Raw genomic sequence first — 288,358 nt, 5'->3', positions numbered from 1 at the left:
AATGCTAAATAAAATATTGAATGACCGATATCATTGTAATAGAATAAAATTTGCGTTAAAATCGCTCCTCGCTCCGCTAATCACTCTCACTGACACCACACAACGCACGTTAATCGTTATGTTACAGCAATGTTATAGTGATGGGTATAAGAGCTTCCTTATGTGCTGCAATGGGTTCAGCAGTATTGGGTGTGTCTTTATCATTACCTTTTATAGAGGGTGAGATTGTTGAGTATAGAGGGTGAGTACGTACAGAATTGCAGCAATTTGTGGTTGGGTATAATGTTGAATATGAATACTTGTAAAATTTGTTCACGTGAAATTTACTTTATGCATAATCTTGAAAGCTGAGGTCATTATATAAAAACCTTTAAATACACTTGCGCTTAACTTTGCCATTTGCAATGTTAGTATCATAAAATTTACGTTAAACCTATTGCTATATAACAGGAACAGGTAAAAAGATAAATATAATTTATTACCAGTCTAGTTAAGTACATATTTTACTTATAACCATGACAACCAAACTCTATGCTGGTAGTTATTACGAATATTCTTTAATAATGAAACATATTTATACCGTGCTATTTTTTATGTATGTTAATGATCGATAGTATGTTTGTAAGGATCGTACCAAATGGCGTTCTTTTGCTTTCACACTTTCAACCTACTCCTATACATTTTGTTATAAAATACATAAAGCATCAAAAGCTATTTACAAAGTAATATAACAACAGATAAGGCTTTCAAACAGTTACATCGTAGAAATATATAAGATAATGCAACTGTGTGTTTGCCAGTCGTTCGCTAAAGGCTTGCGGTGGAACGTTTAAATAGTGGCGCCATCTGGTGCATTTCCTCCGCAACTTGCCTGTGTAATGTGTTTGAGTGTGATTTGCATTTGTACGTTTAAAGAGTTGAATACTGTTTTAGTGGCTGGATAAAAGGTATTTGTTTGTGGCGGAATAAAAATCTTTTTGTAACTCTAACTAACAATGATTAAAAAATGATTAATCTATACTAATATTATAAAGCTGAAGACTTTGTATGTTTGTTTGAACGGATCTCAGGAGCTACTGGTGCGAATTGAAAAAAATCTTTTACTGTTGGATAGCCTATTTATTGAGGAAGGCTATCGGCTATATAACATCACGCGACCAAAAGTAAAATGTTACAAAAACGGGGAAAAATATGACCCATTCTCCCTGTTGAGATGCAAGCGAAGTTGCGCGGGTTAGCTGGTGCTTAATAATAGTTACTCAACAAATTAGTGAGATGTGAAAACAGAAATGTTAAATCAATCTCGTAAATAATCTTGTTTAATACTAAATAGTTAGTAATCCGAACATACTTACATTGATTTATTATTTAGAGATCATATTATTATTTAATTACAAACTAGCTGGCAGCCCGCGCGGAGTGACTTAAGTGTGTTTTTGCAAATATAATCAGTAATAATGGGTCCATTTAGACTTTTTGAGCCAAAGCGTTACAAACATACTTACACAGATATTATTATCTTCCCTCCTTAGGTATAATATTATAGTTTGTTTAGTATAGATAATTATAATTGGAAGTACATATTGATAAGTATAGATACTTAATACTACCTGCTCTACATTTAGGAACACACGTAAATAAATAAAATATAAATAAACATCAATATCATTGGACAACTCACACACGGTCATTTGATTCCAAACTAAGCAGAGCTTGTACTATGGTAACTAACTAACTGATAAACATACTTATATACTTCTAAATACTTATCTAGATAAATTAACATCCAGGCTTAGGACAAATAGTCGTGGTCATCACACATAGATTTGTCCCGGGTGGGATTCGAACCCGCCACACGCGGCGCTACGGCTATTGCGGTGAGGTGGCCATTTTAACCTCTGCACCAAACGTGCAGGTATAATAAGGTATAGTTATGTAAGGTATAGTACCTATTCATAAATTACCAACTACCAATACGTCCAGTCTAAGCCAAGATCAAACATCAAATTATCAGATATTGATCAGTATATCCCAACTTCCTGGCTTGCAGGCAGCTTATTGGATTGTAATCGGATTTACATAAATGTATGCAACGATCCAACTCGGTCGAGCATCGGTAAGTCGAAATGCACGTCGTATTTGAATAAGTTTTGATACTTTGTAACAACCGCAATTTATATAACTTTAGTTTATAACAGTAGCTCACCCGTGCAGCGATCACTTACATGTATGTAGCAGAAAATAAAAATAGATTTTTGAAAAATTATATTTTATTTCACCGTTCAGAGGAGCTCGTGGCTTAGTTAGAACTCTGAGGTTAAGCAACGCTTGCCGAGGTTGATCTGTGGATGGGTGACCATCTTATACATATCGAGTTCCTCCGTGTTTCGGAAGGCACGTTAAATTTTAGGTCCCGGATGTCGTTTTCGAAGATCTTTGACAGTCGTTAACAGTAGTCAGAAGCTTGAAAGTCTGACAACCAGTCTTACCGAAAGGTATTGTGTTATATCCCAGGTAACTGGGTTGTGGAGGTCAGATAGGCAGTCGCTCCATGTAAAAAAACTGGTATCCAGCTGCATCCGGTGAGACTGGAAGCCGACTCCAACATTGTTTGGAACAAAGGCAAATCTAATATATACAGGGTGTAAATGACAGCCTACCGAAAACGAAAAAAAAATGACTTTAGACACGATTCTGGTGCTTATGGCGTTGAAAATTTTCATCGGTTTTTTCTTGATTTTTCCGATTTTTTATGCGTTTTTTTTAAATTGTTTTGGTATTATTTCGTTAATACTACACAATGCAACATGAATATGAAAAAAAAACCGTCATATTACTGTGTACGCGCCGGCGGCGGCCGCGACGGTCGACGTCACGCCGCGTACCTACGCGCGCCACACAGACACACGATTACGCACACAGCTGTCGGCCTCACACTCACTAGTATGCAGCGTTACTTAGTATTTGTTCTATGTTAAAAATGAAAATTACATAATTATCCCGCTCTCCGATAAAAGGTAAATTCATAAGATTTAAAATGTGTGATATCTTATTATTACACGTACAAATACATACAGAACGACAAAAAATCCTATTGATATTCTTTAGCGCTATAAAAATCTCTAATAAACAATTTAACATGTATTGTCGCTTTGTTCCATTTGTTCTTGCAAATTTCTATTCGATATTTACACGCTCATTCATACTTCATACAAGCGCGGTGCGACTCGAAAAGAAGATGGCCGTAGTGACGCGTGACGCCGCGACCGCGCGTGGATGTTACATAGATGGGATGCGACAAAATGGATGCTAAGTAATTCTCCGGGGATTATGAATTATGATAAGTTAGTTTCTCTGATAAGAATATTAATGGATATTGATTGTTATCATTGTTATGTACTTACATTTTTTATGGTTTAATTAAATAAACGTTTCGTGGTTATTTTATTTACTTTAAGCTGATTTTAAGTTATAAATATCAAAGTATTTTAAACTTACATCAATAATGTTTGTAATGTTATTTGGTATTTGAATAAAACTACAATGCAACCAGTAACAACTGTGACAAGTAAAAATAGTAATGCCATACAATATTTTATTGAATCTAATCTCTCGCTGGGATCCTAACTCGTCGCTCGTCACCAAATCGGCGGCGCGCGCGCGGACGGCGCGGAGGGAGCGGGTGGCGCGGGCGAGGGGCGGCGCGATTGAGCGGAGAGGTGCCCGCGCCGGCGGCTCTCTTTGATTTAGTTCGAGCAATTCGCTCGCGGAAGACGGAAGCTCTTCACCGGTGTCGTTCGTTATGTCCTATTCGTCGTGTCGTGTGTGAACTGTTGTTTATTATTACTTGTTATTGTTTCGGTTTTGAGTTGTTAGTGTTTTTATTGTTATTATTTTTGTTGTTATTGTTTTCGAAGTGCAGTTGTGTTCCTAAATAGGAAGAAATGTTGATGTGTTATGTATGGTGAAGCACGTGGAAGTGCACGGCGTGCTCTGCACCTGTACGTCCGGATCCAAAGGTACTCAAACTCTCGCCATACACCAGGTATTTGCGTGTTGATAGACATTGATAACAATTTGTTTTAGCAGTTTCTTATTATTGGTTACATTTTGCTATTATTGTTTGATTTCACGTAAGCCAAGTAGGTACCTACCTACTTACAATTTTACTATGAGCTATTGTAACATACGGGCCTACTTACGATACGATAAACGATACATAAGATTGTTATCTAATGATAGGGTTGCATACTAGTGAGCGCATAGACGTGGTGGTACGCGTACGTACCTACGACGCGTCGCGACATGTCGTCGCTCAGCGCGCCGCCGCCGCCAGAAGTCTCGTAGGCATGCGCGGAGATACATCGCGTTGTTCACTATACATTGAACGCTCAAAAATGACTAACTCGGGAACCAATCATTTCCGAGAAATATCGTTGGAGTAAATTTCGCGCATACAGTGTCACAAACTTACCAGTAAAGTTTTCGGTTAGCTGTCATTTACACCCTGTATATTTTATTTCACCGTCTCTGCTTATCTTCTTATCCATCTATCCACACAGTTTCATATCACATCTGCAGGCTTATTCGCAACAGTATCGAGACGAGTAAAAATCTAATTCAATTGGTTCAAACAATTAATGTCTAATCGCAGTATTACATTTCAAACTAGCGCATGATTGAACGCTGGTTTAAAGTAAAAATAGCATGTAGATTATTTTCATTTTAACCAGTGTTTAACAAACATCAAGTATTTATAAATAATACGACATAAAAAGTGAAAAAAAATGTTTTACAGATCATAGTATGAATACTGTTCAGTAGTGCAATTTTCGTTAGTCGGTACTATCGACCGATTGATGTTTTAAAATGCACTACTAATTAGTTCCTACAGCAACCGTTAGAGGCGCTGATGAGGTTTCAGATCAATGCAATAGTAGAAAATTGCGGTACAGTTGATCATAAAACTTATCGATACTACATTGTTGATCGTCGATAAGAATTGTTCATCTGTTTGATCAACAAGATCTTAAATATCAAACTTATTTAATCCAACCCGTTAGTAACCACCTTTGTTCCACCTTTTTAATTAACAGAACTTTGTAAACTTCCTTATAAATCTTTTGAACAAATTTAATTACTGCAATATTATTGTGCGTACCTTTTGCATTGAGTTTGAACTCAAAGAGATCACTGCCTTTGTGGAGTTCGGTTGAGTTCTCGATCAAGTTTTCAGTTTTTAGTCGTATATTCGACGTTATTTGAATAGACGGTCCAAGTTAGAGGCTTTTGGAGTTTGAGTTTTATTTAATTTTTATGATCCGTTTCTTAGGTTTGTTCTAAGTTTTTTCAATAATTATTATGAATAATTAAGGTTAAAATATACCTGCGTAAATTTTGTTTTGGCTTTAATTTGAACTTTTGGATATACAAACAAATCTTAAGTTTGTTAGCGCAAAAAAGACAAGGCTATCTGTCTCTCTGTCGCTGTTACGTCTAATATGTCAAACAAACAAAATGAATCAATTGAAATATTTTACTTGTATTAACTAAACAGACAGTTGTCACTTAAATGCATTAACTTATTTCAAAATGAATTAATCTACTAGAACTTTCAACGACTATGATCATTAACAAATAACTGAAACTATAAAATGACAATTAAATCAAGCCACGCGGTGGCAAGTTCGCCAAGGTTGAATATGATTTAATTTAAATTTGTACGCACTTTTAACCAACACCATTATTAAATAGCCCAAAAATAGTAGCAAATAGAATTCCGAAAAAAGAGGGAAAAAAACGGCTTTACGGGTTACTTAAAATCATAAAAACTTTAGCTAGAGTAAAAACAATACATTATTGAATGTAAATTAAAACTACCCTACATCTTTATTTGGACCACAATCTAAAATAAGAGTAAAGCGTACTCAGGCTTGGGTCTGCTCCAGATCACGTCTCCTCGCCGTATTATAAACTATTTACAATATTTATCTCTGCCTGTTTAACAATGTTTTACATCTACAAACTAGGGAGCTCAAAGTTTGGGTTATTCACCTTTTATGGGGTCACAAATGTAGGTCTTATTATACGTATTGTATGTAATTTAGGCTATTCTTATTTAGGGTGCATATAAGGCGCGGCGCACTCTGATAGCAGCTAGGTTGGGTAGCGCAGAACCTATGCGGACTAATCCTATCATCAGTATGAAATTCTCAAACACAAGGCTAAATATCCAGCCTCTATCTCAAGATACCAATGACTCGTCTCTCATTTATTACTGTGTTAGACAATTTATACTTGTGCACATACATATAAATAACGAATGGATAAGAAAAAAACTATCTGTTGAACTGCAAAATAATAAACAAGAATTTTGTATTAAATTGGAAAATATACAGAAATAGAAAGGTTTCATTTGTATGGAAATCAAACCTAACTCACTGCTTCTGTTAGTATTGGATCAGCAAGGACATTTTTAACTAGATTCTTCTATTGCCAAATCTATTTTATATAAGAGTCGGTATTTTTATTATAAAAAACACTTTGAGAACCGTTTCAAAAACATCCTAGCCTCAGGTTTAACTCTCAACTAGGCACGAATTATGGCTTACATTATTTTTACTTTTATAGCCTGGAGAAATTTGTTGACTAGATATTTTTGTTTTCACCTGTTTTTTAGTTCAGGCTTAGTTTGCTAAAATGGGCATTTGAGGTGACTTTTTATTTTAAAGTTAAAAACGCTAGGTGTGGTGTAATGTTATCTACGGCACACATAAAATATGTATTAGTTGAAGACAGTAGTAAAATGTTGTAAAAATGAAGTAGTATTAGTACCAGTTAATAAGCAATATCTATTTGGTTCGATTTTGTCTGTCAAATACTACAACATGCTCAATTTTACCACTCATTTTTAGGCATCTTAGCCTGAATTAAAATTTTCATATTTTTACAATAATTTCCTGTCTGTTCCTAAGAATAATCTAACTTCGTTTTAATCTATTCAGTCATATTGCAGCTAAAGTATTCCAGACGGCACTTAAAGTCATTTTTACATTCTCAATATTGTATATCACATGTGGATAGATCGATTAAAGATTATGTTGGCATTCAAATAAGCTCTTGACGGTAAAAGGCTTGGACATTTTTACATTTAAAAATGTTTAGCAAAATTATTACTATTATAAAAGTCAAGATTGACTTCAAGTGACCATAACTAAAGAAACGAAATAACCAATATTTCTAGTACTCTCATAGCAATATACAGGGGTCATTTAATAAGCTCTAAATGCCCGCAGTACATAAAGGCTTAGCCGTTTGACCTTTGACCTTTGAGGTCAAACCTACATTCTTAATGGCCCTGTAAAACGGTCTCGGCGTTTGCATTTTTCAGTCTAATGATATTTGTCTCTGTGCAATGAGACGGGTATGTGTCTCCGTGTGGAAAGATTTTAGTAATGAAAAATTTCGTATGTGTTCTTATCAAAGGTCCTTTTTTATTTGTGCTTTGTTTTAGAGAAAAATAGTTTTCTTCGTCCCCTTTTGTTATTTGTCTCTTGAGACAAAAAATGTAATGCCTAATTTATCATATTACATCTCGCATTTATAAAACAATATTGTAGAATGAAAAAACAAAAGTCACCTTTGTCAAAAATAACTGGGCATCACAATAAATTCAATTAAAGCTCATAATCTTTATTTTTTTGCAAATACTAATAGCAGTTTAAAGTGACTATGTAGATACAGTTAAGTTTTAACACAAAGTCTAAAACTTACGACCCTTTAACTTAATTCCAAATGTGTGTTAGAACGTATTAATAGAATCCCATTTGCTCCAAATACTAAGTTCTTAAACAAACCAATCAAAACTACAAATTGTTATTATCTCATACACAAATTTACAACCATATACCGGATAATACAAGCTAAGATACCAGATAAGGCTCGTAACACACTTATCAACTCGTATACAGGTCAACACCGCATCACTTTTAGCATTTTTATGAGTTTTGAACCTAAGAATTTTATAAAAAAAACTTTTAATCAACTATGTTGTATTATCTCTTATCGCCTTGAAATACAATTTAGAATGCCTAAGCACTAACAGAGGCAAATGAGCCTTTGACAAACGTAGTACTCAAGCTGAGATGTCAGCACAAATGACGTCTATTATACAATATAGTATGTCAAGTTGACATCTATTTTACATATGGGTTAATTATAAATAAATAAACTATTATGTTGAGAGTACACAATTATTCATTATAATTTTCATATTATTATGTACGCTGTTCGACACAGCAACAAGAGTATAAGAGGAAGCTAAAACTTTACACGGATATGTGTGCTACAACCTCAGTTTGAAGACTAAACAGTCCGTAGTCTGGAAACTAAGTTGGGAACACAAGATAACTAGTTGCTAGCACATAGATGTTGAAATGCATGCAATTATTTGAATGAACGGACACGTAGTTTGCTAAGAGGCGTTAGATAGTTTGATGAAAGATTAGTAGCGTATTAGTAACCTTATCTTAGAAGTGTAGAGAGTAAAATATTAGAATATCTTGAGCTGTAGATAATTGTGGTTTTTATCAGCTTAGCCTACTTCCAAATTATGTTGGAGTTGGCTTCCAGTCTCACCGGATGCAGCTGAATACCAGTGTTGTACATGAAGCGACTGCCTATCTGACCTCCACAACCCAGTTACCTGGAATATGGTGTTTTTTATTTTCAGATATTAATATGGTACATTTTTGCAAGACATAAGTGATTTGTAAGTTGGCTAGAAAATAACACAAATAATATTTTTGTTGTTGCTAATGGAATGGAAAATGCATTTATATGACTTCTTTTTAAGTTTTATGAAATCTTAATTCGCATATTATGTCAATTATACTCTATAAAAGTAAAGTAAGAAAGTACACTTTACCATATCTGTCTAATTGCTGGGCAAGAGTCTTTTCCGGAAATGACTAAGAGTCGCTTTTTAGTCCACCACGCTGGCTAATTTATAGTGTGGATTGACAAATTGTGTTTCATTTTCATACCAAAAAAATAAAAAAGTAAAGGCAGTATTTTACAATTTTAAATTTCTGTTTCAACGAAAAGAAGCAAAACATTAATCTTTAAACAGCGCAAGACATTCATTAATGCTAAAAAGCGTCTAAAAATTCAAAAATATTTACACTAAAAGCTACTTTTTTTAATAACTTGGCCGTAGCACTACCGTGCGCTAAAATTGCTTATGCATAAACAGGCGCCACGTACGTGATGCCTTTTAATTATTAGTTGGGGGTGGAAACCGCCCCTTTGCATAATAATTTTAAGCGGGAAAAGCAGATAGATATTATTTAAATGTGCGGGTAGTGTGACTCGGTTTGGTGTACGTTTTTGTTATGCAGTTTGCAACCGACGACTAAATATGAATGGGTATGGAAGAAAATTGTCTGATATCAAATATTTATAGGGAGTTAATATAAATAAAATTAAATATTTTAGTATAGAGCGAGGTCGGCAGAAAGGTTAGGAAGGCTGACCTCACTAGCATATGGGATCCATTGTATGGAAGGTAGAGAGAGAGTAAAATAAAAGATATGTGGATAAATCATTTTTATTGAGAATACTATTTTTACTCTCTTACGCCGTGTAAGCTGTAATTAGTTTTGCAGTGTTTTGTCTTTTTACTCATAATATTATATCAATATTGATGGAAAGTGACAAAACACTGTATAACTACAGGACACTTATCTGTTGTTAAGAAAGTTAGTCTATTTCGTGAAACGTAGATACTAACTATTGCAACACTTTATTTTTCTCAATAAATTACAGCTCTAGATTTATTAATTACCGGATACAAAAACTATATATTAAGGTTGCGATTTCAATTTCAGTCAAGTGTCCATTCCGGGAACCAAACTATTACTTTAGAAGCATGGCAATACGCCAGTACTAACAAAAAATAACCCAATGCATTTAAACTGGACACCATTATTTTAGTTTTTTTTGAACCCATAAATTTCACAACAGAAAATTGGCCAGTATATTTTATTGTGGACTTGGCTCAATGTTTTGACTTTTTGGCTAGATGTCTTAATGAAAATAAATTGTATTTTCTGTGACGCACTCTTGCGCAAGATATTCGTAGAATTTGAAATTTTATTTGAGGGATGTTTTAATTTTGAGACAAGAAATATAGCAACCTTGAATGGTTTTGAACGTACAGAATTTTATTTGCTATACTTTTCGTCCTTTTTGTTTCAAATACTGGCGTAGTTAGCTTAAGTATTACTTATTAATGCTACGAAAGCAAAATGTCCAATCATTTTATTGACGAATGAGGTGAAAAGAGAGTCTAGATTGAACATGCATTTTTTTTATAGACAACAGTGGGTTTATCATGTAACTTAGTTATCAACTAGTGTACGTCAAATTGATAGCCACTATGCAATACATTGCTGCTTTGGCGTATCGTGGTAATCAGTATAAACTAAGGTAGAAAACAATTATACAGCACAGTTGCTTTCAAATAGCTATCAACTGAGATACGTGGTAACCCCACGGATCCTTTCCACTATCATAACATTATTTTTCTTTTAACATATTTTAACGTTGGTTTTTGTGCTATTGGTCATCACAGTATATGGATTACTAAATCATCTCATCACGTAACAAACAAACATCTCACTATAATTTTTATTCAAATACAGCGGTCATCTGAAGTGCAAAGCCAACTTGATTAATACGGCAATGCTGTTTTGTATTCAGGAGTGGGTCTTGGAATATTAATGCTGCGTCATCCGTGGTAGGGAAATATATGGTTGATTGTGACGAGAATACGAGTATTCGATCAATATGAGGTTGAGACATATTTTGTGGTGATGTAGATATGGTGGGTATATTCGTAATACATGTAATATGGGAGAGACTAGGTTTTTTGGTGCGGTAAAAAATCTTTGAATGTTTTGGAATAATAGATACTTCACGAAACATATAGCTATTTCAGATATATAAAAATTTATGACGGGAGGTCATATCCATCACAAAAATATTTTGTCTCAAATTCTTTTCACAACTAAACGATCAATCCGTTCCATTTTGTTCTATCGTCATATAAAACTCAAGACCCTTCAAAGATCGTTACCAAGCTAAAAATACATTAGCTTTATACACGTATATACGCGTATAGAGTATATATGTATAGAGACACCCTTCTGACGTAACATTACCCTTCTAATCGGTGTGAATATGTGTATAGTAGGCATCGCACGCGGTTTCGTGCGTGTTGAATTGGAAAACGATGAGTTGAGAAGTTAATGTGTGCTGAAATTGAGAGCTTTGTTGATTTTTTCTGTATATTCTGTTGTAATAAAAAGGTATTTGTAATCGGTTGGCAAGTATGACAAGATGTTTTAATGATGGTGCCAATTGATTTATTTTATAAGTTCATGGGTTAGAACTATAGTAGCCATTATATGTATATGTCGTCTAAGTATATCAATCTTATACTATGTTGTATACTTAAATTGGCCGTTTTCAATGCAATCACTAATAATCCTTAGAAATTCACACTTACTTCAGTTCAGATTTTTAGATATTATAGTTGATTTTATGAACAGTTGCTGTTAAATCATTTACATGAGACCAACACTGTAAATGGTATAACGCCGGTGTTTTTCACTGCCTACACCTTCAGTTATATCAGGCGTGATATTACGTATGTATATCTATTAAACACTAATTTACGGACGAATTTTCGGATACCAAGAAGTATTATTTTTATAATCAATCGTAAATATCACTGTAGTCTTTTACTCATAGTTTCTTGTATAATAAAAACGCCTATATTTCAGTTCACACAAACAATCTAATATCACAAAGCTGATTACATGCATATCTAAATCAGCCAACAACAAATGCAATCTGAAACTTTGTTATCACCTATCTGAAGATAAAAGCCGTCCTTATGTGAACTCGGTAAGTCGTATTAAGATAAAATTGTTCATCTCAGTTGAGAATTAAGATTTGTTTCTGTTTATCGGTGATACGCTTTGATGTTATATAATGGGTGTTTATTTTGTAGCTTTTGATAATTTTGGCGTGAAATTGGATGATTGTGTCGTGTGAAAAAGTGGTGAAGGTAATTTTTATACTTTGTAGATATGTTAATGCTTAAGTTTGTATTTTTTATTAGTGTTATCAGTAGATTTATTTGTTTTAGGTTTTTACATTTTATTTAAAAAAAAATAGGTGGTAGTAGTTTAAAGATGGCTTCAGCACTAAAAATTGCCCTTGTGTAGCGGGGATTTTGACAAACACACTATCCTCAATAAATATTTTAAGCAGACTCGAAACAACGATTTGTGGATCGCAAAAATAAATTGTTCCGTGTAGAAATCGAACTACGACCGCCTGACGCTACAATAGTGGTGTGGCAACCGTAATATGCAGGCAGTAAAAAATATTAGAAATACAAAGTTAATATTCTGTCATCTTAATTAGTTGAAGAATAAGAATTCGTTTATGAATAAACTAGATATCTCTCTATAGACAGAACATCCAGTTGTTTCCTTTTTACACTGATTAAAAGGCTTAGGATAAAGCAGAAATATTTCCACAATCCAGACTAACAAAAAAACATTCATGTTTAATTTCATCCCTCCACGCACCGCTCTAAAAACTACAAGCATTTTATTCGACACTGTTGAAGCTTGTCACCGGCGGTATGACACGTACAGTTGGTACAGGCGTACAAGTGTGTATTTATATTGCAGGTATGTGTTATATGTTTAATTTTTGTACGTTTATAGTATTTTAAACAAGTGTTTTGTTGAAATAGTGTACTTTTTTGTGCAAGAGTAAAGTTGCATATAGTTTACATGCATATATATGTAGGTATATAATATCACGCCTTTTATACCTTAGTATCCTAAAGTTTGTATGGAAAATCTTATTTATTGTGCGTGTTACGAATTATATAGTATATCTATACTAATATTATAAAGCTGAAAAGTTTGTTTGCTTGATTGTTTGTTTGTTCGTTTGTTTGTTTGTTTGAACGCGCTAATCTCAGGAACTACTGGTCCGATTTGAAAAATTCTTGCAGTGTTAGATAGCCCATTTATCGAGGAAGGCTATAGGCTATATAACATCACGCTACGGTCATTAGGAGAGGAGTAGCAACGAAAATTTTGGACCATTCTCTTAGGTGACGCAAGCGAAGTTGCGCGGGTCAGCTAGTAATACATAATAATGAAAGTCTCCAATATAATAACGACGGTAATTAAAATAATAGTCTACCACAAAATATTTATTACTGACTGTAATATTGTGGTATGCTCAGTAGCGAAGCGCCCATAGCCAGTTGCGCTCACCGGTCGGTAGACGATCTGTTGGTTAAGCTACCGTTGGCACGGTCATTCCTTAGATGGGTGACCGCATAGTGTTATTGGAGCTGGGCGTCTTCGTGCTTCGGAGGGCACTTAAAAAGTTGGTCCCGGCTGTTGTCTACTAAGAAAACAGTCGTTAAGCTACGTTAAAGGCCTTCCGGCGGCTTGAACAACTTTGACACAGGTTGACCACTAACCATACGATAGAAGTAGAAGAAGTAATTGCCTAGAACTATAGACTACAACTCATACAAGTTACTCTGTAACATGATACTAAAAATAACTACACAAGCACCCGCTCGATAAAAACTCATGTAACAAATAAATACGAAATCCAACACATCTATACACGTAAAGAACTCAAGATTTTCCTGCAACTTAGTATTCAATGTGCGTTCTCGTCAAATTTCACAAGTTTCAGACATGCTCCGACTTACAAACTGATACATAGAGTTTGTACACGTGTTGTCCGTTGTAGATGCATGCTTATTTATTAAATAATGTGCACAACAAAAATACAATCATGTCCAAAATTTATATTTTTCTTGCATGATTCATACTAGCTGTTGATGATGCCTTTGTGATTAAAAAATTACGCTTTCACACATTTCGATAAATTTGCTGCTATTTGCTTAAATTCCATAGCTAAGCACATGACTTAGTCTCCTGTAGATAGTTGATTCTCAGTAGTTCAAGATGAATTCCTTTCATGACGCAACAAAAGAGTTTTTGTGGGCAGGGCTCAGCAATCGCGGCTGGGACGCTACTGGAACAGTCGCAGTATAAAACCAAGAGGGACTTGCAAGAGGACTTCTTGAGGATTGTGACTTCCAGCATAAGATGACCATCTTTATATGAGGGAGTATATGGAGACGGCAAGTTGACTGGTAAATGGTGTAGCTTCCCAATAAAATTATTACGTATTTCAGATCGTTCAATGAAACTGCCAATAAAACATTTTGCTGTATAAAATGTATAATGGACATGATGAATATCGCAATTAACTATAATTTACCTTGGTTTATTTGGCAATACAGTCATGAGTGCAACAAGCCTCGTATAATAACAGTATAAATTGATATTTATTGCACGGATTGCAATAAAAATATTCCTTCCCAGACTTCCAAATGCCGTGTCAGGCCAGATAGATAGTGGTTTAAGCGTCTTACATGAGTGATCGACGGTTTGAACCTGAAAACCAATAACTTTTCAAAGTTACATATGTATTTAAATAGAATTAATCATCACTTGGCCAAAGGTAAAAAGTACTTACGGTAAAGGAAAACGTCGTGATGAAATCAAATCTTTATTCGTTTCTTAGGGGCTTGCAAAGACCCCAACCTACATTTACCGTGGTCGACTCAAGTCCTTACTCTTCCCTCAATTTGGTTTCCCCTTGCCTAGCAGTGGGATAATAATGGTAAAAATAAATACTGGCGCAAAATTATCTGATACGTTAATACGCCAAAAGCCGTTAACTTGGCTTAAAGACGTTTGTATCTCGTGTGTGTAAAGGGGTTGATTCCCAAAACACCCCATTATATTAATTCTTCAAAGGATTTCGTATGAAAATATGTATTTTACAGTAAAATTGAACAATTTCAGCTGACTTTGTAACCTTTTCAGCGGTAACAATTAATTATGTTTTCTCTAAAGCTTCCTACTTATCGTTATGAAAAAGCTTGGTTTAAGGCAGACTACAAAAGTTACGAATTTAAAACGCTAGTTTGACTAGTCCTTTTGTATACAGTTGATAGGACTTTCTCCGTTACAAAACATTAGGTATTTTGCTTCATGAATGATTCGAATCATTTCAAATTACTCATTAATTTAAATGTAAATGTATATTTTGTCGTTTACAGACGACAAACAACTGAACCGATGTTAATAAAATAAAAAAAAGGTTGACTATTTTGGGGACGATATCATAAAAATCGTAACTAAAACGCACATTTGCGTTTATAATACAAGTCCAATCATAAGAAATCCCATAAGAATTTTAAACATTAACAAAATAATCGCAGAATCGCAACCTTCAAAGTTTCCTATCAGATTTCCCCGAGATCCGTTGTTAAGCCGTGTTTGTTACGAGGCTTTCAAGGTATTAGCCGGAGGGAGTGGCGACTGAGAATAGAGATAAAACTGGCCCATCAAAGCTTACTTGTTTTGTTATACGCGAGATATTTGACTTATCAGATTATGTTAGTCGTGAGCGTGTAAACCGCCTAACGGATTTTTTGTGCGCAGATTTGTTAAGAAATCTGTTTGTAATTGATGCAACAAGACTTTGTATTGACGTAGTTTTTTAAAGACAACTTCCATCCTGAGAATTGCCCTTGCGTCACGGGGACATTAACAAACATACAAACAACGGAAACAAAATACAACCAGACCCGAAACAGAAAAATTATTTGTGGATCGCACAAATAATTTATTTTTACGTGTGGAAATCGAACCTTCAACCTCCCGACGCAATCGTAGCGGTGTGGCGACCGAAACCATTGCACCACGGAGACACTCAAGTCGTTAATATATATTTATTTAAAGTTTATGTAATAGTATGAATTTTTATGCTATATGACAAGATGTACAGATGTGATTGAGGCAAAGCAAGTTTGTTAGGATCGTACTAAGTGGCGTTCTTTGGTCTCTGCCTATCTCTTTGGAAAAACTACGCGAATTTAAGCAGGTAAAATATTAAAAATATTAGAAAATTAGATAAAGACCCTCACGGAATTGGTAACCTTTCTTTTCAAAATCTTTCTCCAAATGTCTTTAATAAGGGTTGTATGAGGTCATCGAAAAGCTTTTAAAATGAAACTTTAAAAAAGCTCTGTCCATGCTTAAAATGCAAAATTATGATGAATAAAATAATTCCATGCATGTATGCATTGTGTTTGCATAAAATAAAATGTGTTAAAAATGCACAAAGATAAGCTCAAAATGTGACGTTCCGTTTATTAAATATTTATGTTTACTTTGTATTTGCTTTTAATCTGCTTTGCTCCGAGAGTTAGAAAAATAAATATGTAAATAATTTTTAATGCATTTGTTTTAGATATTCCTTTAATCTATTCAATAATTAAGAAAAACTTATAAGTTTGTTTTAAATTAAGTTAACAGAGTTAATTAATGATAAAAGATAAGAAATAGAATTATTGAAACTACTCAATACTTGGGATCTTGTATAACAAGATATATGGATGTAAATGAAGGAAATTAAGTTTATAGCAAGTCTTAGCAAGTGGCGTTCATTCCTGATCTTACGTATTTTAATGGCTTAGTCAATTTCACTGTAACTTTGTGCAAAAAAAGTTGAAAAATCTAATTCATAAGTATACAGGAAAAATATAATATTGCTAGCCGATAAAATTTATGTAAAGAAGATAGACCATAAAAATAACATATTTACTACGAGTAAGAGCCATAAATATATGTAACTATTATTCTAAAGTTAAACTAATTTAATAATAACAATAATATATGCCGTTTTTATTAGTGCACAGAAGCCTCAAAATGCATTACTATCAAATCTAATTAGCTCCTTCAGTTACAGAATACATTATAATTAAGAATTTATACATAGTCTGTTGCATTCGAAGTTCAACGAGTGAGCATTATTTATTACATACATATTATCACGCCTGTTATATCTAAAGGTATGTAGATAGAGGTTTAAGAAATCCACGTTTTGCCATTAAAAATCTTAGTCCCATATAATATGGGGCGAACCTATTGCAATTTACCAGGCACGTTACCATACTCCGGGCAACTATAAAGATTTATTCTTACTAGCCCGTTTGCGACTTCATCCGCGTAGATATGAAGAGAAATTGTGCAGTCTTTACAACATTTTTAATCGCAATTCTGATATTATTACCCGTAGCGTTATGTTATATAGTCAACAAAATTTCTCAATAAATTAACTATTCAGCACAAAAATAATTTTTAAATTCAATCCCGTAGTTCCTAAATTGAGCGCATTCAAACAATAAAACTCTTCAGCTTTATATTATTAGACTAGATTAATAAAAAAATCAGTAAATAAATACACTAATCATTACAAAATAACATTACACCTACCTATTTTCAACCCCACAAAGAAAATTCAACAATAAAATATCAAAAGCAATTTAAGAATGCTCAAGGAAAACTCAGGAATCCGACACTTAGACCATTTGTCCCCTCTATGATGGATTATGACGTATTGATGACGTAAATGGGGGGGAGGGGTTGAACCGCAATAGACCCCTTTGTAACGCCGACCAAATAAAAGGTGGACCGTTCTAGATTTATATTTTAGGGCTGAATTGTAGATAGTGTTATATTTTTGTTAGGTTTGGTTTATTCAAAAAGAAAATATTAATATTAACAAACGAAGTAACAGCAAGAGAATTAAAATGTAATTCACATTGGATGTAGGGTTGGTTTGATTTCTTGAATACGATTTTTATTCGTTTATTTGTTATTATCGTTTAAAACTTGGTATTAAAATTAAGTTACCTAAAGCGTCAGAGAAAATATTTGTAGAGACCCCCATACTTTAATAGTACTTTAACAGTTTTATAAGGGACGGGTGTAAACTCACTGATCAACACTTGACAAGTATGGTGAAGTTAAACACAAACCCAAGCCTAGTTAGACAGACTTTGGTTGAAATGGATCTTATTTGTTTGAGTGTTATTTATAATATATGTCAATCAACAAATAAAATATAGATTAAAGAACCCTGGTTACTTTACACCAAAATTGATTGATATCTGGATCATTACTTCAAATCTTTGATATAGAATAAAACAAAGATTACCATTGACAACAACAGAATACACCTAGAACAGACAAGTTTCCTTTTGATGGCACCAAATTATACCCCGAAATTACTAACTAACATTACAAAACATTATTGAAACTACCCCTAAACATTTGACAGGTCAAAGTGAAACAATTTCGCCATTACCTTTAGCCAAGTGACCCGAAACCCATGAACTATGTTTATTACATTGTCAACTATCACAGTGACTATACAACCCCTATACCCCCCCTACCGACCCCACTCAAAATTCACAAGAGTTTCCACATCATAAACTTTATGACCGGAATTATTTTGGGCTAGAATAATTTAGATTAAAATGTAGCCCAGTCACAGATTTTAGTCGTTGGCAGGTTTCCAAAACACTTTCAATAACAAGACATCATAACTCCAAAATCTTTCAAATGAATTTCGACTTTGTGCGGTTGATATAAAGTTGAGTTTTCTTCGGGTTGAAAATAGGGTGTAGTATGTTTCATCCCAATTAGAAAGTCCAGAGGCTCGACCCATTCATATTTCAAGGTGCGTATATTATAAATGCTGGAATTTTGAAACGTAGTTCACAAAATGACTGGTTTAAATGCTCTCGGAATGATTTTCACGTGTTGCTTGACGTTTTTATACGCTTTAAGCCTTTTAAATATTAAAGAGCTTTTACAGTGGAAAACTGTTTGCGGGTACTTTGAAATTCCTGGATTCACAATGTTGGTTTTTGGTATCATTGAGTTGGGTTATATGACTTTTTGTTTTTGAATGAAATTTGTTTGTTTGCGAAGGTGGAGGATTTTAATTTTTGTTAATTTTATTACGTAGTTAGTTTCAATGCCAGGATATTTTTTTATTAGAGTGGTTTATGTGCGTATTTGTTTTGTGGATGATTGTTTGGTTTCAGATGTAATTCTAGATCATAAAAAGATGGGAATGAGGCACAAGATGTCAGCTGTAACGTATTTCAGGTTCCGTGGCCAGCAAAGTTGATTCCCTCGAGGCATAATTATGATTGATTGCATTCAAAAATAGCGAGTAATTGAATGTAGTTTATACGGTAAATGAAATATATCAAGCATAAGACAATCAACTGACTGAAAACATACCATTATTATGGATAATGATAAACAAACAAACAAAATTACTTTTCCTGGAAGCAGAATCGTAATACTACCACGAAATATTCCCGAATCAAGCATTAAACAAACTGTTTTTGAAACAGTTTGATACGAAAGAGTTTGAATAGAATTCCCGGAACATTTTTGAAATACATTCGGCGGCTAACATTTTTTAGGTTTTTTTATTTGATTTTTTACAGCAAATAGTAGAGAAAAAATATAATCCCGTATAGTTTTCACACGTTTGTGAATTTTATAGATGCAGTCATCCTTTGTATCTAACACGTTGCAGTTAAATCATAACGTAGAGCGTCGTAGCCATTGCTACGGCGTAGCTGGTTTCGTAGAATTTCGTAGCAAATCGTAGCACGTATTGGTTATTGAAGGAAAGTTATGCCGATGATATAATACATATTTAAGAACATTATTAAATTCTCTAGCAAAGTTAAATACACAGTTTACAAAACATATAATAGCAGAATTTTAGAAGTATGTATAAAGGTTATTTGGTTACCATAGTACTCGCTCTACTTAGTTTGGAATCAAATGACCGTGTGTGAAAAGTCCAATAATATTTATTATTTATTTAGTTATCGTACAGTTAACTAATTTAAATAAAACTAGCCGCCGTGTACGAATATCGTTTTGGATGAAATCATACTCAAAACCGAATTGAAGCCGAATTATATAATTTAATCCAAAAACCTCGTACATTTTGATTGTTCACAAATAAATGTACTGCATATTAGTTGAAATAACAAACCTGGCTTTATTGTGATAAGCTGCTATAAGCTTTGTGAATTTATCAGTGATTTGATAGTATTGCAGGTAGATAAGCATAATTTCATTACCTTTTTAATAATATATTATTTACGTAACCAATGCTTGTTTTTGGATATTATGATGTATCACATGTAGTGTAAGCGAATGCCGCGCAGAGTTTCAAATCCTGGGTCACGAACAGGGACTTCTTTGAGTTTTTTGTGAAGATTTCTCAGACATTACCCGGAGTTAGGAAGTTAAGTTGGTAGACCTATATACCTCGGTAAGCACGAAAAGCCGTCGGTTTTGTACCTGATCTTTCACTGGTCGTGTCGTTATCTGTCCTACTGAGCTATTGTGCTTACACTTGAAAACTATAAACAAAGTCCTGCACCGCTGGCCAGTTTTAATGATATACGACCATAGTCAAATATTGGCGAAGAAGACAATTATTTTTCTTAATTTCCCATAGAGCAGGTAGTATATAGTTCGTAGATATTTTGTTATATAGAATAAACAACTGTAACTAACTAAAATTATTAATCACTATTATCTTACTAGCCAACATTACCAGACAGTATTGGTTTAAATTCTAGGTAATTTAATTTTCACAAATGCTTTGAAATTTACTAGTTAGTACTAAGATCCTATCTCTAGGTATTACTATGAAAATTTAACTTTGGCTCAGACATGATAACTACTACGATAGCGCGAGGTAGTCTGAACCTAAGGCATTATATTTGGCTATTCTTTCCCTGTACTTCAACTGTTACCAACCAAAATTTAAACAGCTCTGTAGACCAAAAGCTTAACCCGCTATCTTTATGAGTGAAGTCCAATGTACAGCAGTGAGTCAGTATTGACTAATACTAAACTAGATATTTCTACCACTAAGGAATTGATTTAAAAAAAGTTGAGTAATATACGGGCTTCTACATTGAATTAAATAAAAAAGGTTGAGTGCTATATAATCCCAGGTCTTTAACAATCCGGCTGAGACGCGGAGTATTCGATTGGAGGTACCGCGTCCTGGCCACGTTCTGGTGACCGTTGAAGGAACACCGTCAGGTTTTTAGTCGGTATGCCCACGTTAGCCGGAATGCCTTGCCGGAGGTAGAGCCCGACAGACCCCCGCTTTCCTCCCTGGGGCGGGACAGGCAGTAATGCATTTTCCTGAGGCAAAAAAAGAAAAAAGGTCTTTAACAATCTTCATTCTTAATTTCATCGAAATGGGTGTAGCGATTTAGTCGTGAATGCGTGACAAATGTACAGAGTTTCACTTCTTCATTTGTTTTTTGTTTTATTTCATTAACCCATCTTTGACTTAACAAGTGATAAGATTACTATAAAAGTTAATTAAAAAGCTTTTAAAATATTTTCATTAATTTTCATAGTATACGAATGTTACCAATTTTGTATAATTATTTTAACGGGATATAAAGAAAGGCCATAATTCCATTATATTAAATGAGTACTGTAATTAAAATGAACTATGGCACTTGATAAAAGCAATAATAAAATACTGTTAAATTTATGTATTTCGATACATTTTAATTACTTTTAGTATCGTAATGGTCTTTTATCAGTTTGTAGTTCAGTAATTCCATTTCGACGACTTCCGTATCTTTCTGCGGCATAACCACCAAGAAGACAGAATTATAATGATCATGTTTCGATTCCCACAAGCAACAACTCGGTATTTGTATGATTCATTGAAGTCTAGTTGTATTGTCCATCAATTTTTTCTTTCAGATTGGAATTGGAATCAAACCGCTGACCTCAAAGCAGTATTAAGGTACCCATTCTGACCATTGATTTACGTTTTTACAAAATATGAACTGAATAAATGCTAATATAATCAAATTACGTGAAATAAGGAGAACTCTTCCATGTCTTCCAGTCTATTCTTCTTATATAATGCTGAGGTCTTTAAGCTTTCACTCCAATCATATTTTATTCGACGACTTTTTTTTAATACACTGCAGTACAATAAAACGATCAACATGCGTAGCTGTATTATGTATCTCAGTTGACAACAAGTGTACGTCAATTTAGTGCCTCTACGCGGTACATTGCAGCTTTAACATTGCAACGCCTCCTAACGTCATATGACTTGCTATCTTGTAAGAAAATAATCAATGTACAGTGGTACTACTACAACTGAAATACAGAATAGCCTACCAGCGGACTTATTAAACATAATAAAATAAATATTAAGTAAACAATGTACACCATAGTGGCTTTCAAATAATAGTCAACTGAGATACATAACTCCTTTGACCAATAATTGAATGTAAGATAACTAAGAGACGTAATTTCGACAACTTTGTAATGATACATAGTTTTAAAAAAAAATCGTTATAAGAACTTTGCAACAACACACTGTTTTTCACAATAACAGTGCAACAGCTAGTATTATTTAAATGGGAACACTTAAATAAGTCACGCGGCACAAACATCGACGCGAATAAGAACACACAATGTCATCTCGCACCTGTTTGTTTGTACCTAACTCCGTTAAATGGCTGTAAACGGAGGCCCGGGGTTATGTAGAGGAACGATATTGGAACGATATAGATTTATTTGTTTTTAATTTTACCAATTAGAGTTTTATGGAAGGTGTTTTGACATGCTTAAATTAATCTAGCTTCTTGAAAAGGAGGATACAGCTATGTCGGATTCCTGCGATTTATTTTTATTTCGCTAGTATTACAATGAAAAAAAATAGCAAGTGAAACTTTTACAAGACCCAATGGAATTTTTTCTATTTTATTTACTTCCCTTATATCCTCGTTTTTTTTCGCTTTTAGGCTGCAACTTTATTTTGTAATCCTTTCTTAATTTGGTTTAACCGAACCTATCATCTAACAAGCAAAATACGATAAACGATCAATTAAACTAAATTTGAAGAGAAAAATATACAGAAAAGCCTTGCAATATTAGATTTAAAGCGTAAACACAGCACTGTTTAAAATCACCAAAACAAAATCTACTTAAGCGACAGATTATCAACACAACAAAAATGTAAAACTGGTATATTAACTTCGTCGCTTCAATGGCGGCCCGAAAGCGCGAAATCCTTTCTCATTTCTGTGTATGCCACTTAGGCTTGGTACACACATATTTGCGGCGGCATGGTCGGTTCAGCAGTATTAATCAAACAACAAAACTGACTCGAAGCTACACTTGTTCCGCTTATGCCGATTGGGTAGTTCCTTCGGGTTCGATCGACACGGATTTTATCCAGGCGCGGCGAAGTCGAGCGGAATTAGCCACTTCTACACACACTCTATCGCGCTTAAAATAATAAGTGCGCGTGCAAGGGGAAAGGAAATACAACGCGTCGCGCTCAAATATCAAGCCCGCGAAGAATATCGCGAGCGAAGACCGCGCTGCGTTCCCGCGTAATCCTGCCCGCTCCTAAGAACGTGCGATAGAGTAAAAGCAAAGGTGGCTATACTTTCGGAACATTCATCTACATATAATACTAGCTGACTCGCGCTGCTTCGCTGGCGTCACAAAAGAGAGAAAAGGTAATAATTTTCTCCGTTTTTGAAACTTTTTTTACTGGAGCACTGCTCCTATTGGTCGTAGCGTGATGTTATTTAACCTATAGCCTTCCTTAATAAATAGACTATCTGACAGTAAAATATTTTTTCAATTCGCATCAGTAGTTCCTGAGATTAGCGCCTTCAAACCAACAAACTCTACAATTTTATAATATTAGTATAGATTTGATTTTACCGCCCGGCTGGGCCGGTTAATGCCGACTCGAATGTGTGCAGCAAGCCTTAGTTTCATGTTGGGCCTTAACAGCTTAATGGATCTTAATGTTTGTAAAGTCTTTGCATTTGTCTTTATTCTGAAACTGACAAGGGGTGTATTAAGAAAGGAGAAATGTATTACTGTGCATTAGGAGGCGTTGCAATGTTCAATTTTATAATTTTGGGTTGATTTTTGGTCAGTCATTTGAACTACTTATTATAAGCCAGTGAGTAAACTTTATGTTTGAATCTGCATACACGATTATTGATCTTAACCGCTATTAACATTTTTCACAAATTGGAATAACTAATAAACATCTTAAATAAATCGTGGAAAAAACCCTATTGTTTGTATAAAAAATTAAACTATATTTTTAATAAAAAAGTAGATTAGAAAACTTACTTCCTAAAATTTTAATATTAAAATAGTAAGAGGATAAACGTTTAATACGTTTATCCTCGTACCTACTTATTTTCATCGATTTTTCTGTAGTCAATCTCAATAACTCTTGCATAGAATTTTCGCGTAGTTTTTCGTGAAAGCATTTGTATAAATCACAAACTTTAAAATAGAAAAGTTCAAACGATATAAGTTCACATGCATGAAGTAGTAATAAAATTAACATAACTTTACAATTGATTCTGTATGTGTAAAAATAATCTCATATCGTTTTCATATCGTTATAATATCGTGATAATATCGTTACAGAATTACTTGTACCAATGTTTTCTTCTTTTTACTGCCTACAACGGGACATGAATTTTTACGATATCTGACAGGGCACCGTAAAATACGGCAGGATTGTACATCGGCACGATATAGATGGCGTGACAAGCAGATGTTGTGTTTATTTTTTAAATTTATGTATCGGAAATTTGAATAGGACCTTTAGAAAAGAAATGGTTGCTAAGCAAAAATGTTTTACGTTATTATTGAAGGTTTGAAGCGTTGAGGAAATCGATACATTTATCATGATTTGCTCCGTTGAATATCTGCATGTGTCGGCAAATTACCATAGGGTTTTTTTGTTTACGTTTTCGTGCTTTCTTTTTGTTTGTACTGCTCATGTGTGTCGCTTTACTTGTGTTTTCTTATTTCTATATTAGATGTTTGTACAGCGGATTCACATATGATTTTTGTTACTTAAATTTTAGGAAAAAGCCGCTCAGTGTTGAAATTTTCACAACCTAACTATATTTTATGATGAAATAAGTGGCTACGTCATGATTTAGTACTTATTAAATCTGAGGAGCTAAGCCACGTTGCCAGCGAAGACTATTCGGGATTTTTGGCCACCAATGAAAATGTTATCGTCCGGGAAAGTGGGCTAACAATGCATACAAAGTTATTGGGAAATCATCTAGAATAATTAAACTTTCAATAATCTGAAACTTACAAAAAAAACTTCTACAAAATAATTTTATTATTTATTTATTTCGTAATCAGTACTAAAAAACATGCGTATCCGTTCACCTGCAATAATGACTCAACGTTCGCTACACCCAGTTCAAACACTAAACCACCTGTTTAGAGACTGGCCGCGTTAAAAGTTGCTCGACCTAGTTGATCGTTTACTGGCCGATAAAACAGACACTAAACCTAGATCTAACCCTTTACTGAACAATGTAGTTGGTACGTTTTAGGAAATTACATTACTATCATTTTATTGCACTGTTAGAGTCAAATATAAGGTATATTGGAACAAACTAGACATATTTTTTTTAATTATAACAAAAACGAACATGACCATATCATAAATAGTCACGCATTTCTTAGATTAACTTACTGATTCACATCTAAACTTAAAATCCACTTTTCAAACAAAAAAAAATAATTCAAATAGTGAAACAAGGTATGATAACAAAAAAAAAACTTATATTAAAATTGATGAAAAAGGCTGCTTGTTTTCATCATCTGTTGTGTTTTGATGTTAAAAATCTACAAAATACATAACAGTAAGTACTCCCAATCTTATATAAAAATTCAAGCAAGTCACCAAATTCCAGCAAAAGTAACAACATTCTACCAGGAATTAGACTGACCGGACCCACATCGTGACCTGCAATAGCATATACTACTACTAATAATACCACATAGTTTGGTTTGATGTATGGTTAGTGGTCAACCTAGTGTCAACGTTGTTCAAGCCACCCGAGAGGCCTTTGACGTGGCTTAACGACTGTTATCTTAGTAGACAACAACCGGGACCGACTTTTAACGTGCCCTCCAAAGCACGGAGACGCCAATTCAAATACCACTATACGGTCACCCATCTAAGGAATGACCGCGCCAATGGTTGCTTAACCCACAGATCGTTTACCGACCGGTGAGCGCACCTGGCAATGCACATAGTGCATTTTACCTGTATTGTATAAAAACACGCTAACACATAGCATAAAAAGAAATCTTAACACTTCGAAATTTTCCACTTGACTCGAGAAAATCCGTCGTTTAAATTAAACGCAAGCCCAATTACGAATAATATTTTTCTAAGCCGATAATTCGCGAAAACTCCGTACACTTGAAAATGTTCGTCAAAAATAATTTCGAAGATTTATAAGATAAGTCTTTTCTTTACACCTTTTTTTCTTGTCGTGACAAATCCTACCTTTTTTTGGGGATGCTTAGGGATTAACTGTGACTTTCATCTGAGGCCCTTCAACGATTCTTGTTTGGTGCAAAGATATTTAGATATTTTTCGATTTATATTTGAAACGGTTTTGGTGAAGTATTGCGTCTATACGTTTGATTGAGTTTTTTACTTACTACTGGGTTAATTATTCGGCTTATTTTAAACGTCTTACTACTAGCAAATGCTTTTTTCATCATTTTCACATCTTATAAAATCCGCATAAAATCTTTTTATTACATGACAGTTTACATGAGAGTTCAAAATTTTAACTCTGCTTATAAGAAGAAGTTATTTAATAACTTCTAGAACTCACAGTCCATAACGAAAATTTCCGTATTGTCCTGTGATTAAAATATTTGTTTTTAAACAAATAAAATGATGTATATCGATATTATATTTTAAACAATGTTGTTTCGCCTTTATTATGACTGTATTCTACAAATAACAATAATTTCAATAATGAAATGTTCAATTAACGACAATACAATAATGATGATAATTTTGCCAAAAAACTAATTATACAGCCACAAGTTTAATTTATAATTAACACAAATATGAACAAATTTAATTAATTAATAACAGAATAATTGTGTTCTATTGAAAAAGGAAAATTATGAATGAACAAAGGCTTATATAAAACGAAGAATATTTATATATTTGCTACTCTTTCACGCAAAAACTACTGAAGAGAATTTTACAAACATGGCGCGGAGATAACTAACAACCTGTACTAATACATAGGATATTAATTTCATTCTGGATAATCCTACTTAAATCGACCTTTATAAAGCGTCAGAAAGCAAAAAAGCATAAGTAGTTTAAGCATAATATTAGGCTTGTCCTGAGAAAGGTCTTAGGGCTTAGTAAGGGGAAAAAATAAAGTAAAATCAATAGTAAAATAAAATAATCTAGAATGAAGTAGGTCTATATATTATATTTATATTTTAATATTGTCTAACAAACAACAAAAGTTTTAAGTATCATTGTATAAACTTCAAATCGCTCCCCGTCTACAATTTACACCGCTCTAAATAATTAAATACTAAGTCTCGTCAAATTTCGAGGTCCGAGACAATTTCTCTGAAGTTTTGACTTAGCGCCGATTGCTCAATGACTTCTGTTCTTAAGACTATTACTAGTTCTGTCCTATGAGTTCATTCAAAGAGGTTTGAGGCAATATTGTGAGCTTGACGATAATGGAGGAGCTTGAAGCATAGTAACCACATCGATGTCTGATGTTAAGTTACGCTTGCCGAGGTTTTTCTGTGGATGACTGAACATATCATACATATTTAGTTTCGAAAGGTACGTTAAATTGTGAGTCTTGACTGTTATTTCCAAAGATCTTTGACTGCCGTTATCAGAAATGAGAAGCTTGAAAGTCTGACGACCAGTCTTACCACGTGTTAAGTTAAGTTCATATGATCGCGCGGAGCCGCGCGGAAGTTTCTACCGAGCGGTACAATACCACGTGGTGATGCACACAATACTAGCTGTTTACTCCGATATTATACCGCGCCATAGTAATAGTTTTTTGACTAATTTCTTGGTTAAATAATAAAACTCTGAGAAAATACTGACAAACAAACAGGCGACAATTATTTTTCTATAGTATTATTATTATAGAAATAAAAGGCTCGTCAGCAGTCATTTAGTATTTCTGTGAACGCCAGAAAATGGTCGGAATTGAAAATTTAAGACTTTTGTTATACAATTTCACTGTCTTCCATTTGTTATAGCTTTTGACACACTTAAATTATTCAGGTTTCTTTATTGAAGCTATTTTGCTGATGTTTATTTTATTTTTGTCAAAGAAAAATTTAATACCAACATTTTTATCTGTCACTGTAGTAATCACTAAAGTAGATCAAAGGTATATACTACATAGAATTCTTACTTATTCTTTACTTATGTCACAGCAATGGCTATCGCTGTATAACATTACGTAACTTATATTATCAACAAGTATCTAGAACACAGAAATTTAAAAAAAAAAACGAGTATTTGAGGACATTACATTTTGAAAATGATACAAAGTCCCCTTACGTCACCTGGCTAGCATAGCGTACTTAACCATCTCATTCCGCCTAACAGTGGGACAGAATCGGAGTATTTTTCAAAAGCCCTTTACGTACGGGATATTTTTCATAATTCTAGGAGGCTTCCTTTCTTTCTTTCTTCTTTCTAAATGTGTGTTTAATGTATTATCAACTAAATCAAAGTAAATTCACACTATAGCAATACATTTGCTAAAAGTTTTTAGGCACCATGAATTGCTCCAAAGAAATATATTTTTCCTCTAACTAACGGCCTTCGACCAGATGTTTCCTGATTTATTACTAAATCTTGTATTCATAATTTCACCCCTACAATAATTCACGCATTAGCAACACATCTGTAACGTACAGTCATAAGCATTCAAATGTACACAGTTGTATTTTTAATACTTTTATGTATTTAGTAATTGCAAATCTAAAATTTTACCAATTATCTTTGAATACCGTGAAAGATGAACTAAAATTAGCTTTTCTTAGTATTTATAATTTGTTAGAGTAATGACTGAAGTTGCTATTGTATATTTACCGAACACTCCAAAATTCTGTGTTTTTAACGCTGCACAGGAAATGTAAAAATAAAATGTGTTTCAGTTTTTTTTTATCGCACGTTGGACAAAGTTAGTGCGTAAAATCATAGGTTTAAAGCAATTAAATTGCCATCTATTTCCAGCGATTGAAATCACATTTTATTGCTCACGACTGTACGCAACAAAAAACTTTATCGCCAACAAAAATCCCATACATCACAACCAAAAAGCAAGTACAAAAGGAAAAAAACACTGGCCGGATAAAAACACCACGTTCCAATACACACCCGGGCGAAAGGTATCTTAACCGGTTCAACGCTTGTCGATATCCGGATTATCCGAATTTAAGGGCTGACACTAACAAGGGTTGGATTTTCTACGCGAGGCCAGTCGGGGGTAATTGGACACATTCACTCAATATTCTAGTGGTGTGGTGGGTAATGGCGTTTTTGGTTACGATAACCGGGCATATCCGGGTGGCGGGTATTCGCGAAGTGTCTTGGGTATTGTTTGGGGAAGTGAAAAAGGAAATTAAATATCGGGTTATTTTTTTATGAGGTTAAAATGTTGAGGCGATACTTTGAAGTTTACGTTGAATATAAATTGTTATTGACGGTTGATATTTTTAAATGGGGTATTTTTAAAATAATTTTCGTCAACTATGCAAATTGTGCCTCTATTCTAAAACTCATTATATCCTATCAAGCGTTTGCCTTTCTTTTATTAAGTTACAGGTACCTAGTATACCGTAGTTCTTAATGATAAGTATTTAGTTTCTTAGTTGTATAGGAAAGTTATTCGTACGTACGTATTAGTTAGGGGCCAGTTTAAATATTGATTAAGCAATAGTCTTAATAGCATAGAAATAGTGCCAAAAAAATCTATGCAGTCTGATTATATCTAAAGTAATTCATATGAATTATTGTTTTATGGTCTAGTAGCTAGGTTTATTTCGCATATAGGTCAATTTCCACCAAAAAATCAAAGTATTTAAAATTTGTCATCTAAAAATATTTCATCCTAAAATGAATTTTCCCAAAGTCGAATAGTTCGTAACTGGTTCCCTGAATTGTGACAATTATTAGTTTATAGATGTCCGATTGTGGTTTGAATCAATTAAATATTGATTGTACCCGGTACTAAAGACCGGTAATTGACGATTAGCGGTTGATTTAACCGGCTATTGCGTAACCATACCAGCTCGGGATATTTGTCCAATTTAATTATTGTTAAACACAAAATTTGCCCTAAAATATGAAGTGTAAATTTTAAAAAAATGCCACTCAACGCAATTTGCATTTCTTACTTTACCTTATTTTTATTATAATGTCATATTCAGGGCTGGCAGTACGAGAAAACCTAAGGAGGTTGTATTATAGAAAGTTCAATTAAAAAAAAATAGCTAAATCAAACCATTTGGTTAAAACGTGAGGTAAACTGAAATGCGCATACATTCAATTATAATTACCCAAATATGCTAAATTTAAGCAAAATTTACTGTCACGAAACATAAACACAATTCAAAATAATTCGAAACAAATAAAACTTATAACAATATTACTATTCACGATATAACCGCATTTATCTGGTCGAAACTAGTTTAAAGCGGTCCCGAGCAGTTTAGGAATATAACAGGGTTTGTCAAAAAGTTTCCCGGTTATCCGGTTGTAAACGGACCCGGTTATGCGTTTTGCATAAAGGTCCGATATCCGGGTTGAGGTCAAAAGCGCAATTGTGTAGAATTTTAAAGGTATAATGCGATGATAGTTAAAGTGGCCTATTTGAAATAGTGTCACAAGTTTTTATTTTTATTTAGTACTTTTGAATGTAATTTTTTCTTTCGTGATTTTTTTATGAAATGTAAAACTACATACAACTTTTTTAAGGCTTGCTTTTTGCCCCATTACAAACAAGACATAAATATTAACGGAGGCATTATCTCTAAGGCTCTAGAAGCGCTGATTAGATTTTCATACAAAATATGTATGTAGTTTATAATCAATAGTCGATAGTAGTGGTTAGACATACGTAAGTACATAATTATGTCTGAGAACTAGCAAAATCTTTTTTTTTTTTTTTTAAAAAGACAACTCCCGCACTAAGAATTGCTCTTGTGTCGCGGGGACTTTTACAAACATACAAACAACGGACACAAAGCACAACCAGACCCGAAGCAATTATTTGTGGATCGCACAAATAATTGCTCCGTGTGGGAATCGAACCCACGACCTCCCGTTGCAGTGGTATCGGCGTGGCGACCTAAACCACTGCGCCACGGAGGCAGTCATAATCGACATAATAGACTGGCTAAATTTGAGTTCATTGATATAAATTTTTTTGTAGACACAATTTCTTTCAAGTAAGAGTGTATCATATTAGTAAGTAAATAGCTACCCACGTACTTGTGTGAATTGCGATATACGAGTATAATAATCATTGCGAGTGTAAATAACGTCACTGCTTACGGTCCCCAAGAGAATAAGTTCTATCTATTAGTACTACATACTCTGTTTTACTCTAACATATTTCAAATACGCTAAGAGAGAAAGAGATGCAAGATACTTTAGCCTAAAACGTTATTAACGAATTTCGGAGTAAGCGTTTGCTAAAGCATTATTAAATTATTTATTTAAGTTATTAATAACGAAACGGGTTAATTAATTGAAAGAACTTAAATAGTTTAGTAAACAGGGTTGATAGACGAATAAGTGGTTGTGGTTTTGGTACAAGTTATAAGCGGTAGCGATTTTAATTTCATTACGCCTATAACATCATCTTCATAAATTATGGTAATAAATAGATGTGCTGACTTATTTTCTACTAACTTTTGAAATATAGTCTTTAAGTAATATAGCCGACATAATAAAGTAAATACTGCCATAGCATTAACTTTACGGAACACAGAAATTTTCTTGATTGTGCAATATTTTGATAATGTTCGATGTCCGAAACGTCTAGAAAAACAAAATTGCGTTCATCTTGGTTTATTGCTCACAAGCTTTCGATCTCAAAGTAAAAATGTATGATTTAATCTTTCTAGACATAAATAAAGCTATTTTTCAGTTTTTAAACGTAGTAAAATGCATGATCGCGATAATTCCTCTATATATTAAATTAGTTGTCTCAGAAAAGACGCACCAATTTACGCTATTCAACCAAAAATCATTATCTCTTTCCCTTGCTCCATACAGCAAAAACTTTTAATTGCGTTTACAGAATCAGTGTTGACAATACGGATTATAACAGTGGCCGTTCAGGCCCCACTAATTATGAATTTTCGCTCAACATTTAACCGTGAATTATATCGCTACAATTCTGGTTCGTCTATTCAGATAAATTGGTGTTTGATGTAGCGGTTTATTTCATTTCGAGCATTTTACTATCATTTATTTGCACATTTACACCGGCTATTAATCCTGGTACTCATAGTGATAGCCGGGTTATTAAAAGGCTTGCCTTCCACAGAAATGACGGATGTATATGAAAATATTACTACATATAGTCAGGAAACTTTAGATTCTCTAAAATACTTGATACTGTTTTGAAGGATTCTTCAATTTTCGCCTCCCACGCCAGTGGTCGTGGGTTCGTGCCTGGGGCAACACACCAATGGCTTTTCGAAGCTGTGTTGTTGTTTCAACTGTAAAAGAAAGCATCGTGATGCAACTTTGCTTATCTGAAAGTTCTTTAGAACAGTTCTTGAAGGTATGCACAGTCCCCAATCCGCAATTGACCAATGTGTCACTCAAGGCCTAACCCCCCCTCATTCCGGGAGGAGACCTTTGCCCAGTAGAGGGACATTAATGGGTTTAATTTATTTTTATTGTAGACTCAAAGTGTAACCCAATTCGAGCAATAAGTCTTGCCTATAACATACATACACATAGTAAATTAAGTTGCTTATCTTATTCTAAAATCTATACCTTCTACCGTAACTAAGTTACTCTGCCTACCCCAATTCAATTTGCAAGCGCCACACACGCTACTCCGCTTCAACATCAAACAAACTTCAAATTGCTTTTCAGATAAGAAATTATTAAACTTTAAGGTTTAAATGTTTTCAGTTTAAATTATGAATTGATCGCTTTCAAAGATCCGCCATTTTGAAATTTGTGACGTCACTGTTTGGGATGAGATACGAGTATGTCTCCAGGCAGGTTAATTTTTGATGATAATTTTACCTTAACTTGTCTGTATTTAGCAACTAACTTTATTTGGAAAGCACGTTAAATCGTGAGTCCCGGCTGTCATTTTCAAAGATCTTTAACAGTTACCAGTAGTGAGAAGTTATTTAATACTTAGATAACTGGGTAGTGGAGGTCTGATACGCAGTCGCTCCACGTAAAATACTGATATTAAGTCTACTTTCCACTAGAAGCCGACTTTAACATATTTGGAATAAAGGCTCGGCTGATTATTTTTTATACAAACTAAAAAACATGATATATAATAGTTAGCTTCTGCCTGCAATGTCCTCCATGTTAAGGTTTTCTGGAACCAAACGTTTTGTCTTGTTCAAGGTATAAACTAGGTGTACCTTCGACAAAAACCATTCAGTAATTTTCACATGAAAAGTTACAAACATTACATCATCTCTCACAAACTTTCGCATTTATAAATATAATTCTTTTTATAGAAGTAATTGAATAATATCAAAATTAATATTTATATTCCCACGCTTGATCTCCTCCCACTTACATCTATACTAATAATATAAAGCTGAAGAGTTTGTTTGTTTGTTTGATCACGGTAATCCTCGCAACTGCTGATTCGAATTGAAAAAATATATTTGTGTTAAATACTCCATTTATTGATAACTTTAAGCTATGCCTGAAAAGAGTGGAACAGTGCAGAGTAAGGGTGGTCGCCCTGCCACTACTATCATGTCAGGGGGTCGTGGGTTCGATTCCCAGACGGAAACAAAACATTTGTGCGATCCACAAATTGAATGGTTGTTTGTAGTCTGGTTGTGCTTTGTGCCCGTTGTAGGTATGTTTGTAAAAGTCCTCGCAACACAAGATAAATTCTTTGTGCGGAAGTTGTCTTAAAAAAAAATTGTGAAAATCACTAAATTAAAGTCCATGCAGCCAAAGTCAGGCGGCCGCTAGCTTCACATAAAATTAACTCATATTTCTTTCATTGTAGAACAAATCTTTTGTACTAAAAGTTTTTGTTTGGAGCTTACCTATCGTTCATATAGCATCGGGATTTCCAATAGCAAGGGATTATCTCAAACTTAGTTCAGTATACGAAATAACTCGGCTTAAAGAAAGTAAGGGAGTTTCATATGAAATGTATCGTGCGGTTAAAAATTAAATTCTAAGAGTGTAATGTTACAAGTGTAACATGAATACATAATATACATACATTACTGACATTTTGAGTATGGGTGCATCATGAAAATATGGATTTCTTTTAATGTGTAATGACATGTTATATTCGGTATACCACTTTTTTTACTTATTAGTGCTTTTATCTAGCCAAGGAACGAGTTCGTGACTTCATGTTTAACAGGTGCAGTTAATGAAATTACCAAGTTAAATTAGATATTTCTTTTTAAAAACATTCCAATCGTCATACTTTTATATTTTATGACTTTCTTTTAAAATAGGCACCATAGTAATTTAGTGTCACTTATTTTTTTATTTTTCTGTTTTGCTATCATCAACGCTCAATAAGTCTTTGAAAAATACTTTAAACCCACTAAATTACTATAAACCAATACAAAAAATCTTCTACAAAATATATAAATCCAGTGCGTAAAAATAAAGTCAGTCTTTGCTACCTCTACGTAGTTCAAAGAGTCTTAAAGTCAGGATATTTGTTTAGGACACAGCAAGTACGGCGCAATAATGAGGTGCTCTGCCTGTTCGCGTTTAATATGTTTTCTTTGTACATCTATCTGCTTTGATTCTTGAAACTTTATTTTGTTGATGGATGGGAATTTTTAGTTTGATATTGTGAAGCCATTTAAGATAAAAAAAAGAATGGGTGTAACTTTTAAATTAAATGTTATTGTTAATATATATAATTAAAGCAGAATATTGCTTGATGTAATGTGTTTGTTAACAACTTGGTAAAATTTGTTTCACAAATAAATAATTTGATTGATGTTGTCTTCTGAATAATATGAATGTAGAGTTTAGTTTAACTTTAGAAGTAAAGAAACAATAAGTACATACATCTACGAGTATAGTATTAAAAAAGATCAGTCTAAATTTAATTATAACAATATTCCATTCGTTCGTAAATGACACTAGTTGAAGCCGCGAGAAAACTGATCATTCTGCTACTTAAACTGTCCAATAAAATACATAGAAAAATCGTGATTAATTTAATCCATAATGAGCATTCTACTTTTTTAACTTATCAACCAACAACCTACACAAAATTGCTAACAATATTTTCGCTACTCCAAATTGAAAACAATACGATAGTCATAAATACGCAACAGTCTTTAGGATTTACAAGACTTAGCGTGGATTAGTCGGCGGTGCCTCGGCTTGATAATTGAAATTGTACTGAAACATACGTTTTACAGAGAAAATGAGAATATTGTCTGCTACTTCATGCTTCTGATTTCCTGAGGGATGAGGGAAATTATTGTAGCTATCTTAAGTTGTAAGTTGTGAATAGATTTTTATATTTTAAAATATACAAGAGTAGGTCTTATTTATTTAAGCTTTTGCTACATAATTCAACAAAAGATTTAGGTGTAATCTGGCTGAAACTTCAAGGTCTTTTGCACGGTCGGTCCATAGATGGGTGACACTAACCATATTATTATGATATGAACGATAAATGAAAAAACATTGCTTAGACTAGGATCAAATCACCGAATGTGAATAGTTCAAAGTTTAATGATATGTAAGTTTTAATTGTTCCTAAATAAACCACAATTTTTCAAATACTTCGTGTTGTGAGTTAATAAGTAACGATAATTATTTCTTTTCACATTCATTTATCTACGAAATATAAACTTAAAATATCAACGCATATTATTATCTTCATGGAAAAGATGATCTCTTCAAGCTATTATCAATTCTGTAGTTGTACTTATATTAGTGCATACAAACCTAAGGTCAGACTTGATCACGTAAAATAAAGGCTTCTAAACTTACTGTGACTTTGATTAGAACTACCCGTAACAAGGGATCAAGTACACACAAATAGACTTAGGAATTATTTTCGTTAAGACTTATTGTACCAACGGAAGTTTATGTACAGAGGTCACTGACTTTGTATTGAGTTCTAGTTTATTGTGAGTGAAGGGTCGAAAGTTAGAATATTGTGGGCATAGAGCAGTTATGTAAAGAAGAATTATGAAGACAAGGTACACATTTGAAATGGCCGACTTTTTTATTACTATTTTGCATGTTCGCAAAATAAAAATCAAATTTACTAACTTTCCTATAACTTCAAACAAGCTGTGCTTAATCTTAATTTTAAAAACCCCGTTTGTTAAACTGTTCGGTACCTCAAGCGTTCTTTGAAGAGACTGATTAAAGTAAAAAAAAATAATGTCAAATTATTTACTAGAAAGTCGCGGCGGAACTTAAAGCATATAATCTGTGTACTTAAGACAAACTTAGGATAAGTGAAATATCATTTAATTCCCTTTTAAACTTTTATGTTAACTAGTGTCTAGTTAACATAAAAGTTTCTATGCATCTTCAACGATACGTCTTTTCTAGATTGCTATCTAATCTTTGCTCCAATGACGTAGTTAACACTTTTATTTAGTCTTGTGGGTGTCTATGACTGACAGTCAGACTAAGTTTTCAGACAATATTCTGCCTGAATTATTTCAGGCTTGACCTATTAAATTATAATTATTATTAACTACCTAACATGTCAAGTTTAGGAGAAGTAACTTATAGGAAGCCACTGGTTAATTAGTTTGGTTATTATACCTACATATACGGGATAGATTGCCTCTGTGGTACGGTTGAAAGTGTATCAGACAGCTGATCATAAAGCTTCGTGTTCGACTCTCGGTTCAAGCACATTACTATTTTCAGTATTTTCTTATTTATTTTAGAGTATTTGATTTGTTAGTCTGGCTAAATACCTACTACTAGCTGACCCGTGCAGCTTCGCTTGCGTCACAAGAGAGAATGGGTCATAATTTTCCTATCCTATTAGTCGTAGCGTGATGATATATAGCCTATAGCCTGCCTCGATAAATGGGTTATCTAACACTGAAAGAATGTTTCAAATCGGACCAGTAGATCCCGAGATTAGCGCGTTCAAACAAACAAACTCTTCAGCTTTATAATATTAGTATAGATGAGTCCCATCTAATTCATTATAAAATATTTCTTAACAGTTTCGCAACGTACCCGGTATAATATGGCGATAATCTTGCATGGGCCTAAAATTGTTAATATCGAAACGAGAGTGAATTTCATATACCTCTGCATTTTGAGATAGAAAAACGCAGAAGAAAAAACTTTATTTACTAAGTATCATTTAGATTATTCAATATAATGATTAATGTCGATGTGAGCTAGCAAAAGAACCCAATCGGCATACAAAAAAACGTTTCACAAAAGAAAATACATTACCATCATTAAAATCAAACAAGAATAAATTATTAAAAGTTTCCTTACTGAGGAAGAATGGTTCAAAAATCATATCTTTCAATTAAATATAATTGCACGCTCTGAACTGAAAGCTGAAAGTCTGTTGGTGGAAAAATTACCTTTATTTCAAAGAGAAACTCAAACGAATTCAAAATGCTAATTATTAATTAAAACTATACAATTTTAAAAAGATTTCTGTTGAGGCGTTTCAGATTGAGTTTTGGACAAGAATAATGACGTGATTCTATTGTATTTATAATACAAAACGGAATAAGCTGACATCACATAAATACTTATGTATATTGTTTGTTTATGTAACTAAGTAATGTTTTTAAGCAGTAAATTATATCAAAGTTGTATTTATACCTACAAAAGGCTATTCTTTCACCTGTCAATTATTATTTTTATTCTTGTAGTGAGAAGAAGAACTCAGGTAACGTCATCTGATATCGTTGAATGAAATGAAAACGTCATAACCAGTTGATGACGTCTTTTGTATTTTAAAGTATGCGTTTTAATACGACAACAACGCCATCTATCTTTAAAACCAGAACTAAAACAATTCCTTCCCAAAAATCTTAACATTATACAACATTTCACGAACATTATATTAGTTGCAGCAATAAATTTCCTAATCTCCACAACTTGAGCTAAAAAAGCGATAAAATTTGAGCAGAACCGCTTATTTTTACAACCGCTCAAAACTTTCCGTGTGGTAAGCTCTTAATGAGCTATATTTCAATTAAAGCAACAAGCCTGGCTGTATTTCATGTGAAAGTACAAGACGCTGTAAAATAACCACAATAATTAATTTAAACGATATATACTTGAAATGTTAAGCTTTGAGTTTCGGAGGCTTTTTTTAGTCGAGAAAAAATGTGAGAGGTTTTTTATTCGTATGTTAAACAATTTTTTACAGCAGTTATTCATAAATACAGCAGACTGAATTGAAATTATAGTATAAATAATGGAAAAGTTAAAAAAATAATCTGCGTTTGTTACGTGAACGTAGTCTTGTTACCAAATATTATTATTTATTTTGCTATTGAAAATGAGTGAAAGAGTATGTAGTTATTTCTTTGCAGTTCAAGATTTGACTCATATAAAAAAGTCATTCTTAATTAACAATTGGATATTCGGGATTTTTTTTTAATTAAGACCATACAAAAACCTATTTTATAGGTGTGTTAAAGTTATAAACATAAGCAAGACTGAAGTAATACGAAAAGACATTATTTCAAAAACTAATTTTTTGGTATTAAGTAAACTTAAGTAAATATTTATTTAATATAGTTTTCAGTTGCTTTAGTCAATCAATCAATGGAGCTTCAAATTCACTTAATGACTTATTTATTTCTACGAAAATCTGTAATCACTGATCAAAGCCATTTGAGAGCTTAAAACATTCAATTTATAATATTTTTTCTAATGTTTCGATGAGTAACAATGAAATATAAAACTAGATGCGCCTTAATTTCATTTAATACTCATTTAAATATTATTATCATTTTATTATCATGGTCTATGTTAATAACCAAGGAACCAGGACAATGAAGGAAAGAATTACCCTTTTTAAAGCATTAAGCGATTAACTATGCAGGTTTATTCATACTCAGCAACACTTAGCTAATTAAATACTTAGGAATATAAGTATTTTTGACATTACCCCATAATGCTTAATTCTGACCTTCGATCTACCGAGAAATTCAAAATTTGAATACCTTTATGGCTCCTTGACTTAAACACACGACAAATAACAATTATATAGCAAATAAAATTTAATATTGACGGTTTCCGTGGCGCAGTCGTTAAGGTGGACACCTCGCCACTACCATTGCGTGGAGAGTCCTGATTTCGATTCCTACATGGAACAAATATTTGTGCGATCCACTAATAATGCAAGTCTGGTTGTATTTTGTGCCCATTGCTTGTATGTTTGTAAAAGTCCCCATAACCCAAGCGCAATTTTTAGCGTCTTTTAAGAGAAAAAAATAAAAAATAATTTTGCAGTAACTATTTAGTCCGATCCAGTCTTCATACCTCTTTGTAATAACATAATCATTCAGCATTCACTCAAGTTATTCGTGGAAATAAATTGTATCTGATTTGATCAAGTAGGTATCTCATTTGGTGCTTGACTTAATAAATACGATTAACGTGAGTCTTTGTTCATAATTCTTAAGTTCGGAGGATTAAGTAACCGATTCGTGAGAGTACTTGATGAGTGCATTTTTCTACTCTTGTTGAACCATGCGTGTCCTTTTTATGTAACTGAGAATTAGAAGGATTTACGCTAGTTATTTAGTTTATGTTACCACAATAGATTAAATAATTGTAATTGCAAACCCATAGAAAAAGTTAAATGTATCACGTACCTAGGTGTAAAGATAGACGAAAGCTTCTCTTGGTCTAGTCATGTTAATTATATTTGTGATAAAATGAGGATACTACTGGGCAGATTTTATCATTTAAGTTTCAGAGTACCAATTTCTTTATTAAAATACCTGTACAAATCACTGGTCGAATCCATTGTGTCTTATGCTCTTGATTGTTATGGACTTACTTTTAAAACTTACATAGATAAAATAGAAACACTACAAATTAGATTCTTAATTATTAGTAAATAATAAAACCAAAACCAGTTGTAAAAATGACTATAAAAAATTATTTAAAATATGTAATATTCTGCCGGCCAGTTTAAAACATAAGTACCTATTATTAACCAACCAACATGGCAATCAAGAGCATAACCTGTCGCTCGTGTCGCATACACACGGCACAAGAACCAAAACCAGTGGTAGATACAATGTGCCTAGAGTTAATAATTATTATGGTGATAGAACTTTATCGAAACGCATACCATATGTAATGAACAGTTTACCTGTGGACATCGCAACAGAAAGAAATAAAAATAAGTTTTCTAAAAAATTAAAAAAGTATCTACTTAGTAGTTTATAAATATCTATAAACATACATACAAATATACATGTATAAAACACAAGCTACTGAACCATATAATATTACTCTTATACATACAATATAAATACATTATAATACATAAACTTATAATATATAATCAAAGCTCTTATACAATATATACATATATGTACATCTTAAGTACTGCTATAATTAAATGAGACTCGACCGTGTCCACAGACAAACTGTTCAAACAGTTTTGTGGACCATAAGTATAAGTTTCATGTAAGAAACACTGTTTTAATAATAATAAATAAATAATAAAATAATAAATAGTAATATAAGTAACGATTTTTGTTTAACTTTTGTCGAACCGTATTCGTATTTTCTGATTAGTTAGTTTTACTTTCAATTATTAAGATATGTTTGTATTAGGTTTCTTAATTCTATGTTGTGGCTTTTATTTTATTTCTGTATAAACTTTGATGAGACTTTGACAAATATAAGAAAACAACGTAATCCAAATCTGGTCAGCCGTTTTCGAGTTTTAACGCGATAATATTTAACAGCGCTTCTGTAGTTTTAATGTTCATAAGCTGGGTGGTTATCACGTATCTCAGTTAACAACTATTTGGAAGCCACTACGCTGTACATTGATTTCTTCCTTACATTATTGCAATTAACACGTTATGTCAAATCGGTAATGTACTGAATAATGACCATCTATTTGAGGCACACTAGTTGGTAACTAAGATAGGTGTTCGTGTTAAGGAATGTTTTATTGATTCTCCTAATCTATACTGAAAATGCATTATTCTTTCTTACTTCCAGGTAAACTTGTACAAAGTACTTTAAAAGTCAATCCCAAAAGTAGAGGTGTAAAGAGTTGAAAAAGTTTGTTTGAACAACATTTTTCTTTCAAACTTAAAAGTTGGTCGTGAGGTGCAACTGAAAAACTGGCAAAGTTTCACCTGACACAGTTAATTTTAAACTTACTCTAAGAGAAAACATATTTTTAAAAAACCGTTAGTGAAATTTACAAACCATACGATATGAAGAAGACTCATTTAAGTGGAAACGGCTCGACCGATTGTATTTCACTCGAAAAATAATGAAACGTTGTGTTGAATCTTGTGATTCTAAAAAGTCACATTTTCTAAAAGGAGTAGTCATCATCCTAATTAGTCGTTCCTACATTAGTAACAATTTTCAGTTCTATACAAATTAATGCAAGCGTGCCCTATTTTTGAACTACGACTAGTATATTGTAGCCAAACGACTACTACCCGAATTTCTTTAAACATCTTAAATATTCCCGCTTCCTTGCTCCAGTGGTTCCGTAGTCATAAGAACGTGCAATTCAGTTCGCACAAAAATACGACGTTGTAAAACTGAATGCAGTTTCCTCTGAAAAATATTCCTTTATAAAATTTTACGATATCCATACAAAACGATTAGATGTTCCTGCTATGAAACAAATCGCTATTTTCGTATCTTTTAGAGTTCGGGAGATGATTATTGTTATGATGTTCTTTAGGTAGTTTGTGAATATTACCTACTTATATGTATTGAGATTTGGACTTTCGTAAAATTGGTTACTTCAGTATATTGCTTCTTTCAAGCATTTTCTTTATGTTTCGTATTTATATTGACCAATATATCCCCGTATCAGATTTAAATATTTTGAAAAGTAAAATAGTCTATCTTTATTTCTTATCTTTGGTCGTTATCTACGTCCATACAAAATTTTCGATTGACAGTTATACGTGATATTTGGTCAATTACATTATAAAACAGAAGTGTTTACGGTGGTAGCCTAGGTAGAAAATACAAAATAAGAATGTGCAATTTTTTGTCGAAATAGAAAATACTTGAACTGCTTTATATTACTATAAATGAATAACCCCCGGTTTCTGAGATACATTTAGCATTAGTTTATCTATTTGATAGCATTTAAACTCAAATAAAAACAGCTATTAAGTAGATAAACTATCGCTAAATGTATTCAGAAACCGGCTGTAAATCATTATGTATAGTCAGCCTGCTGCAACATCATCAGCATTGATATGTAAAATGCATGTTAGAGTTAATTTCCAGATTATACTATATAGCAAATATTTAACGCAAAGTAAGGTCAAATTCAACTGAAAGCAATACCATTGGCGACAGTAGCCTTTGATAAACCGTACTCCTTATTTCTGGACTAACATTATTCCTTGGCTTCTCCCCAAAGCTACAACAAACATACCCTGTTCCCAACTAGTACCGTTAATTTTATCTCTTAACTAGATAAGAATAGATTACGATGACTATTATACAGAGGCTTCCTGGCGAGGAGCCAAGGTCATAGTGAAGGTCAAACAACTCCTCACGTGTGCTCGGTCCGTTGGGTTTTGGATGTAGCTAATTTTCTGTTAGATGGAGAAAAGTTACGGAAATGGAGTATTTATGAAGTATAATAGAAGCGTTGAGATAGTGAAAACTATGTGTGGGCCAAGTAAATGAGCAACGGATTTATGAAATTTTTTTTTACCTAGTCCAGTGTTAATGAGAAAATTAATTTTCGGTGTCGGTTTTGCATTTTGACACAACTTTTCATGCTAATTGTTACCTTATGTTTGATGATGATTGTTTACTTTAAGATGAAAAAAAAAGCCTATGTTTGAACTCACGTCTTCCATTACCTTTCCTTAAAATATCAGTGATTTAGCTGTGAAAACATATCGGACCGACTTTAGCATTTATAATACTAAATAATACTTTCTTTAGTCGCTGCCTACCCCTATGGGAAGAAGATGTGATTGTATGTATGTATGTAATACACTTTGGATGGTATGGATAGATTGGATAGCACTTTATTCATGTCTTACCTTTACATCAAAATCAATCAAACCAAATCTCATCTCCAGGACCAAAGCAAAGAGCCTAGCTACAAACGAAAGACTCAACCCATTTTCCTAACACAGTGCTGTATCATCGTCATATACATACGGTTATATGTTATCCGGGTACACCCGGGTAAGTTATACCCGGGCAAGTTATGCCCGGGTCGGGTTAGTGTACGGTCATCTTACATATTTCGTTACGTTGATTAAAATTTTTTCGAGTATATTTTTTTATTCTTAGATGTTTGTTGAATAACTTTGATATGTAAAGTTTTGATCTTGTTTAGACATAATTTTAGTTCTCGACTGCAACTTGAAAAGGCCTGTATTGAGCTACTGATATCAATTTTGCAGCACATTTCTTTAGGAACAGATAAATTTAAAACAGATTTCTTAAGAAAACATATCTTGAGAAGTTATTTGTGATAGGTACTGATCTCATTTCTTAAAATCATGTCGTTATCTAAATAATATGTGTAAGTTGTTCTTTGTTAGAGTCACAATTGATATAATATAATAGTTATGTTCTGAGAATATATCGATCCCGTTTAAATTACAATATATTATAATAGCCTCCTAAAATGCATCCCATATAATAGCTAACTAATTATGTTTATTTATTAAACTGATCTACAAAACTTCTTAAGTGGTCGATTACTTACCAACATGTCCGAAAGAGGGTTATTCTAAAGCAATCACTGCAACTGATACAATAGTTCTTTAAAAAAGTGAAATTCAAAAGGTGGATTGCATATAAAAGAGATACAGACTTTATTTTCAAAACCGCAAACAGAAAATACAATTGAAACCGCCTAGCGTTGTATGCTCTGATTTTGACATTTTGACGAATGAGTTTGAACGTGTATTTATCTGCGAATACCAACGTTAGTCTTTAGTGTGAGTTATTGGAACAGGAGATAGAATTTTGAAGTAAAAATAGGGGATTTTACAATTCATAAAGTTAAATTCTATTCTATTCTATAAATATTCTATTCTATTAATTATCATTGGACAACGCATACATCAGTCATTTGATTCCAAACTAAGCAGAGCTTGTACTTTATCCAGACAACAAACCAAGCAAAGTTTGTACTACGGTAGCCCAATAACTGATAAACAATTACTTCTAAATACATACTTTTATAGATAAATTTAGCAAGGCTCATAACAGATACTCATATTATCACGCACAAGTGTGTGATGAGCATGAGATAGTTATGCTGGGTGGGATTTGAACTCTTAAATAATTAAGTAAAGTTAAAAATACTAATAAATAAAAGTTCGACACAAGATTTATTCATACTGCAGAAATAAAATATAAAGTATATAACGATAACACTTCTATCCAATATCAAATATTTACGAGCTAATACATTGAATTGAACATAAGAATCGTTTCCCCTTAATTTGTTACAATATCTGCACGTATATCAGATGCAATTTCCCTCGAGATTGAAGCGACACTTATAATTATACTGCACCTGGTATTATTGTGTCGTGATAATATACATACCTATGTGTCTAAGTGTAGATTGTTACAACATTATGTAAATCCGTTAGATAACTTTTGTAGTTTTGTTCATAAGCTACTTTTATAGTAAACATACAGGTTTTTTGACAACTGTGACCGTCTATTGACATGTCCTAAACACAGAGACACTTAGCTGAGCTGAGAAACTACCACCCATCTATAAGATGTCCGCGCTAAGTTTGCTTAACCTGCAGATCATTCGGTCGGTGAGCACAGCTAGCTATTGGTGCCTTCCTTGACTTGCGAACATCTATATGATTGTATTTTTTATAACTCTTTTTCTTTTTTTGCTTATACATATAAAATTAGTATTTAATGTAAAGTTATGTCAAAAATTTACATGCTTATCGATAATATAATTTTATACGTAGTTAAGCTATGTTAAAATAAACCTGGCTTCTAAAATAATTCTTTGAAAGCAAGTGTTCACTACCAACATTTTAAAGTTAACTTTTACTCAAACTCTAAATAGCTCAATAAAGTTTATATCTTCTATATATTTCTCTCAAGGAACACAATAGCTTGTAGAAGCAATGAAGCCATTCAGTATAATAGACGAACGATCGTAGTCGAGAGCTAACCGTTATATGTAAGGTGTAATTGTGGCGGGTATTCAGCTTTTATGATACTGTTCTAGCTATTTAACCAGTTTTGATGTAGTTGAGGAACGTTATTTTTATGAAGTATTAAAAATTAGATGTTTAAAATTTATTTCACAATTAGTTCTTACGGCGCCCACTAGAGGCGCTGTTCAGATATTTCAACAATATATATCAATAGCTAGCCAGTTTATGATAGTAGTAGAAAATCGCGCTACAGCTCAAATACCACAAAACAGTCACTATTCTATGTAATGTCCGAGGTGAGGTTGCTTAACTTACAGATCGTTCGGTTGGTGAGCGCAACAAGCTATAAGCGCTTATAAAGTATATATATTACACTCAAGGAACACAATAGCTTGTAGAAGCAATGAAGCCATTCAGTATAATAGACGAACGATCGCAGTCGAGAGCTAACCGTTATATGTAAGGTGTAATTGTGGCGGGTATTCAGCTTTTATGATACTGTTCTAGCTATTTAACTTGTTTGGAAGTAGTTCAGTAGCGCAATTTTTTACATACGCTAATATTAAGTACTAAAAATTTGACGTATAAAATATATTTCAAAATTAGTTCTCACAGCGCCCGATAGAGGCGTTGGTCACATTTTTATCCAATATTTACCGATATTTGTTTAGAAGTGCGTCTAGTTTAACTATGATAAAGTTTATTAATGAAATGACTTTTAAAACATTAAAGTAATAAAGAATACTTAAATGATTTTTCAAACGAACATCAGTCCAGTTTTAGAAGAATCAAACGTTATAATAAATTTCCTACACTCGGTACTATCTTAAAACGTATGTCTGATACATCCACTTAGGAGCGTCGAACATCCAGTCGGTTATCAATAGTCGATAGAGATAGGAAATGGTTTAAGAAAGTCACTTTCTTTGCTGCGAAATATAAAAAAAAACAACCAAAAATTTATAACCTTTTATAAATCTTCAAAAACATGAATAAAAAAGTATCTCTCTTAACGAATAAGTATAAGAATTTGTAATTCTAAATCAGCACCTTGAAACGTCTTAACTAAGCACATCCCACCTTATTTCGTGGAGAACAAAAGCACTTGAGGATCTTCAAACGTTTGTCCAATCAAATTGGGACAATTAGGCTGCTAAAAGATTTTTTCGTTGGAAGCCTACATAACTTAAAAATTCAGGAGCCCTAATAACATAAATAAAAAGTCATGAAAAAGCTATAAATGTCGTTTCTTGTATCTCGAGTCCAATCACACTGTAAAGAGAAACGCAGAAAGCTAAGTTGGAGGTTTATACATACATTTATTTGACTATACATTTATTATTACGATTTTATTTACATTTATTTAATTGTTAATATGAAAAAGCATAGTTTTAAGTTAAAATAAAATAATAATGAGTTCATTGCCTTTTAACTCAAATATAGTTTATTTAGTAGAATGTTTTTGTTTATAAAATATTTTAGCATATTTTATGCCACACTGTCAATAAAACGCCCGTTAGTATGCAAAATATATAAATATGAGATTTATTAAAAACTAAAAATTCCGTTATCAAAAAAATATATACAAATATTTTTTGCTTGGTTGTGTGCATATTATTATACGCACCTGAAATCCACTGCTGCATAATTTTGGAACATCGTATATTTTCAATAAGTATAATGTTTTTTCTTTCATATGGTTAGTGGTCAACTTAGTGTCAAACCTGTTCAGACCACCCAAAGACCTTGGACATAGCCTAACGACTGTTATCTTAATTGATGATAACCGTAGCACGATTCCCTACAGTCGGTACTGCCGGGTATCGAATTTTTGATACTTAAAATGTACTGCCAAAATAGTTTCGACGCCCGCTAGAGGCGCTGATCAGATTTTCATACAAAATTTCTCGATAGCTAGCCGGTTGTCGATAGTGATAGGCTTATGCTTCTATATTTATTCTTCTTGGCCTTCGCTTCAAAACTACTTTAAACTATCCAAGTAAAAATCCGTCTTAATTTCAATTCAGATGTAATCCTACCCTTCAAACTAGATCTCAGACAAACTTTCACTGAAATCAAAACCTAGTACTATAAGAAGTCTTAACAAGCATTTCTTTTCTAGACTACCATTATTTTTGAAACTACCCTCATATTAAAGTTAGTTGCTATGATATTATGACTGGTAGAATTATTTTTTACTACATATGGAGTATTTTCTCCATCGTTGATTTTTATGAGTTCCTCTATATCGGTAGAAAGTCATATTAGTTTTTACTCCTCTCTTAAACCATCTAGCTTTTAGATACCTATACTTTTTTTTTTAAAGTCTTCAGTTGCTCGATACTCTACTACTATCGACCGGCTAGCTATCGAGAAATTTTACACGAAAATTTGTTAAGCGCCTCTACCGGGCTTCGTAAGAACTATTTTGGCAGTACATTTTAAACGTCAAACTTTCGATACTCGATAGTACCGTCGGAAGAGAATTGCGGTATACATACATCATGTAAATCAGACTTAGTTTCGAATAGATATAAAATAGCGATTATATAGAAATTAAAAATAACCATAATGTTCAACTTACATACGATTACCATAATTATTGTTTGTAATAAAAGTAATTTACACATGTGCCCTAGAAGTGGCCCTAGAGTTGACCCTTGACGCCTTGGGTAACCTTCAATTGAAGGATGGAAAGATTTTAAGTGAATGCTATAAAATAGTGATGGCATTTTTTGATCGTAAAACATTTTATTACCTTGAAAAAATATGTGAAAACGTGTTGTTTATGTGAAAAACTGTTTACGATTTTCTCTTAGATCAAAACTGTAGACAACTCAAAAATTCTTGTGTATTTGAAAGTTACAATCAAATTATTGACATTATGTAACAAGTTTAACAACTTCTGATCATAAGCGTTAGATTTAAAAAGAATTAAGTTGCATCGCTTAGAGGTAGATTCATTTCAAATCAAATCAAATCATTCATTCATTTAGGTCAAATATTGACACTTATGATAGTCGTTACAATTACTGAATCTACCACTAGCTCGGAAAGGGGGTAGAGCATTATGAGAAGAGCTAACAAGAAATTCACGGCCACTCTTTTCAATGGTCAAAAGTTTTACAATGTGGTTGATACAATAATTGATATTTCTAAAGAAGCCTAACAAAATTCTACTTAAATAAAACAGTTCAAGTAAATCTCAAACACATAGTAGAATTAATAACATTATCAAAGCAAACGTGTGTGAAATAAATTAATTCACTCCAGAGACGCGCTGTTTGCTTTCTCTTCGTAACTTTATGTTCAACTTACAGAACTAACAGCTCGTGGTATGTCACTTTATTATAATGAGTAGATGATGCAAGGGTTTCATTTTGCTTGAGGATGTTGATATTAGCTCCTTATTATCTCTTTCTCTCTTTCCCTCCTTCTCCGTCTCTCTCTCTCTCTCTCTTTCTGTTCCATAAAATTTCTTTTCCTCTTTATTTAGCTCTTATTATATGATAGTTTGTTTGGTTGGAGTTCTTAAAGAGTGATGATGTTTGAGTCTTTATTACGATGATTTCTAAAAACCACTAAACTGATTCTATATGAAAATTAGCATCTAGGTAACTGGTAATCGGGAATTGGAAGTAAATATTTAAATTATAATATAATATACAAAAAACACTTAAAAAGATTTATCCGAATGTTTGATTGTGTTATTTACTATCCTTAACAGTCTTATTTAATATTATTCCAACCAATTCCAATATTATTTTTTATAAATACTGGTTAGTTCAACAAAGTTCGTATCGCCTTAGAATCAATAAACAAACTAGCTGAACAATAATTGCAGAATATTTACATGATAAAACGAATTCTACACGATACTCATCTTATTTATTATTTTATTATTTACTTGACCCACTGCCAATTTCCCTGTCTTCCACCAATCTGGGTCTATAGGAAACGGGTCACGCGCCAGCCTAACGACTTTCTCATTAAATGTTCTTAAGAGCGCAATCATTTTTACCTGACGCTAATCTACACTAATTGTTGGCTTGCCTTTTTGAGCCACTCCTATTTGATTGAACATTTTTAGTAGATTTTTGTCGTAATTAACGAGAATCGGATCATCATTAAGAGTTTTTGTTTGATCATCTTTGAAAGTCGTTTGATTTTTTTTTTGGGATTTTGTCGCAGTGTCGAACTTAGTATGTTCTTTTGAGCCAATTAGGATTAGGAGCGTTAGTGCTATCTTTTTAGAGCACTGAATATTTTTGTTCGAGATTTAGAACCTTGAGAAGTAGTCCAAAATGATTAGGTGAAGTTTTTACTATTTACTACATAATATTGTGTCAATGACGCAAAGCCGTATATCTGATCTGATGACGACAGACGATGATCAGGTTTCTGAAAGGTTTAGAAATAATTCATTTTTCGATTTACTGTACTCCAATACAATCGATTATTACAAAATACTTTTTTAAATAATTGTAAATATAGTTTCGTCCCCACTTAAGTAGGAACATTTAACAAAGTTTGATATACTTACTTGAGTTTATTTATGTATTCTTTTAAAATTTTAGCAAACCAAAATAACAAATTACTCCTTCCTTCAAAAACTTACAAGCCAAACAATCTAAATATAAAATCCAGTGTTTCTTACTCAAAATCAATGGAGGCGACATTCAATAAAAACAATTTGATGTCATAATAATTACATCAAACATAACTCACAAACAGAAAAACCCACAAAAAATATTCAGACACTAAATCAAAGTATACATTAACATAATAATCCCAAGGAAATTAAGTTATTACGAAGAAAATCCCATAATATATATTCAAGTATAATTACTGCTGTATCATTAGTGGTAAAAATCTATGCGTCGTGTTAAAATTGCCACCTTTGTATGAAATAATTAGGTGACATTATTTCACCGTAATTAGTAGAGGTGGGATTGAGTTTTGTCGATATGTTCGAATTAATTGACTCTTTTAAGGTCTGAAAGAATTTTTTGGCACATTTTTATTTTTGGTCAATCTAGATAAAACGTTCTTGGGTTGCTATACTTTGATAACCGTTTATTTAAATTGCCTTTTCTCAAACTAAATTTAGGAGTCGGAAAAAATACCGAACCTCTAAATGGCCAAAAAATGGTGGCATTGCTACCTAGTAACTTAGAGAAGAATAAGAAGTGGGAAACAGACGAAAGGGACAGTTGTAAAAAAATGGGAGGTCTTTACCCAGCAGTGGAACCAAATATGCTATTAAATTACTATCATTTACCTTTCGAAACTCAGTTAATTTTATAAACTCAATTTCTAGACATCAAAAACACGTTGAAATTTAATTTTATAATACCTATTAGGCCTATATATTTTCCGTCTCTAGAAGTATAGGCCACAGGAAAAGCCTCAAGGAAAAGGAATATACTAGTACTAGTAAAAACTTTATGTAAACAATATTTTCAATTATACATGCACATATTATGTAGAGTATATAAACACATAGGTGTTCTGTGTATTGCGGTTACAATAATACAATAATAGTCCAAGTAATAACAGTTACATACAGTTTTACACTTCCCCAAGGTGTCATACTGAACGATATGCGTGAGGCAATATCCTGAAATATCTGCTGAATGTTTGTTATTATTATGCTGAATATTAATTTTGTTGGTACAGGTGTCAAATATGATATTAAAAGTAAAATAATAATTTTAATTGACTTCAAAAATTATGTCATCATCAGCTTAGCCTTTCTTCCAACTATGTTGTAGTCGGCGTCTATTCTCACCGCATGCATCCGAATACCAGTATTTTACATGGAGCGACTGCCTACCGGACCTCCACAACTCAGTTACTTAAATAAGATTATACCACGGCAATACTGGTTATCAGACCTGGTTACGACTGTCAAAGCTCTTTGAAAATGACAACCGAGACCGCACATCTTCCGAAATACGGAAGCACTCGATATGTATAATATGGTCACCCATCCACAAACCAATTGGGCAAGCGTAGCTTGACCTGAAAGACCGTGCGGCTGTAGTTAGAGCTCCTCAAAAAGTGATATAATACAAATTTATATACCTGAGAATTTATTCAAAACTTGCTGACGGTATAAAAAGTCCTTAGACGGGACTTGGCCAACGTGATAGACTCAATGGTTTAACCATCTTTGCCCAGGCCCTTGGACCTTGCTGTATGAATAAGGTGTGTTCCCTTTTCGTACTGACAAAGGTACGTATTTACCCGAATACTTTTTGTCCCTGAAAATCTCTCCACGTGGAGGAAGTAAAAAAAGAAAACCCATTTAAAATTGTAAAGACATTTATAATTTCAAATGGTTTTGACTGTTATTTATGATTATTAAAGAGTATTATTTTATTTCAGAATAATAATTACAATAATTTGTACATATTTTATCATAATATTTAAATACTATCATAACGACTTCAATTACAACTTTTTGATTTATTATTTCAGAACAGAACCTTCAGTTGTCGTCTCAGTTTCATTAAGCCAGCAATACACTAGCGGAAAATCTTATGACTTGTGTCGCCCAACATTGGGTTAAGTTGTGCCACATTGCTAGAATCACTCGTCTTTGCAAATATTAGTCACTCAATGTTCCTACATATTGTCTTTGTCTTGTCCTTATCCCACGTTAATAGGGATCAGCACATCATGTTTTCATTCTAAAAACCATGCTATAAAGAGATTTGGCTATTCGTTGTTTATCTAAGGGGTTTTTACAACCGGTCGCTTGCCAGACGTTCGCCCTTCTTGGGAATCCAAAGTACCTATATTTGAAAATTTTAAGTTACATTTTCGCAATGGTGGGAATGTGTGTACCCAGTTACGTTGGCAACCGGGTACTGGAGCTGTGCGTCCCCGGAAAAAGACCAAGAGGGAGACCCAAGACCACGTGGACAGAAGTGTTGCGGCGAGACATGAAGGCATGTGAGGTTGAGAAAGACGACGTCAAGGATAGAACGATGTAGAGGAAAGGTAGGTGTAAGGAAGCCTGACCCCACAACCATATGGGACGAATAGCCAGGAAGAGAATGAGGTAGGGATGTGGGTTAATGATATAGAAATCTATACTACTAATATTATAAAGCTTAAGAGTTTGTTTGTTTGTTTGTTTGAACGCGCTAATCTCAGAAACTTCTGGTCCGATTTGAAAAATCCTTTCAATATTAGATAGCCTATTTATTGAGGAAGGCTATAGGCTATATGTCATCACGCCACGACTAATAGGAGCGGAGTAGCAACGAGAAATGTTACAAAAACGGGGAAAATTATGACGCATTCTCTCTTATGAGATGCAAGCGAAGTTGCACGGGTCAGCTAGTCAGAGATATAATTGGGACGAGACTGTGGGATGGTGCAGCTCTGCAGTGAAGGCTGCAGTACCTCGGGTAAGCATGATCGCATGCCCTAGTGTCTCTATTCTATGATTAGACAGATCCATAGAGAGAGCTAAAGATATCCCGGATTAAATTATACCTAGCGAAATTATTACAGTTCGCTCAAAATGTTGCCCACATCATGTTGTAGAAGTATATTCCTAGCTTTATTTCTACAAGATCCCCGAAATATTTTAATTAGGGCCAAAAAAGTAAAGATTTATTACTCAAAGTAATAAATTATACTTGAAACTTGAGTACGGAGCTGTGATACAGGAAACTTTGGATTAAGTGATTTTTCTTTTAAATAAAATAAGTTAATTTGCTAAGGCTTTATTGTAGTTAAGAAATTTTTAGGTGATCTAATTAACTGTATCTTTTAAAACAAATTGTTGGTTCAGAGATAATGATAAGATTTCTTTTAACAAACCTTAGATCGTTATTTCTAGTCGTTTTTTGGACTAGAATTCTAAGGTAGAGAAGCGGCCATTTTTGCTCTACGAGATGTAAATGTCTTATATGGTGACTTAAGTGAAATTTGCATAAAAAATCTAGATTTGGCTTCCTTCATCCTCTAGCTAACCTACTTGCATCTGATGATACCAAAGTTACAAAAAATCCATAAAAACCATTTTCAATCAGAGAAATTCCACCAGATTAAATGGTGGACCTACATGACAGTATCAATACAAGTACAATCGAGAATGAAAACAAAGACGATACCCAAAATCTGTTATTAAAAACTAAAGCTTCTCATCACTAATAAACTAAATCTAGACTGACTATCACATATTATTATGATCAAACTAAACAATATCCATCCATTTTTTACTTACTAAAGGTAGACAGACTACAATATCTAAGTTTACCAACTTACCCGTGTAACCAGCCAATCAAGTTCGTTGTAAAGGAAAAAAGAATCGTAAAATTTTCTGCTATACCACGTTTTTATGAAACAAGGCACAGAAATATGGTGCAAATGGATGGATAGTAAAAAGTTGTGAGTTTGAAAGATAATTTTGGTGTAAATTTATTCTTGGATTGCTAAATCTATACTAATATTATAAAGCTGTAATATTATAAAGCTGAAGAGTTTGTTTGTTTGATTGATTGTTTGTTTGTTTGTTTGTTTGAACGCGCTAATCTCAGGAACTACTGGTCCGATTTGAAAAATTCTTTCAGTGTTAGATAGACCATTTATCGAGGAAGGTTATAGGTTATATATCCTCACGGAACGACCAAGAGGAGCAGAGCAGCAATAAAAAATGTTACAAAAACCGGGAAAAATTTGACCCATTCTCTTATGTGACGCAAGCGAAGTTGCGCGGGTCAGCTAGTCTGCAATATAGCAAAGAAATAGAAAAACTGAACTATAAGAATAAAAGCATGGATAGATTAATAGAATGTATTTTGTATATAAATAGTTAGGTATACTGTCATTAGGATTTGGGTCTAAAAATATAAAAAGATAAGGTCTACGTTAAAAAATTGAATTCTAATATCAAAATGACCTTACTAAATCAATAAGTTAATTTAGATCAACAAGAAAACTGAATTACGATAAGATGTAAAAAATGGCTTAGTATAAAAGCAGAAAAAACTTTAAAATAATCTTAGATAAATTTTCATTTCGGTAAAAGCAGCCGAACTTTTCTCTTACCTAACTCGTTAGCACTAACGCTGGCAAACCACTATCAGTATCATTACGATCTCAAAGCTTAAAACTTTGCCAACATATGAAACTCTCTCTAAAAAACTAGTCCAGAAAAATCGATATTCATAACAGCACCTTTCCCACCTCTATTCTTACGAATCGCGTAATTATCCTCGAGTTTCAAATCTTCGAAATCATTATTCCAATCTGTTCCATCCAGTTGATCAGATAAGATGTTGAAAAAAATTCTACAGAAATTGGAAAACCCGAAAAGGCCATTACTAGGGCCTAATGTGAAAGCCTTGCAATTCTGGGGCCTTTTGCTCCCAAATAATTTCTTCAAAAAATATTTTTACATACTCATGCATATATTGGTGACCGTTTTCACAGCCACTGAATACATCGACGTGTGGTTCGTAAAATCGGATATGAATTTGCTGTTAAATAATCTGAAAATCACAATGTTGGCGACGGTTAGCGTCTGCAAAGTGACAACGTTTTTGTACTGGCAAAAATATTGGAAGAGCATTATTGAGTATGTGACAAAAGCCGACCTTTATCAACGGACGACAAGCGACGAGAAAAAAATCCAAATCATAAACGATTTTACGAAATATTGTAGACGGATAACGTATCTATACTGGTCGTTAATGTACACGACTGTTATCATCGTGATGGCTCAGCCGATCTTCAAGTATTTTGCCTCGGAGACTTATAGGAGGAGCGTAAAAAACGGTACCGACTCGTACTTGCAGGTTGTAAGCTCATGGGTGCCATTTGATAAGAATAATATGGTTGGGTATTTAACGGCGTCGGCTTACCAAAGTTACGCGGCTATATATGGCGGAGGGTGGATTACATCTTTCGATACGAATGCTATTGTTGTGATGGTATTCTTCAGAGCTGAATTGGAGTTGCTGAGACGGGATTGTAGAGAGATATTTGGGAAAGAAAATTCACCGGCTGAGCATAGTATTTCTTTGAATAGGTTGAAAGATTGTCATAGGAGGCATGTGGAGCTGGTCAAGTAAGTGGTTTCATGTAAATTGGCTATGATTATACGAAGCTGCGTGACTTTATAGTATGAATTGTAAAATATTTGTATTTTACGGTCATTTTACTGTTTTAACGGTTACTAATAATTGATCTTGAGTTTTTAATATAGGTGACAAAAGAGTGCGTAGGTTAATTACAATAGCTTTATTACACTCGATAGCAATACATCAAGAAATGTTGTACAAAGAATTAATAAGCGTCTCTAATTGTTTTGAAATCAACCATTAATAAATTAATTTTAATGGTTCTTAGAACAAAAAGTTTTAGCGCCTCTAGTGGATTCATAAAGAACCAATTTTTGACAAGTCTCTTTTATATGTCAAACACTAACCACGAACGATCAACCACACAAAACTGCGCTACAGATAAATAATATTAAGTCAATCCCAATAGACTGTTTTATATCATCACGTCCGCATCTAATTCTCTATAGAATATTCGATTATTGGAAATGTTAGATCAAAATTACCTATCACAAGCTTGTACGTTGAATGCATACAGTTTTGTATGAAATATTCACCGCATTACCGTTCCGGTTAGCGGCGAGCATCGCTTCAATAGTGATCGTACTAATGTTAAATTAGATGCTCTAATTATGGTTTGAAATTGTCGTTTCGGTATCCGTATCGATTTATAAAGTAATGATAAAAAGTACTAGTAAAATAAAAATAAATATTTAAACTTTTCTGAGCCCCTTTTCTGTAGTAGTACGAAGCGCGAGTTGTCTTCAATTTCGTATCAATTTTTTTTACAGACAGAACTATAGAGTATCGAAGGTTTGAAATTTAAATTTTTCTGACAAATTCGTTTTAACGGCACCCGCCAGAAGTGCTAGTCATTTTTCGATACAAAAAATTTCGACAGCTAGGCGGTTATCGATAGTTGATAGTTGTAGAAAATCACCCCATTTTAATGAAACTGCGATTGATTCGTAAGATCGTATCCGGCGGCAACTGCAAATATGTATTACACAAGAAAATGTTCTTCAGTTATTTAAATTTTGACGCGAAACAGCAAATGTGCAATCATCAGAATGATCAAACTTTTACGTCTCAAAATATTTAGCATCTTGTAAAACCAGAAAGTAATTTCAATACGTAACCACACAGGAAACCTTAACTCGTAACAGATAAAATCTAAGTAGTTAAATGTGTTCAAAATCCAAATGAACCTACCAAAGTCAATCTAAGTTGAACACTAAACGAACAATAAATTCTCGTAACTTTGTTTACTGTAAGCATCGAGTAAGATCGTGTGTGTTCGTGTATTAATAGCGGGAATATTGTTGTTTGAGAAACTGAAATGGGGTTATGTCTGTATCTACTGTACTGAGGAGCAATTATGCGAATGTACTACTATTATGCCAGTTATAGAGTTACAATGACAATAAATTTTGCATATAAAATTGATCAAGATAAATATTTATTTCACTTGTTTCGTATTTAGATATCATTTTATTAGATTAAACTAGACATATCTGTTAGTTACTGGTTCCTCCATAGTTTATTGGTATGATCGCCTCTCCATTTTGAAGTACGATGTCCTACATTCGATAGATCTTGACGTCTAAAATTATAGAAGAAAATAGTTACTAGCTAACACAGTTGGGCCGCTGATAATTTGTTCATGAGCAATATATCAATAGCTAGCCGGTTATCTGTAGCACCAACTAAGGAAATCACGCTACTGATCGCAAAATTCTCAGTAGTAGATTTTCGCTCTTGTATTTCATTTAGCTGCATTCGCTGTCAATCGAAAATGTACCCAAAAGGCTGGTCTGCCACAGGCCACAGTGCATGGCAATATTGATGCTACAATGCACAATTTGGGCTTTTATCAACTGTAGAATTGTAAATATGATTTTGTTTAATTGTTAGTCATAGTATAAAATAGAATTTTATCTACATACTCGTATACTAAACTGAAGAGTATGTTTGTTTGAACGCGCAAATCTCAGGAACTACTAACTACTAATTATGCTACAACCAATGGGAGCAGAGTACCAGCAAAAAATGTTACATGCCCTCGTATATGTGCCTCTTATGTGACGCAAGCGAAGTTGCGCGGGTCAGATAGTGTTATAATATATCAAGCAAGTTAAGCAATAAACGACTAAAACTAAAAAAAACCATTAAATCCATTGATCTATATTGGGTAAAACCGAAAACAACCCCTTTTTGTATATTCATGTAAAATTACCAAACATTTATGATGATACATTTTTATGCAAGCTATTATTTGGTTACAGGTACGCTCGTCTCTTTGACGCGTGTTTGTCGCCAATTATGATGCTCTACATGTTTGTGTGTTCCGTCATGCTTTGTGTCACTGCATATCAAATTACTGTGAGTACTTTTGAATATAATTGTGTTGAATAACATGCTTAATAAAATAATTGCGTAAAATAACAGACTAGATATTATAAAGCAGGAATACAACTAAGTAAGTAAGTAGTAGTAAGGTGGTCGAATTACAAGTCTTAGAAAGAGATCTTGAACGGTTTCAAAACGATCACTGAAATAAGTAATATAAAAACTATTTCCGAGTAGTAACTTCATAAAGATATTTGAGCTAAGCCTTGTCAATAATTCCGTTATAAAGGTAGTCATCAGTTCAAACATTTTCGATTAGTTTAACAAAGTTATAGTTTAACAACTTTCGGAAAAATTAAGAAAAACATTGTTAAAAATTTTGGTTATTCTTCCCGACACCTTCCCGATATTAATAACAAATTTACTCAAATCTATTAAGTTACTGCTATTCTATCCGACCAAACCTTTGAAAATGAAGCACATTTTGCAAAACATTATATTTTTTTTGGAAAGCAGGCTTGATTTTATATTTGCATGTACATATTTTATGTATGTACGTACATAATGTACATTTGTATAATAATATATTATGTACACGTACGTATCTATGTGAGAACGAATATATGTATGTAATGTTGTGTGTTTACGCCTTCATTTCAAATTTCTGTACCTGCTCCACTATTTCAGATTGAAACCAGCATGATGCAAAGGTTCCTGACTACAGAATACCTAGTGTTTGGAGTGGCACAGCTGTTTATTTACTGCTGGCATAGTAATGATGTTCTGTTTGCAGTGAGTACGATACACTGTTTTGATTCATAACACGAATTGTAGGACTAGCTTTAAGTGTTACTGTTTTCGAAAAGGATTTGGTTTCCAAACTAAATTTTGTTTATTTTCGAAAATCTCAAGACTTTAACTTTAAATGAAAAAGAAATATTAACAACCCGCAATTTTAATGAGAGGTTTAATTTACCGAAAATAGCAGCTAGTGTTTGATCTCAGTAGCCCGATTCTCTACTTCTATCGAGTATCGACAATCGACTAGTTTTCGAACAATTTTGTATGAGAATCTGATCAGCGCCTCTAGCGGACGTCGTAGAAACTATTTTCGTAGTACATTTTAAATGTCAAACTCTTGATACTCTATGGTTCTAATTGTAGAGAATCGCGCTACAAGTATTTTACTATCCGATATTTTATAAAAATAAAAAGAAATAGTTGTAGAGTGGAGACAGTGGAATACCTAGTGTTTGGAGTAGCTTCTTCTTCTTCTTATCGTATGGTTGGTGGTCAACCTAGTGTCAAAGTTGTTCAAGCCGCCAAAAGGCCTTTGACATGGCTTAACGACTGGTATCTTAGTAGACAACAACCGGGACCGACTTTTAACGTGCCCTCCGAAACACGGAGACGCCCAGTTCAAATACCACTATGCGGTCACCCATCTATAGCCTCACTGGCTTTGGAGTAGCACAGCTGTTTATTTACTGCTGGCATAGTATATATATATAATGATGTTCTGTTTGCAGTGAGTACGATACACTGTTTTGATTCATAGCACAAATTGTAGGACTATGAGATTTTAGCTGGTACTGTTTTCAAAAAGGATTTTATATTGTTAAAATTGAAATAGGGAAATTTTATCGCCCTGAAATGTTCTCAAATCAGTGTAATTTCTCAGTGAGACACGGTAATTTATTTTTGCTAGTAATACAAATTGGATAAAAATTTAGTTTGGAACTTATGTATTTATGGGGTATAAATACATAATGTTATTTTTAAAACAAATCATAGCCTGACACTGTCGCATACAAAAAAAAAACTGTTATTCGCAAAATTTTCTGAGTGCCCTTTATTTTAATTTTTACATTTCCCAGAGTTTATCCACTTCATATTACACAAATATTTAAAAAAAAACTTTATCACGCAATTATAAACTTGACCAATCACACCGCCATAAATCTTTAAAAGATAATCCCATCAAGAACAAACTTAAAACAGTAAAAAAGATTAACTACTCAATATTCAGGCTTTTATGTTCAATTTTCAGTGAAATATTATTCCGTAGTCATCGAATGGGTTTCGTTATGACGTGTGACTTTTGTTTCGTTTGTGTAGTCACCGAATCGACAACCGAGGCTGACAGTTTGCAGAAAATGAAATTAAAATAGTCTTTCTACATCAGTAATCTACAAAAAGATACATCTTATATCTTCTCGTAACCAGTAGCGTCATTCTCTCCCACTATGGACTATCGACAACCGGCTAACTATCAACAAATTTTGTATGACGATCTGATCAGCGCCTCTAGCGGTCGTCGTAAGAACTATTTTTGGAGGACATTTTAAATCGAAATTACGCTACACATTGCTGGCAATTACTTAGCCCAAAAATTATTCTTTAAGTACGTGCTAATGCTGCCGACATTATGGAAATGTTCCAATAGACCGTAAAGTGGAAGAGTAATTCAATTCTTCGACGATAATGAATCATGGACGGTTATAACATAACAATTTATTGCATTTTCCAGAGCCGTGACGTCATGCAAGGTCCTTACGAGAGTATTTGGTGGAAGATGAGCCCGAAGTACCGCAAAGACCTGTACTTATTGATCGCTCAGTTCAAGAACGATGTGGTATTCTCTGCCGGGCCTTTTACTAAGTTGACTGTCGCTACTTTTATCAGTGTAAGTACTTTTTGTTTTCAGAAAATAGTTTTTTCAGTTTCAGGGGGGCTATCACGTATCTCAGTTGACATTTATTTGAAAACCACTATGCTGTACATTGTTTTCTCTCTTAGAATATAGTGATTAACGCATTACTCCAAAGCAGCAATGTACTGAATAGTGACTATAAATTTGACGTCCGCTAGCTGTCAACTGAGATACGTGATAAGCACGCTGGTTTTGATTATGTTAAACTTGGCGTACTTACTAGCTGTTAAAATAATAAAAATAGGTAAAAATATGTAATATTCATTACTGTAAATGGATGTGATAGAAAATTTACAAAGCGAAACAATTTGGTATAATTATTATTGTTTTGACATTTAGTACATCATAACTTTCCGGGTAATGACAAAATCACTTAATAAAAAATTATACGTATTGTTAAATCTACGTCCCTATTTTCCACGTAGCATAATATTGTTTTTCTCACACTTAGTTGTACAAAAAAGTAGAAATCGAATCCGAAACAACATTTTTCAGCAAACAAATAACTCGATTTTTCAGTACTTGCATTAAAAAAACATAAGCTATAACATGTTGCCGACTTAAAATACACAAATATCTATATTTACCTTTCTTGTGTAAAGTCTGATCACATAAAGCGTAAAGTAAAAATCTCCAATTACTACTCTTTAATCAATAAAACCTGTAACAAATTACTTATACCTGGAAGATTGAATGAGAAACTCTGCAATAATTTCAGTTTCCAATTAATATTGACATAAAATACTTAATTGTTTTTCAGATTCTGAAAGGCGCTTACAGTTATTACACTCTGTTAAGTCAGTCGCAGATTAAATGAAAATATACCTGAAATTCTTCGAATATGTTTTTTGAAGCACATTTTAGTTAACATGTGAAATTTTCTTTTCAATAAATCGTAGCCAATATTGGGTTTTCATTAATCGTGGATTTTTATGTATGGTATTTGTTATTTTGAACTTGTTGGACGTTTTTGTATCAATAAAATAACTTACAATTAACTGTGTTGCAGGGACTTTTGCTAACATAGACGATGAAAGAAATGTACTACTTGACACAAAAAACTATTTGTAGATCATACAAATATTTGTTAAGTATCGTACTCGACTTCCGCGCCCTATCGTTATAACGTAATGACCAATCTCATTGATGGGCCACAAACATCAAAGAATCACAAATATATTTTACATATTTTTATAGTCCAGAATTCCGCTCTAAGATAAATAAAACTTTGCAAGCATACAAATGTCATTTAACAATTGTATAAAAAAATACTACCTTTATTTTTGTATAAAATCTTTACGAAGACTGTCTAGTCAGTAAGGGTAGTTTTGTAATTGTAAATCCTCAATGTTCACTCTTAGCAAAGGAGCCAACATTTGTCTTCAACCAAGGAAAAAGCTATACAAAACCTCAAGAATCACTAAGCCATACACCAATCTCAAATATATTTGAACACGAATACATTTAACCTTTCCGCAGGGTGGTGGGTTCAATTCCGCGTCACATTATGTAAATAAAGGGTTCGACTCGTAAACTTGTTAGATATTGTTTTCTGTACTGTCATTTTTCAGGTGTGAACATATTTTTCAGGATTTTCAGGGAGCAAAAGGTTACAGCTATTTTTGGATTTAGATCCAGGTGAAAACGTTTTCGAATTGTTGTTAGGATTATTTTTTGTATTTTGTTGTAAAAGGTGTATCAGCTTCTGTTTTTCAGCACTTTACCCTTTGGCTTGCCACTAAACAAGGATTACCTTACAGCATACTTTTGACTGGCTATACGGTACGGTTAGCAGCGTATTAGACTGCTGATCATGACAGTTCTCGGGGTCATTCTCGGGTTGGGCAAAGTGTTGTTGATCTTTTCTCGTTTACATAAGAATAATTTTCAATAGTAGCGAGGAGTTTAGTAACAGTTACAATGTGATTGTTAAATAGCAATAAGCTCGCCATCTATGGCATGGGACTATCACTATAAATAGCGAAACGCGGGTGTATTTCATACACCATTGCATCTGCTGTACATATCTGCATATCCCAGTAACATACTGTTACATAATACATAGTCGATATTGAACAATTAGTTTCAGACCTGGAGGCTACTGCCTATCTCAATTGATAACTATTTGATAAAATGACAGTGATTGATACGCTTCATCAAAGGAGTAATTTACTGCATATTGGCTATCAAATCGACGTACAACAACTAAATAACTAAACGTAGTGCAACCTGTTATTAGTAGCTTGATTCTCTACTACTATCGACTACCATAGCTATTGAGAAATGTTTGTGATTCTCTGCAGTCGAAACTATCGAGTATCAAAAGTTTGACATCTAAAATGTTCTGACAAAATAGTTCCTACGACGCCCGTTAGAGGCGCTGATCAGATTCTAATTCAAGCTTTATCTTATAGCTAGCCGGTTGTCGGTAGTCGATAGTGGTAGAGAATTGAGCTAACGATCACCGCCTCTAAAGAGCATCATAGGAACTATTTTTTATAAATATCAAACTCTCGATAGTCAATAGAACCGACTGTAGAAAATTGCGCTACTGCATTTGCCAAAAAAAGTCCTTCACAAAATTCATCTCCCATAACATAAATATGGGTGAATCGCCATCTAAAATGACCAGATTATTCAGAATAAAGCCATAATAACATAAAACCATATTAATGGTACGTCAATCATTCATTTTTATTGTAATTACTGTTTGTTGGTCATAAAAATTCATATCAGGGAGTGTTGGATGAAATTAATAAGGTTTGTACACATCTGAACACATACATGTATCAACCCTTTGACGTTGCACTTATTCAGTATGATATACCATGCGAGTAAATGTTTTTGTATTTATTTAAAAAGTCATTACTCTTAGCCACTTTATTGATCTAGCATTAGTCTATTTGTAACGAAATTAACCACTGCACATTCTTGTCATAGTTTTTTCATTGTGAAAAATGACTAAACAATCTATGTCTAAAATACTGCCTCCGTGGCGCAGTAGTTTACCATTGCGTCGAAAGATTGTGTGTTCGATTCCCACACGGAGCAATTATTTGTGCGATCCACAAATAATTGTTTCGGGTCTGGTCGTGCTTTGTGTCCGTTGTTTGTATGTTTATAACTCTCCGTGACACAAGAGCAAATCTTAATGCGGGTATTGTCTTTTTTAAACAAAAATAACTTACGATATGGTTAGTAGTCTAACTGAAAGACATTAATATTTTGAAGATTTCATAATATAATTAAGACACACTAGCAGTGCCTCATAATCAAGTCAAGCAAGCGTATAGGCGAACATTCATCCGAATGTTACATTACAGCCAACTGTTTGTATCTGTACATTTCTTTATCAATGTATTTTTGTCATTCACATCATACGCCACAATATGGCGTCCATTATACACAAATGACCAAGGCTCAGCATTTGAGTATGTTTATTTTATCTTTTAAGCCGTAAATAGAACATTTCAGTCTAGTGTTAGCCCGTATTACTGTTATAATGCATAATAAAAGGATAGGTATTGAAGTTTAGTGGCTATTTAGTCTATCTCTCGTCGATTTAAGTTTAAACTTGCATTTTTTTTATTATTATTATTAAACTGTATGGAAATGGTTCGATTTTTTTGAAACAGGGTCGAACCTAGAATATATCATAGTAATTGTTACAAAATAATGAAATTAAGAACATCACAGGAACTCTAGCGAGATAATTCGGGAAAATAATTATATTAGTTCTTGCTGCTGACGCCAGGGGTCCTTATTATTTTTTCTAAAAAATGTCTATGTGGGTGACCTGAGTCCGTTGTCGACGATAGTAAAAAATCTATTTAATAGAATGATAAGTGAATGACATTTAGGGCTATTTACATAAAATACATTTTTCAATATATTTATTTTATTTTATAATTTTATACGCACGCAAGGCACGGGCAAAAAAAATTAGACATGGTCAAAATTCATTTTTGTCAAGTACCCTGAAAAAGTAGTTATTCCATGAATTCTAACATTCGGACACTAAAGCATGTAAGTTTGCTTCATTAGTCCTGTTTATGCGAGATTAGAGCTCTGAAACCGAATTAGTTCACTCGAGAATATAACCGAGTTAGAATGTAAACAAATCAGATTCTGTTGTAAGTTTGACATCGTTGTAAATTGCTACTACGGTTTCAAATGTATTTTTTTGTTTGATATTTCTTTGCACTTTTTGTGCCTTTTCGCCACGCCAATACCATTGCGTCGCGAGGTCGTGGGTTTGATTCCCATATGGAACAATTCTTTGTGCGATCCACAAAAAAATATAATTGTATATAATTGCGGCATAAAGAGCAATTCTTAATGCCGCAGTTGTAAAAAAATAAGACAATAAAATATTCTTTTTAAGATGGTTTTGGAACGTATTTAAATAAATCATCTAAAAACTTCCCATGGCTATGGATTTACGATGATGAGACTTCGCAGATAAGTTTTGCAAAGCAAACAGTTTTTGCAGAGATGCACAATCAGTCTGCCTTCTTTAGGCGAAGATTTTTTTCTAAAATTTATTCAAAAGCTGTGATCGTACAAAAGCTTTTTGGTTCTTAATTATTTTTTGTGATGCCCTAACGACAGTCGAGCAGCAATCCTTGGATCCTTTACTGTGTATAATTAAATTCATAGTTTTATTAAACGGTTTGATTATTGAGAACGGTCGGTAAACGATCTGTTGGTTAAGCAATCCTTAGCTCGGTTATTTTATAGATGGGTGACCGCGTAGTGGAATTTAACTGGGAGTCTCCGTGCTTCATATGGCACATTAAAAGTCGGTCCCGGTTGTCATCAATTAAGATAGCAGTTAAGCCACGTCAAAGACCTTCGGGTGGCTTGAACAACTTTGACACTAGGTTGACCACTAACCATACGATTAAAATTATAAGAAGAAGACTGTAAAGTCACTGTTTTATGTGTTAAAACTAATATTTATTTCAAAAGTTTATATTTACTTATCGTAAGATAAACGTTTCGTCTTGCGTGTTAAGAAGTTCGTAAACTGATTATTTATTCACAAACTCTCAAGACCATGAAAGCCTCTTATAAAATTCAAAACAAGCTAATTACAATTCGTCTTAGAATTTCACACAAAGTGTGATGAATATGTGGTTTATATAAAAGTAATTTGCTATTAAAAACACTTTTTTTAATTAAAGCCAACTTTCTTGCTTTTTGTTTCTCTTGTGGCTTCAAACATTTATAATGTACCTACACAATATACAACTAGACCAGAAACTAGATTTTACAAATATTTTTACCACGTGGGGAGAGAACCCACAAATTAAAAATGCAACGATTGCCAAACCCAGTGCTACGAAACGTCAAAACATTGCAAAATTATTTGTTTATTTTTTTTATTCAACAGTTTTTCAATTAGGCCTTTTGCAATATTTTGATCTTTGTACAACAACTTAACGACTTATATTATATGTATGACTGCCTCCGTGGCGCAATGGTTAGGGTTACCACGCCGCTACCATTGCATCGGGAGGTCGTGGGTTCGATTCCCCGTGGGTCTGGTTGTGTTTTGTATGTTTGTAAAAGTCCCCGCGACACAAGAGCAATTCTTAGTGCGGGAGTTGTCTTTTAAAGAATATTTGCCTGAAATCTCACACGACTCTTTTTTACGCAACGCAATAATTACTCGTCTCAAAGACATTACCATAACACGAGGTACATAATTTATGTTAAAGTTAAGCCATAAACTCATCATTACGTTACCTTTTGATAACTAAGTTGGGTAAGTGGCGGGCGAAGTATGTATCAAAGTCAACCCGTTGTTCCTTTGTTACCATGATGTTGGGAGGAACTAGAAGTGCCGGTTGTGTTGAAGTTTTGATGACAAACGATTATGAAGCATTCTAGCATATTGGATTATAAGCTGAAGCTGTTATAATGTTAGGCTCTTTAAAACTTTTAGAATACTATTAAAATTTTAAAAAAGAGTTGTCATTAGAAATAATACGTACAGAACCTCGATTCTCTATCACTATTGACTACCGACAACCGGCTAGCTATCGACATTTGACATTTAGAATGTACTGCCAAAATGTTTCCTACGACACCCGTCACAGGCGCTGATGAGATTTTCATATAAAATTTCTCGATGACAGTTCGGTTGTCGGTAGTCGATAGTTGTAAAGAATCGAGCTACAGTTGATTCAATATTATATTTCTAACGTAAACAAATATCAATGCACTTTGAGGGTTCCGTACCTAAAAGGTTAAAACGGAAACCTATTACTAAGCATCCGTTGTCTGCCCGTCTGCCTCCAGGCTGTATTTCATAAATCGTGATGAAAGCTGAAATTTTCACAAATTATGTATTTCCGGTGCCGCTAAAACAACAAATACTAAAAATTTAAAATATATATATTAAGGGGGTTCCCCAATTCCCGTGTTGTTTTTGTATTTTTTGGAACGGAACCCTTCGTGCGTGAGACCGACTCACAGTTGGCCGGTTTTTGTATTTTACTATTTTGTCAATTTATTACTTGTACTTATTATCTTTTCCATTCCAACTTGATCAAAGTAAGACCCAAATATCCACCCCACAAGTTTTCCGTTGTAAAAGTTGCATAATGTCCAAATCTAGAATGTCATTTAAGACGGAATGGAGTTTCTTATAACATAAGAAATTTATAAGGTAATGTAGATTAACATAGTTTGCTATGGCGCAGTCGGTAATGACTGCTGATCACTTTGCTCAGCTTGGTTTGATTCACAAGTCGAGCAAAGTGCTTTTGATTCTTTTAAATTTATATTAAAACAAGCTAACACGGAAAACGTTGTTTTGCCAAATAAATAAAAAAAATAGTGGCTATGAAAAATAAATGTTGGCTGATTTTCAGACTCAATCTCTCTCAAATCAACTCAAATCAATATGCTCACAAAATTCAATGAGAATCGGTCAAACCGTTTCGGAGGAGTGCGGTAACTAACATTGTAACATTGAAATCTACATATACTACTATTATAATTTTATATATAAGATAAGATATTTTTCAATTATAGCTCGGAGTCTGGTAAATGGCAATTGGTTCGCTTCTCATTACAGGGATAAGAATTCTATTTTAAGTCAGTCTGGACTTAGGTCTGTGCCCATCTGTACTAATATTATAAAGTAGAAGAGTTTGTTTGTTTGTTTGAACGCCCTAATCTTAGGAACTACTGAGGCGAATCCAAACATTATGTTTCTGTTGTATAGCCTATTTATTGAGGAAGGTTTATATAGCATCATGCTACGACCAACAGGATCAGAGTACCAGTAAAAACTGTTAAAAAAACGGGGAAAAATGTGACCCATTCTCTCTTATGTGACGTAAGCGAAGTTGCGCGGGTCAGCTAGTACTAAATAATCTTCATTGGTTATGCAGATGGACTTTACATACTATGTAATACATAAACTATACGAACAAACCCACATACTCTATGTAGTAATAAATAATTATTCATGTAGCAAATTGAGTAAGTACTCAAACACAGGAGTCTAGACTAATAAATTAGTTGAAGCGATCTACCGCCTTCATTAATATTATGAGACGTAGGTAAGTTTAGTTTCTAATTAAATTATATTATACAAAATTATAAAATTATAAATACTGTATGACTTTTTGATCCACTTATGTGTACATGTATACACAAGTGACGCACAAGCGCCCCATAGGGATAAGCCTCTGCCTACCCCTATGGTGGTGCGTGATTTTATGACGACAGGATAGTGGCATAAGGAGGGTAGTACTCGTAACCGGTGGTCCTGTATGACAAAATGTATGGGTGCGAATGAAGCAAAAGAAATTTGTGAGGATCGTACCAAGTGGCGTTCTTTGGTCTCTGCCTACAACTACGAGAAAGACGCATGATCTTATACAGCCTTGGCCAGAAGTATTAGGCACCCCCAATAAAGTTACTACACACTTGTGCTATTTGAATAATGAATTAATATTCTATTGAAAATTGATCTTGGTGTCTTAAATCACTATTATAAATAATGAGTGGCAAATTTTAGTGGTCGATTAACAACTGGTGCAAAAATGACCAAATATCATAATTTCTTACAACTTTGTTTTTGATGTTTTGTCAGTCTGCATTTGAAAGTCTAAGCTTAAAGCTAGAACATTTGTGGTTTTGTGATTAAAGCGAGAAGAAATCTATTTGAAAATGCCAAAAACAAACGAAATTAGTTTTAAAAATCGTGTTAATTTCGAACTTTTCCATGAGTAAGGTAAGAATCAGAAAGATATCGCGCAGTTGGTGAAATGTTCGTGGTGTTCAGTGCAATCAGCTATTAAACGATTCGCTGAGGCTAGCATTCACACAAATAAACCAAGAACAGGCAAAAAACGAGTGCCTGCTAGCCGTCAGAATAGGAAACTTCTCTATGGGTCTGTAAAATACAGAAAAAAAACTTCTTTGAAGCTCGCTGCCGCTTTAACTGAAGAGATTGGAAACCCGATAAGCACTCGAACTGCAAGACAGAGGCTGGTAGAAGAAGGCTTAAAAGGTTGCAAAGCCAGGAAGCAGCCGTGGCTTTCAGGAGGCGACAAAAGAAAACGACTTGAGTGGGCACTGAGACACCATGATTTCACGGAGGAGGATTGGTCTAATGTGCTGTGGTGTGATGAATTCCAACTTGAGGTTAGTTTTACTAATTCAGTGTATAACACAATAACAACGATCAATGTAATGCTAGTCTGCAATTCTAAATGTTATAAGGGTTTGTAATGTGTGTTTTTTTTTTCTAATTTACAGGTATTTAAAACACCAGGTGTGGCGTTCGTGAGGCGACGCAGAGGTGAAGAATATCACCCAGATTGCGTAGTCCCACGCATAAAACACGACGCAGACAGTGTAATGATTTGGGGTTGAATGGCTGCTGATGGAGTCGGCCAAATGTTCAATTGCAAAACTCGCATAAAAAGTGAAAAGTACATGAATGTGCTGGAAACTGCTCTCGTACCTTCGTTTTCGTGTTTTTTATGTGACACTAACCTAAATGGTGAAATTCCATCAAGGCAATGCTTTGTGTCACAAGTCAGCCACCACGTTGCGCTGGTTTACTGATAATTGTATTGATCCGTTGGATTGGCTGGCCCAGTCCCTGGACCTAAGCCCTATTAAGCATTTGTGATGTATTTTAAGAAGAAAAAATAACAGAACACTCGAAAACATCAAAAACTGCATCAAAAAACGAGATAGTGCAAAAATGGGATGCATTTTCAACAGAAGATTGTACGAAACTTGTACGTAGTATAACCACAGAGATGCTGCTGTCATAAAATCAAAGGGTGACTCAACAAAGTATTGGTGTTTTTATAATGTTCTGATGGAAATAAAGTACTTTAATCATTACAATTAGTTTTATTTCTCTGTAATCTTGAAATATGCAGTAATTTATAGGGTGCCTAATACTTTTGGCCAAGGCTGTATATTTATGGATATAAAATACTATAAATAAAAAGCTAAATTAAATGTTGTTTAAAAAATTGTTAATATAATATTTGCAATCACATTACGTATTGTTTTCTTTCCAATCTATAAAACAAATTAAATAATTAAGCACACTATATTTGTAAACCAAAAGGCATTTGAGCAAACACCTTTCAAACTAGACACTGAAACAATAACATTAGTATAGTCCAACAACTTTATATAGAGCACAAATGTCGGAGGTATACAAAATTCAGAATTAAAAACATCAGCGACAACAGGCTTTTGTAACTAGTAGTGGCCCGTCTGATTCTTATACTTTATTTAGCAAACACACAGCTCAGTACTAATTACAATTTGGATAAATAGTCCATGGTTTAGTCCAATAGGTTTTCTACTAAGTCAGCCTGTGGCCACGGAAAGCACAACCTGCGTCGGAACTTCCGGTGTTCTAAGGTATAACGCTTTTTTGCGTACTCCCGTATTCTTTCGTCATCAAAATTCTTCCGTTACTGAGTGACTGATGGGGAACGCACAGCGCAAACTACTGAGCGTATTAAGTTGAAATTTAGTTGTAATGTGAGTTCTAAAAGCAATGTGAGTTCAAGTAAGAAATTCCACGCGAAAAAACCTGCGGGCAGAAAGCCAGTATATAATAAACATACAACGTGAAAGTTTAAAAGTTCTACTCTCTACTAAGTTGTCTTACTAAAGAGACTGAAACAATCACATTACTATCACCAAAAACAATTATACTAAGAGTATCTTCAAACAAAGAAAATTAAAAACAAACGGCAAAATAAAATAGGTATATATCTAAAGGTATTTTGGTAGAAAAACAGACATTTCCAATTTCGTCGGGTGTTTACTCGAGCTTGGCTTATTGGCTCTGCTAGTAATAAGTTGAATGTAATGTACAATAGGTAACAGGTTTTGTTCTCGGATTGGGACAGCTGCTTTATTTAATGAAGTAAGTGCATCTTTGGCATGTCGGTAGTGTATGCGACTGGCTTGTAGAAGCCTCGGGTTTGATTCCCTTTTGGGCACAAATAAACAAGAATAGCCCGGATTTATGAAGATGAAGTCCTAGACCTCTGTTAACAGGCACTTAACCTCTCGTTATCTTAAACATTTTATTGAGCACCTGGTTTGACATAAGTTTATTCTAAAGAAAAACTATCAGTAGATAACCACATCTTCGATAAACTGAATTCACAAACAAAAAGTCACTTCATCAACAATATAATATTTCAGAATAAACATCCCTTTTCCCTTTTTAGTTCACCCCTTTTAATAAAGCTAAAAATAATCCGCCGTAAAAAAATAAAAGTCAAATAAAACCAAAATATCGTAATAAATAACTCTCCATTCACCCTTTTGCCGCAATCCGATAACCGAGATCAATTCCCAACCAACAAATACCAATTAGAAAGGAAAAAAGCAATGAAAATGTGGGAAAATGGGAGAAAATTGCGAGAATATTTTAATTAAATGAAGGAAGAACAACGGCTGCTTATTAAATATTTTTTTCTATGGCACAATATGGTACGCGACGTCGCAAGTCCAATTAGAACGATTGCTTTTAGTATCGCTCAATTACTCTGTGCTTTTCGATACATAGGGATTGTGAGGTGGGGCAATGACGTAAATTTTATGAAATTTCAAACTTATGGTAATTTTTGGTCTAATAAAATCATAGGTTTAGGGTGCGTTCTCACTATGTGGTGACGACAGATAATTGTCTAGGTTTAAGTATCGTGGCTTATATGTTTTAATGGAGGTGTTCACATATAGAACGATACGACTTACTTACGACATTTTTTGCAGTGACGACAGATTATCATGACAGTGGGGACGGCTAGATACGCCAGTCACTAAACGATAAAATTTTTTGACGACAAACAATCGTTATAATGGGAACAGCTAGAGACGACAGTCGTCCAACGATAAATTAATCGTTACGACATGGTGGGAACGCGCCCTTTGGCTAAACTTAGTCCACACTGTTTGTGGCAACATCAAATATGATAGGTATCTTTATTTTTTTTGGTCAGTTTTGAGATTTTTATTTTTGGTTTTACAGCTATGTTTTATCTACATAGCTGTAAAATCAAAAATAAAAATCTGAAAACCAAAAACATTACTATCTTTTTTTTTAAAACAAAGCTTTAACCTCAATTCAAATATTATTAGCAAAAATATTGTAGAAAAATACATTTTATCAGAACCGGTTTGGTGGGTTAGTTGTAAGAAAGTTTCGGATATCAATAACAATTTAACTTAAATATGATTAATCATTCCTTGTTTTAAATTTTAATATCTGGTATAAAGCCTTCATTGTCATCACTGTTCAATGTCAAAATCCTTGCAAAAGAACTTACACCCCCAGTTTTTGGGGTAAATATAGCGGTAGTTTATCTATTCAACAGCATTTAAACTCAAAAAAATAAAGTTATTGAATCTATTCTAGCCTAGCTAACCTTCTAAAATTTTGCGGTAGTTTAACTGAACTGCCGCTAAATTTTCCCCAGAAACCGAGCACTAATCACTTCTTCATCACAATAAGTCTATTAAACCAAGAAAACTACGACATTTACCAACCTACACACCCGTATGTATCCCACACCGATAGCCGCTAACGAGTTGCGAACAACAAACAAACTAGCACAGCCTGGGCTTTGTTGCTACACACATATAATAATGACCATCCTGTATAACGCCTTACACCCACAGACCTTGTTTTAAACTCAAATTCAATGAAAGAAGCCTCATCGTTACCAAGTTGGGGTTTTGACCTTTATCTTGCTACTAAGTATGACTAGCAACCGTTATTATACTATCTATAGGTCGATTTGGTTATTTTCGGTTGAACATTTGATGTATAAGATCGGTAAACATTAAACTAAGGATTTAGGAGCTTATATATCTATGAATAGCACGCAAATATCATTTAAAATTTGTTTAATTCATTTCTTAAGGGCAAATCACAAATGGAAAGTGGAGTGGACATAAGGCCAAACCCCCATTTCGTTCTGTGGGAGAACCATGCCCAGCAGTGGGACAATCATGGATTAAATTTATTTATTTATTATTACTAACAATCAAGTTAATATAATATATAAGAATATCCGAACAGAATTTAGAAAAATCCAATATAATTTTGCCTGACCCTAATTCTTAGAATTCATGACTCGCAGTGACATTAATTTGTGCTCAAAAGTTGGTCACTTTCCTAGAAAATATGAAAATTTTCATCTTATTACTGAAACATGGTCACGCTGACCTAAATGCTCATATCAAGTCGTAAGAAAAATATGTAGGTATCTCTCTTTTTTTAATTATTATTAATGTTTTTACACTGCTTAGAAACGTGACTCATTTTAATTGCTCGACAATCACTGTAAAAACATTTAAAGACTATAAAAATATAAGTTACATATCAAATTTTATATTTACTGAAAATAAGCCATTTAATTTTTATTGTTGCCTTCGGAATCAACTAGGGCAATGTATTTATGTGTATTTACAGTTTAATAAACGTAACTTAGTGGTTGGTGAAAGTGAACAGTGAAAGAATTTGGAGGATACCTTTGTAGATGACTGGGACGCTATAACTTAAAAAAAACGAATTAAAAATGTAGTATGAAATCAATTGACTGCGCTTGATAATGTGAATGTTTTTTGCTCATGACTGTATCAAAATGAATGCAACACCAAACTTTACATATGGACAAAATCTAGAATTGGATACGTTCCAGGTTTAATTAATTTCACGCGAGGTCCCTCACTAAAACTTTAATTGGAGTGCCTTTATTTGGCGCAAATGGTTCGAGAAAAAACTATAGCATTTTTGTTGAGCTTTATTATTATGTAAAATTCTCTGAAATCGGGTTAACTACTTTTTATACAGTGCAAAGGCTGCCATTTTAATTTTACACATCATGGATTAAATTTCAGTCTAGGGTCCGACTGAGAAATTCGGTCTCGTGAAATTTCACTTTTTCTAGTCTGGTTTTAAAATCCATGGTACATATTTGATGACCATCTCTATTTTTTACAATTTTGAGACAATCTATTCAGCAACTTAATCTTTAGGAAAAATGGAATGGATCATTAAGATGCCGAAAAAAAAGCTGAAATTACTAGCTGTAATGGTAGATAAAAAACGATTTTAAAATAATTGTTTTAGTTTACAAAAAAGCATATTTGACTTTGACTTTAAATCACATGAACGACAACTGTATAAAAAAATCACTGTCGAATATTTACTCAAAACTACTTTCAATTATCTGTCAAAAACACGAGTCCCTACAGACTAGCGATTAGTCAATCCAGCGAACAAACTACATAAAGGTCCACCGAATTCGTTACTCGAAAATCAACAGGAGTGAAAAACTATTTGTATTTTATATTTACACGGCAATACAGCCAAATCCGCAATACGCAGGCAATGAACGGATCCTGCGCAAAAGAGATAAAAACTGGATGCTACTATGAAAACACGAAACGAGTGAATATTCGTGTGATTGGTTTTTCAAAGATTAATATCGGTAACGGTTTGGAACTGCTGTCGATCGGTGGCTAAAATAAAAGTAGTATTAAAGGAAGCATAGTTTACCAGGTTTGTCAGAACGGGTAACAAATTATTAAAATAGGTAACAAATAAAAGAACATTAGGCCTGTTATTAATAGTCTGGTATTTTTAAAGTGCGGTTTGAAGAAGCTATTTTGGTATGTCAAACGGGTTCTTAAAACTATGCTTTCAGGTACTACTCTATCAATACGAGACTAGAATGTAAAAGTTCCAGTAGCCGTAAGTTACTTGACAACTCTTTTCACAAGGTTGTACAGGTTTTTGAAACAGGTAGCAGATTCAATCATTGAATGACATAATTTAGTTTATACTTGGTTTTGATTTACAAATACATTTAATAAACAATGCATTGACTATCACCAGATCGGACGGCAAGCCAAGTAGCAATTTTTTTGTTGTATTGAGCTCTACAAATCTTAAGTGAGATATATCCTGCCGTATATACATAAGGCAGGATAAATTGTTCACCGACTCCAAGTATTTCGTAGGGACCAGTAGTAGGCCTCACAGTCAGTTGATGTAAAAACTATAGGCTTTTGTTCCATCATCAGTACAGTTTTAGATTTTTCAAACACGCTCTATTTGTAAAAGTTTCAAATTTGAATGCAAAAGCTTCACCGTTACTGAAAGCCTTTTCATTTACTATTTTGTTTTGATTGGAAAATTTAGAGCTTCGCACTTTATTTAAAAGTCTCTAATTTGCTTGTAAATTGCTTTTTACTATCCTGTATTTTTTTTAATAGTAACCTTTGTTTAATTTAATATTATTATCGGTACTGGGTAACATAGTTGCAGTTCAACTAGTGAAAAAAAAATCCTCACCAAGACACCAAAAAGTTGGCGCCCTTAGCCAGTTGCGCTCACTGGTCGGTAAACGATATGCGAGTCCTTCAATAGATGGGTGACCGCCTAGTGATATTTGAACTGGGCGTCTCTGTGCTTTGGAGTGCACGTAAAACGTCGGTTCCGATTGTTGTCAATTAAGAAAACAATCGTTAAGCCTGGTCAAAGACCTTCTTGCAGCATTGACAGTAGGTTGATCATGATTAACCATACGTTAAGAAGAAGAAGACCAAAAAGTTACCGATGTCCCTTAGTTTTGAATCCTAGACCACTTGCGTAAAACGATTGTTTACACCACTCGGCCGGACCCCAGATACGACTGAGATTCACGACTATAACAGTAGAATTTATTCTACAATCGTGACTACCAATTATAAGTTTCGGTCCGATTTCAACTTGCCGACCGTAAAACTGATTTGTCGGCCTAACTAGTTTTCCAGTTAAATGTTAGTACTTTTGTTCTGTAACGAGCGAGCCTTGTGTTGATAAATAGTTGGATTTGCGATGTGGGACGTGCATTCTTATAGTGCTTGAAAAGTTGGTTGGATTTTGGTATTTGGCCAAACGATATTCAGGGCCTCTCTCTGGTTGTGTCGGTTGACGGTGCCGTCCCACCAGACTAAGAGAGTAAGGAACAGAGAGTGTACTTGTTATGTGTATTGTGCACACACTCGGTCTCTTTAAACAAAGTCGAGCACAGTTGTCTTGTTTCAATTAAACTGGCCGCCGTAGCTGAAATCGGCCAGGACGACATAATATTATTATTATTTATAATACTTATCAAGCACTTCAAGGTAACTTTATACCTACTTTTACAAATAGTTCAAGTTTAAAACTGCATTTGATATGATATGAATACTGAAAAATACAAATTACTTTATAACTGAACGTAGCGTACTCGAAATTTATTAGTATGACCTTCGACGGCCTCCGTTGCGTGGGTGGTCGTCACGTCGGTCGTAGGTTCGATTTCCACATGGAACCAATTTTTGTGCAATTCACAAATGTAGTTGTATCGGGTCTGGTTATACTTTGTGTTAATTGTATGTTTGTATTATACACAAGAGCAATTATTAGTGAGGGAGTTGTCTTCTTTTACGAAAACAAAAACCATTTAGGTTTGTTTGGAAAATCAGTCTTAAGCGTTACAATTATTCCACAAAGAGACTCATAACGATAGAAAAAAATTGGTTTCCGAACAAAGTAGTTATACCAAACCTCAGAATAATAAGCAATATCTTCAACAAAAAAATCTTTGTCAAAGGAATATTTAGGAGAATCCTCTTAGTAGCTATAACTAGTATAATAAGTAATAACATAATATCCAATACTATAACAAGACATACAGAAAGTAATTTTCTCTCCCTAAACTGTATCTCTTAATACTGACTCGAGTTAATTCTATGTAGCCGGACGGTTTTATGTAGGAGTGAACCAGTTATGGAAGGTATTCTTTTTATTCATATTATTGATGTTGATAATATAATTGATATGAGTGTAAATGTGTAGTTTATTCCTTCGTTAACGTGAAAATTATGAAACCAATTTACAACAGGAAAGGAAGGAGAAAAAGGAAGAAGGTAGATTTAGGCAGATATTTTCAATAAGAAAGAATTGCACGTAGAGCTGAGTCAAGCTCGTCTGACATCCATTAGTTAGTATGGAAATATGTACTGGACAAACTACCAATTAATGGCTTTTTTATTATTATTTATGTGAATTTTAACTGTACCAAAGAAAAATTTTCAGACACAGATACTTCCAGATACTTTTTAAAACTGTATGCCCTCTTTTGGTCAGTATTTTTTTTGTTTGTAATAATAAAGCTAGTTATCTTGTAGTTAGCTAGTTATCACCTCGTTCCTCCACAATCTCAACAACAAAAGAAGTACAAGAGTCTTTAAAACAAAACAGTGCTAAATCAATAGAAGCAGAAACTATTAAATGAAATTCCCTTCATACCTCTCTCCTGCATAATCCCTACCTCAGATATAACTTTTGCTACAGTTAATGAAGGCTAAGGGTCTCTCGCAACTTATTCACCTGATCCGAAGGTACAAAATAGACCTTATACAGTTGCACGAGAGACGAAGAAAGACACCATTTTGTGAAAGTGAAGTGGTTTTCCAAGAATCTTGGTCAATCAAAGTGAATTGCTTGTAATTGGATGATATGAATTATATTGTTATTAATTAAGTAGCTTAGTAGGCATGTTATTTCTTTCATTACATCGTAGTGAAATTATGTTTAATTTTTTTTAACACTATTTAGTAAGTATCTATTAGTAATTCTTCTGTAAAACTGTGTAAACGATTGATAAAAAGAGATAAATTAGGTCGGGGAAAAAGTCTCTTCGCATTATAGTATGTATGAACTTGAAATAAAATCTTTTCTCTACACAAATAAGCTCGATATTTGGGTACGTCGCGAGCTGACTGAAAAAACCGTAATAAACCGTGTACTCATTTGTGATTCTTGAAGCCAAAGAGATTTGATTACAAGTTCATACATGCTATAATGCGAAAAGACTTTTTCCCCGACCTAATATTTAAAGTTTCCTTAGTTTTTCCCGACACTTCGACCGAGATATAACGATCGTGGTCATAGGCGGTCTGACAAGGACCGGTGTAATTTGATATGTGTAGAAGTTAAGTTAGTAGTAATAGTTAAATATGAGGATAATTAGACCGAAATTTGCATTTGGTTTAGGCTTTGGGTTCACCATACTGCTCTTCTATTTTGGGAGGAAATCTTACGTAAATCAGCTGTGGGATAGTAATTAGTCAGGTTTTGAACCTCTTTTTGGTAGCTTATGCTAGTACTAATTACGAACTAGGCACCCAAATCGGGAAAAGAGCTATTGAATTTTTCAATTACGCTCACTTCTTATGGACCCAACCCATATGGACCCAAAATTTTATTCTGCGTATTAGTGCTGACTTCCTTTACCTGCACGATTTAAATTACATATAACAAAGATAACTGATTGACATAGTGATCTATCAACGCACAGCACAAACCACTCTGGACGGATCGGGCTGAAATTTGGCATGCAGGTAGATGTTATGACGTAGGCATCCGCTAAGAAAGGATTTTAATCAATTCTTCCCACAAAGGGATAAAATAGGAGATGAAAGTTTGCATCCAAATTCTATGCTAAGTCCAAAGCACGAAGTAGCGGGTAAAAGCTAATTTGGTATTAAATGCGTAAAAGCATTTTGTACAAAGAACTTAAAGTTACACAGTGCTGAAACTGACATATACAACCACAAAAACCATAAAGAAAAAAGAGAAAAAAACTAAATATTTTTTCTTTTTATTTGTCAAACTCAATACAAACAGGCCATTCTCTTCCAAATCTATTAAACTGTTGGGTTCCAATAAATTTATCGAAACTTCCAATATATGATATGAAACGACTTCAATGGTTTACCTTGAAACTGCGTGATAAGGGTAGCGTATAGGAAACTAATTTAACTTTATCTCCTAGACTTTGATTTAGGACCTGAATGCCTAAGATTTTTGTGGGACATGTACAAGGAAAATGTTTGTAAATTGTTTTGTTTTATTTCTGTTTCTTTTGTTTGGACCTTTTTGTTTCTTGTAATAGAGTAGTTTCCATAGTAATAGAGAATTGAGCTACATATTGTTTGTTTTTTATTGAATAAGTATTTGTATTTCGACTATCCAATTTTGAATTATCTTTCACTGCTAATAAACTTTTTTTTTCAGATTGGCATACTGATAGTTCATATAATACACATATATTTTTTTGTATATAGCAATAGGCTCGTCTTCTCATTACTAGTATTATGTTACATACTGCCTCTATTGCGCAGTCGGCAGTGTATCCGACTGTTGATGTTAAGGTCTCGGGTTCGATTCCCAGGTCGGGCGAAGTGCTCTTTTGTAATATTTATTAGCTAGTTTGGTTACGTGCCCGGTATTATGGCATTGGACGCCCTTATTAGGAACAGGCACTAACATTGTAAATATCAAATTGCATTTTACACACTTTTCTGCCAACGCCTTTGTGTATAGCAGACGTACTAATTAATATTCTATAATAATTGATGGTGAAAAATTGGCAAGTTTCATCTAGATCGGTGTATCATAAAATTGATTTTATTACAAAATATGACTACTAAAGCTTCAAATTTAACAATTCCAGTATCCCAAATTAAAAATCGCAAGCTCTTTTCACGTGACCTTGGCACAGTTCGAGTCAAATAGTAGTCGAAAGTCGTTTGTTGGCATCCAGCCAAATTGTTGTTCGTTTGACGAAACACCAGAGCCTTTGCGTTTCAAGATTGATGCTGGATATCGCCAAGATAGATTTTAAAACGGGAACGATTCAATTACTTTTGAAGTAATCGATTTGTTAACTTTTGGGTGTATATTTGTTTACTGTAAATAAAACGATTTGTAATGTGACTGGTATGTAAAAGGTTAAGGTATAATCGTTTAAACGGTAAGTTACTATCAGGAGCAAAATGATCCATCGACTAAGTAGAGATCCCTTCGCGGCGGTTGAACTTATACAAAATTTAAATTTAAATCATCAGTGACCCGCAGACTTGAAAAGCTGACGATCGTTTATTTGAAAAGCTACTTTATTTATTAATTATAATCTATTTAAATTTCTATTATTTGACGTTCTATAGCAATTATTATTGCAAGCAAGTTTGGCATAGCATCCGATTTAACTACCATAACATTCTTCACATCCAGCCGATATTCAATATCCTAGTCAAAAAACTGTAGTCAACCAAAGAACCTTATTTAATAAAGAAAATGAAAACCAGTTTCAAGAGGCATATAATAATATTTAACTACTCTATAATATCAAAGCTAGTCTACTCAAAGTTTTGTCATAGCTTTATCTTTACTATAACTAGGACTGAAACAAGTACCTAAGTTTCTACATTTTCTTACTTTAACTAGCATATTATGTTATTTAAATATATACTAAGAGAATTATTTACAAGTTTACAAACTATATAAGTTATTCGGCTTAGTTATTTAGTGAAATTCTGATTGTAAACTGAATTTGAAGACAAGTATTATGTTTACACGTGTATACTATTAAGAAATAATTCTCTAGAACGTTGCTTAACCCGAGAATCTTACCCAAGACCTCATGATCAGCAGTCTTATACACCACCCTGGGGACATTAGACGCATTCAAGTTGCTGCTATAGTCCAACAACTTAGTATAGAGCCTTGTATGTAGGGTTTTCGGCTGTCGGAGCCCTGCATAAAAGGCTCTATACTAAGTTGTTCACCAGACTTATGCAGCTGGGACGCGGAGTATCGAATTGGACCGCGTCCTGACCATGACCGTTGAAGGGAAACCGTCAGGTTTTTAGTCGGTATGCCAAAATTTAAAGCCGGAACGCCTAGCCGGCGGGAGAGCCCGACAGACCCCCGCTTCTTCCCTGGAGCGGGACATGCAGTAATGCATTTTCTTGGCGAAAAAAAGCTAATGCAGCTGATGGTATCATTTATTATTATCTAGATAAATTATGCATGAAAAAGCTCTCGCTCGTTTATCGAACTACAGTTTTACTTTTTCTGTTAGCAAACGATAGGCGATACACACAATTTAAAATCAATATATCTGTGTATCCACGACCTTACCAATTCGCGATAAGCAATCATTCTTTTTCCAGAAAATGCTTTGCATTGCTTTGTTTACTCAGAGTTCTAGACAGCCAATTTTATCTATACTAATATTATAAAGCTGAAGTTTGTTTGTTTGAACGCGCTTAACTCCGGAACTACTGGTGCGAATTGAAAAAATCTTTTAGTGTTGGATAGCCCATTTATCGAAGAAGGATATAGGCTATATATTATCACGCTACAACCAATAGGAGCAGAGTACTAGTAAAAAATGTTACAAAAACGGGGGAAATGACTACCCATTCTCTCTTATGTGACGCAAGCGACGTTGCGCGGGCCAGCTAGTTATATTATACTGGCTCGGTTTCACTCACTCACCATATTTAGCTACTGAGTGGCAAATTTTGGTAAAAAATGTCTATAATTGACCTCAGGTTTTAACTATCCAAATGATTAATTTCATGAAAATTCGTTAAATTGCTGAGCCGACTACCGACGGATGGGTAGGATTTCGTATATAAAATGTTTTCAGAGATGAAATCGTCCTAATATGTTTACCTTCAAAAGTATTCTATCTTTTGGTAAAAACGGCACAAACAGACAGACAGATGCGGTAAGGGGACTTTATTTTTTATGTACTGATAAGCAATCATTATATTTTTCCACTGAACACTGAAAATGGTTTTGTTTATCCACCCAGACAATTCTATTGTACCTTTTCAATTTTGACAGATTATTATAATAAATAAAAATTCTTCAAAATTGATAAATTCCATCTGTCAGACGAAATGCAGATAATAAAGTGTATTTTTTTCAAGAATGATAAATTACTTAAGTATTTTATCCTATAGTGATCCGACAGAAATGACGTGATGAGAAATATACTTGAAAATGATATTTTTATAATTTATTTTACTAAACAATGCAGAAAGACGCCTGGGGTTTTGAGAAATATTGAAATTAGTTTCATAAGAATTATTTGCATATTTTTTGGCATTTGATTGAAGGCTAAAGCAGCCTTCTTACCCGCTTAGCTGACCCGCGCATCTTTGCTTGCGTCACATAAGAGAGTATGGTTCAAAATTTTCCCCGTTTTTGTAACATTTTTTATTGCTACTCTGCTCCTATTGGTTGTAGCGCGATGATATATAGCTTATAGCCTTCCTCGATAAATGGACTAAATAACACTAAAATATTTTTTCAAATCGGACCAGTAGTTCTTGAGATTAGCGCGTTCAAACAAACAAACTCTTCATCTTTATAATATTAGTATAGATTATAATATTAGTATAGATATATAGGTAGTATAATATTATCGACACCTACTTACTTAGCTCATAGAGCACGTAAACCCGTCGGTCCTGAGCTCTCACTGGTCGTGTCGGTTTAGCCGTCCCACCGGGCTACGAGAGTGAAGGAATAGAGAGTGTACCTGTGTATTGTGTACACACTCATGAACAAAGCGATGCTCATAATACTAAATCGCTAAACGGGTCTTATACACGATGATACATTTAAGGTTACGATACTTTGTTTGTTGCCCGACGTTTCGATCAAATTACATCGACCGTGGAATTTAGCAGTATGTGTACAAACCGTGATAGTTTAAGAACTTTAAAGCATGCACAGTTATCTGGTTTGATTGAAACTGGCCGCCGTAGCCTTATACCGGCTATAATATTGTCATTATAATTCATAACTTTCTAAAGTACATTGACCGAAAATGTTTCCCAAACATGTTTTCTAACCACCTTCAGTCTTTTACGTCCTTATTCATTCTATATAAGTTAGTACTAAAATATATAAAGTATAAAACGAACCAATCTGCGTAAAACAAACATTTATCCAGATCTCGTTCAGTGATAAAATCGTTTATGTCCATTCATTTGAGCTCTATATAGAGATTTTAAAGCAACAAATTCATTTTGTTTGTATTGGCTGGAGAAATGAATTGAGAGTTTATGGGTATAGATTTTGAATAAAGGCTTTTAAATTAAATAAATTAATCTTAAATACTGGAAAACTGACCATTATGTAAGTGTATGTTAGTAATCATTGAAAAACCGTTTAATGTTTTATTGCCAAGTCCTGTCTTGTCCTGTCAAATGGGACAGGGTCAGGCTTCGAAGCCAAATAAGACCTGATATCCTTTCATGAATCGCTTATAAAATTTCGCATGAAACACTAATGGTAGTGATATTTTATAGGGGCGATTCTTTTTTCCACAAAATGGGCACATAACCTGACTGCGGACTGTTGTTGAATAATATTATTAAATAAATAGAAAAGACCAATAGCATTTTACCCGGCGCGGAAATCAAACCCGAGACTACGTGACCACAATCAACACTACCACCTAGACCACAGAAGCATAACATACCATAGTATTACACAAATAATAATATATTATAGCATCCGAATTAATGATGAACATATAAAATTACAGTGGCCTACTAACACGGAACCCTTCCAATGATTTCCTAGAAGGAGCCACCACGCTGCCGACTCCCATTATTACGGCTTGTTACGCGATCGATTTGTTCTGCGAAACGAAATAAATATAACTCTTTGGTTTGCTGACCTGACATGATGAGCAGGCTTATATTGTTATGGAATAGATACAAGAATCAAATAAAATAAATAATAAATATTTTGGGACAACTCACACACTGCCATCTGATTCCAAACTAAGCAGAGCTTGTACTATGGTAACCAGATAACTGACAAACATACGTATAATAAATAAATCTTAATACGTTAACAACTAGGCTCAGAACAAATACTCATGTTCACCACACAAATATTTGTGTCGTTGGGATTCGAACTCACCACACGCGGCACTACGGTTATTGCAGCGAGGTGACAACGTTAACCACAGCACTAAACGTGCAGTTATCTTAAAAATAACATTCAGAAGTCGCTAACATTTGATATATGACGCGGTGCATTTTGTTGCAGATTTGTTTTGAGGCTAATGAATTATGATTGTGATACATGTAAAAAAAGACAGTACTTTTTAATGTTTCTTTACCATACGATATTGCACAAAATTGTTAGGACCAATGTTAATTGGTGCAGTCCAAGTCATGAAAATGTTCTTTGACTTAACGAATAGAATATAAAAAGGTATAAATATACCTACAATTACCTACGTATAATAAGTACGTTGGTACAGAAATTGCGATTATGTCATTATCTTGCAAAATACGGTAATCACATACAACCTATAAATAAATTAATCGTAATGAGTAAGCCCGACTACAAGTCTACGTAGAAATCACATTTTGACACGTTTTTCTAGAAATCCTAAGCTCATATATTCAGAAAATTGCTATGACCTTTAACATTGCTTGGTAGTTTCTAATGAACACATTACTTCGAAGTAAGCAATTTAACATTTCTTGGTACTGAAAATATGTTGTTGTCGATACCGAAATACCCCTGAAAATCAGCTTATTTCAGAAAATAATACTTTGCTCAAAATTACATGTAGTCTGATTTGAGTAAATCCATTTTTGACTGCCAAACACTAATTTATTGATAAGCACTTCTATAATCAGCTGAATGAGGTAAATGCCAACAATCAAATGACAATAAAGTTGTGTTTTTAAATGGATTAACTTGTGTAAAATATGTAATTTTGACATGTTATTTATCTCTGCAATAACCTACTTAGTTAACGAGTAACACGTAAAAAATCTTAAATAATTATATGTAAGCATTTAATGTAAACACTTTCACAATATCATATTTAATTTTATTCTTCCCCTTCCGACATCTTTGATCGGAAAATTCCTTGTACAAAAATATGTACAATAACCTCACAACCAACTTAACAAAATAAGAACATCTATCGTCGATTTTTGACAAAAATATCTCTTATATTAAGATACAAAACGAACTACCCGCTTATCGATTTGAGATTATATCTTCGAAGAATCCAAGCTCTTCAAACAGACAACCGAAAAACATATAGTTCTTAATCCAGTCTGCATAAGGTTCATTTTTCAGAGTCTCTCCCTTTTTTGATGATTGAAAGTTGCTTGTAAGGGAGTTTTCCCTATCCTAAAGGGATTTTTTGAGACAGTTTATGACCGTTTAAGATATCTTTCGAAGGCTGGCTCTGGACGACGTCGTCTATTCGATACAGATATTCGATAATATTTTTCTAATATAAAAAACATTGTTTGAACAAGATTTTTGGGTAATCTGTGCACGTTTATACACAGCTCAATTTTTTGGGTTCTCCAGCCTCCTTTATCTACAGAGGGATGAGGTCCGAGTGTTCTAATATTATTAGGAGGAAAACTTTTTCTTTTTGTTGAGGATTCACTCGGTAAATAGATTGGGAGCTGCCTATTGGATAGCTTTCATTAACAGGCCTTTGAATCCATATTCTTACATAATGAGCTCTCGGAAACCCTTAGCACTCCATGTTCCTAAATGTAGCTATTTTTACATGTAAATAAAGTTTTTGTGATTATAATGTTTTTTCTAATATTCGTACTATATTGGTTTCAAAACTAACTATGAACTTTTGCTTCCCTCGTTGTTACATTCAACCATAATAAAGTTAGGTCAATTAAACTTCATAATTTTCTTATTCCGTTACTTAATTGAACAGAAAATATTATTACTATGGACCAAACTCTATTAAATTTTTACTAATGCATACTCAATTTTTACATACTCACTTGTCAAGTTACAAGTGATGTGCCTACAACTTGATTCCACACTTTTTTTGTGTCAAACCAAAAATCCCGGGATTTTTTATCAGATACAAGCTGAAACTCTTCAAATATCCTACACGTTCACTATACATATATCATAGTGAGGGGACATGAACTAGTGTTGCGACGTAAAGTAGACACTTTATCCCGAACGCGTGATGGTATCAATGTGAAGCTTGTGGGCTCACTTCAAGCAAGAATATTAGAAAAATATTGTGTATTTTTATGAGGAAATATTCTTGTTCGAGATGTTATTAAAGCTTTTTATGTTGTACGTCTTGCTCTACCTTTGCCATTTTTACTGTACTAAGCGGTCGTAGGTTTGATTGCTTCACGAAATTGTTGATAATTTTTTGTGCTAAGTTGAGCTTTGTGTCCATGCTTATTAAAGAACCTCACAAAATTTACGCCAGTATTTATGGTGTTAGGTAACAATTTGTGCTTATCTAGTACTGTATGTGAACACAAAAATAGTATATCCTTCTTTTAACCCACGATTATTGTCCCACTGCTGGGCAAAAAATTACTCATAGAATGACAAAGAAGACGAAAGAAGAATAGTAGAAGGCTAAGCCGGAATAAAATAAAAATATACATATTATAGCTACAAACGAAACAAATATTCAATCAAGAGTACAACATGTAAATCGCACCTGAAATAATTTCCTGCAATTTGAGAGGATTTATAAAACAGTATTGTTTTAACATTATTCAAAGCTCGCCTAAAAAGGGGCCGCACGTCAATGCAAATGTCCATAGTTTGAAACTCGTTGTTATCTCTCAGTACCAGAGAAGATTTACGCCCCAACTTTGTTCCGGCCTTTTGTTAAATATCTTACTTATTAAAAGTATGACAAAACAAACATCTGTTAGTTTTGTGTTTATGTTTTTTCTTATGCTGCTTTTGAGCCGGCTTTTGTTTTCAGGGAATTAGCTAAAGTTCTCGGTAACGTTTAACTGACAATGTAGTGCACTACTACAGTGTTTGATTCGTGTAAAGGGTTTAGTTGAAAACGAAGCTTGATAAAATTATTGTATTAATGATATGTACATACAATCACGCATTATTCCCATGGGTTGACTTGTTTTCAAAACTTTGACACACGCTTACGCTACCACTCATATTCTTTGTTTCATTCAGATTAGTTCATCTTGTCATGTAGGACTATTGGCTACGAAAACGGCTACGGAAAGGCCGTAGCCTTTCTGTAGCCGTTTTCGTAGCACCATATCAATTTTGTAGTACATACTCGTAGCTGGTCCGTAGAGCAGCTACGAGTATGTACTACGAAATTGACGTTTTTGAGAGACATTACTGATATGATATTATTATGTGTATATTTTTCTAGAATGCTTTGTTTATAATTATATATGAATTTATTTACATTCAAGGTACAAAAAATGCACTTCATGAATTGCATTTTCTTTCATTTGTCTGAAATTCAAACTTCCAAATTTTTAGTTTTTCTTTAATATAATCTATCATTCTAAGTTTTTATAAACGACAATTACTTCAAAATAATAAACATTTATACTCAACAAATAGCAAAATAGTGACTATTACTAAGTTCTGTATTGATATTTCTTTACGTGTAACAAAAATAAATGGTTTAAAACACTGAGAAACATACCAAACACCTCAAGATGCTAACTGTCTTATAAACAACAGCTATGAATGGTATTATCTCGTCACATTGTCCGGACCCCGGATCCTGAAGCGGTACAGTAATTACACGAAACACGACCGAAGCTGCGGAATGAATAATAGTGTGCAAGACAAAGTGCATGTCAGATAACACTTTGTCAGTGTTAGCACTAAACGAGGTGACGTGTTTTGTTAGAGCAGTGAACAAGGTTATTTTATTATCTATTTAATTTTATTAATTCTATATTTTGATTATAATTGCTAAATATAGATTAGATGTTTGTGACTCCATTACGCTTTTACTACTGAAAAGATTTTGAATTAAATTTTGTATACAAATAGTTTATAATAGTATGCAAGACAAAGTGCATGTCAGATAACACTTTGTCAGTGTTAGCACTAAACGAGGTGACGTGTTTTGTTCTTTAGAATTAAATAGACAGTATGTTTCTGTATTTCTTAAGTATCGGTCCAGCCCTATGGGTAAAAGGTGTGATTTACAGTATGATAAATTTGAAAAATAAATTTATGTAGCAAGATTTCAAGAGTTTAGATGTTAATTGAGGCAAGTCTTCTCTGGTTCAATTTTATAAGCTTAGTTCTTTATTCTTTAGAGTAGCTAATAATGACGTTATAATAAAATGAGAGGTGACTCTGTCTTTATTTTTCATGTTCTGACCCCTGCAAGACATTTTTTGCGTAGAGCAGACATTGGCGTAATAAAGATAATGTTTACGTGCGAGTCGTCCAATAACCCTTAATTATAATAACAATAATTAACAAAAAAGTATAGTCATAATATGTAAATGAAGATATATGAGTTCTGTGTAGAGGTGTTGGGTTTGAATCCGCTGCCGGACAAAAGTTTATTCTAGTGGCTACGAATTATTTTGAAGTTGAGGAAAAATCGGTGCTGTGTTATATAAATTTTCTTCTTTAAAATCCTAACCTAGGTAAAATAAATCGTAACATTGTGACTTAAAACCTATGTCACGCGACAATCTGGAAGCACTTACACATTTCCTTTAAGCACCACTCAACCCCAATTTTCTCAAGTAAAAAGGTTTCCTTAAACGAAACGCAAAAACTCTGATATTACACTATGAGTACCGTGTTAACTTAATCACATTTCTACAGACATTCCAGTCACGTACTCTCTGTCGACGGTCCCGGAATGGATCCCGGGATTTATATCCCGGGCGAATCCCGCGCTGCATCACATTACTATTCGTCGGCCAGCTTGCATCTTTACTGCCAAATACAATTTTGGACAACACTGCAAGAATTTTACAAAATTGCGGCGAAAATTTCCATTTTTAGGGAGAATTTCCCTTTAAAAAGATAACTCGGCGCTTTTGCGGGAAAATTGGTTGAGACACTCGTTGCTATTATAATTCTGGATTAAAGGCTTTTTTTCGGTATTAGAAATTGAAGCGTTTTTGAAGGTATGAAGGTCGTTATTATAATTTAATTAGGGTGAGGTCATGGCCTTGGTTATAAATAGTATGTCTTGTATCCCTCGGGCGTGGGGAGGACACCGTGTTCAATATTAAAATTTCTTCCTTGCACTGAATTTATTTGCCTCCTTCTAGAGGAAACACTTTAATCATCTTTTATTGCCTGATTCTATGAGGTGTTAAATGTTTTATTTTTATTCTTTAGATTTATTTGAGTTTATTTTTCTCTAATACCAGTGCGTACGTAATATTATGTGAATTAACTTTGTAGACAAAACTACAGCTTTATTTCTATTGCATCGGGTGTCGTGAACAATTAGCACGAAGAACAAAAACCTCTTTTTCAGTAAAGTTATACAAATTAGTTTTATTGCCTTTCGTGATCATTATTCATGTTATTATGTTTATTAAGTCTCTCAATAATGATCACTTGCCGTAACAGTGAAGAAAAACATCTTGATGAAACCTTGCATGCCTAAAAAGTTGATTAATACATTTATTAGGGGCATGCAAAAGTCCTTAACCCGCACTTGGTTAACGTGGTAGACTGAAGGCCTAACACCTCCCTTGTTTGGGTGGAGACCTTTGTCCGGCAATGGGACAGTAATGGGTTAAAAATGCTGCTGTATAATAGTGAATCAGATCACCTAAAGTTTAAGCTACATAATTCATATATAACAATCCGAAATTCGTATTCCGATATCCGTAATGATGATCCGAAATTCCATAGCACACACGAACCGCACGAATCTAATTAATCCAGTTTCAAACACTAATTACCCAACAAGTAACGAGACTAATCGATTGGAACCTGTGCGACTAGTCGCACGACTATTTGTCGCGTCGTACAAAATTGTCGTAGTCCTGTGATTTATAAGTGACGACTACGATTTGTAACTGTAGAGAACTTGGGAGGCCTACTTTGTATTAACGAAAAAGGATCGAAAAATTCGATGACACTTTGTGCGTCTTTTTTCTTTACCGTTCAAAACGTAGTGGTTAGAGAGGCCACTTCGCTGCTTCCATTGCACAAAAGTCGCTGGTTCGAGTCCTATACGAGATTGTTGGATCCTTACATAATAATCTATATTATTAGGAGAATCAAACAATCAGTAGTAGCTAAATTCAAACAGTTTTGTTTCAAAAGGCTGTTTACTTGTAAGTTTGTGTGTGTATAATCCTCACGACATAGCAATTCTTGTAAGAGCGAGAGTTGTCTTTTAAAATATAACTGTTATATTTAAATTAGGTATCCAAAGTCACGATATTCTGCAATACTTAATGTCCGAGGATGCGTATGTGTAGAAAATGAGACATAAACAAGAGCGAGAAATACAAGCGTTTACAAAATTTCGTTTCGAAAACCAGAAGTAGACCTTCCCGTTTGAATGAAAGACCGTGTAAAGTGTTACGTTAGTGTTAGATCATTTCTCCTTCGGTAAGAAATTGGCAGGAGGTAGATAGTGTAATAGTAACCATTTGTTCTACATTGTTGAGACTCGATTTATTTGTAGTAGAGATACTTTTTTATACTGAATCTTTTTTTAGGTTATTGATCAGTTGAATGTAGTTTTAGTCCTACTTGCCGATATTTGTCTGGGGCGGTTTTATTAGAACCAGACGTTTGTGGATGACTTTGTTTTTAATAATATACATAATATGTATAAAAATATCAGTTTAGCTTTTCTCCGAAGCTATGTTGGAGTCAGTCGGCTTCAAGTCTCATCGGATGCGGTTCAATTCCAGTGTTTTACATAGAGCGTCTGTCTATCTGACCTCCTCAACTCAGGTACCTGGGATATTATAACACGATATTTAATACCCAAGTGTGTAAATAATACAAAGGTGTACCGTCATCGCAACATGTTTTTAAAATGTAGTTCAAAAATGTAGAGATTAAATCACGTTACACAATTGCGCATAGAAAGATATGTTGAAACAACGAACTACTTTCCATCATTTTAACAAACCACGAACTACTCATAATCTCAATATTAATTTGCCTAAAAGCCTGTTCAGATAAAACATGAGGTTCGGTTCCTTACCGTTGTTTCTAAGTTGTTCGGAAACTTACTGCAAGTATGCCGACGGGTATACGGATATGTTGTACTTTTCTGATCCTTAGCGATGTAAATCCCAACAGTATGTCTATTTAAATGGACACTATCGGTTTGTATAATAACCTCCAATACTGCGTCTAAACGCAAAGTGCCAATATTCACACGAGGTGTATTTACTCGTAGTTACATACATTTGCAAAAATGTGACGCACATACGCACATGAATTCACACCTTCCACGTGAGAAAGCAAAGACAAAAGAACGCCTAAAAAAGTGTTCGCAATCATAAAACAATGTATCGTAAGGAATTTTTGAGCATATTAGTATTAGAAAAAGGCTCCAACTGCTCCAATTAATTATATTGAACATCCTTTTGACACGTCTTTTTTGTTAGATATAGAAAGACAGCAGGAGATTATTTTTATTTATTACTGGCTGACTCGCGCAACTTTGCTTGCGTCACATAAAAGAGAATGGGTCAAAATTTTCCACGTTTTTGTAACATTTTTACTGGTGCTATGCTCTTATTGGTCGTAGTGTGATGATATAATAATATAGCCTATAGCCTTTTTCGATAAATGAAATAATTTTTCAAATCGAACCAGTAGTTCCTGAGATTAGCGGGTTCAAACAAACAAACTCTTCAGCTTTATAATATTAGTATAGATATCACTAGCCCCTGCCCCAACTTGGATATAGAACCGTGCCCTGCACTGAGACATTATTGGGTTAAAAAAATCGCAGCTCTAAAAATATCCATTACTTTGAAACAAAATTCTGAATAAAGAAGAGTGCTAAGTGCAAACGTATCTGCATCGGTTTCAAGCAGAACTTTAAAAACACTAAAGTAAAGTGCTATCTTTTATCTTACAAATCTGCAGCTTCATTACGAGATGAGCTCCAAAGAGAAGTGATGAAAAGAAATACGTATTCATGTATTATTATGTTTTTGAGAGCAGTCGGGGAATTTTGGACTGGATCTTAAAGGTAGAAATTTTGTTACCTTCTTCTGGGTGTGACAAGACTAATGACAAGGTCTCGAGTTGTATTCTTGGGCCGGTCAGGATGTTGTTAGGTGTTTCGATTTAATAATAATATTTTTTTAAGTAACCTAGAGTTTCGTATTGTTCTCGGTGGCAAATATTCGTCCGGTATTATAGAATACTTATATTGTTATTGGTTGCATAGACCTCAGCCTTTTGGTAGGTACATATAATAACCGTCACATAAGAAATAAAAATATATAATTTTTGGTTCCTTCCTCTTGCTGCTCATATTTTATAAACTTGCCCAAATTGCAAAACAAAGACGGGTTTAAAGTACAAGTAAACGTGTGACTAGACAGAACTTCTATTGATAGTTTTCAATCAGAAAATGCAGTAAAACTTTGCTTTGTCTCCTCCTAAAGCTGTGATCAATAGATGCATTGGTTAGAACACTAGCGAGATATAAAACGATCATCAAACGTGAGATTTTATGCCACTATCGAGACAGCTATCGAGTGGCTATCAAGAAATAATGTTCATTTTATTCCAGTGTCAGGGTGAAAGATAGGATTTGTCTTTTATTAGGTTTTGGTGTTTTTGAAATACATATTTATAATGAATCATAATTTTGACATCTGCGGTTCCACTATAAGCGTATTTGCGTATAAAATTCTACTAGCTATTTCAGTTAGCTGTTAAATTGTTATTAGAAAGAATCAGTACAGCGATTGCCTAGTACAAAATGGCAGCTGGAGTGATCCCACTGACAATGGTTTTCTCCAATGCTTTAAGCAAGAAGTAGTATTATATAATGATAACCATATGATAACAGAATAGAATTTTATGTAACTTTTTTCATAATAACGTGTTTAAGATTAATGACAATTGTTCGTGTGGGTAAAAATTGTAATTATGAATAGGGAAAATCCTTAATTTTATACTTCAAAGTATAAATCTATTTTAAGATTATCTTCAAAAAATATAATAATATCTTCTTTTCAAACGGCTGAGATAAAATCTGAATAAATATTCCCTGTTTATTTTCCTTTTTCCGAATAATACGAAATCTATATCTGTCTACTAAAATCTTATATTTATTTAAGAATATTACTGTAAAACCCTTTTTGGCCCTTATTTCCCAATAAAAGGGTAAGCCATAGGAATAAAATTTTATGAGTTTTCGAATATAGGAAATGTATAAGTGACTATTAAATTATATATCGCTGTTTCGAGTTATGTTCCAATACGAATGTATTTTATAGAATTATATTATTTGTGGCCTTGAATGTGAAAAATATTTTTGTATAAAATTGTTATAACTGACTGCAATCATTCGTGGTCGGCAGTGTGTCAGACTCCTAATTATACGGCCTCGGGTTCGACTCCCGGCACGGGCAAAGTTATATTGGTCTTTTCTAATTTCTATGAGGATAATTCTCAATAGTAGCACCAGGCTATTAGTAGCAATAAGCTCGCCCGAGTATTTCATACTTTTCTACCTACACCTTTGATTACGATAGGCCTAAGCTGATTTTATGTATTTGTATTATTTATAGTTTTAAATATAAAATGTATTTTTTATTAAAATTCTTGAGAATGTTTTTTTAATCAGACTACTTGCTTCTGTACACGAGGTTCTCTGAAATATGAATCATAATGAGGTTTATATAGAGTGTAATTTTAATTGTTAATTAGATCTTGGAAATACGTCTCATCTTCTTCGGAAGATTGGTTTAATTTATACGAAAGATACAGGATATGAATGTTAAACAATTTTGCTCTACAAATTGCGTAAACTAGCTGTTTAAACTACATGTTACTTGCTCCATGCACACGTTTTTTTGCTTCATCTACATTTCTAATAACGAGTACTGAACTTCTAAGATTTTTGAATAATAATAATTGAATAATATACTAAGTATTTGATTATTTTACCAACTGTTTTGTGTTGTTCAAGAATAAGCTCGATTGTGTATCGCTCGTATTTTACATGGTCTGCGTGACGTATTAAGTCAAGTTACAATAAGTGCATCCAATAAAACTAATTTCACATTAATTATTATATAAGTTAGGTAAGACACTAATTACTACAGTCCACCAACTACTCGTATATTATAAGTAAAGAGTATACAAGGTTCGGGGCTGGTGGAGGTATACAAAGTTCGGGTTACAGAAATTTGTGACCCGCAGGCGTATGCAAAATTTGTTTAACATAACTTCATTATAATTAAATTATAAAAAAAAAGAAAAAAAAAAAAAAAAATGAGTCATTGTTACTTGTAATAAATAATATTCTATTCTATTCTATTATTTTGAAAATACACAACACTATTAATTATAACCTAATCAAATGATGCATAGAAAAGCTCACTACAAAATTGACAGACTATACAACTCCAAACTCCCTAATAACTCAATACACACAAATCAAACGCTTAATTTCCCAAACTCAACAATGTTATCAACAATAAATTCCCACTCCCTTGAACCCGAGCGACAATATTCACAAATTGATATGTTGCAACGTTTTGTCAGGCCTACCTGTTTTTATTTTCCCCCGGGAATGATTTAGGGACCCGATTTACTGACCTCCACGTTGACTCGACTGGATGTGACTTGGGAAGATTATTTTATTGCTTTTGGGAATTGGTGAATGATTTCGATTTGTTTTAGGGATTTTTACTGCCTAAAAGATTTGTGAAGTACGATTGGGGTTTGAAAGGTCAATGGTCAGTTTTATGATTGTGGATAACTTTTGAATTATTTAAGAGTTTAACTGTTAGTATTTATGAAAATTTCTATCAGATTTGACTTATTAGTAGTAAGTTTAATACTTATTATCAGTAGCAAAATTGGTTCTTAAAAAAATTGAGAGAAACATTATTTTTAAGATAAAGATGAAGACAGAGAATGACAGAAAAATGCGTTGGTTTAAGAATATCTATGGGTGAGGTAAAATCTAGTAGATAAACTAAAAATTTAGTTAAATAAATTGTATTTGGCTACTGATCAGTGCCGAAACGTCGCAAAATGCGACGAAAAATGCACGTTTGAACTTCCAGTAAATTATTGGATAATAAAGGTTCAGACACAAATGAGTATTTTAATGTTGTTACTGGAAATGCTATCACACCAACAAAACAATTACCATCTAAAGAGCCAACAACCATAGATTTTGATGTATTTTGCTATCGAAATGAAAATTTTCTTCCCAATATCTATATGATGATCACCCTTACTTATCCTTTTTACTCAAGACCAGCACATAAATGTTGTTCGTAAAAATATATTTTATTGCATCCTGATATAAGGGGATTTTCTGAAGCTATTTATATACATTTTACGACATATTTCGTGTTTTTATTACAATAGATTTTTTTGCGGTGCCCATCCTTCCTTATTGACGAACTTTGATGGCTGATTTATTTATTGGATTTTTATTTGTTTTTTTTTTCTTCCGTTTATTGAGTTGTGAATGTGTGGTATTGAATTTCATGAAGCTGTCTTTGTCAATTTCATCATACAATTGTTTGACAGGAGTGTTAAAAGATTTTTTAATGTATAAGTTTAGTCCCGGCTTCGGACTATTTAAGTGGAATTTCGGCATTGTTTTTTTTTAATTAGCTGTTATTTTATCGATCGAATCGAAAAGTCACATCTGCAAGGCGCAAAAAAGGCCTTATTTTTGGATTATTCTAAACGAAAAAATTTTGAGCAGCAGTTATTGTATCCATAAAAAGTATGAAATTAGGTTTCTGAATTTACTTACCAAAACATTTCACAATTCTGGATAACTGCAACAAAATTCCCAACGTTAATAATAGTCCAACAAAATTCATCTTAAGCAATAACTATATCAAACGTCCGAAAACATTATAAACAAAAATATCTCGAGCACTATAACATAATAATAGACTTCAATATAATATAAAATAAAGAATCGTCCCACATAACTGAAATCTCTATTTTCGACCGTAAAGCTCTCATCCCAAAAGAAACAATATTATCCCTATCTTATAGTTTATTTCTATTTATGTACTATCTTGGACAACACAATTAAATAAGGCTTTGCTCACTGACATATCAATATGAACAGAAATAGCAGCAAAAAAACCTCTGATAGGATTAATCATCTGTCCGTCTGTCTATCCCCAGATTGACGTGTACAAATGAAAAATTTTGCCGTCGTACCCACAAAAATAATATATAGGAAATTCTTCGCAAAAACTTGGGAACTTGAGTGAAAAACATCGGTGTCCCTTCTGAATTAAATGGTTTCTTGATTACGTCATCTCGGCTTTTTGAAATTAAAATGCAACGTTTTTTTGTGTAATTCAAGGTAGTTTTGGTGGTGAGAATTTCCAAAATGATTGTGAAAAAACATTTTGATGATTCACTGAAAACAATCTAGGATTTTTTTTACCTTACTGAAAAAAAACTGACAAACCAAAACGAACGATAATTGCATTCGATTGACCAAAAATTATGGACCATTTTTACAATAATAATATCTAATAATATGTGTAACTATCTGTATAAGTTTTCTTTTACTCGAGCCATTACAAAAATGCAAACTCCAGCATAAAGAAATCATAGAAAAGTGACAAAAAGCGAAGAAGAGAGTCCGATAAAATGGCATGACATAGTATCCACGACACACAGTTTTAAAAGAAAATGAACAACAATAAATAAAAAATATGTTCCGTACTGCATCGAAAACAATTCATGCCATTTTCATCCCGACGGTGAGACAAACCCATACAATTTTCCGCAAAGGGATTCTATTACTTAATTTTCCCTTTAATCAGCTGAAAACATTTTATCAACCCGCAAATTAATTGGTAAGTCTCTCCAATTTTCAAAGGGGAAGAGATTTTCCTTAACACTTTTCTTGACCGCTTGAAGCCAGTGATAAATTATTATAATTAATTTGTAAACAATATTTAACGACGCCTTAAGTCACTTATTTATTCAAGCTCAACAATGAATCATTAATTTTGATGTTAATTTTAAACTTTTATGTTTACGATTCGTCAAAATTATTATGGTGCACTGATGCTAAAGAACTTCTGTCTATTTTTGAATGATATGTATAACTAGCTGACCCGCGCAACTTAGCATGCGTCACATAAGAGAGAATGGGTCATAATTTTCCCCGTTTTTGTAACATTTTTCGTTGCTACTCCGCTCCTATTAGTCGTAGCGTAATGATATTTAGCCTATAGCCTTCCTCGATGAATGGGTTATCAAACACTGAAAGAAATTTCCAAATCGGACCAGTAGTTCCCGAGATTAGCGCGTTCAAACAAACAAACAAACTCCTCAGCTTTATAATATTAGTATAGATTTATGTCGTCGTTTGTTCATTATATTGAACTATAGATCGTTGAATAAAAGCATTTTCTCTGTATTAAAACTATGGTTCTTGGTTTCAAAACTTTATATTTTAAAGTTCAACAAACGTGATACTATAAAATATTGTGTACAAAGCATGTAATTATTAAATATTATGAAAAAAACGTCTACGTTGATATTAATTCTAATTACCCCACGTTAGAATCCTAGTATCGCCGTGACAAGACTTCAAAGCTAGGTTTGTACGAAAATTCCAAAGTAATTTCGAAACGAAAATTGGAGTTCGTTTGATCAGTGACGATGTCATATCCGAAATGATGACAAGCAGATGTACTAGATTTGTTTTAGGCTTTTTAGTATGTCCTAGTTTTGGCAATTGGAAAATGTGTGGAGATTATTCAGTTCTGTCTGGAATCTCCAAATCCGATAAAGGAAAAACACTGTCTTTTTCATGTATTGGAATGGATCTGAACAACAATTTGAATACACATTACACCTACAAATACTGGGTAAACCAGCTTCTACATGCACATATAAAAATATTTCTGTAAATATGTGATTTCAGACATTATTAACCAATTTCTTAAACAACACGACTTTTTTTTTAAATACGTAGTGTTCGAACTAGACTCTTCGTGAAATTAATTAGTATCATAGTAAAGTTAGAAAAATCTGAGAGACAAATAACAGGAGTAAAGATTATAAACTATTTGGAAGATAAACCCCAAATCGAAATGATGAAATACCTGGATGGCCAGTAAACTTTAGTTGGAGTAGTCACAGACTAATTTACTAAACATAATTTAAAACTGATTTTGTCTTCAACAAAAAGAATTATATAAAAAACCATTGAGCCATGTCACACCTAGCATCCAAAACCCAAGCCACTTCCACACCCCCAAAGCCATGGCGTCCCATAATAACATAAACAAATAAATGTACCTTTTCACGCGCCCTCGGCCGCCTCATTAATCACATACAGTGATTGCTGAAACAAATGTATCACTTTTATAACTTTATGAGGTAGCAGAATGAGTTACGTTACTGCGCTACTTTTGGGACTAAATGGATTACACCTGCAGTTTTGCTGGGATATTTTTGGTAAGTTTCGTATTTGTAAATGCAGCTTATTTCCAGTCCAGACTTATTAGCTGTTGCATAATTTAGATTGGTTTATTAAGTAAGACATTTAAAGCGTAATTTAATGGTCAGAGATGGATCTACCTATGGATCTGTCTGATCACAGATCAGACATATTTAAGGCATTCCAAACTACCCGAGCCATTGCAAACTTCACCAATTTTACTTGTCTTCTTTCCTACATTTGGAGTGTCCCATAGTCTTACCTAACCTAGATATATCCCAGATTCCTTTACCGTATGGATAAAGAAGAACATTTTAAAGGTTAATACGCATAGAAACAGAGTAACGTAAGATTTAAGTTTAAAGTGTGCCTGTAAGTATAGGTCTTTACTGATTTTGAAATACATGGAAGTAAAAAAGAAGGACATACCTTGCTTGAGTCCACAATGTCAAATAATTCAATGGGTGACAAGTGTTATGGTCAATAGAATTAATCTCCCAAGAAAGTGTTACGTTAGTGTGTAAGTTGGCAAAATTAAAAGAAATGTTATATCTGCTAATATTATGACATGCAACAAACAATGCTCGGCAATAAAATATACTATCATAATATGTCTGAAACGTAATATCCATTCTGAATGCTTAATTCAACCATTCACTCGCATAAAAGGATTTGGGGATACTATAAAACAATTTTCCAGTGAATTATGTCAAAATAACAGTTAAGTAACAAATGAATAATTACACTGTCGGCGAAATTAACTGCATCGGTGCGTTGTTCCGCTTTATTCCTTTGTTGGCACTGCAGTGTACGGTCCAGTGTGTCTGAAAGTCATCATTGTAATTGCTATTGTTTCGTTATTTTCATGATACTTCAGTTTCCATGACGCTTGGCATAACAACTCTATAGAAAAGATTTTATATTAGAATTAGTAACTTTATTTATCACTAGTTGACCTGCCCGGTTCTGCCTCTCGAATAAACTTCCCATATCTCTCAATGGCCATTGGCCAAGTTAATTATTTTTAATGGAGGTTTACGTTTGAATCTAGATCTTAACCTTTTTTAATTATTTGAATCAAAGTCATTCCGGAATTTTAGTAATAGAAGTGTAACACTGACAAACTGACTATATTTCGCATTGATGGCAAATAAAGAAATATTTCACATAATAATATAGTTATTTTTTTATATTATTGAATATTTCGACGGCTTGTTCACACTTTATATGTCAGTCACTAGTAATTCAGAATTAAAAAAGTAATGGAAATATCTTTACTGTACTTATAAATCGACAAATTCTTTTACTAGTTTGTTACCTCCTAAAAATAGGCAAGAATAATTTCAAAAGCAATAACGGTTGATTATAAAAATATTTCCACAACTCAGAAACTTAATATCAATTTCATCAAAAACTAATATTGAGGACAAAGACCTTATCTTTTACATTAACATTTCCTAGAATATCGAATAACATTAGATAGATTAATTCTTATAAAGGGTGAATGACCTCTACAATCGGGGGAATAAAACTATACAACGTGTTTTTGGGCATTTTTTCGCAAATAAAAGGAAAGAACCTTTTGTACAGAGAGTTGTTCTTTGATGTGTAAGCTTGTGAGTAGAAGCGGAGTATAGTATAAAAAGCGTTAGTTGCAAATCTATTAGTACTTTTTCTATGGTCTTCTTCTTGTTGTCGTATGGTTAGTGGTCAACCTAGTGTCAAAGTTGTTCAAGCCATTTGGTTCTATGGTCATTTGATAAATAGTAATATGATTGAACGCTGGTTTAAAATGAAACTTAGCTTTCAATCGTGCGCTTGTTTGAAATTTCAAACTACGATTTGACATTTGTTTGAGCCAATCTAATTAGATTTTTGACTCAATACTGTCGGGAGTAAGCTGCTGTATGTACATTAGTTTTTCCCTCCGAATACGTAAACATAATAAGACTTCGCGAAAAGTATTTTGTGTTAACTCAGGTACCAAATTCATTTCATTTTCTTTAGGTGTTTATTTCGTGAAAGAGAAACAAACATACAGACATTCATCATTGCATTCTCACAAACTTTCGCATTTATAATATTAGTAGGATTGATAACATAGTTAAGGGAGTCGAAAAAACCTGAAAAATAGTTGCAAAGAACACGTTTCGTGTGACCTTGAATCGAGCGTAGTGTAGCTACCTTTAGAAAAGTGCCTTGGTTTATGTTCTGCAATGGGTATAAATAGAGCTCTATTTGATAATGACGATGAAAATAACATATTAATATGGACTATAACCGTTACAATGATATCTAATAAAAAAATACATGGAACAGCACATAATATTATATCAAAATCAAAACAGAAAAAAGGGATGTAAATAAAGCAATATTGTTATTCGTATTTACTTGTTGATATAAGATTTCATTAAAATTTTATGAAACCAATACATGAAGCTGAAAATATTTTCATAAAGAGAATTTAAATAAGGAAAAGTATAAAAATATAAATATGTACACTTTTTTACGGATTTGTAATGCCAATATGAATTTGTTTTGAGTGTGACCTTTTAGGGTTAAAAATATATTATTTTATAAGCTTTTCCTTACATATGTGTTCATTAAAACATCTACATTGAGGCATAATAAAGATATTTTATATTACATACTTGCCTCTTGTGTTAAAAATCAAATTAAAATTATTGTCACAATCAGCTTGAAAATGTCGTGAAAAAAAAAACCCCAAAGATTAACTATTAATGAGTTAAGTTTTATATCAATATTTTTGAGATCACAATGTATTATCTTCAGTAAATAAAATTGAGGCGCTAATAGCCAGTTGCGCTCACCGGTCGGTAAACGATCTGTGGGTTAAGCAATCCTTGGCGCGGTTACTCCATAGATGGGTGACCGCATAGTGGTATTTGAACTGGGCGTCTCCGTGTTTCGGAGGGCACGTTAAAAGTTGGTCCCGGTTGTTGTCTACTAAGATAATATAGTTGTTAAGCCATGTCAAAGGCCCTCGGGCGGCTTGAACAACTTTGACACTAGGTTGACCACTAACCATACGATAAGAAGAAGAAGTAAATAAAATTAAAATTGTGAGAAATCTAACATAACATAATAACGGAAAACATTTAGAAAAATAATGGGTCATGACATTTCACAATTAATCATTAAAATGTTGTTCAATATGAAAAGATAAATGAAGAACAAAAAGAAATAACGTTACACAATTAACCATTAAAATATTATTCAATATTATTAAATAAAGAAGAAACAAACCTTCAAAAACACATATTTAAGTATAAGCCTTAAATTCACTATCCAAAATCCTCAAGACACTAAAATAATAATTAGATCATAATCAAACATAGAAACTCAAATTATTCGCGATTGCCCTTGTTTATATTTTGAAGACAATTCTAGGAAAAGCAATCCTTCGTTTTAAAGTACCTGGACTTTTGAAGAAGCCCTTAAAAGCACTTCAAGTCTATTGAAAGAGGTTGTAGAATAAAACGAAGTAAATTCATAACAGTACTCTTGGAACGCCTCTGGAAAACTTTTATATTATGTAACTCAATATTTGAGTTTATCTGGCAATTCTCTGAATTAATCTGCTTTGGGGGTGTACTATTTGTTTTCATTATTATTAAAGTACTTATTTTTTTTTTTAAAAAGACAACTCTCGCGCTAAGAATTGCCCTTGTGGAGGACTTTTACAAACTTGAAAAACACGGATACAAAGTACAACCAGACACGGAACAATTATTTGTGGGACTCACAAATAATTGTCCCGTATGGGAATCGAACCCACGACCTCCCAACCAATAGTAACAGACTCTACTACTATCGACTACGGACTACGCTTCTAGACAGATTCTACAAAAATCTATTAAGCGTCTCTAACGGGCGTTGTAGGAACTATTTTCGCATTACATTTTAAATGTCAAACTCTCGATACTTGATGGTTCTAATTGTAGAGAATCGTGCTACACACCTCCCTTTTTTACGGGAGGATACACTGTTTCAACAGTAATAGGTTATGAATTAACCACATTCATCGATCTTTTGACATTCTTTTACAGGAAAGTCTTAACATCCTAATATGTTACAAACTACAAATCTAAAACAGGAAATCTCTAACAATATAAAACATACATTGAAAGAATATTGTAAAGTCATCAAAGTAAAAAACTGTATAAAAAGTATGAGTACACTGTAAAAAAATATTACGGTTCGAGTATGAAACGAACTTAGTTTCTAATCTTCGAGTTTTCGTACACTAGTAGGCCTTCAGTATCCAAGCAAGTTAGTTATTTGTGTTGGGGCTTTGAAAATTTTAAGCCAATTATCTCATTTCGTCGTTCGATAAAGCGTTCTCATGGTGATCGCATCTGAATAGAGTTTGAGTAGGACTTGAGTAGAGTTTTTGATAATATCCCACTGTTGATGTAAACTTTTGATGTATTTCGCAATCAATGTGATTGGTGAGACGTAATGGAAGAGGTATTTTAAGAAAAGTTTCAAAGGAATTAAACTTTTTTTTACTTCAACAACGTTTTCAAGTTTTTACAGTACGACAGAATAAATTTAAAAATCCGTACATGGACGAAGGAGTTATCGATGAACATACATAAAAATAATCATTTAACCAAAGTACCTCCGTTTTTTTTAAAGTCAGAAATAAAATCTTTTAAGTCGATACAGGCGATAGGCGAACATAATGCTAGTAAAATCTAAATTTAGCCAATTTAGATTTTACTAGCATTATGTTCGCCTATCGCCTGTATTTTTTATTTTGAAAAACAGTATTTGAGCGAATGCAAATCTATTGAAGTTCGTACAGACGTCTTGTCGCCGAAATTCGTCCCGCGGCTGGATTTGTATGGCGTTAGTCGCTTGAAAGCTCAAATCGTTGAGTATCGGAGATTTACCTAATATATCTATCCTCGTTTACGAAAAGGTTTATTGGTAATACTAGTTATGTATGATCAAGCGTATATAAAAAAGAGCAATTACAAAAGCGAACCAAAGCAATCGCCATATCCAAAATGGTCGTTAAATTTACATTTATATCCAAAAAATACTCAAACAAAAATTCACTAAAATATAGTGACATATTTTTGCTACTTGTTCATCATATTTTTATCGTCACAAAAACAACAGCGCAATTTCATGACAGTACAAGAGTGATATTGTAGTACGCAATTTTTGTATTAACTCGAACGGGTTAATTGAAAGCAAACAAGCATGTTTACGACAACGCGGGTATTTTATTAGTAAAAACAACCCAATTAATGGAACATGATGCGGTAGATTCTTCATTATTCACGAGAGGAAATATACCATCAAGTATCGAGCATAAAATAACTGATTGAGATTGTTGTTTTTTTATGTTATGGGAAAGTGGATCAGCGCCCCCTGGCGTGTTTCCTATGAACTTTTTATGCAAGTGATTATAAATGTCAATTGCTCGCTTTTTGAAAGTACCTAATATGTTGAAGACCCATACTGTCTTAAATTTTGCGTCTAGAAATAATAGTTCCCTGGAACACGTCAAAGGCGCTGACCAGATTTTCATAGGAATTCCGGCAAAAATATGCAATAGTAATGAAGATACTTTACTAAATCGTCTTGATGTTGTTAATTTTATTTTTTTTTTCGCTAAACCAGCGTCAAAGTGTAAATCGCGTTTCCGACCACCTTAGCCATGAACGACATAGTAGATTTAAAGTAATTATCATCTCATACAGACACACATTAGCTCCAAAATCATACCTACCAAAAGAACTCGATATTAGCAACCTAACATTTTCAAATTACCCGACTCGACAGAACTCACAAGCCACAGTAAGCATCGATTCAGAAACTCCACACTCATCAATAACTAACATTTATTAACTAGAAGTTTGCTTCAAGCGGTCCCAATTATCTCTGAGTTGTGTTGCGCCCTGACTTCGTTCATGTTATTAATAAAGACTTTGATGAATTTGATGTTTGTATTAAAAATAGTGATATTAAAATGTCAAGTTCATTTTAAGAACTGATTGATTTGATGCAACGCAAGTCTTTGCAGGTTTGAACCCAAGGCACCACACAAATTATTTGCTGGACTTTTATGTGTATGGACTAAAGATCAGTTATTATAACGGTAGAAGGCAACAATGCAACTTTGATTATCTAGAAGTTTTTTAAAGCAAATTTTGAAAAGACACAATATGCATTATGTCATCTTGTTGAGCCGAAGACTTTACTTCTAGTTGGTTCAATGTGTCTCTGACCTCAACCCAAGGAGCACCTGTCTAGCAGTGTCACATTAATAGGTTATATTTATTTATTCGTTACTAATATATTCAAGAGCGTTAAATCTTAATGAATACATACATACAGACAGACGTACGTCTAATGAATACGAATCTACAATAATCCTTGCAGATACTGCATCTGCTGATTACTGAAAGGCAGTTTCCCAACTCGTATGAGCGCCGTGATTTTATTAGCTAACTAGCTAAGCTAGCTGTTTAGATAGAACTACGTTAACGAAGGATTAGCAGTACTGTCTAATTAGCGTCGAAAAATTGATGAAACCTGTATTATATACTGACATATTATCTGAATAATAGTGACTAATAGACTTAATAAGTATTTTGGTACTATCTGTTGTTATATTTTGATTTTCAGTAAAATTTTGGCACATATTATTATATAGATTATGAAGCAACAGGCACGTCCCCAAAGAAATAAAAAATCATGTACCCGGGTCAAATATGGCCAGCCAAAAAATATGGCCACATACCATTATTTCAAACCTCATGCATGTTTCACTTTTACCTACACTATGCGACTGGTCATATTTGACTCTTAAGGTATCAGGTTAATTGTCAAAATAGTCAAAGGAGTATTTTACGTGTATTTTTCACGAGGTCTCTGACTGAGTCTGACTGGATATATGAGTGGTAAAGTACTATTGAACTTATATAATTTTCTAAGAATGTTTTTAATACTACCTTTACTTACACCCTAATTGTTATATTGGGTATGTTTTTTTAGGCAGCTTCGCCTAAAATGTTAGTTACATGAGTAAATTATAACAATAATTCACAAGTCAATATACAATAGGTAGTAAAGTTGATACAGTTCAAGATTGCTCGGTTTCTATCCAAATGATCTTTAGTTTGATTCACACTATTGGTCAAGTTTACAACTAAGTTCCCGAAGTAAATCTTGGTCTGCGTGTTATTGAGTATATACTAACTTTATTTGCTTGACTTTAGTAGAATTTACATGGGGTTGACTGCTCGACTTTATAGTGGTTATAATGGTATGCGAGAGTTTATTAAAAACTACTTTACTCTTCAAAGATTGGATTCAAATCTTAAATGAGTCATGAAAAATGTGCCTATTACTAATTTATTTTTCTTATCCTTTTGCCATTTAAAACTAACAATCCTTTTTTTTAAACTGGATTACAGTTCTTACTAATTATTATTTAGAAAACGCTAACAATTCCTTGTATTCTTCTTCGATATAGTTATTTGAAAAACAATCTAAAATTCACGTTATAAGAAGGAATGTCTGATTCTGTTTATGCAATTCAAAATTAAGCTTTTGTTTCAATGCTTTATTCTACGTGAAACCGAACAAAACATTCACAAATAAAATCTGCACCATATCTAAAACAACATTCCAAAAGCACAAAATTACAGAAAATATTAAACGCAGATGCTCGAACAAAACCGCTTAAAAATTCCCCAAACGGCTCCACTCTCACCGCAAAAGGACAAGGGATCTGTGTCAAACTGACCGCATCTATTAACTTTGATATGGAATTTACAACACTATTCATTCAGCTTTTGATAATACGATAGTAGCTGCAATTTGGCGATGATTTTTTGGATTGGATAGAATTTTGTTAGAGAGGTACATCTAATATATAAAATTCTCGCGTCACAGTTTTCGTTGCCATACTCCTCCAAAACGGCTCGACCGATTCTCATGAAATTTTGTGAGCATATTGACTAGGTCTGAGAATCGGCCAACATCTATTTTTCATACACCTACGTGACACATTTTTTTTTATATGGCAAAGCAACGTTTGCCGGGTCAGCATGTATATATTTAAAGAACGTGTAAGGAAAAATATATTTAAAATTTTGCTTTCAACTTATTTGTGTCATATTATGCCAGGGTGATTGCCTTTGTTTATGAGAAAAATAAACAATCTTTCGAACATAATGCTTCTTTTCTATCTATAGTCGATATTTAGCCAATGTTTTTCATTTCTATGCAAAATTTTATTAAAATAGGTAATCTGAGTTTCATACCCTCTCAAGCGCCCGGCCACCGTGTCACGGTTGAATGTTCTACCCCCGTCAAGCGCCCCGCCACCGTGGTACGGCAAAACGATCTTACATTTAAAAAACGTAGAAACGAAATGCTAAAACTATGTTTATCCCTTTCAAACATATTTGACATTGAAGCTGATGAAACGAGACGACGATCTAATGCACACACTTGAATAAGTGGTTCATATAGGCCAGAGAGCACCATAAACAACATCTGACCCAACGACATGTTCCTTTATGACCAATATTGTAAATCCTTTTTTTAACTAATTTTAAACATTTGAGTATATTTTACAGTTGGATTTTAATGTCATTATTCATTAACTACACGATAAGACCTTTCGTCATATTATTTTTTTTGCCTAAAAATATTTATTAGACTTTCTCCAAACACATGCCTAAAGCACACAATATTCAGATTAAACCGACTATTGTGCTAGCACTATCAAATATTATTTGTGGTTTATTGCTTTAATCTATAGCAAATTTTATGTAGATTTCAAATATATAAGGTATGTCAGGGTGTTAGTATTAAAATATGACGGGATCGACGCTTAAACGCCAACCGCCAATTCAATTTCGCGCGCCATTTTTGGCCCGGACGCTTAACGGTATATTTGAATTTTGACGTTGGGGCGCTCGAGAGGATACTTGACACTGTAGTGACTAAATAGACGTACAGAATCTTTCTTTCTCAGCTGACTTTACAATATACATTAATAAATTAATAACAATATCATGCCAAAAAAGCTTAAAAAACACTGATCGTTTGATTTTTTTGTTTTGTTCACATTTTTATAATTCGGGTCAACAATGCTTAGAAGGTCTTTGCTTCCTCGCTCCAAAAGATCCATTCTTATCACAAAATTCGCTATTTACCAAAGAAAAAAGATATAATCTCCCAAAATTCTTCTCTATAATCTAAAACAAAATGATTTCCAATACCCTCAATACTTGAAGTTTGTTTATCCGAAGAATTAGCGACATAGAACGTGGCTAAGGCTGGTTTTACACGTACCACAACTACACCACGACGAAGCGACAAAATGCGATTGTGATTTTGAATGAAACAATTCCTCTTGTGTCTCGGTGGCTTTTACAAACATACATACAACGGACACAAAATACAACCAGACCCAAAATAACTATCTTTGGATCGCACATAATATTTGTTGCGTGTGGGAATCGACTTTTTACGATAGTGGCGTAACGACCACCATAACCACTGCGCCGCGGAGGCCGTCATACGAGGTCAAATATTGACACTTAGGATAGTCGTTACAATTACTGAATCTACCACTAGCTCGGAAAGGGGGTTAGAGCCTTATGAGAAGAGCTAGCGAGAAACTCACGGCTCTTTTCAATCGCCGAAAGATTTACAATGTGGTGATACAATAATCGATCTTCCAATGCACTGGTAGAGGCGTGGCGACCACCTTAACGTCTAAATTGTATTTCATTTTAATAGGATAATATGCACCTGATCACGTGTTGTCGTTGTGGTGTGGTTGTGGTTTGTCTGAAGTAGCCCTTAATCTCTCGATCATTTTCGTCGCAACGTCGACTGTCGAACGTATATCACGTCATTTTCCAACCGAAGACCTCCTCGGCGTGACGAAGTGAAAAATAAGTGTGTCAACCTTATCTATTTGATAAGTATTCTCTTTCGTTCGAGTTGTTTTTCGAAAATGATTAATAACGGCCACCCTGGTTTTTGTTGTAAATGGTAATGTAGATTTTGTTGCTGATATTTTGAACTTACAGTATGAAAACTGTGGAAATGTGGAAAGTAATAAATAGCTGTATTAGTTGTTGTAAAAGTGATTAAATGTAAAGCTTAACCATTATTTTGAGTATTGGCCTTTGTGGCGTGATATGTTGTGTAGTGCAGCTGATTTTGAGGTCTCGGGTTCGATTTCCGTGTAATGTAAATGATAAAGATTCAATAATATTTAACTTTTAAAATATAACCATCAGAGTTATACTATAAATGGTGTCATGTTGGTGTATTTCATACACCTCTGAATGTACCTTCGGGTATAGCAGGCGTGATGTTATGTACGGTTAAAGATGGGTGATCATTTTGAAATAATAATAAAATATTATCTTCTTTCACTGGGCGTAAAAGAGAGTTAATAATATTGTTAGTAATATTATTATGTCAATATTGCTTTTGTAACCAAATCTGCCTTGACCAATTTCCGATTGTAATAAAGGAAAATTTTATACTATAGTTATTTTAAAGGTTTCATATTACGCAAATAATACCTCAGTCTCATATAAACTTTATATTACGTCGTCGTGAAAATATTATCAGATTCCACGAATAATAGTCCATGTATACAATACGAGTTCATTCAACTTTCCCCGGAAGACATATGACAAAAAATATATGTGGCGTCGGGGAGAAACGTGATAAGTACAAAAACACATTTTTTCAATATGGCACTTTACATATTTACTAGCCTTTGTCGGCGACTTCGTCCGCGTGGTTTGAGACTTAGGACAGAATTTTTATGCAAACTTTCATCCCCTTTTTTATACCTTTTGGTTAGTCAGTCACATTTGAATTATATATAATTACTAGCTGACCCGCGCAACTTCGCTCGCGTCACATAAGAGAGAATGGGTCAAAATTTTCCCCGTTTTTGTAACATTTTTTATTTCTACTCCGCTCCCATTGGTCGTAGCGTGATGATATATAACCTATAGCCTTCCTCGATAAATGGGCTATCTAACACTGAAATATTTTTTCCAATCGGACCAGTAGTTCCTGAAATTAGCGCGTTCAAACAAATAAACAAACTCTTCAGCTTTATAATATTAGTATAGATAATATTTATTTTTATTTTTAAACTTCATATACATAGGTGTATACAGGCAGACTCAATGCCAAAGGCATTTTCTACCAGTCTACCTTGGAGTGATGCAGAGATTTTTGTGAAGGTGTTTAACAGAGGAACAAGAGCGAGTTGAGAAAGGGTGTACAAATAAATAATAATAAATGTAGACAACATGAGTGTAAATAAATAATTGTATTAAGTATATCAAAATAATAAATATACATACATATTAACTACATAAATATAAATAACATTCAATATATATATAAATATACAATAACAGGTAAATATATATAAACTAAGCTAATTGTGACGAATCTGCAACTTTGTTAAAAAAAAGATAGAATTGTAGTTATCATGTTTTTCCCCGACACCACAGATATAATATGTATGTCGGAGCAAAATATATTCGAGGGCCCATTTTTATGAGACGAGAGGACGTGTTATTGCGTAAAAAGTCAAATAATTACAAGGGCATACCATATGACGTTTCTACGTGATCCTGATCGCTAGAATGTTAATTTCAAAATGCGTGTAAAATATTAATGAGGGCGAAATTTCATCCCGTGTATTTGGTATGGTGTATACGTGTTCATTTCACCGGTGTTGTACCTGATGGTGTTGGTAGAAAAATACAACAAGTTTCGCGATTGACAATGCCCATGGCTAGGATACCTTATTTGCTGCCCGACGCCGCGACGTTTCGATCGCATTACAAGGACCGTGGTCACGAGCTGAGTCACCTACCTATCCTAACCTTTACATTTTCAATCGCGTATAAGACCGGTTGCATTATAATATGATGTGTACTAGTCGCGAGAGTTTAAAAACGTTAATACCCATGGCATTAACAAGGCCTTTGACTAACAATTGAAATAAGGGCCGAGTCTATGGCCGTTTACCAGGAATGTTACCTAAGTCCGGATTACTTTTTTGAACCTGTTCTGAGTTCAGAGTCTCCTCGTGGACGAGAGACATGCTAGATTTCATCATGATGTCTTCTTTGTATTCCGGACTATTATTGAAAAATATTCTAAAACAAATAAAAATAAAGCAAAAATACTTGTTGTCTAAGCCGGGAATCGAACCCTGGACCTCGTGATCAACAGTCAGACTCTACCAACCACGCTTCAGAGGCAGTCGTAAAATATTAATGGGGTCGAAATATTGTCCCGTGAATCCAATATAGAGGACGATAAAAAATTATGCCCTTGACCGGATTTAAGAAACGTTGTGCGTCCGGTAAATGTGTTAATTTTATATAGTGATCAAATTTTATTTTGGGATTGTGCGGTACTTACCTGTATGAAGGAATAAATATAGACTATTTTTTGTTAGGGTTTTGATTAGAGATATAAAATAATTGTCAACCTTTATCATTCTCACTCAATTTTGTAGCATTATAAACATTTCTACAGAATTACTACCAACTGTGTATCTACATACGTGCGATTTTCTACTACTATCCACTATCCAAAACCGGATAGTTATCTACAAATTACACACATAGGTACATACATGAAATCATTCCAAGCGGATACCGTAAGGAAGGATTTTTAAGTGAATTCCAAATATAAACTGTAGAAAAACGGACTGTAGATATTCGCACTTTGCCGAGTATCGAAAGTTTGATATTATAAATGTACTGAAAGAATAGTTCTCGCGATGCCCGCTGGAGGCGCCGATCAATACACAAAATCAATGACACAAAATTTCTTTATAGCTAGACGGTTGTCGATAGTCGATAGTAGTAGAAAATTGCACTACAGTATATTCAACGGAAGCTAGCAGCAAATAACAAAAAACCAAAGTCAATAGTTTATTTCAAGCGAATTTGAAATGGACTTTTACTCCCGAAATTTGTAAAGTAGCGTAACGCTTGCACCGGGCACGTTTTGTGCGATATTTTCTCGTTCTGCGTGGTAACCGCTTGTATGATAAATAGACCACGGATCGCTAGACCCAACTGATATTGAAGCTACTATTTGTTTACGAATTAAAAATTATTGTTTATTTTCAGTAGTTGAGAGCAGTGACAGCTGAGTGGTTCGAGTTGACACCTCCCACTCAAGTGGTCGCAGGCTCAGACCCGAGGCAACACACCAATGACTTTTCGAAGTTATGTGTGTATTATAAATAATTATCAGCCTTAATCGAGAAATTTTATACGAAAATCTGATCAGCGCCTCTGACGGGCGTCGTAGGAACTATTTTGGCAGTACATTCTAAATGTCAAAATTTCGATAGCTAGCCGGTTGTCGGTAGTCGATAGTAGTAGAGAAGCGAGGTACAGTACCGCGTACCGTCGGTACTGTCGAGTATCGAAAGTTTGACATTTAGAATGTAATGCCAAAATAGTTCCTACGACGCCCGTCAGAGGCGCTGATCAGATTTTTATATAAAATTTCTCGATGACAGGCTGGTTGTCGGTAGTCGATAGTGGTAGAGAATCGAAGTACAGATATTATAATTTAAAAATTCGTCCAATAGTAGTAGCTTTTGTGTGGAGTGCATTTGGCACTGGCACTGATATTTACACGTGATCCTACTACCAAATATCCGTGAGGGTGTATATTCATTTCAATTTTTGCGGAATGAAAAATCTTTATAGTATTTAATGAAATAATGTACAGTGGGAGGATTTCTTTGTTCACTATTATTTATTTATCGTATGGTTAATGGACAACCTAGTCTCAAAGTTGTTCATGTCAAAAGCTTCTGACATGACTTGACGAATTATTAACTGATAACCTCCGGGACCACCTTAAAAGTGCCCTTCAAAACGTAGAGATGCTCAATTCAAATACCACTATGTGATCACCCATCCATTTAATGTCCGCACTATGGTTGCTTAACTTTATGATTATTTGCCGATCGGTGAGCGCAATTATTTGAGAGCGCCTTTTTATCTATTTTTGTTCAGACGTATATCGGTAATTGGTTGTAAGATATAATATCTAATGATGATAAGATATAATCTTTACTAGATCAAGCCTTGTCAATTCTTCTTACTAGATATTATAGTTTAGCCCGAGACAGATTAATTGTAAGACCTTTTGTGTTTCCAGACTTCGAAGGAAAAAGTTTCTAGGTAATAATACCATTTGTTTATCCAAACTAATATTATAAATTTGTAGAATTTGTTTATTTGTTTCAACGCGCTAATCTCAGAAACTACTGGTCCGATTTAAGAAAAATCTTTCAGCGTTGGATAGTCCATTTGTGGAGAAAGGTTATCTGAGATAAGGTTATAGGCTATCTATCATTACCTATAGGTTTTACAAAAATGGAACTTGTGAAAGCCCATGTTTGGTAATGTGCTAAGTGTATGGAAATAGTTTAATCCCCTACTACATGGAAATAACATTATTTTCTTTTCTTTTTTTTTAAAGACATCTCCTGCACTAAGAATTGCTCTTGTGTCGCGGGGACTTTTACAAACATACAAACCACGGACACAAAGAACAACCAGACCCGAAACAATTATTTGTGGACCGCACAAATAATTGTACCGTGTGGGAATCGAACCCACGATCTCCGAACGCAATGGAAGCGGCGTGGTGACCTAAACCACTGCGCCACGGAAGCACTGAAAAAAATAATTTGCTTTGAAGTCCGTAAAAATAATATGGAAGTACTTATTTTAGTTGCAAAATATCAGAGAGCACCTACACCGTATTTTGAATATGAATGAGATGAATTTTATTCAACTCACTACGTGTTCCTACAAATTGTCATTTAATATTACATTAAATTACATTGCGCTCTCAGTTGAGCTGTAAATTAAATTAATGCAGACAAAAACAGCATTACAAACTACTTTTGAAGTTTTTGCGCGTGATAATGAATTAAAGTAAATTATTGCTTTCATTATGCTATCTTGTTGTAAGTGGTAAGAAATTTGAAAAGGCAGATTTTGGTTACTGTTATTATACTTATTAATATTTATTTTTATTTATTTATTCCTTTATTTCAGGCAACTGAGGCCCATAGTAATACAATAAACAAAATACAACTTATAAATAGACTAATACATACAAAATATAACTTATTCTAAGTGACACGTTATCCAGGTGTCGCCTGACGCGTGGTGTCGGGTAGCCGTCCTCTGTACCGCCGGAACACAACACCTCTCGGCCAAAATTCCTCCTTCATGAAGGTTGACAGATGCTCAGTCGGCACTCTCACCACAAATGAGTTGAAATTCACTTTGTGACAAGACTGCAACTGCTCGACCCTCAGTTTGAAATTGGTTTTCACTTGGACGTACTCTACAATGTTTTCGGCCTTTGTAGAGTAGTGCAGGCGGGACACGTACAACAGCGTCGCAGGCACGGCTGGACGCAGCAGATGGTTCGGTCCGGTCGGTGCAGTACCGCACTGATTGCGACGAGATGACTTCCTCTTTTTCTTCTCCACCTTGATGAAGCCATCCTTTTCGCACGTAGCCTCGTTCTTCTTACCCTGATGCGGATGGACGTCTGATCTCAAAGTGATCTTCTTATCCCCTTTCTGTCGCCACTGTGGTGGTTGTCCAGCTGGTTGGTTGGCGGCAACTGCCGCGTAGGCACGTGTCGGTGTTGACGTAGCGGCACGTGTCACTACCTCGACCGATGTTGTTGGGGGGACGGGGCGGGCGGCGGGGCGCGGTGCGACGCAAGCAGTTTCGGCAGCTAGCGACGACTTAGGACTCGCCGCTTCCAAATTGCCGACGGATGCGTTTTGCGCCCCGCGACGTGTGTTGACGTTGGAGGTGTCGGGTGACTTACATGACGAAACAGCGCCACGTAACTGCGCCAACTCCTCACGCAATTCACCGATGGTGTTATTAGACACCTCCAGCATCGACTGCATCTCAGCCAGACTCGACTTTAAGAACGTGATGTCCTTTAACAGCCTGGTAACGTCGACGTGGTCGAATGTGACAGGTGGGAGTTTATGCAGCTCCTTCGCCACAAAGGTCGGCACGTCATCCGGATCCATTACCTTCAGCAAAGCGATGATATCTTGCACGCTCTTCTCTGTCCCATCTCTTCTGCGAGACGGCATCTGGTCCAGCTTGCCAAGGGACTGGTATAACAATCTCTTGCCGCTGCTGATGTCCTCTTCTTTGAAATTGGACTTGCAGATCTGCATCACGCTGACCTCGTCCATAGTGTCAATGGCATTTTGAATAAATGCCAATAACTCGTTAGCTATAAGTTGGGTACTCATAGCCATGATCACGTGCAACGGCTACGGCCGCGCAACACCGAAAGTAAATAATATTCAGAGCCTACTAATGCACGTCCGTATTTGAGCGCGCATCGAACAAAACGATATTGTGTTGTGCTGTTAGATTTGTTGTTGCTGTTGTGATAGTGACAGTGTTCATATATTATACCGTTCCTATATGGATACAATTTAGTAGGGATATAAACCATATTGTAAATCTGCGGTGTCTTTTTTTCTTACGCTGACATACGTCGAGCGCATTGTCGCATGTTACACTGAAATATCTGATGTACAACACATCAGAATCGATATGTAGCATCCCACTAAGCATTATGTTTAATCTCACGCTCAGGAAAAAGTCAACCCTTAGGGTCAGCTCACACTGCCTCACACCGAGACGCAAGGCGACGCGACGAGACGCGCATACTTTTAACTAGCGATTCAAAATTAGACTATATTCTATATATGATAAGATTCAGTTTTCGATGCGAGAATTTAGAATACGCCGCACGCAGCGCCGTGTGACGGCTCGCGTCGTAGACCGACACACTATAGGTATATATTTTCATGTAGAAAATATACCCAGTAAGATTTTGAATCGTTCTAAAGAGTTCGCGATGTATCGTTTCGCGTCTCATCTCGGTGTAAACTGACCCTAAGGCTAGTAAAACAATATGAATATACAACTAGACACAAAGTAGAAGGCTTCAACCGTAAAATTATGAACATAAAATCTGTTATATTTGTAATACTGCAAATGCATACAATGTTGAAACATCTTCGGTTTTATCTTAAGATGGAAAACAATAGCAACATCTTTGCATATCTACGTTCAACGTTTTCTTTAAGAACGTATTGTAGTTCATCTTTGAAGAAATGTTTAGTTTCATTATCATGATCGTCACTTTCGTATTTTATATAGACTATGTTGTTTGCTTTTCACGAGTACGTCTGTTTTCTATCTGATGAAAATTGCTAAATTAGTTTTGACGGTGGTTATTTATTCTATTTTATCTTGTCATTGTCTCATTTGTTATTTTAAAGCTAGCATTTTTCCATATTATACTATATCGACTTAAATTAAGGATACTTCTGAGATCAGCGAGCATTGTGTACGTCTTATGATATTCGTATTAACCTTACCCAATTAAAGTACTATTTACTTAATATGATTAACATTCACACACAACGGCTTGAACCACCCAAAGACATCCGTTTAGCAATTAAATTACTAAAGAACGCAAACATTCCAGTTCAAAGTTAAAAACCGAGTAACCTTCAAATACAATTCTAAAAACATAGTACATATTCCTACCATTAAAATAAAATGAAAACAATGTCAACAAAATATTCAAACACCGGGTGAAATGTCTCGAAATAATCCCAAGATTCATCTTACGATTTTTACCTGAGACGCAGTGAGGCTGCAACGATAAAATATAACGACGCCATTACAAAGGGTAACAGACAGAATTGTCTCCTAAACAGTTTTAAAATGCAGTTCGCACAAACAAATTTAATTTAAAGAACAAAATGGTGGAAGGAAATATGCAAGGGAAATCGCCGGGGAGGTTTCGTGGAAATTATTTTTGTTATTTTTTCGCTCTGTGGTTTGGTTTTTTGATGTTTCATTGTAAAAATGTTGGAAACGTAATACGGGGAATTCGGTGGTGATATAAACATGCTTTGTTTGAAACGTGGAGTGTGTGTTAGATTTATATAACAAAAAATATGTACGTTTGTACATTATTTCATAAAAGACGTGAATGCTTGTGGTTGACACATTTTTGGTCTTTAAGAATGTTAGTCGGAAATATTATATTATTAACTAGCTGACCCGCGCAACTTCGCTTGCATCACATTAGAGAGAATTGCTGATTTTTTTCCCCGTTTTCGAAATATTTTTTACTGGTACTCTGGTGGTCGTAGCGTGATGATATATAGCCCAAAGCCTTCCTCGATAAATGGACTATCTAACACTGAAAGATTTTATTACCTAAATCGTTCCTGCAACGCCCGCTAGAGGCGCTGATCAGATTTTCATACAACATTTCTCGTTATCTAGCTGGTTGTCGCTGGTCGATAGTTTTAGAGGATTGAGCTACTGGTGACAGCTGTATTGTTCTGCTATAATTCAAACCAAAAGGATCAGTAAAACAGCTGATTAATCAGAAGATAAAATTATAAACAATTTTCTGATAGCTGTCGGTAGTCGATAGTGTAAGAGATTCGAGATTCATCATGTCATGTGGTCATCATACCTAATTTACATAAATCCCTTTTCATTCCTTTTATTCTGGTTAAATTCCATTCCTGGTTAAGTATACCCTCAAATTGACTGTAACTTTTAACAAAGTCCAGCTCCACCCATTACTGATTTTTAGGTCTTAAAGGTCTTTTCTAAACTGTTTTGCTTTCAATTATCATTAAATTCAATTCCCAGACCAAAATTAAAAGGCTTTACAACAAAACAGAGCAAGAACAATAAAAAAATCCCCACAAACATACGTCTGTAACTATCCATGAAGTATCCATAAAGTTCCTTTTCTTCAAAGAGCCGTAACAGTTGAAATAAAAAGAGGCACTAATAGATTTTACTGCCTCTAATTGTCTATTAAGCTTTCGAAGTGTACTTTAGTTTTTTTGCTCCCCTAATTAACTGTATTGATTTGCGCTAAAACTGGAACGAGTTCTTTGTACTTACGGACTTACTCTCTGAAGAATTGCGTGTTTTAAAAGAATTTTCGTTACATTCTTATATAATAAATTTACTAGTAGTGTACTGTGATCGCAACTGTATATGAGTATGTAAACTGTGAATATTATCAAAACTAATACAAATGAAACTAAAAATATTTAAAAATATATAGTTATGTAAAAATTTATAAATATGTGTATAAAAAATGTTTCAAAACATTCGTGTTTATTTCCCTAGCTCCGGATATTTACGTTAACGAATTTGAGTTTCTGAAAGCGAAATATTTGGTATTCAATTTCAACAAGTAGCCAGGAGGAAATCTAAAATTTAAAAACAAAATTCAAAGTAAGTACATAATAAGTAATAATTATTTTAGAAACTTTTCTTAAACTTCTCAATGCTTGTTACAACATATTTTGATGCTAATTGGTAACATTTTTTACTTAACAAAAGTGACTGACTAATCAAAAGAACAAGCAAAACTGTCTCAAACTACCCAAAGATCAGCGACTGGAATCAATCCCTTCCCCCATGGGATCAGTAAGACATACCTGATACTTAGCCTCCTTAGGGAATCACCCAGATCACATTAAATGCTTCAGAGATGTCAATGAGACCAATCCCTGGAGAATGTGCTTCATACTGTCGAGGTAAAATACTCTGTTTTATTTTTATGCGTTGCGTAATTTTAATAAATAGATAGCCCATTAATTATCGAGGAAGACTATAGGCTATATATTATCACGCTACGACCAATAGGAGCAGAGTACCAGTAAAACATGTTAAAAAAACGGGGGAAAATATGACCGTATGATCTCTTATGTGACGCAAGCGAAGTTGCGCGGGTCAGCTAGTATTATTAAATAACGATATTTAAGCTAGGACTTAAAGTCCCCAACCCGCACTTGGCCAGCGTGGTGGACTCAAGGCCTAACCCCTCCCCCTCGTTTGGGAGGAGACCCTTGCCCTGCAGTGGGACAGTAATAGGTTAAAAAAAAAGATCTTATATACATATTATTTTCGAAACACGAATATAATTTTAAGACCGCGTGGTCAGCAGTCTGATACGTTGATTACGTTTAACTTTTTTAAGCAAATAAATGACTACTTGTAAAAAAAACATTTATCTAACAACATGATATTTTGTTGAGTTCAGAATTGTTTAAATATTATAAAATCATATCAATTCATATAAAATGTATGAATAGAAATTCTCTCATAAGAAAGAAACAAAAAACGCTCTCCCTTAATGGCTTCATGAAAACCTGAAGTCGCCATCTAGAAGTGTAATTAACAAGATAGTATCCTAATTAACTTTAGTGGCTCATTTCTTGTATAATCGTGCAATAATAGTGTGATAATGTGTCCTTGTAGGAAGAAATGTACATGAGAAACACATTCACGATTAAACGCAAGAAAAGTCGCCGACGACCACGTTTCTGTAGTCCTACTATAATCGTGAATCCGAAGTTTCGTTACGATTTTGAAGTTTGATAACTATTACGTCTTGATACGTTTGGGAGGAGACCCTTGCCTTGAAGTGGGACAGTAATGGGTTTCAAAAAAAAAATATAACGTCTCTAAATAAATGTTTGGTATCGTATTTTCGCAATTATTAATAAGTTTGTAAATAATAAAATATTCAAATTTCATTCAAACTATGCTTGGAAATTAGTAAAAGTAAGAAGAAGCCGTGTGTCAAGTTTATTTTTCGTCGAATTAAAATACATACAAATAGCAGTTACATAATTATATTACACTAGCTGACCCGCGCAACTTCGCTTGCGTCACATAAGAGAGAATGGTTCAAAATTTTCCCTGCTTTTGTTACATTTTTTATTGCTACCCTGCTCTTATTGGTCGTAGCGCGATGATATATAGCCTATAGCCTTCCTCGATAAATGGACTATCTAACACCGAAAGAATTTTTCAAATCGGACCAGTAGTTTTTGAGATTAGCGCGTTCAAACAAACAAACAAACAAACTCTTCAGCTTTATAATATTAGTATAGATAAGTAAGATAAGTAAGAAAATTACTTAAAATATAGGAAAAGTTCGTCAAAAAATTGAAGAGTTAGGGTCACACCATAGCCACGTTGCTAACGAGTAGCTAGTAATTTTTTGTGGTCAAAATGTATGTTACAAAAATGTTAACAGCCCCAGTAACCCAATAGAGTGACAATTATTTGAAGGTTATTGCATCAAAAAGTTGATATTCAATATTTGAGCAAAACCATTTGTAACTAAAATGATTACAATTTTTCAAACAGAAAAGAACAAAATCCAGATTATTTTTCTATCATAAGTAAGCTTCATTTCTAAGGAGTGTCTCGTCTATAAGACTCTAATAATATGGTTCTTTCTTATAAATAGAAATCTCTATCCCTTTCCCAGAAATATATTACGGGAAAATCGAAGAGTAAACTCTAATCAGATACGTTTTCAGTCTCTCAAAATATCTATATGACTTGGTAAAAGTGGGCTAAACTTGAGACAAAAATGTAAGAAATAAATACTAGTAAGTTTCACTTAAAACCCTTTTTTGTAAGTATGTTTTGTTTTTCAGTTGTTTTATATGTCATAATTGCTAGAACTCGAAGAATTACGCTGTGAAGCATATTTACCTTAACTTTTGCTTGATATTTCCTTCTGTATTTTTATTCTCAAACCTGTTTGGACGACCAAAGCCAAGGCAAAGCTTCCCATTATCCTATCCAAATCACCCTATCGGCGGCAAGCTCCGGCTACTTTTCAAATACGAACATGTCATACCACAACCTTCGTTATTAGGTCTCCTGCGTTTGCGATAACCAATTTCTGCAGTAACTTTTTTTTTATATGAACTGAGCCAAATAAAATTAAGTTTATTTGAACGAATGTCCATGCAATTGAACTAAAACCGCAAAATCTATATACATATAATTATCTGGTTGTCCTTTGACATTTACGAACGACAATTTTTTTAAAATCGCAAGTGCGAATTCCACCTTAAGTTACGTATTCCACACGTGTCTGCAACACGATACTTTTTGGGACAGTCTTGTGGCTAATGAACAGTAATGTATTGTGTCCATAATGTTTATAAAACACAGGATATTCAGGACATAATGTAAACGGAAACGGATACTCGCTCTATGGGTAGCTTTTGAATATTTATGATGTTTTGCTCATATCTATACTAATATTATAAAGCTGAAGAGTTTGTTTGTTTGATTGTTCGTTTGTTTGTTTGTTTGAACGCGCTAATCTCAGAAACTACGGGTCCGATTTGAAAAATTCTTTCAGTGTTAGATAGCCCATTTATCGAGGAAGGCTATAGGAGCAGAGTACCAGTAAAAAATGTTACAAAAATGGGGAAAAATTTCACCATTCTCTCTTATGTGACGCAAGCGAGGTTGCGCGGGTCAGCTAGTTTAGTTTAATTTGAGAATAGTGATGAAATTTTGTCAGCTTGTTGACAAAATATTGTGATTTATTTCATGTATTATTTCGGTGTGTGTTTATGTAGTGAAGTTGTAAACATAGGTTTTGGTGTGGAATTTATATTGCGTACACATGTTAGTATGTAAAATTTGTACTCACCGTTTCGTAGATAGTTATTGTTTTTATCCGGACGTACTAAATTAGCTATTTTTACATACGTATTTATTCACAAGGTTTTGTAATGGTATTATATTGGTACATCATAATGCAAAAATGAGTGTCTCTGTTTCTATTCACATAATAATATATTTTAGTTTTTAAGTTCAGAGTACTACGGGGCTTGCATGTCCGAAAGGTTTAAATCCTCAAAATAAACTTAAAAAAAATATTGTTTTTGTTTTTCTTCCTCATTTGGGAGAAGACCCGTGCCCTACAGTGGGACAGTAATGGGTCACATAAAAAAAAAATAATAAATAAAAAATGTCTGTCTACTAAGTTATTGGATTACAGCTACTGTTGTCAACTAAGATACACAATACGCCTGCCGTATGTGATGAGCTCAGCCATTCAACAAATAAAAAAATTAAGAATAAAAAAGGCTCTCCATTAAGTTATTGGACTAGTTACTGTTGTCAACTAAGATACACAATACGCCGTACACATACAACACTTGTACATCTTGTCCTTCTAACAACTCCCACGTGACATCCCACGTGCTATGGTCACCCTACCCCTATTAGCGGACACTTAACACGTCGAATAGTGTTACAGAAAAAATCTCTTCCTTTATGAGCATCGTGTGGACATCGTTACACAATTAATTAATATAATAATATACTTAGAAGTGAGAGAAGTTTGTTGGGATCGTAGCAAGCGGTTTTTTGGTGGCTGTCGTCCACGGCCATAATGGCCTGATTTTGTGCATGTTGTAGCTGCTTAGATGATTTAAGATAAAGCTGATCTTATGGTGGATATAGCCAATAGGTATTTTTTATTGGTTAGTGGTCAAAGTAGTGTCCTTATTAAAACCACGCATACAAGCTTCACCAACTATTTGAGATTTGATTGAAAAAACCATGATGTTTATATTTGACCTTTTAGTATTTAACTTTCTTTGTGATTATTTTTATGAAAATTGGTGAACAGCTTAACTGAAAAAGTGTAATCAACTAAGTTTTAACAAACTAATAATTCCGAGTCCGCTCAGTTACGTTTATCGTTTTAAATTGACTTTTGACAAACATCTTAATTTTGATTCCTAACCCTCCAGCGTCCAATTTTACTCCTTTCTCAAACAACAAATCTAAGCCTAGATCTACACGACTCACAAACAAGCTGAAACCTTTGTATGCCTTCCTAATATGTACTCTCGCCTTTATGACTTGCCCGGTATTACACATCCTGCTAATATTACGAATGTCAATCCGGAAATCTGTCTGTCTGTTTTACTTATCACGGTTAAACCACTCTCAGTATTTTCCTTACTATTAAAGAAAGGAAACAATTGTTGTTCTTTAAAAATGAAAGATTATTCTGCACTAGGAATTGATATTCTGTAGGTAAAACAACCGACTCAAAGCACTAGCAGACCCAAAACAACATTTTTTGGACTACTCCAATAAATCGTTGCCTCTGTCTGCCCGTGTCCACTGTCGATGCAATTTGTTAATTAAACCTTTAATTTTCAATTGCATTTATATACTAGCTGACCCGCGCAACTTCGCTTGCGTCACCTAAGAGAATGGGTCAAAAGTTTCCCCGTTTTTGTAACATTTTTCGTTGCTACTCCGCTCCTAATGACCGTAGCGTGATGTTATATAGCCTAAAGCCTTCCTCAATAAATGAGCTATCTAACACTGAAAGAATTTTTCAAATCGGACCAGTAGTTCCTGAGATTAGCGCGTTCAAACAAACAAACAAACAAACAATCAAACAAACAAACTCTTCAGCTTTATTATATTAGTATAGATTTTATATTGGGGTATTCATATATTGGGGTGCATGATAGGAGCCTCCCCGCGGCGCACCCTGGAAGCAGCTAGGTTCGGTAACGCAGAATCTAGGCTGACTAATCCTCTCACCACAATGGTAGTCTCAAACACTAGGCAAAACACCTCGCCTCTACCTCCAGATAATTGCATTTAAGACCCGTTTCATTATTATATTATATTGTCGCCTGTGTGAGTCTACGATCACCTAACGACTTCAATCACAGCGCCGCGCCGTAAAGACTATCAAATCTCTGGCTAGTAAAGTAAAAGAAGCAAAGGTATTTTATTTTTAAAATTGAGGCGCCCATATCCAGTTTCTCTCACAGGTCGTTAAACGATCTGTGGGTTAAGTAACCATTGGCGCGGTTATTCCATAGATGGGTGACCGCATAGTGGTATTTGAACTGGACGTCTCCGTGCTTCGGAGGGCACGTTAAAAGTCGGTCCCGGTTGTTGTCTACTAAGATAATAGTCGTTAAGCCATGTCAAAGGCATCTCGGGCGGCTTGAATAACTTTGACACTAAGTTGACCACTAACCATACGACATATACATACAAACATACATTTTCAAAATGCAAGTCCCTACGTGGTTAAAATGAGTTATGAACGTTTGTAAACGAGTGGAGCCGTCCGTGTCAGCTAGCGTGTATGTGCTGATGGGGACATGAAACATAGCTGAGTTCTCTCCATGGACATCTCTCGGTTGCAGAATTGGACCGAATAGTTATGTAAACATGTACTGTTTTCTTTGAAGATGTGCCGTATTTGTGGGGTTTTGGTAGTAGAGGTGTTTGGTTATTATGTTTATGCTTAAAATATTATAGGAAGCGTCTAAGGTGGTTATACGTAATGGGTGTCTAACCGACTGAAAATAAGATTTTTAATCTGTTTGTAATTTCTTTTTTTGTTATGTATGTTCCTTTTCTTTAAGTGAACCGATTTGGTTAAAGTAATATTAGTTAAAAATAAGTTTGTTTCCTGTTGCTATTTTATGTTATTCCATATTGTAGACTTTTTTTGCTTGAAGTTGTCTTTCTTTTGGATGAATTATTTAATTTAGTGTTCTTTTATATTTATTCTTAGGTAATTTAGATCCTAGTTCTTATAACAGCTGTTTTCGCAAAAATATTTCTGAACACCAGTAATTTAAATGCATGATGTTTTCAAGCATATACCTCTACATATATACCTAGTAATATTCTCATCACTTTTATTTCCACATACGCAAGTATTAACCCGACCACGTATAAAATGTACCATATTATAGAATTCTTTAGTATCTTTACTTAGGGTGTGTTTATAATTAACGCAGCTACATTATTTTGCTGCATAGCAATTAAATGAACCATTATTACTTTGTTGCAGTTTTAGTAAGAATGCCTCAGTGGTTTGAACAAAAATGTATACGCCTGCTTATCATACGGTCTCAAGTTCGATTCCAAGTTGAGACTAAGTTGCTAATAGGTTAATATTACTTAGTTTTGAGTCGTGAGTCGTTTAGCTATTAAAAGTGACCAGTTTAAGTAGCTAAACGTGGGTGTAATTCATGCAGACATAGGCTTAAATAACTAACCTTTGAAAAAATATAAGAAGAATTTAATTAAATAACACTTTTGCCTCTATCTTCAAATATAACTAGCGAAAGTTTTCATAAAAAAAATATCAACCGTGCACTTTAGGCCAAAAGAACCACCCCATAAACGTACCCCTAGTATCTTTAACACGGGCATGCACATGAAATATTTATAACATGGTTGACCGAATTTCACCAACGCATAACGCTGACGTTGCGTTCTCTTGAAAGGAACTCATTAGTTAGAAAGAGATGGGTATATTTTATTTCACTTTTTGAGATAAAATTTCTTGGTGTGGAACTCTAGGTGTGTGATGCTTATTGCGAGGTGTTTTTTTTAGTTAAGATTGTCATTTGCTTGGTTGTCTTACCTAGCTTAAGTAGTGTTGGTATATAGGATGGTGAAACCTAGGTTTTGATTAACCAGTACCGGGGTCTACTACAGACAGAAAACAACAACAAATTACTATATCGTAAATGCTCATTATGAAATCGAAAAAAATATCTATACAAAATTTTATTATATAAAATACGTAGATTTTAAATTGATTTTCACACCTTTGGACGTTCTTGATTTATAAACTGCGTGAAAATGTTGCGTTGACTTGTGACTTAGATAATATAGGTAGACGTGTGTGTCAGTGAAGACAAAGGTTTCTCATCCGCTTTAACTCATCTCTGTTTAAAGCTATTGAAGTCCAATCTTTAATTATAATAGGAGAGTCCAATAAAAATCGTCATCTTGGATCTTCTGCGTCAATATTTTGATTTTAATGTAAAAAAGATTTTGAAAAACTTATTACTATGACTAACGTCGCTTTTCTTACAACAGCAGCTCCTTGTACACACATATATATACAAAACATCACACCTTTTTTCCATAGAATCTAGGCAGAGATAAGATCCTTACAAACTTCGTTTGCTTCATTCCTATCCATACATCTCGTGAGCTCCTTGTAATAAAATTAAAAGTAATTAAGCGACAAACATACGAAATTCCACTTTAACTGCATTACATCACACTCAGCGAAGCGTTAACGTAATAATGTTGTAAAATGAATAAAAAACAGTACAATCCAACTGTCACCAGTAAGCAAGTGAGAGCTGAAATCAACTCGGTGGAATGTAATTGGTTAAATTGTAGGCAACCCGCCAGATTCTGTCAGATCTCTTATTTTGTACTTGCTAAAGGATTTGCAGTTTGTTAAAGGGATTTTTGCTCTGTTAGCAATGTGACTGTCTTTTGTTTATAATTTTATCTGCTGCTTGATTTAAGTAAAGCTAAACTTTGAATTTTCGGCAAAGAGACCTGTTTCAAACCAATAACTTTACTACTAGCCTTTTGGAGTGGAATGATTATCATAAACGCGAGTGAAACCTCGTTACAAAAAAGGTTCTGTTTTTAACATATACTTTAGAATAATATATTATATTAATTAATAATATATTAAAGATCCGCTAATCTCAGGAACTACTGGATCGAATAAAAAAATCATTTGTGTTGAATAGTATATTTATTATGTATATAATTTAATTAGTAAAGATATCATCGTTTAAATCAACCAAATAACTGCAAGTAAATAATTAAGGAAAAGCATCGACATCAAAACTCGTAACGTTTAGATTTATATATAAAAGTTTATGCTAATTGGAAACGTATTTCAGATTAATTATCAACTTAATGGTACAACTTTGAATGTTTAATCTTGCTATGTTTCGGAGTTCGGAGTTCGGAGTTAGGAGGTTCTTAGCCGATGTGAAAAAAGAAGCTTCTAGGTTAAGACCCCTTTGGTGTATGATTGTATACTGTATTTTACTACTGATATGAGTTAAAAAAGAAAGGATTTTTGTAAATGCATTTATTATAGGAGGAGTTTAGTATATTTGATGTTAGATTAGTTCTTTAATCTATCGTTACTAAAACTTTACAAAGGTGATTAAATCAGTAGCTCGATTCTCTACTACTATCGACTACCGACAACCGGCTAGTATCGAGTAATTTTACACGAAAATAAGTTTAGCGCCTCTACCAGACTTCGCAACAATTATTTTGGCAAATAATTGTATTTTGAAAAGCCCCCAACTTCTAGCAAGCTTTTTGTAAAGACTGGTCATTTGAATGGCAAGCGCAATGAAATCAAGAACTCCATATTTCGTTAGGACCTGTTCAAAACTGGACTTATAGTTTCAATGAATATTCAATCCCATTTCAATTTCTTTGAATAGCATCTTGTCCACAACAAACAATCATGTCTCATAACACGTCATTATCAAAAATCTGTTTTACGAAAACTGTGAGGTGTTGTTTAGGAATGTAAGTGATCAAGACGAGAGTTGCGGTTATACTGACATTTATTCATACAATAACACGGTTATATACGTAACATGTTTATATAAGCTATAGGTACGTCACACGCCCATCATAAACAGAAAAAAAAAAGTGATAAGTACAATTTCACTTTTTTTTTGCAATACACAAAATAAAATGACAATAAAAAGATATAAAAAAAAATGGATAAAATGACAATAAAATAAAAAGTTTAGCAAAGATAAATTTAAGTTTAAGAGTACTAGCGTAACAATAAAATAAAAAATCTTGTACAAAGTCATGGGCTAAAATCATCAGGAATATACAATTTAGTTCGATTTTTATGCACGATATCTAATTTGCCATTTTTTAATATCTGTACATTTGGAGACATATCCTTAACAACAACATAAGGTCCAGAATAAAGACTGTCTAACTTGTTTACATTCTCATTCTTTATTAGAATTAAATCATTATGTTTATACACAATAGGGTTGACATATTTGTCATAAATGTTTTTCCTAGCGAATTTACCATTAAGTAGATTTTGTCGAGCCTCTTTTTGTGACAATTGTAAGCGATATTTTAATTCAGATGGATAGTTATCGTGATTGTATATGGGGTCTACTATATTACTTTTAAAGTTACTCGGAAGGTTACAAATTTTGCCAAAAACTAATTCATACGGGGTGAATTTTGTTTCGGAATGCACTGTTGTGTTAAATGCAAAACTCCAATAAGGCAACCATACGCTCCAAGCTTCAGGATGGTTATCTGTTTGGATGCGTAAATACGAACCTAAGTTTTTATGCGAGTTTTCCAATGCGCCAATGCTTTGGTGGTGATAAGCTGTGGAACTTAAGTGAGTAATTTTTAAGAGTTTACATACCTCGCTGAAAACTGACGACATGAACTCCGTGCCCCTGTCTGTAGCAATTACCTGTGGTATACCGTAGCGAAGGATGAAGCTATTCACCAATGCATTTGCTACTTCTGCTGCTGATTTAGACTGTAAAGGATGAGTTACCACATACTTACTCAATTCACACTGCAATGTTAAGATGTAACAGTGATTATAGCAGTCTTTGTCTAGAGGTCCAACTAAATCTAAATAAACTTTTTCAAATGCAGATGTTGCTGTGGACGTAATATGCATAGGTTCTTTTATATTAAGAGCATGTTTTTGCTTTTGACATTTATGACATTTCCTAACAAATTCTCTAACTTCGCGATCTAATCCAGGCCAATAAAAATATTTTTTGATATTATTTAACATCCTTCTCATGCCCGCGTGGCCACTTGTGGGCAAGAAATGGAAGTCATTAAGAATCACCTTCCTATCATCTTTATCGTCGATTCTTTGTACGTCATTTAAAATAAACAATCGAACGCCATTCAAAAGCTTTATTTCACTTAGTAATTTTTCAACAAATATATTATTATCTTTATTCTTTATAAAACAAACTTCACTAACGTTTATTTCCTTACAAAACTCATTCAGCTCCCTCACGAATGCGGCTCGCGTCATTTGTGATTGGAAGTCTGGATTTATATAAATAGTCGATCTATCTTCTACAAAACAAAACGCGTTTCTTTCTTTATTTATCTTATTGTTTTTTCTCAAATATTCTAAGTCAATTTTGTCAATAAATCTTAATTCGACAGCTTCTTTCGGTTTAATATGTGTCCCCAAAACGTCTGGTTGATCAGGCCGTCGGTCTAAAGGAATCATATCATCCGAAAGATTCTGTAATTTCCTCGTTTGAGCTCTCGTCATGACACTAACTAAAGGTTCACTCATCTCTTTTAATTCGTCAGATGTAAAAGATATGCGAGACAATGCATCTGCAGCTGCGTTGTCTGCGCCTTTTACATATTCTACCGTATAATCATATTCTTCTAATGTGAGTCGAAATTTCATAAGCCGACTGGATGGGTCACGCATGTTAAAAAGATAAACTAATGGTCTATGATCGGTTAAAATTTTGAACTTACGTCCGTATAAATAAGGACGAAAGTATTTGACAGCCCATACTACTGCTAATAATTCTTTTTCTATTGTCGGATATCGTTTTTCAGCGTTGTTTAAAGTTCTGCTGGCGTATGCTATGGGTTTTTTATTACTATTAGATAAAACAGCACCTATTGCATTGCCAGACGCGTCCGTCTGTACAATGAACTCGTTAGTTTCCGAAAAGTCTGGATATTGTAGTACTGGTGGAGAAATAATACACTGTTTTAGAGTTTCAAAAGAATTTTGACAACGCACATCCCAAACAAAGGGTACGTTCTTTTTACATAGTTCGTACAAAGGAAATGCTTTCTCCGCAAAGCCTGGTATGAATTTACGATAATAGTTAACAAACGCTGTAAATCGTCTTACTTCATCAAGTGACCTTGGGCATGGGTAATTTTTTACTACTAATATCTTATCCGGATCGGGTAAAACACCGTCACCTGACACAATATGGCCGAGATATAATAACTGTTTTTTTAGGAACTCACATTTTACGGGATTAAGCTTTAAATTTACTTGTCGAATTCTTTCAAACACAAGTTGCAAATTTTTCATAGTTTCATTTAAATTTCGTCCAAATGCTACAAGGTCATCCTGGTAAACTAAACATTTTTCGTAATTTAAGCCAGCCATAGCCATCGTCATCATACGCGAAAAGGCTGCTGGACTAGTTTTTAACCCCATGGGCATCCTAGTCATTTGATATTGTCCCGCATGAAACGCAGTATATTTTCTGCTATTTTCCGATAAATTTACGTTGTAAAATCCTTGATAGAGATCTAAGTGGCTAAAATAAATACAACCCGAAAGGGAGTCTAGAATTTCAGTGATATTAGGGAGTGGGAACTTATCATCTTCTACGCAGTTATTCAATTTCCGATAATCTATCACTAGTCTCCATTTTTTTAATCCATTTGCATTAACCTTTTTTGGAACTAGTAATACTGGGCTACTCCATTCGCTTCTACACTTTTCAATAACACCGTCCTTTAACATCTTATTAAGTTGACTTTGAATTTCGTTTTTCTGAGAATGAGGCATTCTATAGGGCTTACTAAACACAGGACACGAGTTTTGTTTCAATATTATATCGTGTTCATAAATATTAGTCGTTGTTAATTTATCACCGTCCAAATAAAATATATCAGAATATTTCGCGCATAAGTTTTCTATACAAGTTTGTTCTTCCAAATTTAAATTATTTAACTGCAATTGGGAAAATAGTCTTTTTACACGGTCTGCATTTATATTAGTTTCCTGAAAAATACATATGTTATAATCACTAGCGTTATGAATAACGGGATTTAATTTATATTCATTTAAGCTAAACGTATTCTCGGTTGTATTTAATATTTTTATTGGTATTCTACCGCATACAGGTTTGACTATGGTGCTAGCTAAATAAATTCCGTCATCAATTTGAGATGCACAAACTACTCCTTCACCTTGTAAGTTAGTCTCAATGTAGTGTATTGATTCACATCTAGGTGGTATATCTAACCAACTTTTAGAACGTAATAATATGGGAATGTTGATGTGCACATTTTCTACCGAAAGTGTTAAAATGTTGTTATTAAAATCTAAAACTGATTTATATTTCGTCAAAAAGTCGCTTCCAATTATTCCATTCGCCATAATCGGTAAGAAGTCAAACAAATAAAATTTATGACGCAGGCGATGACCACCCACAAATAAAAACAAGTAACAGTATCCTACACTTTTTACTTTGCCGCCAATGCCATTTATGTATGAGCTTTGTTTAACAAATGGAATATGGTGTTCTATGACATGTTTATGTTTAAGCGCTGATATTGAAGCGCCGGTGTCAAGCAACCAAGTGTAATCGGAATTGTTTGAAGTGAGCTGAATAAAATAAGAACTACTACATGATAAAATTTGTTCGTTAGTCTCGAAAAAACATATTATTATGTTTTAAATCAGTTTCAGGCGATTTTGATGCCAGTGTCGGTTCTGGTTCAGTAGTCATATTGATGTGCTGCTTTCTTTGATAATTAGAATTATAATAAGACCTACCTCTATTATTTCGTCTGGGTGTAAACGCTTGCTGCTGACCCCGTCGTACGTAGCTCCCGCGGTATTGGTTGCCACCACCTCGGTGCGTGCTGGTATCTCTATGCCATGTCGATGCTCGCTGGTTAAATCTTCCGCGACCATGAGCGAAGTTCTGACCCCTACTTCTGAAAAATCTATGATTAAGCTCTCTGGACGTTGACATACCCAAAATATCTCCTGACACTCCAGCTGTCTCCAACTCCTCGTCTTGGGCCGCTTGAATCGCGTCTTTAAGACTACTGAAATTACGAGAAGCGATTATTGTGCTCAAACGTCGATTCCTCAGGCCGTCGGCAAATTTCTTTATAGCAAATTGTTCATTTATCGGCTTTAACAAGTTATAATTACTTGATTTACCATCGGCCTGCGAAATCGTTAAGTTCACAAATAACTCAGAGATTTGTTTACCGAAATCTTTTACTGTTAATTCATTTTGCCTCATACGAATTAGTTTTGTTTGCAAAGCACTTGAAGATTTTTTTGGCAATAAAATGTTTTTCATGTCAGAAACTAACTCAGATGCTTTAGAATAATTAGAACTCAACTGTAATTTTGCTGATCGCGATAATCTGCTTTTCAATATAAATTCAATGAGCTTACTATGTTCAGCGGTCTCAAGGGTAGAGGCATAATATTCTATATTCTCAATTAATTTTTGTATATTTTCCTCCTCATCTGTCATCTGTGGTAATAAACTCAAGGCTACTTTAATGTTGAAGGTCGACATGGTTATTTCTGCCGGTACACCAGTTTTACACAAGGACAAAACTTCACTATATAAAGTTTGAAATGAATCTATATACTTGTCAATTAAAGGCGTATCACTAGTCTTTATAATACCTTGCTTAATATCACTGCTAATCTGATTTACACAGGATTGATACCTAGAAAAAATATCATTCGCCTCGCTTAACTTTTTTATCAAAATATTCCTTTTTCTACGAGCTTCACCAATTTTAATCAAGTATACTCTAACTTCTTTTATTTCTTTACATAAGGTTTCTAAAATTTCAGTCATAACTTACCACTATAGAAGTCAATATTGTAAATAGTTGGTCACATTATATACTTTATAAGCCTTAAAGTCCACTATATAGTTCGATTCACACAGTACGCCGCAAACGATAGTAATCCAGAGTAACCGAAAACAGAATACATTAACTTACATTTTTTAAACGAATCGCGCCTAATTATATTTTTTTTTTCACTGCACAGTCACTGTTAAACTTTCATTTTACCGCCACTTTAACACTTTACTTGCTATAATAATAATACGAACGCCGACTCCGTGATGCCGAAAAGTTACTTGTAGCGCTATATTTCGATATCGTCGTCCTTCTGGTCTCGCGAACGCTCACGCCGAAAAATTGATCTACGTAGATTGTGCCGAGATATTTCTTGTCTTATCCATCGACCGTGACACTTCTTATACATTCTTAATACGACAAAAATCAGCCCGATGCCTATCGCCAAGGCTATAAGCGACAGTATTATTGTCGTCGTACTGAGGTAATACCGAAATTCATCCACTGTGGCCGTATTCGATCCTGCTGCGTTTTGTGCAATTATTACCTCCTCTCGAGATTGGGATTTGCCCATCTTGACTGTGCCAAAATACGTGCTAATAAGTCCAACAACGTTATAATAATATGCATCTTGGTTTGGTACGCGAATACTCTAAAAAATTTGCTCCATATATGGTACGTATGGCGCCAGACGAACGCAAGCCGGTGTCAAATGCGCGACGGGGATCGGATGGCCGACTCTTTCGGCAGGGTCGCCATGTGAGGTGTTGTTTAGGAATGTAAGTGATCAAGACGAGAGTTGCGGTTATACTGACATTTATTCATACAATAACACGGTTATATACGTAACATGTTTATATAAGCTATAGGTACGTCACAAAACGATACAACACGAAACGAATCAACAAAATAGAATTAAAATAATCTACACAAACACCTTCGAAAATCTGTGTACAGAGATTCCCTAAATCAAATTACCGACTATTTTCTACATCAATGTACTTGTACAATCTCCCTTTCCACTTAATGTCCTTTTAAAAGGTATCTCGTTAGACATCCGTCATGTCCGTCGCTTCGGTACAATGGATTACAAAAGTGCTTTGATGTATTTTGTGGACCGTAATTCTGTTTGTATACATGTTTAAATTGTAGTTAATAATTTGTTGGTTAAGGTTGTTTAGAGTAGATATTTAACAAATATACAAATAGCTTTTTACTCATGGAAATAGGCAGAGACCAAAGCAAAACGATTTAATTTTGTACTCTTTAAGATGATTTTAATGACTTGGGTAATTTTAATTAAAAGATGTTTACAAATTAATAATATTGACTGCTAGCTGTAAATTACCGTTCAAACAAACATAAATACATAAAATCATGCCTTTTCCCATAAGGGCAAGCAGAGACCAAATAATCATCATAATTATTTTATCAAAAAAGTAAACAATTAATATATTATTATTATGTACTAGCTGACCCGCGCAACTTCGCTTGCGTCACATAAGAGAGAATGAGTCAAATTTTTTCCCGTTTTTGTAACATTTTTTATTGCTACTCTGCTCCTATTAGTCGTAGCGTGATGATATATAGCCTATAGCCTACCTCGATAAATGGACTATCTAATACTGAAAGAATTTTTCAAATCGGACCAGTAGTTCCTGAGATTAGCGCGTTCAAACAAACAAACAAACAAACAAACAAACAAACAATCAAACAAACAAACTCTTCAGCTTTATAATATTATATATAAATATATAATATATAATATATATAGTATAGATGTATTTTTTATCAATTCTTCAATGTGCTAAAGAAGTACTCGTACAATGCTACCCAATATTTTTTACAAGCGAAAAATAGTGATTACATAAAAGAAAAAAAAAAAAGTGTTCGACTAGTATTAATTTCAATTTCAAAATCTATCGTTTTAAAATAATTAAATGACTAGCTTTTGTTATTAATAGTACCTCAAGGATGTACCTCATTATATTCAGATAATCACTAAGACGATGTTTAGAGATTAATCAAGTTTAATATGTGTCTATTTAATAAATTAATTAACATCAAACTGCGGTTGCTAGGCCCGTTGTTTGATAACCTATCAATAGAGCTCTATTGAATAATTGTAGGAAAGGCTTAAGTGACAATACTGTAGTGTCACTTAGGACCTTTTTGATATATTTAGCATGGATTTGCGTTTGTGTATGCTGTTGTCAGTTTAATTATATTATCTATCAATAGAACTCTATATCTATACTAATCTATACTAATATTATAAAGCTGAAGAGTTTGTTTGTTTGTTTGTTTTAACGCGCTAATCTCAGGAACTACTGGTCCGATTTGAAAAATTCTTTCACTGTTAGATAGCCCATTTATCGAGAAAGGCTGTAGGCTATATATCATTACGCTAAGACCAAAAGGAACAGAGTAGCAATAAAAAATGTAACAAAAACGGTAAAAAATTTGACCCATTCTATCTTATGTGTCGCAAGCGAAGTTGCGCGGGTCAGCTATACTTAATATTTGTTGTAAGGTCGTAAGTGTCAATACTTTAGTGTCGCCTAAGTCTTAATTAATCTACGTGTCATACGGACTATAGCAGTTTAACCGGTTATATTAATTTCTTCAAACATTCTTTAAACAGTTATATCAATTTACTGTCGTGACAATAAGAAGTAGTGCTGTAAATATTATATACTGAAACATTTCATTAATCTTTATACAAATTCAATGGCCATCGCAAATCCTGCAGTGATTTTTATGAATAAATACTAGCGATGTGGCCCGACTTTGTCCGGTTATAGTACAATTTTAACCCCTTGATTCCATACAAGCCACATCCCGACAATAACAAACGTTATTATTTAAAAAAATACCAATCTAGTTAATTAGTTGTTCAAAATGTATAATAGAATACGGGAATTAACGCAAACACGCATTTTGCCTTAAAATGCGGACAGTTCGGGCCGCGACGCGAGACGGAGCTCTCTGCGTAGATCGAGCTCCGCAAATTCCGTCACCGTCTACGTCGTAGAGCGCTACGCACGCGCTACGCGCTACAGCGCGCCGCGAAGCGCTACGAAAACCGCCTGGACCTCTTTCTTTGTAACCAAAACCACACGTTGTTTTGAGGTCGCGGTTCGGCTCCGTCACATTCGCTTCCCCGCCCCCCTCCGGACCACGCGCGGCACTCCGCCGCCTCGGCCCCCGGTCTGCCACCAGCGGCAAGCCCCGGGGGTTCGGTGCGGTGGGCGCCTAGCGCCGGAGGGATCGGCGAGTGGTTAGCACTCGCCGACCGCCACCAAAATGCCGCGAACACCTCCGCCGGCACCTCCCTCGGCCCGGAAGCCGACGCGCCCGCAGCCTGCGCAGTCGCCCGGTGTCGGGAAGCGCGCGCCCACTCGGTCCAGCGGTAACGCGCGCGCAATACTGGACCGTGTGCTGGCATCGGGTCAGGCTGAAAAAGCCAAGCCACAGGACTCGCCGCGCAGCCCACCACGCAGCCCGACGCCGACGCCGCGAGCTTCAGCTCCAGCACCAGGAGCGGGTGAGGCGTACTTCGCCCCCTCGCCGCGCTCCACCCCGGCAACACCAACGCCGGGAAACATCTCCGCGCAGGACCACCGCGCGGACACCGCCTGGCCTCCGCCATCGCCCGCCCATGCCGTCTCTCCGCTCCCCAGGAGGGACCCGCGCATCAGGGAGGCGCCGCCGCGAGCGGCCCCCCGCTCACCCGCACCGCCTCCCGCGTCGCCCCCAGACGACTTCACTTCGCCGCCTGCACCGGAGAAGCGCACGGCGCATTTCATTACGCCGCCCTCTGTACCATCTGCACAGGCGGCGACGCAGAATGCCCGCAGGAGTTCGCCGATGGATGTGGCGGGCCCCTCCTATGCCGCCATGGCCTCTGCCGCCGCACCCACCGTCACCGCTGCGCTGAAGACCACAGCCGGGACGTCCAACGCCGCCGCCGCCGCCACCGCCGCCACCGCCGCCGCCTCGAAGCCGACCACCCCCCGCTACCCGCCTCTGGTGGTAGAGGCGCTCCCTGACTGGCCTACCCACTTTAGGGCCCTAAAGGAGCGACTGGGCCACGCGCCCAATGGGAGACCCTTCGGGAAGGGGGTCCGATTCCTGCCAAAGTCGGCCGAGGAGTACCGTATCATACAGCGGTACCTAACGACTTTGGCAACCAAGGAGAACCTGTCATGGTTCTCCTACTCCCTCCCGGAGGAGCGAAGCCTGAAGGTGGCCATCAGGGGGCTGCCGGTGGGCACGCCGCCGGAGCTCATCGCTGAGGAGCTGACGGCGCGAGGCTTCGCCCCGCAGCATGTGCGGCCGATCCAGGCCCGCCAAGGACGACCCGGCTGCCTATACTTCGCGCAGCTGGCGCGAAACAAGGACACAGTGCCGGGCATATTTGAGGTCACGGAGCTCCTCTATATGCCCGGCGTGAAGATCGAGGCCTGGCGGGGCAAGAAGGGTCCCGCCCAGTGCCACCGCTGCCAGGGCTTTCGCCACTCCTCACACAACTGCCACAGGCGCCTCGCCTGTGTGCGTTGTGGAGAGGAGCACGCCGCGCGAGACTGCGCGCGCCCGCGGGAGGAGCCGCCGACCTGCGCCAACTGCGGGGGTGCCCACACGGCGAACAACATCGCCTGTCCCGCCTTCAAGCGCGAGGCCCGCAACAAGAAGGCGGGCACAGTCGCGCGCACCTCCGCACCCTCCGCGAGGAAGATACCTGCCGCCGACCTGAGGGAAGACAACGCCCCTGGCTCCCTCATGGCCGCGGCGAACGCAGCCTCAGCACCCTCCGGACCATCCCGCCGCCGCCGCAGAAAGCGCGGCGCAAAGAAGCCGCACGCCGCACCGCAGCAAGCGCCGAGCTCCGCACAGCCGGCACCGACGTCGCAGCGCCCGCCAGCCCAGCAGCAACAGCAGCAACAACGGCAGCAGGAGCATCAGCATCAGCAGCAGGAGCAACAGCATCAGCAGCAACGGATGAGGAAGGGACCTGAGCCCGAACACAGCCACCAACCCCAGCCGCAGCGGAGGGCCGCCACGGTGCCCAGAACTGGCGCGCTGGACCCGAATATGGTCGCCATCATCGGCATGCTCCAGCAGGTGCTGGCCGCACTGCTGGAGCACCGAGACCCTATTCCGCTGATCGTCGGGACGATCCAAAAGTTGTGCACGCATGGAGCGGCGTAACCTGCGTGTCCTCTTTTGGAACGCCGACGGAGTGTCCCCAGAGAAGACCAGGCTACTGAGGCTGCTGCTATCGCAGCGAACAGTCGACGTAGCCCTGCTCAACGAGACCCACCTTCGCCCGGTAGACAAATGGAAGATCGGCGGTTACTACGTCTACCGGGAGGATCACATCTCGCCAGCAGGGATTGCCCGCAGGGGATTGGCAATCCTGGTCAAGAGGAACGTCGTCCACCAATTGCTACCGGTACCACAACTGCAGTCGTCGTACGCCCTCGGCGTGGAGATCTGCATCAACGGCCGACCCACTCGTGTGTTCGCCTTCTACAAGCCACCGCAAACCCGCCTGGCAGTGGCCGATATCCACACCATTCTGGACTCGCCACTGCCCACGATCATCGCGGGCGACTTCAACGCGAAGCACACGGCGTGGAACTCCAACCGTATTTGCCCCGAAGGCCGCCGCCTTTTCGACGATGCAGATCGCCAAGGCTACGAGGTGCTAGGACCAGAGGTCCCGACGCACTACCCGTACGCAAGCGTGTATGTACCCGACGTCCTGGACATCGCCGTCACCCGTGGCATCGACGGCGCTGTCAACCTGGACGTCCTGGACGACCACCTCATATCAGACCACCAACCGGTGTGTCTGACTCTGGAGGACACTCCACTAAAAGCTGGAAACCCACCTTCTCGATCTCGTCAAGACTGGGAGGCCTTCCACCGGCTGCTATCGGAGCAATCACCGACGCGCCGCGTGGACACCGCCGAGGACGTCGACTCGATGGCCGTGGATATTTCCACTCAAATTCAGGCCGCGCTCACCGCGTCCCGTTTAAACGCCCCGTCCACCAAGAGGGCCCCCCAGCTTCCGGCCAGCATCATGGCGATGATCGAGAAGAAGAGGAGGCTGCGAAGGCTATGGCAGAACACCAGATGCCCGACACTGAAGACCGAGCTCAACGCTCTGGTAGCGAAGATCTCTGCGGCGCTGGAGACCCAAGCCGCAGAGTCGTGGCAACGCACCATCGAGCGAGCCGGCGAAGAATGGTCGGGCATCCACCGCCTGTGCCGCCGTCTCTCCGGGAAGCCATCCCCGATCCGCCCCCTGCTGGCAGGTGACGGCACCCCACGTTACCGAGCCGAGGACCGGGCGGAGATATTCGCCGAATTCCTGGAGGGACAATTCCAGCCGAACCCGGCCGTCAACGCGCAGCACGCAGCCGACATCGAGCAGCTTGTGAAGACGTACATGGAGCAGCCCGTGGCCCCGACAGAGGACGCCATCGTCTTTTCCCCAGGCCAAGTCCGGCGCATGATACGCCGACTTCCACTGCAAAAGGCCCCTGGACCCGACCGGATCCCCAACGAGGCGCTGCGTCACCTCCCAATGCGAGCGATCGCGGGGGTGACGCGCCTATTCAACGGCATACTGCGGACCGGTCACTTTCCCGCCGCATGGAAGCTCGGCAGAGTCATTATGCTGCCGAAGCCGGGGAAAAACATCCTGCTACCGGGTAGCTACAGACCCATCACGCTGCTCCCGAACATCTCCAAGCTGTTCGAAAAACTGCTGCTGCCACACCTCGTCCCACACATCAAGCCACGCGAGGAGCAGTTCGGCTTTAGGGCCGAACACTCGACGACGCACCAGCTCATGAGGGTACTGCACGACCTCGCGGCTGCTCGCAACAAGCGCGAGCGAGCCGCTGCAGTATTCCTCGATATGGAGAAGGCCTTCGACCGCGTCTGGCACGCCGGTCTCATCCACAAGCTGTCCACATCCACTACTCCCCGCCGAGTAGTCAGGATCGTGGGCACCTTCCTCCAGGACCGGCGATTTCAAGTCGCGGTCGAAGATGCGTTGTCGGAGGAGCGTCCGATACGCGCCGGAGTACCGCAAGGAAGCTGCATCTCACCAGTGTGCTACAGCTGGTACACCAACGACATCCCAGTGCCGGCCGGTGTCCAGCTGGCACTGTACGCCGACGATGCAGCGTACTACACCTCGTCGCTCTCCGGCGCGCACGCTGCAATCAAGCTGCAGCGTGCCCTGGACGCCCTCCCCGCGTGGCTGGACGACTGGCGGCTATCAGTCAACGTGGCGAAGACTCAGGCGATCTCCGTGGGAGCCAAACCACCGCCCAACATGAAGCTCCGGGACGAAGAGGTCGGCTGGTCCGCCAAGGTCAAATACCTGGGCGTGACCATCGACCGGCAGCTCTCAATGGCTCCCCACGTCAAGAACGTGGTCTCCCAGGTCCGTACAGCGTGCGCTCTCCTGCGCCCGATGCTGCGCTCGCACCTGCCTCTCCGCGCGAAGCTCGGAATCTACAAGGCGTACATCAGGACGCGCCTCACCTACGCTGCCCCCGCGTGGTTCGCACTTCTGTCGGCAACAAACCGCCAGAGGTTGCGAGCCCAGCAATCGCGCGCCCTGCGCCTTGTAGTGGGCGCCCCGCGCTTCGTGCGGAACGACACCATCGCGCGCGACCTGCGCATGGAGAGCCTGGACGACCACGTGAGACGCCTGAGCACCAACCTGTTCGAGCGCACCGAACGCTCGGAACACCGCCTGATACACGGGATCGCCCCGTACCACAGGCGGCCGCCGGACAGGTTGGCACTGCCGCGAGACTTGATAGCCGCAAACACCGGACCGACGCCACCAGCACCCTCCTGAGCCGGGCTGACGGGCGCTCGCCGCGGACGCCGCCGCGGTGAGCTCGACCTCGCCAAGGACAGGAGGGACCCCTGCCACCAACACCCGGACGTGACACAGAAGCGGACGGCTTGAGGTCCGCCCGCGGGGATAAACCCGCACGGGCCTGACCTCGCCCACCGCTTCGCCCGCCGGACACGACACTCCGGCATAACTCCAAGGGGTAAAAGCCCCGCCCCAGCGACCCGCCTGTATCTGCAGGCGGCGATGGATACCGCTGGAACAGCCCGACGGGCTGGTAGTAGCTACTGTTACGCATACCTTTGCTGTAACAAAGACAACCCGACGGCCTTAAAATGCCTAACGTTTCGGCGCAGGTTGCACTCGCCGTGGTCGCAGGCTGACGTAGTCAGCAGGGACCACGGCGAGTGCATTATTATACATTATTATATTGCATATTCTATTATACATTAAACATGCAACGCGAGAGTTTAAAAGTTATAGTTGTTCAAAAGTTATGCGCGTACATACATTCTGGTGATTTATTTTGTTAATTATAAAGATATAACAAAAAAGTTCACAATTAATTATAATCTAGTCAAAAAATAACTCTTAATGAAATTCCTGTAAAGAATATTAAAATAATTACATTGTTTTGTTCCGCAAACAATATTATTTACAGCGAAACGGCAAACAAAATGTAACTTCATAGAATTTTCATTTTCATAAAAATAATAAACTTTACACGTTATAAATATTTAAATAAAACAGGAGGTATAGGATAAAACAGGGAAGCGAGAGCAAATTTTACATTTTTATTGCACTGCAATGGTAAAGGTGAAAAACTATTTAAATTTGTATATGTTTTTACAAAATGAAAAAAATATGTGATGCATTGTTGATTTGTATTTTTATGTAATAAGTGCTTAGATTTTTTTTTAATCTAGCCTGTTTCTGTGTCCCACCGCTGAGCAAAGACCTCTCCCCTAGACTTCCAGTCCCCTCGGTCGCTTGCTGCCTCTGGCCAACTGTCTGGCCAGTCGTGCCGCCGTCTCCGTCGTTTGGGTCTTCCCCGTTGCCGCCGACCATCTAGTTGCACCCACTTCGTAGCTATGTTAGCCCATCTCTCAGGGTGCAACTGGTGAACAGACATAAGATACAAATCATATTATTTTTTTGTACCAACATTTAAACTGCCACTTAGTTCCATCTCTCAGGTTAAACTGGGCTTGCCAAGATTGATCTAAGCATGGGACAATGTTATTCATTCCGACTTCCTTTGGGTTTCCTTCTGTCACGTTCAAAGATTTTTGTCACTTAGTTAACATGGTCTGACAACCAGTCTTACAATTAAAAGTATTAAAATCACTGCATCAACGTGAATCTACATAATATAATACAAGTACGAGGTTACCTAATACAGAACTGTTATTTCATTGTACATCCGACATTACTAGTAATCTTCAAGGCACTTGTCTTTTACTAAACTCCTTGTTACTACTGAGAATTGTCTAATCTGTTGATTACCCGGAACTTGTTGTGATGAGCTCTTTGTAACGTTTTCTTATAAGATATTTTGTTTTGTACCTCATTAATAATAACATAATATGGGTCTCTGTTATGGTAGTTAGCCAACCCCACCTCGATAGATATAGAAAGGACATAATGTAGGAGATTTTCATAAGGTTCTTATCAATTCATGAATAAATTATTTATAAAAAAAAATGTATTTGTATAAGCTAGGTTTAATGTGATATGCATCAGAAATATAGATAACCTCGCTGCAATAACCGTGAGCCTCGTGTGGTGGGTTCGAATACCACCCGGGACAAATCTTTGTGTGATGAGCACGAGTATTAATTTGTTCTGAACCTGGTTGAATCCATTATCTTAAACCAAGACCTCTGTGTCTAGTAGTACTATAGTAACCAGATAACTGTTAAAACTATTTTTAAGTAAGTTTTTCTTCCACAACCATTAAAAATAAATGCATAAGCTTACAGAATAGATAACAATTTCTGCATTTGATTGTACTACAACTTTTCTTCAGAAATAATGCGGCACTGAACGCAACTATAAAATGCATTCCGTATCATAAATGAGGCTCCGGCTTACTCGTGACAGTTTGTTTGATACAAACAAATTGGTTTGTGATTAATGTTATGTAGGAGATTCTATGGCAATTTTTTATTTTTCATTGAAGTAATTTCTGCAGTTGCCTTAAGATTTTTAAGCCGGTTTTGTTTAGTATTTTCTAATGTGTCTAAAGAGATTTTTGACTATATTATAATCTTTATGATATGAGCTAAATTTAACCTACTGTCACATAAAATTGATAAATAGTAATCATATTTATTTACTGTTTAAATGCCAGGCATGATACTCTTTAAGAATAAGTTAGCCCTTGAGTCTGCTATGCTGGCCAAGTACGGGTTGGGGTCTGTCCATCTCCGACTAAATAATATTTAATCCTCATAGTAAATGGAATCTCTAGTTCAATTTAAATTCAATCTATTACTGTCTGACTAGTTGACCTAGGTATTCTCGAAATGAGAGAATGATTAGGTCCTTAGTTCTAGCTCTTTGAGGTACAACTAAAAACCACATATTTTGAGACAAAATCTAAGAAAAATCTTGAAGAAAATTGTGTTCAAAATAAATTGGAAACTCCTAAAAACTATGTCAATTTTAAACTAACATTAAATTGTGTGCAAAACAATTTCTATTTCATACTTTCAGAACTCTATTCTTGAATAGCTTCACAAAATCAGGTCATCTAATAATTCTAGAAAGACAAGCAACAATTTCTCAAAATAATATATAAACCAAGACCGGATAAACTGACAGACAAATAAAAAATAATACAAAGAGAACGGTAAACTTTTAAAAATATGATTTCCTTGTTTCAATTCAAAGTTATAGTCTAACAACTTAGTATAGAACCTTTTATGCAAGTTACTCTACTGGCAAAAGTATACAAATTTCTGAATTTCGAACACCAATGGCTTGCAGGCTTATACAACTGACGGTGGTCTGTTTAATACAGCTAACGATTTTTGGGAATACGTAAAACTGTTAACTATAATTAAGATAAGTCTTAAATGTGAATTTCTCTCTACTAAGTTGTCAGACTATAGGTCAATGAACTTCTACAATACTACACCTATATTATTTCATATCTGACGTATATTATTATAGTACACACAAGAGCAAAAATATGAATACACTGTTTTCAATCGCACGTTTTATATGATAATAAAAATTTTAATATTGCTGTTAGGCAACAATAAAAATACAGTGTCTGTAAAATAACTTTTAAGTTAATACAGTAGTTTTTTACTATTTTTATTGATACAGTTTCGGCTATCGGCCGGTAAACTACATGTGGGTTAAGTAACGCTCAGCGCGGTCGCTCCATAGATGGGTGACCACTTATTTGTATGTGGTGGCTTATTGGTAACTGAGCGTCTCCGTTCTTTGGTAAACACGTAAAGAGCCGGTCCCGGTGGTTTTTAATTAAGATAACAGTCAGAAAACCATGTCAATAGCCTTTCAGGTGTTTTGACGACATTTATACTATGTAGGATTTGGACTTATGGACTAACCAAATAATAAAAAAAGGTGGAAATGTTATTGTAAAATTTAATGTGACAGTGTATACATATTTTTGCTTTTGACTGTAGATATAAATATTTATTCCATGCATTTCCTGGGTCGAGCGAGTACGGACGTTGCGAACTATTTACATGTTCAATGTATAAAAATATATTCTAGGAACGGATTAGGGTGACTGCAGACTTTTCTATTATGCTGCTACGTACATAATATTACGCCTCTTATATCCGATGTTCTGGGAAGAGATTTCTAAAATACAACGTGATATTTTGTAAACTACAACTTTACAATAGAGCCATTTAAAAAAATTAATGTTGATAAATTCCCTAATATTGAAAATATATTTGTATGTAGAAAAACAATAAAATTATTGCGGTAACCGACGTGCTTTCTGAAAATAAGCAAAAATAACCCAGTTTTGAATATCGAGCAAAAATAGTTTTTTTTTTAGATGTCACGTTGTTCATGTAAAGAGGCACTATGTTCTGCTATAAACAATGTTTGTCTCATGTAAGGGCCAAGCTTATTGCTTTTTACCGGGCACGTTACCAGTAACTTTGAACCCGAAAGACAGTACCAACCGCACTATAGAGAGAGTCTATACTACTTAAAATAATTTTTATCAAGTTGCACTATTAATTGACAAAGCTAGTCAATTTTCGGTTGCTTTTGGATATTTGCTTTCTTCCGCAACGTAGTTCGCTTAAAAAGAGTTTTTTGTAAATCCTATAATGTGTTCATTCAGACTAACAATCTAAAATCTATTTTTTCTCTTACGCCTTAGCTTAGAAATATGTAGATTAAGACTCGGTTTCAAACATATTATTATGCATAGATTTTTTCAGTAATTAATAAACGCCTTAAGTTTACAGTTTAATGGTGTAAAGGGAGTAAACAGATATCAAATACAAGTCATTTTCAAAGCTAGAAAATGAATTATTTTCAAAGCAGAAGACAAAATTCGTTTCAGAACTAGCTTAACCCCTGAGAATTGAAGCAATAAAACAACAAATCTTTGTACCAAGTTAAACTCATACTGAAACCGCACTTAACCCGGAAAAAATTGCTTATGCATGGCTATAACCATGATTTAAATCCTCATAGCGTTTCCTTGCAACACGGGTTATATGATAAAATACGCTATATATCATTGGTTGGCCTCACGTCTTGGCGTGTGGTAAAAATTGTTATGGAGTGAATGGTGTATTTTGAAAAGGTGGGAATAACAATTTTGTAATATAATTTTTTTACGCGATCGATATAACCGGTCACTATTTTAAGTATATTTATATTTTATTCTAATAAAAGATAATTCTCGCACTAAGAATTGCTCTTGTGTCGCGGGGACTTTTACAATCATACAAACAACGGACACAAAGCACAACCAGACCCGAAACAATTATTTGTGGAACGCACAAATAATTGTCCCGTGTGGGAATCGAACCCACGACCTGCCGACACAGTGGTATCGGCGTGGCGACCTAAACCACTGCGCCACGGAGGCAGTCACTCCAAAAAACCATTCCACTCGGCCGTTACTACACGAACTAAACCCAATTTCCCAGATCCAAAAGCATGAACAACTCTCAAAAAGTCCCAATAAACAAGATTTTCTGGCACCAACGTATTCATCTCAGCCTTTCTCTAATAAATTAACAATGGGCCAGAGACTTCTCTAAATAAAGAGAAGACTAATCCCTGGTTTCTGAGGTACATTTAGCGGTACTTTATCTATTCAAAAGCGTTTAAGCTCATACAAAAAATGCTATTTAAATGTGCTCAGAAACCGAGGGTGAGAGCCTTTTTCACAGTTTGTGAATTAGTGACAGATAACCAATCTGCTAGGTAAAGTAACCGCAATTTAAACATAACTGTAAAAATCCCAACTGATGACCTATCTAATAGATAACCAGAAGTAGTTAAACTATTCTTTATATTTTGTTCCTACAGTAAAGTACTCGAATCGTTGACTCATTGCAGGCACTCCAATAATTATTCCACTAGGCCGTTACTACACGAACTAAACCCAATTTCCCAGATCCAAAAGCATGAACAACTCAAAAAGTCCCAATAAACAAGATTTTCTGGCTCCAACGTAATCATCTTAGCCTTTTTCTTACTAAAGCCTAATATAGCAGGCTAACCCGATGTGGCTTATTACCAATATTTACTTGAAACGTCTGCTCGCTGACCTCCACAAACTTTCAGCTGAAATATTACGCTGTTACTAGATATTTTTGCTACGTTTTATGTGAAGCAGTGCTGTAATTTTGTGTTGAAGTTGAGTTTAGTTTTTAGTAATCTATTATATGATAGATATCAGATTTTTTAATTATACAGTCAACCTGGGTAACTTTTAATCATTTGGGTAACATTGAACTAGTTTCGATTATTTTTTCATATGAAACCAACACAATTGATAAAGATCCATTTTAGTTTTTAAACTTTTATCAGTTGTGTTGGTACATATGAAAAAAAATCGAAACTAGTCCGAATTCCCACGTTCAATGCTACCCAAATGATTCAAAGTTAACCAAGTTTACTGTACTTGTACTAATATTATAAAAAGGTAAAAAAATATATTATGTTTGTTACTTGTACACGCAAAAACTGTTCATAAAATTAAGTACACATAATAATATAGTTTATAACCTACAGAAAAAGTTCGTGGTTTAGTTAACAAAAGCCGCGCGGATCAATCTCTCAAGTTAAGCTACTCTTGCCAAGGTTGTTCTGTGGATAGGTGACCACTGACCATCTTATACCTTCGGTAAGACTGGTTATCAGACTTTCAAGCTTCTGACTACGGTTAACGACTGTCAAAGATCTTTTAAAATTACAGCTAAATTGTACGACATATTATACAATATAAGTAAATAAATATAAATAACAGTTTTAATAAAAAATCATTAGCAATAAACAAAAACTGTGGTTTATTTGATATATATAGTAAAAGGTTTAACAGAATACACGGCTTAATTCACACTAACTATACAATTTTAAATCTGATATATACTGGCAATTTGCATTTGATATCACCACAATATATTGTAACAATGTTCGTAACAATATTTTTCAGCGTATTTTTCTGAGCATTTTTCTATTAATTAATGTATCAAGTAACGACATACCAGTAATTTCGATAAACAATTGCGTTAACCTATTTTCTGTACAATATAAAAACTTAGTACGAAATACTATGAAAACTATTGCGGAAACAATATCGAATCTGACACCCTGTATCGCTTACTTTCATATACATTTAATACCAGCATTTTTTAAGCAAACGATTGATACCAGTCTAATAGAATATTGAAAAACGATGTAATGTACAGACCGAATCGCGCTATAGTAGCAGTTATTTAACCTGCGAACATCGTCAGGAAAAGTATTGTACACGCTTCGCTCTCGCAACGAACGTTCAGCAAACTATCAGTGGGTTAAGCAACCTTAACGCGAACATTCTTTCTTTGGATGACCGCATGTGGCCAAGAGTTTCTTGCCAGCTCTTCTCATAGGCCCTACCTTCCGAACTGGTGGTAAATTCACTCTTTGTATCATTGACTATCATAAGTGTCAGCATTTGAATGCCTATATGAATAAATTATTTGATTTTGATTTTGATTTTTGTGTATTTTGAACTGAGCGTCTTCGGCTTTGTAGGGCACGTAAAAATTCCATCCCAATATTTGTCAATTAGGATATCAGTCATCAAGCTACGCCCAAAGATTTCGGGCGGTTTGAACGACTTTGTCACTAGATTGACCACTAACCATATGATGAATGAAATCGTAATTATACTTCTCAAAAATGAAACAGACACAAAATACAGCAGTTAGCTTCAACGACCGCTGCCAGCGTGATTGTAAAAAGTACCACGCGATTCAGTAGACTTTTCACAGGTAACACGTAGCATGCGTTTTATATGAGAAAATGTTACGTATTTCTGTCTGAAATGGTACCGTTTTAACTTTCTAGTGTCTGTAGTTTTAAATGAACGTGTTAAAAATTGATGAATTCATTTTAAGTAATATTTCAATGCAAATACTAGCACATAACATTACGTTAATAAAAATATTATATATTATCACATTACTAATTAATTACATTATTTGCAGTAGTGTATTAAATACGCCCACGTTTTTGTTTTAATATATTATGGTGTTAGTCTATTATACCGTATAGTAGCAGCTTTCAGCAGTCATAACAACCACACACGTAACTAACACAACGGAAATCAAACCCGCGACTTTGCATTCAGGAGTCATAACAACCACACACATAGTCATAATAATAATTCTACATTACTCAAATATAAGTCTTACAATAACTGCATACTACAAGGAAAACACGGAACCAAAGATTTTCCCACATTAATACACGAACGACGAGTTCCGGTCCCCTATAATTAACGAAAAATATCATAATGTAAATTAAAAAGCACTTTGCCCGACCCGCAGATCAAACCTCAGACTTTGTTTTCAGCAGCTGTATACAACCACTTGGAACACGTAGACAGTCATAATAATATATCTAAATTACTCAAATATAACTGCATACTACAAGGAAAACACGGAACCAAAGATTTTCCCACATTAATACACGAACGATCGAGTTCCGGCCCCCTATAATTAACGACTGGCACGTCCAATCAACCAAATCAACGGTTGTCTTCCTCAACAATCACTCGTTACAATCACAGGAAAAAAACGGACGTTATTCCCATTCTTTCTTTCTTTCCGTTAATCTATAGATAGTGTGTTTTGTGAAGGAAACGCTGTTTTTTTCATTCAATCGGCATTTTTTTGTCAGATTTGACAGAATCGATTGTCAAATATATTGTTTCTTGATTAAAATTTGCTGACAGAGACGTGCAAGGGGAGTTTCACGTATTGTTAATATATTAAAACCATGATAATAATCTATACTAATTATAAAGCTGAAGAGTTTGTTTGTTTGATTGTTTGTTTGTTTGAACGCGCTAATCTCAGGAACTACTGGTCTAATTTGAAAAATTCTTTCAGTGTTAGATAGTTCATTTATCGAGAAAGGCTATAGGCTATATATCATCACGCTACAACCATTAGGAAAAGAGTAGTAACGAAAAATGTTACAAAAACGGGGAAAATTATGACCCATTCTCTCTTATGTGACGCAAGCGAAGTTGCGCGGGTCAGCTAGTCTCAAATATCGTTATGCAACAAAATGTATTGTAGGTATACGGTACACAAAATAAATGTATGTCAAACGTTTCAAATAGCTCCAATGGTAGTAATACCCAGGAAACTACTGCTCCCAAAAGCATGAAGATCGTCACATTAACACCACAATACATGCACATCGACTTAGTACATAACGCCTTTTGCTACGTACAAAGAGAGTATGTTCTTGGCAAGTCGCATAGATATAATAAATACTTACCAATTGTACTTTCGCACATAAATAATAAGAAAATCTAACAAAATTTTAAGTGCAGCCGAAAGAGCATCACTTAAAAAACCTTTCGTGAAGAAAAGTTTTCATAAAATTTACTTAATCCGATATCTCAAATAATATGACAGAAATATACTTAAATAGAACTAATGCAATTTTGTCTTTTCATTTTATTTATCAACAATACTGAAGACAGTCTTGCTGTCTCGGTGAAAACACAACGCATGCGCAATGAGCACTTAAAACCTTTGGCGGGGGGTAGACGGGTCCGCGTAGTACAAGGGGTCGCACGTTCCCTCCCCTATTTTCCCGATACGCAGTGTCAAAAATGCAGTGTGGTGGACAATAAAAAAGAAGTTGTAAAAATAATGTGTTTTGAAAAAAAGTGTTGTGACAAAAAATATTGATTTTTTTTTCAGTGAACAGTGATGTGTTAAGTGATTTTAGGTGAGTTTTAAAAAAATTCTAAATATTGTTATAGTTTTTTTATAGTAAATATAATATTTTATGAATGGATAGCGTGAATATTTTTCGCGGAATCCGTCAAGAATTTTATTGGCTTTCATACAATATTTGTAAAAGTATTTATCACATTTTTTTTTCCGTTATATTTTGTATACAGCGTTTTAATATGGGAATGAATTTTTAATTCCTTTCGTAATAATAATAATGAGGGTAGGTTTGTATTATTGAGTTTCAGAGATTATATTCTGATTGACCTAATATGAATAAATTATTGTTTTTCTACCATGTGGTGATTGCGTAATTTCTATGAATGATATTCTATTTGAATAATTACAATTGAAATAATTGAATAAAGCTTACGATGATTTTCGGAAATATTGTTGTAGCTAATTAATAAATAGGTACAATATAGAATACAACATTTATTGAATAATGTTGGTTAATCTTCTGCTGATAAAATGAGATAACGGTTAAATAAATTATTTTATGGGGTAAATACTTTTTGTTTATTGTTTTAAACAAATAAACTCATGCTCTTTAATGTTATAAACACATTTAATTTTAAATTGAAATATAATAAATAATAGAATTCAGCTGATATTTATATAATTCCGTACTGTTTAGAAAGAGTCTAAAAATTTGATAAAATATAAATAAAACTACAGTTACTAGTAGCTTGAAAAAAATTAAGCCGATTTCAAAAATATTTGAAAGCGATGGAAGCCGTTTCTCTAAAGTGCAAGCTGATATAAGCCGCCTATAATTTTTGTCGTACATACTTATTTCAAACTTAACTGAAATACCTACTTGAATAATATTATTTATTTGTATTGAAGCGGTATTGTACAATATTTTTTATTGGTTGGTTTATTAATTAATTGAAATGCAAACCACTTAATTTTATTAACGTAGAATTATTAATTGTATAACTACAAGTTATTGGATATATTTAATTTTAAATTGATTGCAAAACGCTCGAGGCTTTTATAATTATGAATTTGCATTTTAAGCGTTTGCATTCAGTAGGAGTATTGGGATAGAAATTCCAATAAACGTTTTGTATAAGGTCTTGTTATACTCGAACTGTCTAACTAATAAACGTAAAGCTCTGATTATTTATGCAGTGTCTTTTTCACTCATATACAGTTTTCAAATTGATTGTAAGTGACAAAGCATTGTATCACTAATCAGAGCTTACTCGACGTTTATTATTAAAACAATATGACAGTGAAAAGTGTTAGTTTTGCCGTTTATATTATTAGTTCCATGTTATAAAGAGGAAGCCTATATTTACACAATTTGCCTGGTATTTTAAAAAAATCCAAGCTGAATAGAAAATCCTTAGAAACACTTTATTTTGGCATGGTATCTGATTATGAAGGAGCGGCTCATCCGTGTTTCTACGGTTTAGTCGTTTTGACTATACAGATGACTTGAAAAAAAGCCTTTGTCCAGCAGTGGGACAGTATAGGCTTTTAAATATATACACTACTAGCTTTTACCCACGACTTCGTCCGCCACCTGAATTTTCACATGGGAATGCATCATTTTCCCGGGGTAAAAAGTAGCCTATGTCCTTTCTCGGGTATCAATATATCTCCATACCAAATTTCATGCAAATTGGTTCAGTAGTTTGGGCGTGATTGAGTTACAGACAGACAGAGTTACTTTCGCATTTATAATATAAGCATGGATAAGCATGGATTAAAGAGTGAATAAAAATTGAACAGGAATAAAAAAAATGTTGAGCCATCAACAATATGTCGTCACGACTTACAGATGTAACTAAAATGGTTGCCAGTCTTTAATTCACCCCAGTCATATTGTCCCACCCCACTTTTGTTAATGATGTATAAATATTGAGCTATTTAACAAAACTGTTAAACAAAGGTTAAATCAACTTACGTCACAGGAGTCAATTACTGGAGCACATTAACTCAGTTTACACGGTGCTTGAATAAATAATACGAGTCTAATTATGTTCCTGAAATGTTCTGCTACATTTATGTTGTATTGTAAAGAGTTTGGGGTTTTTTGGGGTGTTATTTTCAATTCGGGTTGATTTATGTTAAACTTTAATGATTTCAATAACGAATTGGCAATTAGTAATAAGGATATGAAGAGTATCAACGATTTTTTATAACTAAACTGGGGTAATTTTTCTTTAAGTGATTCAGTTTGATTGTTGTATTTTTATTGTTGGTTAATTCTACGTATCAAAAATATAGTCGTAGTCCAACAAAATATATTTCAAAAACGCGAAAATCAACTAATTGGTCTCAAGTTTTAAAAAAGCGGAATGATACTATTATAAGACTCAAACTTGTACTTGAATTCTAAGCGAGACATAATTGGCGAAATGAATTTATTTTTGTGTTGGGTTAATTAATGAGCATTATTCCTGCGTCAGATAATTCTTTAGAAAGCCTTTTGATATTTTTTTCAAATTCAAGCAGCATCATCAGCACATCCCTAAATCACTCACGTTACTAAAAACCGCCCCTAAATTTTATAATTATAATCAACTTAATTAAATTTCTCGATAGAACGTCAGACCCGAAAGAAAATTCAGGAATTTTCGCAGAAATTTCGTAAAAACTTTTACGCAGTTCTGCAAAATGCAAATATAGGTATTTTTCAAACGATGTTACCCTTTTGGAAATGAGGGGTTAATTAAAAATTTTGATCATTACGACTGTCTGAAGCGATTCAGTTTTAAAACGAAATTTAAATGTAGTTCGTAATCGGCGGTCCTGTATGACAAGATGTATAGATGTGAATGAAGCAAGGGAAGTTTGGAAGGATCGTAACAAGTGACGTTCTTTGAACTCTGCTTACGCCTATAAGAAAAGGCGTGGTTTTAAGTATGAATGTATTAAAGTATATTATACCGAAAAGCTTATTTTGTAAAATATATTTTAAGCGGATTACTTTAAACTTTTATTTTAGAAGTAATTTTCTTTTGATAATTAATTTAGTTTTAGTATTGTGATAATAAATTGAAAATCTATTCAGACTAGTGATTGATAAATGAGATGCTTTTTAATTGAATTCACAGTTTAATACTACGATAGTAGTAAGCGCTATTATGGCGTGTGGTTAGTGTCTGCGACTGTTACACTGAAGTCTCGGGTTTAAGTCTCGGGCCGGGCCGTAAAAGTTGTACCCGAAAATGTTTATCAAGATATTTTCAATGATTGCTTTGAGTTGGAAAATTGAAGTTGTATACTTCCGTGTCACGGAAAGCACATGAACATGAAAAGTGCTTAATCATACACCGGTTGTGAACTGTCAAATATTTTATATACTATCACTACAATTTACAGAAAATGTAATCCCTTCAATAAGCCTGAAAAATAAATTACCATATCTTTAAAACTAAGAGTTGTAAAAAATCAACAATAATCTCTGAAGTTTCGCTGAAATTAATTTTGCCTAAGAACAAACACTGAAACTAAAACAATAACACTGAGATAGGGGTTGAAAATCAACCCTCAGAAATTGAAAATTAAGTTTGAAAATGAAGTCTTAGTTAATGAATCGATCTATCATTGTTGAGATCTAAGATTGAATTTTAGATGAAGACTGTCACTATGGTTTAGTAGTGATTATGTTGCTACTTCAATCTTAGTGGTTAGAGGTTTGGTTCCTATTGAGAATAGAATGTTTGTGTGATAAATGGTTTTCTTTTGAATTGTTGTGTTATAGTAATTTCTGGAAACACGTGTTAATATATGTGTAGATTGTGTAGTATAATAGGTATTACAGAATATGTAACATTCAAGTAAGGAGGCAATATCCTAAAATCAAGAAGTACCTGCTCTATTTTTTTAAATAAGCTTGATTTTTATATTTTTTTGACATGGGTAGTAAATAACTTGGTTTGATATTTAATTATTGAGCCTCTTAACAGAGGAGTTTCTCTATCTAATGTTTTGTAAAGAAGAAGGAACGTCAAAAAATATATAGTTATTTGCATTCACTGAAATAGCATTATTCAAAGCGGTTTGCTATTTGAACAACTGTATAAAAAGTATCGGAATCACATCCATTATTTGTTTTGCAGAATAACCAATAAACAACCATTCAAAACTTTACTACACGGTTTCACAAGATGCACAAACATTTGTATTACTTGTCCAAACCAATACCAACCCATGTTTTCGGTACAAGTTGGTTTTGTTGGAACAAATATTTGGTCCAAGTTTCGCCAATATTTGTTACCAGTGTTGGTTTCATAACGGCACGTAGTATATTAAGGTTGGATATCCATTGTTAGGGTGATGTTTCATAGAACTTGAAGCGAGAGATGTGTTTACAGATGTTTTGGTTTTTATAGCTCTGTTTTTAGTTAAGACACTTAGATTTCTGCTCTAGATCTAATGTCGGTATTTTTATTGGCTTTAATTTCTACGGTTAATTTATTTCGTCTACATAAATTGTATCTTTGATGATTTTAAAGGACAGAAAAAATGTTTTTTTGAAATCACATTTACTGTCGAAGCTTTTAGCCAAAGACAGGCTACGTTTGTTCATGGGAAATAAATCTATACTAATATTATAAAGCTGAAGAGTTTGTTTGTTTGTTTGTTTGATTGTTTGTTTGTTTGTTTGTTTGTTTGTTTGTTTGAACGCGCTAATCTCAGGAACTACTGGTCCGATTTAAAAAATTCTTTCAGTGTTAGATAGTCCATTTATCGAGGAAGGTTATAGGCTATATATCATCACGCTACTACCAATAGGAACAGAGTACCAGTGAAAAATGTTACGGATACGGGGAATATTTTGACCCATTCTCTCTTATGTGACGCAAGCGAAGTTGCGCGGGTCATGAACGATAAAAGGATGACATAACGGATTTGATAACTCATTACGTAACATAGCTCTTAAAATATATTTTTCTACAAATAATCAAACCCGCTGCTCTCATAACACCGTAGCATCTCAAGACTCTTCTAACATAAGATCGCATGCTTTGATTATTAGTATGTATCACACTACACAGCACGACGAGAAGTTAATGCTCCTGAAATGTTAATGGCAATTTGTGTTTTCTTGCGATGACCAAGTCGATCTATTTGTTTTAAAGGTATTTTTTTTTTAAATTGGCATGATAATAACATACGTAATAACTTAAGACAGAAGGTCCTTTAAGTAGAGACTAAATAGATTAATCGACTTGGTATTATATAGATCTCACAACTTTTTACGGCGAGACTTGAGGTTTTTACAGAATGTTTTGATGGCATCTCACTTCTTTTTGTAGAGCGAACATAAGTCCAATTCGTATGGAAAGTCGTTTTTTTTTCATAATTCAACATATTTTCATATGGGAATGTTGTTCAGTTTCATGGGCTAAACACCCTTACCCACCCTATACCCCCTCCCGTTATGCCTCATATAGTAGGTACCTATTTACACCTATTTATTTTATTTTCTACAGTAATAATAATTCATTAACTGCAAATGTAACCTTGTAATCTTATACATTTATATGGGATTACAAAGTTATTGTTGCAGTTGGTGTATTTAGAAAACTGGACCGAAATTAGAAAATATTGAATTTTTCCCATGATTAAGACACTAAACCCTATTTTTATTCTAAATTTGAAGCTTCTAAGTCTGCTAGAAGTACCTTAGACTTTTGATGATCGGTGAGTCAGTGAGTCAGTGAGTCAGTGAATCAGTGAGTGACAAAATTCAAAATTTTAACAAGTTGTCATTCTTAAACTACTGGTTCAAATTGACTGAAATTTTAAATATACCGTGTTTATACAATGACTGATTAGTTGCTGAAAATCCAGGCTTCTTGTTTTATCCACAACGAAATTATAGGGGTGTCAAAAATAGCCCGAATTGCTTCGAGAAAAGGATGTTACGGCCGTGCCGCTTTTTTTTGCTCGACTTGCGGGGGCACTTCCGTGCCCCCAGATAGTATTTTTAACAAAACCAATACTTATACAACTTACGTACCATACATTCTAGACATCTTTGCACATCTAGCTGAAAATCCAGGCTCAGAAAACTGTAACATTGGCTATATATTTGAATCTAGACTAAAGATCGTAAACTCTAAATTCGCTGAGTACAGATTTTAGGCTTGTAGCAAATATATTGGCACTATTTTGTCTACTATTTTGCTTTTATACATGTGATAAAGTTAGTTATTTTGATGTGGCAAGCATTATCAAATCATGTTATATTAAACATTTTTATATTTTACTCTATATAAGAATATTTACTGACTTTAAATTAAATCTAGTTTTAATGTTGGTACACAAATTTTGGATTAGGAACAGATTTTTAAAAACGTTTTCAACGGTTTGTACTAGCATGAAAGCGTTACTTACAGATAATAAATTTGTATTAATGATATAAGAAAGCGTTATATACATAATTTCCAAAAACTTTAATGCACTTAATCAGTACACCTACAGCTCTCCACCACTATCGACTACCAAAAACCGGCAAAATGTCAAAAAAAATTAAACTATTTTGGCAGTAGGTACATTCTGCATGTACATTTTAGACATTAAACTCTCGATAAACCAAAGTACTGACTGAACACAATCGTGCTTATGCTTACATTTCTTTCCCAATAACTTTTGTTTCAAAAATTTTGAAGCATACTAAGACCCCTTAACCCCTTTTTTTAAAAGTAACCAAAATACGTCCTATATCTAATATATAAAATTCTCGCGTCACAGTTTTCGTTACCTTACTCCTCCGAAACGACTTGACCGATTCTCATGAAATTTTGTGAGCATGTTGAGTAGGTCTGAGAATCGGCCAAAATTTATTTTTCATACCCCTAATTGCCGCTTTTTTTATATGGCAGAACAACGTCTGCCGGATCAGCTAGTATATTATAAAAGCCTATGTACATGCCTACTTAACATACCACATAAACTCACATAACAAAGGCCACTCACCAACTATCACCTAGTTTTCCTCTAGACGTCACTTGAGATAAATCATTGTACGGACAGCCCCGACTGATAAGATTTATTGTATGAATAGATCAAGCGTGGATATCTTTGATATCCGATCAATGTAAAGATGTGTTATGAAAAATGTATGAGTTCGTGTTATTTGTGTTCTTTGGGACATAGTTATGACAAATTATTTGAGTAGTAAAAAAAATATAAGGGGAAAATTTAAGAATGTTATCCATAATATTATGATGTCGGGTCTTAAGCGCAAATGAAAATTAAAGATACTTAAGACCCGTTACATTATAGTATTAGGAACGTGTACAAGTCGTGAGAGTTTAAAATCGTTAATGTTAGCCATTTTAATAAAATATACATTTAGTCTCTAACTACCCCTATGGAAAAAAGGCGTGATTTGTTATGAATATCTATTAATTAGATACTTTTCCTCTTCCACAATATAAAGCCAAAGATTTTTTTATTTGCAGTCGCTAATCTCAGATACTACTATTTCGAATTGATTTTATTTGTGTTGAATAGTCTATAAATTGTGGGTAGCTATGGTTTTTGTTATATAGCCTACAGATATGCTAAACGTGAATGAAAAGTGAAGCAATAACATAATATAAAAAGTTGTTAAAACAGAAAACCTAAAGTCCACACAGACGACTTTGCGACCGATTATCAAGAATAAACATAAAATCGTAAAACGCAGTCACCAATCAAAATCCAAACCGCAACAAACTCACTTAACCTTTGACCTCCGAACTTATCAATAGTACTCCCAAACGTTAACATTCGCGTTAACGTTACAAAACCCAATTTCAAAGAGTATCGCCTCCAACAGCGGATATAAGACTCGGGGGAATGTTATCAACACTTTTGCCGAAGGTTTTTGGTATAGTGCTTGTAATTTACGAATTATTCTTGTTTTACGGTAAAGTGAAATTGTGTTAAACATTTTGGTTCGCTTAGCAGTACGAGTGAAATTGGCTGCTTATTTGATTACAAAAGCTGATGACACTACAAAAACTGGTATAGTACAAATCTTTAACATGATGCACTCAAGACCCTTAAGTTACAATCTCTTTGTTTTTAAAGGAGAACGTGACACAAAAGTTCAGCTATGTAGTATTGAAATACATACAACTTAAGTAAGTTCGCAATCAATTCTTTTAATTGTCTATTATATGATCATGTACCTCGATTCTCTACCACTATCGACTACCGACAACCGGCTAGCTATAGACATTTTGACATTTAGAATGTACTGCCAAAATGTTTCCTACGACACCCGACAGAGGCGCTGATCAGATTTTCCTACAAAATTTATCGATGACAGTTCGGTTGTCGGTAGTCGATAGTAGTAGAGAATCGAGACAATGTACTACTAGGTGTAACTGGTGATCGTAGAATTGTATCAAGGAAGAACAAAATAATACGAGTATTGATATTTCTCATAACGTATCAAGTATATAACAGTTTGCTCTTTTGTATATGAAACCACATTATAAAATTGCTATTTATGTGCATAATTACGCTTGGTTTTCTAGTCTGCGATATTACATTCTACGAGATATTTTTCTGCATTTTTACCGGTTATGTGCGATGGTTAGTTATAATTTATAAAGTTATAGTTATTTACGAAAAAATTACGTGTCATATTATATACCCCAAAATACAAATTGAAAGCTTCAAGTCTAAAGTATTATAGTTATTATTCCAGTAGAAACCTTTAAACGTATTCCTCTAACTTATGAGAGGTTCTCGTAAGTTTTGAATACGAAACTTCCGTATTACTTGGAGTTTTATTATATTTTTGTATGGCATGTTTTAGTACGAATATTGTTTTGAACATTTTATTTTGAGTAGAGATAAATTGCTTTTCAGGTTTAGTTGTTAAGCTTCTGGTCTTTGTTTACGTGGAAAGACTTTATTGCCTAAAAACTATTATAATGTGATTGTAAATTCAAATTCTATTTATTCAAAATGAATATGAGTACAATACTTAACTTACGTCTTATATTTTAATTACGAAAACAACATTATTAACATACAAAGTGAGAGTGTTAAATAACCTATAAAACACCATAAGGTGTTTTGGCGTGATTGGGTAACAAAAATCCATCTAAATATGGAAATATCCAAAGTTTAGCATTTTTAATATGAGATCGATAGTACAGATTAAAATAAAATATAATTAATGGCTATGGCTCAATCTTCTTTTAACATATGATTAGTTATATTTAAATCGTCTCAGCATTTACAATATAGCACATTTTGTAAAGTATTTTGCTCGTGAGAAAAAACGCAACCAACTCTTTTTCAGTGCCAAAATGTCCCCTTTTCTAAAAAATTGCCTATTTTTTTCCCAATAGATAATTTTACACTCTGCAGAATATTATTGTAGTTGGTTCTACAGTTTTCATATGCTAGGATGGCAAAGAAACGATTGAAAAATATATTTATATTTGAGCATTAATCCTTGATTATTTGCGAAGGCCAAAACAAAGTAGGAATATTATCTAAAACATAAAATTCTTAGAACGATAAGTGTGAAATGATGTTACGATGACAAGGATACAAAACTTTATAAATAATTATCTTATAACTTAGTTTGTGAAAACAAAGTCAAGAGTGTGTGGGAGTCATAATACAGGATAAAAACAAAACAATATACTTATATACAAGGACAAGCAAAAATATTGATAAAAAAATACGCTTGTTATTCAATGTAAGCAGAGTTTTATGAAAAGCAATCTATTTTTAAGAAACCTCGCATGCCTAATATTCGTTTCATACATTTATTGAGGCAGTGATAGCCGAGTGGTATAAGTTGACACCTCCCACGCCAGTGGTCGCAGGTTCGAACCCGAGGCAACACACCAATGACTTTTCGAAGTTATGTGTGTATTAGAAATAATTATCACATGCTCCAACGGTGAAGAAAAACATCGTGAGGAAACCTTGCATGCCTAAAATATGTTTAAAACATTTATTGAGGGCATGCAAAGTCCCCAACCCGCACTTGGCCAGCGTGGTGGACTCAAGGCCTAACCCCTCACTCATTACGGGAGGAGACCCTTGCCCAGCAGTGGGACATTAACGGGTTATTTTTTTTATACCTTTATTTAGGGCATGCAAAGTCCCCAACCCGCACTTGACTAGCGTGGTGGACTCAAGGCATAGTTCCTCCCTCGCTTTAGCGGAGACCCTTACCCAGCAGTGGGACAGTTATGGTTTAAAGAATAAATTACCAATCTTCAGGATATGAACTTACTACAAAACATATTTGAATGCGAAAAGAATGTTAGATTTTGCCCTGTATATAATTAAATGAAAACACCGTAAACATTCCTGAGAGTTACAAATAGTTTAACGAGGGATGCAAAATCTACAACCAGCACTTGGCAAGCGCAATAGACTTCAGGTTTGGATCCTCTTTCATTCTAGGAAGAGATTCTCCCTAACATAGACATAGATTGAGAAACAGAAGTCTATTTAACACTTATCACTGTATAAAATAATTTAAATTATTACTATTTTATTTAGTTCATATATATAATATTTTGTGTCATTATTTTAAATACTATTAAATATCTAATTTTGAGCATGCTGTAACCTCTTAAATTGAAGGAGTATCGGGTTTTAAATGTTGTTAAAGCCTATTCAGATGCGTAGTGTACCCTTTGTGGAAGATTCATAACAATAAATACATATGTGCACTATGTGCAGGATCTCAAGCTCAAAAGTAATAAACAGTTTTATAAAGATATATAAATTTTCTTACTATATGTCCATGACCTAATACTCTTAGCAAACAACTCCATATTTCAGTAACTAATCCAATTAACTACACCATCTGTTACAAGTAAGCCAGTAAAATCCAAAAAAAGCCTAGAAAAACATACCCATACAATTCTAGATTATTTTTATGTTCAGAAGGCTGTAGAGGTCTTATCGTGTGTCTCATAAAGTAGTATCTTTATAACAAATCGATAGGCCTTATCTTTATAATACAAGTCTACACGTTGGGTAGATTCAAACCCATGTAACTGTAAACGGTGGCCGATTTTTTGGGCCTAAATTGTAAATTAAAGATTTTGACGAGTAGGAGAAAGTTTGACGTTTATTTTGTTTTTGTAATAAACTAAACTTATTAGGTCGGGGAAAAAGTCTTTTCGCATTATAGTATGTACGAACTTGTAATATTTTTTTTCTCTACACAAAAAAGCTCGATAATTGGGGTACCTCACGAGCTCACTGAAAGAAACCTAATGAGCTATGTACTCGTTTGTGATTCTTGAAGCCAAAGATATATTATACAAGTTCATACATACTATAATGCGAAAAAACGTTTTCCCCGACCTAATATATGGAAGAAAAATATAAGTAATATTGTACAAAAAAAGCACAGGTTATTCCATTTTGTCAAATTCAATGTGTAGTTTTATGACGTCACAATCCGTGACTTGTGTTATTGCCAGATTAACAAACAAACACAAGTTAAATTAAAATGTAAAAAATTAAAAACAAACAACAAACTATTTTTTATTCTGAATTCCAGTAAAAATACTTTGAAAAATATTCAATTTTAATAAACTAACCACTAGCAATTATTTTTTTTTATTTATTTGTGTACAGACTAAAATATTTAATTCTATTTCGTTGTTATATTTCACTGAATCTGACAAACTGATTGCTTTTATCTTTATGCATTTGACATGAAAAATAACAAAGCAAAAAACAATTCTACCAAATATCATTATCATTTTTAAATACTGACATAATATCACGACTTTTTCCCAAAGGGTTAGGCAAAGACCAAAGAACACCACTAGGTACGATCCTCACAAACTTCCCTTGCCTCATTCACATCCATACATCTTGTCATACAGGACCGCCGGTCACAAGTACTACACTTAACCATTTCGAAAAACATCGGCGATATGATCCGTGTTTGTCTTTCTAGAACATCCTCTCTTTGCGTAATTTACGTATTATTTTATGTACTTTCTGACATACACTTGTATGTATGTACGTATAAGGTCAAGATTTCTTCCCTTAGTGGTAGGTATAAAGACCATAAAACTCCACTTTGTACGATAAAACTAAATGCTACAACAGTCAAAAGTTCTTTAAATATTTAAGCCCTTTTAGTCTTAAAGTCTGCAACAAATTACTTAAAGACTTACAAGAGTTACATTAAGAGACAGTCTCCTGCATCATTAAGTAAATTAACTCAACAAATTCATTAAAAAGTCAACGACCTTTGAAACGTTTGTCCGTTGAAGCCCGCGGCGGGCTAAACGTCTGCGTAGTTCTAAGTAGTAGACGTGACTTGGGATGCGGTCTCATTAGTAATGTGGGAGGCTAAGCTGTAATATGATGTCTTAGACAGTTCCACTAGAATTCCGCTGTATTTCCACTTTAGCTATATCACCATAGAAGACGTATCGTGTACTATGCAAAATGAAAATAAAGATATGGCAAAATAATAGTATCTATTAATGTGGAAGTCTCTGTTAAAAAATACATATAATATGACCAGTTTGGGAGGTAGAGATTCTGATAATAGGGAGAAAATATTAGCATATAGGTAGTTTTCTACGTTAGTCTCATGTAAATGGTGGCAAGTCTATCGCTGTAAATGAAGCAAATTACCTGACATGTTGCTAATAATATATAGATTTTTGTTTGATCATCGTATTAGAAACCTCATAATCAGTAGCTGCGTTCTACTGCTCAAAATACAAACACTAAAAAACCCTAAGAAATTCTACACGCCTACATACATACATACATAATATCATGCCTTTTCCTCTAAGCAAATATGTAAACGTAAAATAAACACATTATTAGTAACGCAGCTTAGCCCAGCTCAACTAAAACCACAGCCTAACTACATAAGTACTACCACGCAAATAGTCTGGTTGTGTACTAATTCCTTTTGTCAATAGCAAGTAGCTAATAGACTAATAGACTAAAGACTAGTCTTACAAAGAGATTATACGATTTATGTTCGATAGCCGTAAAATAGGATCCGTTTTTCGGAGCTGTGAATTAGGGTTGTGGAAAAATGAAGGTTTTAGTAGGATTGCTAATACAAAATTGATGATATTCCTAGATAATTATACGTCTTTTGTAGGACTAATAGTATCTTTTTGTAGCTCGATTCTGTACAGTCGGTACTGTCGACTATCAAAAATTACCTATATATGTATTTAGAAGTATATAAGAATGTTTATCAGTTAATTGGTTAACATAGTACAAGCTCTGCTTAGTTTGGAATCAATGACCGTATGTGAGTTGTCTAATGATTATTTATTTATTTACTAGCTGACCCGCGCAACTTCGTTTGCGACACATAAGAGAATGGGTCATATTTATCCCTGCTTTTGTAACATTTTTTTCTGGTACTCTGCTCCTATTAGTCGTAGCGTGTTGTTACATAGCCTTAAGCATTCCTCAATAAATGGTCTATTCAACACAAAAAGAACTCTTTACTTCGCACCAGTAGTTCCTGAGATTAGCGTGTTCAAACAAACTCTTCAGCTTTATAATATTAGTATAGATATTAGATCGTGTGAAACTGACACTTTTGGGTTAGTGCTTACCTGAGACTGTAGGTGAAGGTTATTCAAAGGACAGTCAATAAATATCTTTGAACATGTAATCACGGCCTCTTTCAGACGCCTTCGAGGAGATAACTGATAAACATAATAACTTTTATAGGTAATAAGATAAATTATTATAGTATATTATATAGTAATTATTATAGTAAATACATAACATTTTCAGATATTATTTACTACCAAGGGAAGTTAGTAAGCATCGTACCATCGTTCTTTACCCTTTGTCTGCATGTATGTTTGTATTATTTATTTTGTGAAAATATATGTCTTGTATAGAACCCAAACTCACGACAATCAGTAATAGCAGCAAAGTAAGCAATTTAATATTTGTAAAGAACATGCAAACAAACACGGAAGCTTTAGTTCAACATTTAATATTAACTATCCCAAAGGAAACGTTTTTTACAAAAAATAATAATTGGTTTTTAAATTTCCGTTTTAAACAGAAACAAAAAGGCGTAAGTCATTATACAAGAACATCATCTTGAGCTCTTTTCTTTCTGTCATAAGGTAAACCACAAGTAGGTACTTTAAAGGCTTTACATACCTTGACGGAAATACAGGCACAATATTGATTTTCATTAAGATACTTGATCTTTCAAGCACCCTCGATATCCGCCCCTATTTCATCAAGCACTTGAAGCTAATATTAGATCGCTTGAAACTGGTTGACACATTCAAGTTGTTATGAAATTCTTACGTGTATTTCTTCCTGTATTTTTAATTTCATACATCTCACACAAATCAAAATCAAAATCAAATCATTTATTCATTTAGGTCAAATATTGACACTTATGATAGTCGTTACAATTACTGAATCTACCACTAGCTCGGAAAGAAAGAGAAACTCACGGCCACTCTTTTCAATCGCCAAAAGTTTTACAATGTGGTTGATACATTAATCGAATGAGAGGCGACACTTAATGCTACTAAATTTGGTTTCAGAGGTGTAATTTCCTATTGCTACTATCGAGTACCAAGTAGATACTAAGACATGATCAGCGCCACTAGTGGATGCCGTAGAAACTAACCCTCTTATTCATAAACACACTATAAACCTATTTTAGTTAAAAAGCTACTATAATATGTTTTCTCTTTTTCATTTCGCTAAGGAGTGAAAGACACAAAACACTTTATAAGCCTTTAATAACTTCATAATATATATTTTTATGAATAAGAGGGTAATTTTTTCAGTTCATCTTAAATGTCAAATTTTAGACTGTGCAAAACCGTGCTATTGATAACTGTATCCGAAGGTAGTGTCTTTTACAGTAACTAAATAATTGTGGGCTAGAATACTGACAGTGAAGAGATAAAATTGCGACAAGAATTACCAACTTTCAAAAAAAGAAACTCACTTTAGGTGTTCAGTTAGAAATCATTGTCAAAATTGCATAAAAAAAATTTGAACCATTTTACAGATGAATTCAAACGTACTAGAAATTTCCAGTGTATCTTGTGCTAAAATATCAGGGTAAAATATAACTTTAAAAATACTTACTCGAGATACTCCCGGTTTCAATTAACACCTAAATCATGTCGGAAATAAACGAACACAAAAGCAAAGTGTTTAATTTATCCTCCATCAGTCAAACGTCAAGCCTCTTCACATTTTTGTTCAACCAATAAAACTCGGCGAGACAGATTGGAACCTTTCAACTTCAAACACGTCAAAATGGAAGAAAACTAAATCACTTCAAAGTAATAAGGAAATATGGGAAATAACTTTTTTTTGTTATTTTTATCTTACTACATTATTTCCTTATTATGCAGAAGTACTAAACATGATGTGTAAGCCTATCTATGTGTTATATATTGATGATTAAATTGCTGAATTAATTTAGGAAATTTGAAGATCATTATCTTTATTGGAATCAAACACAAATTATTTGTTTTTCCAAAAGTTAACTGTTGAGATAAGCCACGCGGTTTAGTTAATGCAATAAAGTCTCTTCCGATATTTATTTTTAGCATGACTTATTCCCTCGACTAAAAAAATGGCATTTGTGGGCTAAGAAAAGGATAAAAATATTAATAAATAAATAATCCAAAAAATGGCTTGATTGAAGTTTCAGAAAAACGTGACAATTTATTGACTAATTAACACAAGAGCTTTAGATTTTTAACACAAATTATTTAACACAGTTATTTATAAAAATATGTAATGTCAATTCTTGAGTCAATTTAGCACTTTAGAAAGTCATATTTTCACAATATTAAACCAGAATTAACTACAGCAGATACAAAATGTTTACATTTCCAAAAAAAGAGTTATTCAAATCATTTCGACCCCAAAAATACCATACGAAGGTCCCTCAAAAACCCAAAGGAGCGCCCTAGGGACCCAGTACATTAAATTGCAACGTTTAAGTCTAACAAAAACATTTTGTTGTGATGTTTCACTCCCTTTGATGTAGGGATGAGTATGACAAAGGAAATGTAACACAAATACTAAAATGTTTTTCTGTTTTGTCTTCCATTTTTAGAAACAATTTGTTTAGCGTGTCTTTCCCATGGGAAGTTTTGTGGTTTTGCTTTTGAATGTGTGTTTCTTTTTTATTTATTTGAGCCTGTTGTATCTGAAGTTGTAAGCAGAGGTGTACGAAATATACCCACGTTTCGTTCAAACCTGCTTAATTTGTAATGAAATGACCTTGTTTGAGTTGTCCAATAATATTAACAATGTAAGTGCTTTAATTGAGAATGAGCCTATACGACCATTTTACAAATCTTAGAGCTATTATTGATATACATTAAGCCCCGCAAGCACTTTGCACGTCTCAAAACCTGGCGGATTAGCAGATAACTTTTACAACTGAAGTTAAGGCAGACGGTAACACCTGGTGATCGCTTGACATTTAATATGACTTAAAAATAGTTCTTGCAAAATACGCTAGGGGCGCTTATCATTTTTTCATTGATTTGACATTTCAAAATTTGTCGTGAGCTTTTCAATAGCCGATACATCAAAAGTTTGACATTTAAAATGTATTTCAAAATTATTTTTTACGGCATCCGCTAGAGGCGCTGATCAGTTTTTCAAACGTTATTTTTCTTTATCTAGCTGGTAGTTAAACGATTTGAGAGCACTATTTATTACAGCTATTACTATCAAGTATCCAGACATTTTCATTTAGTTTCACGATAGAAATTAGTTCTCACGGTACCCGCTAGAGGCGCTAATCAGTTTATATTTCAAACCTGATCGATAGCTAGACAGCTGTCTATAGTCGATAGTAGGAAATTGCTGCTCTGAAACAACCAGTGGGTAAAGCTAACACGCACTGCAGTTTAAAACGTCAGTGATTTAATTAACTTGCCTCTGGCTTTGTTAACTGTCGGTAGGAATTCATTCAATTAAAGCGAAACGACTTGAGTTTAGGCAATGGTGAAGTATGTGGGGATAATAAATCTTATATCTGGGTGTGTTTTGTTTGTTACTAAGTTTTGATTATAGAGTTTAGGATAAGACTGCTTCTGTATTCTATGTGATACTGTATTCAACTGTTGATCACAAGGACTAGGGTCATGCAAGCGAAATTATCAAAATCAAATCATTTATTCATTTAGGTCAAATATTGACATTTATGATAGTCGTTATAATTATTGAATCTACCACTAGCTCGGAAAGGGGGTAGAGCCTTATGAGAAGAGCTTGCAACAAACTCACGACCACTCTTTTCAATCGCCAAAAGTTTTACAATGTGGTTGATACAATAATTGATCATGCGAGGAGCTTTCAACAATCAGCGATAATATATTAGTCCTTTGACATTTTTATCAGAATATTTTTTCAATGGTTGTAGTTTGATATCGTGCCCGGAATATGGCAATAGGCTTGTCCCCTTTTACATGGGACCATAAAAAAATATATTATTTTTCCTATTATATTATGAACTTGGCATGTCAAAACGTGGGTACATCTTATCATACCAAAACCTTCGAGTATAGCAGGCGTGATATTATGTACGTAGTTAAAAATATATTTAAATTAAAAAAATTACTGTTTCACCATTAAGCAAGGATCTTCTCCCGTAATAAGGAAAGGGTTAGGCCTTGGGTCTACCACTCGGCACACAGGCTTATAGTGGTTTGGTATAGCAAATTTCTTTAAGAACTCTGATGTATCCAAGACTTGTCTTCATCACTATGGTTTTCCTCACTATTAAAACATAGTAATAAATAATAATAAAATATTTATTTCTCTCACCGAAATGTCTACATTTTAACATGAAGTTGGCACATAATACAATTATTAACATTAACTATTATTGTATATTGTGGGAGACTGTTTCCTAAATAAGGCTTGAGGCCTATATTTCAAGACGCCAATACCTCGATTCTCTACCACTATCGACTACTGACAACCGGCTAGCTATCGAAATTTTGACATTTAGAATGTACTGCCAAAAAAGTTTCTGCTCCGCCCGTCAGAGGCCTGATCAGATATTTTTGACAAAATTTCTCGATGACAGGTCGGTTGTCGGTAGTCGATAGTAATAGAGAATCGAGCTACAGGACCCCATACCTACTTTTTGTACTAATGCATTACATAATATAATAAATGTAAATGTATAGAGATTACTATTTCCTCATTTGCTATAGCAGAAAATCTTTGCAATTAAAGTCAAAAGTCACCTATTCATTTGCTCATCAAAATTCATTTCCGATCGACTCAAAGAGATTCATCGCAATTACAACCATTATTAACTCCGGTCTATTAATTAAAACATTCTCTATCGATTTGTGGTTCAGCAGTTTTTGCTATGCAAATACAATCGTGAATTCTCATCATTTTAAATGATAATTTTGTTTGATTAAACATTAAATTCCAAGGAAAATCCCTTCATTTCTTTGTAAGGTTTTTTTATTTGCCCAATTTCTTTAATATTTTAGCGGTTTCGGGCTTTTAACAGTATTGTATGCAGTGAATGAGAAATTTCTGTTTCCCTGTTTGATTTTAATCTGATTTAATATTCGCGTTGAATTTCCTTTTATGCTGATGATTTATTCCTTTAAATGTAACTAAATATATATATTTTGAAATGTATGGAAGAATTATCTCCCTCTGGTGGTTAAATTATCAAAAATATAATATAGTATAGTATAGAGAAATATACATAGTATAAAGGATTTTTGAACAGAAGTCATGGGTTCCATTCTCGGGTGTATATGAAAATGTTGGCGTAAGTTTTGCCATTAACCATGCAACCAAAGCTAGGTTCTATGTGTTTATTCTGATGATACATACATAATATCACGTCCTTTATACCCGAAGTAATTGTTTCATGAACCTAAAATAAATCTAAAAACCTAGCTCTTTGTTCGATCTGCGAATGAAACCCTAGACCAATAATAATAATTATACAATTTTATATTATTGTAGCATATATTAGCAGTAAAATAAATACATACAATCACATACCCAAATATTCCCTCCAAAAACAAGCTCTACTTTAATTTCACTAAAACTCTACCCTCTATTAAACGTACATTAATATACCAATACTAGGTACATCGAAGTTGTCTGAACAAACTACTGCATAAACATGAGTGGCTCTATGTTTGTCTCTACGTAGAGAAACTTTGTAATGTAGAGTCGTTATCGTTTTGTATTTAGTGTTGTCGCACATGTTTTAATGGCTTCACGTATAGAGATTTCCATTCCATTCCAAACACCCTAACCATGATTAAACATTAATAAACATGTATTCTATGACATACAGAATGTTTAAGATTTGGAAAAAAAAAAAATCTTTTAGCTAAAGTAAGCGAATAACATTTACTAACGCTGGTAACAAGCTTTTACTTACTTTTACAATATCATTATAAAGTACATATATTATATTATTAAATTTTAAACTCTAAATTCTTGTTATACTGTATACGTATTTTTCGAAATATTACCAATATTTAAACGTTGTTGTTTTCCATTACCCAAATTAATTTTCACTGTATATTGTTAGCTCCATAAGCAATTAAAACAACAATGTACTTTAGTCTCAATTAAATCTAGTTCTACCACCAATCACTTTGTATCAATCACTAATTCAAAACTATCATCCAACACAGCATCTACCACAAAACATGACAATTAGACTGACTTTATAAAAGAGGATAATAGCAATAAAACCGTAGTTCTCTTCAATCGTATTGTCATACCTTTTCACATGAAGTGTCGTTCGGATCGAGCACTCTCGCTAAGCTATTCGATTAGAACTAGTGATAAAAGCTTTGAAGTACCGATTGAAATGGATTTTTATTTGAAGATCAATTTCTTAGTAGTATATTTTGTTATAGATTACAAATTGAGACAAAATAATGGTGTCTGAGTATATATAGCAGCCGTCTTTATGACAAGATGTAAGGATGTGAATGAGGCAAGGGAAGTTTGTTAGGACAGACCAAGACCAGACCAAGTGGCATTCTTTGGTTTCTGCCTAACTTGCTTCGCAGGCGCGTCAATAGCTAAATTAAATGTTTTACAATATTTTTCATCGCTTTTCGCTGTTTTTACCACTTTTTTCTCGCATGGAGTGGTAGGGTGTTGATATAATATAAGCAATCCTATTGTTGCTTTAAACTTCGATTGACTTGAATTGCTATCTTTTTTGTGTTCATTTTCAGCTAAAAAGACAAAAAATCGAACAGCTTGTACCCTTCAAATTTTAATGTACCATCGGATTTATTTTCTGGTTCACCCATCAACAACCTTACCTCTTTCAAGTCTATCCTTACTTTTAACTTACGGAGTATTTTCCATAAAACTCGCTTATACATCTAAAATACTTATAACCTCTACCTACAAATATACTGATCAATTTAACCCGTAATGCATTGGATAAAAGCATACATACCTCCGGGACCAATAGCACTAAAGCAACGAAAATTTTCACATAACACAATACATTGAGAGATTTTATCGCAATTGCAATACGTTGAATTGAGTTCATGCCCGCAATGGAAGTTATGTTTACTGTTAAAATACAATGCTACTTTAATATTACTTTATTTTTTGTATATTTGCCAAACCTGCCTCTGTGGCGCGGTTGGTAGTGTATTCGACTGCCGCACAAGATGTCTCGGCTTCGAATCCCGGGTCGGGTCAAAGACTTTTTTGAGTTTTCTGTTGAAAATTATAATAATGAAAATATAGCAAACTAACACTTAAGAATGTTACCACATAGGATATTTTTATCATGGAAAAAAATTGCTTACGAGCAAAACCACGTGCTCAACTATCATATTTCAGTCTTAACATCTCATAATTTTATTTCTTCCACACATACGTGCTCCGGCCATACCCAATTTCTTTATTTTAAATTTTTCTTTATTCAAAGTTCAAAAAAAAGTTGTTTGAAAAAATAATTTCTTCCGTTTATTTTAGCAGCTTATAATTTACTCAATGTGTTTTTCACAAAAGATTTTCATTAATTAAAAGTTTGAGGCACAAAGTAATTATGTTATATTATTACCGTTTATTGTATTATGCTAACCTTTTGGTTTCTTTTGATTAATGGTGGTTGAGTAAATAATATCCTTTGTGATGATCATGATCATGAGGTCACGGGTTCGATTCCTGGGTCGAGCAAAGTGACTAAGTCTTTTTTAAATTTTATTAGAATATTTCTCAATAGTAGCCCATAGTTTAGTAACGCGCCCAGTAAATTACAATAGCTTGTTAAATTTTATTAAAGACATTTATATTAGGCAGGTACATTTATACGAAAGCACTTCCAAATCGACAAATCTAATTTTCTTAATATAAGGTAAACCTATTGCTAAATACATTGCTAAACCGCAAGTCAAAACTTCGTATTATACTTTTGAATCTATACTTATCTATACTAATATTATAAAGCTGGAGAGTTTGTTTGTTTGTTTGTTTGAACGCGCTAATCTCAGGAACTACTGGTCTGATTTGAAAAATTCTTTCAGTGTTAGATTGCCCATTTATCGAGGAAGGCTATAAGCTATATATCATCACGCTATGACCAATAGGAGCAGAGTACCAGTAAAAAAAATACAAAAACGTGGAAAATTATGACCTGTTCTCTCTTATGTGACGCAAGCGAAGTTGCGCAGGTCAGTTAGTAATGTATATGCATCGACCTCATGTTCCTTTCGTCTTCGTAGGAGATAAATCATAACAAAATATTTTTTGTATAAACATTTTTGAACAAAACTATCAAATCAGATACTAATCTCGAAAGTCGTACCCGTATATGAAACCCTACGATATATATTTATATGAAACTAGCTGACCCGCGCAACTTCGCTTGCGTCACATAAGGAGAATGGGTCATAATTTTCCCCGTTTTTGTAACATTTCTCATTGCTACTCCGCTCTCATTGGTCGTAGCGTGATGATATATAGCCTATAACCTTCCTCAATAAAAAGGCTATCTAACAATTAAAGAATGTTTCAAATCGGATCAGTAGTTCCTGAGATTAGCGCGTTCAAACAAACAAACAAACAAACAAACAAACTCTTCAGCTTTATAATATTAGTATAGATAAATAAAAATGTATCTCTATACGAGTGTTATTTTCCTTTTAATAAATCGGTTATTCGTAAAAGCATAAAAGTTGAGTTTCCCCATCCATCAATCCGAGCGCCTTGAAGGCACCCATGGGATAATATCCCATTCTTATACAAAACAACATAACTGTGAACATTATTCAGTATGTGCATGTTTCATGTAAAGCAGTAATAATCTAGAGTGGTTTGTAGAAGATACTGCAGTTACTTTTGCGCTGTTGAAAGTTTAAAAATGATCTATCTCGTCGTTTCATGTATTACTTTAATTGATATGTTTTTTTAATCTCTGAGCAATTTTTTACGGCTTTAAAAACATGTTTCCTTGTTGAGTTTTTTTTTTAGATCGCTGCATGAACATCGTTATGAAACCTTGCATGCCTAAACAATGTTTAACACATTTCTTGAGGGCATGCAAAGTTCCCACCCAACCCACACTAAGATTTGTCCAGAGTGGTGGACTTAAAGCCTAGATCAGATCATGTCACTTGCCCTGGTATTGTTGATTTGATTCCCGCTTAAAACGAATCTCACTTTGATTTTACATCATTTCCATATGTTAAGTTGTAGTACAAAATATATTCTTTCAAATTTCCTCAAACAGAATAGTAATATTTTCAATAAGGTCTAGATAGTTCTATTTTGAAATTCTCAAGAGATTCCCAAATCCTGAAAAACCTCCAAAAAACCAAAGTAGGTGTAAAATATATTCTAAAAGGGTACGTGAACAGATGTTACCATGTTCCCTAAGAAGGTTCCAAACAAAATATTTGCTGATTCTATCTAAGATTCCGTTGTATGCCCCTTTTTTCACTTTGCGTTAAAGTGCGTTTCCAACGTTGTACCGACAAATTGTGCTGCTATAAACGTTCACTAAGAGGTATTTATATGAATGACGCCACGTTATCTGATGTTCTAGCATTTATTTGCTGTGACAACATCTTTTCAAGGCAATAGAAATGGCTAGTATTGCAGTTTTAAAACGGTTCAAAAGCGTCAAGTGCGTTTTGAACTATTGGCAGTTATTGCTTCTTCGCTTCTGAAGCGATGTAATTTTCTCAGAACATAGATGTGTATAAAAAAATTGAATAATGAGGTATATTCTTAAGTTATTATTCTTCTACCGTCTTTCTATTGATGTATTAATTGTAGTCACGTTAAAAATATCTAGACTACACGTCGAAAATGGGAACAGACAAAGATAATATCCGTCATACGATAATTTAACTGTTACGATATAATGGAAACGCACTCTTGGTTGTTTACTACATACGTAGGTGAAAATGCGATGAGATGGGGTGCAGTGTATATCACAGCTTTTCTTTAGTCATTCAAAAATGTACTTTAAGATGAAGGTTTGAGAGTGAATTTTAAATTGAAGTTTTAAGCTAATATTGAACTGTTTTTGTTTATTGAAGTGAAAATGTTTTTGTGGTTCAAGTAGTGTATGTGATTGTAAATCACTAGGTTTGGTGTTTGATTTCCGGTTGAGAAAAATTGCTGTGGATTTGTGTAGGATAGACATCATTTGATAATGTGTATTTATGAAAGTTTATTTTTTATGTAGGTATGTTGTACATAACTATTTAAAAGTAAAGCCGTCGGTCCTGTGCCTAGCCTCTCACTAGCTGTGTATAGCCGTCCCAACGGGCTACGAGAGTAAAGGAATAGAGAGTGTACCTGTATATTGTGCACACACTTGGACACTATAAGGTCCTGCACAGTTGGCTGGTTTCAATGAAACTGACTGCTGTAGCCGAATATTGAGCTAGGAGGACATTATTATTATGTATCTCAAACACTTTTAGTAATAGAAATTAAAGTTGTGAAATCTTGTATTCAAAGCCAGGACCACGCAGTCCTCCGGGACAGTTCTCATTCGAACGTCTACATCTACATAGAAAATATATCTCAAGATGGGACAGTATTTCTCTTCTTCTTGGTAAAAAAGATACATTATACGATACGGAACGTTTGACGTATACAGAGACTTCTCATTTTAGCGTGATATGTTAAGATGAGAACCTGCTCATGCATCACAATTACTATTTTATTGCTCTTATGTACTAAAGCCTGCCATCGTTTATACTACCGAAAGAACAAAAATAAAGAAACCTAATTCTTTTTCAAATATCATGATCAGATGCATGGGCAGAGTCGCCTCCCAAAATATCATTGTGAGAAGACCTTTTATGCTGTTAACGTATAATTTCAAAAGCTATATCGTTCTATTTTAAACCCAAATTCATGTTGTTCACCTTCAAATATTATCAAGTTTTAAACTATAATTACGATTAATAATCCAATCAAACTGTTTAATTAGGCTCGTATTTCCGAGACCTTGACCCTTAAAATTTGATGCGGGGAACACAGAGTTAATTAAAATATTAATTAATTAATCAAAATGTTAGACAGCTTGTTTTGGATTCAATATGTTAGTGTATTTTTATTGTCATAAGTCAATATTAAATGTGCAGGGATTTCGGGTTCAATTCCAAGTTTGGGTTAAAAGTTACCCATGCATTCTTGTGTCAAAAAAAAATCTGTGGTTGTTTAATGGATGACTAGGATGTGGTTAAGGTATAAAAGTTGAGATCGTTCACCTCCATGGATCGGAAAGCTTGTAGATAAAAACAAGATACGATGATTATTACTTAAATATGATTACTAAATATGTGGTCATATTTAGATATTAAATAAGTTTTATTATTCTGCCTATTTTTCCTGTAAAATCGTATAAAGGAGATAATCCATTTTGGGCCTTTTTTTAAGGTGCCGGTCAGTCACTTAAAAAAAAGGCCCAAAAATGTATGGAGCCTGGATGATCTCCTTTAATAAATGTAAGTTTCATACATTTCGGGACATACTTCCTTTAACCGGTATGTAAAATTACAACAACTCGTAAATAAAATTACAGCCTTCCTACATATAACATAGAACTACAGCCATAAAACAGTATTTTCATATCCTAAACTCTATGTCAAAGTTTCATGTAAAAAGTCATATTCTTACTCATTGTGAAAAGGTAGTAAAGTTGTAGTTAATCTGCTGTACTTACGCCCTTTTATTATTAAACTTTACGATATACTCTTGTTATATCTTAATAAAGAAAGGGTCTGTAATATACGGGTTTTTAATGTTATTGTTCCGGTGGGGTTTGGACCTAGGGCTTTTGATGATCAGACAATCACATTAGGCTGTAGTGTAAATATTATTATATGTATCATAAGCATAATAATATAATTACACCTTTCATATCCGAAGGTATAGACAGAAGCGTTTCTCCATTTAAAATGTTTAACCTATGTTATAGGTGCCTATTGGCACATACCGGGCACGATTTTTTCTTATTTATTTTCTCCGATTACACGGAAACGCGTAAACCAGTATCAAAAATGCTTTAATTTGTTTTAACAGTTTTTCAAAAGATACAACTTAAAGTTAGTTATGACATAAATAATTGACAAGACACCAAATGTTACAGGGATTATGTAATAATTTGTTTATTTTTTGAAAGTCATTTATTTTTATCTAAAAATAATTCTTACAATCAAAAATACCTCGTCTATTCTTGATCTAATCAAGGAATTTTCCACGAAATTAACCTAAATGAACTTCAATACAAAATCATTGATTCCCAAGCTAACAAGTAAACAGGTTAAATTGCAAACATATTCGTAAGTGCGTCGATTAATATTTGAGTTTCTGTCGAACTTCTTCGAAGCTAAGTTCAATGTTGATAGCTGTGGTTTATTTTGGACTGAAGTGTACACCACTGAAATACCAGTTAATATGTGACAAGGCTCATAGGTGGAAGTAGCTTTATAACTTTTATAACTTTATCTCCTTTTTTAATCCTACCCGGATTGGTCAAAATCCTTTATTAGCCTTAGGGTGCCTACGTCATTACATATATAACTGCATCAGTAGTTTTGGGCTGTGGGTTGATAGATCACTATATCAGTCAGTCACATTTCTTTTGCTTCAAGTTCAATTCATAGCTGTAATTAAATACCTAGTTTTTAATGATCCTAAGAGTTTGAATGAAATGAAATGAAATGAATGAAATACTCTTTATTGTACTTGTATAAATAAAAAATAAAATAAAAAAATAAGATACAAGAAAAAGAATAGACATGGATAAAAATAAAAACAAAATAAAATTAAGATGGTAGTACAATTGGCGGCCTTATCGCACAGTGGCAATCTCTTCCAGGCAACCATTGGATGGAGAGATTAATGAGAATGAAATGAGAGAGGGCAGTTCATAAGAGTGTTAGGAAAATATATTAATTAAACGTAAATAATTACATGTATATAAAAGTGGAATATATATATAAATATATAAAAGATACATAAATAATATTAAAAATACATACCAAATACATATATACATTAAATAAATAGTTAGTTGTGTAGCGATAGGTAGTGTTCCTTGACAAGTTTTTTAAAGATGGGCAGGGATTGAGCGCGTCGTATAGATACTGGTAGTGCATTCCACAATCGCACAGCTTCTACAGAAAATGATTTATCGAGAAATCTTGTGGAATGCACCGGCATCTTCAATCTTAAGTTTTCTGATGATCGCAGGAGTCTAGAATGTGTGTCATGCAAGAAATCGAAACGTTCTTTAAGATATGGGGGTGCTAAGGGATTAAACAATACATTGTACAGAAGAGAGAGAATGTGAGCATTCCGGCGTGAACGTAGGGGTAACCACTTGAGCTTGTGTCTGTATTCAGAAATATGATCATACTTGCGTAAACCAAATATGAATCTAATAAAGAAGTTTTGAAGCCGCTCAAGTTTATTCAATTGGTCCTCGGTAAGATCAGGATAGCTGACATCGGCATAATCAAGAACGGGAAAAAGAAGGGATTGTACTAACGCAACTTTTGTCGTGATCGGAAGAAGATTACGTAGTCTGCGCAAAGACCCCGCCGAAGCAAAGATTTTGCGACGTACTTGTTGGATCTGGGGAACCCATGACATATTTTTGTCAATAAAAATACCCAAATTCTTGACTACGTCACTAAATGGTATAACAATACCGTCACAAGACACCGGGGGTATCAGTGACCATTCAATTTTTGAGACCATTCTCGAACTGCCAACAACAATCACCTGGGTCTTATCCGGGTTGACCTTTAGCCCATACGACCTACTCCAGTCGCAAATTCGCACCATGTCAGTGTTTACTGTTTGGACAGCCTCCGTCAACCTATCTAAGGGAGCGTGGGAGTAAATTTGAAGATCATCTGCGTAGAGGTGGTAGGAAGAAGTTAAGACGTTAGAAATTGAGTTAATAAAAACTGCGAAGAGTAGGGGAGATAAGACGCCGCCCTGCGGAACGCCAGCAAATGACGGGCACCATGCGGAGATCGTATTTTCGATCCTGATACGTTGCCGGCGCCCAAACAGGTAACTACGAAACCAGTCAACCGCTGTTGGAGATACGTTAAGAGAGCATAGTATCCCGAGAAGTATATCAAAGTCGACAGTGTTAAAGGCGTTGCTAAAGTCTAGCAATGCAAGCACTGTTAGGTGACCATCTTCCATTGCAGACCTAATATCTTCCGTAATATGAACCAGGCTTGTGGTGGTACTGTGACCGGGACGGAAACCAGACTGGAGTGGGTTAAGGAGTTGATTTTCGGAAAGAAAGGAACTAAGCTGATCATGAACGAGGCGTTCAAGAACTTTGGAGAGGAAAGGTAGGATAGAAATGGGTCGGTATTCAGAGAAAGATGAAGGGTTGCATTTTTTAGGTAGAGGTGTGATTTGGGCGTCTTTCCAAGCTGATGGAAAGATGCCACTGGAGATAGAGGAATTGAGGATATGACAGATGACAGGGAGTATTTCATCAAGGATAGGAAGGATCATATTACGGCTGACGCAATCGGTACCTATCGCATTCGAGGAAGTAGATAGGATGCTCTTCTTAACGTCACAAGCAGCAAATTGATGAAATTCAAATGGGAAGCAGTCGGGAGTTGAACTTAGTGAAAGTGATTTTAGTGTGTTATCTTTTAGAATGGGGTCAAAGTGAGGTAATGCAGTAAAGTATTGGTTTAAAGCGTTTAGATCAAGAGGTTTAGGAATCGCGTCATGGCGCGATTTGCCGACTCCCAATGACTTCAGAAATTTCCAAACTTTGCCTGGATCTCCATTTTCGACAGATGCATGAATATGTCGGCGTTGTGCATTCCTACACACCTTACTGCAGTGATTTCGTATAGCTACATATTTTTTCCAATTAGCATCAGTTGGACGACATTTAAATTTTGTTTTTGCAGCAGCTTTCTGGGAGAGTAGAGTCTTAATGTCGTCCGTAAGCCAAGGTGACGGAAGATGTTTCACCCTAATTGTACGCAATGGTGCATGAGTGTCGTAGAGCTTTATCAGGTTTGAGGTCAGTAACTGAACTTTCTCATCCACACATTCCGAAGCAAAGAGAGAATCCCAGGCAATGTTGTTGACATCCGCACGAAGATTTGCCACATTCATTTCACGAAAGTTGCGCTGTACAAGGATTTTAGGTTTAGGTTTCGGAGGCCGGACACGATAAGACAAGAAGAGGAGGTCATGGTAGGAAAAGGCATCAGCAGGACACTGACCGTGCTTAGAAACACGATCAGGGGAAGAAATAAGGATAAGGTCAAGCAAAGATGGAGTACAGTTTGGAAAATGATGTGTAGCATTAAGAGGAAGTATAGAGAGGTTATTGGAGTCAACGATGGATTGGAGTGAACTGGAACGGTGATCATTTTTAAGGAGGCAGGTGTTGAAATCGCCCATGATTATGGTTTGACTGTACACGGGGATAAAATTTTCTAACAGAATTTCAAGAGAAGTGAAGTAATCTACACGTAAAGAAGGACTATAAAAAACACCGAGCAAGATTTTAGAGTGAAGAAGTTCAACTTCGAGAAAAAGATGCTCGCCAGCATTTGGTGGTGGGGGCTGTGGTGACTTGCTAACTATAGTGAAGGGAATATTTTGTTTAAGATAGATAGCCACTCCACCCCCACCTCCCACTGCGCGATCATTTCTAATAAGTTCATAGCCTGGGAGCGGTTGTTCTTAGTGTGAATCAATTTTATGTTTTTGATTCACACAAGTTTACTTAGATAGGACAAAATAACATGCCAGCTACTCTAAAAAATTGGTTTTACTATATTCTATAACAACATTATTTTTATACTGAATGTGCAGACCAGGACGTTGCGAATACACCATAGTGTCATTTTCATTAGAGGCTGGGCCTATTACCATTCAAACACGTGTCTCAACCCGAAGCTACAATTAAAATAAAAGAAATCTCAAAAGGAATACGAAAAACTCAATAACACTTTACCCAACTCGATAACCAAACATTGAACCTCGAGATCTCCAGCAGTAACTACCATTCAACACTCACAACGTAAAAGTTTAAACTGCAAATGCGCTATAACAAGCTCATTCAAACTTTTCGACTACATCCTTCTCTATCACTCAATAAACAGATGCGAGAGAAGAAGACAGCAATAGTTTTCAAAGCTCCGTCCATGTGATCTACTTACAACTTCACACATTGTACTTTTGTATTGAATTCGCATCAACTTTCAAACGCTCGTTCGTTTTCTGTTTTGGTTCTGAATCGCTTTTGAGTCGCGTTTACATCGACACTGACTTTTATATACTGAATTTGACATTAGTTTATCACATACATATGATAAATTTACAACATCATACCTGTTATACCTGAAGATGTAGACAGGCAGATGCATATAAAATACAACCATTTCTCGTCTTTTACCTGAAAACAGTAAACGGGATATCTTACTACTGTCCACATAAATACTACTGTCCAGCCCACAGAGGCAGTCATTTAGTAAGTTAGTATATTATTTCCTTAATTTTTCTTCGCATCGTCGGCGTCGTACACGTATTTATGAAATTCGGCCATTTTCTAGTTGATATCCTTTCCACAGAAATTCCAAGTTGGTTCCATAAATGTACAGTAATAGACGTAATGTCGTCTATTACTATGTACATTTGTACACTTAATATATTGTATTTGTTTTTTAAATCGGGAAAATGTGTTCCTCATGCAATTGCATGTTGTCCGAAAAAATGGTATATGCCGTGTTAATGAGGTAATCTGGCAACCCTGGCAGTTACCTAGTTTACAGATAGTTAAAAGTCTGAGGCTTCGTCCGCTACACCTAGTATACCCTTATATGTATGTTATAGGTCCTATGTAATAGGGGAAGCCTGCAGGGGAACTAAATTGACCTAGATTTAGGTGAATGGAGAGCAAGGTACAAACTCTACGTTGCTTTCAAATAAATAAACATATTTTGTTAGAATCCTGGAATTGAAATTGGTCTCAGGATCTTTTGAGATTGTTACTACTACTACTACTTACTAGTAACTAAATCATTCATGCATCAGTTTTAGTAATTTCTGGATGGTTTTTTACTTTTTCACGCATAAAAATCGGATAGATTTGACAACTAAGGCACACATATACAGAGTAAAAAAAATGCAACTTTATTAAAATCTTTAAATACTGCATTTAAAGATTTTTAATAAAGTTGCATTTTTTTAGGCTTATTTTTAAAGCTTTTTCTTCAATATTTCTTGTACTCTGCCTCCATGACTTATAATTTCCAGCCTTTATAGTTTACTAGATGACCCGCGCAACTTCGCTTGCGTCACGTTAGAGAGAATGGGTCATCAGTATCCCCGTTTTTGTAACATTTTTTACTGGTACTCTGCTCCTATTGATCGTAGCGTGATGATATATAGCCTATAGCCTTCCTCGATAAATGGATTATCTAACACTGAAATAATTTTTCAAATCGGACCAGAAGTTCCTGAGATTAGCGCGTTCAAACAAACAAACTGTTCAGCTTTCTTTCTTTCTTTCTTTTCTTAACACGATAAATGCTTTAATTGGAAAATTACTCAAACTTACTGGCATTCAACTTCCTGCTTTCATAATAACCTCTCGAGCGCCCCACGTCAAAATTCAAATATACCGTTAAGCGTCCAGGCCAAAAATGGCGCGCGAAATTGAATTGGCGGTTGGCGTTTAAGCGCCGATTCCGTCATATTTTGATACTAACACCCTAGTCATACCTTATATATTTGAAATCTACATAAAATTTGCTATATATTAAAAAAATAAACCACAAATAATATTTGATAGTGGTGGTACAATAGTCGGTTTAATCTGAATATTGTGTGCTTTAGGCATGTGTTTGAAGAAAGTCTAAAAAATATTTTTAGGCATAAAAAATAATATGACGGAAGGTCTTATCGTGTAGTTAATGAATAATGACATTAAAATCCAACTGTAAAATATACTCAAATCTTTAAAATTAGTTAAAAAAAGTATTTACAATATTGGTCACAAAGGAACATGTCGTTGGGTCAGATGTTGTTTAAGGTGCTCTCTGGCCTATATCAACCACTTATTCAAGTGTGTGCATTAGATCGTCGTCTCGTTTCATCAGCTTCAATGTCAAATATGTTTGAAAGGGATAAACATAGTTTTAGCATTTAATTTCTACGTTTTTTTAATGTAAGATCGTTTTGCCGTACCACGGTGGCGGGACGCTTGACGGGGGTAGCACATTCAACCGTGACACGGTGGCCGGGCGCTTGAGAGGATAATTAAATCAAACAAATACCATAAAAAGTTACATTTTCCTTAATAAAAACTTTTCTATATTACATTATTGTAATGCCCGAAAGACTCAAAATAACATTACTAACTTAACGGGATTAGAAGTCATGTGTGTCTTAATAAATAGCTTTAGTTTCCTTATCTTTGAAGACAATAGGTATTTAGGCCGACTGCTGTTACAGAATCTGTGGTATGTGTTATTTATTAGGCCCTTTGGAGGCTAGAATTTAGGTTACAATTTACTAGATTTAGACTGCCTAGGATTGCGAAGGCAGTGCTTATTGGAAGCACTGAAAGCGAATTCAGGTTACGGATGTTTATTCAAGTATTATGATTGCAGTTGTAAGGATCTATATTTCGAAACTTAAATATAATATCAGTGCTTTGAAAGTTCTTGGAAAATCCCAATCCGGCATCCATAAAGCTGTAGATACAACATACAGTTATGTTGTATCTACAGCTTTATGGATGCCGGCATTCGCCGGTATGTAAAGGAATTGAGTATGTGAAGACATTGCCATCACTTTGCGTTTATCGTCCATCATTGACCCATCCGAACGCTGGAACATCCTTTCTCATTTAGCACGTTTAAGGCGCTATAAGGCACCTCAAAGTGACGTGCCAGATATACCATTTTATATTTTTTTGTGAAATAGTTCATTGGATACAATTTGTAACTACTTTCAGTCAACTAAAATCTCTTAGCATAACTGCAAATGAATTAACAAGAGCTTCATACATGTACATATATGTTTACCAAAATCCTAAACAACAACACACTCTAATATCACTATTACATTTCTAACAGAGCTATTAGCAAAGTTGCAAAGGTAAAGTAATGTATACGGTATATTGACACGCAGTGGGTGGTCTGTGATGTTACGATCTTTCAAATTGAAGGACCACCGACTGTGAGGCGAATAAGGTTATGTTTTAACCTTTCACATGGCAGAGTATTTGCTGTAGGCTTTTTGTAGGTATGATATTATTATTATTATTATTTATACAAGATATATTGTAGTTAAAATTACAGTAAAACAAAAGAAAAAAAAAACATTTTTCATCGAAAATACAAACTTTAGCCAAAGAAATGGTTATTATGAATTGTTATAACGGTGAAGAAAAGCTGCATAAAACTATTTAGTATGCATGACAATTTTTTAAAGGAAAAAAAATGATGGAACGTCTATTTGCGGGTCACACAGATATTTGTTTCGTGAGGGAATCGAACGGCCTCCCGATGAACTGGTTGTGGCGTGACGGCCACCCAAACCACTGCGGCACGAAGGCGGCAACGGGTATATTTATACTGTTATTATTCTTCTACCAAAGAAAATCTTAACAACAGAAATCTACGTATAAAAATTCTCTCCACTTACTTAACCCATACAATAGGTTTTTATCTCGCAAGATGATAAAACGGTTATAACATTTTTATGCGGATCCGATTCATACGATTTCGTCGTAAAAATAATCAGATATAGATCTGTTTGGCTCATATTCTAACCAATAAAGTTTTACGTAAAAGCTTTCCTTAATAAAAGAATACGTAACGCTTATGCGTTGAGCAATTTTGAAGGTTTGCCTGAATTGAATCATTAGTTTATTTGAAGGTCGATTGTAGGTTATTCTTTAGAAAAGTAGTATATTTTCTATTTCTTTAAAAGTAAACAATCTCTTGATTCAGGGTTTTAGATTTAGAAAGCTTGTTGCAGCTTGTTGTTGTAGCTTAGAGTACAATTAAATACACTTTAGGTATACTTGGAGTTCACGCACGAAACAATAACCAGATGCTGGTTCACGTATTTCAGTGTCCGTGATTGTTTGATCGTGCCTCTCATAGTTCCGAAGTCTATGACCCTAACTTCTTTAATATTCCGTAATATCACTAAGGATTTATTGTAAAAAAATTACGGGAGCGACTTTTTGCCCCACACGAGGTTCAAACCTGTGACATTAGCGTACAAAAACTGGATATATACTTATTACATTTAAGGTAGTAGTAGTAGAAAAGAAATCGAACAAACAACTTATAAAATCAAAATCAAATCATTTATTCATTTAGGTCAAATATTGACACTTATGATAGTAGTTACAATTACTGAATCTACCAAACACATAGTATTCAGAAAAAAATAAGATCTTTTTTGCCCAAAAGTGTATCGTTACTCCCAAATGTTATACACAATCTATCCACAAAGTGGTTACAACAGATGTTCTTCAGAGGTTATAGTCACGTGTAACGCCGTGTGTTCGTTATAGCTCTACGTGAGATTTATCCCGCATTTGCATAAGGAAATTATCATGTTTGTTTGTTTGTGGAATTGTACACAAACTGCACGTTTGACACAGTGGTTAAAGTGTCCGCAATAACCGTAGCGCCGTGTGTGGTGGGTTCGAATCCCGCCTGGAACAAATCTTTGCGTGATGAGCACGAGTATCTGCTTGTCAATTTATCTATATGAGTAGTAGTAGTAGTACATATATAATATTTTTTTCCAGTTTCAATTAAACCGGCCAACTTAACAGTCAGTTTAAAATTTGTAGTAAGCCTAAGTGGTAACAACAAAACATACTAAAAATAAATTATCTGAGATTTATACGTTTACTATATCAAGTCTATCACGAAATTGTATTATATAAAATTCACTTTATTCGAAAATAATAAACTTATACAAATTCTATACACATGTAATACAATTAAATTATATTCTCCAGTTAAACTAGCTTTCTGTAACGTAAAAGATTTTATTATAAAATATTCTTGAACTAGTTTCGTAGGCTGAAATTAAGTTAGTAAAAGGACAAGGATTAGATAAATTTAATTTAATCAAACTTTTGTATGAAGACCTAGTTTTAAATGAAACTTATTGTGAAGATAAAGTAATTATTAAAATCTTTGAAGGGAATAAAATATATCAGTAGCAATTAATTTGGAATAATAATTATAGCCTACCTCTTTGGGAAAAATAGGCGTGGTCTAATGTATATTATGAAACACTTATCTTTTACTAGCTGACCCGTGCAACTTTGCTTGCGTCACATAAGAGAGAATGGGTGAAATTTTTCCACGTTTTTGTAACATTTTTTACTAGTACTCTGCTCTTATTGGTCGTAGCGTGATTATATATAGCATATAGCCTTCCTCAATAAATGGGTTATCTAACACTGAAATAATTTTTCAAATCGGACCAGTAGTTCCTGAGATTAGCGCGTTCAAACAAACAAACAAACTCTTCAGCTTTATTATATTAGTATAGATAGTTTTGGATTTTGGGATATTGGATTGATAAATAGTATGGGTGGTTTTCTTTTTTCGTATACAAATCCCTATTTATGATATTCCGTGTGTTGTTTATAAACAAATTTTTCAAATACGTAACTATTGACACCAGTACCTCTATTCTCTACCACTATCGACTACCGACAACCGGCTAGCTATCGAATTTTGACATTTAGAATGTACTGCCAAAATGTTTCCTACGACACCCGCCAGAGGCGCTGATCAGATTTTCATACAAAATTTCTCGATTACAGTTCGGTTGTCGGTAGTCGATAGTAGTAGAGAATCGAGGCACATAAAACCTTTCTATGCCGTCGAATTCAGTTCTGAATTTTTATATACTACTAGTATAGTGTAGACGATAAGTATAAACTGGCGCAAGACCGTATAAAGTGGCGTGCTAAGGAGGAGGCCTATACTCAACAGTGGGTGGAAACGGGCTGATTAGATAGATAGAATAATAATATAAACTTTTCATGTTGTAAATATTTTTTTTTACATTACTTTAATTATAAACACATACACAAGTTCTGAATTTTAATTTAAAATTCCTACAATAATAATTTCAGTCAATTCGTATTTAAAACCAATTCTCAGAACTATCACAATCAGTCAGCCTGCGACCGCGGCTCATAATCTGCGGGAAATGTCAGGTATTCAAAGGCAGAATGAGTGTTTACGTTAATTCCCATACAATACAATAGTTCGGATATTAATAATATTCGAACTATTGTAGAATGAACAAAAAAACATACAAAAAAAGCTATTAATTTTTTTTTAACCCGTTGCTGTCCCACTGCTGGGCAAAGGTCTCCGAAAGAGGGAGTGGTTAGGCCTTGACTTTACTAAGTGCGGGTTGGGGACTCTGCATGCTCAAGAAATGTATTGAAACAATGTTTAGGCATACAAGGTTTCACCACGATGTTTTCCTTTATAGTTAAAGCAAGTGATAATTATTTCTAATACACATATAACTTCGAAAAGTCAATGGTGTGTTGCCTCGGGTTCGAATCGTCGACCACTTGCGTGTTCCAATTTTACCACCAATTCTTTTCTCACTGTTAGGTATAAATAGAATTCAGAAAATCTAAATTATTTTCAACCCCAATATTCTCTAAATCAGGCCATACTCTATGACCTTTCAATATGTTACCTACAAATATACTTTCAAATACAGCGAAACTGTTAAACAAATATTTGAAAAGCTTTTCAGTCTGCAAATCAAAACGTAGGTCGTCTCATCAATCAATGTCTAACCCTAAATAAACCTAAAAGAAATGGTACACATAAAATTAACTGTGTAATAAATTACGTTACTGTGTTAAAAGACATCACTCGCCTAACACATTGCCTAAGGCAGTGGTTTTCAAACTTTAGTTAACAAAAGACTTTTCATTTTTTTTTTATTAATGTTTTCGAATCATCGCCTCTGTTGTGCGATTTTTAGTTTGTCTGACTACTGATCGTGTATTCTCGGGTTGAGCAAAATAATATTGGTATTTCCTAATTTATATTAGGTTATTTCTCAATAATAACCCAAAGTTAGGTAACGTGCCCGGTTAATGACAATAGGCCCTATTACATAGGACTAACATTGTTAACGGGCAAAAGTAGGCGACTAAGTTTCTTACACGTCTGCCTATATATTTAGTTATAACAGACGTGATATTACGACGCAAGTAAATTAGGAAAGACCAATAGCAAAAACCCATGACCTCGTGATAAGTAATCGTATACAATTATACCATTTATACTACAATAAGTTATTTCGGTTCTGGTTGCCAATTTTTCCTTTATTCTCTTGTATAACCAACTCAACTGGATGCAATTTGGGTTTGTTGATTTTCATAAAAGTTGCACCAAATTCATTTACCACAGGTGCTTTAGTTGTCTTACACAAACAAAAAGTTGCTAAACATGTTAGAAACCACTGGCTAAGGTAAGGTCAATACATGAATATGCAGACCCTAATTCAAGCTAATCCAATTTCGCCGATGAACCAAAACAGACTCGAGTTGGTCTAGAATATTATTCAGGCTTGAATAGCCATGGACTTGAGAAAACAACTGCGGGAGATATTGTTAGAATCTGCTTTGCTTAAGCTATTATGAAGTTTCATGAGTGTTCAGGAAATTGCCTTAATTTGAAGGCTGCTGTCTGAAAAAGACAGGGCAGAGAATTTGCATTTAGCAAGTTTGCGTACATGGTGAATTGTTTAAACTTTGTTTTATGTATTACCAATAGGGATGTTTTCAGGGTAACAAAACAGATATTGTTCTGATAATTTGTCAATCAGATAACAAAAAATCTACTTGACACGTAATTTGTTCCAAATGTTGATTGGATTAAAAAGACTGGAGAGATAACAAGCAAAAATTCATATATTTCAATAAAATGAAAGTTTGAGTTTTCAAGTCAATCATCTAAATATTTTTTTCCCAGACAGATCAACTAAATAAAAAAATATCTATCCAATAAACTTTAATCATCTATAACAGCTACTAACTTAATATTACTTGATTCTCGTTGCGGCAAAAAACTTTAAGCAATCCAAACAAAAAGAAAATCTTTTCTCGGAATAGATCCCCAAACACTTTTCAAAATCAAATAACACCACTTTGCACTAAAATTTACCTTCGATTTTTCGCTGATTCTAACCAGGTGTAGTTCCGACGTAAATTCGGATCTGAATCATACATAATTCATAAATTCAAGCTTATCACTGGAGTTCCACGTACGAATAGATCCATCCGTAATTGTGGGTACAATGGAACAGGTGTGAGAGCGGCTTGTGTAATCGTTTCTCGAGGATTGTGGTTCGTTTTGAAGGTTTTTGAAGTACTTTTTGTGGACTGGAAAATAGGGTTATGTGGTTAGTGGTCATACAGAAAATGAACATGTTTTTTGACACAAGAAACTACGAGATTTTAGTTTGAGAATCAGATAGATTTTCGGCATGATACTGGTACATAGAAAAGTCTATCTCAGCACAAATAGCAAGAAACTACATTATCATCTGTTTTGTAAACAGAACAAAAATATCAAGCTTTCGATTAGATAGCAGAAGACGGATAAGGAAAGGTGGACATTTTTATTGTCCATTCGTTTCCTATTGATCCTTATTGGCTATATATTTGATACATTGACATTTTATCGTCTTGCATGATGCGATTCACATGCAGTAAATTTTAAAAGTGCTGTACGCATTTGCCTCGCGTACTTGTTGTTGGCAACTCAAATCTAAAACACAACTATTTATTTATTTTATAAGCTGATTTATTCTGTCTTTCACTTTTTACCCATAACTGTATTTTTTTATTTTTAGCTATGTGTCCTATACGACCGTTGGGTTTCATGATTTTGTCGATTATTTAATACTAACATTTTGCTGATCTAAAGTTAAAAAAAAATTCTCAACAATTAAAATACAATTTGCTATTAAATTTTAAATCGCAAAAAATAATAATACGTGCATCTTTAGGCTCTGCCTAGGCATAGGTATCTAAATTGGGTGTAATCATATCCCTTTACACACTTTTAAGTATAACAAGTAGAGTAGAAAATTTAAACCGATTTTTTGAGAGTTTAATCACACCCAGTGTCACTCCACATTCCAGCAGAAACAGTGAAAAACTCAACAAGACCTCTAAAAAGAGCAATTCCCTTAAACCGCACCTATCTAATCAGCAGCAACGTACAATAATTTCACATCAAAACCAAAAACACCTTTCCTAAAGCTCCCGTTCAGTAATAAACAGTGGAAAGAAGCCATTTCTACGAGATTTATGGTCCACGGCCTTTTTGTGAGGCGGCCATGTTTGTTATCCCATAATGGGAATAGGTTTTCCTAATATATCGGTTGTTTGGTAATCTGTGGAATTGAGTTATATATATCACTGTGAATTAGTGGGGGCTTCATTTTACTACCTGTGTTTAGCTTTTAGTGGTACTTCTGTAGTGTTACTGTTTTTGGGCGTTTTGTTGAGTATGTGGATTAGGGTTGTGTATATTGTAGATTATTTTTGTAGAAGTTTTTTACTAAAGAATCAATTGTAGATTTATAAACAAATATAAAATAAAGCCATATTTTGAAAATAATAATTAGAAAGGCTGGATTTGTGGTGGATTTTTTTAAATAGTATATTATACATTTTTACTCAAAGTGATGCAAGAATAGTCAGATTAACTGCCTTCGAGTGTTAGATAAGATATATGCCATATTACCATCCCGTTGTATACCACAGGTTTGCGGAGAAAATGACTGGGCTGTTGAAAAATTGCCTTGGATTTTTTTCAATAGCATGATTTTTAAATAATGATAAAAGTCTCCGGGACATGATATTTTTTTTTATCATAGTTATCTTCTAGAGCATAAAATATTTCGTACTTATTTCGTATTAAATCACCTACATAGTAAGAAAACATAGCGTGACTGTTAAATAACAAAGTAGCCTGACAACTGAGAGAATCTCCGTGCCAACAAGTAATATGGATTTAACGATAAAATGTTTTATTCCTTCATTTGTCTTTCGCACTAAAGACCACTTAACAGACGCTATTTACAAAACACTAGACGTTTTAAGCAAAATATTTGTCCAAGAAAAGTCTAAAATGGCTCCTTAATCTCTATTTTATCTTAGATATTCTGTTTAGTCTAGATTAAAAGCTGATTTAATATTATCTTAGAATTTAATGAACTTTATGAGATCGTTCACATTAAGAAGCGTGTTTAAGATGCGCAGAAATATTGCTCTGCGGGTGTCAAATTTTGTGATTAATGAGATGACATTAAAATTTCTTTGCCATCAAATGTATATCGTATTGTACGCATTTTGTAATAAAACTGCAATTTACGAAATATATTTTTGGATTTTGTTGTAATTCATGATATTTTGTCTCAAAAAAAAAACATCATTAGTAACATATAGTTTTTTTAGTTCTATATAATACCAGCCCAAAGCTAGATATTTAATACTCTCTGACCTTTACAAGAAAGCCTCTCCAACTACAAATGCCCACTTTCAACTCTTAAAATCATATCACAAAAAGAAACACAAAAATATCTCCGAGCATCAAACAAAAACTTTATCGTTCCAAAAATAAAGACAGCCTGAGGTCCGAGCCTACTTATTCAGTAAATAATAAAGAACTCTCAAACAAAATCACTTTGAGCGACCACACGAACAAAATAGAAGCGAAGGAACAAAATAAATAAATAATAACATTCAACAAAACTAAAATATTGTTCGAAACTGTTGAAAATACTTTTTGAACTAAAATAAAGTGCTATACAACTCTAAATGCAGTACTTTCAAAGTTAAAATATACTGTAGTCGAGTACACTACTGAAGAGCTGTTCACAAGCCTTCAAAAGTTTTGCATTCTTTACCACTAGTCAAGGAATTTTAAAACCGCACTTTTGACAACCCTGTACCTCATTTTGCAACAATATAAAGTGAGTACAGTAAATCAAGTCGGTTCTCTCATTTGAAATTTTGCTCAAATTTTAGTTTTGTTCGAATCGAATTAATCATTTTTGAATTTGAAGTATCGTAAGATGGAATTGTTGATATAAGTGTAATTAAGTCATTTAGCTAGATTGTTACATTAATTTAAATGTAGCGTTAGAATTGAAAACGTTTTGTTATAATAATATCTGTTGAATTATGACTATAATTGTTAAATGTACCAAATCCTCATTTTGGAATCGGAAACTTGTTTTGTAAGAACCATTGCTCGTATTTGAATTTTTGCTATGTTTTTTCTAGTTTAATGAGTGACGTTTTCTCGTGGCTTAACTGATTTACGTAGAATTGTGCAAAGTGATAGCTGAAACCCATGTGAGACACGAAATAGGTGACATCGCAGGTAATAAATAGTATCAAATCAACGCGAAAGTTACTCTATTTGTCAGGGTTTTACGGCAAAACGACTAAATCTATTACCGGATAGATTCCATTCCTAGTAAAACATAGGATTTTCACACGTACAAAAAGCTGGTTCAGAATAAAGCGCCCATTCAATTTCGTGTTCAAATCATACTTGAAAATCAAATGCGAAAATATTCGCTGAATCCGGCTCTGTGTGAAAATGCCTTTTAAACAATGTACAGGGGAAAATGGAGTTTGAATAAAAATACTATTGAACACTGCGAGCCTGTTATTGAAGAATGATGTAAGCGACATACGAGAAATTTTACAGTAGAGACGTTTTATTGATTTATGTTTTGTCTAAATATATGTAACTTAAAGGACTGGTTGACGTAGTGATCTATCAACGTGCAGCTCAAATAGTCCAGTCTTTTAAGCTTAAATTACGCAAGAATCTCAGAATTCGAGATACCCAGCTATATATTGCTGAATATAGCTGGGTATCTCGCTTTTTGCGGATGAACTCGCAGGCAAAAGCTAGTTTCGATATAAAAGTGAAATACCTATTTTCTGTCGCTTACGATGTTCTTTCATAACAGGCACGACTGTTTGAAAAGAATGCCTGGATCGCTAGGCTTTCACGCTGCGGGTATATTTCATGCTCAATATCATAAAATAAAAATAGTACGCTATCCGTCACCGTTTGTGACCGTTAGGATTTTTTTGATTTCTCTTTTTCATGTATAGCTTTTGAAAATCGTAATTTCATGTGTATTGTTATTGTATGTTTCTGTGTTGTGTTAAATTGTTGGCGTTGTTGGAGATTGAGTTGATGGAATAGTCAAAAATTCTTTTGTTTTTGATAAAAAAAATATATATTTTGCAAACTAAGCTGGGAATAATGTTTTCTGTACTAGGAGTGAGTGAAGAAGTACATTAAAATATAATATTATATTTCTTTAAAAAACTGACCAGTCAAAAAAGGACCAGTAGTTCCTGAGATTAACGCGTTCAAACAAACTCTTCAGCTTTATAATATAAGTATAGATTTTTTTTAAATCGAACTAGTAGTTCTTGAGATTAACGCGTTCAAACAAACTCTTCAGCTTTATAATATAAGTAAGTATAGATTCTTCTTGATGCAAGCTGAAGGGAAAGGAAATGCTTTTAAAATATCTCTACAATTTTATAAAATAAAAATAGTACGCCATTCGGCACCATTTGTGACCGTAAGATTTTTTTTGATTTCTCTTTTTCATGTATGACTTTTGAGAATCGTAATTTGATGTGTATTGTATTGTATGTTTCTGTGTTGTGTTAAATTGACTTACGGTCGTTTCAATCACTGGTGTTGTTGGGTATTGGGTTGATAGAATAGTCAGAAAACCTTTTGTTTTTTTATAGATTATTTTGGCAGCTATGCTGGAACAAAACGTATTCGTTAAATTACACTTAGATGACGCTAATATCAAGACTAGTACTTGTATAGGTATTTAAATTTTATATTAATTGTAGCTTACGCTTTAAGCTTTCGCTCTGAACTAATCAGAATGATAACAAAATGCTTGTATAGTATATATAAATTGAAAGATTTGTGTGAATTGGAGAATCGGATTTTTTTTTTATCTATCTGTACTAAACTTTTGAAAATGGTTAAATAGAGCTAATTAACCTTGCCACAACCACCACACACAATAACCGTGACCACACGAATTCAGATTATTTTAAAAAATAAGCCCCAACAATAATTTTAGCTATCAAAATTACACGCAAAAGAGACGCGACAATCAGCCACAAAATTATAATAAGTACTTTGAATTTTGACCCTTAACCTTGCGTCTACGTCCTCAAAGGACACACGTGTCCAGAAGCAAAGCCTTAATGTTCTAACATTAAATTGAGTTACGACCGATGCAGACAAGTTATAACAAGCTATTGGCTTCAAGCGTCCTACGCTACAACCAGAAATTTAACGAGGCTCATACAATTTGAGTGTAGTTAGAACTTTTGGTATAACAATTTAGAATTTATGTACAGACATACTAATGTTATAAATAGACTGTCTGTTATTCTTTAGAAGATAATCTACTTACTGGATTTAATGAAATTTGACATGGACACAGTCTAAGATAAGGGTCAAACATAGGTGTTTTTCGATCCAAATCGGTCCCTACGGTTCAAAATAGAGGATGACAATTTATTTTTGAGTGAAGTCGCGTGTGTCAATTAAAGCTGGAGGGCCTGAGTCCTCAATTCGGCAGGATACCGTTACCCAGCAGTCAGATAGTAATGTATAAAAAATGCTTATAAAGAAATTACAAAATACAGCAGTAGCAGCCACTACATAAATATTATTATATTACTACAATACACTACACACTTGCACATACATATATTTACGTTTATAACATTACTACACTACACATATTATTATACTATTAATCAATCAGAATCTACAAAATAAAATTATGCTTAAACAATTGAAAAACAAAACTGACATTCAATCGAATCTAGCACGAGATAATATCAAGAACTTTCAAAACAAAGCTGCAAACAAGTTATCTTCCTAAAATAAATCTCTGTTTCACGAAACAGGTGCGAATACCATTTTTCATTTCGTAAAATTGCAGCTCCCTACGGACGATTCCCGGAATTCACACGGACAGGGCGCAAAAACTTCACAAACTTCTAATTTTTATCTTTAACTTTTGACTTTTACAGTGTTTGAATTATCGTTTCAATCTTTCGTAAAGGGTTGACAAACAAAAATGGTGCCGCTTTTATAATATTGAATACGTCTTGTTTGTTTCGCGTTGTATATTTTCTTATAAAAGTTGTACCCTGATAAGTAAATCTATAATTATTGCTCCTGATAGACATGCCACGAAGGCCTACAAGACTATTGATATTGGGTCCTACAACTTATGTTTATTTATTTATTTATTTATTTATTTATTTACAGGTAACTCAACAGGTATAGTATACATAAAAATATAATATAAAACAATAATAACTATAATAATATATACTTATAATATGTTATACTCATAAAAGAATATTAGAAATAAAAAAAAAAGTAATGAAATTTATGAATCCCGAAAACAAAGATTGAGGTCTTGAACCTTCTTTACCCGCTAAAAAGATTCATTTCATTAGAATTAAACACAATTTCATGTATGGCAATAGTTTCGCCCCCTATTAGTATAGTATTTGTTTATAGCAAAACGTGTAACAAGCGTATGTATACACACACATAACTTAACACAGAAAAAACGCAACCACGTCCACAAAATTTCCGTCGCGAAATTTTCCAAAACACACATTTTAAACTCAACTATGCATAACATTTTAAAGCCAGGTTTGAACAAATCGCGACACTTAATTACTAAATCCACTTACAATTTATTACCGGCTTATATTCGAAAGCCTTGTATACTGTAGTTGTATTTTAAACCACGCTTTTAAGGTAAGTGGGGGTGGTTTATGCTCCGGTTAAATTTTGTGTAGAAGGATTTTGAGTGGTTTATAATAAAAGCTATCAATAAATAGCATAGTGCTAAGGCTAAAATTAAAAGATCTTAGGTAATTTTGTCTGTTTATTGGTAACGCTAGGATACAGCTAATATGATGAGTTTTGGCAAGATGTTTTACACAATAAATATTGCATTAGGCATTTGTCTCTCGTCTATAGACGTGATGTTTGAAAAAAATACGACGATGTAAGAAAAATATAGGCTACATAATATATCTATTACAATTTTGAAAACAATAAAAAGCTGTTCTTAATTTCTTCTTATATTTCAGCTAATTCGTGGTCGACTTTTAATAGTCGTTTATTTAATCTGGATAAAGAGCGTTGATTGCCATCTTTTCTACCATCTTTCATTTGAAATTTTACTTTCACTTATAATTTAGAAGTAGCACTTATATTTTATTCACAAAAAAAACTGTATTAAAAACTGTTCACAAAATATAGTTTTTCCAAAAAGAAGCCATTTTTTAACACATTTTCGTATACATTTTATCTAAAACATCACACTTCTATATTTTAATTAAAATGTAGATGAACTCACACTACGGATAAGTTGGATGGAAATAATACGGCGTATGGCGTCTACATGTCGCGCGTTCCCCTTCAGAACACAACAGAACTACCCCATATCATGGCTATATTTGAACGTTCATTTGAATATTCGTTTATTTCTGCGTCTGTTGTCTGCCGCTGTTGGCTGATTACTTTAGATCTATTGCAGGAATAGTAAAGAAACGTAAGTAAGATTTATAAAAGATATATATTTTCCACTAAATTCTGCATGTGAAGATTTTCTGGCGGAAAAGGTATGACATGTGTTATTACAGATTTTAACTATCTGTCTAGACGTTTGTCAATTTCCATTCGGTGTTTTTGCATGAAAGAGTTACATAAAAATATAATAAATATACATGCTTACTTTCAAATTTAACATGAATAAAATATGTAGGGTAATAATATGAGAATTCGACACCTTAGTTTGCAATCATAGTTAGTATAACATGAGCCGAAACGTCAAGCAATTCAGCGTAAATAAAAGTTCATCTCAGTTATGACACTTTCTGGGATTCGAGTTGCAAAATATATTGTGACTATTGAACCCTAAGTATCTATTCAGATTTTCAACCGACCTTAAAAAAAAGAGGTGGTTCTCAATTCAGCTATATGTTTTTTTTTTTATTCGTGCTAAACCGATTTTGTATTTGTATTATTCCTGATATTAGCACGGAATGTGTTGCCCGAGCTCTTTGCTGTTCATTCCTCAGAATAACTTCATCAATTCTACCGAGTCGAAGATTTTAATTTCCTAGGATATAAAACGATTACGTTAATAAACTTTCAAAGCTCTGAAAACTTTCGAGACTGGGTTACGACCTAGAACTTTTGCAAGTCAACAATCACTCAGGCTAGCTCTATAAACAAAGTTAATCACACCAGTAAAAATTACCCTACTTTAGCCAACAACAGAAACTTCCTGAAACATAATTCTGCAAATTACCCTTCTCACTCGTGAGGGGTAAATCAACCCCTAATCTCAAAACATCACAAAAGGTAAACAGCAAAGTCTTTTAGTAAATTGAAATCTTTTTGGCAAAGGAAAAGATATTTGTGTGGATGTATAAAAGATCAATGGGCACAGAGTGATTTGAAAACCTTTGCTTCTTTTCTCTATTGGGGAAATAGGTTCAAATTACTTTTATTCAGGTTAAAAATTGGTCCCAATAATTAGAAATTTTCACTTTTATTTACTCACTAAAAAGGCATTGCTATATTCTTTTTTTAAATTATACCGTTTTAAAGCTTTGGTTTTCTCCCGATGAGTCGGGGCTTTAAGCCGCTATGCTGGACACACGTTGGTAACTTAACATATTTTCCAAAACTGGTTCCTGATAACGAAATTTCTTGAAATATTGAACTTGTCTGTTTAAGGCCTTTTTCTGTACTATTATGACACGGATGAAGCAGTATCTGATAAATTTGCTTTACATTCAATGTAGCTTGGCTGACATTATATAACGGATAGAATTTTGATGAGAAACTATCGAAATTTCAACAAATATTCGTTTTCACTGATTATAGTAAGGTTGTTTTAAAAAAACTATCTGGTTTGTAAGTTTCGATCACGGCAAATTCCATCACCGCCTTGCTCTTGAAAGATTCAATTAATTTGTTTTTCTTTACTATTAAGTATCATATAATAAGTCTATTAAAACCTTTCATGGAGTGTAGCTACAAAGATATCAATATCCATCAATTAATAAGGCCGTTAATGTATGTACACGTAATACGGGATAATACCTCATATGTTATAATTTCCCGAGGGACTGAGGCAATTAGATGATATGGATCCGTCATGTATGGATATAGATTAGGTAAAGCGGAGATAAAATATTGGATAGAATTTTGCAGAAATATACTCGTATTTTTACATATTTCAAATTATACGTAATTTCCCTTTGTTGGCAACTTTAACTTTGCCATAGCTGGCAATTTTGCTCTGGCTTATCAACTTTGCCTAGTAATTTTCTTCTACGTCCTCCTTCGCCCTTAAATGAATAAGCTTTGATTATAAATACGACATATTCTTTTTTTAACTATGCCACGGCGTATCAATTTTGCCAAGAAGCAAACTTTGCCATAATATAAGCTGAAATTGATTATGTTTGCAAATATACACTATCTCGAATAAGGTAAGGTATAATGGCAAAGTTGTGTGTGCAAATGTTTGTGACTTCTAAGCTGTGTCACAATCACGCCACGGTACTAGGGAGAGCTCTCGAGTAATGCCGCAATAAGTCCGGCGATACCGACATACCTTCACTCTGTGATACTATAATCAACCTTCACAACCTCAGTTACCTACAGTTTATTGTAAAGCCAGTTGTTTTTTACTAACTCATGTTACCGGACTACCAAAAACAGAAAATTTTGTCATGATAGTTACTTTGCCATATCTGGCAACTTTGCCATGGCGTATCAACTTTGCCAGATAGCAAACTTTGCCAAAATTGTTACTAAAATAGATTATTTTTGCAAATATATACTATCACGAATAAGGTAAGGTACAGTGGCAAAGTTGTGTATTCTTGACTTCTAAGCTGTGTTACAATCACGCCACGGTACTAGGGAGAGCTCTCGAGTAATGCCGCAGTAAGTCCGGCGATACCGACATACCTTCACTCTGTGATACTATAATCACCCTTCACGACCGCAAGTACAGTTAGACGAAAAAAATGCCGAACATTATTTACGGGAATAAAGTTGTACTTATTTTTCGTATTTTTGTATTATGGTGTAGGCCATTGCAGGTATAGAGGTTCAAAGGGTTTAGACTTTGGCATTTGTTATAAAGACTTCTTTGCGGAAAATGTTATGTGAGAATTTTCCGTCATAAATAACTTATACTCTGCGCGACGCAATAATCTGCACAGTCGAAATAAACCTACAATCTGACAGTATCGATAAAAGTATTTAATAACCCATAGACAGTCAATAGTTTCAAAATGAGAGACTAATTAATAAGTCACGTTGATCAACTGGCAGTCGTTACCATCCTTAAACGAACTGTTTATGGCAAGCGAAGTTATCTTTCAATGTTTACTCAAAATAATTTGGCAATGGAGATAAATATTTCTTACTTCCATTTCTACCAACGTGAAATTTTCGACGAGACTTTAGTCCAATAACAGGATAAACTAGCTTAAAAAATCAGTATACATATATTATGTACTTATCAGGCTTAACAAAAAATAAGAACATTTCTGTGTCCAACTGTACATAAAGGTCGTCTTCCCTAAAGCGACAGATTATTAGTATTTACACGAAGGTAATGCTTTGACCTTTGAAACGAGAAGGGCATGGGAGGGTCCTCTTTATGACCACATTATTTTTTATTTGAGAGACTCACAGTTATGAATTGTAACGGCGTATTTCGGGGAGTATTGAAGGGGTTTTTCAGCTGAAAGTACATTAGACAGTAAATGCACTTGATTTGACTCAGCTATTTTCAGAGTGACTTTGGAAAACATAAGTGTATATAATAATAACTATAATAAAGTTAAATCAGATTGCTTTTAGCTCAATTATACACTTTAAACTACGAGATTTTGTTTTGTTACAGTACACTACAGCATGACATGAACAACGGTATAGGTTACTAAAAAAACACTTGAAAACTACAGATTGTTTATGGGAATTTTGGTTATTGTTGTCTAATCTTATTCATGTAAAGTTTCCAAAACACTGTGACTATAATCAATTACTTTTCTATAGATGGATCTAATTCGCATGTCCTCTTGATTGAGCTTTTCCACTAACATTAAAATCGTCTCCCATCTTAGTCAAATTCTCCATTCCCTCGCCACAATATTAAACGCAACTACGAGAAACATTTCTCATTACAATGCATCGTTAATGAAACACATAATGCACACATGTTAGACAAACACATTATGCGTTACAGAACAATAAAGTTTTATCGTCTACTAACGTTTGACCGACGAGAGTCGCGACGTTATAGCTAGATCGATATCTTTTATACCATACTTTGATCTCGATGAGTACTGAGTATGAATAGTTTGTTGTTACTATGTGGGAAAATTAAAAAAAAAATCTTATTGGGTTTCTAATTCCACAAGCTTGGAAACTAAAGCAAAATGGAGCCTTTAGTTTGGTGCTAAAGAATGGCATAAAAAATTTAAAAAGTGATCTTTTGAAATTAACTTTGTCTTTTTTTAGGGATTCATACCCGGAGGGATAAGCAGAGGTGTATGAAATACCTTACGATTCTTTGATTACACGAATGAATGCAAACAAAAATACACGAACCTATAATATACATATACCAAAAAACTTAAGCTTCTATATTTTGAAACATTACACTATAATATACATATATACAATACAATACAATACAATTTTAAAATCCTACTATAAACCAGCAAGAACAATTCATGATTAGAAGAATTACTCAAGAATATTTTTTAAGATGCTATAACCAGTTACGTAGCCATTTGGCACCCCTTCAAAATGATTAAAACCAAATTTTCCTCAATACTATTAAATACACTTTAAACATTTACAATACAAACGAACTTTCAGTATCAAATAACAAAAATGTACAAACTCGAACGCCTTTTAAAGTCATTTAACAATTGAAGTGAAGGAGTACAACGGCTTCAACTTTGAGAACCGTTTCCGTCGATTCCTTTTGATAGAAACATCGTTAGCAATCAAATTATACGGCGAATACAAATTCTAGGGTTTGTTCGAAAGTTTGAGCTCCGTTGGTACTAGGGATGCACTTCAGGTATTTCAAAATATCGATAATTTTTTTGATGCATTTAAGCACGAAAAATGTTAAAATCAAGACGATCACGTAATTTATTTATGGATCTTGGTCTGTCATGTGGGTAGTCAAATATTACACACATGACCTGCCTAGTAGTAGTTACCTATTGTTTTTGCATTTAATTATACTGATCGTTACGTACCAACGGTCGAGTACCCTAAAAATATATACTGTTCTCTGAAAAGTATGTGGCATATTTATATATCCATAATTAATTCGATCTTTATATTTATATGACGTTTAAAAGCATTTGATGATATTATTGAGACCATTTTTTTCTTTGGTAGATTTTCACCAAGTTCTGGGAATTATATCCTTCTGTCTCTATTTCGTTACTCCTTTTTCAATAAGAACCGAAAAGTAATTAAACATTTTCATTCAACAGTAAATCTAAAACACAATTTTCACAGCTTCCAAGAATTATCTAAAAATAATAAATCGTTGAACAAACTTTCATTTCAAAATTCTTGTTACCAATTAATTATTAAAATTAGTATATATTTAGATTTTCTAGCTACGTCATTCGTGAATACCCTTATCCGTAAAATTAATACACGAACAAAGTAAAATTGCTTTGTTAAATATTTACGGACACTGCCGGAAGGTATGTTCCTATTATTATGAATTTCAGTAACTACGTATGCGATAATATTATAGTAATGGGAATATTCAAATTAGAAATAATTACTACAAACTTACGCGTGCATAATTAAAACTATGCTATTCGAATGAATATTAATTTTGATTTAATATAATTTTCAATTCTATTTGAAGCTCTAGTACGCAGACAAACTCTATTTTTTCTTTTAGAATTCGCTTAAGAAGTTAAAATTTAAGTATTAGGAGGTAACTTACAAAAATATACTGAAAAAAATATTCCATACAACAATTTCTTACACACATACTTAATATTTATTATTGAATAGAAATCAGTCATTTCTGTAACAAGGATAATTTCTACATAAATATATTCCTTTAACAAAAAATCATGGAGGGTAACTTACAAAAATATACTGAAAAAAATATTTCATACAACAATTTCTTACACACATACTTACATATTTATTATTATATAGAAATCAGTCATTTTTATAAAAAGGATAATTTCTAAATCAATATATTCCTTTAATAAAAAATCATGGCAGAAAAACACAAAATGCGTCGCATTATGGTATATTCCCAGTTGTCCTCTCTAACGCTGTCTCCCCGGGGTGACAACTGGGAATTTTCTTCCTACTTGTATTGCCAGTAGCCATCCCGGGGGATAGTATAGGACAATTTCGAATATACTCATTAAAAGGCTAATGAAGCGTATAAAACTAAGCATTGTCAGTATCAAAATCTAATTATTTATTAATTTAGGTCAAATATTGACACATATGATAGGCGTTACAATTACTGAATCTACCACTAGCTCGGAAAGGGGAGCCTTATGAGAAGAGTTAGCGAGAAACTCACGGCCACTCTTTTCAATCGCCAAAAGTTTTACAATATAGTTGATACAATAATTGATCATGCAAGGAGCTGCCAACAATCAGCGATATAGACTAAACGTCAAATAAGGAAAATGAATATAGCTAGGATATTTATTAATCTTTGATCAAACCGTATGTTGGGAGCACCTACCAACAACACAACAGCAACCTACTGTAACACAGCTTCGGTTAGCATAGATGTTAGGACAATGTGTGGATATTGTAACAGATTTTATGTCACAAAAAGTATTTTAGTTTTTTTGGACTTGTGACTATAAAGAATATGGGCAGCAAGTGAGCACATTGGTTGTGAACATTATAGAAGAAAGAAAGAAAGTATTGTCACTATACTTATTCACAAAGCTTCGTATCGAAACAAAACACGCTCTATTTCACTCATACAAGGTTTAGATCTAGTAAACGTTGTAGGCGACAATGGAGTTTATGATATATGTTAGAGACGTGAAATATGCGTGTGTGTTGCTTGTTTCTATGCAATAAATGATCTTTGGACAGTGCTTTCGAGTAAAATTAACAGGTTATATAAAAATAGATGCATGGCGATTGGTAACTGAAACTAGATATAGAGATACTAAATCAACGTGGTTAATATTATTAACATGAGATGTACGGCTTCACCGTTTTTAGCGACTGCTGATTTATTTATATTATTATGACGAAATTTTACTAACATTCTGTCCAAATATTGATCAAATGGCAAAAAAAAATCACAGTTATTTTCATCGCTTAGGTTCTATTGCTATTTGTCATTGGCTTAGGCATAGTGAAAGCGTTTTACAAACCAGAAATAACGGTTTATTTAACAGACATTTTAAGCCCGCTCGAGTCCAGCTGTTAAGTACTTGGCTGCTATTTAATTTGCATTTCTATTTATTTAAACTTTTATTATTGCTATTCCCCTGCAATTTTCTCAAACGGAACTCGAACATTACGAATTATAAAATGCATGTAATGATTCAAACCAAAAGAATATTTTAAATAAAATTATCGATATCGACAATTCCCATCCTTACCCCGATAATAGTTTCGGTGTATGTAACAGGTGGACACTGTAACTTCTAATTGCTTGCGGTGGTTGTTGAGACAGTTTTACATAGCAAGTAGGGATTAATTCTGGATACGGATAAGTGACAGTTTTGTGGCTTTCTGGGAATGAAATAGGATAAACTTTTTGCGTATGGCATAGATATAGCAACGAAATAGAAATAGTAAAATGTATGGGTTTCGCGGTTTCTGGGAAGCTCATAAAATATGTGGATAAGGTTTTGTACCGCACAGAAATTGAAACTGATACTGGCTTCAAAATCACTCTGTATATAACTACTAACATATTAAGTTATTATCATGACGCACTGCTATTTTATTATCATTACAACAGTAACTACGTTTGTGGTCTGAGCAGGAGAATATTATGCGACTACTAAAAGGCGGTTTCCTACTACTATCGACTATCGAGAATCGGATAGCTAATGACAAATTTTGTATGAAAATCTGATCAGCGCCTTTAGCGGGCGTCGTAGGAACTATTTTTGCGAAGGTGCAGTGGTTAATGTTATCACCACGCCACTACCTCTGCTTCAGTAGATCGTGAGTTTGATACCAACACGGAGCTTTGAACTACACGATACACAAATAGTTGTTTTTAGTCAGGTTGTTATTTGTGTGTTAGTAAAAGTCTAAAGAATGAATGAGTTGTCTTTTAAAACGACAAAAAACAATACAATTACTATATTCTTTAATAAGCCCACTGATGATATTATCTAAAACATTTTAGCTTCTTTTGTACACATTTTCATTACTCCCCGAGGATTCACTAGAACGCTTTTAGAAACACTGTGCCTTCATTTCATTGTATAATTTGTTTCTTAGTAGCCCAGTGGGTCTTTTATAGGTTTATTTTTACGAATATTTTTATTATATTAAGGTTAACTGTCTTATTAGCCTAGAGGGAATAGAGGTTATTTTAATTAAGTAGATAATGGGGAAGGGAATTATTAAAATATTGCGTGTTTTGATAATTGGAATTTGATAGATCGTTATAATATTATTATACTCAGTCATTCAATAAACAGCTGACTTCGTATCACGGAAAAACAATATTTTCAGCTTCATCGAAAGTATGGGTAGTGTTCTAATTCCACGTATCTATTATACTAATATAATAAAGCTGAAGAGTTTGTTTGTTTGTTTGATTGTTTGTTTGTTTGTTTGTTTGTTTGAACACGCTAATCTCAGGAACTACTGGTCCGATTTGAAAAATTCTTTCAGTGTTAGATAGCCCATTTATCGAGGAAGGCTATAGGCTATATAACATCACGCTACGGTCATTAGGAGCGGAGTAGCAATGAAAAATGTTACAAAAACGGGGAAAATTTTGACCCATTCTCTTAGGTGACGCAAGCGAAGTTGCGCGGGTCAGCTAGTATCATATAAAACTGTTCAATGGTTAAGCAGAGAAAACGTAAAAGACTGACAAAAAAGTAAGACTTGATTTATAATTGTACAATAACATTACACTTTGTCTGTATCTTTCTATTCAGCGACACTGTCTTCACGTCTTATTACTGTTTAGACAATTTAGACTTTTGTTTAATTATCACCACATCACACATTTCTATTTTGACGCAAATTGTAGCTACGTTAACTTCTTAACGTATTTTGAATCCAGGTTAAAATAGCATGCTAATGAAGAAAAATATTTGTCCACATAACAAACATTTGTCGATCCACAAATAATTGTTTCGAGTCTGGTTGTGCTTTGTGTCCGTTGTTTGTATGTTTGTAAAAGTCCCCGCGACACAAGAGAAATTCTTAGTGCGGGAGTTGTCTTTTAAAAAAAAAAAAAAAAACTCTCCATATTCTTTGCAAAACATATTCAAAAAACCAATCACAAAAAGACGAACACTAAAGTGTAACTAGATAACAACTAGCCCATTTTCCTGCACGTAAATGTAAAAACTTAAGTTAGATTAAAGCGTCAAGTTGGAGTGTCAAGCGCGATGCTTCGTCTTATCGCTGTGAAACTGTTGTAACTTACACTGTTGCAACTTGCTTCGAGTTCTCTTAGTGTAGATACATTGGCGCTTTTGGTTTAATGGAATATTGAAGGATTTTATTCTGGGTAAATAGATTTTTTTTCATACACTTTACGCTTTACGCTACTTCACGACTTTATTTCATTAGGGGTAGTTTGCTTGACTTGCTTGCGTAGCTTAATGTTTATTTGCTGGTAAAAAAGCAGAGACGAAGTTTTCGTAACAGTTCATAATAATAATATTGTTGAATCTTTAAATTAGTTCAAGATAATTTCATCACAAAGGATGTAAATGAAACTAGGATAGTTTGTTAGGATTGTAACAAGTGGCGTTCTTTAGCGTCTGCTCCTATGACGAATGACGCGATTTTTTGTACTAAGTTCATCAAAATCACACATGGAAAGGCCTAGAACGTTAAAAAATAAGGCTTCAAAACCTTTTAATCCAGAATAATTCAGTTTAACAGAAGAAAAAAGGCTCTAAGAAGCAGCTTGTCTGCATTCACCTTTATCTTGCAACTTGGTAGAAGTTCGCTAACGTGTTTATAGCAAACACTGTTTTAAATGGTCCTAGACTGTTATTTAGTTGGCACTCGAATTACTCCAGTTACTTGGATTTACTAGAAAATGCACGTTTTTATTTCACCGACAGAAACCATTCAGACGGTATTGTTAAAGTGAATACGTTTTAATGTTCGCAGGTTGTTTTAAAATCATTGCTTAGGATAATGGAAGGGATATTTTTGTGCAGTACCTCGATTCTCTACCACTATCGACTACCGACAGCCGGCTAGCTATCGAAATTTTGACATTTAGAATGTACTGCCAACAAAGTTTCTACGACACCCGTCAGAGGCGCTCATCAGATTTTCATACAAAATTTCTCGATGGCAGGTCGGTTGTCGGTAGTCTATAATAATAGTAGTAGAGAATCAAGCTACAGTACTGATATATTAAAATAACTTATATAATAAAAGATGAGGTGTTAGTGGGTTTTTGTCATTTCCATGACGCAACAAAAGCCTTTTTTGTAGTGTATAATTAGGTAAATTGCTTAATTTTTTTATTTAATTAACTTGATTGATCCGTTATTGACATAGCTTAAAATTTCACAGTTTCGATAACTATTTCGTGAATAAAATTTCATCGTTTGCTTACTTTTTTAACAAAAAAAATGTTCTGATAATCCTTAGAATAATTGTAATTCTTAACGATTTTGATTAAATTTTTCATTTGTCATAAAAAAAAAAACTCATAAAATCAAAATATTTTTAATATCCTGCAACGCATAAAAGCAAGTACCTAATTCATATAAATACTGTTGCGTTTGTTGATGCACAAAAAACCTTGCCTACTTTATCTTTATCTTATATCCTAAAACTCTCTTATTCCCTTTTCCCATAAAAAGGGGAGTTTTACAAAACAATAGCACCTTGAACAGTAAACTTTAAAGTAATATTTTTATTACGACTTCTGTATTAAGTCAGTAATGGGTTTTTCTTTTGTTCTTTTATTTCGCGGAATAAGGCACGGATTATTGGTTTTGCTATTTCACTGTTTATTTCTCAACCTTGGAACTTGGTTAGAAATACATTAGTTCTTATCTGAAATAAAAAAAGAGCGTTCGTAACCAATGCTCAGTATTTCCTCAACAATTGCTGGGTTAATCAACCTTTGGCGAAAACACTTTATACTAAGATGGATGGCCTCTATCTCCCGGTTTCTGAAGTACATATAGTGGTTGTTTATCTATTCAATATAGGTATAAAAAAACTACAGTTTAGTTTCTTAAGCCGGGCATTAGTGACCCAAACAACTGAAAGCTCGTTTTGATTCGGTCTTAGTTGTTGTCTAATCGTACTCAGATCACAGTTATTTCGACATTTCAAGGATTTTCGAGCCGAAATAGTATACTTTCATATACTTCATAGCTTCCTTGTGTAGTAGAAAAAGAAAAACCGGAAATAAGATGACTAAATCTTTCTTGTTCGATGATAGAAGTGACAACACAGGTGATGACTGAACGATATGATAGGAATATGAAACATGTGCTGTTTGCCCCCATCTAGTTTAAGATTCGGTCGAGGTTTTGAAACAAATTAATTTTAAAATCTATTTACCTTCTTATATTATTGTAGAAGTATTATTCTAAAAGAAATAGTAAAACAGTACACATTTCCCCAATCACCATGCAAATGAACAGCGAGAGAGAGAGACAGTTTTCCATTAATTTTATACTTCGATTCAAAGGCTTTTTTATTAAAACTAGGGACCGATATTGGGCCGATAACAAATATTTTATTTAAATCTTACTTTTGAACTACGTGTAATGAATTATTTGAACTCTTTGACCTTTTAAATTGGCCGTCTAAGTAAGTATTAGGCTTTTGCGGTTCTCATTGAAGTTTGATCTGAAATATTGTATATTATTTTTGTTTTGAAATATTGATGTAAGGCTTGAGTAAGTACAAAGTTTGTTTTATTATTTAAGTGCACAATAATAAATAATGTAAACTTTTGAATATAATCACTAACCATAATGCTTCATAAAATAAATAAAGGTTATTATTAGTTTCAACTGCTACTTTAATTAAAAATTACATTCGAATTTTTGTTATATTTTTGTTTAACTAGGTTGTTTTTTATTCGTAATCGTAACCTTTGAAACAAAATTTTGTTTTTTTTAAGATATATTATATCATGTTTTAATCATGCGCCAATATTCGCATGTCATTTTAATTATACATACGTGAAGCTCAGGCCATTTGTTAGCCAGCCAGTCAATTAGAAGCCTTGACATTAATCATTATTTCAAATTTTAATATTAATCTAAAAATAAAACAATAGTATCTATTATTAGTTCCAACAATCAAATTATTAGTCAAAGACAAATAGTTGCTTATAAAATTGATGGAACCACAATGGTTGTCAGTGCCATTTCAACTATTCTAAGTCCTATTGTGTTAGTACAAAGGGTTTTCAATTCATGAATTAAAATTAATGGTAAACCTTAGAAATAGGACAGGTTCTATGATTGTGAAATATGGGGCGTTAAATTATAGAAATGTGTATTGTAGTAGTATAGAATTTATTAGGCTGTATTGTATGGAAATTAGGTTCACTAAAGAATTCATTTTGAGGGTTGTCTGCATCCTTAGTTCGAGAAGTACACGACTGAAAATCATTAGTTCTTGGTAGAATTACTAGGTCAGGTAAAATACTAGTATTTTTTTATAATTTAAGAAAACTATATCTAGAGATTTTTGAATACGACGGGCGTGTAGCTTAAAAAAAGGACATTGGAATATTATGGGTAATATGACAACATTGCTTATTTCTTATGGCGATTATTGGCTTATTATGATTAATCTTTAGCAAAACTTGGATACACCTATTCCAAACACCACCTAAACTTTCGAATAGAATAAACGAAGTGATGATCAGTGGTTTCTGACCCTATCATTATTTATGTCACTATATACCTATAGTGACATAAATTACCATCAATTTTAAGTAATACGCACTCAATAAATAAAGCGCTAGGAAGCCAAGTTATTAAGAAACGTGTCCTTCAAAATACATACAAAAATATAATATTTCTCCCCCACCATTACTTTGTACGTACATTAACTGTTCAGTATTTCCTTTTATTTTAATGTACAACTGAAGTACTGAGAGGCTTTTGACATACTTTTTTACGCGACGACGATAAAATCACAATCGATTTGATGACGAGGTACAGCCTGAGGAGCACAGATATATTGAGTAGGCTGGATACGACCAATGCCTTAGATATCTTGTGCCTTACATAGTATCATTAGTCGTATCTAATAGTCCGTATATGTTTTACCTGTAAAACTAGTACGAAAAAGTTCTTGGCTCATTAGCGCAATTCTCTTTGTCAATGTTCGGTACAATTAGTACTTACGACACCCGCTAGGGGCGCTGAGGTTTTCTTGCAAAATTTCTTGATAGCTAGCCGGTTGTCGATAGTCGATTTGGTAGAGAATCGCGCTACAGCCCACAGTACGTTTTTTGAGAAATTAGAAAGAAATTAGAAATAGCCTCTCCTTTTAAAGGAGAGGCTATATTTTACTGTTGAGATACGACCTATCTTCCTGTCTAAATAGACAGAAAACACACAACTTAATATGAATGCTACTATTTTGAAACCGACGTCAAAAAAGTATATTACTGCCCTACATAATATTACCCTAAATATAACCTTGTGGATATTGTATTACAGATATTAAGGCCTACGGGATTCATTATTTTAACTAATAGGACATTTAAAACACGAAAAAAAATCGTTAGCCCATGAAAATACCCTTTTATTGCTGAATAAACTAACATAAGAAGAACTGGCAATGTTGATGTTCTAGGCTAGTTAACTACGCCTAGTCTTAAGGTTTCCGATACCTCTTCCTATTCTAGATTACCGAGGTACCCTATATCTGTGTTAACATCTTTCGTGACAATCGTAAAACTCCACTCACGTATAACCATTTAGGATTGCCACTACATTGTGATTTTGTTATTTTAGCGATTTGAACCGCAATAGGATATAAATTGAGCTATTTTTAGACGCTATAAAAACACTGATATATGATGATCTTGTTATAATATTTGAAAACTGTTACATAATCTAAATTTCCGATATCGGCAATCGCCAAATGCTTACACATAATTTAGATTCTAATAAGTTTGCATTACAGATTCATTCATTTTCTTTAAAGCAGCACTCAAATTCTTCCTACAGCACCCTAAACGGTTAATATTTTTTTTTATCAAACTCTTATTACTCTACAATACTTACTAGATTATAATCGCGCTACCGATCCTAAGAAACTATGATAATAATAATTATGAACATTAGAACTTAACATCAGTTGATTCTTTTTAAGCTTAGTTTTTTCTATCATAAAAGCATTAATTACTTATTTTCTATCGACAATAATGTTCGTGTATGGGCTCTGAATCCACGACCCTCTCTTTATTTACAAACATCATATTATAATTAAACTCATCAACAGACAGTACCTGTAATCATAATCAGTTCAGATAACATTACAACGTGTCTAAGAGCTTGTGTGTAATCCTCTTTGAGTATACATTTACAACACTGAGTGATGTGTGATATTTGAAGGTATAATATACGATATAGAATAATACACGTATCGATATTTTAAATTATAGGTATTAAACCGACATTCGACTGCTGATCATGAGGCTACGGATTTAATTTCTAGGTGATAAAGTACTATTGGTCTCGGGAATTAATAATTTAGAATATTTGTCTGAAGTTCCGTAAATAATCTAGCATAGAAGCCCGGAGTTCCGTAATGTTCCCAGTGTATGGGAACAGACCAGCCCTCTATTATTATTTTTTTCACTAGTGTTACTAACTCACATTGTTGAGTGCGAATAGTAGGTATATATCATACACTAGCTGACCCGCGCAACTTCGCTTGCGTCACCTAAGAGTATGGGTCAAAATTTTGCCCGTTTTGTAACATTTTTCGTTGCTACTCCGCTCCTAATGAATGTAGCGTGATGTTATATAGCCTATAGCCTTCCGCGATAAATGGGCTATCTAACACTGAAATTTTTTTTCAAATCGGACCAGTAGTTCCTGAGATTAGCGCGTTCAAACAAACAAACAAACAAACAAACAAACTGTTCAGCTTTATAATATTAGTATAGATTTAATTCCACACATTCGGGCATAACAGCCGTGATATTATCTATGTATTCTTTTGAACTATAAATGCACTTTAAACTTTAAATTCTCCGTATCGATACACTGTCGAACAAATTCAACATCAATACAACTTGATACTACGAACCACTAACTAATACAAACCTCCTCTCTATAATACACCCCTCTCGTCAATTATCTTTAATTAGTAACACTGTTAGTTCCGTGTATTTCGTATTGATACTTAATACGCTTAAAATAACCCTGTTTCCGTATACTAAGGGTTAAGTAAAAAGCAAAAATAGCAATCACACGTATCCATACTTAATATTATAAATGTGAAAGTAACTCTGTCTGTTTGTCTGTCTGTTACTCAATCACGCCTAAACTACTACACTAATTTCCATGAAATTTGGTATGAAGATATTATTTTGATACCCAAGAAAGGACATAGGCTACTTTTTACCCGGGGAAAATGACGCATTCCCATGGGCAAATTCAGGTGGCGGACGAATTCGCGGGTAAAAGCTAGCTAGTACATAAAAATACATAAAACATACGCAGATATGAATATAAATATACTAAACTAAACTATGACTAACTAAATAGAACATACAAAGGGTAAAAATGGGACCCTATTGCTAAGATTTCGCAGTCTGTCCGACAATAATCTGTAACCTAATGAACCGTAATGGTTGGTACGCTGAAAATTGACAGGAGGTGTATTTCTGATGCCGTTCAAAACAGAAAAATATATGGAAAGTTTGCCAGGATCGTACCGAGAGACGTTTTTTGGTCTCTGCTTATTCCTATGGGAAAAAGGCGTGATATTATATACATATGTACATATTATTATGTACATTTTGTAGTAGTTACGACGTTTTGATTCTGTTTTGTACTTTCAAGATGTGTATCTGTAAGTCTAGTTATGTTAATATTTGGCTCTAGGGCTTAAACAGGCCAAAAAATATGTTGTTTTTTCAAATTACTGATAAGGAAAGTTTTACATGTAATTTGGTACAACTATCTGGGAACAAAAAAGGTTTTGTTATTTTGAATATTGTGGATCTTCAAAGGAAAAAAGACCTAAAATTAAACTAAAAATAATGTGAGCAATTTTTATTCACAGTTCTGGCTATGTTTTTTTCATTTGTATGAAGCGAATGTAGAGCTAAGTATTTAAAACATGTCGATGCACGCATTACAATGCAAAGAATTACTTTTGTAATTAATTTACTTTTCTTTATTTTTATTAAAAACTCATTTACTATTATTTACAGTCGCTACTGTTCATGTCAAAATGTCAAACTCCATGCTCGATTTTACCGAGTGTAGAAAATCGTACTACACTTCTAATACCACTATGCCACCCATCTTCAATTTTTTTTTCATTTTTCCATGCTAAGGTTTCTTAACTCACTGATCGTTTACCGAACTACGAGAGCCTCTTATTAATTTCTTAGTAACTTGAAATCGTAACCTCGTACATACGCATCTCATTTCAAACAACTATCATATCCTAAAGTTACCTAACTAATGTGTAATTAGCAAGAAACTGGAATATAATGGTACCGACAGAAGCCGAGTGTTAGTGTTTGTTAGAAACAAGTGATACACATTTCCAATTAATTATGATTTACTAGTTTAGCTAGATACATTTTTACGTGCCCTCTGAGGCCGGAGACGCTCAGTAGCACGATTTTTTACTACTATCGGCTTTTGTCAACCGGCTAGCTATCTCAAAATTTTGTATGAAAATGCGATTAGCGCCTCTAACGACCGGCAATGGAACTATTTTTGCAGTACATTTAAAATGTGAAACTCTCCATACTCGATTTTACCGAGTGGAGAAAATCGTGCTATACTTCTAATACCCTTAGGCCACCCATCTGTCCACGCTAAGGTTGCTTAACTCACTGATCGTTTACCAAACTATAAGTGCCTCTTATTAATTTCTTAGTAACTTGATATCATAACCTCTGAAATACGCGTCTCATTTCAGACAACTATCATATCCTAAAGTTACCTAACTAATGTGTAATTAGCAAGAAACTGTAACATAATGTTACCGACAGAAGCCGAGTGTTAGTGGTTGTTATATAATGTGATATGTTAGATACTATTAAATGTTAGTTGGAAATTGTAATATTATATTATAATTGTCTAGTTTATCTAGATAGTTACAGAGCCTGATGAGACCTTTTACAAACTCTACTCTATAACAACTGTATACAAGCAAACAACTAATGGTACCTTTACGTAGATGCCGATATGGTCACAATTGCGATTCCAACCAAGGTTACATATTTGTGGATTTTACAAATGTTGTGTTGTGGGTTTAAATACAAGACCGAAACAATTATTTTTAAAGATATACAAAAATATTTTAGACAAATATTTTGATGGTGCACAAAAATATTTGTTTGTAATCAACACACCTTGTCAGTTATTTTTATGTTTGTAAAATCTCACTACACAAGTTGGAAAAAGATATTTAACTCATGAAAATAACATCGGCTTAGCAAAACGCCAGGCATCAGGCAATATTATATTTCAGCAAATATTTAAAATAACTTTTAAAATAAAAGTGCTCATTAATCTCAATTATTTAACCGTTTTATCTAAGTGTTAATTTAAAACTCTTCTTTTAAACTAATGCATTCATTTATAAACGTCTCATATGTATTAAAGATAAAATAAAATAAATTGTTCCACTTTATTTCTACTTGCTAGCAATTAGGGCGCATTCACATAGCTATGCGTTTAACAGGCCTGTGTAATCGCTTAAGTAAGTTTAAACACAGTGCAGTATTCGGAATACAGTAAAAAATACTGTTTCGAAAAAATATATAGTGATCCGTTTTGCAAGACCGTTTAAAATTTATGTAGCCTTATAAAACTGCCTCTGTGGCGCGGTCGGTAGTGTAAGCTGCACACGAGGTCTCGGGTACAAATGTTGGGTCGGGCGAATAAGTTTTTTATGAGATTTTCTGTAATTAATTTCTTAGAAATTGCCGGGAGTCAAGAAGTTGATAACGTAGACCTTCGTGGAGGACAATATAGAACAGTTTTATGAGCTAGCACATAGCACATGGAGGCAACCTGTATAAGATAATAAGTTTACAGTAATGACGGATCCGATAAAAAGGATCGAGTAAAAGCTGACGTTCTATGTGAACGAGCCTTTAGATGTCGAAGTAAATTGTATGTAATAAAGACATAGGCTTGTAATTTAACAGTTTTATGCAAGAGTTGTTCAAGTTGATAATGAAAGGTTGACTATAATGATATAGTTGGTAAAAGAGCTATTTATTATAGATCAAATAGTTGACTACCGCGCGGTTCTGCTTGTGTACAAGCTTTGAAGCTTTCTTTCAGTCCTAAGGTGATGAATTTTAATAAATGGCAATCATGTTTGACCCATCGAATTTAAAAATGTATATGCTGACGTTTACAGAACTCATTATTTTATCAAAGTCGATGAAATAATTTCGTCGCGAAATCGTTTAAGACACGTACAAAATTTTCTGTAAGGTTTGGTATGTAGCACCCCGATTCTTGCTTATTATTTCGTAAAATTTCATCAAAACTGATGTAACGGATTGGTTGTAAAAGCATAATATACTGTAGCAGCTTACCTTGGCTTACCAAAATTATTAGCAATTTATGTATTTTTCAAATAAATAGGTGTAACTTTACATAAGTATGTTAATCAATTTGGGACCAAAAGACCATACATTTAGTCCATTACATAACATTCCTGTTGAGACCAAACCCGTCATAATAATATACAAAACTCTACCTCCAGTGACTTAGCCTTTTAAAAGGGAAATCTAAAATGTTACAAGTCAGCACAGAACAAAACACATTATCTGCAAGCTTTGAGCGTGTCGACGCAAGGCGTGAGAGATTAATTATTTAATAAAACGATTGTTAACCGTTGAATGCGTTTATCTTTACGTTTCACTGGCTTGAATCCTGGTTAATGGATGATTTTTGGTTTTTAAATGGTTGTAAAGTTATGAATCTACCGGTTCGTAAGAGTTTATTAGTTGTATTTTCTGTGTAGATCGAGATCAGCACTAGATTCAATTTTAGTGCGGGAATTATTACAGAGTTTAACAAAGGCTTAACAAAATAACTTAACTGGCTCTGTGGCGCTATCGTTATTGTATGCGATTGCCGTGCATAGGTCTCGGGTTTGAATCCTGGGTCGGGCCAAAAACTCGTTTCTGACCTTTGCTGTAAAAATATCTCAAAAATTGCCTGGATTTAAGAAGTTGAGAATGTAGACCTGCGTATCTCATAGCACTTCAAATCGTTCCCCCATTATCATATAGGACTAACATTAGAAATGGTGAAATGCGAATGTACTTTATAAACCTTTGCCTGCACCGTCGGGTATAACAGGCTACAACGTGATAATCACTATCATGTTTGTCTGTATGTTTGTGAGATCCAAATATTCATACATAGCTGACCCGCACAACTTCGCTTGCGTCACATAAGAGAGAATGCGTCAAAATTTTCCCCGTTTTTTTTACATTTTTCATTGCTACTCCGCTCCTAATGACCGTAGCGTGATGTTATATAGCCTATAGCCTTCCTCGATAAATTGGCTATCTAACACTGAAAGAATTTTTAAATCGGACCAGTAGTTCCTGAGATTAGCGCGTTCAAACAAACAAACATACAAACTCTTCAGCTTTATAATATTAGTATAGATATATATTTTGAATGTGTTCTTTGTTTCAGGTGCGGTACCCACGACAGCGATGTCTGTGGAGAGCCAGCGGTGCCTGTGCGTCGTGGTGCTGCTCATACACACTGTCACTGGCGCTGGAGAAGGTAAACCCTCAATCTTCTACCCATTTTATAGTAGTTTTGATGATCAAAAAGTCTATTCGCTTTTACTAATAAGGCTGTTTGACGATGACGATGGATAGGATAAGTTTGAATTGGGTTTCAGAACGACAAAATTGAATATTGACATTTATTTATTTCGAGTTTTCAAGCTTTATGTTTATTTAGGCGATTAAAATTTAACTTCCAATCGCTGCAGTTAATTGCATACTTTATGCTCTTGTTTTTACAGTATTAACAAAAAAATCCTGACAAATTGATACCAAAACGACTTTTAAAAGTACTGGTTAGTCGCTAAGCCATGTCATAAGCCTTAGGCTTGAAAAACTTCATCACTAGGTTGACCACTAACTATACTGAATGAATGAATCAAATCAATGAAAATGAAGACTTACAATTCGCTCCTTGAATACAAAAGGGCCACAAATCGAAATCTATAAATTTTACAGGAGAGCCAAAACAAATTTTTGAAACTGTTTTTTTATAACATTTCATATATTTATTTATTAAATATAAGATGTTAATATATCATTAGATGCGTATTTTTTAGTTCTATCTATCTATAAAATAAACTTTGTAATAGCTGTTACCTATTAAGAGAAAAAAGCAAATAAGTCCCTTTTGCATTCAAAATTTGAACCAATATTATGAGAAATATGTCAAAAATTAAACACAGTTTTACAAATAAAAATGGTTAATTGTACTTTTTTGGTAAAAAAACCGTATCAAAAAGTTTAATAATAATTACTAAGTAAAACCATAACTGAATAGACCAGGAAAACATTGTATTAAACAATCTAAATTAAAAAATCTTAACTTTTTATTAAGTAAGTAAAATTATTGAGATCACCTTTGTGCGTAACTTTCATTATTTAGTAAAATTAAACATCAATCATCATCATCATTCAATGGGTAACGTGACGAGCAGACTGAGTGCTGCAGGAGTATTAAAGAAATAAGATAATAGAAAGGTTTTTGAGTTTTATAAGCCTTTATATTTAGCATTCGTGGATTATTCCAAAGCTTTTGACAGCATTACTCATTCCGCCATAGAATCATCACTCCATCCAAGTCCTACTTAAAGATACTATGTAGAATCGAACCTTCATACATCAAACTCATCAAAACAATAGACAACAATATCATTCCAAATCCAAAGAAGCGTGAAACAGGGAGACCCGCTATCTCCCAAATTATTTACCAGCACCCTCAGAGAAATGTTCAGGAGCCTGGCGGTGTTATGGCAATCAAAAGCATAGTTGTAAGTGGTAAACAGTTAACAAACCATTGTTTTGTAGATGACATAGTCCTCTTCTCTTTTTCGGCATCGGAACTCGAATCAGTGCTCAAAGATCTGAGCACGGCAAACCTTCAGATTGGACTAAGTAAGAACCGTACAAAAACCCAGGTTATGACGAACAACACAAAACAAGGGTCGAGGTAGACGGGCACGTCTTAGACTATGTCGACGAGTACACTTGCTAGGGCCAGATAACCTCTTTTAACGGGACAAAGAGTTGGACAAACGTGTCACAAGTGCCTGAAAGAGATCCTGGTCCAGGAAAGAGCTAATGAAGGGTAACCTTCCACTGTCACCGAAGCGAAAGCTCGTCGACATGTTTATACCTACTACCCGTCCTTACCTACGCTGCCCAAACATGGTCCCTTACGGAAAACCAGAAAGAGCCAGAGAGCGATGGAGCATAGTATACTATATTATGCGTCAAAAGAACAGATCACGTCCGAAATTCTATACTGCGCTCCCAAACTCGCATAGCCGATGTAGGGGAGAAGACCGCCTGGCTGAAATGGAACTGAGCCGGCCACATTATCCAGTCATGCATTCGGAAAGGTGGACCCGCATATCTACCAACAGAGGATGGTCATAGCAGACGCGGGAGACTTAAATGGAGATGGCGGGATGACCTAGACGCATTTGAAAAAGACTGGTCGGATCTTGCCCCTGAAAGAGGAATTTGAAAGAAAAAGGGTGCCTCTTGCCTTTGCCTGCATCAAAATGTATTATTTTATTTTTTAAATTGTAACGAAAACTAAAATTATTATCATGCCAAACGGTCATATTTCTGGCCTTCCCATTCTAGCACGCTAAAAATGATTATTTATTCCACAATAATTTAATGCAAAAGGGACGTATTTCAAAATATGCTACTGTTATATTACAAAATATAATAACAAATACTAGTGTTTGAATGCAAAACGGTCGTTTTCAGAAATATGGCGCTTTTGTACTACAAAATATGGTAACAAATACTATAGTTAGAATGCAAAAAGGACGTTTTCCAAAATATGGCAGTTTTGTATTGTAAAATATAATCACATTAACTTGAAATTTTGCACCCAACACAGACATATTTTGGATTGTGGCACTTTTTCACGCAACTGACGAGCATTTGCGTTGGATCTCCGGGCGCAACTCACAAAGTGGCTGTTTTGCACTGACATTACCTGTCAAAGTGAGCTAATGCAAAAAGGGCAGTAAGTCAGTGCAGCCATAATATAAGCAAAAATGATGGGGGTTTTTTTTTACTATAAAATATAGTCGGTTCAGGTGTCATTTTTGCAATAAAACGATTTTCATTTTTTTTTGAGTTGTGGCCCTTTTGCATTGAAGGAGCGAATTGTGTAACGAAAATAATAAGATTTTATTAGAAAATAATAATATATTATTTAAATACATTTTCAAACAGACAATTTCCCACCAAAATGAAACACGTAGTAAGACACTTAATTCAAAATTCAACAGCGCATCCCAAAACCATTTACCGCTGAAAACCTAAATATTATTCCATATAGTCGGCAAAAACATTTAGAACATCGTTATTTATTCACCTTGCTTTTTTGTTGGTCTAACAACTAACTTTTGCTGCAAAACTTTTATGTGGTCGGTTTTAAGGTTCTTTTTAAACATGTTTCGGTTTTTCTGTTTAAAATTGCAACGGGAATAGGTTTTAAAATGTGTTTACGGTTTTTGCGTGACTGATTTAAAGTTTGGGTTAATTTGATGTAGTTTTTTAGATTATAAAAATACCGTTGGGTATTTCAACGATCGTCATAGTTTTAAACTAACTGCAGTGGCACGTTCTTCTACAGTCATTACTATTGAATACGGAGAGCTTGTCATATGTGTGTATTAGAAATAATTATCACATGCTCTAACGGTGAAGGAAAACATCGTGAGGAATCCTAAAATATGTTTAATACATTTATTGAGGCATGCAAAGTCCCCAACCCGCACTTGGCCAGCGTGGTGGACTCAAGGCCTAACCCCTCCCTCATTACGGGAGGAGACCCTTGCCCAGCAGTGGGATATTAATGGGTTAAATTTATTTTTTATTTATAGTTCCTAATACTCACTTAGGGATTTGTCGAATAATATAATTCCTAATAAAAGATGTCATTTCTCGTATCTCAAACTACCTTTGTGTAAAATATCATTAAAATCGGTTCTGTGGTTTAGGCATGAAAACGAGGCGGACAAACAGACAAAGCTATATTTCTAGCTTTATTAGTAATAATAGTAGTAAGTAAAAGAATTCTCGCATAGTTTTGAATATTAAATGGGATGTTTTATAATATAGGAGTATAGATATATAGCAATACGCGCAAATCTTTGTGGTAAAGTACAGTTTATTTATAGCTGGATTTTCGATTGTTCTAAACCCATTGTGGAATAGATCTGATTTCCGATTTAATGGTCGTTGATTTAAATTCTAGATTAGATTTGGCATAGAGCTTGATTTAGCTGGTCTTTATGCATTGTTTAATAGCTTTTGTATATGGCTGTGTTATTGGAAATTTATGCACGAAATAATGCATATTCTATCATTTTCATAGTCTACTGATAAAAATGTCGATGCAGCGATTTTCTACAGTAGTTACTATAGAGTTTTAAAAGTTTTATGATGATTTATAATTGTTTAAAAATAGTTCCTAAGGCACCCGATAGGGGCACTGATCGGGTTTTACAAATCAGTTCATAGCCAGTTGTCGATAGTGGTAAAAAATGTGCAAAAGATAGAACTACTTTGACTTTACAAACATACTAATAACGGACACAAAGCACGACGACCCGAGACCACTTATGGATTGTACTAATAATATTTGTTCCTTAAAAAAATCAAATTCAGGACCTTTAACACTACGAAGCGACTATCTAAACTACTGCGTCGTAGAGGTCACTTTATAATACGTATTTGTATATAAAGGATAATGATGGTAGGGTCTGAAATCTATTTTCAGGCCTAGTTAAAATTGTTCTAGTTTTGATTAAGACATCACTTTCAAGCATCAAAGGCATGACTGGAAGGTTTTTGAAGTTCAGCCTAAATTACAAGGCATAGAGTTGTTAAAGGTTAACACGGGTAGGTATTTCATTTAAAGTTTTACTAGTTTTACTAGATTAATTCTTAAACTTAATTCTTTACGATTAATTTTATTAGGGTCCATTGTTTCCTGATTGGAATTCGAATTTTGAAAAAATCAAGTTGATAAAACATCAAAGTTATTTTAACATATTTTTTTTATTCTCTACTTTCCTATTTTCTGGCCCATTTCACTCCAAACTTCTTAACTGTTCTCTCTACTCATCCATTTGTTGCCAATCACCCAAAAAAGAAAATAAAAACTTAAATTCAGTTAGAACTTATTAAACATTTATTTACATTAACTAGTCAAAAATCACTTTCAACGCAATTTAATCCCAAACAAACATAATAGCCGTGTACTGTATCTGTAGCATAAGTTTAATATCCTCAAAAATCTAATTTCTATAAAACTAAACCAAACACACTGAACCTGAGACCACACAATCAACAGTCCCATTCACACAACACATAAAACATCTAATCATCCTAAAACACCCGCAAAACAAACTTCATACACCCTTATTTTATCACGATCTAAATAAACCTACATTGTGGTTTCATATAACATAATAAGCCTCACTTCCTTACCTTGCGAGAAAGGGACAACAGCACCTGTTCTTCATGAGCGAGAAAGAGACAGAACAACACATTTTTCTTGAACGACTTAAGCTCTATTCATAGTGTGGATTACTCTGTTAACGCTTTAATTAGTTTAAAAGAAACTTGGCTTTTTGTTCAAAGAATTTGCCGCTACCTGCATTTTACCTGGTTTATAGTTTCCTTTGCAAGTGACTTTGGTTTTTGCAGTGTTTTATTTGCGCAGTAACTTGCACAGTGGGGGCTTGTGCAATTAACATGTTTTGTGAATTGTTTTCAATTAAGTGACTTAAAATTTTTGTACTATTAAAATTTGTGTTTGAGCCAAAGTTTTTTATGTAAGAAGCTCTCTAATTGAATTTTATGCCTCATTTATTGGCAATATTGATTAAATTTTGAACTATTCGTGTCACTACGAAATATTGCGAATATACCCTTGCCTCTACTATTTAATAACATCATTGGAAAATAATGCTGTGAAGAAGTTTAATGTGGGCAAAAATAAGTGTAGCCATATATTAAAGTCAGTAAGATAAACAGGACCAACCTCTAACTATACCTACCTTAACACACGAAAAAAAAATTGAAATCTAATAACTTTGTAAATAATTATGCTTGAACACTACAATTACCCACCGTACCCGTCCATATACAATAAACTCAAAATCTACTAAACCAATTATCATTTAACATAAACAAACACAAATATTAACCTCAATAAACATTACAAAAGAAACAATTAAACAACGACTAGCAGACCTCGCTTTCACCAGTTAAAAATCGCTTCCTAAAGCCTCTAAAATATCGCCAACAATTACCGTATAAGGCACACATTCCCTAGAGAGGCTCTCCGCAGCCAATCGATCAGTTCGCTACTCCGTAATTACATCACTATTCTCCCCGGACCCTCACTTTGACACAGACCTTCTAGGGAACACTAATTTCTACTCAAAGGTAGCTTCAGACTTTGAAAATGTTTTTGCAAATATTATTGGTAGTATTTTGTAAATAGATTACGCAGTATGCCGTGCAGAGGTGTCAGGTTCGAATCGAGTCTGCTCAACAATTTATTCCAGAGTTATCTATCTACAAATGTTTAATGTTATTAATGAGTCAGAAAGTTAAAGTTTTTAAAGTCCTGAATATATAATAGAATCCTCATAAATAGTGTAAAAATACGATAGAACAGATAGTTTTGATTATACAATTTTTAAGGCTTCAAATGTTTCTAAGTTACTCATACTGAATATTCTTTATCAAACAGAAACTTTATTGGTGAATTAATATTTCACAAACGTATTTCTGATACTTATTAACTAAAAAAGCTTTAACATTATTGATTCTTAGAATTCGATATTACAAATATTTCAACTTACATGCTCAACTTTGATTGAACATATGTACATATACGCCGACCTAACTAGAATCACCTAGCTTCACATATTTGAATAATATTAAGTACTTGTATTCCTAGAAATGTGTTAGACATGACTAAGATCGGATCAAGTGAAATAGAAAATCACTTTCAGAATTTGATTTTAGTCAATTATTTTTGATGTTTGACTGAACGATGATTACTATTAGCCAGAAATTTGATGTTCATTGATTGATTGAAAGGTTATTATAAAGAGGTTATAGATCAGTTATTTAGATTTTAAATAAGTGTTAGATAAGCTATCTGCTATTTAATGTATCTTATGTATCTAATTGCCATGGATTTCATTTTATAAAAGGCAGACCAAGGTCATCTTATAAGTAGTCGCCGCGTTACTGCTCTTATAGTTTGACAACTTAGTATAGAGAGAAAAAAATTAAATTGAGAGCATCAGTGAGTCACCATTAGGCCTATGAAGCTTGCAGTCGATTTTTTAAAACAACTACCTATGTAGTTTAAAAGTTGGTTATTAAATTTTAATATAATATAGATAAATTTGTATGCAACAGCTCTCTACGAAGTTGTCAAAATAAGAGAAAGGTAGGTATCCTGCAAAATTATTTACTTACCAAAGCCGAAACTATCACTAAAATTACGAACCGTTTAGTAAAAACATGGAACCGTCAAACAAAGTAAAAATAACTCAACATTTCTAGGCCCTGAACCTGACATTCTCTTGTAATCAACGAAAAACGTCCACAGAATAATTCAGGCACATTTAAAACACCTAAAACGTCAAAACAATTCTCTAAAATAGAGATAAAACGGTTTTAATCCAGCAAAAGTTCGGAGAAAAAATGTGTAGTCGTTTTGGCATTCCTTCTCTACCCGCCGATTTCATTTAGTGCCTTTTTCGGGGACCAGATGGCAGGGTCATTTGCAGAAATGGGTTCTAAAATGCTCGCAAAGCTAAGTAGTTTTGAGCTTACATTTGAAGTAGGTAAGGCAGGTTTGAATGCAAAGGGTCTTGGTATAAAGTTCTGGAACCCCGCTTTGCAATTTCGAGAGTTTAACATATTCATTTGGTTATACAATTTCATTATCGGCCTCTATTACTGTGTTGGGAAAGATCTTTTTATCGAAGTACCAAGGTAGGTAAGAAAAAAGTTCTCCTAAACATAGTTACATAAAAGGAAGACAAAAACAGACCATAATTTTATAAGTTTCTTGAATTATATTCTTGATAAAGTTAAAAAAACTAAGTATTCAATCATAACATTTTAACTATTTTACCAAAAAAATGATACTGGAGTATGACAAGATGTATGGATGTGAATGAGGCAAGAAAAGTTTGTCAGGATCATATCAAGTGGCGGTGTCAGTAGCTCGATTCTCTACAACTATCGCCTACCGACAACCGGCTAGCTATCAAGAAATTTTACACGAAAATCTGTATAACGCCTCTACCGGGCTCCGTAGGAACTATTTTGGCAGTACATTTTAAATGTCAAACTTTCGGTTTGACAGTACAGACCATACAAAATTGCACTACTGGTCTCTGCCTAAACCGATAGAAAATTTGTATTTTTCTGTATATATGTTTGTATTGTGTAATTGTGTATGTATGTATTACCTACGCCACGTTTTCATTGGCGATTCTTTGAAAATAACCTTGAAATTTACACATCTTAGAGATTATAGAAAAGACTCGGGAAGGTTTCCTCAATATTTTCCTTCTACGTTGAAGCACGTGATGTGAATTTTTGTAGACGAATATTTTTAAAGGTCAATCATGTTCATATTCAAGGTTTTTGAAGGTATGAATAATTTTTAATATGAAAACAATTTAATTATGAAAAATAGCAACCATTTTACTATTTCTGTTTAAAGCAACTTTCTAAACGGATGTTAGTATTTGTGTAAAATCTTACTCTATTTTATTTTACGTTCTTGTGTAACACGTGGCAGGCAATAAGGGATGAGAATACCTTAAATCATTGTCTTATACCGCGGTGTCTTCAAAACCGGAATGAATAAAATTGCCGATGCCAAGCGACGAACTTGCGGTTATGGTCAGTATAAAAGGCGCCAAAACGTCAAAAAATCTATACTAATATTATAAAGCTGAAGAGTTTGTTTGTTTGTTTGTTTGTTTGTTTGTTTGAACGCGCTAATCTCAGGAACTACTGGTCCGATTTGAAAAATTCTTTCAGTGTTAGATAGCCCATTTATCGAGGAAGGTTATAGGCTATATATCATCACGCTACGACCAATAGGAGCAGAGTACCAGTAAAAAATGTTACAAAAACGGGGAAAATTTTGACCCATTCTCTCTTATGTGACGCAAGCGCAGTTGCGCGGGTCAGCTAGTATGAGATAAAATGCATATTCGCGTTTATTTCTCTATCATATTAGATACCTCATAAACTATAAAATGATAAAAAGACTAAAAAACGAGATGAATTAAATATATGTAAAAAAAAAAATGAGGAGCTCGTGGCTTAGTTAACGACAGCCGCGCGGATCGATCTCTGAGGTTAAGCCACGCTTGCCGAGGTTGTTCAGTGGATGGGTGACCATGTAACACATATCGAGTTTCTCCGTGTTTCGGAAAGCACGTTAAATTGTGGATCCCGGCTGTAATTTTCGAAGATCTTTGACAGTCGTTAACAGTAGTCAGAAGCTTGAAAGTGACAACCAGTCTTACTGAAGGGTATCGTGTTAAATCCCAGGTAACTGGATTGTGGAGGTCAGACAGGCAGTCGCTCCATGTAAAACACTGGTACTCAGCTGCATCCGGTGAGACTGGAACGCGACTCCATAGTTTGGAAAAAGGCTAAGCTGGAATATATCAAAAATATTTTTTCGTCAAACAAGAGACTGCACCGCCAAATTCGAAACAGACCGACCAATTCTGCCACTCAGTTACTCGCAACAAATCGTTAAAGCAATTTTCTAACTCACAAAGCTCTGAGATGAAATCTGCGTTCTTCTTATACCTAAAATAAAGGTAATAGGTACAATTAATATCTTCAGACGCAGAGCTTCTAACAAATGATTGTTATAAACCATCGAGTACGGGAGCGAGTTGCTCGATTTGCTAAATCGATTCCGACGCGAGTGAATCGAGTTGTTTAATCGCTGTGATTACAACATATCCGTCTTTCTAAGATAGTTAAGTTTAACTACGGTATCTGTAAGTACTTTTGAATTTCGAAATCAAACTTTTGTGAATAATTAACTTTATTTTAACTAGCTGACTCGCGCAACTTCGCTTGCGTCACATAAGAGAGAATGGGCCAAAAATTTCCTCGTTTTTGTAACATTTTTAACTGGTACTCTGCTCCTATCTAACACTGAAATAATCTTTCAAATCGGACCAGTAGTTCCTGAGATTAGCGCGTTCAAACAAACAAACCAACAAACTCTTCAGCTTTATAATATTAGTAAAGATGGAAAGGGAATTTATTTGATGCTTTTAGGCGAGGTTCTAGTAAGATCGGGAGAAGGGAAACTTAGGCGAGTCTGTCGTATAGAAAGGTCGTTCTTTTGTGTTTTTTCTTTAGGATGTTCTAGCTAGTTTACTAAACTCCTGAACTAGATCAAAGGCCTGTGTTAGGAGTAGCCTTACGTCAGAGGTACAGTAAAATGCTGTTCGAACTCAATACTTTTCTATGATAATAAGGACAAGTCGTATAGGACATTTTAAAACTAGGGTGATCAAGAATTATACGAAAATCACCTTTGTGTTTCAGAAGTGGGTACTACAAAATAATTGTCACTCTATTTAATGATTGAGGAAAAATCTTTTAAAATATACCAAAGATATGTTCCGACAATTTTGGGAGATTTAGAACATTTTAACCTCAGAGTCAGATCTCATACTCATTACAAAAATATTTGCCTGATATGATTACAGTAAGTCAGTGGTTATTCTAGCCAGATAAACTTCTTTATTTCATTTCTTTTATAATATTGAAGTCCACATCTGATTGAGTGGACTATCTACATGGAGAAAAAGCACGCCTTTTTTCCATCAGAAAAAAAGACCGAAGAACGCCACTTGCTTCGATAATTACAAACTTCTCTTTAAAGCTATTTGAATTTACGCAACGAAAACGACTACTAGCTGTCAACCAGTATATATATCCTATCGTCTTCTGTAAGCACGATAACACTTAGTTCCACACTATATAGCTGAATTTCTGACGTCAAAGATAGCTACCAATATTAATCGTTTACCGACTGGTGAGTGCAATTGCCTATGAAAGTCTCAAAACGGTCTAGTGACCGCTTTTAGTAAGCTATCGTTAGTGAGCGCTATTATAACGGTCGATCCCAATATCATAACTTCGGATAAAGATAGAGGCAGCAAAGATAATCGACGTTAAAAAGTAACTATACCCTCAATGCCTGTGTGAATTTCATGATATTTCTGGATAATTTAACTGCACATTTGGCGCAGTAGTTCACGTGATCGCCATAACCGTAGCGTAGGGTGTGGTGGGTTCGAGTCCCAATCGGAGCCAAAAATACCAACCAATACGTCACTTAATCATTGTTGGATGGTCCCTTAAGAATAAAATAGCTTAGCTTATACCTGCATTGAAATGCATGCAAAAGTCGTTTGTTGTCAATTAAGATGAAAATTTCACGTAGCTCAACCCGAAACAATTATTTGCAATATTGGTTCAATGTGCCCTTGAAACTCTTTCCTCGTTTTCAGCACACATACATTTTATCTAGTAAATCAATCACGTAGTAAACGTTTCCTTGATAAGTCACAAATCCGTCATTTTATTAGGAAAACACTATTTAAAATACATGAATCTAAAATCTAATTACACGAAAACTCATTTATTACCCCGAAACCCTCATCCATGCTAAGTACCTATAAATAAACAAAATTTAATTACAACCGACGCGAATCACGATTCAAGCTAGACCACAGACGTAAATACTGAATTAGTATTCAGTCTAGCTTCAGACTGAGATAGTTCTAGTAATTTAGCCTGGAATGGAGTTTAAAAAGTAATCCAGTGTGCCTTTGGGTTAAATCAGTTTGAGAGCAAAAAACAGTTTTACGCTCCAAAAACTTTAGCGTGGTAGCTAAGCTGGTTGCACACGTGCATACACGCTGTTTACGATTCGGTGCACGGTTATCCGGTTTTTGTTTGACATGCTCTTTTAAAAGATAACCGGTTTTTTGACGTGCTGTCGTGTGCGTGTTTTGGATGTGGCTTGTAGATATTTCGTTCTTTTGGTTTTTACTTGAAATTTAAGCGCCAGTCAGTGTCGCTGTGTCACACACATATAAAAGAAATCAAAACTTGTATACTTTTGATATAAGGTTAAATTTTAGTTTTCTTTTTCTGCACTTTTGGTATGAGGATTGCCCTGAATTTGCTTCTTAATTTATGTAGATATTTCTATCAATTTGTAGGTGTCTAAAGCACAAAATAAAATCGTAAGTTGTCTTGTTACCATAAAACAAGCTCAGCTTAGGTAGTTACCAAATAACCGTATTTAAGTTGTATTAGCAAATTATTTTTTTAAATTTATAATCTGTAATCATTAAATTTCAATAATGCAATATCGAGGAAAAACAATAAAGCAAATGAAAGGCAATAAAGTTGCTTAAATACACAATTTTGTTTGGTGGTTTAATCTTTAAACCCGAGCATACCCGGCCCGGATAAAAACCGCACGTCTACGGTCATCTTAAAACAAGGTCGGTTAGTCTTTCAGTTTCCTGAAGTCTTTATAAAAACGTATAGAGCAACTTATGATTAGTTCACAAAAGTTAAGTTCTTTCAGTTTTGAGTTACCATCTGATAAAAATTTAGTTTGACAGTTTAAAGTATTATGATAAGAAAGACGCGGTTTTTACTGAACCCAAGAAATTTGTTCTGAAGAAGATAATTTACTGTGTAAAACGTTTTTAATGTGGTATTACGTAAAGTGGCATATTTTTTTCTGTTGGGTAAAGGGTTCAAATTTATTATTAAATATTTTTTTTTTAGGATTTTATGTTACATCGGCAACAGAAACACATCACTGTAAGTATTTCAACTTTCTAAATACCACGGTTCAAGAGCTACATCATGGTGATAGATAGATAGAGAAGTCTTAGTAATAGGGTCCCGTTTTTATCCTTCCTGGGCCCCACGAAACATTATTATCGGTGCAGTGCCCCTAGCTTATTTTGCAAGAACTACCTTTTTCAAGTTATCTTATTGTAAAACGGTAGTCAGCAGTAGTGACCGCAACATTCTACTAATCCTAATACAATTAAAAATTAGTAACTAAAATCAACAATTGGATTCGTTAATTGAACTCAGAAAAGTACAAATTACTAAACAATTGTATATCAGTATTCATAATCCACAACAACATTATCAAAACAAAACAACCATTATCACCAAAGAAAAACATTTAATTAAAGTAAAAGAAAAACACAAAAAACAGTTCCTCGTACCTAAAATACAATTTAAGCATATCCCTACAATATTCAACAGTTTTATTCAAATAGCGACGAAAATATAAGCAGAAAATGCGCTGTATTTTTTTGTCCAGTGCTAAAATAAAAAACTATGAAGCTATAATGAAAGTTTCTAAAACAGGCATTGGTCTGGCAGGGATTGGCGACATTTTCATTGTGTGACTATTGAACCCATTTATTTTGGAATAGATAAAGTTGATTAACTTTGTAATTGAATTTAAAATTTGAATAAAAAAAAATACTTTTTTGTAAAGAAAAAGGAAAAGAAGTCAAAAATCAAAAGGTTCTTCGCATAACTGTTTTCTTTTTAAAAGTATGTAATACTAGATAATTTATAATAGCAGGGCATTCCGAGGTAAAATGCGTGTTCGCGTTAATTCCCATATCCTATAACATATTAAACATGCAACGCTAGAGTTTAAAAGTTATGATATTAGTTAATTATATCATTCAGTGTTATGATAACTTACTCCTTCATAATTACTTGCAACAAGAAATAATTTTTCATTTGTAATTCACCCTTGATGCCATCAATAATCCAATTTTCACACAAACGAAAGAAAGTAAATACTATTTCACCTAAGCGTAAGTTTAGCAGCTTTTGCCCCAGACAGACTAAATGATTCAAAAATGGTTATCAAACCAGACATCGCTCTGTTAATGAGATTTTTCAGGCGGCAAAATACTGGGTCCAATTTAATTCGGACTGTTTTCGATTGAATTGTATTGGCAGCTATTGTTCAAGTTGTTTATTCAATGATTATTTAGTTTTATAAAGTGCAGATGTACTTTTGATTGTGTTTTGTTATTGATGGATATTCTTTTTGATTTTGCTTTTGAAGATGCTGTTAGCTAGTTAATAGATAGTTGTTTATTTTGAACTAGCAACTGACCGTGGCTTTATTTGAGTAAAAAGATATGTTGAAGTCTATCCCAAGTGTCAGGTAATACTAACTATACTTAGTACTAAATTTTATCGAAATTGGTTTTGTAGCTTTGACGTGAAAAATACATGTATCCAAACACCCATACTTTAACATTTATAATAAAAAGTTCTGATTAAAAAGTATTTTTCCTGTTGATATTATTATGATCGTTATAAGCCTTTAATTATATATACCTAGTTTTCTAGTTCAGCGGTCTGAAGAGTCTTCGTCTTCGACATCAAAGTATGCTATTCCTTCCATTAATGTGCTAAATCAGTCGAGAACTTTTATCTTAAAATATTCACTTCCATTAAAACAATAATAATTACGAAAAAAACCTATATTGTAGACTTTGCAAAAGTATTACAGCACTTTCAAAATTTCTTCCTACTTAGCATTAGAAAGGTCAAATCCCCGCATAAAAAGACCAGTACTTTTAAAATTACAATAAACTTAAAACAACTTATTAATAATTCTCGATTCTGAAAAGCTGAAATTCTTTGAAACAGTTTTATATAAAACTCCCACGCACTGTTAAAACAACTATAGAGTCTCCAATTTATTGAAAATACCTAGTCTTGGCAAAAACATTGAAAATGAGAAGACTAATGTAGAATAATTTCTGAGAAATGGAATTGTTTCTATGTGAAATAAGTTTGGGTTAAAATGGGAGAATTAGTTTCATTTGTATGTTTATCCGTTTTAGGTAAAAATATGAAGACGACATATGAGATTACAAAAGCGCAACTATTGTATTACTTGGAGAAATACGCTGAGCTTGTAACTTGTAGGGTCAGCGCAGACCGAGAGGAGCGCAGCGGAGAGGATTTTTTTAACGTACTTGAAAATCAACTTTAACATTATTAAAACCTGACAAAAAATGCTCGCGCGTCCTCGAAGATACTGCCGGCATCGTACGAGAATTTTCAATGTGTTGTTACTGAGTTTAAAGAGGGAGAACGTAATTTTTATTCTTCTTCAGCCAAAAGAGCAATTATAATCATGGCCCAGTCCACCATCGTTGACAAACTTTCACGAAAAACTGGCATGTTTAATATAGAGCATACGCGAGCCGTAAAGAAAATGCCCGAGACCGCGCGAGGATTATTCCTCTCTGTCTGCGCTTTGCCTAAGTTTATCATTAGATCCTGTTTCAAGTAAAATAAAAGTAGTTTACTTATTAAAGAACGATTCTCTGTCTCTGTTGATTACAGACAACCAGCTAGCTATCGAGAAATTTTGTATGAAAATCGGATCAGCGCCTCTAGCTGAGGTCGTAAGAACTATTTTTCAAACTCTCGTTCCTCGGTAGACTGACGGTAGAGAATCGCGCTACTGATACGACGCATGCTAGTTTTAACAATGAGGTTATTATTGCGGTCCTCAATTCATTTTCAGTTGAGGTCTTTGTAACAACATATCTTTGAAGTAGAATAATTGTAGTTTGCACATCTATTTACCTTCCAAACAAATTATGTTGGTCCAAGTCTTTACTTTCAACATCCCTAAAATATCACACCAAAATTCTCCATTTCGTAAACAGCAAAACTCCCGATCAAACGTAAATACAATTAACAATCTAATTAAGTCCACCTGCACTTACTTTTAAGAGCTCCCAAAACACGCTTTAAGTATAAATAATTGTAATTAACTTAATCCTTAGATGTTTTGAGAAAATTGCTGTAATATTTTTGGCGAAACCTTCAATTGTGGATCTGACATCTAATATCCAAATTGTTTAGAAACCTTTACAGGAATTGTGAGGGCAGAAAATACAAAATGTCCTTTTAAGTTTTCTTCGTAGATGTGAATAGAAATAGATTGTTTCTAAGGTGAAGCTATCGTGTTCTTTGAAACGATAGATGAAATTAATTGAAGTGAAGATTTGAGGTCAAAATTAAAGGACTTCAAATTTTGTTACTCAGCCGTTTTAGTGATGAGACTGTTTTTAGTGAAATTAGAAATACTCTCAGAAATTGATTGAAATCTACCGTCGTCTGAGTAGATGAATGAACAAAGGGATTAAAAATTAACAGCGTTTTTCGTTCTAGTGTATACTATGCATAGAAAGAACAATACACTTATTACTAATCTATACTTACTAATATTATAAAGCTGAAGAGTTTGTTTGTTTGAACGCGCTAATCTCAGGAACTACTGGTCCGATTTTAAACATTCTTTCAGTGTTAGATAGCTCATTTGTCGAAGAAGGCTATAGGCTATATATCTGATGATAAATACCTACGACCAATAGGAACAGAGTAGCAACAAAAAATGTTACAAAAACGAAAAACTTGACCCATTCTCTCTTATGTGACGCAAGCGAAGTTGCGCGGGTCAGCTAGTAATACTATAATGAGAAAATATTTGTATGCAAGTATGTTTGTTAGCCTCCCACGCAAAAACTACTCGACAGACTTTCATGAAATTTGGTATACATATAGTTTATAGCTTATTACTCTGGGAAATGTTTACACGCGGACAAAGTCGTAGGCAGAATCTAGTTGTTAACATTTTGTTAATAGGCTTTTATCGTATGTGGGCGGAAATGGAGACATATTTTGGATTAATACGTAGGTAGATGTTGTGGGTGGATTATACGATTAACTTGTTAACACTTTACCTTTCAACTGTAATTGACTCGTCTTTGATTGTATTTGTATTTGGGTATTTTTAATCGACTTCAAAAAAGGAGGAGGTGCTCAATTCGACTGTATGTTTTTTTTTTAATAAAAAGGTCCATAATATTTCTAATGTCAAAGAAAATTATGAGTTGTCCTTAAACCAAAGATGGAGGCGAGTGTGATGTTTGCAGAATGATTCCAAAGATGGATGGCCACTTACTGATAATTTAACTGAACGTCTCCGTTCCTCAAATAAACAAATCGTTCCCAGTAGCGTAGTTCTCTACAATCGGTACTATTGAGTATCGAGAGTTTGACATTTAAAATGTACTGCCACAATAGTTCCTACGGAGCTCGGTAGAGGCGCTATACAGATTTCTCCTGTAAAATTTCGCAATAGCTAGCCGGTTATCGGTAGCCGATAGTACTAGAGAATCGAGCTACGATGGTTGTTAATTAAGAGAACAGCCGTTAAGTCATGTCAAAGGTTTAACAACTTCCATATTAGGTTGGCCACTAACAATACGACAAAGGTAAAAAAGTTAAATCACGTTTACTAGAATATTTCTAAGATTCTGTTTTTGTTTTTGACCGAAAAACAGCTTACTGTCGACGGCTATAAAACCTCATTTTTAAACTCTATAAGAATTTTAAAACACAATTCCCAATTCTCACAGATGCCAACTATATCTCACATTTATATATTCCGCTCCAATAACGCAAAAGGCAATTACTTGACATCAATTGAATGACGCAAACTCTTAAAGGTTGTTAAAAACATTCACTTCAATGAGAACTCGTTGTCAAACATATTGAAACGGAACTCTTTGTGAGAAGAAAATCATTTAAAAGGTGAAAATCGTGGCTGTTTTTCCTTGAATAATAAAATAATTATTATTAGCACATAGATATTTTTTTAAAACATAGGAAATTTATGGGTAACTTTTGAAAAATAGGAGGAAAAAATTGTATAACGTGACTAAAATTCATGCCGAGACGTGATGTAAGGTGTCCTTTTAAAAACCATTCAATTACTTTTATGCAGTTAAAAACAATTGTATCAGTCAATAAATCTAGATTTGTCGAAAGCTCTAATTTTCACCATAAAATAGTTCTCGCAGAATACGCTAGGAGCTTATTCATAAACACACTGTAAACCTATTTTAGTTAAAAAGCTACTATAATGTGTTTTCTCTCTTTTATTTTGCTAAGGAGTGAAAGAAACAAAACACTTTATAAGCCTTTCATAACTTCATATATTTTTATGAATAAGAGGGTTAGTCTTCAGGCTAACCGGAGTTTGGTAACGTGACTCGGATTAACATAGTTAATTGTGAAACATGGGTGTATTTCATACACCTCTGTCTGTGCTGCTAATCAAAAGTAGATTATAGCGCATTGGTTTAGGTCACCACGCCGCTACCATTGCGTCGGGAGGTCGTGGGTTCGATTCCCACACGGAGCAACTATTTGTGAGATCCACAAATAATTATTTCGGGTCTGGTTGTACTTTGTGTCCGCTGTTCGCATGTTTGTAATAATCTCCGCGACACAAGAGCAATTCTTAGTGCGGGAGTTGTCTTTTTTAATAGAATAAAGATGCCAGAACTAAACACGGAAAGGAACAAATAGAAAAAAATAAGAAAAAAACAATCTTTTAATGTGTGTAATTAAGATATAAGAACCTAAGAAACTATTCTTTCGAAATCTTCACCAATCTAAACTAATATTATAAAGCTGAAGAGTTTGTTTGTTTGAACGCGATAATCTTAAGAACTACCGGTCCGATTTGAAAAATTCTTTCAGTGTAGGTATATATCATCAAGTTACGACCAATAGGACCAGTAAAAATTGTTACAAAAACTGGGAAAATTTTGACCCATGCTCTCTTATGTGACGCAAGCGAAGTTGCACGAGTCAGCTAGTTTTAAACATACTCTTTCTTTGCCTACAGGTCCAACTTCCCCCCTCCCCTCCCCTTCATCAGAGAAACCGGAACACAACGAGCTGACGGTCACTTTCCCTCCCCTAGAAGACTTGTACAGCAACACGCCGGAGAAACACTTCGGTACTGAGAACAACACTGTTGTGACGTCACAAACTGGCTCTACGGCGCTCCTGCCGTGTGTTATCAGGAATATTGGAGATGGCATTGTAAGTATCAATTTTATTGTTGGTTTACTAGCTTGTGTCTTTGTCCGCGTGAAAAGTATCGTGTGCTAATCCAATTAACAAACTACCACTGTACCGAGTTACATCCAAATCCTTCTAGTAGATTTTTCATCCATCTTCACAAACATTTGCAGTTATAACGTAAATAGCATTTAGTTTACTAATCTTTGTTAATAATGGAATCTGAGGTAAATTTAGCGGTAGTTTATCTATTCAGTAGCGTTTAAATTCATATAGAAACGCCAATGAATATATAAACTTACCATTTATACCTACTTTTTATGCTTTACTACCTAAATCTACATAGAAGCAAACTTGAAATATAAATATAAAAAATAATATAAATTCAAGTATTCAGTGCCTCGATTCTCTACTACGAGTACTGTCTAGAGACTAAAGACAACCGAACTGTCATCGAGAAATTTTGTATGAAAATCTGATCAGCGCCTCTGACGGGTGTCGTAGGAAACATTTTGGCAGTACATTCTAAATGACAAAATTCGATAGCTAGCCGGTTGTCGGTAGTCGATAATGGTAGAGAATCGAGGTACTGTACTCTTATCTCTCACGTGCCTGATATGTTACCGTTTATACATACAATATTAAATCGGTCACCTACCGTTTGTACAACATTTCTCGGAAATTCTAATCACTTTTGAATAAAATTTTAACGAAATTAAAGTAACATTAAATCTAAATTAATACTACCTTTGTAACATAATGTAATTCTGAAAATGTCCAGTCCGTATGACATTTGTCCGAAATTCATTTGCGTAATTTATGTCCGCCACTCTCTGTTACCACGTAATTTATGTGTGTTCCATGAAATTCTAGTTCACTTAAAACTTGCCAAGTCCAATATTTAAAGTTTGGAACTTATAATAATAGTCTTTGAAAGTATAGAGTGGTTTTATTTTATCTAGTAGAGAATCGGTTCATAAAGTATTATTCTTTTGAAAATAAATCTCAGACGATGCTTCGAATTTGTTACAAATCATAGGTTGAAAGATTTATGTAAGTAACCATTCGTACAGAATAAATAATAACACTTGACTACTTCTGTGGTAATAAAATCTTATTTCTTATTTTTAAAAAGACAACTCCCGCACTAAGAATTGCTCTTGTGTCGCGGGGACTTTTACAAACATACAAACAACGGACACAAAGCACAACCAGACCCAAAAAAATTCTTTGTGGATCGCACAAATAATTGGCCATAGTTAAACGGAAAGGATCCAACCCACACTACGGCCGAAAATGATTACACTTATACCAAAACACTCCTTGAAGTTAAAATTTTAATTCAAACCCACCATGAAGTTATAGTCCTGAGTTAGTCCCCAAAGTTAAAGTGGAGAATCAATGACGGAATACGATCTGAACTTAAAAGTTAAATATCTCGAAACTACGTCTGTGTGGGTTGGATCGTTTCCGTTTAACTATGGCCAATTGATCCGTGCGGGAATCGAACCCACGACCTTCCGACGCAGTGGTATCGGCGTGGCGACCTACTGCGCCACAGAGGCATTATTGGTAGTTGGTAAAGTATAAATTAAATATAAGATCATGATGTCGCGTCTCCGGTTCGATTCAAATCAAAACCAGGGAAAATTGCTATTGGATTTTTCTATTAACAAGCCAAATTGCAGTAACATGTCCGATGTATGGAAATAGTCTCGCCCCCTCTTACATGGGACTAATATTGTTAATGACGGACCGTGGGTGTATTTCTTATACTTCTGTTAACACTTTAAGGTCTATAAAGAGCATGATATCATTAAAAATAAAGGTGCAGAAAAACACGGTAATTTTGGAATTTTCAAAAAACTATTTTTCATTTCCTTCCCTCTGGAGGTTTCGCTAAAAATATTAGCCGAGGCCGCATCTCTTTTAATTAGAGTTCCAGGTTCGTATCTCGCGTCACTAATTCCGGGTCTAAATCGTTGGAACGTGAGCAAATCATGAAAGCCACTCATATTTCTGTCGCAGTTGCGTGAAGGGAGAAATTCAAGTCCCCTGTCGTGACGTCAGATAAAGGAGTATACACATTTTATATATTACTGTAACATTTAAATTGAGAAGATATCAATAACTTTCGCGTTTCCTATTGGTTTTTTTCTGTTCCTCGTTTATTATATGAACCCAATATTTTCGGAAGAGCAATCGTTAAGTTATGCTCGTACAAATATGTAATGATTGTAGGAACTTACACTAATGAGCTGACTCAAGTGATTCTGAGGCGTAACTCGAAATAAACGTTTAGCAAGAAATAAGGTATCGTTAACCTAATTCTCAGCGCCCTTAAAAATCATTCAGCAATTCAGTTTTATGTGTACAAAATTCGATAGTATAAAAACATTAAAGACCAAACCTTCACGTTTAAAATATTTTAACACAAACCAAAATCATCACCCAAACATACTGTTTTGTACAAAAACGAATTAAGTAGATTCGCTGGTGACTTTTCTTCGTGCTTTGCTCGGTTCGCCAAACAATGCCAAGTTCACATGACAATGTGTAAGCACCTTATGAGTTATACGAAGCCTGGCATTACCAAATGATATTTTTATGAGAGCACTCCCAAATTAATCTGGGTTTATTCGTTTAGTTTTATTTTGATGCGAGGGGATTCAAAGGATTAAATTATACTGCCTCCCAAATTGAAAGTAATTTCATGTTGGAATTAAACTTTCAAAGTTTACGTGCTTTTTATTGATAAGATAAAAGTTTTATTTGAATATACCAAATTAAGATTAGTTAAAGAGTCTGTTAGCATATTTTGTTTTCGAAAACCTACGTATAAAATATGTTCATTGATTTTTAACTCAGTCTATAAATTTATATATTAATGCTTTTCTAAAACTAACTAATTTAAAACTAAGTGTCACTTACATACATACATACATACCACGCCTATTTCTACAGGGGCAGGCAGAGACCAAAGAACCCCACGAAGTACAATCCTTACAAACTCCAATTTTTCATTGACATTCATAAATCTTGTCACATTTTTTTTCTTATTACACCTTCTTTGACAAAAATATCGGCGTTTTTTAAATTAAGTTTCTGTAATAATTATTCCTCGTTGGGAGGAGACCCTTGCCCTGCACTGGAACAGTAATGGGTAAAAAAAAAATAATTCAAAACCTATCAAAAGGTAACACTATTTTCATATACATTTGATAGTATTTAAACATACTAGTATCTCCGGCCTCATTAGTAAAATTTACGTAACAAACTAACTTCGAAATCTAGGTCTTATTTACTTAAATTCAGTGCCTATCTAGACTTGCTAACAAACAAGCTTGTCAGTAAATACATCTTATGCTTCAATGTAGGGAGAAGTAAGTTTTAGTGTTTGTTTAACGATGTATATTCGGGCAATACTACTGTAAGTCTTTGAAACTATATTTTGTATAATAAAATATTGTAAAGCTGAAGAGTTTGTTTGTTTGAACTAATGGTCCGATTTGGAAAATTATTTTAGTGTTATATAGCCCATTTATCGAGGAAAGTTATAGGCTATATAACATCACGCTACGGTCATTAGGAGCGGAGTAGCAAAAATGTTACAAAAACGGGAAAAAATATTGACCCATTCTCTTAGGTGAGCGAAGCTGCGCGGGTCAGCTTTGTATAAAATTGACCGTAAATGAATCTTATTTTAACAGTCTATATTTGCGTGTCTAAAAAGTTGCAACAGCAAATGTATTGTTTTCATACATGTGTATCATTTGTCTTTCAGTTATTTCAAGTGTTTCACACCTTGTCAAAATTCCATCTAGGATATGCTAGATTAGAAATGGTGAATCTGGCCCATACACATTTTATTTTTGGCTGGTTTTCAAGTGAGCGAAAAATTGGATTGTAATAAAGACATTATAGACTTCATCCGCGTGTAGTTTGTGACAGAATTTGCATACAAACTTATATCCCCTATTTTTTCCTCTTGACGATAGAATTAATCAAAATCCATTCTTAGCGGATGCCTGTGTCATAACATCTACCTGCATGCCAAATTTCAGCCCGACCCGTCCAGTGGTTCTGGGCTATGCGTTGATAGATCACTATATCAGTCAGTCACCATTACTTTACATATATTTATAGATTGGTAACATACAAAACAGAGAACTTGAAAAAAACATTACTGTAGTGTCACTACACGAGTGTGTGTGTCAATGTATAATTACAACAAACATTCGCATCTCACGATATCAAAGCTAAAGTTTCACATTGTTATTCTTAACGAGATAAACATCAAGTATAATGGCTAAGTACATAACTAAGTTAGTTTCACTCCGTTTATGTTCTGCGTTGTTAATTTTTACAACTTTCTTGTTAGTACTTTCAAGATCTTTTGTTGTGTTGAGATAAATCTGTGTAAGTATATACTTTGCCTAGTAAAACTGCCTCTTTTGTTCTTGATGTAAGTGTAAAAGACTATTTATCACGGGGTCTTAAATCCGATTAGGTCTAGATATACATATAACTATAATATATGTTATTACTAATATTATAAATGCGAAAGTTTGTGAGTATGTATGTATGTAAGGATGTGTGTTACTCTTTCACGCAAATACTACTTAATCGATTACGATGAAATTTGGTATGTAGGTAGCTGAAGACCAAGAATAACAGATAGGCTACTTTTTATTCCGGAGTTCCGGAGGAATCGGGTTTTACACGGGAAGGGTTTCCACGCGGACGAAGTTGCGGGCGGCCTCTAGTCTAATAAATAAAAGCCTACCTATTATTTTACCTAAAACTAGCCCTAAAACAAAATACATATAATTAACATAGCACTACTAAACCTATCAACAATACAACGTAATAATTTTCACTACAATAATTTCCTACGGATCGGCCTGGACACTTAGTAACAATTTCCCGAGTAACTAACCTTACTCGGTTTTACGAGGGCATAAAACACTCCGGCCGTTCCCCGCTTCTTGTAATCAAAATGTCAAAATTATAAGGATTTACAATCTCAAGTTTGTTAAATACGAAGTAGAATTTACTTGTGTAATATCGAGTGTGGGGAAATTCGATGTAAATTGTTGATAATTCTTAATTAAACATGTATGTATTTACAATAAACACAAATTATTTTATGACATTTTTCATTTTTAATTTAGAGAGGTAAAATTCTTAGGTAAATCCCCAACACACACTTAGCCTTTTGTAATAATAGTTTGTTAAAAAATTATAGTAATTTATATTAAATTGTAAATTATAAGGATATTCAACTACAAGTTTGTTAATTACGAACTAGAATTTACTTGTGGAATATCGAGTTTGAGGAAGTTCGATGGTGTCGCATCGAGTTAACGATTAAACGTCAAATTTGCAACACTTTTTGATGAACTATTTAAGTACACTTATATTTTTTATCACCATTAGAGAGTCCAATCCTCAAGTATTTGGCCAACGTGATGGACTCAAGGCCCCTCCTTTCCCTCGTTCGGGAGAGGACCCTTACTCAGCATTATGAAAGTAATGTATTACAAAAAAATCTTAGTATTTTAGTCAAAATTATAAGGATTTACAATCACAAGTTTGTTAAATACGAACTTAAATTTACTTGTGTAATATCGAGTGTGGGGAAGTTAAATACTTACGTAAATTGTTGATAACTTATATATATATACAGGGTGTAAACGACAGCCTACCGAAAACGAAAAAAAATGACTTTAGACACGATTCTGGTGCTTATGGCGTTGAAAATTTTCATCGGTTTTTTCTTGATTTTTCCGATTTTTTATGCGTTTTTTTTTATTTTTTTTGGTATTATTTCGTTAATACTACACAATGCAACATGAATATGAAAAAAAATCCGCCATATTACTGTTTTTCACAAAAAACAGCAATGGATTAAAACAACGTATAAATTTGCTATCAGCTGTTCGGCCAACGACACCGCGCCGGCGGCGGCCGCGACGGTCGACGTCACGCCGCGTACCTACGCGCGCCACACAGATACGATTACACACACAGCCGTCAGCCTCACACTCACTAGTATGCAGCGTTACTGAGTATTTGTTCTATGTTAAAAATGAAAATGACATAATTATCCCGCTCTCCGATAAAAAATACATTCATAAGATTTAAAATGTGTGATATCTTATTATTACACGTACAAATACATACAGAACGACAAAAAATCCTATTGATATTCTTTAGCGCTATAAAAATCTCTAATAAACAATTTAACATGTATTGTCGCTTTGTTCCATTTGTTCTTGCAAAATTCTATTCGATATTTACACGCTCATTCATACTTCATACAAGCGCGGTGCGACTCCAAAAGTAGATGGCCGTAGTGACGCGTGACGCCGCGACCGCGCGTGGATGTTACATACATGGGATGCGACAAAATGGATGCTAAGTAATTCTCCGGGGATTATGAATTATGATAAGTTAGTTTCTCTGATAAGAATATTAATGGATATTGATTGTTATCATTGTTATGTACCTACATTTTTTATGGTTTTATTAAATAAACGTTTCGTGTTTATTTTATTTACTTTAAGCTGATTTTATGTTATAAATATCAAAGTTTTTTAAACTTACATCAATAATGTTTGTAATGTTATTTGGTATTTGAATAAAACTACAATGCAACCAGTAACAACTGTGACAAGTAAAAATAGTAATGCCACATCAATATTTTATTGAATCTAATCTCTCGCTGGGATCCTAACTCGTCGCTCGTCACCAAATCGGCGGCGCGCGGGCGGACGGCGCGGAGGGAGCGGGTGGCGCGGGCGAGGGGCGGCGCGAGTGAGCGGAGAGGCGCCCGCGCCGGCAGCTCTCTTTGATCGATAGTTCGAGCAATTCGCTCGCGGAAGACGGAAGCTCTTCACCTGTGTCGTTCGTTATGTCCTATTCGTCGTGTCGTGTGTGAACTGCTGTTTATTATTACTTGTTATTGTTCCGGTTTTGAGTTGTTAGTGTTTTTATTGTTATTATTTTTGTTGTTATTGTTTTCAAAGTGCAGTTGTGTTCGTAAATAGGAAGAAATGTTGATGTGTTATGTATGGTGAAGCACGTGGAAGTGCACGGCGTGCTCTGCACCTGTACGTCCGGATCCAAAGGTACTCAAACTCTCGCCATACACCAGGTATTTGCGTGTTGATAGACATTGATAACAATTTGTTTTAGCACTTCCTTATTATTGGTTACGTTTTGCTATTATTGTTTGATTTCACGTAAGCCAAGTAGGTACCTACCTACTTACAATTTTACTATGAGCTATTGTAACATACGGGCCTACTTACGATACCATAAACGATACATAAGATTGTTATCTAATGATAGCGTTGCATACTAGTGAGCGCATAGACGTGGTGGTACGCGTATGTACCTACGACGCGTCGCGACATGTCGTCGCTCAGCGCGCCGCCTCCGCGCCGCCAGAAATCTCGTAGGCATGCGCGGAGATACATCGCGTTGTTCACTATACATTGAACGCTCAAAAATGACTAACTCGGGAACCAATCATTTCCGAGAAATATCGTTGGAGTAAATTTCGCGCATACAGTGTCACAAACTTACCAGTAAAGTTTTCGGTTAGCTGTCATTTACACCCTGTATATATAAATGAATTGCTGTTCGTTAGTCCCGCTAAAACTCGTGAACAGCTGGACCGATTTGGCTTGAATTTTGGTCTTGAATTATTTGTGGAAGTCCAGAGAAGGTGTAAAAGGTGAATAAATTTGAAAATGCGCGGTATTAAATAAAAACAAGAAAGCGTGAGCGCGGGACAGCTAGTTGATAATAAATTTGAATGAAAATAAGCGTTGGCGTCTTAAAACTTTAATTACTGACATCCCTGAAATGTTTTTTTACCTCTATTGAATCAGGGTGGCTATCACGTATCTCAGTTGACAACCATTTGAAAGCCACTATGCTGTCCATTGCTTTCTCCCTTAGAATATAGTGATTAATACTTTACGTCAAAGCAGCAATGTACTGAATAATGAACATAGATTTGGCGTATACTAGCTGTCAACTGAGATACGTGATAAGCCCACTGATACCCCATTACATAAGCCCCGATCGAGTATACCTTGTCAAAATTACACGGGTCAACGGTCAAACAAACATCTTTACTAATATTATAATTTACTAATATTATAAAGCTGAAGAGTTTGTTTGTTTGTTTGAACGCGCTAATTTCAGGATCTACTGGTCCGATTTGAAAAATTCTTTCAGTGTTAGATAGCCCATTTATCGAGGAAGATTATACGCTATATAACATCACGCTAGGGCTTTGGGAGCGGAGTAGCAACGAAAAATATTACAAAAACGGCGAAAATTAAGACCCATTTTCTCTTATGTGACGCAAGCGAAGTTGCGCGGGTCATCTAGTCTTACATAAGAACTCGTAATAATATCAAATTAATTTGTTATGAAGACCTTTGAGACATACATTCTTATAACTACCATTATCAGGGATTTATTTCTAAATGGTCGTTTGTAACGTTAATTAGTTCTGCGTATAGTACTTTTCGTAATTTCTGGGGTAATTAAGTGATATTGCTTTAGATAAGTTGGCTGGACTTCCGAATTAAGACTGTTTGATGGGGTCGTTGAAAGATCTTGATTGAGATTAAAAATGTCGTGCCAAATAGAGGAAGATAATATTTTCGGAAGTAATTTTAAGTTAATAAAAGTAACAAAATGTAATAAACCTAGGAGATTTTGATAGTTATACTGGATTGTTATTTTAAGAAATCTTCATTAATAGGTGAAATTTTAATATGAAATTTATTTTTAGGTCATAACAACGGGCTCTTTTATCTTATCGTTCATTTAGAAGTTTGATAATACAATATTTGATAGTAATTTTGTATTGATAGTTTCAAAGAAAAACAGCTTTGACTAAACAGCATAATTTAAGCCCTTAGTTCTAACCCCGAAATCTCAAACGATGAACAAAAATCCAAATAACGGATGCATTTCAATATTTTTATGCAATTCTACCCAAAGACTGTTGTATATATCAGTCGTAAGATTCATTTCGATATTTTGTGCAAAATTTCCAAAAAACCATGTATTGAATATGACAATATCTGTCATAACTATAGTTCACAACATACCGGATCACAATTGACCAGAACAATTCCGAGTGATTGACCATCATGGCGGCTGTAACTGACGTTCGACGCGTCGACGCTGCGGTTACGTCACCGCAACCTTGTGCCAATGTAGTTGAACTGAAGACTGTAGTTACATTTAGTGGAGTTTTGTAGTTCGGCCAATTTGCAACTAGTATTTACTATGAGTGGTTATCGAGAAACTTTGCACGGAAAACTGATCAGCAACTCGATTCTCTACTACTATCGGCTACCGACAACCGCTTTGTCATCGAGAAATTTTGTATTAAAATCTGATCAGCACCTCTGACGGGCGTAGTGAGAACTATTTTGGTAGTACAATCTAAATGTCAAATTTCAAGAGTTTGATATTTAAATGTACTGGCTGGCGCTTCTTTATGCTTGAAATTTTTGATAGTTACAACAGTACGATACTAGCGAATGTGAGAAATTGTTAACTATGACAACATCTTTTACGTAATGACAAATTATCAGCCTATCTCAATTATTCATAGAACATTTCTTAACAAATAAATTGAAATGTTAAAACGCTCAATACAATTCTAAAATTATAAAGACTAATTAATAAAGAATAACTAAACCGTAACGTATTATTTAAATAAAAGTTTTTCAAAAAGAGCAAATGACGTTGTTCTTTCAATTCTATTTCGGTATACCAAAGACTTTTTAAGGCAAGCGATAAAAAGTTGTTAATTATTTTTCTGTAAAGCGAGTAATGCCTGCTCTTTTTATAAAGTCACCTTGATCTTAATTAGTCCCAATTATTTGTAAGAAGCTCAATTAGCGCGTACATTTAAAACTTCTGTTGGAGACAGAAAATGTATTTTTTATTTTCACTTTTGTTTTAGATACGTTTGATGAAGATATATTTATTACAGACTAGGTTTTGACCGTGATTTCGTTTTTGTGATAGATTTCTTGAAGTAAAAAGTATCCATATAAGTATAGATTCGGAAGGAGACCCTTGCCTAGTGGGTTACAATTTGGTAGAAATAGCGATCCTTTGTGTTAGTCCTGGTTATAAACTATCAGTGTGCTAATTTCATTAACAACTATTTAGCAGTTGTAGTTGAACGGGAACAACCATACGTACATACATACTATATCGTACAATCATCACAAACTTTCTCATTTTTTATTTTCGTAGGATTACAGACTTATAATTAAAACAAAGCTTTAGCCACAGGCATTTTGGAAATTAACTCAAATATTGTTATTTTATTTTAGTGGATTAACAAGCGGTGTCAACTGAGTTTAAACATTCAACTCCCACGTGCCTAGTTTGAAGCGTCTAGGTTTCAAAACCACGACTATTTGAGTCCTATTAAAACCTGGGAAATATACTAAAATGTGAATTGTGAATTTATTTTTTGCTGGTATTATTGATTTCTTCTGTAGTATGGTTAGTAGTGTATCTGTTACTGTAAAAGCCCGAACGGTGGTAAATCCTAAGATTTTCCGGTATAACCTAAGATTTACCAACTCGCAATGGTAAAAGTCCGAACAATTCTTTTATTTCGAACTTTTACCTATATTCACTTGATGACATCTAGATGTCGCCGGAGCCCCGCTTCGCGGGGCTCCTCCTTCTGGGTGGTTAAAAAAAAATAACCACGAAGGCTAAGGTGGGAGCTTCGCTTCGCTCGCTCCCACCTTAGCCTTCTGACCTAACCTACCCATGTCGCTATGCCCAAAACTCCTTCTTTATAACTATGTCACAGTATATAATTATACCGTGAAATAGTTATAAACATAGTTATGAAGGAGGATTTTTTTATATATCGTAACATAGTTTTAAAACTCTGGCTAGTTCGGACTTTTACCATTGAAAGTTGGTAAATCTTAGGTTTTACCAGAAAATCTTAGGATTTACCACAGTTCGGGCTTTAACAGTAACATATCAACTGATCATGAGGCCTATGATTCCCGAGTCAAACAGAGTACAGTTGGGCTTTTCTATATATTTCAAAATATTTCTCAATGCTAGTTCGTAGTTTCATAACAAGCCCGGTAAATAGCAAGAGGCTCGCCCCCTATTACATGGGATTAACATTGTTAATGATGAAATGTATTTTATACATCTCTTACACTTTCTGCTATAACAGAGTAGAAGGTGCGACTTAATGTATGCATGTATGAATGTATGTATGAATGTATGTATGAATGTATGTATGAATGTATGAATGTATGAATGTATGTATGAATGTATGTATGTATGAATGTATGGAAATGAAAGAATGAGTCCCCGTGTATTTCTAGAAGCAGAACTCGACAAAATACGTCGTATCTCATTTCTAAGTGTATTCAAGACGTGTCAAAAGTGCATTATGTAGTTGCATACGTGACGAAGTAAGGCGGGTCTCTGTAACAAATTCCCCAGGGATAGAGAGCAAGGACTGTATGTGAGATGCAAAATTGGGAATAATAAAACCCCTGGAAGGTATTCATATTCCTAGCTTGTTAAGTAAAGGATAGGGTTTTAACAATATTATAGTGAAATAGTTTCTTTGGTAGCGTTTATAAAAGGTTTTTGATGTTTTCTCGTCGGAAGATGAATTAAAATTAGTGTTACAATATCTTAGTATCAAAAATACAAAATCTTTATCAGTATACTTAATACAGTACTCATCTTTTATTACATACTCTGTTAAACAATACCCATGAACGCAACTGGCTGTGGGCGCTCAATATCAAGAATAAATCCCCAGTATTTCTAAAAGCAGAACTCGACAAAATACGTCGTATCTCATTTCTAAGTGTATTCACGACATGTCAAAAGTGCATTATGTAGTTGCATACGTGACGAAGTAAGGCGGGTCTCTGTAACAAATTCCCAAGGGATAGCGAGTAAGGACTGTACGCGAAATGCAGAATTGGGAATAAAAAAACCATTGTAGAAGTATATTTCTAGCTTGTTAAGTAAAGGATAGGTCTGCTTTTAAACTATGTTATTCTGAAAGAGTTCTTTTGGCGTCGTCTATAAAATGTTTTTGCAATTTTTTTCGTCGGAAGATGAATTAAAAAACCCAAAATTTGTGTTACAATTTCTTAATATCAAAAATACAAAATCTACATCAGTAAAATAGTATGCACCTTTTTTTAAACTACTCTGTTAAACGACGTATAAAAAAATATTTTGAAAATTTTAGTTGCAGTTAAATTGTATCTAGGCAATTTACTTGTTAAGGCAAATCAATTGGCTAATTTGATAAACAGTTATTATAATAAGTAAATCAATAGTGATGTAACAAAATTATAATATAATTCGTAAAACTTTAGAGCAGTTTTATTCAACTATTTTCCTCTTATCATCCAGTATTCGCCTCCTAGACAAGTGGCTGAAAATTTGGCTTCGGCCGTGTATGATACCAGAGTTTGGTAACCAGTATCATACGAAGAAAAAATGATCGTTGTAGGATACTGGTATCCAAGTAAGAGGGATTTTTCGTTTTATGTAACCCAGTATCAGCTCAGGAAAATATCAAATAATTACATGTGAATAATTAACATCTCCTCGTATGCAACTGATGATGTCATGTGCATTGATATATTTTCGCGTTGCATGTAGTCCAAAATGAGTAAAGAAATTGAATTTATCACTACGAAGAGAGGAGGAAGAGCACTATTGAGTGATGGTCGCAAGTACCGCAGGAAAAAACCTTACTCAAACGAATCTACCTTTTGGCTTTGCTACAATATTAATTATAGATGTACAGTGAGTGTTACTCTAAATGTTAAAAATGAAGTCGTAAAAATCAAAACTCATGAACTATTTCCTTGTATGTTTTCAATAAAGCGAGAGTTTACAACAAGCGTCGGTACATAATGCGACCCGATGGCTTTTACTCGGATGAAAGATAATATAACCAGAAGTGGATAATGACATAATGACAACATATTTTCTGCGAATAAAAATAATTAGAATTTGATTTTGAATAACCAGATAGGGTTCTCATCTCAGTATTGAGTTGGGAAACTACCCTTTTGCTTATCACAGTTTTGCCGAGTTGGTTCCATAGGCAGAATGTTATATTACTTACTGGATACTGGTTACCAAACATAATAAAGGGTATCAGAAAAATAATAAATCCTATTACTTGGATACCAGTATCCTACAACGATCATTTTTTCTTCGTATGATACTGGTTACCAAACTCTGGTATCATACACGGCCGAAGGGGAAAATTTGAACAAGGTTTTGACGTAATTTGTGCATTAGAAAAACAACGCACTTGTTCTATTGGTAAAGGAAAACATCGTGATGAAACTTTTTAAGCCTGCAAGTTATTTAAAACAGTTCTGGAAGGTATGCTAAGCCCCGACTTCATCTAGTCCAGCGTGGTGAACTCGAGAATTTATTGAATACTTCAGAAATACGGTTAAAACAGCTGTATTTTACAACATGTAAAATATAATCCTCCACGATTTATTGTCAAGTACTTTTTGTTCCAGTTCCCGTTGCGATATTGTGTAACTGTTAGTTATACAATGCGCGCTAAACTGCTAAATGAATGCACACAATAGTTAGCAACCCGGCAATAGTTGTTGTAACTCAGTTAACTCTCGCAATTTTCACTGTTTTGTGTATCGTTTAATGAATTTACCTTTATCGTTTGAATGAACACTTTATTTGAATTTGTTTGTTATACTTTATTGCTTTGATTAACAAGGATGTCATGAGTTTTAGTGGTAAGTTGGGTTAAGCAACCATTGGCGCGGTCATTCCATAGATGGGTGACGGCGTAGTGGTATTTGAACTGGGCGTCTTTGTGCTTCGGAGAATGCGTTAAAAGTCAGCCCCAGTTGTTGTCAGTTAAGATAACAGCCGTTAAGCTAAGTAAAATGCCTTTCAGACGGCTTGAACAACTTTGACTAGGTTGACCAGTTGACCACTAACCATACGAAGAAAAAGGTATTGGTTTACTTTAATGGTTTATTTTAATTTTCACTTCAGTTAAAGTTTGGTATATACCAAAATCATCATTGCCGATCTTAATCAATAAATATAAACAAGCACCTCATAATCAATATCTATCATTAAAAACTACCAAAAGTAACCTACAAAATACAATATCTCTCCTTCAAATATACTCAAATTATCACACATGCATGCATGCATCACGAGCATAAGCTTGCACGTACAAATTGCATTTTGCATCGCATTTTGTCGACGGCTAACGACGTCATATATTGCACTTCCTGTTCAGAGCCGCACTCTCACTTGTTATAGCGATCCAAGTAGCGTTAGAAAAGGATAGCGATATTATCAAATCTGATTTTTATAGAAATATTTTAAGTGAAAATCCATGGGTTATGAATTCTAAATTATAACACACGGAACAAATATGAATCTAAAACTTAACATTGAGATAGCCGGGATTCTTTTTTTATTCCGTTTCATGTCAGAGTAGTAGTAGTCGTTATGTTGGATCTCTCACGGTAGTACTTATTTGGTTGATTTATCGCATAAGTGATTAAACACACATTATTTAAAAATCTGGATATATAATTATCGTCATGCCGAATTTCATTGAAATTGGATCAAAAGTTGAATCGTGATAGCTTTCTGGTCCCAACCAGAAAAACCCAATAGGACTTTATTCGACACGGGGATCGAAACCAAAACCTTGTAATTGACATTTGCATATCTATACTTATATTATAAAGCTGAAAAGTTTGTTTGAACGCGCTAATCTCAGGAACTACTGGTCCGATTTGAATTTTTTTTTTGTGTCGAATAGAGCATTTATCGAGGAAGGCTATAAGGCTATATAACATCACGCATAGCTACGACTAACAGGAGCAGAGTACCAGTAAAAAATGTTACAAAAACGGGGAAAATTTTGACTCATTCTCTCTTATTTGACGCAAGCGGAGTTGCGCGGGTCATACATATGAACAGTTCTTGAGACCTCTGAGTTTAGTGCTTAATACAGTGTATAGTGCTATCTCTTTCTCACGGTAGAAATTGAACTGCTACATCATTTCCAAATCCGGCACCTCTAGGTTGTAAACAAGTAACTACTTAGTACAATATTAGCTGCCGTAAACACGTTATATGTTATAGTTCTGTTCTAAAAGGAATGTTAGCACGTTTCTCTGCGTTTTGAGAATTTTAGTTAGAATAGTGTTTTGCAGAGAGCTTTTAGAGAAAATAATAATGTTGGTTAGTGTAATCTACAGGGAAGTAGTGCAGTTTTTGTTAGTAATATGAAGGTTATTGTTAGTCTTGAAAGGATAGAATTTGGTTTTGTGATATATTTACTAACATGTTTCTGGACCTGCGGTTGTGGATGTCGTTCAACCCTTGATAGTCTCACTGCTGGATAAGGGTTCTCTCAAATGAGAAGAAGTTGAAGTCCTGATTTTATTTAAAAAAAAATAATGATCTTGGACTATAAATTATATTTGGCCTGTCCCACTGTTAGGCAAAAGAAGGAGGGTTTATATCTTAAGTTCGCCGTTCGGGTTCGAAAACTTTGCATTATTTGAAGAACTGTGTTAAAGAACTCTTAAGTACGCAAGGTTGCATCAGATGTTATCTTTTACCATTAGAGCAAGTCATAATTATTTCTCATTGTGTATACACATAACTTTGAAAAATTTTTTTGACGTGCAGAATGTTTTTCTTTACCGTTAAAACAAGCGATAATTATTTTTAACACACATAACTTCGAAAAGTAATTAGTGTGCAGTCTAGGGCTCGAACCATCAAAGGCTTATGTGAAGTGAATGCTTAGACGACTAAGCTATGACGGCAAAATATGGCTATGACTACGAAATACTAAACATCAATTAAACGTTCACCCATTCATCCTTTCACTAAAACCGGACTAATTAGCTACAAGTATATCTATGACGCGTTAATTACACTAATGAGGGCTAACGATCACTTAATGAGATGTTAATGTCCACATACGTCACAGTTACATGAATGTTGCAGTTCAAATATATGCGTTATTACATGTCTGGGATAGAAATAGACGCAAAGCTTTTTATGCCTAATTTAAAATATGAAACTTTATTTTTTTTAACCTGTGATTGTCCCACTCCTGGGCAAGAGTCTCCCGAACGAAAGAGGGGTTAGGCCTTGAGTCCATCATGCTGGTCAAGTGCGGGTTGAGGACTTGATTAATAAATTCGTTTTTTTCTACTCTGGTTACGCACCTTCTTGATGAAAATAGTTGCATATGCTTCTTTTCACAGTACTCTTTGCCTGAAAAGTTCCGCTACCGATATAAAATAAAATAAAATAAATAAAAATAAATCTAAATTGGCCTTTTGATGAAAAAACCCTCTTACTTGAAATTTCAAACGCGTTCTTAACAATATTGATGCTGGTAATTCCAAATGTCGGTTTTACGTGTTTCTATTCCATAAGATTTTCTCTGTAAATGGTCATCTGTCCAGTTAAACACAGGATATTTTTTAAAAACAATCATTGTTATTTTATAATTATTTCTTTTGTTTCAGGTATCATGGATAAGAAGAAAAGACTACCACTTATTAACAGTCGGCCTAACGACATACAGTTCAGATCAGCGATTTCAAGCCATACATTTACAACATTCAGAGGTAAGCACTACACGAAGATGTTCGTGTATTAAAATAGCAAAGAAAAAACTTCTAAACCCAATAATCATACAAAAAAAAAGTTCTTGAAATTTTTCTTTTAACTAACTATATACCAAATTTTAAACAAATAATATCATCGTAGTATATTTCCATATCGCTGTCTTCGGGTAACGTGTCTAGAAGACTGGCAGCATCATTTAAAAGCAGATTTATTTATCTTATTGTAAAAGAGATTAAAGAAAATTTACTCTTATATGCAATGTTATCGAGCTCAGAATAGTAAAGCGTTTGTTATTACCAAAAATTATACAAAATAACCTTAAAATAATAACAACTCAAAGGCCATGACACCTTTTTGTTCCTCTTTAAGGACGTTTACAATCTAAAAACTACAGCATTTTTCACTTGAAAAACCTACGCTTTTATCAAATAAAATCAATGACAAAACCATAACTTTCTTAAATGAAACAGCACTAACATTCCCATAGCAAATCAATCTTCACATCCCAAGACTTTGTAATCTAGAACTCAAACACTCAGCACTCAAGATACGAGATCAAACTCAATTTCAATTAACCCTTCAATGCAGTGTTTATCTCTAACTAATGACTTATATTGTACTACAATCTGAACGATATAACTCATATTGTTAATAGCTTTGTCGTTAAGATTTGATGTTTATGTCTTAATTTGTTGTGATGAAATTACTGGAGATAAGAGTTTTAGAAATTACATTGAGTACTGACGTATCTAATTTCGAATTCAATAAAAAAACGACAAAGTAGCGCCTTTTTAAGGATTGATGTAAGTTTGCAAGCTATCGAGAATTTTTTTATAAATTAGCGCCTCTAACGGACGTCGTAGGAACAATTTGGACAGTACATTTTAAATGTCAAACTTTCGATACTCGACAGTACCGACTGTAGAGAATCGCGCTACTGAAGGCGGATAGTACTTAGGTGATTTAGGACCCTAGTTGGGAAAATTAAATATCTACGTATAGATTTCATATAAACCCACATAAAAATCATGTTTTTTAAATAGAAATCTTAGCAGTCAGATGTTGTGTCTAATTAAGTAACAAACAAAAACTAAATTTTCGGGCTTTAAAACTACTTTTTTTGTGTATGTCAGTTACATTCAGTAGTTTATTTAACATGACCGACCGGAGACCCTGATCACTATAAAATGTTGACTTCGTCCTTTTCACATATTATTTTTCCCTTCAAAAGTATTTGGCAATCCTTTTTCTAAAACAATATTTCACACTTTTACAACACTTAACACAATATTGTCAATCAATCTTGAACAACATCACTTACATTAGGGCCTCAAACTGTTGTAGCCTCAAAGTTGTAACATCGGTCAAACGTCCAAGTTTGGCTCTGGCAACTTTGGCTAACCGCGTGAACGATCGATGCCCGCTTCCTATACCAATAACGTATTGAATGATGGCCTGACCATATGGGATTGTAGCCAAATTATATTGATTTATGTTTACATTGCATAATAATTCGTATATTTAGCGTAACATTTCTTTATTCGACTAGAACTATAAGATAAATTTCATAAAAAAATAATTGACAGAAGATCAAAATTTACTTTTTTGACACGCGAGCTACCGGGCTATTTTGTTCCGTATCTCCTATAATGTCTCATACAAAATGAAGTAATTATGTATGGGATCATAAAGATAAAGCTGTAACAAAATGACTAAATATCGTCAAACGCTTTTATTTATTTGTTATTATTAGTTTACGTTTCGATTATATAGAAGGGCTACCTAAAGAAATGAAATAAAAATCCAGATCTAATATTATTTTATAGATTCGACAAAATTACATTTTTGATTTCTTAATGCAATATTTTTAACAATATAGAGTTTATATTGTATCACATTGAATATAGTTTTAATATAAATTTCTCAAACTAAAGATTATCATAAAAAAATATTCGCGAATCTAATTTTAATACATAACATTTCTGTACAAACTACATTACCTTACAAATTCGATGATTGACTACAAAAATAACCTATTCTTTTCTTACATACAAAATAGAGAAACAGAAACAATAAAAATGGTTCTTATTCCACAAAAATTTGGTACAAAACCACTCGAGAATTGCGGACTCAAGAAAATGAGCCCAGTATTCGGATTTATTCAATTTCGAATGCCCCCGGGGTAAGACAACGTAACGATTTATACTGCTATATACTTATATGCTTTTTGCGTCGTGCTACCATGATTTACAAGGAAGGAAAACGCTAGCGACAATGTCTACTATTGTAGAATAAAAGATGAATTAAATAGAATACCTTGCAGATCAAACCAATTTAATTAAGAGCTTTGCAATCTTTTAAGAACTACTTACTTTTTAAAGAAACTCAAGTTTATTCAACTTAACCATGCGAAGTTTCCTAAACATACCTTTTTTTTTCTATTACAACCATAAATGGTGTTAATAGTTAACACCAGCCACGCTGGTCGATCTCTGAGGTTAAGCCACGCTTGCCGAGGTTGTTCTGTGGATGGGTGACCATCTCATACATATCGAGTTCCTCCGTGTTTCGGAAGGCACGTTAAATTGCTGTCATTTTCGAAGATAACAGTAGTCAGAAGCTTGAAAGTCTGACAACCAGTCTTACCGAAGGATATCGTGTTATAACCCAGGATTTAGATCACATTTCAGTGGCTCATTCATCGGTTTGTATAATTGAGGATTGCCCTAACATAGCTCGCTCGCATGGGGAATCACTGACACTTCTCTGTCAAAATATCAGGAGCATCAATAAAAATTTTGATGGTTTACTCAGTCTTGTAGAAAGAAGCAACGTATCATGGGATCTCTTGATTCTCACAGAATGCTGGTTACAAAACTCACCTCAATTACCACCAATACCTGGGTACTCTTCCGCTGCAACCAGTAGACTAAGTTCACAGAATGAAGGGGTAGTAGTGTACTACAGTAACAATCTTCAGATCTCTTCCTCTGAACCCCTTGTTCTAGATGCAAACTGCTTAGCTCTTACGATAAATAACGACACGGTAGTGATAGCCATCTATCGCTCCCCTTCGAATCAAAACGTTTCATCGTTTATGACTTCGTTAAATGAGATTCTTGAATCCTACAAATCCTTTAAAAACATTATATTAACGGGTGATATTAATATCGATATCTCAGAAACTAATAACGACTCTCGCTCTTATGATTATCTCAATATGATGGCGTATCACGGAATGTTACCTGCTCACACACTTTACACGAGACTCAATCGCTCCTGTCTTGATCACTTAATATTAAAAACCAAATTACGAGCTTTTTGTTATGTAGCAAATACTTCTATCACCGATCATGACACACTCCTATTTTTTCTCTGTTCTAAACAATTCTCTAACAACTCCTCCTTTAATTACAAAACTATAAAAACCATTAATTTTGAAACTATGGAATCGGACATGATCAATACTGACTTCACCCCTGTGTATAATTACCAGGATGTAAATGAAGCAACAAATTACTTTATTAATACCATAAACACGATTATAACAGCAAACACAGTTTCAAAATCTGTGCCAAACCGTAAGAGGCTTAAAAATCCATGGATGACTCCTGGTTTACTAAAATGCCTGCGCAATAGAGACAACCTACATTTAAAACTTAAAAGCAATCCTAATAATGAAATTCTAAAACTAACATATACAAGGTACAGAAATTATTGCTGTAATTTAATCAAGAACATAAAAATGAACTATAATAAAAACCAAATAAACAAAGCAAAGGGTAATACTAAAAAAGTCTGGGAAGCTATAAAATCTATCACGCACTCAAAAAAAGATACCTCACAACCTATTGAGCTCCTGTCGTCAATAGATCCAAAACGCTCGGTAAATGAAGTTAATTCCTACTTCGCTAATGTAGGACGATCACTCGCAGAAAAGTCATCTACTGTGTATACAACTTCTAACCCGGCTAATGATCTTCCTTATCACCAACACACACTAGCACTTTTGGAAACAGACGAGGCTGAAATGGAGCTTCTCATAATGAACCTTAAAAGTAACTGTGCAGTTGGGAACGATAATATCTCTGGCAACCTACTCAAAAAATTCAAAAACTTTTTGGTTTCACCAATTACATTCATATGTAATTTAGCTTTTAACACAGGTACATTCCCGGAAGCATTCAAAGTTGCAGAAGTTCATCCCATCCATAAAGGAGGTGACAGAGACCTTCCAAACAATTACAGACCAATTTCTATTCTTCCCACGCTTTCCAAACTGCTAGAAAGATTAATGAACAATAGGCTGGTGAAATTTCTCGAACAAACCCAATTTCTGTCTCCTCGCCAATATGGCTTTCGTACTGGTCTTTCTACAACACAAGCGGTACTGGATCTTACTAACGAAGTTGTCGCTAAGCTTGACAGGAAGCAGAAGGTTGTTGGAGTCTTTCTAGATATCGCAAAGGCATTCGACACTATTTCTGTTCCTATCCTAACAGCTAAATTAGAAAAAGTTGGAATAAGAGGTAACCAGCTCTCCCTCTTCAGAAGTTATCTTACGAATAGGAAGCAGTACGTTAAAATTAGCGATTACTATAGTGAGGAACTTTCTATATCCTATGGTGTCCCCCAAGGCAGTATCCTCGGGCCTACACTATTCTTACTTTATATCAACGATCTTTGTCAGCTTCAACTTTGCAACACCACTATCTTTACTTATGCCGATGATACTGCCCTCATATCCTTCGGAGCCTCCTGGGACTCAGCATTTCAGACCGCTCAATCTAGTTTTAGTACTGTTACTGATTGGTTAGCTTCTAATAAACTCACCCTTAATGTTGATAAAACTACCTACCTCACTTTTTCATTAAAGAAACCCAATAACTTAAATTCTTCATCCAACTCTATCATTGCCCACTCCAGTAATCCTCATTGTCATCGTTCATGTAACTGTCCCTCTCTATCCCAAACAAGCTGTGTTAAATATCTGGGGATACTAATTGATGATGCCCTATCCTTCCATCAACACATAGACCTACTTACGATTAGAGTGCGGAAACTAATCTATATCTTCAAAACTCTTGGCCCTATAGTCGATACACAAATCCTTTACACCACTTATCTGGCTCTTTGCCAATCTATCACGCAATACTGTATCGTCGCCTGGGGAGGAGCACATAAGACTTATCTCTTAAAACTAGAACGTGCTCAAAGAGCAGTGCTAAAGGTTGGGTGGAGGCTTCCATTTCGGTTTCCAACAACAGATTTGTGCAAAAAGTGTAATATTCTCTCGGTCCGGAAACTATTTATTCTTAATCTTATTCTTATGACTCATTCTCTCACTTCTTACGACCCCGCAAAAGAAATCTCTGTACGTCGAAAACACCAAGTCCACCCACCGATTGTGGTAAAAACAAGCTTGGCCCAAAGATGTTACTACTTCCTTGGTTCTTATGTATATAATAAGGTAAACAAAATTCTAAGTCTGTATCCCATGACTAGAAAAGAGTGCAAAGCAGCAGTAACGAAATGGCTTAGTGACCTTGATTATGAAGAAACTGAACAGGTCCTTTTCATTACAAAATAATACTAAAATATTTTCAACACATTTTCTAGCATAAACGGTTCGGGCACAGAGACACATATGCACACACATACGCATTCGCACTCGAACTTGTATACGCACACACACACGCACATGCACAGGCACTCGCACAAGTACACGCGCAAACGCGCGCACACACACACACACACATACACACACACACACACATACACACACACACATACACACACACACCACTCACATTAGTTAATCTCTTGCATTATATAACCTGTGACTTCACCATCTATAACATTCTGTAAGTACATTATTTACATCTGTGATTGTAAACCTAACTTTTGTAACCGGAAAGGAGGGAGCCTGGAGATTTGTAACACAGGTGTCAAGCCTAGTACAGACTCCAGCTCTCACTAAGGTATTAGTTTTAAGGCTTGTTATAAGTGAATTATGTACTTCACCTTTGTGAGAGATAATAAACTATTTTTTTATTATTATTATTATTATTATAGGAAACTGGGTTGTGGAGGTCAGTAGGCAGGCGAGGTTATAGGCAGTCGTTTCATATAAAACACCGGTATTCAACTGCATCCGGCGAGACTAGAAGCCGACTCCAACATAGTTTGGAAGAAAGGCTAAGCGATGATGACAACCATTAATGGTATTAATTCATTTTTATAGACAGATTACATCAAAAAAACATTGTTGGATCGTTCTGAAGTTTCACCACTTGCATAGGAAGCGAATGTTTGCATTCAAATACCACTTACTTCTTTCAGGCGAACAAAAAATCTAACGTTAACTACAGTAGTAAAACCCATAGTAATGTGTTACGTAGGTTTAATATCGTAGTACGCCCATGACCACAAGTGCCGTAAAGAGCCGCAACGAGGCTGAAATTAATTAAATCATTCGTCTAAGGTCTCATATCACGAGCACGTTTAATGAACTGCTGTTAAAATGTCAATGTACTTGTATTTTAGTTTAATTTAGGAGAAAACAGAAATACGTTCGGGAAATATATAATGGAACATTTGAAGTAAAATTAGGTTCTTTTCCCTATAGTGGTACATCTAGCGTCAAAGTTGTTGAAGCCACTCGATGGTCTTTGGCGATATCTTAATTGACAACAATCAGTATAGATTTTAGTCCCTCCATAATAATATATCCATAAACGTTGAGGTATTTAAAACTTATTTTTAAATTTTTTATAAGAATTTTGGTAATTTTTTACTCTACAACAGAATATTTATGAAAATGGCCAAACTCGTGGGCAAAATTTACGTACAAAATAAAAAAAACTTATTTTTTCCAACCTAGCTCTCCTGAGTCCTAAAAATAAAAATAAATAGCAAGCTGTCATATACACAAACCAGTATCACCGCACAGATTAAACACGACGGCCAAAAAACTCATTGTACGTCCAATATTTTTATAAAAACGTTGACCAACAATGTTTTTAAAATTCCCGGTCTTTCACAAAACATTAAAGGGTCTTTTTTAACGTAAACACATACTGTTTTAACCTAAAACAACGCAAAGGTATTGCAATTTCCATCAACAAATCTTTGAAAAAAAAACACGCTTATGAAATGTTTCTTTGTGAATATTTCGGTAAACAAAAATATTTGGATGCGTACCCCATTTTGCGACCCTAAATATTTGCTAAAAACATGTCAGGTTATATTTAAATCACTCGGCCTGTTGTCGGGTCAAATCTGTGTCTAAACGTAAGCTTTTTTATATTCTGAAATGTTTTGCTAAAAATAACTCTGAAAAATGCTGTAGTTTATAGTCTGGAAAAAAGCTTGATACTTTTTGTTGACAATTTGTATTTTAAACAGGATTATATAGTATCCGAAACAACTTCAACCAAATACAAGTAGTATTCATATAATCTATGAAATAAAATTCTCGCGCCACAGTTTTCGTTGAGTGATTGATACTCCTCCGAAACGGCTTGACCGATTCTCATGAAATTTTGTGAGCATATTGAGTAGGACTGAGAATCGACCAACATCTATTTTTCATGCCCCTAAGTGAAACTTTTTTTTAATTTTTATGGCAAAACATCGTTTGCCGGGTCAGCTAGTAATAAATAAAATTTTCAATCTAGGACAAATATTCGCATAGGTACTATTCGAATATTGCCTGAAAAATAGTCCGAATATTCGAATAATATTCATATATTTGCAAACTCTACTTCAACTCAACGGTACATACATAGGCGGAATATGGCATAAAATGCATTCCCCATCGATTTCATCTATAAATAAAAACCGAATATAAGTCAAATTCCAAGTATTTATAAGAATTTAGCACAATCCGTAAGCTGAAGTCAGGTCTTTTTAGAAAGCAGTAACCTGGACCACCATTACGGGTCAGGAATCGTGTGGCATGGCACAAAACAGACGGATTTGGAAAAAAGGGGAAGCCTTTGCCCGGTAGTGGAACACATAAAGTTTTAAGTACTCATCTGACCAATAAAAGAAACTCGCTAAGACAATTGATCGATGTCGCCGGAGTACGACGTAACACGCTCGGAAAATGGAAACAGGGAGCTTTTTCTTTAACCCATTCCAGTCTCACTGCAGGGCAAAGGTTACTCCTAAACGAAGGTGGAAGAGTTAGGCCTGGAGTCCACCACGCAGGCCAAGTGCGGGTTGGGGACTTTGCGTGCCCTCAATTCGAAAAGTCATTGGTGTGTTGCCTCAGATTCAATCCTGTAACCACTTGCGTGGGAGGGGTCAACTTAAACCACTCGGCTATCACTGCTCATTTTACAGAACACAACAACAACAGAACAGAGAGCTAACAGAATTAAAATTAGTACCAACACATAAAAGTACTATTCAAATAAAATACCTCACAATTAAAAGAATCTTCCGTTGCAGGACTGGACGTTGAAAGTGAGATTTGTGCAGAAACGCGACGCTGGCATCTACGAGTGTCAAGTGTCGTCGCACCCGCCGACCAGCATCTTCTTGAGACTTGACGTCGTCGGTGAGTGGAAACTTCTTGATACTTTACATTTTATTTTGTTCAAGATGTTACGAGTTTGGTGGAATTATTGTTGGAGTGTATTTTTGGGGGTCTTGTTGTCTATTTTACTGTATTTGTATGGCAGTTGAGGTATTTTATTGGTGCGCAAAAAAAAACATAACTTTTGTTATTAATAGCTTAGCCAAGCGATCTTTATAACCTTCTAATGATTTAACAATTTTCTAGATTTTTGGTGGTACTGTACTGATGTGCTATTAAATGGAAAATATGCTGATAGTAAGACAATTAATTGGCCATGAACTCAAAAAATATAATTACAAACTAATAATCCCAAACCTAACATTATTTTAAACTTTCTAGCAAAACTCAGTATAGTTAGACTAAATACAACCTTAAGCCTAGTTTATTGAAAGATTATTAGAAGTATAACTGCACGTTTGGCGCAGTGGTTGAAGCGGTCACCTCGCCGCAACAACCGTCGCGCCGCGTGTGGTGGGTTCGAATCCCACCCGGGACAAATCTTTGTGTGATGAGCACGAGTATTTGTTCTGAGCCTGGTTGTGAATTATCTATTTAAGTATGTATTTAGAAGTATATAAGTATGTTTATCAGTTATTTGGTTACCATAGTACAAGCTCTGCTTAGTTTGGAATCAAATGACCGTGTGTGAGTTGTCCAATGATATCCAATGATATTTATTTATTTAGTATAATACAAAATATCATACTAAATTGCTTTAAAACACTTGAAGCCATTATCAAAACCGTCCCTAAATCAAATAAATTCGCCGCTTTATACATCCCAAAACTTGAACGTCACTAACCACGGCTCCAACAGATTTCCACATGAGATAAAAAGTTAAATTGAAGGAAGATAAATCACATAACTGTCAGGGTGTTCGCCCTTGTACTGGGAAAGGTTTTCCGAAAGGGATTCTATAAATAACACCGTCATCGTACAATTCTCTTGCTGTCGAACGCCATGCGTGTTTCGTTCCCAAATTTTCTGTTGCTTTTCACAGAAAATGGTTTCGTTTAAAAAGTAAAATGTTTCTTTGTTTCAAAGATTTTTTGTGCAGACGGTTTATTCAAATATGAAATGTAGATACTGCCTATGTGGTATTTAGTATATACGATTACTTATATTTTCTATGTCACGATTCGATTTCTTCTAATTTTGCTAGAATATTTCTCAAAAGTTGGTTAATAGTTCAATTTGGTAATAAATTTTCCGTTGCTCAAAAGTTTAGGGAGAGGTGTTTGGAATATACCCGCGTTTCGACGTTCGCAATATTAGTACCGTGTAATGAGGGGCGATCTTATCCCATATATCGGGCACGTAACTCAACTTCGGATTACTATTGAAAATAATCTAATCAATTAATTAGAAAAAGACTGAGTCTTGTTACCCAACTCCGGATTGAGATTAATCTAGTACAAATTAGAAAAATACTGATAGCACTGTCGTGATCATCTCGTCAGCAGTCAGATGCACTACCGATCGCCCAACAAAGGCAATTAAAATTGTTAACATGTAATATAATCCTCAACTCGTTCCTAAGCTTTGAACAGTCAAAATATCCGTAGTCCGTCGAAAAGAGTTTCACATTCTGAAACGGAGAATTTTATCAAATGTCCGACTACATTTTTTACCTGAGATTCTGTGTCAGCAACGGATCAAATGGTTCCCTTCTATTTTTTTGGTAAACGTCCCTATGTTTCGCAGAAAAATATATTCGTTTTCAACGAAAACTAATTGAAAATGCCTGTGTTAGCTGTAGACGAAGTTGGGATTAGAAAAGAGTATAACATAAAGGCTTTTTGATAGAACTTTTTAAAACTTTTTTGGTTGTATGATTGATAGTGTAAAAATTCAAAAGGTTCACCCTTTGAATCATATGAGCGTGACACGTGGTAATATTCTTTTGTTTGGTTCACGTGGCGATCAAATACCACTGACTTTTGAGCATGACATCTTTTTATATCAAAAAATTATATCGTTAATTAAAAAGTCTTTAGTTAGGAAAAGTGGATTGAAAAATTCGTCACCGCAGAAATATGGTATCTAATGTCATTAGTATTTTGTGGCATGGAAACAGTAGCGGAGTTTTTTATAATCGGTACAGTCGAGTATCGAGAGTATGACATTTAAAATGTACTGGCAAAATAGTTCTGACGGAGCCCGGTAGAGGTGCTAAGACACTTTCGTGTGAAATATCTCGGTAACCAATTTTCGATAGTTGTTAATAGTAGAGAATCGAGCTGCGGATCGCAAAGGATGAAGAAGTTTAGAAGGTTACAGCGTGACGTTAATTTTACTGCGATGCGTCGACACAATGGAGTGTTGTGGCCTCGCCGTTAGGTCTTTAATCAAATCTAAAATAGATATTATTGTCTCGGAGTCATCTCCATCCGTGACCGGTTTGTTTGAAAATTCTTTTGAAACACAAATATGCATCCCAGGTCCCATTTTCTTTAAAGAATATTTCAAGTTTTTTTAACCAAGTCTTCTCAATTATAAATATTCAAGCCTTGACTTTGAGTTCGTTCTCAATAATGTTATTCTCTTATTAAAAGTCTAGTGAACGAAACGTAATTTAAACTCGAGCGAATCTTTTGTAGAAGTCGGAAACAAACTAAAATGAAAAAATAACTTTCCAATTCGTTGAGCTTCAAATATTTACTAATCTAGATTAGTTTAGATCTTTTGATTATTTAAAATGGTTCGTTATCTTAAATTTAAAGGAAATTGAGTAAAATTTTAATACATTGTACGATGCATTGCAATTTTTTAAGGATGACAAATGAAATTAGATTTTTGCACTCATTTTTGCCAGTTTCAATGGATATAACTTTCTTCTTTCTTATTTTGTTTTTTGACAAAGAAGGCAAAGGACACCAAATACAACCAGACTCAAAAAATTTTTGTGGAATGAATAATTATTTGTTCGGATATCGAACCCGCAGCCACCCTTGAAATACTTAACCACTGCGCTTCAAAAAACGTCAATATATTGATTGCATCAATGGCGCTTCAGCAAAATTTTGATACTTTCCTGTTTCGTTTTTTCTTTATTCGCATGCGTAGTAAATTTTTTAGCACCCATAGCATTAAAAATGGATTTACATCTTTCACTCCAATTTCAATCATGTAGAAATTTGACTATCTTAATAATAATATTTATCTAAAATTGTGATTGTGTGTTTCTTCAATATTTATCTAAAATTGTGAAACATATAAAGAAGTTCAACCACATATTGATTCGTATCTCAACGAATTTTACGAACTGAAAGCATAAACATTTATTCTAAACTATAAAGTTTGAGTGGCAACGTAAAACTGTGAAGTCTATAAATCTAAATAATCTGGGACTAGATGTGGTTTCACGTCAGATTTGTTTTAAATCGGGAATAAGTTGTCAACTTTATTACTCACGTCTTGCAAGCTATGTTTGTGTGACCGACATTTAAATGCAGAATTTATAAACTATTCGAGTTTATAAACTGTAAAGTATTTTAGTAATTTTAAACAAAAATGCGGTGAACATTTTGGTTTTTTTTTGAGTATGAATGAATGTATAAGGACCGTATTTTAAGAGTAAAACTATACAGGTATATAGGTTATCATTGTTGCTATTAAGATCTTCAATAAATTATAAAAAGTCTATGCATAAAAGAACTCATTTAGATTTTTAGATTATTAACTAAACAATAAAATATATTCTTATTAAAGCTACTTGGTGATAAACCTTAAATATTTTATACTTTCAACCTTATTCTAGAACTAGCTGACCAGCGCAACTTCGCTTGCGTCACCGTTAAAATTTTCACCGTTTTTGTAACATTTTTCGTTGCTACTCCGCTCCTAATGACCGTAGCGTGATGTTATATAGCCTATAGCCTTCCTCGATAAATGAGCTATCTAACACTGAAAGAATTTTTCCAATTGGACCAGTAGTTCCTGAGATTAGCGCGTTCAAACAAACAAACAATCAAACAAACAAACAAACTCTTCAGCTTTATTATATTAGTAATTAGTAATTAGTAATATTAGTATAGATATATTTGTAACTAAAAACGGATTAAATCACTTTATTATTTAGTTGTACGTAATCAGCCCAAAAAGCAGCAAGCCTTATGCTTCAAACTTAAATTAGGATTTAAAATCCTAGAGACCCTCCTAGTATCAAAATTACTACCCCAGCTCGAAATCTAACTAAAGTATCAAAACCACTTACCGAAAATATATCAAGAATATGAGACGTTCCTCATTAATACGAAGCAAGTGTGTGACGTAACTCCCTACCACTTGGCTCACACCTGCCACAAATTTAAACATGTCCTCAGAGGAGCCGTGAAATTTTTTACTCCTCCATATTAACATATAAATTGCTCCACTTCCCGGTTTATTCACCTTAATGCTCGCTTCTATCATCTGCTGTAATTATATTTTTGGCAAACGACTTCTTTGGGAGTGTTAGTTTGTTTTAAAAGTCTTAAGAGGGATTTTAGGATATTTTACTATTCTAATCTTTAATTCGAAAAAGAAGTGCATTTTTTACTTGTTTGTATTGTTTGAGTCGTATGTAATGTAAAAAAAATTATTGGTATTTTTCCTGGATATTTGTCTCATATTCTGCGGAACTCAGTTTTCCTTGTATTTTCTATGAGTTTCTTTTCTTCTCTTTGCGAAGGTTTCAGTGTATCAGTTTAGATTTTGGTCAGAACTGTTTACTACCTATTTTTGAGACTTAGAGAATGTACATGCAATAGTTCGATATTTAATGTCACAATTCGAAGAAGACCAATTGATTTTATTTTAAACTATTGTACCAAGAATAACTCAGTCAAAAATTCAGGCAACAAACAATTTACAATTTTTTTTTTATAAATCGATCACGTATTAATAAATTCTTAAATTTTTATTGAATTTTCGAATGTGAAATATGTATGTAGTTCAGTAGCCCGATTCTCTACTTCTATCGAGAATAGACTACCGGCAAGCTATCGAAAAAAAATGTGAGAAGCATTGATAAGCGCCTCTAGCGGACGTCGTAAAAACTATTCTTGCAGTACATTTTAAAACTTTGCTACGGTAAGCAAAGCCATAATTTCTTAATAAAACAAAGTTAATATAATCACATAATTAACCAAAATATACAAATCAACTCAAAAACCACGTGTTTCATCAACGAAAACGTTTGGAATGTTCACTAATTTCTTAGAACATAAGCGCAACAAGGAGCCATTCCAGTCTAAACTCATTAAACAGCGCTCCAAGTAACTTGTTTCTCAGAAATAATTTCCACTTGATGTTAAACGAAATTTAATGTTCTTAGAATGCAACGTCCTAAAGACTGTCTGGCTGCCGATGATGGAATTGAGTATTAAAATGGAAATATGAATTATTTCTGTAGTTTGAATCGTGGTGTGTATGATTATTATTCATGATTCATGAAGACCTGTACCGCAATTCTCTTTAGAACAAGTTTCGAGATTTGACGTTTAAAATGTACTGAACAATTAGTTCCTACGGCACCCGCTAGAGGCGCTGATCAGGTTTTTATACACATTTCTCCTTAACTATTCGTTTGTTGATTGTGGTAGGAAATAGGAACTGGGGTTTAGATTTGACTTTTAAACAACAGGCTGCCTGATTTATTATTCTGTTTGAGACTACGGTCATTTCAAGAAGTACCAAAATCTCGAACAAATGAAATATGCGTCTGTTTAATCCTTGCTTTAAAAATAGGCTAGGATTATTCGTTCTAAAGTCAACCAGGTCACCAAATACAGTTTCCAGTAGCGCGATTCTTTACAGTCAGTAGTACTTTAAAGTGTCGGAAGTTTGACATTTAAAATGTACTGCCAAAATAGTTCCTACGACGCCCGATAGAGGCGCTGATCAAATTTCCAAACAACATTTCTCGATAGCAAGCCGGTTATCGGTAGTCGACAGTAGTTGAAATTCGAACTACAGAAAACGGTCGTCACGAATTTACGAATTTCAACTGTTTCATTTGAAAATTGTAGACTTCCACCTGACTGATCTCTTACAGACATCGGTACCCTTGTTTGCAAATTCGTATGGTATTTGCGTTGCTAACACCCAGAGGACACATGATACTTTTTACAGACCCTAATCACATATTAACATGTAAATGGGGGCTCTGAGGTCCACAATGACCGTCCGAAAGGGTATAACGTTGAAAATAATTAAAATCCTTCAAATTTTAACACGCCAAGCCGGTGAAACGGCTTTATATGTTGGTAAAAAATGTCTTTCAAAAAATATTTTGAGTGAACATTTTTTTAATTACGGCAAAATGTTTTATTGCTATGATAGGTGGGTTTAGGGCATTTTTGTAGCAGATTTAGAGGGTATAAAGTCAAGGTTGCCCTCGTTAAGGATGGTACTTAGATTACATTATTGAAATATTAAAATATTGATGTTAAAAAATTATATTATTTATCTCTTATTTGGGTAAATTGGGTAGTAGACTTGAATACACTTAAATAGTTAGAGTAACATTAATAATATTATTATATTCGTACTTTTCTAAATAATGTGCTTTACCTAAACGGTGCCTACATCGTATACACAGTCAAAAATCTATCTAATTGAATAAAAGCATCAACATCTACATATTTAGGACATAACAAAACAACCACTCTCATCACTAGCTTCCTTATATATTGTGCATTGTGTTTTAACTTTCAGTCTTACTAAAATATGATTCAAAACTAAAATTTCATATTTGACTAGCTGACCCGCGCAACTTCGCTTGCGTCACATAATAGAGAATGGTTAAAATTTTCGCCGTTTTTGTAACATTTTTTACTGGTACTCTGCTCTTATTGGTCGTAGCGTGATGATATATAGCCTATAGCCTTTCTCGAAAAATGGGCTATCTAACAGTGAAAGAATTCTTCAAATCGGACCAGTAGTTCCTGAGATTAGCGCGTTCAAACAAACAAACAAACTCTTCAGCTTTATAATATTAGTATAGATGTCACAATATCTTCCAAACTGGTACACACTAGTCTCAGATAAGGCTAGATTCGTCCGCAAACTCCAAATATTAGTCAGCTCAAAGCATTTTCAAGCCAAAGTAAATATAGCTAACTGGTGGCAAAATTTATTTGTTCCTTGAAAGACGCGATAAAACTAAGAATCGTAAACCGTTTTACACGTGGTCATATTGAAAATGAACTGGTTTAAAGAATAAAGTGTGAAAGTGACAAAGTATGGTTTTGTACCTTTCAGATTCCGGTACAAAGTATAGGTAGGAATGAGATTAACGTTTTTGAAAGGGAACTATTGGGAGAATGGATGCATGTCCATGTATATATGTATATGTATATATATAATGTAATGGGTCTTAAACGTGAATGAAATTTTAAGTTACCTTGTTTGTATAATATACTTCATCATCATCATCATCATCTCAGCCGGGAATCGTCCACTGCTGGACAAAGGCCTCCCCCATCATACCATCGAGCGCCAATAGGACCGGTCCTGGGCCGCCCTCATCCATCGGCCTCCGGCAACATAATATACTTAAATGTAGCTAATGCAGACGATAAATAATATAGCCGCAAGAAAATGATTTAAAACTGCTATATTATTTGTTATAGAGAATAATCAGTCTAAAAAATCGCATAGAACTTTTGATCTAACACCCTAAAAATAATTTAACATAACTTTTTTTATTAAATTTTTATTTGAGAATTTTTATTCTTTTTAGGATATGTAAACTTCGCAGAACAATCAATTTGATCATGAAAGCCTAATTCTAAATGCAACTTAAGGACACTAAAATGTTATAAGGAGTAAATATAACAACAAAATTAGTGTTCTCTCTTTCACTCCCACATTTTCAATATCTAACTGTCCTTGTCTTTCACAGAGGCGCGAGCACAGATCTCCGGGCCAACAGAGAAGTACCTGAAGCCAGGGTCCACGCTGAGGCTGCAGTGCTCCGTCGTTCAGACGACTGAAGCACCAGCGTTTGTGTTCTGGTAAGTTATCATCATGACCCTACACTGTGATTTGTTTTAATAGTAAACTCTTATAACCGTTCCATAACCGTTCTATTCATTACGAGTAATATGGTCATTAGTCCACCTAGTGACTAGTGTCAACGTCAATCCACTTTTTTCTGTTGGAAAATTTTGGTTCCATAAAACAACTAGTTTTTAGCTGGCTATGAAAATATGATATACAATGTAAACACTTAGTCATTGAAAATACAAGCTTGAGTTTGGTTACTTCCTTTCTCTTGGCTAATAATTATTCTTTCCTTTCTAATGTAGCGTCATAGCGTTAAAGTCAATAATTGTAACGACTATAATAAAAGTCTGTTGTAAAAGATGTTTTGATTTTCTTGTCGGTCCTGGATATACTACTCTTCTTTTGGTGGTTTGCGTAAACATTTCTAAAGTGCCGCATATTATTACTTTGAAAATAATACACATAATCAAATAGAATAAACCCACACTCAGCTGATACGTTTTTTTTTCAGTCGCAAAATCGAATCCACATCACTTCATGCATTCGTAATAACGTACGATTACTCTCACCACACACGCCGTCATTTATTCATTCCATTTAAAAAAGTCATTCAGAAAAAGTCGTAGTGAGAAAGGAAATACGAAATAGCCACCGCTCTCAGCGAAATGGTGATTGCAGAAACTTGCAAAATACACGATTATTGTATTCCGCAGTAATTTCTTCCGCAGCAAAAATACAATTCTTGGATACAACGGAAGCATTTTGAATCAAATATTGAGAAACGTTCTTGATAAAAGAATTCTCCAGTGAACAGGGTAAATGATGACAAATTCAAACTTAAGTGCTATTCAAACTGAAGTTTAAAACGTTTTCTGATTGTGAAGTACGCCACTGGGATGGGTTTTATCGTCTCTCTTATTTTTCTAATATTTGTGAGTTTGGGATTATGTACTACTTTCCTTGTAATGCTAATTTTAAATACGATTAAATGGGAAATAGCTTTGTCAATTTTCTAGAGTTACGAGACTAGAGTTTGACATTTGAAATGTACCCACCTACTTAATAATTAGTTCCTATGGCGCCCGGTAGATGCGCTGGTCAAATTTTCCTTCAAAAATTTGTCATTAGCTAGCCAGTAGTCGATAGAAACTATTAATTTAAAAACTCGTTTTATGAGCCCGTTAAACGATATAGAAAATAAATATGAATAGTTTCTTCTAAATATTAAGTCTTTTGATTGACATTAATCAACAGTACACATTTTAAATATCACACTATATTTTGTGACCAAATAGAATTTTATATTGATTTCTTCACTTCACATACTAGAGCGCTTTTATGTCCAACTACTATAGAACCAGATTATAAGCAACATAAATATTTAAATAAACTAACGAAACATTTACATTTAAAAGACTATAATATAATCTAAATTTGATAATAAATGTTTCATTTCAACGCAACATGTGTTGAAAATTTAACATAAATGGTTTAAAATTACATTTAAAATGTACTACATAAAAGTGCCTATATAAAAACTAATAGCGATGTTTAAAATTCATCAAACGTCTTTGTCATTACTCGTTTAACTTTGAACATAATAAAATAAAAGTCATTCACGAAACAATGAACTTCTTATCCCTTTGAATTCAGATAAAAAGTAATCTTTACTGTCTCTGCTTGCTTTTTTTAAACTGAATTTCAGGTTTTATATAGCCCATATTTATGATTTGCATTTATACATACATACATAATATCAAGCCTGTTATACCCGAAGGTGCAGGCAGAGGTCTAATACAGCCATGTTTTACCAAATTAATAATGTTAGCTTCATGTATTAGGGGCCGAGGCTAATGCCATTTACCAATCATGTAACCCATCTCTGGGCTTACTATATTGCAAAAAAAAAGAAATTAGAAAGTACCAATAGTTCTTAGATTGACCCGGGAATCGAACCAAGGGCTTCTTGCTTAGCAGTCGGATAGACTACCAACCGCCCCAAGAATTTTGTAATCTTATCATAGAATATTTATTCAGCATAAATTATATTTTATTCAGTTCTGTGATCTCATACATTAGTATGAGATCACAGAACTGAATAAAAGAGCATTGGCTCTTTTTATTTTAACTCCAGACTTATACTTTTAACTTTATTAAAGTAAACTTATTCTTTACTTAAGACATGAGCTTACTTTACTACTTTGTAAACAATTAAAAACTACTTTTTTTTACTTATTTACGTACTAAGTTCGTAACATAGTCTGTTGTTCTAGCAGAAAGCACAAAATTCTTCTGCAAAGTTCTTAATTCTTAGTTTTAAATGAACTTGATACTTGAATGAAGTTTCCAGACAGACACCTGTTTTAAAACTGTAGCATATTTGAAGTCTGCAATCAGTTTAAAACTTGAGTAATTCATAATTAAAGACAATTTTGTCATATGGATTAGGGACTTAGTAAATTCTTGGAGAGACGATGAAGGAGTAAAGTTTTCGTTACTACGAAATTTGTTAAGAGATATTTTCCCAAGAAAGTAGTCATTATGATATCTAGCAAACGTCTCATTAACACTTTTTATGATATTATGAAGTCTGTCTGTACGTCTGTCTGTTACGCTTTAATTGCTTAAGTAGGTTAGCCAATTTAAAATAAATATTGTATGAACTTTCTAAACAAGTCGCGATCACGACATAATACATAATACTTTGTGATCCGGGAATGGAAACTAAGCAACAAACAGCGTGTAATATGATTAGATCCTTTTCTCGTTGAGAAAAATAGGAAAACCATTTTCATGTTTGTATAGGTCCCAATATACGACCCTGTGTAACACCTAAATCAAGCACTATTTTTTCTTTTGGAATAGTATGTAAATATCAACATTTTTGCAATCACGTCTTTCACGTCAAGCGTGAACCGAATATTTTCCCACGTTATCGAAAGAGGGGGGCAAACGGGGCTGGCTCAGCAGTGACACGACTTGATGAACGCTGAAATCCAATTTGCACCCTATTCTGTGCAAACCACTGAGCAAAATCTATTTTGTATAGTTCTGTAGACATTCTTTGATATATACTTCGGCGTATGTATTAAATCTGTTTCGTTGGTAGGTTTAGATTGATTTATTTTCGAACACCGCTTTCTGGGACCTTTGTCGAGAAAGATGTCGACACAGCGAATTTGGAGTTACATATTCTTGATTAAATTGTTATTTTTCAGGACTGTATTGGTTACATAATCTTTTTATTGAAGACAAAACTAAGTGAAATAATATATAGGGACATACATAATATAATCTATTACGTAATTTCCTCATAGGGTCAGGCAGATACCAAAGAACGCCAATTGGTACGATCCTTACAAACTTTCCTAGCCTCGTTCACATCCATACATTTTGTCTTACTGGACCGCCAGTCACGAGTACTTCGCTCCTGATCTTTTTAAAACTACCTGGACCGACTTACTTGCTTAAATATCCTCTAAATCATAGAGATGCATAACTCAAATCTATGTCACCCATAAAATGACCACGAAAACATCTCATACTACAACAACTGTCACCAAAATCGAATCTGACCAAACAGTTTACACGAAACCTTGACCGTAGGGCGTAGAACCACATTCAAATACATCAGAGCATTCGATGCCAAGAAACTTGGACGCCAACGTTTCCTGAATCAAAGGTGCCAAGTGACAATTTAATTTGCTTGGCTATTCGATTTGGCAGGCGACGCTCTCTCAGATATTGATTGGCTTTCATTCGGTACACTTGCCAAAGAATTCTGATGTTGCGATTTATGGAGTGATTTTTATTTTGAGTTGTTTGATGCTTCTGTTCAAAGATACTTACTGGTCAGTAAGCTATCTTTATATTTTTTGTTTTTTAGGTTGTAGCCTGAAGTAGGTTGTTGACTGTAGTTTAAGACTGGCATTTGAAAGGAACATCTCAGTATTTTGAATAACGTCCATTCAATGAAGTCTACTCCAGTTATTATTGAGAGCTATTCTAAGTTTATGAGTGCCCCAAACAACTTCGTCCTTATTTTAATCACAAATTCATTATCTTCAAGAAAAAAAGTCAGATACTGCCTAAAAGTAAACATAGTATTCTTTTGACGTGTTAATCATTCAAACAACACTTAAAACATCTGTCTATGTTTCCAACACATGCTTTTTCATTCGCATATACCAAAAATTCCAGTGCTTCATTATATCGACAGTCACGCAGTCAATTCCATTCAATCTCTTTCTAACTTCTTCTTTACTAACTTTATGTATCTCTATTGACCCAGGTACCACAACAGCAGAATGATAAACTACGACGTGGAGCGCGGCATCAACGTGACCACGGACCCGGTGCAGCGTCTGTCTGACCTCCTGATACCGGCCGCAAGCGTCTCTCACGCGGGCAACTACACGTGCGTGCCGAATAACGCCGTGCCCGCTAGTATATACGTCCATATATTTAATGGTGAGTATTTTATTAGGTAGATAAGAGCGATAGCCAAGTGGTATATATTGGTACCTGTGATGCAAGTGGGTGCAGATCTAACCCGAGGCAACACACCAATGATTTTCCCAAGTTATGTGAGCATTAGAAATAAATATCACATGTTCTGACGATGAATGAAAACATCGTGATGCAACCTTGCATGCCTGAGAGTTCTTTAGAACAGTTCTTGAAGATATGCATAGTACCCAACTCGCAATTGGCCAGCGTGGTAGATTCAAGGTCTAACCCCTCTCTCATTACGGGAGAAGACCCTTGCCCAGCAGTGGGACATTAATAGGTTAGATTTATTTATTTATTTTATAAGATAGATGAGAGCCATAGCCAAGTGGTAAAAGTTAGAACCTCCAACCGAAGTCGCCAGTTCGAACAACACACCAATGATATTTCGAAGTTATGTGTGTATTATAAATAAACATCAATTGTTCCAACGGTGAAGGAAAACATCGTAGTGCAGGCCTGGAGGTTCTTTAACACCGTTCTTGAACGTATGCAAAGTCTACAACTCGCACTTTGCCAGCGTGGTGGACTCAAAAGCCTTACCCCTCCCTCATTGCGGGAGGAGACCCTTGCCCAGCAGTTGGTCATTAATAGGTTAAGTTTATTTTATTTTTTATTTTATAAAACCAAGTACATTTCTTATTCTTACTAACATAATATTCCTGAGTCATACTACTCGTACCTAAAACGTATTCCCAAAAGGATTCGAAGGCTACATTTTTAGAATAAAATAGAACATATTCTATTTTCCGTAACGCCGAGCCCATTATTCATTCTATCAATAGACTAAAAGCCTACAAAGATAACCAAGCGTGAATTCTTCCTTCAAGTAAAAATACATTGGAGTACCTACATCAAATCCTAACTATTCAATTGGGACGTTATAATCTGTAACCGAAACCGCCCGAAAAATCTAATAAAATATTTCCCCGTAGCCGTATCTGGTATAAATTCTTCGGATAATTGAATAAGTAGTATAAATTGGTAACCTATCCGTTTTTGACTTTAACAATATATTTGCAATCAGATCTGTCTATCTATTAATGAATCTAATATTTGTAACCGAAATTATCCGAAAATAACGGATAGTCCGAAATATTCTCTTTTCTGTAACCGTATGCGAAAGCAAAGGAACAGCCGAAATAATTTCTTATCCGTTCTATATCCGACACCGAATCCAAACCTAAAAGTAGCAGTTAATCGCAAAATACATTAATATACGCATCCGTATCCGAAAATAAAGGATGACCCGAAATAATGTATTGTCTGCAGCTATATCCGAAACTGTAACTAAAAGTAGCGGTTAATCTTTAAATATGTTAATATCCCTAACCGTATTCAAATCCGATATAATGTGATCAGTATAACTGAATCCGAAATTTATCTTCCCTACTATTCAATTCGGTAGACTGCTTCGAAAAGGCTATCGGAGACTGGGAAGAAATCGAGTCAATCAGTTGCTTATTCAAACGTAAATATTTCAAACTCGAGAGTCACGACTAGGCTTTAGAATAGCGGTAGCGGAATTGCTTTGAATTTACGTCATTTAACATTACTTGGATTGAAAAGTACGATACATTGAAATAAAATTGAGACTGTAATAGGCTATGCGGTTTTTTAGGTATTGGAGTTTGGAGTGCTTCCAAAGGATAAATATTACAGGTTTAATTTAGCAACCTATAACAGCAAGAAGCCGAAGAAACGATAAAACATTTACTTATGTTTAAAATGTAATGTTTAGGTATAATGTTTTTTTTTTTTTTTAATAACCCGTATATCTGTCCCACTGCAGGGCAAGGGTCTCCTCCCAAACGAGGGGGAGGGGTTAGGCCTTGAGTCCACCACGCTGGCCAAGTGCGGGTTGGGGACTTTGCATGCCCTCAATAAATGTATTAAACAAATTTTAGGCATGCAAGGTTTCCTCACGATGTTTTCCTTCACCGTTAGAGCTAGTGATAATTATTTCTAATACACACATATCTTCGAAAAGTCATTGGTGTGTTTCCCCGGATTCGAACCTGCGACCACTTGCGTGGGAGGTGCCAACTTAAACTCGGCTATCACTGCTTTATAATGTTTAAAATAAGTAATTCTTTCTGTTCATTTGTCTGTCTCTTTCTTATGTCTTAACCACTTGGGATTAATTTTTGTACTAAGATAGTTTGATAGACCCGAGAAAGGACATAGAGTTTTAAATCCATACAACACGTTTTTGTGACAGTTACAAACATACATATATCCTCACAAACTTTAGCATTTATTATATTAGTAGGATGCAAAACTTTTTAAGTTTTACTAAAGCGCTGTTTCATAGCCTTAGTGTGTATAACCTGTCAATATTCAGTAATAGTAACGAAATATAATTCTTCAAGAATAAATTTTATGACGTCTTATATTTCTCGACATTGGAAAGTGATAATAGATTTCTTGCTTTGATAACTGTGACATTTGAAGGTCACTGAATTTGAAATTATTGATAGAATTTTATTATTGGAGGTCTTTGAACTCTTATGTAATAAGCTTGTATTCAATTTTAAATACATTTTATTGAATTATTTGAGACTGCTTGGTTTATTAGTGTTGTATATGGATTATGAAAATTTAGGCTGGATTTTCAGATCAAAAGTAAATTAGTAAGACGTGTAAAGTTAACTTTATGTTCTTTTGTAGTACTTATATTACTTTAATTTTAGGTATATGTAAAATTAAAACATTAACTTCGTTTTTTTAACCCATAACCAAACAATTATTAAACACAGTTATTTCCTTTATGCAAAGTCTCCATGCCCACGCTGCCTTGCATAAAGAAAATAAATGTGTTAAATAATTTAAGGAATGCAATATCATCACGATGTTTTTCTTCACCGTTAGAACAAGTAATTATATTTATTTCTAATACACACGTAACTTCGAAGAGCCTTGGCTGTGGTGCCTCAAGTTCGAACCCTCGACCACTTGCGTGGGAACCTTAGATCACTCCTCTATCATCACCGTTTGGTATTTATTTACAAACATTTTAAGACTATAATGAATATTTCTAACATATTTTTTCTTTCACAGGTGAAAACCCAGCAGCAATGCAGTCATCATCTCCAAGCTTCATCACGCGACTCCACGGGTTCCTATTACCCACCCTCATCACTCTCTGTCTAATACGGTGACAATTTCGATAGCTTGCCATGTGAAAATGTACACTATATGTTATAGCAAATGGTACTGTTTTGTGTGGAGTGATGTTTTTTTAAATAAGTCTATCTAAATATAGAAAGGTGACACTGACTGACATAGTGATCTATCAACACACAGCTCAAACCACTGGTTACATCAGGCTGAAATTTGTCATGCAGGTAGATGTTATGACGTAGGCATCCGCTAAGATAGGATTATGATTACTTCTACCCCCAAGAGGATAAAGTAGGGGATGAAAGTTTGTATGAAAATTCTGTTCTAAGTTACAAACCACGCGGACGAAGTCGCGAGCAAAAGCTAGTTATGTATAATACATGAATTAATGTATAATAGAATACGGGAATTAACGCGAATTTGCAGGTTGCACTCGCCGTGGTCGTAGGCTGTCAGTCAGCCTGCGACCACGGCGAGTGCATTCTGCGCCGAAACGTAAGGTAAAATGCGTGTTCGCTTTAATTCCCGTATTCTATTATACATTAAACATGCAACGCGAGAGTTTAAGAGTTATAATACATGAATTACTTTCAGTTGATAAGCACAAGTCAATAATGATGATGATGATGATGATGATGATGTTTATTGTATTGGAGCCGAATACTTAAAAAAATACACGGTTAAGACTAATTTTTGGACAAATATGTATCTAAATTGTCGCATAATCTGTTGATGCATTGAAGTATGAATGTGAATAACACAGTCTCCAATTAATGTTGAGATACTATCACTGATCTAAGTACCTTAATAAACCTTAAACTTACTTGCCAAATAAGTCTTCATACTCCATTTTGGTATAACCAAAAATAACAAGCTAATTAAAATTCTCTTTAAAGAGCTTTTAATTACGAACATTACCGAAATACCAAAACTATTCAGTACGAAAACAAACAACAAATAATCTTCAGTGGAAATTAAACCATTATTTTCAACACTATTATTTCACAGCTTCATTCAGTCCATAACAATAAGCCTGTCTATTTTGCAAGAAATTTTAAAGACGCGTACACATGTGAACACTTCTCCGATCAAACAGCTTTTAACACACTAACCTCTCTTTTATTTTCAAAGAAAACCTAAAATCATTTTATGACACACTAGCTGACCCGCGCAACTTAGCTTGCGTCACATAAGAGAGAATGGGTCAAAATTTTCCCTTTGTAACATTTCTTACTGGTACTGTGCTCCTATTGGCCGTAGCATAATGATATATAGCCTATAGCCTTCCTCGATAAATGAACTATCTAACACTGAAAGAATTTTCCAAATCGGACCAGAAGTTTCTGAGATTAGCGCGTTCAAACACACAAACAAAAAAACAAACTCTTTAGTCTTATTATATTAGTATAGTTTTATTTTCCTATAGTTTTAAAATATGATTGCGGTCTATGATTCCCGATTTCATTAAATACTGTATTTTTTACCAAATTCTGCACTCGATTCTGTACATGGAGCGAAATGACGAAATCTTAGTTTTCCAAACTCCTGCACTATTTGAAATTCTGGGAAGTGTTGAGTGGTAAATTATTTATAATGCACGTCTCCAAAGAACAATTGCTTAAAATTATTATCTGTATTCATTTTACTAAAACTTGTCTTTGATAAAGCAATCGATCACCAGAATTTAATCGAAATTTTGTTTTAAAGTATTGATTGTTTGATATTAGACCGCCAGCCGTACGAAAACATAAATAATTGTAGTCTTGAACAACTTTACCACCACGTTGACTAACTATAACATAAATGAACTAAGTTAATGTTCTCTCATAAATGCACATTGTTCTACTATGACGTACAAACGTGTACAGACCTCAAAATTCTCTGCAATTTCCATTCAAATTGTAACAATTACTGTGGCAATTATTTCAATGATGCTCCGAGGCGTATTTGACGCAGCATTTTTGGACCATCTCACTTTTAATGTCCGATTAAGTATTTCGAGATGAAGTAAAGTTTTCTAATTTTGGAGGTTTCCTTAAAGGAAGTTTGTTTCACAGATTTTTCCCTTAATTTAGTTGAAAATTGATTTAATTTTACTTTTTATTCGTTCTATTTAGAATTGAGTGTTTGGAATTAAATTGTGGTTGAAATCTTTTTGTGCAGTTTGGGTATGGAACAAATTATTTAAGTAGCATAAAATGCGTTGCGTAATAGCAACGATTTTGTTCTTGCTACAACCATTACTTAAAGTTATTTCATATAACAAAACGCTTCTTATACCCGAAGGTGTAGACAGAAATGTTCCATACGTTTAGTTATTTAAATTTCTACGAATTAGACGAAACTATATTTCCATAAACCGGGTACATAATCAAATCCCAGCCTACTATTAAGAACATTCTCAACAAATTGGGGACCGGCCTACCCGGGAAATAAACTCAAGATCTCGCGATTCGACATGTCATATACTAACTATTAAGTCTAACTGATCATTTGCATTCGCACACGCTGCAATCATCACCAGACAGGCAGTTTTAACAAACCATCTTTAAAGTACCATTCAATACAAATTCAAATATAATATCTAAAGCTACATTAAGCTCATAAAACGATAACCATATGCAAAGCTGAAGATAACAAGTTGTTTACGATGCCCGAGAGAGACATGAAACGTTTTACACTTTGTATGCAAACATATATGTTATGCTTTGATCTAAGGAACAATTTCATTGTGTTAGCCCTTTTATTCACTATAGCATAGCCAGTTGCGCTCACCGGTCGGTAAACGATCTGTGGGTTAAGCAACCATTGGCGCGGTCATTCTATAGATGGGTGACCGCATAGTGGTATTTGATCTGGGCGTCTCCGTGCTTCGGAGGGCACGTTAAAAATCGGTCCCGGTTGTTGTCTACTGAGATAACAGTCGTTAAGCCACGTCAAAGGCCTCTCGGGCGGCTTGAACAACTTTGACACTAGGTTGACCACTAACCATACGACAAACAAACAAACAAACAACTATAGCATGATATTGGTTGCGATGGAATGGCTATTTATTAGATATTTCTGAAGCAAAATATTCCTTTAAAGCGACTTTGGGTGGCACAATTAATCAGCCTAGCCTTTCTCCCAACTATGTTGGAGTGGACTTTCAGTTTCACCGTATGCAGCATCCATTATTTTAGATGGAGCGACTGTCTATCGGAACTGGGATTTGAACTCCTAACCACTTGATTGCAAATCCACATTTACCCATTTACTACTATTACTATTTGAGTTTCTTGCCGTTTCTTCTCACGAGCAACAGCTTTTCCGAAACGGTGGTAGTTAAAAAAATATTTTGACGATTTCAAATACTTGTTAAAGTTTATGAAATAAAGAATATTTGACTTTGACTTTGTTTGTGGTTATCAGAGCAAGCTCAGCAGTTTCAAATCAGACTGCAAAAATATGCATGAAAGTTTTCAAACTTACGAAATCTATATTTTGATTCTTGAGTAAAATTGAAGCTGCGGTAGCTTCAATTCTTCTTACATTGCATATTGAATGTTTTCGATATTCGTTTGACTTGCCTTCGAATACAATTGCCAATTGTTTAGGTACAACAAGATTGTTATATTCCAAGCTTTGTATATATTTTTATGTTATAGTGCAACGTTTGATGGAAATATTCGTTATAAAGGTTTTGTTACGATTGATTTAATACCCGTTGGGTCTTTATAGACGGACACGGACGTTCGTGGAAATCTAAAACTATTTAAAATATATTTCTTGTCCATAAAATTGAGCAAGAACTATTTTTATCGTATGGCCGTAAAAACCAAATGGACAACATGGAACGGGTAAATAATTACTTTCAGATCTATACTAATATTATAAAGCTGAAGAGTTTGTTTGTTTGTTAGTTTGAACGCGCTAATCTCAAGAACTACCTATCCGATTTGAAAAATTCTTTCAGTGTTAGATTGCCCATTTATCGATTTTTGTTCGCAACAAAACCGATTCTCCGTTGTCAATAAGACTACAACCATTAGCCAAATCAAAGGCCTTTAGATTTACAACTTTGACACCAACTTACCCACTAAGTACACAAAGAAAAGGTTCCTAAACACATACGGTACTAAAGTCCAATTGTTTGTCCGTCTAGAAAAAGACCTAAAGAATAAAAGAAAAGGCACAATCCGTAAAAACCCCTAAGAGGATTCCAGTTCCGCTGTTGTACTAGAAAATAAAGGATTTTCAAACAAACTTAAGTTCAAACATTGGTTGAAAAATTTAAAGCTCGTTTTGTGGTTTTTTTCTTTGTGTTTTATGTTATGTTCTTGTGTGCTTGGACGCACCAATCTTTAAAACTTACTGTCGTATTTGAGAAATTATGCTTAATAAATTATTACTATGCCTAATACGCTGTGCTCAGAATCTTGCTCAGAATTTGCTCAGAAATAACAATAAAAGTTGTCCAAACTAAATCAAATTTATACATTTAGATCAGACATTGACACTTTTGATAGTCGTTACAAATACTGAATCTAACTGTGATTTCAAAACATTATTAGACCCAAGATTACAATTGATTACGATTGATTATGACAACTTCTTCATCTTGTCGTATGGTTAGTGGTCAACCTAGTGTCAAAGTTGTTCACGCCGCCCGAAGGCCTTTGACGTGGCTTAACGACTGTTATCTTAATCGACAACAACCGGGACCGACTTTTTACGTGCCCTCCGAAGCACGGAGACGCCCAGTTCAAATACCACTATGCGGTCACCCATCTATGGAATGACCGCGCCAACGGTTACTTAACCCAGATTATGACAACTGATCAGCGCTATATAATGTATATTAATAGCAGCATATTGAATTAAAAAAAGTACCTAGAACCTTTTTATTATAGCAACATCGCAAAACTTGCTCGCCGCATTGTTTTTCGCCTTGATCAAACATCAGTCTGTCATTTTAGCGATACGGATTCGATACCATCCCAATAAAACCCTGTTATCTCGATACAAACGAAATTATTTCAAAACGTTTTTATTACATAATAATTGTAAATTTAATTCCGTAGCAACAATAAATTTTGGGAAGCACCTTAATAGTTAGAATGTAAGTAATAAAACGATAAAACTAAAATTTTCAGTCCCTTTGGGGTCATAAACACAGTTTTAAATAAAATATGAGCTGAGGTGAAATCTGTTGAAGTGAATTTTATGTTTCAAACGTGAGGTGGATTCTTGTGGTCTAGGTTTCGAGTCCCGTGCAGGATTGAATTTTCCTTTTTACTTTTTTAAATAAGATTGATTTTATCAAATTTTGTACGGAAATAAAGATAATATATTTGCTTTACATAATAGAATTGTAAGCGAACTCTGACAGATTTAAGGTTGATTCCCGGGTCGGATTATAATAATTACCTATCTTCGTTTAAGTTCTATCACCACATAAGTAATTTTTTGACATCATTGGCTAGAGAATCTAAAAATAAAAATTGGTCTCTTCTAAAAAGTTGCTAAAAAATTACTTACTTGTAAACAGTGTTTGTATGTTTGTAGCAAAAACAAACAGTAGTACTGTGTGTGATCCAGGCATGTGTATCAGTGCATAGTGTTTATTGGACCATCACATAAAGGCAATTTTGAGCCACACGCAAACATTCTAAGATAAAAATCTAGACTAAAATCTATTGATTTATTAGTTCTTGCACTCAGTATAACCTAAGTACTAAACTTAAACATTTAATTAAACTAGCTTTTCTTCTCAAATACAATATTACACAGTTCACTATAATTTAACACTTACTTTAATTAATCACGATGATTTAACATATTATTTTGCTTGCAAATGGAGTAGCTTAATTAATTTTGTAATTAACAAGGGCCTTTATTCATGAACGTCTTAGTGAATGACCACTGTGCTCATGAATAAAGGCTCTAGCATCAAAACTTAAAGCTATTCTGAGATGTAGGCACTATTTAAGTCTTATCTTAGTACTCTTACAAGAAATAACGACTAGACTATTATTGTTAGCCCTTTAAAGAAAATAAATTGTAGCATATTGATTAAGTTTTATTAAAACTGACTTTCTTTTAAATTAAAATTATTTAAAGAGCAGACGTAAGGAAAACTAAACATTTTAAATAAAACTCGAAAAAGCAACAACCTGTATCAATATAATTTTTGACTACCTCAAAATATAATACAGGGTGTCTTCATTTTCCTTTAACCTGTTTGAGTGTCCTGCTCTGCAAAAGCCTCCCTCCTTCTTCCAAATCACTCTTCCGGCGGTTTACTCCAATCTTTATCTTAATTCACAAGTTAGTTACTTTTGTTTTGTTTTTTTATCTAGCCCGTTTCTGAATCCCACTACTGAGCAAAGGCCTCTCCCCTAGACTTACAGTCCCTTGCTGCGTCCGGCTAATCGTCCAGGAACGCGTCCAAGTCGTCCCGCCATCTCCGTTTGGGTCTTCCCTTTTGACGCCGACCATCTTGTGGCACCCATTTCGTAGCTATGCTATTAGTTACTTAATGTACCCATAAAAATGTTTATGTAATTCAATTTCAGTCAACTTAGCAAGTGTTACTTGGCTGAAACGTCAAGAAAACGAAGAGCTTTTTCTCCGTATCTATCTTCAGTAGTACTATTACTGTCAATATTATTTGCGAAAGTGTAAAGAAACATCACTCCACACAAACATGAATGTATAAATAAACATACATTTTAATACTAATGTAATTAACGTACGAAATCATCATGTAAGTGAAAAGGTTTTTATAATATTTGTGTATAGGAATGTTACGTTGAAATCGTATCAATTTATTTGAAGATCACAATATTGTAAATAATTGTTAACAAATAAAAACTCAATTTGGAAAAAATCTCTGCAATAAAATATGTTTTTGTTGAGTTTTTCGATATTCTTGTTCTATACATAGCTTCATGCCACATGAGACTTACTAGTCAGCACTAGTCACTAGCGATTAATAAGTTAAGCAACCTTTAACGCGGACATGTTATAGATGGGTGGCCGCTTGGTGATATAAAAGATAACGACATTTATTCGCAAAATATATGGTAAATACGATGTTATGTTATCAGAGCAAAGCGAATCTATTCCTTCGAAGGTTCCTCGAAAGATAGTTGTTACAAGTCGCCAAAAGATTAGATTGATACTTTTCAATGGTTTTAATAAATATAACGCTGGCTCCTAATTTGTCACAAAATAAAAAAATATATTGGATGAAAAAATACCGAGAAAACTATGATATATTAATTGCGTTCAAAGAATTTCAAACAAGACCACTTGTAAGTTTTGCTAGTTGTATTTTCATCTATACTAACTTTAGTTTGAAAAACATCTTATATACGATTTTATTTCGTGGAAGAATATTATAATAGAATATTGAAAAAACGCGGGGACTTTTACAAAGATACAAACAATGGACACAAAGCACGACCAGACCCGAAACAATTATTTGTGGATCGCACAAATAATTGTTCCGTGTGGGAATCGAACCCACGACCTCCCGACTCAATGGTATCGGCGTGGCGACCTAAACCACTGCGCCGATACCTAGCATTACTGGCAGTTTATTTAAAATGGCTGTAAACGAATTCTAAAGTGCAAAATATCTGCATGTTCATATAAAAATGTTATAGTTGCTATCTGTAACACAAAATCATATAACAATATTTTATCACAATAAAAACAAACACAATGATAAATTTTAAAGCAAATAAATTCATACGATTTCAACTGTAAAGAGTAACAAAAATGGCCGATGTTTTCATGCGATGCAAAAATATTATTTTACTGCCGGTCGAAATGCACCAATAAATGGGAAAGTTCTCGAACCATTGGTACAGAATTTACGCTCAAAGAGTAAAATTTGTTAAAGAACAGTTTTCAAAAAACATTTTTGTTGCCTAGTTATTGTTTAAATGTTCGAAGTTTGGCTTCATTAATAGTTTTATTGATATTACTCTGTTAGAGAAACAGGCAACTTGTGCTGTATTTTTAACTTTGTGGGTATGTAATACTGAAAATCTGATTCGATATCAATCATAATCCAACATAATAAATTATTTGCGAGCATTTGGGTAATTCCTTTTTTTCTTTGTTGTTTGTTAATAAATTTGAAGAAAAGATGAAATTACCTATACTTACATAATCTGTCAAGATGACAAAATTATCCGATGTCATAAAAGCACAAAATGTCTGCTATCTGCTTAAAGAATTGTAAAGTTTTTTGAAACAAGCGACATAAAGTCAAACAAAATGTCAGTGCAAATATCAAATTTTAAAAACATACAAATTACGGAGACCAGTCGTTATTTCAAGAAACTTAATTATCTCTATCATTCTGTACTGCGATTCTCTACTACTATCGACTACCAACCGGCTAGCTATCAAAAAATGTCGAATGACAATCGGTTAAGCGCCTCTAGCGGGCGTCGTAGGAACTTTTTTGACAGTACATTTTAAATGTCAAACTCTCGATACTCGTTCCAGTTGTAGAGAATCATGCTACAAACGTGATTGTTAACTTAAAATCTAGTGACGTCATTTTGACGTGTCGCTCAAACGGACGGCATTACTTTTGTCCCTATGTTCTGTTTTATTTTATTTTTCTGGCGCTGTATAAGTCTCTTGAAGTTGAGACACATTTCAGTATTTGTCTATAGTCTCTCAGGCTTACTACACACGTATACGGGTCGGCATGGCCAGTTCAGCAGTATTTATCAAACAACAAAACCGACTCGAAGCAATTACTGCTTGTTCGGCTTGTGCCGATCGGGTAGTTCTTTTAAGTTCGATCGCCACGATTCGGTTTTTATTAAGCGGCGATGTCGAGCGGCATTTTTTTCCGAACACACACATCTATCTACCATCTGTTCTGCTCATTTTCGGTTTAGCCGCCCGCTTGGTCGATGAATGCCAAACCGAATACGTGTGTAGCAAGCCTTATTAGATTCATTGCATATGTATAATTGACATCAAAATTGTAGCAAGATGACATTATTTTATATTAAGTAAAGTAAAATAACCTATATTATTTTTTTAAATTTTAATAATAATAATACGTCGTACGTAGCTGTCATCGTTCTTTATAAATAAAACAGTTTCAATAGATTTAACAACAAAATTAATTTTTCGTGCATATTTTCATTTCGTTATATGAAATGTCATCGGCAATCACGGTAAAAAATCATTTGTAAAATTACAGCTATTTCTATTTATTGTATTGAAATAAAATGTAAGGTTTCAATACCATTCATTGGGACATAATAATCGGAAATTGAAATGTCATACAAAATGTATGAATGTGGGAGTAATTCAGAGCATTTGCTTGTAACAAAATATTCGTAGTCGAAAATATCAGGATTTTGACTAGTACAACTAAGTTACAAAAGGACGTAAGTGTCTATATATTTTATTGTAACTTACGACCTTTTTGATTGTAACGCAGTTCTTCACAGTGCTTTACACTTTTACTGAAGAAAGTCGTAAGTGATCTTTACTTTATGTCTTTAATGTTATGTCTTTCTTAAACAAAATAGACATAAATAAAAAGTATTATTCCTAATTTGTCAAAAATCTGGAATCTTATATAACGTTACTTTTGATTAATGGTACAAGTAAATGCTCTAATAAACTACCAATAAATTTAGCCCATTACTACCCTACTGCTGGGTTAAGATCTCCTCCCGGAATGAGGGAGGGGTTAGGCCTTGAGTCCACCACACTGGCCAGGTGCAGAAACTTTGCATTACAAATTCGAAGAATCAATTCATTGCCATGTATGAAAAAAGAAACATCATCACTCATTTGAGGCGCCCATAGCTAGTTGCGCTCACCGGTCGGTAAACGATCTGTGGGTTAAGCAACCGTTGGCGCGGTCATTCCATAGATGGGTGACCGCATAGTGGTATCTGAGCTGGGCGTCTCCGTGCTTCGGAGGGCATGTAAAAAGTCGGTCCCGGTTGTTGTCTACTAAGATAAGAGTCGTTCAGCCATGTCGAAGGCCTTTCGGGCGGCTTGAACAACTTTGACACTAGGTTGACCACTAACCATACGACAAACAAAACAAAACAACTCATCATAGTGCTTTTTGTGTATAAAATAATATCGTTTTTTGAAAACGTTGTATAAAAGGTATGTTTTTGTTATATTTAAAATGTAAATATATACTTAGTGTATGTGATAAAGAAGCTCATATGTCATTGTTAATATTTGTACATATTATTATATGATAGTGTTAAGTCAGCCGCGTATAATAAAAAATAACTGTTCATTTTTATGTGTATTTTATTGGAAACCCTTTTCCTTTTATAACGTATATTTTGTTTAACTATACGATAGAAGGATTTCTACCCAACGAATAAAAAAGAACCGATTCATACAGCAGACGTAAGTATATTCAAAATATCCATGCACTCAAGGTCTTGTTTAAATCAAATCTCAATGGACTATCATTAGCCGGCTAGCTATCAACAAAGTACGAAAACCTAATCAGCGCGAGACGTCCATAGCCAGTTGCGCTCACCGTTCGGTAAACGATCTGTGGGATAAGCAACCGTTGGCGCGGTCATTCTATAGATGGGTGACCGCATAGTGGTATTTGAACTGGGCGTCTCCGTGCTTCGGAGGGCACGTAACAAGTCGGTCCCGGTTATTGTCCATTAAGATAACAGTCGTTAAGCCACATCAAAGGCCTTTCGGGCGGCTTGAACAACTTTGACACTAGGTTGACCACTAACCATACGATGAGAGAGAGATGGATGCGGTAGGAACAAATTTTCTGAATATTTTTAATGTCAAACTTTTGATACTCGCTACTAAGCCTTATCCGCTCCCGCTGTTGGTAGCAGGACATTTAGGATAAAACGTTCCATGACTAGGGCGAAGCGGTATAGTACATGGTACAGTCTAGGTAAGTAGTATTGGTTAGCAGGATGTGCTTTGGTGTGGCTAATGTGGCGTATGCTACCGTCTACATATCTACCTATATATCTAGATATCTATTGTATTGTTAGTGGTCAACCTAGTATCAAAGATGTTAAAGCCGGAAAAACTAACAAATTAACCTTTTTAATATTTATGTAGCCATATAAGTAAAGTCAACACTAAAAATATAGACTAAATATTAAACAGAGTGTAATACATTGAATGACTTATTTGGACTGTGAAAGAAAACATATTTCAACATATTTTTGAGCTAAATCAAATGAGCTTTGAAGTTAATTTTATTTACAATAATGTTAGGTTACCAAGTAATGTATTTTTAATGTGCAGGTTATTTATTATGTAAAATGATTCAATTCATTCCAATTTATGTTCACGCGTCGTTTAATTTCAACGCCTTTAAAATAAATGTGGTACCATCTAGTTTTTTTAACTCCATGATAACATTTGAATAGATTTCGTTTATGCTATAGAAGTTAAGAAAATATTGTACTTGCGTCATAATAATGGGATATATTTCCCTTTTCCACATTATAAAATTATATTCTACACATGGCTACTTATAATTCGACCCATCTATGGGATTTCGGGAAAACAAATTCTGCGCTGAAACCTGCGCCTGACTACACAAAACCATAGCGTCGGCAGTGTTCCTACAGTGCTATAAGTAATGCATGTCTCTGTTTTATCTGTGTAAGTACATATATCCTACATATTATTATATGTAGTAAGGACTAATTTAAAACTACTGTACATATTTAAATCAAATTTCGTCCAGTGGTAAATTGACGAGGTGCATGGATGTGAATGAAGAAAGGAAAAAGGGATCGTACCACATAACAAAAACGTGATTTTAAATTTCTGCTATATTTTTATTCCTACAATTACACATGCCACGTGGATAGAACCGCAATCAAAATCTGTCACGTATACATATTAACACACATCCGAAACATATACATATTCTAGACAACCCTAGTACATATTTTAAGAACTCCACATTGAACCTACATATACCTACATATGATTAATCAATGGATTCAACCTGTGACAGCCATAATTGACACGCGGAGACCCTACAAGTGAGAACGTCGTTCTAGTCGTACAAAATTCAGTACTGGCCAAAGGGTTTCAAGCATCGAGTTGATTCAGTTGCAGTATAATTTTGGGAGATTCGGACTAAGTATTCACCGCGATTTGACTTGTGCTGTTGTAATGTGACAATTAATATTGACAGGTAATTTAAGTTCTGTTGGTTTTGTGATACTCTCTGAAATTTCTCATTCTAATAACATACTAGTTTCGTGTTTAAGAAATGTCGTAATAATATATTTGACATTCACCTATTGTGTTTTACCAGTTATACTTTTGAACTCTTGACAAATGACACAGATATTTAAATCCCACAGAATAAAAATGTAATATGAATAAACTTATAATACCTGCAAAATAGAAAAAGAAAAGAAGAAAAAAGCATCCCCGTCACAAGGCAGAATATACGCTTGAAAAGTATTGTTATTATTTTTCTCATCAGTTCCAGAATGCTCGGTCTTAATTTTATAAATTAAACTAAAATTATTGATGAATAATTTCTAACCAACTAATTATTATTTTTATGTAATAAATGTCGAGTCTGTGTATGCACTCAAATGTGTTTGTAAGACAGCACTTAAACTAATTTCTTTGGTACAAGATATTACTAATTTTACATTTAAACTATGCTGTTAAGTGAATTACTAAAATTCTTTGAACGTACAATAAAATAGTGTTTCAACCATAATTGGAAACATACACAAAATAATAGCAAGTTAACCACGTTATAACTGCGGCAACTACCACAATTTAAATGAACAATATCAAAAACAAAGCAATAGAAGCCTCCATAAAGAATAATGACTAAAAACTGCTAACAGTACTACAAAACTACTTCAATTCTACTCATGAGACACATGTCACTACTATTCTGTTGTCTTACTTGTACAAGCCAAACTGGACTCTAAATTTTGGAGTATAAGGTTCATTTTCGTACTGGTGAAACTATAGATGAATTACACCAATCCAATTCAGTTTTCATTAACCTGAAAGCTCGTTTGACAAAGTTCTATCTACATTAGCTCGGTTCTTTATTTTATTTGAGACTTTGTTGAAAAGGATGGTGAATGGACTAACGTTGTTTATTTGTTAAGGCTTTACAATCGGGTTGTTAATTTGTTTTAGGTTGTCAAATGTAGTGTATTATCGTTGAAAATATTGTTGTTATGTGCTGAAGGCATAACTTTGAGGTGATGAACAAATACGTTATTGTACGAGTCATATTTCGTACATGGCTCGTGCGTCATTCATACTTAGCATTTTACCGTAACATCGCATTTACTAAATTATAATTATTGTGTTAGTACGCAACATACACTCATTAATGCAGGTACTCATTATTACATCGCATTCATATATCATTAGTTACGCAGTAGTTAAGTGTTCAATAAATCGCATCTCATTTAACTTATCAGTGACTATCATTTAAATCTCCAAGGTGTGTGTGGTCCAGTTAGCACCCCATACAGTTATCTTGTAAAATAAATGTTAAATTTATTCTTAAAATTGTCTGAAATAGTTAATAAAAAATACTAAAGCTAAATATAATCTTAGCTACGCACAGTGCTACGTTCCTAGTTCCAGTACGCGCTCTCTACGACATGAGCTACGACGTAGCACACGCTACGCAGTACTGCTACGACGTAGCACACGCTACGCAGTACTGCTACGACGTAGCACAAAAATGGCGTAGCAATCTACGCGTTAATATTTTTTTGTTGTTGTCTTCGACTAAATTTTACAATAGTATTGAGATGTACCATTCTCTAATATAAAAGAATATTAGATATTGATAAAAATGACATACAAGTCTACAAAGAAATGTCAAAAAGTATTACTTATACTGAGAAAAATTGCCTTTAAACCTAATTCAGAATCGAATATAAGACAGATTTAAATATTTTAAAGAAATCCTTCAATATGTTTCTTTAATGGTCTGGCAAAAGGATTATGCAGATTGAAAATGGAGTCACTTAACAAAAATAACTAGGTTTGTGTATTTCGAAGGTTGAACGACCCTACTTATAAAGGATAATTATTTTGACATTCAAAGATATCAGACGGTTTACTTGTTAAAACAGCCTTTGAAAATGAAATTTTACATAATTTCAAATGTAAGTTAACGAAAGGACATGATAGAAAATAATATTAAGAAATAAATAGGTCTATTAAAAACCGAATTTAAATACATCATAAGCTAATTCGATCGATCTGTTTATTACGCTGTCACACCGAAATAGCTGAACCAATTTCGATAAAACTGTACCTGTAATTAAATGTCACGAATAAAGTACACTTACTTACCAACTAATTAATATCCTCTGGGAAAGTAAAGTATAACCAAAACTCATACAACATTACAACACTAATGCAACTATTTCAAAAAATAGCTCTGCAATATCCTGAAAGAAAAACTTTGTACCATTAATCTTAACAATTCCACAAAATCCAAACATCACATCAAACAAAAATAGTTACATAAAACCCCTCCTACACTCTCATCATGTGACTTACAAAACTTGCATTACA

The 288,358-nt window shown here is 34.4% G+C and overlaps 2 protein-coding genes across 2 annotated transcripts; both read left to right on the top strand.

Annotated features, from left to right (window-relative positions):
- Positions 1–54,820: 54,820 nt before the first annotated feature.
- LOC142983066 (odorant receptor 13a-like) lies at positions 54,821–61,573 on the top strand. Its single transcript, XM_076129884.1, has 5 exons — positions 54,821–55,614; positions 57,892–57,988; positions 58,643–58,747; positions 60,486–60,641; positions 61,429–61,573. The coding sequence occupies exons 1-5, from the start codon at positions 54,821–54,823 to the stop codon at positions 61,483–61,485; spliced, it is 1,209 nt and encodes a 402-aa protein (XP_075985999.1). The 3' UTR covers positions 61,486–61,573.
- Positions 61,574–149,208: 87,635 nt separating this feature from the next.
- Positions 149,209–274,162, top strand: LOC142983067 (lachesin-like). The gene is made up of 8 exons (XM_076129885.1): positions 149,209–149,365; positions 214,184–214,276; positions 232,655–232,854; positions 249,465–249,566; positions 258,025–258,133; positions 266,043–266,154; positions 270,438–270,616; positions 273,716–274,162. Exons 2-8 carry the CDS (start codon positions 214,204–214,206, stop codon positions 273,814–273,816), a joined length of 876 nt encoding a protein of 291 aa, XP_075986000.1. The 5' UTR covers positions 149,209–149,365; positions 214,184–214,203; the 3' UTR covers positions 273,817–274,162.
- The last annotated feature ends 14,196 nt before the right edge of the window (positions 274,163–288,358 follow it).

This window comes from Anticarsia gemmatalis, chromosome 23 (assembly GCF_050436995.1).
Source record: "Anticarsia gemmatalis isolate Benzon Research Colony breed Stoneville strain chromosome 23, ilAntGemm2 primary, whole genome shotgun sequence".
In the NCBI taxonomy this organism is placed as follows: Eukaryota; Metazoa; Arthropoda; class Insecta; order Lepidoptera; family Erebidae; genus Anticarsia; species Anticarsia gemmatalis.
Note: the sequence above shows the minus strand (reverse complement) of the source record. Positions and strands in the feature narration are given on the sequence as shown.

Excerpts from the sequence above, each read along its gene's own strand:
- LOC142983067 (XM_076129885.1), top strand. The coding sequence starts at position 214,204 with ATGTCTGTGGAGAGCCAGCGGTGCCTGTGCGTCGTGGTGCTGCTCATA. Across the intron at positions 258,134-266,042 it reads CTTGAGACTTGACGTCGTCG|AGGCGCGAGCACAGATCTCC; the intron begins GTGAGTGGAAAC and ends TGTCTTTCACAG. Across the intron at positions 270,617-273,715 it reads ATACGTCCATATATTTAATG|GTGAAAACCCAGCAGCAATG; the intron begins GTGAGTATTTTA and ends TTTCTTTCACAG.
- LOC142983066 (XM_076129884.1), top strand. The coding sequence starts at position 54,821 with ATGTTGAAAAAAATTCTACAGAAATTGGAAAACCCGAAAAGGCCATTA. Across the intron at positions 58,748-60,485 it reads GTAATGATGTTCTGTTTGCA|AGCCGTGACGTCATGCAAGG; the intron begins GTGAGTACGATA and ends TGCATTTTCCAG. Across the intron at positions 60,642-61,428 it reads CTGTCGCTACTTTTATCAGT|ATTCTGAAAGGCGCTTACAG; the intron begins GTAAGTACTTTT and ends ATTGTTTTTCAG.